This window comes from Panthera pardus, unplaced genomic scaffold, assembly GCF_024362965.1.
Source record: "Panthera pardus isolate Hobbes unplaced genomic scaffold, ASM2436296v1 HiC_scaffold_24, whole genome shotgun sequence".
Taxonomy (NCBI): domain Eukaryota; kingdom Metazoa; phylum Chordata; class Mammalia; order Carnivora; family Felidae; genus Panthera; species Panthera pardus.
In genome coordinates this window covers 38,219,039-38,463,410 of record NW_026526810.1, presented here as the reverse complement: position 1 = coordinate 38,463,410, position 244,372 = coordinate 38,219,039, and the positions used below count along the sequence as shown (strand labels likewise).

The 244,372-nt window shown below is 37.8% G+C and overlaps 3 protein-coding genes and 1 non-coding gene across 24 annotated transcripts; 3 read left to right on the top strand and 1 right to left on the bottom strand.

The window, feature by feature from the left end:
* Positions 1-30,564: 30,564 nt before the first annotated feature.
* Positions 30,565-76,026, bottom strand: SLTM (SAFB like transcription modulator). 14 transcript variants are annotated; one of them, XM_053889018.1, is made up of 21 exons: positions 75,761-76,026; positions 74,707-74,794; positions 62,926-63,011; positions 59,944-60,141; positions 59,017-59,064; positions 51,053-51,080; positions 49,252-49,720; positions 48,588-48,637; positions 46,293-46,411; positions 43,344-43,493; positions 43,011-43,114; positions 42,752-42,918; positions 42,148-42,233; positions 41,543-41,706; positions 38,929-39,109; positions 38,068-38,192; positions 36,856-37,026; positions 35,837-36,151; positions 35,442-35,586; positions 33,346-33,506; positions 30,565-31,262 (listed from the first exon to the last, which is right to left on the bottom strand). In XM_053889018.1, the coding sequence occupies exons 1-21, from the start codon at positions 75,920-75,922 to the stop codon at positions 31,154-31,156; spliced, it is 3,126 nt and encodes a 1,041-aa protein (XP_053744993.1). In that variant the 5' UTR covers positions 75,923-76,026; the 3' UTR covers positions 30,565-31,153. The 14 variants fall into 14 exon arrangements, with proteins under 14 accessions (XP_053744993.1, XP_053744994.1, XP_053744997.1 ...); XM_053889019.1 differs by having other exon boundaries at positions 49,252-49,666; positions 75,761-76,025; XM_053889022.1 differs by having other exon boundaries at positions 49,252-49,492; positions 75,761-76,025.
* Positions 76,027-76,695: 669 nt separating this feature from the next.
* RNF111 (ring finger protein 111) lies at positions 76,696-203,101 on the top strand. Of its 7 annotated transcripts, none has more exons than XM_019441956.2 (15): positions 106,850-107,224; positions 112,279-112,381; positions 150,690-151,588; positions 166,805-166,931; positions 170,398-170,561; positions 173,552-173,746; positions 182,350-182,669; positions 186,543-186,801; positions 190,461-190,809; positions 192,947-193,099; positions 194,121-194,247; positions 197,235-197,327; positions 198,138-198,233; positions 199,556-199,683; positions 201,465-203,101. In XM_019441956.2, exons 2-15 carry the CDS (start codon positions 112,341-112,343, stop codon positions 201,580-201,582), a joined length of 3,069 nt encoding a protein of 1,022 aa, XP_019297501.1. In that variant the 5' UTR covers positions 106,850-107,224; positions 112,279-112,340; the 3' UTR covers positions 201,583-203,101. The 7 variants fall into 7 exon arrangements, with proteins under 7 accessions (XP_053745002.1, XP_019297501.1, XP_019297506.1 ...); XM_019441961.2 differs by lacking the exon at positions 112,279-112,381 and adding an exon at positions 109,540-109,652; XM_053889027.1 differs by lacking the exons at positions 106,850-107,224; positions 112,279-112,381 and adding an exon at positions 76,696-76,822.
* Positions 188,122-188,265, top strand: LOC128773111 (U4 spliceosomal RNA). The gene has a single exon (XR_008417395.1). It is a non-coding gene; the product is annotated as a U4 spliceosomal RNA (small nuclear RNA).
* Positions 203,102-215,596: 12,495 nt separating the features above from the next.
* On the top strand, positions 215,597-243,569 carry CCNB2 (cyclin B2). Of its 2 annotated transcripts, none has more exons than XM_019441942.2 (9): positions 215,597-215,775; positions 218,902-219,030; positions 219,135-219,245; positions 233,825-233,995; positions 234,099-234,257; positions 236,133-236,369; positions 236,674-236,814; positions 241,515-241,625; positions 243,256-243,569. In XM_019441942.2, exons 1-9 carry the CDS (start codon positions 215,752-215,754, stop codon positions 243,385-243,387), a joined length of 1,215 nt encoding a protein of 404 aa, XP_019297487.2. In that variant the 5' UTR covers positions 215,597-215,751; the 3' UTR covers positions 243,388-243,569. The 2 variants fall into 2 exon arrangements, with proteins under 2 accessions (XP_019297487.2, XP_019297490.2); XM_019441945.2 differs by lacking the exon at positions 243,256-243,569 and adding an exon at positions 242,730-243,009 and having other exon boundaries at positions 215,598-215,775.
* Positions 243,570-244,372: the final 803 nt, after the last annotated feature.

Genomic DNA, 244,372 nt, shown 5'->3' with positions numbered 1-244,372 from the left:
GGAAGCATATCTTACTCATCTTGATTTTCTTGGCACTTTAAATGAATTTGAATATCTATTTAGAGGAATTTTTTAATTCCTTTAATAGTTATTGTTTCCCTGTCCTTTAAATAAGTGAAATAAGTAAGTTGGGTTATTGAATCCATTTTCTCCTATAGCATAAAAGTTCAGGGTGCCTGGGTAGCTCACTCATTTAAGCATCTGACTCTTGTTTTCAGGTCAGGTCAAAATTTCACAGTTTGTGAGATTGAACCCCATGTCATCTCCACGCTGAGAACATGGAGTCTGTTTGGGATTCTTTCTCTCCCTCTGTCTGTCCCTCTCCTGCTCTCTTTCTCAAAATAAATAAATAAACTTAAAAAAAATTATGGGGGTGCCTGGGTGGCTCAGTTGGTTAACCATCTGATTCTTGGTTTTGGCTCAGGTCATGATCTCACATTTTGTGAAATTGAGCATCGTGTCAGGCTTTGCAGTGACAGCGCAGAGCCTGCTTGGTATCTGTCTGTCCTTCTCTCTCTGCCCCTCTCCAACTTGTTCTCCCTCTCTCTCTCTCTCTCTCTCTCTCTCTCTTAAAAAATAAATAAATAAATAAATAAATAAATAAATAAACATTAAAAAATAAAAGTTATGTAGAGAGAGGGAACTAAAATTCCTATTCCTTTATTCCTGCCTCTGATTTTCCTTGGGCATCATCCTGTATCCTCCCAGAGTTGATGAAAGAACACTTCCAACAAAACTAGAGTAAGCAGCATTGTTCTTTCCTGTCTCATATCTTTCCTTGCAGGGTCTCTTTTTCACTTTATATTATCCTATGAAGTACGCACCTATTAATTTTTGGAGCTGAGATTTGAAACCAAGCAGTTTGACTCCAGAGGCTGTGCTCACAAATATATCTGGAAGGGGACATACAGGTCTAGGCCAGATCTGTGTTCAAATTCTGACCCTGGACTTTTAAAGTCATATCTGTCTCAAGCCTGCAGAAATTTGCAAAATCAGGCCTATTGTCTTTTTTAAAAGTACCCACTAATCTTAGAGCAAATTAATACTACACAGCCTGTTTTCTACACTAAAATGTCATAATTTATACCTTGTTATAAAGTTTAAAAATAATGCATATAAAATGTGATATACATAACAAAATAAATTGTAACAGATTAGTACTAATAGACTAGGGAAAACTTTTTTAACAAGTCAAGAACTTTAAGAAAGACTGATTAAGGAGATTAAGAAAGCTGATTAACCTGGACTCAGAATGACCCAGAGTGAAAAGCATGGAACAAACAAAACTTTAGAATGCATAGAATAATATAATAATGAATACCAGATAAAACTGGAAATTGTGGCATGTTCTCCTAGAAGACTATTAGATTACTCATTTGTCAAGAATAAAATATAGCAGGAGACCCAGGCACCTAGACTTTACAGGAAGGGTCATATTTGGACTAAAGCTATAACATTGTATTTTACAAGTAAGGACAGGGGTGCCTGGGTGGCTCAATCGATTGACTGTCCACCTCTTTTTTTTTTTTTTTAAAGACTTTTTTTTTCAAGTTTATTTCAGACAGAGCATGCAAGAGAGCAGGGGAGGGGCAGAGAGAGAGGGGAACAGAGGCTCTGAAGCAGGCTCTGCCCTGACAGCAAAGAGCCTGATGTGGGGCTGGAACTCACGAACTGTGAGATCATAACCTGAGCCAAAGTCAGACACTTAACAAACTGAGCCACCCAGGTGCCCCTATGCATCTGATTGTTGATTTTGCTCAATCCCAGGGTAGTGGGATTGAGCCCTGAATCCCCTACGCTGAGTATGGAGCCTGCTTAAGATTTTCTCTCTCTCTCTCTGCCCCTCTCCCCTGCTCACGCTCTCTCTCTCTAAAAAAATTTAAGGGGGCCTGGGGTGGCTCAGTCAGTTAAGCGTCTGACTTCGGCTCAGGTCCTGATCTCACGGTGAGTTCAAGCCCCGCATCAGGGTCTGTGCTGACAGCTCAGAGCCTGCTTAGGATCCTCTCTGTCCCTCTCTCCCTTTCTCCCTCAAAAATAAACATTAAAAAAATTAAAATAAAAAAAATTAAGTGCAATAAATCAGGAGCTTAGGACAAAGAGCCAGCCAAAGTCAGCACTTTCAGCAAATGTTTGTGTAAGGGAAGAAAACATATTTTCCTTCTACCCCTCTTAGTTTTTGGCTTGAGGCCACTGTAACACAAGACAGATTAATAAGAAAAAAAATATATTAAACATGTATATTTCATGTATAGTTGGGAGCTTCAGAAAGATGAATTAACTCTCAGAGGCTTAATTTTTTTTTATGTTTATTATATGGGAGAGAGAGAGAGAGAGAGTGCGTGAGAGGGGGAGGCACAGAGAGAGATGGGAGAGAGAATCTGAAGCAGGCTCCAGGCTCTGAGCTGTCAGCACAGGGCCCAAGAGGGCTCTAACTCGTGAACCCGTGAGATCATGACCTGAGCCAAAGTCAGATGCTTAACCGACTGAGCCACCCAGGCGCCCCTATCAGAGGTGGCTTCGTATTCAGGCTTAAATATCATTTCAGATAAAGACAAAAGAAGAGTGTGGAGGAGACCAGGTCTAGGTAAGTAACCAGGAAAAGTATAGTAAACAAAAGCAAGGTTTCTTATGCATATTAACCTTTAAATTGGTGTCTTTTCACATTGACAAAAATTTTTTGTGATTTAGTCATATTCTTTCTGAGAAAGGAAGATTACCTTCATAAATTTAAATTTCCATTATAAAAGGGTAGCTTCTGTTTTCAGAGCTCTTGTCTCTGCTGTTTCTCAAAATAATCAGCTCAAAATAATATTTATGTCAAAAAGGCATATTTTGGGTTGGCATATTCTGTTACCCTTTAGTCAACTCAGGCAAAGGCTGACATGTCACCTTTAAAGGAGTCTTCATTTGGGGCGCCTGGGTGGCTCAGTTAAGCGTCTGACTCTTGATCTTAGCTCAGGTCATTGTCTCATGGTTCATGAGATTGAGCCCCACATTGGGCTCTGCACTGGCAGTGTGGGGCCTGCTTGGGATTCTTCTCTCTGCCCCTCTCCACCGACCCTCTTGAAAAATAAATAAATAAATTTTATTTTATTTATTTAAAGGAGTCCTCATTATTATTTTTTTAAGTAAGCCCTAGGCCCAAGGTGGGGCTTGCACTCATGATTCCAAGATCAAGAGTCACATGCTGTACCGACTGAGCAACTAAGCTAGTCAGGAGCCCCCAGTGGAGTCTTCAGTCTTTTGAGGAATTTTCTTTGGACTGCTAACCTTACTAAATTAAGTCACTATAAATGAATGGTGATCATGTAAATGAAATGTAGTAGCATCTGAATCCTGGCGTTCCACTAAATGTCCTAGTCCTTGAAACAGGAAACTAACTGCTTACTACTCATTATTATAACACTACTCCATATTTATTAGGATATTACTATGTATCAGACATTTCACTGTTTATCTTCTTAATCCTCACAACAGTTTTAGACTGATATTGATATAGTTAAGGAAACAGAAACTTGAGGGGTGCCTGGGTGGCTCAGTCGGTTAAGACTCCGTCTTTGGCTCAGGTCATGATCTGAGTTAGAGCCTGTGTTGGGCTCTGTGCTGACAGCTTGGAACCTGTAGCCTGCTTTGGATTCTGTGTCTCCCTCACTCTCTGCCCCTCCCCCCACTCACAGTTTTTCTCTCTCTCTCTCAAAATAAACATTAAAAATTTTTTTTAAAAAAAAGGAAACAAAAACTTGAAAGATTATGCAACTTCCAAAAAGTCACTGCTACTGGCAATGTTGAAATTTAAAACCAGACCTAACTCCAAATCCATTCTCTTACTTAAAATTATGGAAGCGTTCACAAATTTGCATCCCATTCTTGACTCCTTTAATGTAAAGAATAGTTATCAGTCTTCCTAGATTTAATTACTTGTTTAAGGTGCAGGCTACATTTCCCCAAATTAGGATCTCAGTATAGGGAGGTTACGGGAAATTCTTTAAAGTCAGATTCTGGAGTAAGCATTTGAAACTTCACCTCATTAGCGGTTTGTTTTTTTCCTTTAGGGTGGAACTGGGTATTGGATCATCCATTAAAAGGTCAAATGTTATAGCCTGAAATTTTCTGAAGCTTCTCTTTCTGTGCTTTTGATTTACCAAAAGAAGTTTCAGTCAAGCTGAAAAACTGTATCTTTCTAGAAGTGGATTATTCTGCTGATATGATGTGGAGGCCAAATTAAAATGTACATTGTACTTAATCACTGACTCTTCGATTTATTTCCCTTTATAAATATTTCATTCAACAAAATTCAGTAACTTTTTGCTTACCTAATATATTCCAATGACCTTCCTTTTTAAACCATTTCTTATATTTCTGAAAGTTTTCATCTACATTTCAAGGATCCAATCAAAAATCTAAATCTGGGATCAATAAGATTTGTTTCTCTTCTAGATGTGTTATGGTTTTAGTTCTTAAAGTTAGGTCTGTGATCTTTCAAGTTAATTTTTTTTTCCTGAATAGATTTGATGCATAGAATTGTGTAAGTTTACAGTGTATATAGCATGTTGACATATTTATATATCACATTACATAATTTAGTACATATTATGGTCTATATCCATTACACTGTGTATTAGATCTGTAAGGCTTATTTTCTACTTGTTACAAGTTTGTACCTTTATGACTATCACTCTTACCCCTATCCTCTGATAACCACCATTTTACTGTTTTTTACAGGTTCATCTTTTCTAGATAAAACATATAAATGATATCATAAAGTACATGTCATCCTCTGACTTGTTTCACTTAGCATAATGTGCTCAAATTTCATCAATGTTGTCCCAAATAGAAGGATACCTTCTTTTTTCATGGCTAAAAAATAGTTTATTGTGTATATGTACCCCATTTTTTTTCATTCATTCATCTGTTGCTGGGCATTTGAGTCGTTTCCGAACCTTGGCTGTTGTATATAATGGTGTGATAAACATGGGAGTGCATACATGTTGTCAAAATCCTCTTCATTTCCTTTGGGTACATGCCCAGAAGTAGAATTGCTGGGTTGTATGGTAGATCTATTTTTGAGTTTTTGAGGAACCTCCATATTGTTTTCTGTAGTTGTTGGACCAATATACATTCCCACCAGTAATGTATAAGGGTTCCCTTTTTACCACATCCTTGCCAACACCTGTTGTTGGTAACCATTAATGATAGCCATTCTAACAGGTGTGAGGTGATATCTCTTTGTGGTTTTGACTTGCATTTCTCTGATGATTGGTGATGTTGGGCATCTTTACATGCATCCGTTGGCCATTTTGATATCTTTTGTAAAGAAAGGTCTATATACTTTTTTTTTCTATTTTTTTAATTTAATTTTTTATTTTTTAAAATTTGGATCCAAATTAGTTAGCATATAGTGCAACGATGATTTCAGGAGTAGATTCCTTGATGCCCCTTGCCCATTTAGCCCATTCCCCCCTCCCACAACCCCTCCATTAACCCTCAGTTTGTTCTCCATATTTATGAGTCTCTTCTGTTTTGTCCCCCTCCCTGTTTTTATATTATTTTTGTTTCCCTTCCCTTATGTTCATCTGTTTTGTCTCTTAAAGTCCTCATGAATGAAGGCATCTGATTTGTCTTTCTCTAATTTCACTTAGCATAATACCCTCCAGTTCCATCCACATAGTTGCAAATGGCAAGATTTCATTCTTTTTGATTGCCAAGTAATACTCCACTGTATATATATACCACGTCTTCTTTATCCATTCATCTGTCAGTGGACATTTGGGCTCTTTACATACTTTGGCTATTGTTGATAGTGCTGCTATAAACATGGGCGTGCATGTGTCCCTTCAAAACAGCACACCTGTATCCCATGGATAAATGCCTAGTAGTACAATTGCTGGGTCTTAGGGTAGTTCTACTTTTAGTTTTTTGAGGAACCTCCATACTGTTTTCCAGAGTGGCTGCACCAGCTTGCATTCCCAGGGGTCTATATACTTCTACCCATTTTTAAATAAGAATTTGTTGTTGTTCTTATTAAGTTGACTGAGTTTTTATATATTTAGATAGTAATCTTTTATCTGATATATGGTTTGCAAAAATTTCTCCATTTTTGTAGGTTTTTTTCATTATGTTAATTGTACCCTTTGCTGTACAGAAGCTTTTGAGTTTGATGTAGTCCCATTTGTTGATTTTTGTTGTTATTTGCATTTGGTATCACTCCCAACTCCCAAATTATTGCCAAGACCAGTAGTGATGACCTTCTTTTCCCACATTTTTTTCTAGGAGTTTTATGGTATCAGGACTTATAACTCTTTGATCCATTTCAAGTTAATTTTTGTGACTGGTCTGAGAACAGGGGTCCATTTTCATTGTTCTGCAAGTGGTTATCCAGTTTTCCCCACACCATTTGTTGAAGAGAGTATCCTTTCCCCATTGGGTATTCTTGATTCCCTTGTTGAATATTAGCTGAATATTATATATGCAGGATTTAATTCTGAACTCTCTTATTCCATTGGTCAATGTGTCTATTTTTGTGCCAGTACCATGTTTTTATTACTATGACTTTGTACTGCAGTTTGAAATTTAGAAGTATGATGATACCTCTGGCTTTGTTCCTTTTTTCAGAACTGCTTTGACTATTTGGGATCTTTGGTGTTTCCACATAAATTTTAGAATTGTTTCTTCTATTTCTGTCAAGAATGCCTTTGGAATATTGATGGAGATTGTGTTCAACCTTTAGATGGGTAGTATGGCCATTTTAAACAATATTAAACAATATTAATTTTTCTGAATCATGAGCACAGAATGTCTTATTTGTTTATGTCTTCTTCAGTTTCTTTTAGCAAGGTTATTATATAGATCTTTCGTTTCCTTGGTTGAATTTATTCCTAAATATTTAATTGTTTTTGGTGCTACTGTGAAGGGGATGGTTTTATTTCTTTTTCAGATGCTTCATCGTTATGTAAAGGAATGCAGTTGATTTCTGTGCGTTGATTTTATACCTGCCACTTTACTGAAATTTTTTGCTTAATTCCTACAGTTTTTTGACCGATTGTTTGGGATTTTCTTTATGTAGGATCATATCAGTAAATGATGACAATTTAACTTCTTCCTTTTTTATCTGGATGCCTTTTTATTTCAGTCTTGCTTACTTGCTCTAACTAGACTTCCAGTACCATATTGAATAGTGGCGAGAGTGTACATTCGTGCACTGTTCCTGATCTCAGGGGAAATGCTTTCAATTTTTTCTCCACTAAGTATAATGTTAGCTGTGGATTTGCAGTATGTGGTCTTTATTATGTTGAGGTATGTTCCTTCTGTGTGAGAATATTAAGAGTTTTTACCATGAAGGATGTTGTATTTTGTCAAATGCTTTTTCTGCATCTGTTGAGATGATCATGTGATTTTTATCTTTCATTTTATTGCCTTGATGTATTAAATTTTTTATTTGTGAGTTGAACCATCTTTGCATTCCAGGAATAAATTCCATTTAGTCATGGTGCATAATCCTTTTCATGTGTTCTTGAATTCATTTTCCTAATATTTTGTTGAATTTTTGCATGTATATTCATCAAGGATGTTGATCTGTAGTTCGTCTTGTAGGATCCTTTTCTGGTTTTGGTATCAACATAATGCAGGCTTGTAGAATGGGCTTGGAAGTGTTCCCTCCTCCTCCCTAATATTTTGAAAGAGTTTAAAGAGAATTGGCATTAATTCTTCTTTAAATGTTTGGTAGAATTCTCAAGTAAAGCCACCTGCTCCTGGAGAGTTTTCTATGTTGAGAGGTTTTTGCTTACTGACTAAAACCTCCCGCCCACCCCCCTCCTTCTTCCTGATTCAGTCTTTATAGGTTGTTTCTAGAAATGTATCCATTTCTTCTAGGTTATGTAATTCATTGGCATATCATTGTTCGTAGTAATCTCTAATGACTCTATTATTTCTGTACTATCAGTTGTAATGTCTCCTCTTTCGTTTCTAATTTTATTTGAGTCTTTTTATTCCTGATTTCTTTAGTTATTGTAGCTAAAGGTTTGTCAATTTTATCTTTTTGAAGAACCAGCTCTTAGTTTCATTGGTCCATATATTGTTTTTCTGATCTTTATTTATTTCCACTCTGATCTTTATTATTTCTTTCCTTCTGCTAATTTTTGTTTTAATTTGTTCCTTTTCTAGTTCATTGAGGCATAAAGTTAGGTCCTTAATTTGTGATCTTTCAAATTTTTTTAAAAAATATGTATCTTTTTAAATTCTTTTTAAAGTAGGCACCATGCCAAACGTGGGGTTTTAACTCTGAGATTAAGAGTTGCATACTCTACTGACTGAGCCATCCAGGCGCCCCCCTAATTTCTTAATATATACGATTATTGTTACAAACATTCAGAACTGCTTTTGCTGCATCCCACGATACTTGATACGTTTTGTTTTCTTACTTGAGATAATTTTTAATTTGCTTTTTGATTTCTTCTTTGACCCAATGGTTGCTTAGAAGTGTGTTGTTGAGTCTCCACATATATGTACATCTTCTCACTTTCCTTTTTTTGATTTCTAGTTTCATACCACTGTGGTCAGAAAAGATAGTTGGTATGATTTTGATCTTAAATTATCTAAGATTCATTTTGTGACCTATCATATGATCTGTCCTGTAGAATGTTCTGTATGCATTTGAGAATAATGTGTATTCTACTGCTGTTGGATAGAATGTTCTGTATATGTCTATTAAGTCTATTTGTTCTGAATATGTTTCAATTCCAATATTGCCTTGTTGATTTTGTCTGAATGATCTATCTATTGCTGATAATAGGGTATTTAAGTCCTCTACAATTACTATATTGTCTCTCCTTTAAGGTCTGCTTAATAGATTTTGGCACTTAGGTGTTGGAAGCATATATATTTATGCCTGTTATATATTCTTGATGTATTGACCCCTTTATCACTATATAAACAAGAGACTGTTGTCTCTTGTTACCCTTTATGGCTTGAAATACATTTTCTCTGATATAAGTATGGCTACGCTTGTCTTCTTTTTGTTCTTTGCTTGGAATATCATCCTTCATCCATTCACTTTGAGCCTATGTGTGTCTTTAAAACTAAAATGAGTCTCCTATCAGTAGCATATAGTTGGGTCGTGTTTTTTTTTTTTTTAATATATCCAGGCACTCTGTGCTTTTTAATTGGTGAGTTTAAGCCATTAACATTTAAGGTGATTATTGATAGATAAGGATATACTACCACCATTTAATCTTTTGCCTCCTGGTTATTTTGTTCTCCATTGTTTCTTTATCCTTCTGTTTCTCTTTACCTTTCTAAGTGGTGGTTTTTCATGGTGATTTGCTGAGTCTTGCCATTATGTTTCATGTCTCTGCTCTAGATTTTTGCTTTGTAATTACCATTAGGTTAACATAGAATATATCATATATAGGGGCGCCTGGGTGGCTCAGTTGGTTGAGCATCTAACTCTTAATTTCGCCTCAGGTTATGACCCCAGGGTCATGGGATCGAGCCCCACATTGGGTTCCATGCTGAGGATGGAGCCTGCGTAAGGTTCTCTCTAACCCTCTCCCCCACTTGCATCTTCTCTCAAAAAAAAACAAAAACAAACAAACATACATACACACACACACATAAATACACACTCCTTTTTCTGCTGGTAGTAAATTATCTTAATTCTCCTATAGTTTCCATCCTTTTACTCTTCCCCTTTTATATTTTTGATGTTGCAAATTATCTCTTTTTATGCTGTGATTTCACTACCAAGTTGTAGTGGCTATTATTATTTTTAGTGCTTTTCCTTTAACCTTTATTATGTACTTAAGAGTTTTTTGTTTTTAATTTTTTTTTTTTAATGTTTATTTTTGAGACAGAGACAGAGTGTGAGTAGGGGAGGACAGAGAAGAGAGGGAGACCCAGAATCTGAAGCAGACTCCAGATGCAGGGCTCAAACTCACAAACCATGAGATCATGACCTAAGTCAAAGTCAGACACTTAACCGACTGAGGTACCCAGGCAACCCAGTACTTAAGAGTTTAATATATTATTCTAAAGAAGAGTTACAGTAGTCTAATTCTGACTATTTGTAACCTTAATCAGAGTTTTGTGTACTTTCATCTTATTGTTTCAACCTGAAGAGCTCCTTTCAACATTTCTTGTAAGATAAGTCTAGTGAGGTGAATTCCCTCAGCTTTTGTTTCTCTGGGAATACCTTTATTCCTCCTTCATACCTAAAGGTTATTTAACTTTACTGGATAAAGTTGTCTGGCCGTTTTTATCTTTCACTATTATGAATGTCAATGCAGTCTCCTGGCCCTAGAGTTTCTGCTGAGAAAATCTCCTGATAGCTTAATAGGGGTACCTTTATTGTTTACTCTTCCTGCCCCCCACCCCCGGCTACCTTTAAATTTTTCTTTATCATTGACTTTTGACAGTTTTAATATAGTATGGCTTGGAGAAGGTCTTTTTGCATTCAGAAAATAAGGTGTTCTGATAGCATCATGAATTTGTATATCCAGTTCCCTTCCCCAAATTTGGGAAGCTCTCAGGTATTATGCTCTTTTCTCCTTTCTTTCTCTTTTCTCTGGGAATGGGAATGGGAATACCCATTATTTCTCTGGGAATGGGAATACCCATTATTCTTATGTAGGCATTTTTAATGAGGTCAGTTTTTTGTGTTTTTTTTTTTTTTTAAGTTTATTTATTCTGAGAGGGAGGTGGGGGGGCAGAGAGAAAATCCCAAGCTGCCAATGCACAGCCTGATGCAGGTCTTGAACCCATGAACCAGGAGATCATGACCTGAACTGAAGTCAGATGCTTAACCAACTGAGCCACCCAGACACAGATTACTTTGGCTATTTGGGGTCTTTTGTGCTTCCATACAAATTTTAGGATTATTTATTCTGGTTCTGTGAAAAGTGCTGTTGGTATTTTGATAGGCATTGCATGAAACCTGTGGAATGCTTTAGGTAATATGGACATTTTAACATTTGTTCCTCCCATCCCTTACCATGGAATATCATTCTGTTTGTCATCTCTGATTTCTTTCATCAAATTTATTATTGTCAGAGTACAGGTCTTTCACCTTGGTTAAGTTTATTCTTAGGTATTTTATTATTTTGGTGTGATTGTAAATTGGATTCTTAATTTCTCTTTCTGCTTCTTCATTATTAGTGTATAGAAACAGATTTCTATATATTGATTTTGTATCCTGCAATCTTACTGAAGTCATTTGTCAGTTCTGGTAGTTTTTTGGTGAAGTCTTTTGGGTTTTCTATATATAGTATCATGCAATCTGCAAAGAGTGAAAATGTTACTTCTTCCTTACCAATTTAGATGACTTCTACTTCTTTTTGTTGTCTGATTGCTATGGCTAGAACTTCCAGTACTATGTTGAATAAAAGTGGTGAGAGTGGACATCCCTATGTTGATGTTGACCTTAGGGGAAAAGCTCTCAGTTTTTCACCATTGAGTATGATATTAACTGTTGGTTTTTTACATATGGCCTTTATTATGTTGAGGTGTATTCCCTCTAAACCTATTTTGTTGAGTTTCTATTATGAATGGATGTTGTACTTTGTCAAATGCTTTTTCTGCATCTATTGAAATGATCATACGGTTTTTATCCTCTCTTGTTTTGATGTGATGTATCACATTGATTTGAGAATAAAGAACCATTCTTACATTCCAGAAATAAATCTGAGTTGATGGTAGTGAATGACTTTTTTATTGTATTGTTTTAGTTTGCTAGTATTTTGTTGAGGATTTTTGCATCTCATCTTTGCGTTACAGATATTGACCTGTAGTTCTTTTTTGTGTGGTGTCTTTATCTGGTTTTGGTATCAGGATAATGCTGGCCTTATAGAATGAATTTGGAAGTTTTCCTTCCTTTTCTATTTTTTGGGATAGTTCGAGAAGAATAGGTATTAACTTCTTTAAATGTTTGGTAGAATTCACCTATGAAGCCATCTGGTCCTAGACTTTTGTTTGTTGGGAGTTTTTTGATTACAGATTCAATTTCATTGCTGGTAATCAGTCTGTTCAAATTTTGTATCTCTTTCTGGTTCAGTTTTGGGAGGTTATATGTTTCTAGTAACTTATCCATTTCTTCTGGGTTGTCCAGTTTGTTGGCATATAATTTTTCCTAATATCCCCTTGTAACTATTTGGTGTTGGTTGTTATTTCTTCTGTTTCACTTCTGATTTTGTGTCTTTTTTTTTTTTAATGAGTCTGGCCAACAGTTTATTTATTTGTTTAATCTTTTCAAAGAACCAGCTCCTGGTCTCATCTGTTTTTTTGTTTTTAGTTCCTATTTCACTTATTTCTGCTCTAATCTTTATTATTTCCTTTCTTCTGCTGGTTTTGGGTTTTGTTTGTCCTTCTTTATTTAGCTTCTTTAGGTATGAGGCTGGTTTGAGATTTTTCTTGGTTCTTGGGGTAGGCCTGCATTGCTGCAAACTTCCCTCTTAGAGCACCTTTTGCTGCATCCCAAAAATTTTTGGACCTTGTGTTTTCCTTGGTGTCCATCTATTTTTTGATTTTCCCTTTCTTGGTTGACTCATTCATTGTTTAGCAGCATGTTATTTAACCTCCATGTGTTTGTGTTCTTTCCAGATTTTTTCCTATGGTTGATTTCTGGTTTCATAGTGTTGTGGTTGGGAAAAGATGCATGGTATGCCTTCCATTTTTTTAATCTGTTGAGACTTATTTTTCAGCCTAACATGTGATCTATTCCAAAGAATGTTTCATGTGCACTTGAAAAGAATGTGTATTCTGCTGTTTTATGATGGAATACTCTGGATATATCTGTTTAGGTCCATCTGTTTCAGTGTGTCACTCAAAGCCAGTTTCCTTGTTGATTTTGTTTGGATGATCTAGCCATTGATTTAAGTGGGGTGTAAAAGTTCCCTATTATTATTGTATTATTATCATTTAGTTCCTTTTGTTATTTGCTTTAGGTATTTGTGTACTCCCATGTTGCATAAATATTTACAAGTGTTGTATCTTCTTGTTGGACTGTTTCCCTTTATGATTATACAGTACCTGTTTTTGTCTCTTGTTACAGTCTGTTTTAAGGTCTATTTTGTTCGATATAAATATTGCTACCCTGGCTTTCTTTTCACTTCCATTTGCATAATAAAGATTTTTCCATCCCTTTGCTTCCAATCTGCTGGTGTCTTTACTTCTGAAATGAGTCTCTTGTATGTGACATATAGATGGAATTTGCTTTCTTATATATTCTGTCACTCTATGTCTTTGGATTGGAGCATTTAGTTCATTTATAGTCAAAGTAATTATTGATAGGTATGTACTTCTTGCCATTTTGATACTTGCTTTGTGGTGGTTTTTGTAGTTCTTCTTTATGCTCTTGCTCTTTCATGGTCTGCTGGCTTCCTTTATTGATAGAAATTCCTTTATTTTTTGCATATCTATTACTGTTTTTTGATTTGTGGTGACCATTAGGTTTACATATGACATCTTATGCATATATTAGTATTAAGTTGATGGTCGCTTAAGTTTATACCCATCCTTTTACTCCTCTCCCCTCCCACTCTACATCCTCTTACTTTGTGAATCCCTTGACTAATTTTTATATATATACTTAATTTTATTGCTTTTGTGCTTCCTACTTTTCTTACTTCTACTTATGGTCTTTCCTTTCCCCTGTAACATTTCTTGTAAGGCTGGTTTAGTGGTGTGAACTCCTTTAACTTTTGTTTGGGCAACTCTTTATCTTTCTATTCTGAATGATAGCCTTGCTGGATAGAGTAGTCTTGGTTGCAGGAATATTTCTTTCAGCATTTTGAGTATTTGAATGTATTATGCCACTCTCTTCTAGCTAGAGGCACTCCTCTCTCCCCACTGTTAGGGATGTCTGATAAGTTGTAAATTAAAAGGAAAGAAAAACCCTCACGCTGTCATCAGGCTGATGTCCCTCAAGTTAATTTTTCTATATGGTGTGAGGTGAAAATCAAGATTCATTTTTAGTATGCCTATTCCATTAGTTCAACTCTATTTTCATCTTCTCCTTTAATTATATTGGTACTTTTGTCAAAATCTTTAACCACATATGTTCAGGTTTTTATTTTTATTCTATCCTTATGTCAGTACTATAACATCTTGGTTTTTGTTGCTGAATAAGAAGTCTTGACATCAGGTAGAAGGAGTCTTGAATTTTTTCTGCTACTTTAAGGTTGTTTTGATTATCATAGGTCCTATATAGTTGCATTTTTATATAATTTTAAAATATAATTGCATTTCTATATACGTACAAAATGAGACTGAAAATTTCTAATGGAAAAATTTATGGAATTTTGATTGGGATTGTTTTGAATTTATAGATCAATCTGAGAAGAAATGACATCTTCGTATTTAATTTCTTTATAAGCATGATTGTCAATACATTAGACTTGATCAATATTTAAAACTTCTCCTCTCCTAATGACACTTAAGAAAATGAAATCTAAAGACTGAAGAGAAAATATTCCTAAAATATGTATTAAGAAAGGACTGGTATTAACATATCAAGAAATCTTCCAACTCAAGATAAGGAAAAATATTAAACAAATACATGAAAAGATGTTCAACATCTTTAGTCACAGGAAAATGCAAATTAAAACCATAATGAGATATCATTATACACCCACTAGAATGACTGAAATTTAAAAAAAATGATAATATCAAGTGTTGGTAAAGATGTGAAATAACTGGAACTCTCTTATACTGCTGCCATGAATATAAAACAATATAATCACTTTGAATAACAGTTTGGCAATTTCTTAAGTCTAACATATATCAACCATACAACCCAGCTACTCCACTCTTATTTACCCAAGAGACATGAAGGCATATGTGCACACACAAAAATCTCTACACAAATATTCAGAATAACTTCATTTGAAAGAGCCTAAAACTGAAAATAACCCAAATGTTCATTATCAGGTAAACACAGAAACAAACTGTAGTTCATCCATTAAATGAAATTCCTCATCAATATATAGGAATGAACTACTGGCACATGAACTACTGCAATAACATGGATGAATCTCTAAGTATGGTAAGTAAAAGAAGCCAGATAAAAATGAATCTATATTTATGCTTCCACTCATCAAATTCTAGAAAATACCATAAAGGACATAAAGTAGATCAGTGGTTGCCTGGAGATGGAACGGGAATGGATGATAAGGGGCATAAGGAAACCTGGGAATGATGGATATGTTCTTTATTTTACTGTGATGGTTCATGGAGATACATACTTGTATATGAAAATATTTATCAACTGTTTGCAATTTATTGTGTGTCACTATCAGTAAAGGATAAAATAACAAAGGTCACATCTGTTCTATCATAAATCACTAAACTGGACAAAATATATAAAAGAACTGTTTCAAACAATGGACAACAGACAGAGCAGGACTGTTATCCCTGAGAGAAGAGAAACAAGTAAAGTGAACTCAATGATTGCTACTCCATCTTTTTGCCTGGATGCATTTTCCTAACAGGGAGGGGAAATCAATCAGAGCCCAGAATGCTAAATATGAAAAGACAGAGATGGGAGTTCATGGAGACTGACCAGTTGGCATGCAGGACAGAGCTCTAGAGAGAAGGGAGCTATACAGAAAAAGAGTCCATATAAATCCCCTTCAATATCTGTTTAGTATTAGAGCAAACACATCAAATGAAACTCATGCAGTTGAAAAAATATATATATAAATCAGTTTTAAACTGAACAATTCCCAGAGTTGTGCAGGGCAAGAAGTTCAAGTTTCATCCAACTGAAGCCATGAATTCTGAGTGGTCAACTAGGGCATTCAGTGTCAACAACAAAGAGGCTATCCCACATTACTATGCCTGAACTATCTCTTGAATGAAATCTATTCTGGCTCCACCATAACAGCCTATAAACAAGGCTCAAATTTATCAGACTGATCAACAAATAAATGCCTTACACTCATTGAAAAGAAAACAAAATTAAGACAGTCAACAGTGCAGTAATCATAATGTCCAGCATCCAATAAAAAGTCAGTAGACATGCCAGAACCCAAGAAGATGATCCCTAACCAGGGGAAAATTCAAATAAAGGAAATGGTAAGAGATGTTAAATTAGCAGACAAGGAACTTAGAAATCAAACTTATTTTTTAAAACCCACAAAGAAGTTTTAGAGATGAAAAAAACCAATGTATGAAATAAAATTTTCACAGGATAAGATTAACAGGGGATTAGACAGTACAGTAGAAAAGACTGGTAAACATGAAAGAACAAAAATAAAATGAATGAAAAAATAAAAGTTCAGTGACCTCTGAGGGAACATCAAGTTCAAAACTAGATGTAAATGAAGTCATAGAATAAGAGAGTGTAGAAAAAATATAGGAAGAAAAGTGGCCAGAATCTGCCGATTTGACTAGAAAATACACACACATAGTAACACACATTGTAATCAAACTGCTATAACCAGTGATTAAAAAGAAAATCAATAAACAATAAACAGGAAGGGATGGGCTGGGGAGGAATATCTCTTCCCTGCACCTCCATCGCACCTCACCTAGCATATCCTATCAAAGTTACCCAATTGCTTGAATGGTGCTAGACCACTAGACATGTATGTGGGCTTTAGTAAGTGCCACTACATAGCAAATGCCAAGGGCATGATACTTCAGACAAGGGGCTCATTGCAGCGTCCCAAGGAGAGGCTCCTAGAGCTCTTAAGTACCAGCCCAAATCTGTTGGAGGTAGACTGGGAAGCCCTGGAAGGATAGACAGCCACCTAAGAACAGGCCATGTCCATCCCCTCCATTCTCCCAAACAGAGAAACTGAAAACCATGGCTTTCCCCATGCAGGAAAAGGCAGACCTGTAGCAGAAAAGTTTCTATCTGTCAACCTCTGGGTTATGGGGCCGGCAATCTTATGCTGCATCGCAATGAAAACTCTAATTTTCAGTTACAGGAGAAAATACCCATCAAGGTATTAATTCAAATCTAACTTAAGCCTGGGCACCTAAATCATATAGCCATCACTATGAGGGGGGTCTCTAACCCTAACAATACTGATTTGAGACTCCAGAGGAAAATGAATGAGCAGGCTGAAGAATCAAAAAAGAAAGGCAAAAACCTCTTTGATCTTGGCTGCAGCAACTCTTACTCAACACATCTCTGGAAGCAAGGGAAACAAAAGCAAAAATGAACTACTGGGACCTCATCAAAACAAAAACCTTCTGCACAGCAAAGGAAACAACAAAACTGAAAGGCAACCGACGGAATGGGAGAAGATATTTGCAAATGACATATCAGGTAAAGGGTTAGTATCCAAAATCTATAAAGAAGTTATCAAACTCAACACCCAAAAAACAAATAATCCAGGGAAGAAATGGGCAAAAGACATGAATAGACACTTCTCCAAGGAAGACACCAGATGGCCAACCGACACATGAAAAAATGCTCCACATCACTCATCATCAGGGAAATACAACTCAAAACCACCATGAGATACCACCTCACACCCGTCAGAATGGTTAACATTAACAACTCAGACAACAGATGTTGGCAAGGATGCAGGGAAAGAGGATCTCTTTTGCACTGCTGGTGGGAATGCAAACTGGTGCAGCCACTCTGGAAAACAGTATGGAGGTTCCTCAAAAAATTGAAAATAGAACTATCCTATGACCCAGTAATTGCACTAGTAGAGGTATTTATCCACGGGATACAGGTATGCTGTTTCGAAGGGACACATGCACCCCAATGTATATAGCAGCACTATCAACAATAGCCAAAGTATGGAAAGAGCCCAAGTGTCCATCGATGGATGAATGGATAAAGATGTGGTGTATACACACACACACACACACACACACACACACACACACACACACACACAATGGAGTATTACTCAGCAATCAAAAAGAATGAAATCTTGCCATTTGCAACTACGTGGATGGAGCTAGAAGGTATTATGCTAAGCGAAATTAGAGAAAGACAAATATCATATGACTTCAGTCATATGAGGACTTTAAGATACAAAACAGATGAACACAAGGGAAGCAAAGCAAAAATAATATAAAAACAGGGAGGGGGACAAAACATAAGAGACTCTTAAATATGGAGAACAAACAGAGGGTTACTGGAGGGGTTGTGGGAGGGGGGAAGTGCTAAACGGTTAAAGGGCATTAAGGAATCTACTCCTGAAATCATTGTTGCACTATAAGCTAACTAACTTGGATGTAAATTAAATAAATAAAAATATATATTAAAAAAAAAATAAAAAGGGCACCAATTAGATCTTACGCCTCTAACAATATATAGGTTCTGAATTAACTTTAATATTTACTAAAATACATCAATTGGTAAAACTTCATGGACTCAATGCTGGGGCTCTAATTACAGTTATACTTGGTTAAATTTGAATATGGTACCCCAATAATCTAAATAGAAAAAACAAGTATGCCTCACTTTACAGCCTTACCTATCCCACTGCCAGAGTACCCATTGCGCTAAAATATTCCACAGTGAACATGAGTAATGAATTAAAACTAAAGTAAGTATTTGGCACTTACAAACTGGTCTGACAAAAGAGGACCCCACAGACCCATAGTTATAGTAGTTAATATGGCCCAATGAGGGTGAAAACAGGGCCTTCAAGTATGGAAACTTTATTCTTTACAACCCAATTGATTAATACTGGTTGGTTATTCCTACTGCTTCTCCCGTTCACAGCCCATTTTTGCCTGCTCTTAAACCCAGGAAAAGGACTGATACCTCGTGCTGGATTACTGCAATCTTAAATGCTGTGGTTCCTTCCTCGAAGGCCCCTATACTCAATACCCAGTATTACTGAAATTCCTAATGCCATCAGTCAGAAACTGGCAACTATTTAGCTATTATAGATTTGGCTAATATGTTTAATTTAGTGCCTATTCACATAGCTTCTCACCAGTTTGCCCTCACCTTTGAAGGAACACAATACACCTCAACTAGACCACACTGCGGCAGTGTTGCCATCACAAATAACTTTGCAGACAAGCTCCTAACTGCATTTATCTTTCTCCAAAAGCATAGGTATTACCTTATTTTGATGACATCCATCTCCAAAGAGATTCACTTGATACACTCATTAAGGACATACAAAGTCCAACATTTTTTAGTCCTTTTTGGGTTCGGAAGGCAACACATTCCTCATTGACGAGTTCTGATTTAATCTCACAGATGCCACTACTTAGAAATGAGCCCATCTTAAATGGGGCTCCCTCCAACAAAGGCCCTAGAATCTATCCATATGAAAATCAACAGACACTTCCTTTAGTGCCTTTAGAGACTCCCCTAGAGAGGCTTTGACAACCTCCCCTCTTACTTTCTGGTCTCTGGACCACCTATGATGGCCTGAAGTTGCCCATAGGCTTCAGATGCAAGAAACTACCCTTCTTAGTCTCAAGCTATATACCAGTAGAGCAGAAATTGCTGGCCACGTACTGAGATATCCTGGAAATAGTGGCTCCTGTAGATCTCGAGCCTCTGTACCCAGCTGCCCATTACGTCTTGGGTCACAAAAGCAGCACCCCACAAGCGTAGCACTGCTATCGAGGCCTCCTTGTAAGATGGAAACAAACATGGGTTCTGTGACCTTAATTCCACTTGCAAGAGAAATGGCCTCCTTTGTTCTCAGCCCCTTGCCAGGTGTCACCCCTCCTCTAGAACCCTTAGCTACCTGTGGAGCTGCTTGGGAATAACCAAGTGAACAGTAGTGAAAGCTCACAGAGGGTACAGACGGTATCTCCACCACCATAAGTGAGGGAGCTGAGTGCCATGTTGCTTTCCATTAACCAGTGTCCCCAAGAAAGGATAGAATACAAGAGTCGGCAAAAGTGGCCAAACTTCAGGCAGTCATCATGCCCTGCTCAGCAAATGGCCCCATCTGCACCTGTGTACAAACGTTTGGGTCATTGCCTAAAAGTTGGTCCTGTCCCCTCATGGTAAAAAAACAAAACAAAAAACAGCCCAGAATCTCTTGCCTCATAGATACCCAAGATATAAATCAAAATCAAACATGCCTCAATATATACTAAAGGCCATAATACAAGGCCACACAAGACACACCTCATCCCTTCAGAGTTCCAGACGTTACTGATAGTAACCAAGACACATATTCCACTTGTCAAACTACACAATGATGGGCTCTTAGAAAAGGCATTCAACTGAATTTTTACCTTTCCAACAGGTCCCGGTTTACTGAGATATAATGGTCCCTTCAGATAACTTGTTTTTAAACTCTAGTCTGCAAATGGACCCCAAAATGGTCCCTATCTTGCCCTCAGCCTTATTCTCTCTTAATTTTTTTTTTTAATTTTTTTTTAACGTTTATTTTTTTGAGACAGAGAGAGACAGAGCATGAACAGGGGAGGGGCAGAGAGAGAGGGAGACACAGAATCCGAAACAGGCTCCAGGCTCTGAGCTGTCAGCACAGAGCCCGACGCGGGGCTCGAACTCACGGACCGTGAGATCATGACCTGAGCCAAAGTCGGACGCTTAACCGACCAAGCCACCCAGGCGCCCCAATTCTCTCTTAATTTAAAGCTCCTTGGATAACTCACACCTTATACCAACTAAATAAACAATTTTCCAGTGCCTTTTCCTATCTTTATTTATTTTTTTAAATATATGAAATTTATTGTCAAATTGGTTTCCATACAACACCCAGTGCTCATCCCAACAGGTGCCCTCCTCAGTACCCATCTTTCGTATCTTTAAAGAGGGTAAGCCTAGCCTCTTTGTATGTGAAAACTCATTATATATGAGGCCCTTTGATAATGCCTCCCCTATCTTTAAGGATTTTCAATCCTGCCTCCATCCCATAAGGGCAAGAGGCTAGACTCCCCTGGAGAGGCTATGACAACCTCTTCTGCACGATCTTCCGGGGCCTGTTAACCACAGACTTTGTCAGGTCAGACATCTGCTCATCCCATATGGGACAATTTGAGCCAGAACTTCCACCACGCAAAAAAACCTTCAATATTCAGATTATAAAAAGATGGGTAGTTCTTCTGGGATCTCCCGCCAACCTCCTCAAGGACAGAAAACTTGGTTGTCCAGGGCCATTTCCACAGACATTGTGGACTACTAAGGGAGACAGAAAATTCCAGTTTGAAAATGAAGATCATGGGGCGCCTGGGTGGCTCAGTTGGTTGGGTATCCGACCTCAGGTCATGACCTCACAGTTGGTGGGTTCAAGCCCCACATCGGGCTCTGTGCTGGCATCTTGGAGCCTGGAGCCTGCTTCTGATTCTGTGTGTTTCTCTCTCTGCCCCTCCCCTGCTCACACTCTGTCTCTGTCTCTCAAAAATAAATAAAAATGTTAAAAAAAAAAAAAAAAAAAAAAAAAAAAGAAAATGAAGATCACACTGACAATAATAAAATCCATACTCTGTCCCATAATGATGAGACCAGACACCCCCTTCTGGTAACACCGCATTCTGGAGTAAAATCGGCAGCAGGCGATAAAAGCCCTTCAAGTGCAACTGCACTCCATCCCACTGGCCACTGGTCTTGTCACTTTTGGTCTGAGCGTTTGCTCTGCTCTGCAATCCGGAGGCCCAAGCCCTCCAAATCAGTCACTGTTTCAACCAAACAGAGCAAATGTAGAGGCCCACATGCCATCAGGTGTGGCTCATGCAAAGCTCTGCAGATCAAAGGCCCCGCAGCTTGCCCGCCAACAGTCGAACCGACACATAGAACAAAAGACCCATAATGACCGGCTAAGGTTGAGGGCCTGCATGCACTTTAACGCTGCAGCTCCAGCAACCTCCGCCGCGGATGTTTTGACTAGCAAACAACATGAGACTATATTAACAACACGCATCGAAATCAGGCCATAAAATTTAAAATCTATTTGCTGCAGAACCCCTCTCTCATCACCCATCTGGGAAAACCCTTGGACTGCTGGGGATTTTTTAGATTTGGTCACCCTCACTTAGGGGTTTGATTGAACCAGCTGGGTTCTTGTACTCTAGCTCAATTACAGCAGTATCGTGGGTGCTGTCATCACTTTTGCTAGCCGTACACCCACAAAGCCCCTGCACTTAAAAGCCCTTGTACTGAAAAGATACTTGTAAGTTAAGCTCCCAGGCCCGACACTGCCTTCACATTCTACAAGCAGCTTGGTCTAACTTACACTCTAAGTTGTAGGAGGAATGTTTATAACCTTGACGCAAAAAAAAAAAAAAAAAAAAAATCCATTACAGTAGCCGATATCCTGTGATCAGTTTTGCGAATGTAAAATTAAGATGTTTATATTAAAACGATTAGAATTAGTGACTTTAAAAGGATTAAATGGTTGATCAGATTTTCAGGATTTTACACTTCAATTTTATAGTTTCTATTCTCAGAAAATAAAACTCTCAAAGAACAAAAACACACAAACAAGAAACCATGACCCATACCAATGTGCGTGGGCATCTACTTGGAAAAGGATACACCAGTCTCTAGTCCCAGACCACACTGCTCTGGCCCAGTTCACCACTACAGAAGACATTGCCTCAGACACCATGACTCCCGTCCAAATCTCCGTGCTGAAGAGGAATGTACCCCAGGCACTGACACTACCAGCCAACCAATGTCCATGGGCTGTGTCTGCTAAGGCACTGACAAATGAGATGCGTGTCACTCACTGCTTTTCCTAACAGTAGGGATTCTGCTATGCTTCTTGATCTCGCTATTTACTGAGCCCATGATCCTAGTGTACTCCCTGCAATCCTCTGTGTTGCAGTGAATGAAAGTTTTTTCCTGGCCAGAGCTGTAAATAACAGAGTTCTGCCTTTTATCTCTCCGAGTGTTTTTGTGTCCCATCAACTTTAAAGATGAGTCTTTAAATCTTTTTCTTTCTTTTTTTTTAAGTTTATTTATTTTGAGAGAGAGAGAGAGAGAGAGAGAGAGAGAGCGCGCGCATGTGCACACGTGTGAGCAGGCAGGAAGAGGGGGAAAGAAAGAATCCCAAGCAGGCTCTGTGTTGACAGTGACAAGGGGCCCAACCTCACTGTTCCTGTCAGCACAAAGCCTGATCCCATGAACTCTGAGATTGAGCCCTGTGTCACTGTCAACACAGAGCCTGCTTAGGATTCTCTCTCTCCGTGTCTCTGCCCCTCCCCCATTTGTGCTTGCTCTCTCTCAAAATAAATAAATAAACTTAAAAAAAAAACAACACAATTAGCTGGGGCGCCTGGATGGCTCACTCAGTTGAGTTTCTGACTTTGGCTGTCATGATCTCACAGTTCATGAGTTTGAGCCCTGTGTCAGGCTGTGTTCTGACAACTCAGAGCTTAGAGCTTACTCTGGATTCTGTGTCTCCCTCTCTCTCTGCTCCTCTTCTGCTCACACACACTCTTTCAAAAGTAAATAGACATTAAAAACAACAACAATTAAAAAAAGAAGGGCCTCTAAAAATGATCTAAGTTTCCACTATAAGGGGAGAAAAAGAGCAAATTAAACCCAAATAAGCAGAAGATAACAAAGAGTAAGATCAGGAAAAAAATGAGTCGAAAATAGACAAATAAAAAAACATCAACAAAACCAAAAGCTGGTCCTTTGTGGAGAGAAAGAAACTCTAAAGTTACTTCAGCCAGACAGATTGAGGGACAAACAGAAAAGAAACAAATTTCCAATATCAGAAATGGAAGAGGTGGCATCACTACAAATCCTACAGATTTTATAAAAGATAATAAATAATTTTCCACCAATAAATGTATTCCTTGAAAGGCAAAAATTATAACAATTGGTTAAAAAAGAAACAGAAAATCTTAATAGCCCTAGGTCTGCTTGGGATATTGAATCTGTAAATTTAATATCTCCCCAAAAGAAAACTCCATGCTCACATGCTTTCACTGGTAAATTCTATCAAGCATTTAAGGGAAAAAAAACAAACAAACACACCAATCTTACAAACTCTTTTAGAAAAGGCAAAAGGAAAGAACATTTCTCGATCACATTATTTAGTCAGCATCACCCTCATAAACATTACAAGAAAACTACAGACTATTCTTCATGGAAACAATGCAAAAATTCTTAACAACAACAACAACAGCAAAAAAGCAACAAAGGAAACCAAACTTACCGATTTCAAAACTTATTAGGCAACAAAAACAAAGGCAGTGTGATACTGGCATAAGGACAAATATATCAATGGAATAGAACTGAGGGTCAAGAAATAAAACCATTTGTTCACTGCCATCTGGTTTCTGACAATGGTGCCGAGAATATTCAATGGAGAAAGAATAGTCTTTTCAACAAATGGTGCTTATCAACAAACCAATGACACACATGCAAAAATAAAATAAAATAAAATTTGACCCTTACCTTGTACCATACACAAAAGTTAACTCAACATAGATCATACACCTAAATATGAGCTAAAACTATAAAACTCTTATGAGAAAACATAGTGGTAAATTTTCATGACTTCTGCTTTGACAAAAGATTCTTAGAAGTGACACTAAGAGCACAAGCAACAAGAAAAAAAAAAAATTGTACTGAATCAAAATTAAAAACTTTTGTGCTTCAAAGGCTACTATAAGTGAAATGACAACCCACAAAATGGAAGAAAATATTTGAGAGTCATATATCTTCATATATCTGATAAAGGGCTTTTTACCTAGATAGAATACTTAAAAAAAAAATTCTGCAACTCAATAACAAAAAGGTAAACAAAGCACAATTAAAAAAGCGGGCAAATGATCTGAATAGACATTTCTCCAACAGAGATGTACAAATGACCTATAAGCAAAGGAAAAGATAGTGCAATTAGTCATCAGGGAAAGGCAAATCAAAACCACAATGAGATACCACTTCATACCCACTAGACTGGCTAGAATCAAAAAGTCAGAGAAGCATTGGCAAGAAAGGGGAAAAAATCTGAACCTACATATGCTGTTGATAGAAATAGGAAATGAAGGGCGCCTGGGTGGCTCAGTCGGTTGAGTGGCCGACTTCAGCTCAGGTCATCATCTCATGGCTCGAGATTTTGAGCCATGCATCGGGCTCTGTGCTGACAGCTCAGAGGAGCCTGTTTCAGATTCTGTGTCTCCCTCTCTCTCTGCCCCTACCCACTCGCATTCTGTCTCTGTCTCTCTCAAAAATAAACATTAAAAAAAAAAAAAAATAGAAAATGAAAGTGGAAATACAGAAAAAAGTCTGGCAGTTCCTCAAGCAATTAAGCATTGAGTTACCATATGATTCAGCAATTCCACTCCTAGGTGTATACCCAGGAGAAATGAAAACATATTCCCACATAAAAACATGTACAGGGATGTTTATAACAGCATTATTTATAAAACCAAAAGAGGAAAACAAAATTTCCATCAACTGAAAATGGGTAATGTGTGGTATATCTATACAATGGAAAATCATTCAGCCATAAAAAGAAATGAAGTACTGATTACATGCTACAACATGGAGGAAACTTGAAAACATTATGCTAAGTAGAGAAAAGCCAGACATAAAAGGTAACACTTGATTTCATTTACATAAAATGCCCAGAACTGCCAAATCCATAGAGACAGAAAATAAATCAGTGGAAGGTGAGGACTGGGGGAGGGCCAGGGAAATGTGGGAGGAGGTGACATTTAAAGAGTACAGGGTTCTTTTTGAGGTGATGAAAATATTCTAAAATTGACCGTGACAATGGCTGTACATAGCCATGGAAGTACTAAAATCACTGAGTTGTGAAAAAAAATCCTTAAAATTTTAGTAAGCCAAACCTAGCTGTATATATCTCTATCTCTATCTGTATCTTTATCTATATATCACAACCACGTATGAATTCTCTCTAGTATGCAACACCCTATTAACAGAATGAAGGGATCATCTCAACAGATGCAGAAAAAGCATTTGATAGAATTCAATATCCGTTTGTAATAAAAACTCTCAGTACACTAGGAATAGATGGGAACTTCCTCAACCTCATCAAGGGTATAAATGAAAAACTCAAAAGTGACATTATACTTAATGGCAAAAAAACTGAATGCTTTTCCCCTAAAATTGGGAACTATACAAGAATATCTGCCCTCACTACTCCTATTCAACATTCTGATGGAGATACTAGCCAATGCAATAAGACAAAGGGGGAAACAGGCATTTAGATTTGTAAGGAAAATCTAATGCTACCTTTGTTTCCAGAAAACATGATGGTGCACATGGAAAACAGAGGCATCTACAACAGAGTCAATACAATTAATAAGTAAATTTAGCAAGGTCAAAAGATACAAGAGTCAGGCATCTGGCTGGTAAAATTGTGGGGCATGAGACTCATGATCTCGGGGTTGTAAGTTCAAGCCCTACATTAAGTGTAGAGATTACTTAAAAATAAAATCTTAAAAAAAAAGATACAAGGGCTAATATACAAAAATCAATTATGTTTCTATGTACTAACAATGAACAATAAATACCATTTATAATAACATCAAAAATATTAAATACTTAGGAAAAAATTTCACAAAAAAATGTGTTATAATCTACACAATGAAAACTCTAACACATTGCTAGAAGATATTAAGGAAGGCCTATTAAATGAAGAGAAACACTAATTATGGATTAGAAGATTCAATATTCTTTGTAAATATGTCAGTTCTCCCCAAATTTAATCTATATATTCAACACACTTTCATTCAAAATTCCAGCATACTTTTTTTGTACAAATTATCAAGCTGATTTTAAAGCTTACATGGAAATGCAAATAAGTGAGATTAGCCAAAATAATTTTGAAAAACATAAATGACAAATGGAGGAACTGTATTACCTGATTTTAAGACTTAATATAAAGATACAGTAATCAAGATACCACAGTGTGGTATTCATGAAAATACAGACATAAAGATCAATGGAACAGAACAAAGTCCAGAAATAGATTCACAGATATAAACTGATTTTTTAAAAATGTTTGTTTATTTATTTTTGAGAGAAAGAGAGACAGCATAAGCCAGGGATGGGCAGAGAGAGAGAAAGAGAGAGAAATCCCCAGCAGGCTCCACACTATCAGTGCAGAGACTGATGTGGGGCTCAAACTCATGAACTGCAAGATCATTCATGACCTGAGCAAAAACCAACAGTCACACACTTAACTGACTGAGCCACCCAGATGCCCATGTAAATTGATTTTTTAAAACAAAGGTGTTGGGGCATCTGGGTGGCTCAGTCGGTTGAGTGACTGACTTCGGCTCAGGTCATTATCTCACGGTTTGTGAGTTCGAGCCCCGCGTCAGGCTCTGTGCTGACAGCTAGAAGCCTGGAGCCTGCTTTGGATTCTGTGTCTCCCTCTCTCTCTGCCCCTTCCCCACTCATGCTCTGTCTCTCTCTGTCTCGGAAATAAATAAACATTAAAAAACATTTTTTAAAATAAAAAAAATAAAGCAAAGGTGTTAAAGTGATTTATAGGAAAAAGATAGCCTTTTCAACAAGTAATACTGGAAAAACTGGATATCCATATAGAAAAAATATATCTCAACCCTTAGTTTATGCCATACATAAGTCAACTTGAAATGGACTTTATGTAAATGTAAAAACTAAAACTATGAAAGGCCTAGAAGAAACAAAGGAGAAAAACCTGTGACGTAGGGGTAGGCAAAGATTTCTACCTAGGACCAAAAATACCCCTGAACTTTCAAAGAAAAAAAAAAAGCTAAACTGAACTTTATAAAATTTAAAACCTATTTTTCAAAAGACACCATTAAGACAACGAAAAGGAAAAGCACAGACTGGAAGAAAATATTCCCAGTATATACCTGATAAAGGACTGGTATCCATAATACACAGATCTTACAATTCCTTAAGATAAAAAGCACAATTAAAAATGGAATAGATAATATCTGAAGACATAATTCACAAAGCTTTATCGGTGGTCAATACATGTATGAAAACATGCTTAATATCCTAGGTCAACAGGGAAATGTAAACTAAAGCTACGAGATAGTTCTGTACACCCATCGAGGCGGCTGAAATTAAAAAGACTGACAATACCAAGTGCTGATGAGTCTGTGGAGCAATTTTTACCCATTACATTGCTGAAGCAAAATGGTACAACCACTTGAGAAAACTCTGAAACAGGAAACTGGTTAAACACACTTTTACTATACACACACACACATGCCCTACACTGGATGAAATGACTTGATGTTCTTATAAGTATGTGCCTATAATTGAATCTCAGTTCTACCACTCGCTATATTTATGGTCCTGGGCAAACTGTTCTTTAGTTTCCACACATATACAACAGGAATAATAATAGTACCTACACCTTAAAAAAAAAAAAAAAAGTACCTTCACCTAAAACATAACCTTGTAGAAATTAATTCATGCATGTAAATTACCTAGTAACAATGCCTAGCCCATGTAAGTGTTCAATTAACAGTAATTTCTGTGATGACTTATACTCCTATTTAACATGCCTGACACACAGTAAGCAGGTAATATAATTCCTCTAATGTTGTTATTTATGTTTTTCAAAATTATTTTTGGCTAATCTCACTCCTTTCCATTTCCACGGAAGTTTTAAAATCAGCTTGATAACTTCTACAAAACAGAATGCTAGGACTGTGAAAGAAAATGTGTTGAATACACAAACTACATATGGGGAGAACACACATATGTTACCTTATTGAGGCACCTGGGTGGCTCAGTTGGTTGAGCGTCCAACTCTTGGTTTCGGCTCAGATCATGATTTCACAGTTCATGAGTTCGAACGCTGCACTGGGCTCTGCACTGACAGCATGAAGCCTGCTTGGGATCTTCTCTCTCCTTCTCTCTGCCCCTCCCCTGCTTGTACATGCTGTCTCTCAAATAATAAATAAAATTTTTAAAAATAGTTATTTATTTTTGAGAGACAGAGCATGAGTGGGGGAGGGACAGAGAAACATGGAGACACAGAATCCGAAGCAGGCTCCAGGCTCTGAGCTGTCAGCACAGAGTCGTCCGTGGGGCTCAGATCCACAAACTGTGAGATCATGACCTGAGCCGAAGTCGGATGCCCACTGACTGAACCACCCAGGTGCCCAGGCTAAAACTCTTCTAAACCCTTCTCGGAGGTGACTCTCTAGTTAACAGAATGAAAACAAATTTCTGTAATATATAATATTAATAATACTAAGATTTCACAGCTTAACCAGGACAGTTCTGAAAGCTCTGGATAAAAGCTCCTGAAGCTGACAAAGAAGTCCCCCTTTGCCCATTCCTGAGTGGTTCAACTATATAAAGTCATTAACCACTAGTTAACTAGAAAATCACACTAATCAGAGCATCTCACCCGCGCTGGCAAAAGATGGGGTCTCTAAAACCGAAATAACATGTGTTTGAGCAGTGATGAGGAAAACTCTATTACCCATAAAAATGCCTGCTGCTCTTCAAAGAGCATTTGGTCCTGTCTACTCTGGGCTCTATGTCTATAGTGACTGTCAATGCCACCTGTACATATGAATCATCTCGGAGAACATTTGTGGAAAAATATGCCTAGGCCCCAGCCACAAATGTCTGGGGGTAGGGCCCAGGCTTCACAACTAACCTTACCCCGCTCAGTTAGATCTCCAATTTTGTCCAGTCAGCAGTTGTACCAGTTCATTTCTCTATTTAACCAGCAACCTTTACAAATTGAAATAGTTGTAGAGTTGAGAAGGGCAGAAAAGGTAATGAAATCCAGAGCAATACAGAAGTGCCAGCTTCCCAAAAGGCCGAAGACCAGGGTACTGTGCCTGCCCACACCACCCAGAGGTCTGAGCCATCTCATGAGCACGACCATATCCACCCAGACATTTACAAGAACTTCTACAGAGACTCCTTCTCAAATCAAAAGGTGGCTTCAGAGCGATCCCTCGTTCCATCTTTCCCTTTATATGAGAATTCAAACTGCTGAGTTATCTAAGAATCTAGACCTTTTGGATTATTATTCACTGCTGCATACAAAGGAATATGGGAGGCGTTAAGAGGTGGTATTCAGAATTCACCTTGAAGGGCTTTCCTAGAAAAGATGCCTTAAAAAAAAAAAAAAAAAATCTTAAAAGACTGTGAGCTTAGACGTTAACTCTCTAACACTGTAACAGAGCACAGTACCCAGCTACCAAGGTGAAGAATTGGTCAGATTTATTTCCTAGGAACAAAGACCAAAAGGCTGCCTTTAGAGCTCTAAACCTAGTCAACGATTTTGGATTTAACACCAGAAAGGGCTGGAGGACTAACATCTAAAAAGCTGGAAACAAAGACACATACACTTCCAGGTGTGGATTTTTATTTTCACAGAGACAACAATGCCTTCCCCACATACAAGTATTTACAGAACCCAACTGATTCACCAATCTAGAACCTGGGTTTTTTCCAGTTCTCAACATAGTTGGGAACATGGAAACATTAGTACCCACACAACTCCCAGAGGTGGGATTTATCCACCAAATAGTGCAGATTACCTACAAGTGCACTTACCTGCACAACTCAGTCTAAAAACCTCAGTGATACAAACCTCATGGCCAAGGTTTCGTTCATCTATTTGGTTTCATACCATGCAAACCTGAACAAGTGTGCTGCTACACTAACCTGAAAATCGGCTCTCATTTTACAATTAAAAAGGTTCTCAACGCTTTAGCAACTATACAGAATAGGAAGGTTTATTTCAAAAAAGAGTACATTTTTTTAAACCAGGATACACAGATGCACTTAATGTAACAGTACCTTCTGCAAAAATAGGTTACATAATACTCAGAAATGCAAGGAACAATCTTATTCTCTAAAAATTAGACAGCAGACGTTTTAAGCTTCGACAGCCTTCAAAATGGAGGCTGAAAATGCTTGGTGACAAGAAGGAACTCTAGAGCCTGACACCACGGAGCTAATGCTGCAAATTAAACTACTACCACACAGCTGCAAACTACTCTTTATATTCACACAGAGTTAAACAAAATGGTTTTGATTCCATCCTTTCAAATGTGTCTCGGTGCTGCAAGAAAAAAAGTTGAATGATACACAAAACTATTAAAAGTTACAACGGAACTATTTAAACATCTTCTCCAAAATTGAGAAAAGCAATCATGTTAAATTTTAAAAAAAGAGAAAAAAAGAAAAGTCTGACAAAACTCTCAAGCAAGTCAGAGGTCCTCTTCGTAAGTAGTCAAGTAAAGTTTACAGGAGATTTCAATAAATTATCTTGAAACCATGGCAGAGAGCTAATTTTCAGAATCGTCGCGGAGGTCCACCCTTAAATGGCTTAAATCCGGAGCCACTTCCTCTTGGCATGGAATTGCCACTGATTTGTACAATTCTATTAATTGGGGATGCATTACTGAAAAAGGTTTAAAAGAAAAAACTGTCAAGAACAAAAGAATAAATTATAGCTAATACCTATAAAGTGCTTATCATTTACCAGGCACTGTTCTTTGTACTTTACCCATATTAAATAACATTCTTTTCAACAGTTCTGTGAGGTAAGTACCATTTACAAACTCCTCTTTATTGATGAGGAAACTGAGATCTGGAGGCTAAGTGACTTGCTCAAGGTCACAGCTAATAAATGGGGGAATGAGGACTTAAACTTGGGCACTCTTGGGGCGCCTGGCTGGCTCAGTTGGTTAAGCGTCCGACTTCAGCTCAGGTCATGATCTCACAGTCTGTGAGTTCGAGCCATGCATAAGGCTCTGTGCTGACAGCTCAGAGCCTGGAGCTTGCTTCAGATTCTGTGTCTCCCTCTCTCTCTGCCCCTTCCCCGCTCATGCTCTCTGTCTCAAAAATAAAAACATTTAAAATAAATAAATAAACAAACAAACAAACAAACAAACTTGGGCACTCTTGCTTCAAAGTCCCTTCCTCAGAGTAAGCCATTTACTGGTGTGCACATGAATGGAACAGAGCAGCAGCCCTCAGAGTGTGGTCCCCAGATCAGCAGCATCAGCATCAATGAGGAACTTTACCCACTGAGCTACAGGACATTGTCACAGCAATATTTTTGGATTCTGGAGGAAGGTTGATTTTTTATATGTTTAATGCAACATAGTAGGTACTAATGAGAGACGCAGGAAAAAACGCACACCAAAAAAACCTACAACCAATTTGGGAGATAAAAACTGATGGTAAAACGCTTTAAGTAGAATAAGACCAAAGCTCGTGGCTTTGGAACCAAGTAAATGGTGTATGAAAACATTTCTAACAGTTAAATTTGTAAATAGTGTGCGTAATGGAGAAGGAAAAAGACTAATTTGAGAAGCTCAGATAGAAGCTGAAATAAGGAAGAAAGCATAGCTACTACAACTCTTCTTTAAAAACAGAACCACATTTACATATTTATGCTAGGAATGAAGAAATGTAAAGATGAGGCCCAGTCTAGGTGAATGAGATGAACAGTGGCACCAACAAATTAAAAGAAGCTAGAGACGACAAATGGGACGTGAAGATCTGAAACAGGAGAGGAATGAGTTTGCCTGTGACCCTGAATTTAGAGAGAGAGCAAAGTATTTACATAAAGATCATAATACAGAGCTAAATATAGAGTGGTGTTTAAAGTTCAACCATCTGAAGGAGCCGGCAAAGGAAATAAAAAAGGTGAGGAAAAAAATATGATGCATTAGAAAACATGTGGGTCACACAAAAAAGGAAAAGCAGCAATGAGAAACAGTGCTTAACTGCCAAGGAGCTCGAGAACTCAGAAAATAAAGAGATATAGATTAATCAAGAAAAAAGGCATTGGTAACCTTTAGACCCAAAGACAGAAATGAGTGATGAGGCTGTGCAGGCCCAAATATAATAAACACTCACTCAAGTCTGATGGTAGAAGTGACCAAGAGAATAGCAGTAACTGAGATCACCGAGTCAAGCCCCCTCTTCTAAGACAGGGGAATGGGAAAGAAAGATGGGCAAGGAAGACCGGGAGAGGCCAAAGACTTGCCAGCTGAGGGGCCACGATGGATGTTAGTGCACAGGGAAAATGAAGCTCATCTCTTAGAATATACGCAGGCTTTGGGTTAGTTAACTATCCAAAAGTTTTGCTAGACCTATTTGAAAAGGAAGGAAGCAGAATACATTTTGTTTCCTCTTCCTTTCCAGAACTTTTAGGAGTGACAGGCACTGAACAAGATCACGACTCCAACATGAAGTTTATGTTCATTATCTACTGGTTTCTAAGACACACACGTACCTGTATCTCGATCCATACGGCAGAATGCCAACGTAAACTAACAAATTACCATTAGCTGCCCTACATAAAATCTCTGGGAGATTTTGAGTTAATATGGAGAAATGTTTGGGCAGGGCAGGGCTAGGGCTGTTTGTTACCAGCTGCAATTTAATCTCTCAGAAATTATTTTGCCCTTTAAGGAAAGGACAAAGGTTTGGATATATGCTGCCAGAAAAGTCTTAACCGAATAACTACTTACCTCGCATGTTGGGTTATCATGCCCGCTCCTGTCCGGCCATCACCCATTCGCCTTGCATCGTGATAGCCAGGCCCTTGAGAAGGTGGACCATGCCACTCTTTCCTTGGTCCACTTGTGTCCCGTCCATGGCGTTCAACCACATGTCGCTCCTCAGGATAGTGCTAAAGAAATCACATGTTAAAAGAAAGGTCATGATACCCTCAGCCTCATGCCAACTCACTATGTTGGTGTGCTCTTAATGTCGGAAGCAAATCAATACGATGTCTGAGAAGAAAACAGGTGAATAATACAAGAGGATATGCAAAGGGTTTCCAACTACTTCGTATTGAGAAGCTGCTCGGGCTTCAGAGTAGGGTAAGGGGGCAATGATTCAGCACTGTCATTTCTATTTCCATACCTTCTAGCATGCATGTCCTTCATGACTTCGAGTATTTCTAGATAGGCACATCATGCATTGATTTATAGGTATGTAAGAAGGCACAGTGAAAGGTCAAAACCTGAAGACAAATCAAGGTGGGGTATATGCTCAACACTCAAACAGCACAGAGACACACGAATCGCCGTCTTATTTCACACGGTACTCATCAATGCTATGACTCTTACAAGGTCTTACATACATGACGAGAAAAGCAGAGTAGTGAACATAAAGAAACAAAAGCCACAGAACTAAGGATCCAAGAAAAGCAGAGTCAAAAGTGACAATACTTAGTCTACAGAAAATAAGGCTGAAGGTACTCTACATAGGTGTAATACTGGCAGAACAACATACATTATGAAAAACAGAATTGTCAAGGCAGGGACAGGATCTCCTCCTCAGAACATCTTTTCTGAATGGATATCTGAATACAGGGGCTACTCTGTGAGACTGCCTTCCTTAAGTGTTACTCTAAATAGGGCAGAATGTCTGGATTATACACCCCGTCTTGAAAGTTCTGTTCAGGGCAAAGAAATCAATGAACTGATCCACTGAACATTTCAACTTACTTAAAACATGAAAGCTTATAATGCACTCCCAAATCCATTTCATAAGTGTTCTGGATGAAATGGAAAGTGTATAGTGGTATAGCTAGAATGTCAAGGGATTAAAAAAATTTACAGTAAAGTATACCGCTACAAAATCGAATATGTATTCAAATACAAAACAGAGCTTCATACTATAATGTAGGTTGAAGAATGGACACACACACACATTTCAGAATTCTTTTTTGTGTATAATTTAGGAAGATTTTCTATTTGTGCTACTGTCAACTCATATGCCAGTATTTCATCAATAGAATGCTTTCAGATTCGTTGAAAGGTCATTTGAGTTGTTAAGAGATGAAGATACTTCGCTTTGGCCAGGTTCATTAACTTACAAAATAATCAAGTCAATAAAGTATCACAAGAATAAAAAGCAATTTAAAAATATGAAATATTTCACTCACCTACCTTTAGAATTAAAAGAAAAAGACACAAAAATTATATCTCAATTCTACACTATAAACTACTGAATGAACAAGGAGAGGACTGGACAAAAAAAAAGGAAAAGGGAAAGGGAAACACAAGAAGAGGCCAAAGATTTTTGCATCTAGTATGAAAGCCTCAATTTCTTAAAGAGAAAACATTCATCACTAGGAATGCTCATCTACAACATTTAATAATGCTCAAATTTCAGTAGGAATTTTAATAAAAATGGCATCAGATTTTCAGGGCTAGTATCCTACTTCTTTGTAGTGATGTTCAATTAGTGACAGTAAAATATGAAAAATTTTAAGATCTTTTATAGAAACTAGTCTCCCAATCATTCTAATCTAACTAATCCAGGCTTCATCAAAATGATAAATCCTTGGGGCACCTGGGTGGCTCAGTAGGTTGAGCGTCCAACTCTTGATTTCAGCTCAGGACATGATCTCACGATTCTGAGCGTTTGAGCCCCACATTGGGATCTGTGATGACAGTATGGAGCCTGCTTGGGATTGTCTCCTCTCTCTGACCCTCCCACGTGCTCTCTCTCTCTCGTTTATTAAACGTTTAATAAATGTTTAAAAAAAAAACTTAAAAAATAAGTCCTCTGAATTTATTACAGAAGAGTGGACAATAAACTCTCAAGCACTTACCTGTGTTCCACTTCCTCGGTCTGTGATTACGCCTCTGTCTCCCTCTCTGTTTCCATAGCTGGAAGCATTGCTGCGATTCCCAGGGGGAGCCCCTCTCACACTGTGTCCTGATACTTCCCTCCCCGATCGTTCCGGCCTTTCAACTCTGTTAAATAAAACCCAAAGATATCTACAATCAAAATTCTTTTACACCTTTAAAAAAAATTTTTTTTTTAATTTTTTTAGGTTTTATTTATTTAAGTAATCTCTACACCATGTGGGGCTCGAAACCCCGACCCTGAGATGAAGAGTCGCATGCTCTTCCAACTGAGTCAGTCAGATGCCCTAACATCTTTTTTCCCTAAACCCAAATGCGTTATGTACCACCAGCTAGACACTGAAAACTACACAAATACCTTGCTTCCCGTTTGTCAGTGGACATGCCGCCATCACTTTTCCAGGTGGTTGGTCTGGATGGATTGGGCCCTGCTTCTCGAGGATGTCTAGGGTGAGTGATATCAGGCCTGTCATGGATGATTACCGTTCTCCTCTCATCTCGTTCTCCCCGGACTTCTCTCCTGTCCGTTTCTCTAAGTTCATTTCTTGGTGGTGGAGGCTCATTTCTTCTGGAATCACTGAAATTTTTGGGATACCTTTCAAAACCTGGATCTTCTCTTCGTGCAGTAGGACGTGTTTTCTTCCCTTCACTTTGACCAACAAAGCGTTCTCGCCTGTTGATTATCCAAAACAAAGAACACAGGTCCTGAGACGTACTTATTTGGCCCTATTTTTCTTAATTTTATTTGCATAACTTACAAAAATTACACTTCTTTAAAAATTAACTTAAGGCAAAAACACCAAAAAAGCCACAACTATTATTATAATCAATAACTTCTATTCTTTTAAAATGAGCTAAATGTTTGGCATGAAAATTGTTTTTTAGCATCTGGGGGAAATTACATCAAACACTCTAGTGACTACCAACCTGAAGGATGTCATACTGTTCTTAACAGTTGAGGTACATCCAATGCTAACAGTATTCCCACCTAGTTTTAAACAAAGTTAAAAATATAAAGCCAATCTACTTGACCTTGTTATAGTGGCCTAGTAAAGATTTTTTTTTTTTTTTTAATTTATTTATTCAAGCAATCTCCATACTCTGTGCGGGGCTTGAACTCACGACCCCAAGATCAAGAGTCACATGCTCTACCATAGACTGAGCCAGCCAGGTACCCCAAACTAATTTTGAACACTGAATCCTAGCTACATAAATTAATTATGTGAATTTATTAAATTAATGAAAACAGAAACCAAACACACAATTTGTTCTGAACACTCAGGCCTGACCCGTTGTACTTAAGTTTTAATAGAGAACCAAACATATCATTAGCAAGGCTCATGTACCAAATACAGTAACTTTCAAAAAGGCATCTACCTTTCAAAAGATGATGACTGTACTGTTGAACTCTCAGGAAACCTGCTCCTCTCTCGGTGATCAAAGTCATTAAATCTGTTCTGCTGGCGAGAATAGTCAGATCCATGGCTGAATCGTGCATCTGTATCTAGAGACAACTTTTTATTCTCGCTCCAGTAAGGATCATCTCGCCTTGAAGAGAAATATTTGCTCATTTATATAAATTAGTTTTATAATAAACCAACAACACTTATTTGGAGTCATACATACCACATGCTAGGAACTGTGGACACAGAAGGCTAATAAACTCAAGACACAAAACACTGTTACAAGAACAAGCTAGCAAAGAATTAATTATCAGACTGCATGAAGTCCTATAGTGTTAGAGGAAGTTCACAGGCGAGAAAATAGTTGAAAAATGGTCTGTTTTAAAATTCGTAAATGGAAAAAACAGATACCATTTTATAATAAAATTCTAACAACGTTTTCAGTTATGTTTAACTTTGGAAGTTACACAGGTAAGTCCCAAGCACAGTTCATTCATTCCATGTATTTTTCTTTTTTTTTTTTTTTTTCAACGTTTTTTTTTTTATTTATTTTTGGGACAGAGAGAGACAGAGCATGAACGGGGGAGGGGCAGAGAGAGAGGGAGACACAGAATCAGAAACAGGCTCCAGGCTCCGAGCCATCAGCCCAGAGCCCGACGCGGGGCTCGAACTCACAGACCGCGAGATCGTGACCTGGCTGAAGTCGGACGCTTAACCGACTGCGCCACCCAGGCGCCCCCATTCCATGTATTTTTCAACACAACCAACTAAATCTCATAGAATTTATGAGATAAAAAATTAAATAACTATATATATTTTGAAAACTATTAACCAGCATGAACACAGACAACCCAAGTTTGTAACTTCCAAGTTTATCTGCATTAACCTGTAAGAATTTTCAAATGGGTCTGAGTTTGAGAAGCATCACGGAAGCCCAGTATAATCATGTATTTCCAGTCATAATGGAAAAACATGTGCCATTAGGAAGGGAAAGGGAAAGACAGCAGACTCTTCCTACTTGACAATGCATTGGACCCACTCCAGTCCTGCAATCATTCCCAACCCTACTGATCATGACCTTTTATTCCAGTGACAGTTGCCTGTAGTTTCTAATTCCCTGGTCAGTCTTAGTTTAAAAGGCATAAGGTAACAAATGTAACTGTTAAAGAAGAAAGCAGGCAACTACCTATGATCTACATCACGTGGGCGTTTCAAAGAATTCCTTTTTTCTTGTTCATAACGAAGCTGCTGCTGTTGCCTTCTCAGTTCCTCTCGTTCTCGAGCAATACGTTCAGCTTCCTTACGACGTTCCTTCAGACAACACAGAAGGAAGAACCAACCAATGCAAAATGAAAACATAAGGTAAGTACATGTGCAACCTTGTTTTCATCCTGTCATTAAGAAACCACCATAGGCAAGCACCAGGCAAAACACATACCTGGGACAAATACATAAACAAAACTGACTTCAGAAATCAGTAATCTAGACTATGGCTATTGTTCTGCAACATTTAAAAATAACAGAGATCGGGTGGTGAAAGCTGGCAAGTAATTGGGAAGGTCAGATTCAGTTTCATCATTTGATTGAAACAAAAGCACCTAAAGGGAATTAGAAATAAAGTTCTAAATATGTATGGAAACTAAGTGCTTTGATGCAGTTCTGCAAAGAGAGGCATTATTTCCTTCCAGCCTTGGGAAATCATTCCCACTCTAATATGTAAGGAAATAAGTTATGATGTGCTGAGACTGGGATAGTGACAGAGCCTGGATTACAACTACTCTGGACTCATAGTCCTATGCTCAGACTATTAGGCTGCCATGATATTGCAGAGCTCGAGTTACTACCAATTGGCCAGAACAAAGTCACTGCTAAATGTATTTTTAACTAGCACCTAACTGATGGTTATCTTTCAGGGGCACTCAATAAATGCTCATCAGCTGAACTCATTCTATAGAAGCTTTACAACAAGTAAAGCAAATTTTAGGGCAAAAATCACAGGGTTTGAAAAAGGTCAGTTATTTAAGATGAAAAGATTTTCTGACTGCACCTGTTCAATACGAATGCGTTCCCTTTCCAAGCGTTCGCGTTCCATTCTCTCTCTCTCTAGTTTTTGCCTTTCAATTTCTAGGCGCTCTCTCTCTCTCTGTAAGCGTTCCCGTTCTTCCCGTTCACGAATTATTCTAATGCGTTCTCGCTCTCGACGCTCTCTTTCTGCAATCTCTCTTCGTCTAACAAAAATCAGTATTTAGAAATACTTAAATTATGCTAGCACTGTGTGAAAGAGAATAGCTTTTGAGTTTGAATTTTTCCTTGTGGTTGGCAAGTTTAAACTTCAACTCAATCTAAGTAGGTTTAATGTAATTGGAAAGAGAACTCAAAATAAAACTTTAAACAGATTCCAATGCTGTCACTTATTTATTAAGATTGTCAACTGAGCAGCTGAATTTTATAGAGTAGTTGCCTCTTAGAGGATTCCTGTTTAAATAAAAATCCCACTATAATAATAGCCCATTAGTTAATCAACATTTTAATAAGGACATATTCTACAAATATGTTTACAAAACTACAACTTCTGTTTTTGACAGGAAATTTTCCAGTAGCTAGTATGTGTTCTATCTCCTTAAACAAAGTAGACCTTATTTTGGTGACTTGGGATCATATCCATCAACATGAATTATAGCAGATGCTATATATAATAAAAGGGTTGCCCTTAAGGGCTTTTTTTGCTGTTCACTAGCCCGTGCTTCTTTGAGTCAGGAGGCAGTTCAAATGTTTGCTGAACTTAATGAAGATAATGTATCGGGACTTTTCACATTTCTGTCATCCCCTCACTCTAAGGCCCTCAGTGTGCTCTATCAGCATGTCTTCCTCTAGCCACCCAGTGGTTCTCAGTGGGTCAGTACTGCTCCCATGGAAATCTGAGGGGCATTTTAAATTATCCCAATGACCATCGGGGCCATTAGTAGCAGCACTGAGTGAATGGGGACCAAGGATTCTAGATAGCTTACACTGCATGGAATGGTCAGATAGTTCAGCACAGCAAAAAAATCCGTCCAATATTCATTATACTTTCAAATGCCATAATGGACTTCATGTCATTAAAACAAAACAAAACCACCTTTAAAAAAACTGGAGCCTAGAACTTCACTCATTTTGAATACATGCTAGGTTGGTTGGTTTGCATGGTTGCATGGTTGGCATGGTTTTATATATACTAAAATTTCCAGGAATGCAACTCCACATCAATTAGAAGGAAAATTATACTTTCTTAAGACCTTCACCAAGAGTCGTTCACCATTTCAGAAATCATGTTGTAATGCCAACACCACTCCTGGCATTTGACTTACCAAAACGACACACCAATATCAGTCTGCATTTGTAGCTGTCACATTCTCATTGAATCTAAAGAGGGTTGTAAACATCTGACTACTTCATTAGGTCTTCTAGAGAGTCGTGCCTAAACATTCATATCTGGAATATATGCTTCATTATAATTTACTTTTATTTCTCCTTTGTATTAGAATTAAGGCATTATATTGGTTGTTTGGAAATTATTTGCATAGGCATATAACACATTTGTAGGCCTATTATGCATCAATTACATTTCAGCAGAGTAAAGAGGACGCTGCAACTTTTTTTTAACATAACAGGGGTGCTGGTCTGATAGGCATGAGAATCCCTGCTCTAGCAGCTCCCACGCTCTCCTCCTGATCTGTCATCTAAATAGGAAGCTCAGCATATTAGGACTTCATCAAAAAAAAAGCAAATGGATTCTGAGCAATGCGAGGATTATTTCTCTCTAATAAAGTGTGTGGCAATCACAGTACTATTTAAGTCATCACAAGTGTCTGGTAATTCCTGACGCTCCTGTGAATGAATAGATGAAATCCCATGATAAAAGACCTCTCAATGAGACAGGTTAATATTTGGAAATTTATATTATAAAACACTATCACAAGAATATTTTAAGTGGCATCAAAAAATTGACATATGAAAGCAAATTGGCATTCATGGCAAACTGTTGAGATACTGCCACTAAAAATAGAAAATGTTTTGTTTTGTTCTCTGTTTTAAAGAGAATGCTTGCTTTGAGACAAAGCTTGAACACATTAAGGTTCATAAGGCAAAATTCCTTCACTTCCTTTCAATTTCCAGAAATTGGTTTATAACCAGTGTTAAAGATGTACCTACAGGTAAAGACAGGTATAAAATAGACACTTGAGAACCTATAGATTACATTGAGGCTATCTTATGTCACCATCATTTTTTCCTTTAAAATGTTTTTCATGGCGGCAGCTTTGGAGTAGAGGAAAGAGCATTGGACTTGGAGTCAGAAGACTTGGGTCTGAGTCCCGACTCTGCCACTCATTAGCCATGTGGCATTTGGAAGAGTCTTTTAGCCTCTCTGGGCCTCCATTTTTTCAATCAGATAATGGGCACACCTAACCGTACAGAACAGCTGAGACAGAGAGAACAGATGGAAAGGTACTTGGTAAATTACAAAATGCTATGCAAACTTAAGAAATCATTAGGTTTTACTGCATTTCTTAAAAGCGGCAAACAGCTTTCTTGGGAATACAATTTCTAGGAATCTGGTTTGTAACTAGTGTTAAAGATGTACCTATAGGTAACGACAGGTATAAAAGAGACACTTTTCCTACCTTCGAAGTTCCATTGCTCGTCGCAATCTTTCAAAGCGAACTAAATGCTCTCTTAGTCTTTGTTCCTTCATCTTTTCAAAAGGCAAGATGTCTTTCCTTCTATAGTCTTTGTCCCTTTTTTTATCTAGGCTAGCTCTCTCCTTTTCCTTGCTTCTTCCATGAATCTGTAAGAAAAAAAAGTGTAACAGGACTAGAAGTTAAAATAATGTGGAGTTTTGGTTTTCAAGTTCAGCTGGTTATTTAAAAAGCTTTAAAAGGGGGCGCCCGGGTGGCTCAGTCGGTTAAGCGGCTGACTTCGGCTCAGGTCATGATCTCACGGTCCGTGAGTTCAAGCCCCGCGTCAGGCTCTGTGCTGACAGCTCAGAGCCTGGAGCCTGTTTCAGATTCTGTGTCTCCCTCTCTCTGACCCTCCCCTGTTCATGCTCTGTCTCTCCCTGTCTCAAAAATAAATAAAACGTTAAAAAAAAAAAAGGTTTAAAAAAAAAAAAAAAGCTTTAAAAGAGTAATGACATTCTATTTTTCTTGATTTTCAAGTTATAGAGATACCGAACTATCTTCTTTTGAAAACAGCAGAATAGTACACGGCAGCCCTCTCAGAGACTTACTTTCTCATATCTTCCTCTTCTTGATGGCCTACAATGATCTCCTTTAGTTTGGTCTAGTATTACCATATGTCCTGGACTCTTTGAACCTAAGAGGAAAAAAAAAATCATAAACAAATGTCTAAACACTATCTCATTAAAAAAGACAGTAACTATCATGTAAAAATGCTGAAATCTTAGATAGCCAGATATTCACAACATAGGGCATGAAATAAATAAACCTACTTATTCTATGAGAACTTAACTGCAAATAGTCTTTAAAAAGAGCTCAACCCACAAACATAATTACTTTCAGTGATACCAAAAGATCCCAACTCTTATGGAAACCAATTTGACAATCAATTTCATATTAAAAAAGAAAAAAACAAAAACAACAAAAGATCCCAACTCAGTCACACAGCTATCAATGACCATAAAGGGGCTTAGATGGAAGAACACACTTGTTTCCCAAGAGTACAAAAGAAGACTTCCCCTTCTACCACAGTGACACCTAACAACGAAGTTTAAATATTTATCTGGACTGGGATCTCAGGTTTTCCCTTCCACTGTAAAAATGAAATGGTAGAAAGCATTAGAAAGGGATTGAGAAGAAAGATACATAGCATACTTATTCGCTTCTTTTCTTCACTTTTTTTAATCGACTCTGAAGTTTGGCCACTTGATGCATTATCATTCTTCTCATCTTTACCTTCTATTTTCTTAGTATCCTTGCCTTCTTTTTTTTCACATTTCTCAGATGACCTTTTCTCTTCTTTTTTCACAGAGGCTTGTGTCCTGATCATACCACCCAGGAAAAACACATAATGAGAACTTTTGCAGCAATTTTCCAAAAAAGTCTAGTGCTTATCAAAAAAATAAATCCTTACTTGCTACTTCTATCACTCATGTTTTTTTTGTCTCCAGAACTTCTTGAACTACTCTTTTCATCATTTTCTTTCTTCAATTCTTTCTTAGAAGGATCACCTTTAACCTGAAAGGTTTAAACAGGAAAAAAAAAAATCAGTACATTTTAAGGTTATGTTTCAGATCACAAAAAAGTATGTTTTGGGGAGCAAATGTGGAAAAAACAGAAGTAAAAACATAAAAATAATACTTAAAAACTATTCCAAATTCTACTCTCTATGGGTGTAAACTCTTTAAATTGAGCACTGCTAGCCCTCGAAGTAACCTCCGTTTTATATACATTTAGGCAAGCTTACTTTTTCAACAGAAATCAGCTGTCCATGCAGCTCAGTGCGATGAAGATGTGCAATACATCTGGATACCTCTGTGCTTGAAGACATAGTTACAATGCCATAGCACTTTGCCCCAGGACTTCGAGCATTTGTAACTACCTTTGCACTCAGAACCTAGAATATAAAATAACACTTGACAAAGTTTTACAACTTTACCACAACATACATTTCTGAATAGATCAAACTTCAGAACTAATACTAATCAAATAAAAGGATATATTCAGGATACATGAATTTGTGATGATGGATACATTTTGGATATATATAATTATTTTGGTTCATATTCTTGTGATCATTATCTACTTTGCTTATAATACAAGTACTCAGTAAATATCCAGGGGAAAAATCTAAAGCATCAAAAACTGGGCTCCTGGATGGGTCAGTCGGTTAAATGTCCAACTCTTGATTTTGGCTCAGGTCATGATTCCACGGTTCGTGGGACTGAGCTCCGTGATGGGCTGTGCGCTGATACCACAGAGCCTGATTGGGACTCTCTCTCTCCCTCTCTCTTTCTCTGGTCCTTCCCCACACCCTGTCTGTCTGTCTGTCTCTCTCAAAATAAACATTTAAAAAATAGCGTCAAGGGGCACTTGGGTGGCTCAGTCGGTTAAGCATCCGACTTCGGCTCAGATCATGATGTTGCAGTTCCTGAGTTCCAGCCCCTCCCATCGGGCTCTGTGCCGCCAGCTCAGAGCCTGGAGCCTGCTTCGGGTCTCCTTCTCTCTCTACCCCTCCCCCTCCTGCGCTCTGTCCCTCTCTGAAAATTAATAAACATTAAAAACAATAATAAAAAAGTGTCAAAAAGCAATTGTAATCTACTTGCTTTGTGTTAAATTTTTCAACTCTATAGCCAAAATACAGCAGTCACATCAATGCAATAATGACACAATTAATGAAAGCAAAGAAATTAATATTCTCAATTGCATTTGGGCCAAACTTCCCCTATCATAAGCCCACCCTGAATCTCTTAGAGGAATAAGAGGTAATTTTCTAGAAAGTTTCTAAATGAGTGTTAACAATTTTCTCCAATGAGTTACTATAAGAAATTTCAAAAAATGAATAAAGAACCATCCACATATAAAAAAGCAGTCTTAAAAACACACCCTACAAAAACATACTCTAAAAAGATACACTTTGAGCTTTAAAAATATACACCAATATAAAAGTGACAAAGAATTTCAATTCTATCAAAGTCAAGAGAGACAGGGATGGATGAGTAGGAAGAAAAGTGGCAGTACAATCTAGTGCTGAACGAAAAGAGAGACAGACATAATGCCAAAAAGAGATAAACAGGGAATTTAGGAGGCTGGGTGGTGTGGATGGCTAGAAACTATCAGCTTTTATCTCAAGTCTGGGAAAGGCAGACTTGCCCCAACAACAACTTGGTTTTAAAGCCCAATGTCTTGTTATAAAAGTACACGGTGTCCTTATATAGTTTTAGTCCTAAGAAATGCCAGCATTAAAAAACTTTTTATATCTCTAACAATAAATTACTGAAAACAAAATAAAAAATAAACCAAGGCTGATCACAGGACTACAGTTCTCAGTGTTGTATATCTGACACCTATAAGAATCCTTAACACTCAGGCAACTCTATATTAGAAGAAGAAGAAGAAAAAAAAGACTTCTGAAATCAACAGAATAGATTTTTATAACATTCATGAATGGTTATTCACCAATATTGGTCATTAATTTAACAAATATTTCAAAGCCTACTGCATGCACTTAAAGTATAGCAGATGAAGTCCCTGCTATCAAAGAGACTACATTGGAGGGGTGCCTCCAGTCAGTTAAGAGTCCAACTCTTGATTTTGGCTCAAGTTATGATCTCACAGTTCCTGGGACACAGGGATCGAGCCCTGTGTCACGCTCTGTGGGGACAGCACGGAGCCTGCTTGGGATTCTCCCTCTCTTTCTCTCTCTGCCCCTCCCCCACTTCTGTGTGCATGTTCTCTCTCTCTCAAAATAAACATTTAAGAAAAAAAGAGCTTACACTGGAGTAGATTACATATGACATATAATGAAAACAAAAATACAAGGCAGAAAGGAGTGAGTGCCCTAAGGGATACAAATCGACTACAATGCAATTCAACAACTATTAATTGAGTATTTAATGCATTTAATTATTGGCTATTCTTCTGTTAGATCTTCCCTTTATATGCCAGTATATATTTTTCTGATGAACCAACCACAGTCGAGCCTCCCCTTTTGCTCTCTTGGCAACTCTTCCATCATAGCACATATCACAACTTCTGATGAAGGATATTTTCACCAGTTTTACATTTTTTTCCACTACTGTACTGGAATCTGTATGGTGACAGGTGTATCAGTTCCCACCCCCACCAAATTCTATATCCCGTTGTCTAATATTTTCCAAATGACTAGATTAGCCTTAGATACTCTAGTTCCTAGAAAAATCATGATGAATGTGATGAATAACTCAGTCCTTGGCTGAAATGGGCTTAAAATATGAGCTTTTAGGGGCGCCTGGGTGGCTCCATCAGTTGAGCGTCCGACCTCAGCTCAGGTCATGATCTCACAGTCTGTGAATTTGAGCCCCGCATTGGGCTCTGTGCTAACAGCTCAGAGCCTGGAGCCTGCTTCGGATTCTGTGTCTCCCTCTCTCTCTGCTCCTCTCCCACTCGTGCTCTGTCTCTCTCTGTCTCTCAAAAATGAATAAACATTAAAAAAAAAAAAAAGAAAACTATAATATAAGCTTTTAATACAAAGATCCCCAGGCTCAGAGTGAGATTATAGGACGAACTCTACGTTACCACAGAATTCAATAATTATGCTTAAACCAGTCGTAAGAAAAACAAAAAAACTGGAAGGTTTCATATAATATTGTTTTGAATATAATTCCTTTCAAACGGAGACACGAGAAAGATAGATAAACAGGTAAAAGCAGCGTACCTTTCCATATTTGCCAAAAAGGTTCTTCAAATCAGCAGCTTTGGTATTAGAAGAAAGTCCACTAACCCAGATATTTTTAGTTGAGCTTCCACTGCTACCACTAGTACTACTTGTACTGCCTAGAACAAATTTAATAGCAGACATTTTAGTATCTCCACTGGAATTTTTTTTAATAAAATGATTAGATCCATCTTCTTCCAAAATTATAGAATTATCTTTTGACGTAACTAAATCTAATAGCACAGCCTCGCTGTATCAGAATCCTAGGAATTTGCTATTATTAAAATCAAACACAATAGACGATACAACTAGTGAGGAAACAAATCTGAACATCTGTATAGTTTCTACTGCATGCGTTAAACTGAAGTGGGTAAAAAATCAGTTACAGGTCTTGACTTTGACTGTTAAGTTTAATAATTTATACTCTACCACTGCAATGAATATAGACAACTGGAAAGCAGTCATCTAGAAATGTACAGATTGCTTAATTACCCACATATGTCCTGGGCTTTAGATCCTGAGACATTGGGAGTGCAAAAGGGAACAGTCAAAGGAAGGGATAAACCATATTCAAAAATGTAAATGTTTAATAACAAAGACTAACCAACAGCTCATCTTCATTCTCTGGTAGAGAAAGAATAAAACAGGAATTATATGCAGCTAGATAACTCTGGATTTAATTAAAAACAATCTTCTAAAACAAAGTTATTAATAAGAATAAAATCAGAAACCTCAAAATTCTTTAGAATAGGTAAATGGTTATACGAATTATTTCTGTACTACCTCCATACACAAAGTAGGCTGTCATACACCTAAGTACCATTTCTTGGAATACAGGCCTAGTCAATAACCACCCCCCCCCCCCCCAGGGCTTTTCTTCAAATGTGCTGTTACAAAAGGGAGCTTTCATTCATTTGACTTAATTTGCAGAACAATTCTTACCCACTTTAAGGGAAAAAAAGTATGTAAGCAATTAAAAGTAACAATTTTTATAACTGCACGTTATTGTAAGTAGAAAGAGTAAAATTTTCAATGCTTTAAAATATTAATGCCACAGGTTTTAGTTGAAAAATTACTGTCCACGTAGACTTATGAAGAGACGACACATTTTAAATATTAATGGCTGCTGCATTTCTACTCTTAAAAACTACATTTAAAAAAGGATCGATTTTATGAAATGCTAACTAGAAGACTGCGTATCTTTTTTTATGTTAACAGTAACATTTGGGCCCAGGTACTTCTCTTAATTACAGAAAAAAAATTGCAATAATAGAAAAAAGTTAACATTTAAACAAGACCACTAATCTTCTGAATTTAAAGGGTAACATTCAATAAATCTATTAAATGTTGTCCATTAACCAAAACTGTAAAAGGATGTGAGTATTGCAATTAACTGTCAATTTAGTACACAATCACTTGAAATTCCAACTATTAAAATTACCAACAAAATAACACTAAATGAACCACAAAAAGCAGATAACATTCCTTATTTATTCACTGAAGAGGCATTCTAGGACTTTGCAACACCTGATTGGTGTTATTTCCCTTAAAGTGATTTTTCACAAAACAGGAAATGTTTTTCAAGTAGACAGCATATGTACAAGAGGAAACTATAGTGCAACAGCCATGAGAGACCCAGACATCCCAGTAACAGAAAGTAACCAAATATTGTATCTTTAAGCTTATAAGAATTTAAAATAAAACGAATTTCCTACATAAAACTCCTATCGACCCAAAATAAGTCAAATTAAGAAGCAAATTGTAAAGAATCAAAAATACCCTATACTGGCTATGTTAACAGAAGTGTGCCCTGATTTAAACAATGAAAAAAATAAAACCAAATGTTAGAGACTGATTTTCTTTTAAGTATTAGACTCCACAAATATATGCAAATATCATTTATGGCACATTTCCTACTAGACAGAACAGGGAGAAGGTTGGTGCATATGGGTTGCAAATGACTACAACTAAAGATAAAATATTTCTAAAATTATAAGGCAAGAAAATGAAGTATCTATTGTATTAATATTCAACACAGGTGCTTAGAACACAATGTTAAAAATACAACTTTTAGCATACTCCTACCAGTTTACAAATTAATTAAAGCTTAACACCTCAATAACACCAAGAGTTTGCGAAAATCTATTTAACTCAACAGTCTGCACAAAAGCCATACAGAAATTTTAGTATGTATATTTTAAATGACTAAACGTCAAAGGAAACCCCAGGCAATTATTATTTTTTAACGAAAATACACAATTTACCACTGAAATAAATAGGAAAAAAATTCATTACCTTTGTCATCTTTGGATGATGTCTTGCTGTCTTTAGATTCCTTTGAAGAGCTAAAGAAGCAAATCACCAGAAGAAAATTGAAAACAAAAAAAAAACCCAAAAAAACCAAAAATCGAACAGCTTGATATTGACTACATTTCAAACTAGTGCTATTCACACAAATTAACAATTCCAAAGGTCTAGATTAGGTTATTTGAACAAATGATTCCCTTAGGATTCTTGCACTGATTTTCCCCAAGATGCCTGAAGATCTAGATTTTCTGACAATTCTATTCAGTGGATATATGGCCATCTTCTCCAGATTTCAGGACTGGGACTTGACTTCATTTTGTGTTCTTAGGACTGATAGTTGTTCATTAACCATCATCACAAGGATTTTTAAAAATAAAACACAAAAAAATTGTCAATTTGAAAAAAAAAACAAAAAACAACAAAAAAAACCAAATATATGCTGACAATTCGACAATGCAATCAGTAGGACACACTGCATATTACGAAGATCTTGAAATTTTTTTTAAAGTAACTTATGACGGTCAAAAATATTATAGGCAGGATCATAAGTACTAATTACTGTACATGGTCTTGAAGCCACCCCCTTAATGTAGAGTGATCTTATTGAATGCTGGAATTCAGTATCGTAAAGAACTGACATAGAAAAACAAACCTCTTTGCTTGACCAGAGGCCCCAGTAGACGAGGGCCCTTTCTTCAAAGTATCCTTTTCTTTGTCTCCAGATTCTGCTTTCTTAGAACTTTCTCTGGCTTCCTTCTCGACAGGATCCCCCTTCACGCAGTCTTCCTTCTTACCATCTTTATGGTTCGCATTCATCTCATAATCCTTGCTTTCCTTCTCCGGGCTCTGTGCAATGGCGTCCTGCCCATCTTTTGGCTTACTTGCTTCAGAATCTGTAATTTTCACATTTTTACCTGTTTCTAGGAGGTCATCACCATCAAAATCCAGAGTGATGGCATCTTCAGCCTGGATTGTGACCGAGATGTTGTCATCCTCAGCTTCTTTCACAGTCGCATTAGCTTCCATCTCTTCATGAGCTGTGTGATCAGCCTCAGCTAGGTTCCCTTCTGAAGGAAGAGGTTTAGATACTTCTTGTGTACCATCACCAGAACCTGCTATATCTAAGAGGATTTAACAGGAATAAATATGGCAAAACAAGAAGTTTAAACAATTTCATATTCATAAGCTAGAATAGGACCTAGAAAATATAAAGCCAGTTATTAGCACTGATGGAAGGTTAGGGGAAAAAAAACACAAGGGTATTAACTAACATAAACAATCCTTTACCCAGGATCACTTATTCTTCATGGAAAAAAATGATCTCTACATACAAATACCAAACAACAAAAGTGAGGAAATGGTTCCATCCTGAGGATGCCAGCTCTTCATTTGTGGTTAGAAGTTAATGGCATATGGAAGATTTTTTTCCTCCATGAGATAGTGACAAATGTGCAGATTTGTTATTCAATGTTCCAATCATCTTGGGTTTAACCCTTGTGACCTTCAGAATCCCCTTGGTGACGTCTTGAAAGGTCACAGTCTGAGGATATCAATCAGTCTTCAAAGTTTTTCAGGGCCCCATCTTTTTCACTCTTCTTTTTCAATTCTTGGGTAGTCCAGAATCGTATGGAAAACTGCTGCAGAAGGCTCCAAAGATGGCCTGCTCCATAACGTTCAGGAAATTGGTTATTTCCAGTCTTCATCCTGTCCAGTCAGTCCCGCAATTACCGTTTTTGAAGATGTCTTGCATTCCCCCAAAATAGAAAGGCTTCAGGCATTTGAGATTTTCAGTCAGTAGCTTTACTTCATCATCATTTTTAGGCCTTTAATTCTGCCTTGCTTAGAACCCTGCTCCATGTCCTTTCTAGTCCAAAGTAGGATCCTTTGACTTCCATCCAAGAACTCTTCCATGATAACCTCGTACTGACAAATGTATTACTACTGATGTCCCTGTAATTGTATTGGATGAGACAGTTCTCCTAAACTATGAAAACTGTCAGAAGGCTATACGAAAGTTTCTCTATGTAGCAAACAAAACGTTAGTCTCCTCATCACCCATTTTTAGGACCGTTTATACAATTAATTATCCGTTACACTCCAATAAGCACGTATGAGTTACTGCAGTGCCAGTCTTAAGGACGTTATCAACTTACCGTATGCTAGAAGTTATTGTAAAAAATAAAGTTAAAATTGGGTTAAAAAAAATATGGCATTGTCCACTACAGTAACTGATATGTACCATTAAGTTAGAACATATCTTAAATGTTAAAAAGAAAATTAAAACCAATTGAAAAATGAAATCAAGATGCTAACTTAATTCACTAAATTGATAAATTTGAAAATAAAGTCATTTCAAAAATAAGATTTCAAATAAGGAAGGTTTTTGTTCTCACATAATTTGCTATTTTTCTAAATGTCAGCAATTTTTAAACTCTACTTGGCATCAAACATACCTTTCTCATTTTCTTCTTCCTCACCATCCTGAAATTCAAAGAATAATCAAATGTAAAATGAATTCACTTAAAACTAGATTTTAGTAATAGCATAAAATCAGTCAAGTTAAACTGGTATATAATTTAGTAACATTAATTAGGGACACCTATCACTAGCATATATAGGATCTTCCAATCAGAACCAGAGGCCAGTTAGAGAAATGTGGCACATGTCTGGTATATACGGTTTCAGACAAAACAGGTAAATCTATCAATAATCAGCTCATCAATAAACTGTGTTAGTTTCAGTATTCAAAACTAGTTTATATAAATCTGAATCTTACTCACATCAAGCAGTTGCCAAAGGACTGACCTGATTATCTTATGTGACTCCATTCAAAAGCACTTTTAGGGCATACTATTCAAAAGTAGTACCAGAAAGTATAAATTGAAGACACGCACTTTCAAGGGCTTAAATGCATATTAATAAAACAAACAAACAAAAACTCTTTCCAGGTATCTCAGAACTCAAAGGGAAGACTACAAGAGCAGTTATCTTCAAATTACTCATTCCTCTGATCTGTTAAAAATTAATTCACAGCAGCCACATACACCCTGGAGGCCAACTACTTTTAAAAAGGTGTTTGCACACTAGGTAATCAAAAGAGTAACTCACACTTTTTAAAAAATATGACTGATTTTAATTTTAAAATATGTATCTCCTCACCTAATCTAAAATTAAGCACGTACTAGCCTGAAAACAGGAATACTGCAAGGGGATTTTCCCTTTACCAAGCAAATAGTGCAAAAACCACTGAAGTAGTCATAATCACACCAAGATAAAACCAACATTTTCCCATTAAAGATCTTAACAAATAACGAAATATGCATTTAATCTCAGTAAAGGAAAAAAAAAGTGAAGGGATGTTTTAACTTATAACTTTTAAAATAAAAGCTGAGTAGAGGCACCTGGGGGGCTCAGTCGGTTAAGCGTCTGACTTCAGTTCAGGCCATGATCACAGTTCACGAGTTTGAGCCCTGTATCAGGCTCTGTGCTGACAGCTCAGAGCCTGGAGCCTGCTTTGGAATCTGTGTCTCCCTCTTTCTCTGCCCCTCCTCGACTCTATTACTCTATTTCTCTCTCTCTCTCTCAATCTCTCTCTCTCACAAATAAATTAACATTTAAAAAATAATAAATAAAGTAAAAGCTGAGTAGAAGTAGATCCTTTTCGGTCACAGTGGTATGAAGCTACCACATACAAAGCCTTAGAGTAGTGGTTCTCAAACTTTGAGTCTGTATCAGAATCTCCTGGAAGGCTAATTAAAACAGTTTGCTAAGCACCAACCCAGAGTTTCTAATTCAGGTCTGGAGGCAGGGCTTGAGAATCTGCATCTCTAACAGGTTTCCAGGTGATGCTGATGCTGTTGTCCAGGGACCACACTTTAAGAACTACTGCCTTAGAGTGACAGCCCAATAGTGAAAAAAGGCTTAAATTGAACTGTAAATAAAACTTTAACTGGCATATTTATTTATAACACAATTTTAGATTCATAGAAAAGTGTGCGTTCTTTAAAAATGTCAAATATTTTACCATATGCTCAAACTTACATCTGGCAGCAACCATATTTCTAAGAAATCATTTTAACGGATTTTTTGACTTTAAGCTAACATGTAAGTGCCCCAGTTAGGAAATGCCCAATTGTTTTACACACTAAAGCGTATGAAGGAAACTACAAACACTGAAACAACTAAGCCACAAAAGCTTAGGAAGTAAAAGAGTCCTGAACAAGTAGGTTATTGATTCATGGCAAAGTGAATCTTATTATCACTTAAGTCTGCGACATTATGCTCTGATAACTCTATTGTTGCTCTGGACCACAATGCTGAACCAGAATTTAGTTTCAATCATTATGTTTCTAATCTGCAACATTTGGAAAGAAAAGAGAAATGCTTTCACTTGGGTGGCATGACAGGCAATGGCAGCAAGGAAAGGATGGGTGAGACCAGAATTGGTGATTTATCTTTCTCTTTTAGTTTAGTAATTTGTCTTGGGGGAATAAATATACTGGAATATCTTTAACTTTTAATTGGAAGCAGAACAAATTAACTTAAAGAATGCAACTTGCCTCTCCTTTATCTACCAACAGCAACACCACTTTCCAGTTATTCTTTTAGACATGCGATACTGACAAGTTTAAGAAAAAATGGCCAAATTATCTCCTGTTTTAAACAGTAAAAAATTTTTAATTTTTAAATTAAAAAAAAAATTAAGTATTGTGTGTTTTGTAAGAAACAAAATCCTGGGGCTCCTGGGTGGCTCAGTTGGTTAAGCGTCCAACTTTGGCTCAGGTCATGATCTCATAGTCCGTGAGTTCGAGCCCCGCGTTAGGCTCTGTGCATGGATTCTGTGTCTCCCTCTCTCTGCCCCTCCCCTCCCATGCTCTCTCCAAAATAAATAAACATTAAAAAATATTTTTTAAAAAATGCTTTCTGCTGTAGTTCCACTAGTTACAAATGTTATTTCTAGCTGCTAAAATAACTGGTAAGGTTTGCCTTACTTTGCTGAAGAGCTTTCAGATATTTATCCTAATTATTCAACATGTCTTCTGAAGGGTCTCATAATGTTAGTTTCTCAAATTAAAGGTAACACTAGCTTTACCACATGTTTCAATGCCCCTAGAAGAGTCGGACCCGGCTTCTAGAAAATAAAACCAACTACAACACAGGTGAAGCACAAAAACAACTAGGGTTAGTAGAAAAGATGAGCCACGTATCAGTGCAGGTTTCACTGCGCAGTATGTGCAGTAAACAAAGTTCTGCTAAAGTCAAACCAAAAGCCCTAAATAAGCCTAAAAATCCTTGTAATACGAAACAAACCAAGAAATACAATGGGAGATTTTTCCTGTCTAAATGATACATAGAATACACATTTTCTCTGAAAACAATTTTCCTCCACCGAAAACAGATTGTTTTCAGAATGAGAAATATAATAAGTAACAACAGTGTAAAGCATCCTTCCATATTAAACACTTTTTGAGCTTCTCTTGGAAAAAAAGTAACATTTCACATATGAAAATTAAGAAAATGCTCTGTAAGGTAGGTACTCATGTTGTTTATCCTTATAGCAGGATCTACAACCCTTAGTCAAATGCCAAAATTCATATACAAAGCTACATTCTCCCCACCCCCTCTCTCTCTCCTTTCTCCTAGGTTAATCTTGCGATACATGTAACATGTGCTATGTCAGAAGACCGCTTCTAGAAAGCCTCCTTTCCCTGACTTGTATGTAAATACTATATTCAGCCTGATTTTAAAATAAACCTTCAAAATAACCTTAAGCCACCAACTGTCTGCTATCTATCTGGCAATATGCTAAAGATCACAGAAAACACAAAACACCTGGCATGTGATAAGCATTCAATAAATATTTATTGAATGAATTTACTGAGTAATTGTGGTATAAGACACTACTATTTTCAGGTGAAGGGAATGAACTAACTGTTCATTTCCATGTATGTAACGAGCTTAGCTACAGCCCTGTGTGAGTACAATGGAATTCAGAAAACAAGATTTACTAGTGTGCAGTGATTTAGTGAAAAGAATTCTAAACCAGGCATCATAACACCTGGATATTTATCCTATCGTTGTCAACGAAACAGTTTCACTCGTGTTATCCATGTAGGTGAATTTTACCCATAAAATAAGGGATAACATATGACCTAAATAAATATAAACATCTGAGTAAGATAATGGATGTAAAAAAATCTCTGTAAACAATAAAGTACTACATAAAAGATATTAGGGAAAGTTTTGGGGAGCAGATACAGATAAATCTGGCTCTAGGGGTACACAGAATTCATATGACAAAAAAAGGGTATCAAATTAGTGAAATATTAAGGGCAAAGGCAAACAGAAAAAGGAATATACACGGTGTGATTACCAAAGACTGAAGAGACTGAGATTAGAGGAAATTTTGAAGAATTACAGAATCAGCAAATACAAACATTTTTGAGAAAAATTCCCCCAAATTCTTAAGTAAAACGAGTATCTTCAAGCTAGTAAACAAGATCACAACCAGAATGCACATATGCTAAGTGCCAGGATCTATAATTAATCCTAACATCAATGCAGCAGGTAGGAATTAATGTTCACTTTACAGACTTAGAAACTAAGAGAATCCACCCAAAGTCAAAATATTATTAGCAACTAAAAGAAGCAGAATTTGAACCACATTCTTGGCTAACACCTAAAGGCCAAACATTTAAAGTAAGTAAGCCTGAAAACTGGCTTTAAATAAATACATTCCTATACAAATATACTGCCCATTTGCATGTATCTTTAGGAACAAATAATAGAAGAATGTATCAGGAATTTAAAAGTTTGCCATCAAGGGAATGAGTGGAGGGGACTTTTTTTGTGTGGATGTGAGTTCTACGCCCAATGTGGGGCTTGCACTTATGACCCTGAGATCAAGGTTCACATGCTCTACCAAATAAGCCAGCCAGGCACCCCAGAAGGGACTTTTCTGAATGTACTTTTCTCATAGCTTTGATTTTGAAACCACATAAATATTGTAAATAATTATAAAATTAAATTTCCTAGTTTGAATTATAGACTCACAAAAAGTTAGATTCAAGTTTTTTAAAAAGCACACCTTAATTATTGAAAATAAAATGAAACAAGTCAACCTAAATATGTATGAGTTGGTGATATAATCCTATAGAGCAGAACTCGTCCAAAATACTATAGTCTGTTCACTCCTAGAAGGGTACGTCTTTAGGACAGATATACTGGGGAGAAGTTATTTTCACTAATCTTTTTGGTAATAGTGTTGATATTAAGTTTCTAAGACTATTTTATGTGTACCATAAGACAAAGGAAATGATTAACTTGCAAGTATCCCTGTGACCTCAAAATTTATTTAACTTGAAAGTAAAAACAAACCAAAAAACCACATACATTCCCTAGCACTGTACACTGGAAGAAAAGACCTAGAAGACATGAAAACCCAGCGGCAATGAACTACATCCCTACCACCGAGACTATTTTCTTGAAAACCATTTACCACTATAAAGGGAAAAAATGGCTAATTAGGTCTAGAGCAGAAAAAGGAACATCATAACATACCAGAAAGCAAGGAAGCAATCAAAGACTACTAGGATCATGTTGAAATGAAGAGGCTCTCACAAGCTACAGATACAGATGGGACAGTTTGAACACTGAACAAGGATAACTACAATGGGCTGAAATACATCAAATATACTTAAATCCATGAGTTCAAAATAAAACTAAGGGAGAAAAAAAGGAAAAATAAAAAGCTCATTAGTCAGTGATAAACCAGCTCATTATTCTCAAAACTGGTAAATAAAAGGAAAAGAAATGAGGCATAAGTATATACGCTGGCTTTCCTTTGTCAATGGTACCACTGGATAACCAAACAGTATGAGATATTTCTATTTCTAGGAACATCCTAGCTGATCAGTAAGAAGAAATGATAGAATTAGAATATACTACTTTGATCAAAGGGGTGTGGATCATCAATGATTGGTAGCATCACCAAAAAGTTAAAGCCAGACATGACATGCATCCAAATGGAAGAACACTGTTTCTGCAGCAGTTGGGTGTGTTGGGGTGGGGTGCCCTGAATTGGACAGCAAGTCTCTAGATCCTATAACCGACTTACCAATTTACAGAGAATACAGTAAACAAAGACACATGTTGAACGACTCCACAGAAATGTAATCAGCAAAATCTAGACTTTGGAAAGCCTATAACAGGGGTTGGCAAAAAAGAGGCTAGATACCTCTTTTTATAAATATTTTTACTGAAACAGCCATGTCAGTTCATTTACCTATGGTCTACAGCTGCTTTCACACAACAATGGCAGAGCTGAATAGGTGTAACACAGACCATATGGCCCACAAAGGCTAAAATATTTTCTACCTACTCCCTTAAGAAAAACTTTGCCAACCCTTGCTCTACAGAATATACAACTCAATTTCTTCAACAAATAAACTGAAGGAAAAAAGATGGAGGGAAAAAAACCTATAAACTAAAAGAGATTTAATAAACATTTCAATCAATCACAGTAGGTACATCTTATTTACATCTGATTCAAACAAAACCTGTGAAAATAAGAAAAAAAAGCAAAAACTTATGCACAATTGAACATTTGAATACTAAGTGTACATGTAGGGAGATTAAAAATCTTATATTAGGAGTGATATTGTAAAAAAGTAAGTTCTCTTTTAGAGATACATAATGAAAAATTTAAAATGTCCAGGATTTGTCTGAATAATGCAGAAAAGGAAAAGTGAAAGGAGGTATAAATGAAACAAGACTACCCATGAGTTGTAACGGCTAAAGCTGGGTGATGGTTACGCTCTATGTAGTATTACTTAATGCACACAGTAAAACAACACGTTCAGAAGCATTAGATCACAATGAAACATAGAAACATTTTTATATATTGCTAAATGTTCCACTCTACATTATTCACAAAGAGAAAAAAGGTCATTTTAAATCGGAAAGAAAACTTCTCTGAAGACGTACCTTCCCTATCTTTTGATACAGTAAAGCCCTTGATGAGGAGTAAGTGTTCACTCATCATCAGGATAGAAGGGAAGCATGGCCATCTCCAGGCCATAAAGATTTGTGAAAATTTTTAAAAAGGCATCCACTCCTTAAGGTACTTTAATCTGTTAAATTTTTATAACAAATATGTAATCTATGATGTGAATGGGGACCTTAAAAATGATCTCTTTACACAGCTCACAACCTACACAACTCCAGGAGTGGGCCTTGGAGCAAATTAACAAGCTAGTTGCTAAGGAATATGAGGAGCTCAACTCTACCTTTTTGCAAATTAGTTAATCTAGAAAAGGTATTCCCCTAATCTGAGAGTTAATATTCCTCACCTATTCTTTATCACTCAGAAATTAACTTAGTTGGAGACAGTATGGGGGACAAATCTACAGACATGCATAGTCCTATCATTTCCTTCCTGAATATTCCAAATTATCAGACACATTTCTCCCAGAAATGCAGTTTCTCCCCCCACTGCAATAAACACAGAAAGCCAAAATACAGCCTCACCAGCATTTGTGGTTCAACATCATTTCAAAGGCAATAGAGCTGCAGGAAAGAAGGTGTGACCAGAGGCAATCAGCTAAGCAGTCCACAAGTATGAGCTCCACTTACATACTCTTCTGGCAAATATTATGGTAAGGAAATAACAGTCTCGATCCCTATTTTTTCTTAATCTAGTAAAGAGAGGAAACTCCTATCTCTATTTCAAAGCATACTATTTAAAGAAGGTAGATGAAAAAGGGGTTCTTGAGTACAGATGAGGAAAAAACAAAGGATAAGTTAAAAAGGAAACATTGTAGCAACTGAGCGGTATGTGTTTATAGCCCCTGTAAGTCACGCTTTAAAATATGCACTATCTATATCACATATACCAAAAACAACACGACACACAATAGAAGAGTGGTCATTTTCCACACACACATACCCTGAGTAAATTTCTAGAACAGAGACTTTTATTATTTTTATACTATGCCCATTCTAGGTGTGTTAAATTAACAAAATCTTAATTAAAGCTTTAATAAGGGTATTAGTACTTTTAAATGATTCACTTCATAGCAAATTGCCAGAAAAAAAAAAAAAATCAAGGAGAGGTAGACTTCTCAAAAGACTGGTAACCAGAGGTTTTTCAGTTTGTTTCTTTTTTTTTTTTAACAGAAAGGATGGACTATTTTTATTTTTATTCTGAAAATGGTAAGAACCTTGTTATAATATCTTCCAATCACCTTTGTGGCAACAGAAATTTCAGCTGCCAATTTTAAGTATTTTGTATATACCAGTACTTAAACTGAATTTAAAGCAGTTTTATGAATTAGAGAATTATGAAGTCAAAATAAGATTCCTTTTCCAAGCCCTTCCACCCACAATATCATATTCATAGGACTAAATGTAAACTTACTTGGGCTGTTAGAAAGGTATCATCTTCACCTTCTTGAGCTTCAATTTCCTAAGTAAAAGGGTATACAATAGCTTTGCTTTACAAAATATCTGGGTAACATGAGAATGCTTTTATGCTATACCCAACTATCACTTGCCTTGTATTCTGCACAGTGTCTATGATACCGTCGGTACTAAGTCAATGCTTAATAATTCAGACTACACTTTTTGTTCCAACATAAAAATAGTCACACTGATAGAGGATTACAAAAATCTCTTGAGCCCTTCATTTATTTGGCTAAGTAGAATGGAAGTATTCTAAGCATGAATATTAACAGTACTGACTCCTTAATCCATTGGTTTTAAGACACACTAACATACTTCAAAACAAGACAAATGGTCTATTTCAATCAAATACTTTTAAAATTATATGCCTTTAAATTAAACTTGAATTACCCACCATTCATAACCAAAGAAATGCAAATTAATCCTTTGTATCTACTAAAATAGCAAAAGAAAAAACAGCTACCATCCAGTACTGTTGGCAACATCAGAATGAACTGGTACACTCATCCATAATGGGGTAGAAAACAACTTATGTGTAAATGTCCAAATTAAGGGAGTGGCTATCTGACACACAGAAATTAATCTAGTAAGTTACAGTATAGCACACGCATTATGAAATTATGGTAGGTTATATGAAAACATCATGTAGAATAAATAGCAACTAAAGGCATGATAACTACTATATAAAAATATATACAAATGTGGAAGACAAGCAAAAATTTAAAAGGTCATCTTAGGTGGTAGGATTTTGGGTGGTTTATAAATAACTTCAAAATGATATTTTTGAAAATTCTGAGACTTCCACATTGAACTAGAAAAAATACTTTTTATTATTTATTACTTAATTTATCCGTGTCACATTTTTAAAAAACTGGCTAAAGACCTGACTTTCGATGTCCTCTTTTTCTATATCTTCTATTGCTTCTGCCTCTATTAATTCATGAGCTCTCTGGTTCTCTTCTGCAGAAAGTAACTCCTTGGAATGCACATTTTCTTCTTCATTTTCACCAAATTCTTCAGAGTCCTTTAGCTCGTCATTTCCATCTTGTTCATGTGCCTCTTGATTCTCCAATTCACAGTCCTTTTAATGGTAAGAAAATTTGGTACAACTAGAGGCAAAGTAGTGTAGGCTATCCACCAAACCTTTTTGGTAATTTACGTGTCTACATGTTTTAAATTTTACCATACTTTGACTTTATTCCCAAAGTCAAAGTTCAATCATTTTACCTTACTAAATTACTGTGTCTTTAAAAAGAGGGGGTCAAATACCAAAGTTACTGAACCATGCATCTAACTCCCCAAATCTCTCACACTGAGGTACACACTAACTGGATTGCTACTGGAGATGCTTTCAAGTTCCAGTTATTTAATATTTACCAAGTCACATCCCAGGAGTTGTCCTAGAAGATATGACTTCACAGAAATGACTTGATTTCTCCATATGCCAGTTTGATTTAACTTCAAAGACCCTGCAAGTCTTACATATTGTAACAAAATTTATTTCTAATTTATAATAAGGCACCCCAACTGCTACATTCTGCTTTTGAAAAATGCAAATAATTAAATGTATTTATTCTGAAATATATCACTGTGCCACAATCCCAGATAGGCAAGGGAACACAGGTTGGGGTTGTCTCTGTTAAGGAATTCTGTTTGACCTTCAAAGTTTATGGATTCACAATAATTCAATAGAGACAAAGAAAAGTAGCAATCTAGTTAGTTTCCTCTTTAACTGCAGAGAAAGGGTTGAAAGCAATGAACACCCTTCCCCTTTTCCTATTCTTATGGTAAATATAACAGGTTTAAGAAAAGGCTTCTGGGTTAGAAGGGGAAAAGTGCAGTGGCATGACTATCAATCACTCAGAGCTGAACTGCAGTGAGGAAATAGAAATTTCTGAGGGAGATGGGCAAAGAAAAGCAATATGATTGTATTAGAATGTGGAGTGATTGGGAGCAGGATGTTTCTGGGGCAGTAGGTTTCACCAACCTCACAACCTATGAGTGAGGAACATTGGAGACTGAAAATGGGAGTAGATGATTATGTAACAGGGGTAAAGGCAAGAAAAGAAAAGAAAAAAGAAATGAGAAGAGAAAAAGAGAAAATAAAAGAGAAAAGAAAAGAAAAGAAAAGAAAAGAAAAGAAAAGAGAAAAGAAAAGAAAAGAAAAAAGAGAATCGACTAAGGGAAATCACCCAGGGGACTTTATTTATTCTGAAATGCCAACATGGACCATTCTCTTCACTTGTAAATGAAAGCAATTACTCTATTATTCATGTCTAGACAATAGGTAATACTTACTTACCACTACTGTATAAATTCTAAAATTTACCAATTCTAAGAAATAAGCATATTCACTTTATTTCAATCGAATACATCATATATGCCGTTACTTCCAAAGTGAAAAAAGAAGTACAAAGAAGGAACTGAAGATTTATTTAAATAGGACTTTTTTTTTAAGCTCTTCTGTTCTTCTAGACATTATGACCAGGTTCACTTAATAACAACACAAAGCTATCCTTTGCAGCACATGAGACAATACTATTATGCTGAATGGACATATCTATCTCCTAACAGTTCAAACAAATGTGAGATTTTTGTGAACTGAAGAGCTGAAACAGAGATATTTGAAAATTAAAAGTTTTTTACTAAACCACAATGTTTTTCCAGGTTATGGATAGTTTTTACTCAGTCATACACGCACTAGTGAAGATACCTGGAGAAAATAAGAACAAAGAAACAAACCTAAAGGAAGATGTATCACAAGAATAACAGAATACAGAGACTGGAGAGTTCTGAAAGGCTCAAACAAAAGCTAGTTACAGGCATGCAATCATCAATTTTAATGGCTCCTTGGGCAAGTATTTCCTAAAATTATCTGATTTCAAAGTTAAATCCTCACCATGAATTTCTTTCTCTCTGCATACCCTCAAAGTGCAAGGTGCAAAGTGTAGGGCATGTGGTATACTCTGTGGTCTGTGTGTCCCTGTAACGTGGGGAGGGGAGAGAGCTAAGCAGTAGGAAGAGATGGCCAGGTGAATGGACACAAGCTAACTTCACGGTAGAGCACACAGACATCCAGAGATGTTATGACCATATGGACTAACTAAACAGAGAACAGAATATATGGGGGTATAAACGTACATAATTTAAGAGGAATTATGGTCATTAAATAATTCCTACAAATGCCACACTACTTAAGACCTAATGATCAGTAAGGAGCAGATCACATTAGTAACACACACACACACACACACACACACACACACACACACCAAAAAAAAAAAAAACCCTGTGATTAAAAATAACTTAGTACACAGAACTGCCACAACTCCAGCTAAAACTATATACGTTATTTTTCTGATTGGTCAGTTTTGAAATACATTAATTTTTAGCCAAAAGAAACTGGCTTATTTATCTTTAAAAGGCAAAACACATTTCTTAATTTGATCTTTCCTAAGTAGCAACACATCAGCAATCTTCTCTCCATTTTAAGGACTACTTTAAGCTAGTTTGTATATTTTATACAGAAGCTAAATGCAATGGGAAGATGAAAAATAAATTATCAATACCTTCATTGCAGCACTTTGTCCAGGAACTAACATATCAATTATCCTGTAGCTGTTCCTCTGGCATCTATGTTTGATTTCTACTTAAAGACCTGGACAAAAATTATTTTTAGCCCTATGTCTCATTCAACTAAAGACAGTTATTGTATTTTTCAACTATGATGAGATTGACAATACTACATAGGTCTCTATCTTTATTTCACCTACATACATCTATTATTCAAGTAAACTGCATGAATTCATCATGCAAAATACTACACTCAAAACAAACATCTTAACCTGAGTAATTAACACTTTACCTTGACAAAAGCATCATCTTCCACAGAAGCATCTCCACTCAACTCATCTGCTTCCTGTTTTTTACCTGCGAAAGAAGGAAAATGGGCTAACAACCAGTATTTTATTACTTTAAGAGCAAAAAACATTTGGAAAAGTTTACCCCACAGTATCACTCTCTACTCCCAAATCATCGACCAAACTAATGCGAACTGCTTATAAACCACCTGCTCATAGCTGTCCCAAACAAAAAAGCTTTGAGAATGTCATGCTGTTTCACAAAAACAAACTGCACAAATAATCCTAACATGAACTCTTCATCTTAACTGACTTGATATACGTAATACACTTTCCTTTATGCCACTCAAACTCTCCTCTTCAATTCTCCCATTAAGTAGCAGCACCCTTCAAGACGGTGTTGTGTCTATCACCAGACATCTGATAGTTAAGTTCAAGGCTCATGTCCCCACAAAGCCATCCCTAGTGCTATTCTTCAACAAGCTTTCTCTGCAATAAAATACTCATACTTTAATCTACACCTTACACTCCATCAGTTGATAAAATATGCCTGGTACTCTCAAATACATCTTACTTCACTATTATAGAAAGGAAATTCCTTAAGTACAGGGACTGCTTTTATGCTTGTTTTGTATTTTTCCAAAGGCCTAAATATAAACCAAATATTAAGGCAAGGAGAAACTCCTTCAGACTGAAAACTGCTAATAGCTTCCAGAGAGACTACAGGTCTCCTCCACCCAACTCGCATCTTCAAACTTTACAAATCAGTTGTTGGAACTTTAAAAATGTTTTCCACATTTAAAGAAATACATATTTTCCCCCAAGCCAATGCCAGAAGTTCACATTTTCAGGTTGCTCCATAAAAACCTACTAACACATGCATCAGAAATAGTGTAAAAAACACAACTGCTGGAACTGTAATATTTAAATTCTTTAAAAATGCATTTATTTTGAAATCTGAATGGATGTTCTTTCCTGAGGTCAACTAATCAACTTTTCCCTTTGCCTAAAACAGGGACTACCATGTACCTATCTTAAGCTTCTGTGACCCCCAGGGTAGAGGGTTAGGGGTAAGGTAGCTGTAAAAAAAGTCAGTGTACCTCCCTTTCCCTAGTCTCCTCAACAGCCCCTATCTTCCATGTACTTCCAATACGAAACCCTCTCCTCAAAGGAGTGATAAAAAAGCAACAAGATTCTGATCCTTCCAGGTATGTGGCAAACAGTATTAAGAGTGGAGGTTTGGGGCGCCTGGGTGGCTCAGTCGGTTGAACGTCCGACTTCAGCTCGGGTCACGATCTCACGGTCCGTGAGTTCGAGCCCCGCGTCGGGCTCTGGGCTGATGGCTCAGAGCCTGGAGCCTGCTTCTGATTCTGTGTTTCCCTCTCTCTCTGCCCCTCCCCCGTTCATGCTCTGTCTCTCTCTGTCTCAAAAATAAATAAACGTTAAAAAAAAAAAAAAAAAAAAAAAAAAGAGTGGAGGTTTGGGGGCGCCTGAGTGGCTCAGTCGGTTGAGTGGCCGACCTCAGCTCGGGTCATGAGCAGGCGGTCATGAGACTTTGAGCCCCGCTTTGGGCTCTGTGCTGACAGCTCGGAGCCTGGAGCCTGCTTTGGATTCTGTGTCTCCCCCTCTCTGCCCCTCCCCTACTCGTGCTCTGTCTCGCTCTGTCTCTGAAAAATAAAATAAAATGTCAAAAAAAAATTTTTTTGAAGAGTGGAGGTTTGTTTTTGTGCTTCTAACCCACTGAGGTAAAAGAGGGCTAAGAGGGCTTGTCCCTGTCTCTTAAGGACTTGTGTGACTCAAAAGACAAAGTGTGAAGCTTGTGTGCCATTCACTTCCTATTTGCAATGTTGGTGTTTGTATTTTAGGGAAAATAGAAATTAGACATTACTACAAGGGAAGCACCTGGGTGACTCGGTCAGTGACTCCTGATTTCGGTTCAGGTTATGAACAATGTGAGCGTAGAGTTTCAGGCATGGAGCCTGCTTGGGATTCTCTCTCCCTCTGCCTCTGCCTCTCCCCCAGTCACATGCATGCATGCTCGCTCTCTCTCTCAATAAACATTTAAAAAAATGGAAGTTACTACAAAGAACAACAAAGTCTGCTAGTCAGAAAGCATCTATTAATATATTTAAAAAAAAAAAATAAGTGAAGATGTTCCTCCCATGGAAAAGAAAATGGTATGAGGTGAGAAAGAGCTCACTACATTCCATCACATCTTGATAAAGTTCCGCAGTACAAAAACCTTGAAGATGCTTCTTTTGGGGAAAAAAAAGCTTTTTAAAAATAGAGGACCACAAAACACACCACCAAGTAATCTACAGAGTAGAGCTTTGGGGGGAACTCCTTCAGAACGTTTGCAAACAGTATTTACTCCTTATGATTATAACCTGCTTTACAATTTACAAAGCATGTGGGAAAAAAAAAAGTTCAATTGATTTTTCTAAGCACCGTATGGTACATGGGGCAGGTAATCACAATATTATGAAAGAGAAAATGAGCCTGAGAGGTTAAGTAGCTTGCCCAAAGCTGGTAAATAGCATTGTCAGAACAGGATGCCAAGGCTTCTCATTTCCAGTCCTAAATTCTTTCCACTACATCTTACTATGACCTACTTAAAAGACATTATCCTAGTAAGGAGTGGTTAATTAACTCAGTTTGAAGATACCATCTTTAAAACGGCAGCCTTCAGCATTATGACAAACTACATATGCTTTGCACATTCTGTGGTGAATTTCACTTGCTTTAGTTTACTTAAAGGAAAACCAAATTACACCACGGCAACAAAAATAACACCAGCAGTCACTATCCCTGCTTATGTGGCTTCCATGGTCCAGGTACCAGGATAAATGTTTTGTATACATTAATGTATTTATTTATCATCATAACTACTCTGAAACTATTATCCCCATTCTATAAAAGAGGAAACTATTGCTGAAAAATTATTCAGATTACAAAGCTAGTGAAGGTAGTGCTTCAATTTAAACCTAGGCCTATATTCCCACTTCTCAAAACCCACAAAGCCATTAGATCTTTGAGTAGCTACAAATGTGCCTATCGTTAATACTATTATCTCTTGTCTTATAAAGAGAGGCTCCCAAAGCCACATCTATAAAATGTTTAAGTCTACTGTATCACATTAAAATGCCGCATGACAAATAGGCAACAAGCAGAGGTACACAAAAGGGCCCAACTTTGCTACCCCGTACTGTTTTAAACAGATCTATCACATGAAAGCACTAGAAATTTAATGTATCAGCTTGTAAACATAAAAACCACAAGGACAAGATTTTCAAACATACAGTGATAAAACCGTAGCAATAATTTGATAGATACACGGTCTTTAAGAAAACTGAAATTTTACCATTTTGGGAAACTGACCTTTAAATTCTTAGACAATATAAGAAAATTCTGGTTGGTGTCTCACAGATGAGCTGACATCATTTTTGTTCTGTATCTTTAGAATGAACAAACTTTACATAAAGACACCTTTGATAATTCCAAAATTTAAAAAAAAACATGAAATTTTACACTCTAGCTTTTGAGTGATTTCATAATTCGTAACTTTGGGCTTACTTTACACATGTTGAATTAGAAACTATACAGTAATTTCTTCCTTACTGAAAAAAGTATCATCCTTTCCTCATATAAAATATAACTCACATTTTAATAAGCTCTGATGATCATCATCCAGCCCAGAACCTAGTACAATGTTATATAAGGAGCAGATGTGCTACCTGACTGATAATGGAGTGAATCATACATTGGATGTAACAAGGTCTGGATTGCTATTCAGCTCTCACGGGGACAAAAGGTAAGAGGTGGCAGGCCAGTCAAACTAGAAACATGTGCAAACCCATCCTGTCAGTAAGGCCTATAAATTCGCAACTTCAATGACGCTACAAAGTACCTCTATGAATTCCTAACTTAGGTCACAGATGAGAAGTAACTTAAAAGAAAAACCAAATCCTCCTCAAACTCCAATAAACAACATCACTTTTGGCACTTTTTTGTACAGTCAGTAACCATTTATAGCTCTCTCATTTAAGCCTGTGCTATCAAAACTCCTACAGCAAGTTAATCAACTAATCTTTAATCCTTCAAGGATTCAGGCACGTGCCACAGAAATGGGAACTGGTGCAAAGGAAAGTAGTATGACCAGGATGAGAGCTAACTTAAAGTTTAATGTTATTGAAGCCTAATATTTTTTTTAAGATTTTATTTTTAAGCAATCTCTACACACAATGTAGCGCTGGAACTCACAACGCCAAGATCAAGAGTCCCACACTCCACTGACTGAACCAACCAGGTGCCCGTTTAAAATTAAAAAAAAAAAAAAAAAAAAAAAAAATTAAGTAAGCTCTACATCCAACGTAGGGCTCAAACTCACAACTCCAAGATCAAGAGTCTCATGCTCTACAGACTGAGACAGCCAGTCACCCCTGAAACCTAACTTTAATGCTTTGAGGAACTAAACTAGAAAATTAGTTGAGCAGTAAAGATAGTCTGAATATCAAAATACAAATAGAAGTAAAATTAATTTATCACATCTTAAATTATCCATAGTAGTAACACATGGCTATTTTTGGAATTAGAGAATTTCATATAAAAACACTGCAATATTCTTCGTGTGATTTTAGGGTCTAGGATAAAATGGCAAAGTAAAAATATTTACACCAAAGGAAGATGACGCTAGAAACAGCTCTTTATTTATGCAACATAAATGTTTATAGGTCCACAGATCTTAAATTTTATAATTAAGGATAATTCAGAATTTTCAGATTTTAGAAGAGTACAATGTATATATATACATATATATGTATATATATATTTTATTAATCTAAATTTCCCAGTGGCTTCTGGAACAGGGTCTCCCAACCAATCACAGAAATATTTGTGCAATGAAATACATGCACATTCATGCCAAATAAGATAAATCAAGACTATAAATAAATCAAGGCCTTAAACAGCTTCACTTTTGCCACCAAACTTAAGGAAAAAAACCCAATTTTTAGAACTTTTGTATTTCAGAATTATGAATAAAGGATTCTGGGTCATAAATTGGCTTTCTCCTCCAAAGGCAAAATGGTCATATAAGGATTTGCAATTCTCCTTTTCAAGTTCAGAAACACCTCCAAAAACAAAAACAAAAAACTCCACACAATAAGTAGGTTTAAAGTAATTTTGCCAAAAAACTTTGTGACTTGAGCAACTCTTCCCTATAAACATTTACAAAATATAAAATGTAGAAATGGTTAGTCATAAAATTGCGATTTAAGAGGGGAGGAAATCAGAATATAAGCCAAACTGAACATGAATGTTTCCAGCAACACCCTGTCCCCAATCACATGCAATATTTAAAAATAATCAGACTATGCTTTGTGTTGTTTGCATACAATTGCATACAATGTTTTAACATCTCTTCTATTAGACTAATATTTTAGTAATAAAACTTTTCTAAAAGACCTAATAGCAGCCATCCAATAGGTCATTTTTTATATATTTTTTAATCTGCAGATAATTATTCATTATAAATCCAGAAAACACCAAAAGTATGTTATTTATTTTTTTAATGTTTGTTTTTTTTTTTTTTTAAGTTTTTTTTTTTTAACGTTTATTCATTTTCGAGAGGCAGAGAGAGACAGAGCATGAGCAGGGGAGGGGCAGAGAGAGAGGGAAACACAGAATCCAAAGCAGGCTCCAGGCTCTGAGCCATCAGCACAGCGCCCGACACGGGGCTCGAACTCACAGAGTGTGAGATCATGACCTGAGCCGAAGTCGGACGCTCAACCGACTGAGCCACCCAGGCGCCCCATTGTTTATTTATTTTTGAGAGAGAGCACATATACACCCACAAATTGGGGGAGGGGTAGGGAGAGGGAGGCAAAGAATCCAAAGCAGGCTCCAGGCTCTGAGCTGTCAGCACAGAGCCCGATGTGGGGCTTGAACTCACAAACTGTGAGATCATGACCTGAGCCAAAGTCAGAAGCTTAACCAAATGAGCCAGCCAGGTGCCCCCAAATATATAGTTTAAAAAATTTGTCAACTTTGTCATCTATAGATAACTAAACTATAAACAAAGACACACACACAAAATGCACACGCGCACAGAGATTTTAAAAGGCAGCAAAAATGTAACTCAATTTTTAATGGGTTACTTATCTATTCTACCAATAAAAATAAAACACTCCTGGCTAACTCTAATTCCTGCTGTCAGAATCAAATAAAATGGTGTGGAGTTTTTTGGAAAATGTAAAGTACACAAAACTGCCAAACAGAAAGAGGTAAAGGAGAATGGTGCCAAGCTTCAAGCTCTAGTCTAGATCAGTCAGCCATTCTTAACTCTGTGTGAGAATCACCTGGGGAACTTTTAGAAAATAATGAAGCCTATGCCCCCAACAGAGCAGCCAAAACCAAATCTCTGAGGAGGGAGGAGCCTGGTATCTGTATTTTTAAAAACTCAAAATGACTCTAACATAGTTCCTAGGACGACTGAGCATAAATAAGCAGCTAGGTAGAATGAAAAGAATTACGAGGAAGACTACTGTTTTCAGGTTCTCCAGACTAGAGAAAATTTCAATTTTATCTGCCTTTAACAAAACACCATGTATGATGTGAGCCTATTTTAGTTGTTGAAAAAAAAATCCGTAAACATAAATCTATGAGTACATGTACACACACACCTTGGATAAACAAGTAACACCTGTGATAGTTTCAGGGTGGTGGAATTATAGGCAATTTTCACTTTTTAGTACTTCTCCAGATTACTCAATTTTTTTAAATGAACATTACTTCACTTTAATAATCAGGAAAACAATACTGTAAAGCTATATTGCAAACTACTATTCCAGGGTACCAGATCTGCCATAGATGGCTAACTTAGGCTGTGGAATTCAGGATGAGAACAGTTAACTCCTAGAAATGCACAACCTTGAGGCCCTTTTATATGATATATACATGAGAACTATAGTAGAGTCAATTAAATACACCCATGAATTCTACCCTTACACCCTAAATCATTGTTCAACCTGTTCGTTAAAGTCATTTCGGACGCTACCAACTAGTAATAAATATTTTTTTCCCCTAGTTCCTGGACAACTAATACTTTATTTTCATGAAAGAGGAGTTCACAAAAAAGGAGTTAAAGTCTGAAGCCCTCTGCCCCTAATTTAGAATGCCTAGAAGAGGACTAACTTGGAAGAAGCACACTGTCTTAAAGAACTAGAAAATTCTACCTACCTTGATACACACCATGTTTGACACAATAAAACAGCTGGAAAAAGTACACAAGTGCTTTGATGATAAACATAATCCACCATATAAACTGCGTAAGACAAAATGCAAGTTCTAATGGCGGAGGTAAAAGGTCTGACTTGTGGATGCAAAAATGACATACACAACTTCTAAGCCTGGACAATATCCTAGCAAAAGTTATGAGGAGTTCCAACAGAGCAACAAAGTGGTAAGGAATAAAAGGCTGTTGCAATGATTCATGTGTTCTAAGAGTAAGTACACTTTACATGTCAGTGCTTAAGGGGGAGCCACCACTGCCACTGGGAAAGGTACCTCTCGAAGGGAACACACTATTAATCTCTGACATACATGCTTCCAACAAAGAAACAGACAATTAAAGTAAGTACCAAAATAAGCATTTCTAAAAGCAGTTAAAAAAGCCATCATATGGCTGTCAATATTCATCCAACAAATATTTTCTGAGTATCTATTATATGCCTAGCATTATGATAGGTATACAGAGACTAATGTAAATGAAGACTATGTCCTTACCCTCAGAAAGTTTCTAGCCTAGTGGGTATCCAAAAGGCTATCCTTTTGACAATCCTGTCCCCAAAGCCCTTGTCAATGCCACAGTTCTGATTAGTTTCCTTAACACCCAACAAACTAAGTTTAAAAAAAAAAAAAGGCAAGAATTAAAGTACATTAGAATACTGTATTATATTAAATATATTTTATGCAGTTTACTATATCCTTATCAGACATAAATTTCAGAAAGCTTTACACAGTAAACATGTAACTAACTTCATTGTCTGTGGTAGTTTCCACACAAAATTAGGCATCAGGTGTTTGGATAAACCTATAACCCAAAATTATACTTGTCTCTACAGGAGGAAAAAGAATCAGATTTCACGTAATAGTTTGAACCTTTACTAAGACTACACGTATTGCAAGTGTGTTTCATCATAAGTACTGCGTTATATACAATTCGTCTGAATACTACACTGATTAACCACATAAAATAACTTCTGCTACAGTTCAGAGGTGACTCTAAGGGTTGCAAATCAAAAGGATGCGATATGCCATTGTTAAGTAAAGCAAAAGAAACCTTAAAACTATAATCTCTAAAACAAGTTAATGAAGAGTTAGCGCTACCTGTTTAACTGCTTTCTTAACACACACCCAAATAATAGGACAATAAATTTCCCCGGTAAAGCTTTCTTCTATGTTACTTAGTAAAAAGTTCATAGCAAAGAGAGCTGTATGTAAAAACACTCAGAAGGGAGAATTAGTATAAGCTACAAACTGTTTCACCATATTAACTGCATGCAAACAGATTTTATAAATATTAGAACCAACTATAACATTATCAAAATTTATTACAAGCTTATGCTTGCAATAACTACGTTTTTTAAATACTCTAAAATACAGTTAAGAATACAGATCCCTCTTCCCTCTGTCTAAACACAAACATTTTTAAAAAAATTTTTTAACTTATTCATTTAAAAAAATTTTTGTTAACATTTATTATTGAGAGAGAGAGAGACAGACAGAGAGAGACAGAGCATGGGAGGGGCAGAGAGAGGGGGAGACACAGAACCTGAAGCAAGCTCCAGGCTCTGAGCTGTCAGCACAGAGCCGGATGCGGGGCTCGAACTCCCAAACTGTGAGATCATAACCTGAGCCGAAGTTGGACGCTCAACAGACTGAGCCATCCAGGCGCCCGGTCATTTATTCATTTTTGAGAAACACAGACAGAGCATGAGTGGGAGATGGGCAGAAAGAGAGGGAGACACAGAATCTAAAGCAGGCTCCAGGCTCTGAGCTGTCAGCACAGAGACCGACGCAGGGCTCGAACTCATGATCTGTGAGACCATGACCAGAGCCAAAGTCGAACGTTTGAGCCACCCAGGTGCCCCTAAGCAGAAACATTATAACATACAAAATTTTTTAAAGAAATAGCGACCCTGCATTTATAACAATAAGCTTAATATTTCACATAATTTTCCAGGTCCATTAAGCTTAATCTCTTGCTTTCTTAACATCATTTGAACTTTTATTTGCTACCTTAAGATGATCATAAGAAATATTTTTTTTCCCTGACAAGCTATTATATGCTGTATCTTGCTGATGTCTACATGACTACCTCTGAGTAATCCCTTCGTTTTCCTTTTCTAATAATCTGTTCTAAAGAATATTTACAATGATTGAGCACCTATGAGCTCTACTCTTCCTTCCTTATACATCTATTTTAATTGAACAGAAAGCATTTTTCTTCTGGCTCCTGGCTATATATAATCATTAAATTTCAGAACTCAAAGAACCTTACAGATGATCTAGTAAAAATTCCAATTTAAAAAAAAAAAAAAAAGGAAACAGATCACTGAAGGAAGAAAGGTAGTGTGACCAAAATGAAGTTATTTTCAAGCTAGATATTTTTAAGTGAAATACGATTTGGAAAAAAGAACTTAATGCAGTAATTCAGCAATTAGACTGAAAAAATGGCACCACATTAAAACACTTTAATTTCTCAAGTTCTTGGTTTTAAAATTGTTATTGATATTTTTAAGTTTCCATATTTAAATTTCAATTTTTAAAATATTATGTTTAAACTTAATTTAAAATTTAAAATAATCTTATTTATAGGCATCTTTCATTTAATTGCACATTGATTCAAACCAGGTTCTTAGTTTGGGATTTACATTATGTCTTTGTAATTCATAGAATTTTTAGTACAATTATAAATGGAATTTAAGGAGATAAGAGCTATTTATCATGCATGTTCTAGAATGAGTCCCATTAAGTACTCAGTAGTAGCCTGCTACAGACAAAAGATTAAATGTTACAACTTCTAACTAAAGACCCCAAGACACCTGCACAACAGTGTTATGGAAAAATTAAAGTTCAAGTATCCTAATAATCCACATAAAGGAAAAAAAATGAATTGATCATATGTACACACACACACTGTATATAGAAAAAAGAAAAACTTAAAATTTTATACTTCTGAAATTATTTCTAAGGGTTAGATGAATGAAATTCCTAATAACTGAAAAAGAGATACACAGAGAAATTAAAAATAGGTGAGAATGAACAAATCAGATGCAGTTTACTTCAGATGCTAAAATCGATAATCAGCTTGAATAATGTGGAACTATGATTAATACATGGCATCTGTTAAACTATCACAAGGTGCTAAATAAATGACATGAATCAAAATCACTATAAGATATATGGTTAATTCCTGATAAACTTTATTTCCAAAATTTTTATCCTTCATTTTGAAATAGCGGCTGGTTTGTCAGCATACGCTCCTCAGCACAAGTTTCTCTAAACACAGGGAAATGTATCTCTCAAAGTGATACACTGTGTCAGTTACATTAAAAGCCACAGATCTTCAAGATAACTGTGTTATTCCTCTAAACTCCATTTCCACCTGTCATTCCCATCCTACCCAGGAAATACTCCTTAGCCTTTATCAATTTCCTTTGGCACAAAAGGGGAACTCTTGCAAACATATGAAGACTCAAATAGTGAGATGGCGTCAAGATCTATCCAGTCCTAGTACCTACAGATTGCTTAAGATCAAATGTTAAATTATTTCACTCTAGTTACAGTCAATCTGGTTCAAGGCAGATAGAGTGATATTTGGATCGCTTAAAGCAATAAGGAAAGTGAGATTTTTAAAAATTCTGCAGCTATCCATGACATACTCTACATGGAGCTTGTAAATAGGTACCTGGATCCAGATATCCACATCATGTCCACCCTCTACCACTATCCTTATGGGAGGGTGGCAGAAATTTGTAATTATTCAAATGAAGATTTCAATTACCAGAATATTTTTAAAACACCTAACTCCCATTTATATCATCAAAGTGTTAATTTAAAACCACTTTTTACCTATTCATTAAATCATATCCTGGAAATATATTGTAGCCTAATTTAAAAGTTATAAAATTAAAATCTTTAACATATCCCTATAATTTAAAACTTTTTTTAAAGCTAATTAATCATGGATTTTTTTCCCTACCTTGTTAGTATGATTGGTGAGGTCTTTTTGAATTTCACTGAAAATCAGAAATGTATAATAGCATAAATGGAAATTAAGTTCACCATGTCAAACAAAATACTAAACATAAAGGTTATAAAATTTTAATATATTAGAGAAAACAGCAGGAGTCAAGGTGAAAGATTTGGAAGGAATTCCATCAATACTCTGCCAATTGTGGGGCAAGGTAGACATGTATTAAACTGCATTTTATTCTTCAGGTCTTCACACTATGAAGGAAGAAACATTATGAAACTTGACTTTGTAATTTTTTGGAAGCAATAAAGAACTGGTCTCACTTTCAGGTCAGCTTCAGCCAAATCTTAAGGGCTACAAGTTACCCAGAGCCTGGCAACAGTAACTTTTCTTCCTTGACCCAAGAAGGCAGAGTGCCAGAGGGAAATAGCAAAGAGTAGCACTATATAAACAGGGCAAGTGGCACAAGAGCAGAGGCAAGTTATATAACCAAAATATATTTTAAAATATGTTCATAACTCGTAACAACCTTTGCCTTTGGTTGGTTTCTTGTTTGGAGTATCAGTTGAAACAGTTAATTCAATATTATCTGGATCGCCTCCTTCCTCTTCAATAGCCTACATTAGAAAGAGAAGTTAATATGCTACACAATCTATCTAAACTTATTTTATAAAAACGAAAAAAAATTAGCAAACCTCAAGCCTCAAGACATTAGAATTGCCAGTCATTTCATAAACCGACTTCAAAAAAGAGCAATTAAACTACACGAGTGTGAGAAACTTTCACGGGGAAATACCATTAGGTACCAAAATCACATGGAGTTTTAAATTCTACCGAGTCGAGATAATTAAATATCACATATTATCATACTGAACAAAAGTCTAAACATTCTCAACTGCAGAAAAGTTGCTAGCTATGAAAGTATATAACTAAAAAGAGCTCTCCTAATTTCTATAATGCAGCCTTATTTCTCCTGTACTACCATTCCACCGCTCACTCAAACCAGAAAGATAATCAGGGATGAAAAAGCAGATTACTGCTCTGATGCAAAAACTGAAAACCCAGCGAAAAACAAACCCTCTCTCTGACCCACCCCTCAACTCCCACTACCAATTCCCCCCACAAGATGGGGAGGAAACGGTTGGGCACAATTAAACGGTAACTTCGCAGAAGTCACCAAAGTAACCAGTCCCTCCGAGGCCAAGAAATGCACGCGCTCACTACCGCCAAAGACTGGGGACCGAGCGCCTCCCGGGTCTCCACGATCGCCCTTGGGAGGCCGCGCCGGCCGTCCGCAGCCCTCGCAGCCTGGCGGGGACGTCCCGGAGGAGGCAGGGGCGCGCACGGCTGCGACGGCCGGTCCCGGACGCCTCGCGGGCCCCTCGCAGGCCCAGCCCGGCTTGCGGGGGCGGGGGCGCCGCGGGAGGGTCCTCACCCTCCCCGCGCGCGCGGGCGCCGCCCGGGGCCTCTTCACCGCGCCGCCCCGCGGGTCCCGGCGGCTGCCGGCGGCCGGGGGCTGCGGCGGAAGTGGGGGCTCCGAGGCGCGGCCTAAGCTCCCCTTCCCGGACCTCGCCGGGCCTCACCTGCTTGAGTCGGGAGACGAGTACGGTCTTCACTCCGGTGATGTCTAAGTTCCGCCGCTTCAGCTCGGACTTGAGATCGATGACCCGCAGATCAGTGATCTTTTTACCTTCCGCCTGACCCGAGGCGGCCGAGGCTGCCACAGCACCGGTAGCGGCAGCCATTTTAGAAGAGCAGCGCGCTGCCGAGGCAGCGAGTGGGCTGCAGGGCGGCGGCAGCAGCGCCAACTTCGACCCAGGCCTCAGCGGCCGCCGGCGCCGCGCAGCGCTGCGCACAATGAGCCGCTGGCCCCGCCCCCTGTCCGCCACCCCAGCGCAACCTGCAGCCGCAGCCAGCACCCGGATGACGGGCGCGCGTGCGCACTGGCGCAGGGGACGGCGTCCGGCGCGCTCCTCAGAGCCGGCCGCGGCCACCTGGGCGGCGCGACCCCTTGCGTGGGCAGGGAGGTCAGGCACGTCCAACCGCACCAACGTCCGCTGCGCCGCGGTTCTCCCGCCTCTTCGTTAGCCATTTTCTGGCAGCGTCTGGAGACTTGAGCAACAATAGTGTCAGGCACTTCGCGGCATAGATAGTTCGCGTGTTACTCAACACAGACCGAGGGGCGTGTGCGCGCCCTGAACCTCCTCCAGAGAGATACTTTATCAGACCTGCTGAATAATCGAAAAAAATGGGGCCAGTGTGCACTAAAGAACTAGGCTCCCCGAGTTCCAATCAAAAGACCGGAAAGAAACCGCGGGGCAGTTTTGGAAAATAAAGAACATAGAGGGCTCTGAGGGTGGCCTGGGTGACAGGTCCCACTAACTGGCTCGGGAGGAAACATGCCTTCAGCCCCGGGAGGCTTCGTTTGTTTCAGGGCTGCCCTACTCACTAGAAAATCAGGACAACTTCCCCTCTGCGTTGGCCTCAGGTTACCGTCCTCTCCGGTGGACCTGAGGGCTCAACACCAAAGTGATCACCGAGTGAGGAAGTTAGTTTATAAGTACTCGTGACCATTCTCATACAGTCCCCGCCAAATTGGGGATCCCAAGAGCAATCACCATCTTATGAGGGACCGGCCTGTACAAGTGAGTACCTCTTTGTAACTTTAGTCAGTGTTTATCATCAAAGCATAAGCAGGTGTGGAATAAAACTGTTCTATACATTCCACACACTGATTATGACGCACAAGGACTTTTACTGGCATTTTCTGGTTTTAAAACTTAAATTGACGAGGTCTGTCTCACTTTATGTTGTTTTTCTCTGGTTGACTAAACAAAAAGGAGAAAAACTGGACATCATAAAATAATACTTGACGTTCGGGTAGTTCTTACCAGTCTATAATGCGCTTTGACATGCAACAACCCTCTTAATCCTTCCGAATTCCGCGGGGTGAAATCTATGCGAGGCTTAGGGAGATTAAATGGCTTGCGCATGTTCGCATAGCTGGTATGTGGCCGAACCGGTGCTCAAATCCAGGTCTCCTGATTCCAAGTCCAGTTCTGTCTCTCGTACAGCTTGATTCACAGTCACAGAATTTTAGAACTCAAAGGATCTTTAGAAATCTGGCACAATTCTCAGTTCTCTCTCAATAAAGATTTTAAGAAAGTTACCTAGGTGCCCACCGCTAATCATTGGCCAAATGGACACTAAACCTAAGATCTCATTCCAGTGTCTTTCCCACTAACCTCCCCTGCTGCCACCTTTTGTGAATACTTGTACAGAGGGGTTGTACTAAGCAAAAGCTAATGTGATAGTTAAAGTGAATAAGTCTTTAAAAAAATTTTAATAATGGAATTATCTTAAAATGGAGATCTATGCCTTCTGATCTGAGGCACTTGGGAAGGACACATCACCTGCCCAAATGCCAAGAATGTTTAACCTGAATCTCATCGTGACAAAACAATTAGACAGTTGTGGGACATTCAACAAAATAAAAGCTCTAGATTCTTCAAAAAGCAGTATCTTAAAAGTAAAAGTAGGAAATAAGACTAAAGGGATTTGATAAATTTTGTCAGTGATTGTTGTTTGGGTTCTGGATCAAAAAAGCTACTAAATGAACAATTGGGAAATTGGGGACAGTTGGGAAATTTATATAGTAGACTGTGTTATTGTGCCAATATTAAATATCTGGAGTGTTAAATCGTGGGTATGTTGAATGTCTTAGTCCTTAGAAGATACTTGCTGAGGTTCTTAGACGTGAAGAAGTATCTTTCTATCTGCAATTTACTTTCAAATGGTTGCGGGAGAAAACAAATGTAGCGATGTGTTACAAATCACTGAACTCAATGTAGCAAACTGTTAATAATTAGGGAAACAAATGTAGCAAAAATGTTAATAATTAGGAAATGTAAATGAAAGGTATAAAGTTGTTAATAGTACACTGTTTAAATTATTTTTATAAGTTTGAAGTTATTTATAGACAATACATAAATCTAATTTTTTGTAATAGAAAATAAAATGGAGGAAAAATATTTTTGCACTTTTAACATATAGAATATTTAATTTTGTCATTAAACGTATGATTTTTGGTTTTTGAAATTACTTTCTAAATAGTTCATCTTTATTTTTTTATGTTTATTTACTTATTTTGAGAGAGAGAGAGAGAGAGAGAGAGAAAGAGAAAAAGAGAATCCCAAGCAGGCACTGCACTATCAGCGCAGTGCCCAATGTGGAGCTTCAGCTGAGGAACTGTGAAATCATGACGTGGGCCGTAAATCAAGAGTTGGAATTTAACTGACTGAGCCACTTAGGTGCCCCTAAATAATTCACTTTAAATGGATGTTTCTTTAGTATGATGTATTTTTTTTTTTCAGTCTTGATCTCTAATGAAATATACTTATATGAAGGAACATGGTGCACTTATTTCTGCATCAAGAACACTACTTAAGGGGCACCTGGGTGGCTCAGTCAGTTGAGCATCCAACTTCATTTTGGCTCAGGTCATCATCTCACAGTTCGTGGAATGGAGCCCTCCATCCAGCTCTGCCCTGACAGCACTGAGCCTGCTTGGGATTCCCTCTCTCCGTCTCTCTCTGCCCCTTACCAGCTCACACTTTCTCTCAAAATAAATAAACATTTAAAAAAAGAAGTAGAAGAACACTACTTAAAAGGTAATAATAACATATTTTATTACCATTTATCGAATTCTTTTGCACTCATTATGGGTTTTGTTTTCATATAAGCTCATCTTTTAAGAAACATCTATTAAGGGGCGCCTGGGTGGCTCAGTCAGTTAAGCGTCCGACTTTGGCTCAGATCACAATCTCATGGTTCATGGGTTCGAGCCCCGCATCGGGCTCTGTGCTGACAGCTCAGAGCCTGGAGCCTGCTTTGGATTCTGTGTCTCCCTTTCTCTCTGACCCTCCCCTGGTCATGCTCTGTCTCTCTGTCTCAAAAATAAATAAACATTAAAAACATTTTAAAAAAGAAATACATATTGAATATTTGCTATCTGCCAAGCATGCCAGACTCTAGGAAGATAATGATTACCTAGTCTCTCTTGTTCACCATTGTATGGGCTCCTAACACAGTGTAGACACTCAGTAATAAATTGCTTGAAGGAAAATAGGTACAGTGCTCTGAGAACCTATTATAGAAAAATTTAACCCTTATAGGGGTAGATAGAATGATTTTATTTTATGGAAGCATAACCTGAGATTCAAAATGTCAATAACTAGTCCAAGAGTGTAGAGTTAGTAAAAGGAAGATTCAGGATGATTTCAAATCCACTGCAATTTTTTTTATTATAACATCTTATTTTCCACCAAAGTTTATTTCCATTCCCAAAGAGAATTTTCTTCCTTCCTCCTAATGCTAAGCTCCAATTATTACTGTTCATTCTGTTTTTTTGTTGTTTTGTTTTGTTTGTTTCTTTGTGGAGAGAACTTAGTCTCTGCTTATCATCCTCCTGGCCAATATCATTTTTTTTTTACCCTCACTTTCAAGTAGGCTTTAAAATCTTTCTCATCTTGAAATATCTTTGCTTGGGGCGCCTGGGTGGCTCAGTCGGTTGGGCGTCCGACTTCAGCTCAGGTCATGATCTCGCGGTCCGTGAGTTCGAGCCCCGCATCAGGCTCTGTGCTGACAGCTCGGAGCCTGGAGCCTGCTTCCGATTCTGTGTCTCCCTCTCTCTGGCCCTCCCCCACTCACGCTTTGTCTCACTCTTTCTCTCAGAAATAAATAAGCATTAAAAAAAATATATCTTTGCTTGACCGAGATATTTAGTGTTGACAGCTGTTGAATTGTTGCTGTGTCCTTCTCTTAATGGAAAGTGTATAGCTTCTGGTAATGACAGAAGAGGTAAGTCAGATAAATACCCCCTCTGAAAATAACAAAAATGCTCGACAAAATATAAAGTTCAAATCTTCTATTTTCTTACTGACTTTCTGTCTCTTGTTACATTAATTATTGTGAGAGATGTGTTAAGAATTTCACAAGATAGTATATAATGAGTCACTCTTTACAACCCCAGTGCAGCTTTCTGCCCATGGGCCCTGTCTCATGGTTTAATAAAATCACCTTTTTGCACACACAAAACAAAATTCACAAGAATGTGGATTTGTTTGTGGAACCATCAAATGTGACTTTATGTATTTTAATGTTTATTTATTTTTGAGAAAGACAGAGACAGAGTGTGAGTGTGGGAGGGGCAGAGAGAGAGGGAGACCCAGAATCTGAAGCACAATCCGGGCTCCAAGCTGTCAGCACAGAGCCTGATGCAAGGCCCGAACCCACAAATTGTGAGATCATGACCTGAGTGGAAGTAGGATGCTCAACCAAGTGAGCCACCCAGGTGCCCCTGACTTTATGTAATTTAAGACTTTATTAGATACATACAAATATGCAATTCTTACACCTTCATCACTAGTTAAGTGAGCCTTTTATCTTTAGTGGTTTTTATTTTGCTTAAATGCTATACCAGATTTCTCTTGGTTAGTGTTTACAAAGTGTGTCTTTTTCCAAACTTTTGCCTTTAATCTTTTTGCATATTTTTAAAATGTGTTTTTCTAAGTAACATACAGTTGTTGTTGTTGTTGTTTTTAATCTAGACTGGCAATTATTTACCTGAAATATTTCATCCATTAATATTTAATGTGATTACTTTTAGGTTTTTGGTGTATTAAGGTTCAGAGAAACAGAACCAGTAGGAGAATATCTGTGTGTGTGTGTGTGTGTGTGTGTGTGTGTGTGTGTGTGTGTGAGTGTATGTGTAGAGAGAGAAAGAGAGGGAGATTATATATATGTATGTATGTGTGTGTGTGTGTATATATATATATATATATATATATATATATATATATATATATATAAAATCTCACACAATGATGGAGGCTAAGGAATCCCAAGATATTCCATCTGCAATCTGGAGTTGTGTCTTGGTGCGTGGATTTTAAAAATGTATCCTCCTTGGGTTTTGTTGAATGTCTTGAATCTATGGATCAAGAAGATTTCCTGGCCTTATTCCCAGGAAAGTCCATGGTATAATTCCAACCCAAGTGTGAAGGCCTGAGGACCAGGGGAGCCAGTGGTGTAAATTCCAGCCCAAAGCATAAGACTGTTGTCTCAGCTCAATGATTTTTTTAAAACATTTTTGTTTATTTTTGTGAGATACAGAGAGACAGAGCGCCAGAGGGGGAGGGGTAGGGAGGGAGACACAGAATCCCAAGCAGGGTCCAGGCTCTAATCTGCCAGCACAGAGCCCAACGTGGGGCTCGAACCCACAAACCGTGAGATCATGACCTGAGCCAAAGTCAGACGCTCAACCGACCGAACCACCCAGGCACCCCCCAACTCAGTGATTTGAGGGCCATTCTTCAGGATTGTCTCTCCTTAAAGATAATATTAAGAGAATATTATCATGATCTTGGACTAGGAAAAAAAATATGAGGACACAAAAAGCACTGACTACAAAGGAAAAAATTGATACATTTGGCTACATTAAAATTAAGAATTTTTGCTCATCAGAAGTTACCATTAAGAGAATAGAAGGCAAGACATGGAGTGGGAGATATTTGTAACACATAAAACAAATTCTGAGTTCATAACCAGAATCTACAAAGAACTCCTACACATTAAGAAACCAATTAAGTAGGAAAAAAATAGTCAAGTCTTGAAAACATACTTCACCAAAAAGTCAAATGGCATAAACACACACACACACACACACACACACACGCACACACAAAGTGATCAATCTCATTAGTAATCAGGAGATTATGTATTGACAGCGATATCTCTTTATATTCCAGTATGATGCCTAAATCAGAGAGACTGATAATACCAAGTGTTGGCGAAGATATACAGTAATTGGAACTGAGAGTAAGTGAGAGTACAAATGGATACAACTACTTTAGAAAACAGTTTAGAATTATCTAACAAATTTACAGAATCACATATCCTTTGACGGAGATATATCTTAAGTATATAACAAGAAATACATGTGAAACAAATACACATAGCAGCAGAATTTGTAATAGCCTCAAACTAGAAATCCAACAAATATCAAATTAAAAGTAGAATGGGTAAATAAACTGTAGCATATTCATACAAAGCAATACTATAAAATAATTGAGGCTCCTGGCTGGTTCAGTTGGTAGATCATGTGACTCTTGATCCCAGGGTCATGAGTTTGAGCCTCATATTGGGCATGGAGCCTACTTAAAATAAAAAAATGCAAGGGGTGCCTGAGTAGCTCAATTGGTTGAGCATCTGACTTCAGCTCAGGTCATGATCTTGTAGTTCTTGGGTTCAAGCCCTGAGTCAGGTTCTGTGCTGACTGCTGACAGCTCAGAGCCTGGAGCCTGCTTTGGATTCTATCTCTCTCTCTCTCTCAAAAATAAATAAACATTAAAAAAATTTTAAATACAATAATTATCACAAAGTAATTATATAGCTTCATGCAACAATCTGAATAAATCCAACAAAAATGATGTTGGAATAAATCAAACATAAAATACATACTGTACCATTTCAAACACAATATAAATATGGGCAAAACTATGTTGTTTAGAAATATATACTGAAATGGTAAAACTATATATAAAGGAAATCAAGGAAGTCACTGCCAGAAAAGTCGAGAAGGTGCTTAGGTTTAAACAATAGGTATGGGTTGTGATTGGGAAGAGCTGTACACGACTTCTCAAATGCTAACAATATTCTATTTCTTGATTCAGGTGGTAGTTCTATGGATGCCCACCTTATAATAATTTTTAAATCTGTATATTTATGTTTTCCAAAATTTCTATATGTAGATTATATTCATGAAAAAGAGATTAGAAATTGAAAGCATGGGCTTTAGGGCCATATTAGCATAGATTCACATTCTACTTTTGAGGTTTATAGATGTATCTTCTTATCTTGAAAAAAAGGAAATACTGTGTATCTCCAAGTCTGATTTTGAGAATTAAATAACTTATGTAAAATTATATACCATATAACAAGTGCCCAGCCATTGTTCTTATTTTCTTTTTGTATCCATTAAACCCATGCTATAAAATGAATATTAAAAAACAATAGCAATAGTGGGCACTTGGGTGGTTCATTTGGTTCAGTGTCTGACTCTTGGTTTTGGCTCATGGTCATAATCAGTTCATGAGTTCCAGCCCTGTTTCAGGTTCTTTGCTGACAGCTAGGAGCCCACTTGGAATTCTCTCTAACTCTCTCTCTGCCCCTCCTCCCATTCTCATTCTCTCTCTCTTAAAAATATATGAACTTAAAAGAATAGCTTCATATATGCAAACAAAGGCCAAATAGAACACTTGGTAGAATTTCTTCACCCTATAAAAGAAAATACTTAAGTTTAAACAACACAAGAAATATCCAATACATATATGAGGAAAATTATAAACCACTTTTGAAAGATTCAAAAGCTGACTTAAATAGATACACCACATTTTCTGAATAAAAGGTTTGACATCATAAAGATGTCAAGTTTATACTGTATCATTTCCTGTACTATCAAATCCTTTTTTCTGGGACATGGCAAGTTGATTAAAAAGTTAATTTTGAAAAAGAAACAAGCAAGAATCACCTAGAAAACCTGAAAAAGAACACCAATGATTAGGTGAGCTAGGCCTACCAGATATTAAAACATAAAATACTTATAGTTAAAATAATTGGTATTGACTAATGAGTAGACAAACAGACCAATCTAAAGAGCAGAAATCCACAAACAGGCTGAGTTCCATAAGGAAATTTAGGAAATTGAAAAAGATTTAAGCAGCACCTCAAAAGTTGAGATTGCTGTGGCACCTAGATGGCTCAGTCGGTTAAGCGTCCGACTTTGACTTGTGATCTCACGGTTTGCAGAACCACAAATCTCCGCATTGGGCTCTGTGCTGATAGCTCAGAGCCTGGAGCTTGCTCTCCCTCTCTCTCTGTGTCTCCCTCTCTCTCTGCCTCTCTCCCGCTTGCCCTATGTCTCCTCTCTCTCTCTCTCTGTCTCAAAAATAAATAAACATTATAAAAAGTCAAATATCTCCCTCATACCACTCCTTTATAGTCACACTCACTCCTTTCCCCCACCCACACAACTCTAACCCCTGGCAACCACTAATTCTCCACTAATTTTTTTCTCTTGAAGAATGCTACATAAACGGAATTATACAATATGTGACCCATTGAAAATATCTTTTTTTTTTACTCCACATAAGCCCCTTGAGATCCAACCTGTTGCGTGTATTAACAGTATGTTCCATTTTATGGTTGAGTGGTATTCCATCATACCAATATACCACAGTTGGTTTTTGTGTGGACTTAAGTCATTTCTCTGGGGCAAATGCCCAGGAGTGTGAATGGCATGTCAAAAACAAAAGCTTAGTATCCCTAATATAAAAAGAGCTTCCAAAAGTAGAGAACAAAAAGCCATGTTTATTTTTTAATAAGCTGCCAAACTCTTCTAGTGTGGCTTTACCATTTTATGTTTCCACCAGCAATTTATGAGACATCTGGATTTCCCACATTCTTGCCAGTGTTTGGTACTTTTACTTTTTAATATTTTAGCTATTTTAATAGGTATGTAATGATGTCTGATCAAAAGTTGGGATTTTTAATAACTAAAGTGAATCAATTTCTAACACCATGATAAATCCCAAATGGATTAGATATTTTAATATAAAAGATGAGATCATACAGGTCCTGGAAGAGAGCACTGGTGAATTCCCAGTTGCTGGTAACCATTGATCCAACTTCTGTCTATAGTTTTGCCATTTCCAGTTCGCCATATAAATGGAATCATATGGAATGAAGCCTTTTGTTTCTGGTTTATTTTACATGGCTTAATGCTGTTGAAATCCATCTATGTTCTTGTATATACTATTACTTCCTTTTGTCCAATGGCTGAGTAGTATTCCACTCTATGGTTGTACCACAATTTGTTTATTCATTGACCAGTTGATGGACATTTGAGGTGTTTTTAATGTTACCATTATGAATAAGGCAACTGTAAATATTAACATACAGGTACTTGTGTAGACATATGTATTTATTTTGGGGGAGAGTGGATACCAAAAAAGGGTAGTATGTTAAATATACTTGTATATTTAACTTCAGGAGAAAGTTCCAAACTGTTTTCTTGATATGCTATTTTGCATTCCCAGCAGCACTATCTGAGGGTTGCAGTTGCTCCAAATCCTTATTAGCATTTAATATGATCAGTCCATTATATTTTGACCATTTTAGTAGATATGTAGTGTTATTGTCTTCATTTGCATTTCTATAATGACTAACAACTTTGGACATGTTTTCATGTGTTAATTTGCCATCTGTATATGAGGAGATGTCTGTTCCAATCTTTTGCTCATTTAAAAAATTGAGTTGTCTCATTATTACTGGGTTTTAAGTTTTTTTTTTTATATAGTATGCATATAAATCCTTTTTAAAAATGTTTGATGTTTATTTTTGAGAGAGAGAGAGAGAGAGAGAGAAAGTGAGAGAGAATGGGGGAGGGACAGAGAGAGAGAGGGAGACACATTATCTAAAGTAGGTTCCAGACTCTGAGGTCCAACCTGTCAGTCCAGAGCTTGATGCAGGGCTCTAACTCATGAATCGTGAGATCATGACCTCAGCTGAAGTTAGACGCTTAACCAACTGAGCCACCCAGCTGTGCCTGTAAGTCCTTTTTTATATATGTGTCTTTTGAATATTTTCTCTTGGTCTCTACATTATACTATCATTTTATTAGAGGTGCTTTTAAATAGCAGGACTTTTAAACTGTGAGGATGTCCAGTCTATCATTTTTTTCATGATTCATGCTTTTTGCATCTTAGTAAGAAATATTTGGCTAACCCAAAGTCCCCAAAATTTTTTCTGATGTTTTCTTCTAAAAGTATTAAGGTTTTTGCAGCCACTCTGGAAAACAATATGGAGATTTTTCAAAAACTAAAAATAGAACTACCCTATAATCCAGCAATTGCACTACTAGGTATTTATCCAAGGGATACAGGTGTGCTGTTTCGAAGGGACACATGCACCCCAATGTTTATAGCAGCACTATTGACAATAGCCAAGTATCAAAAGAGTCCAAATGTCCACTGATGGATGAATGGTTAAAGAAGGAGTGGTATATATATACAATGGAGTATTACTCAGCAATCAAAAAGAATGAAATCTTGCCACATGCAACTACGTGGATGGAACTGGAGGGTATTATGCTAAGTGAAATTAGTCAGTCAGAGAAAGACAAATATCATATGACTTCACTCATATGAGGACTTTAAGAGACAAAACAGATGAACATAAGGGAAAGGAAGCAAAAATCATAAAAACAGGGAGGGGGACAAAACATAAGAGACTCAAAAATATGGAGAACAGAGGGTTACTGAAAGGGGGGTGGGAGGGGGGATGGGCTAAATGGGTAAGGGGCACTAAGGAATCTACTCCTGAAATCATTGTTGCACTCTATGCTAACTAATTTGGATGTAAATTTTTTAAAAATAAAACTTAAAATGCTAAAATAAATAGCTGAGCTGGGAGAAAAAAATTAAACACACACACAAATAAAGGTCATCCAAAACTCAAAAAAAAAAAAGTATTAAGGTTTTTTTTTTCAGGTTTTAAATAAGTAATCTCTATACCCAACATAGGGCTCAAACTCACAACCTTGAGATCAAAAGTTGCAATCTCCACCAACTAAGCCATCCATGCACCCCCTCCAAAAGTATTAATTTTTAATTCTTAAGCCTCTGATTCATTTTGAGTTAATTTTTATATGGTGTCAGGTAACAGTCAAAATTTATTTTAACGCATGTGGAAGTATAATTGTCTCATCACCATTTGTTGAAAAACTATTCTTCTTGAATTATCTTGGCAACATTATTGAAACTCAATTGATCTATTTCTGGACACTGTTGTGCTCCATTAGCTGTGTCTATCCTTATAGGATTGCCACACGGTCTTGATTACTGTAACCTTGTAATAACTCTTGAAATTATTGTGAGTCTCCAAATTTGTTCTCCTTTTTGAAAATCATTTTGCTGGGGTGCCTGGGTGGCTCAGTCGGTTAAGTGTCTGACTTCACCTGAGGTCATGATCTCACGGTCTGTGAGTTTGAGCCCCGCGTCAGGCTCTGTGCTGACAGCTCAGAGCCTGGAGTCTGCTTCGGATTCTGTGTCTCCCTCCCTCTGCTCCTCCCCTGCTCATGCTGTGTCTCTTTCCTTCAAAAATAAATAAAAACATTAAAAATAAAAAAAGAAAATCATTTTGCTATTTGAGATCCTTTACATTTCCATATAAATTTAAGAATCAGTTTTTCCATTACTGCAAAAGGTCTTACAGGATTTTAATTGGAATTGTGTTGAAACTAAAGATCAATTCAGAGAGAATTAACATCTTAACAATATTGCCTTCCCAAACATATACATGATATTCTCTCTCCATTTAGTTCAATCTTTCTTTACTGTCTCTCAGCAATGGGTAATAACCTTCAAAATATAAATATTGCATATATTTTGTTTGATTTCATCACAAATATTTCATGTTTTTGATGCCTTTGTAAATGGTATGATTTTCTTTTTTTTTAAGTTTATTCATTTTTGAGAGAGAGAGAGAGAGAGAGACAGCATGAGTGGGGGAGGGACAGAGAGAGAGAGAGAGAGAGAGAGAGAGAGGGAATCCCAAGCAGGCTCCATGTCATCAGCATAGAGCCCAATGCAGGGCTCAAACTTACAAAACCATGAGATCATGACCTCAGCTGAAACCAAGAGTTGGAGACTTAACCAACTGAGCCATCCAGGCACCCCAATGGTATGATTTCCTAATTATATTTTTCTTTTTGTTTATTTATTAAAAAATTTTTAATGTTTATTTTTGAAAGAGAGAGAGCGTGCAAGCAAGGGAGGGACAGAGAGAGAGGGAGACACAGAATTGGAAGGGGGCTCCAGGATCTGAGCTGTCAGAACAGAGCCCACTGCGGGGCTCCAGCTCACAAACTGGGAGATCATGATCTGAGCTGAACCCGGATGCATAGCCAACTGAGACACCCAGGCGCTCCAATTTCATTTTTCAATTCTTTGTCATTAGTATACAGAAAACAATAGATTATGGCATGTCGATCTTGTGTCCTGATACCTTTTGAAAGTTACATGTGATAGCAATATTTTTTTAGATTCTTTTTTTTGTTTTCTAGTTAGACAATAACTCTTTTTTTCCATTCCATATGACTTTCATTTCCCTCTTTCTCTCTCTCTCTCTTCTCCCTTATTTCACTAACTCGGACCTTAGAGCGATGGTGTATAGATGTGGTGTGAACATATATTCTTACACTGTTCCAGTTCTTAAGAGGAAAGCATTTGGTCTTTCAATGCAAGTATGAGTTAGCTATCGTTTTTTCATAGATGCTCTTTATCAAGTTGAGGAACTCCCCTTCTGTTCATAGTTTACTTACAATTGTTATCATAATTGGATTTTGAATTTTGTTAAATCATTATTCCATATTTATTGAGATGATCACTTATTTTTTCTTTTTTGGTCTTTGATATGGTTAATTATATTCATTGATTTTTGGATATTGAGTCAACCTTGTATTCTTGTGATAAACTCCAATTGGAAAATTAAATTTTTCCTTAAAATTGCTTTTGTTCCAGAAGTTATATATTATCCTTTTAAAGAGTGTGGGGTTATATTAATTTTATTGTTAGAGTTTTTCTTTAAGTTTCTGTAAGTTTTTCTTTAACCAAACTTCACCCCCAATGTGTGGCTCAAACTCACAACCCTGAGATTAAGAGTCATGAGCCAGGTAGATGCCTCACTGTTAGGAATTTTTGAATCTATTTTTATGGGGCATAAGGTTTTCTTATGATGTTTTTATCTACTTTCTGTGTTAAGGTAACGCTGACCCCATGAAATGATTTGGGAAATGTTCCTTTCTCTTCTATTTTTGCTAAAGTACATGCAGAATTAGTATCATGTTTTCTTTAAATGTTAGGCAGAGTTCCTCATTGAAGTGCTCCAAATCTAGAATTTTCCTGTGGGATGTTTTTAAGTACAGAATCAATTTCTTCAAGGTGTATGGCTCTTCAACTAATTTATTTCTTCTTGAGTGAGCTTTGGTAATTTGTGTTTTTTGAGGAATTGGTCCCTTTCACTAAGTTATCAAAAATATTGCCATAAGGTTGTTCCCGGTGGAAAGAAAATTTTTGTTTTTCTAAGAGATAAGTTAATATATAGGAAAGTGCTTTTTTTCCTCATAACAGTTTAGGTTGGCATGGAGATTAAATGTTTGTTAACTTGTGTTGTCAAAAATGTGTTGTTAGTATATCCTCATGCATTGCTGATTGGAGTGTAAATTGACCTGTCTGGAGATCAATTTGAAAACATATAACAAAATTACAATGCACAGACCTTTTGGCCCAGAAATTCTACTCATAGGTAATAATGTATTCTTGTAGGTAATAACATACTTATAGGAAATAACATATGTACTGAGTTATTTACTGCATTATTTACAATAGCAAAATTGATGGAAATAAAGATTCATCAATGGTATGGTTATATAGCAGAATGTTCTGTACATATTAATAAGAATGATGGATCAATACACATACTGCTGTGGAAATATCTATAGAATCTATCTTAAAAATCAAATGGAACTAGACATCAGAAGATAGTTTGAATGGTAAGCTTTCATTTGTAAAGGAAAAATAATATGTATAATTATGCATATAAACATATAGACAGATCTGGAAGGCTACAAAAGAAACGGTTAATGGTTGCTTCATTGAGGTGTAATGTTTTAGTCTCTTTGGGCTGCTATAAGAAAACCACCATAGACTGAGTGGCTAATAAAGAACAGAAATACTTATCTCATAGTTCTGTAGGCTCAGAAGTCCAAGATGAAGGGGCCAACAGATTCAGTGTTTGGCGAGGACAGAAAGGACGAAGAGAACTCTCTAGAGCCTCTTTTACAAGACCACTAATCTTATTTGTGAGGACTATGAATACATATGAATTGTGGGGGTTGGGGTGGGTGGGAGGGGGGACACAAACATCCAATCTACAGCAAATCTACATGCCATTTAAAATATACAATTAAATGATTTTTAGTAAATTGACAAGTTGTGCAACCATCCTCACAATCCAGTTTTAGAACATTTCTTTTACACCAGAATAATCCCTCATGCCTGTTTGCAATCACCCTTGTTCTGACATCCAGCCCTAGGCAACCACTAATATACTTTACATTTCTAGAGATTTGCCTTTCCTAGACATTTCATGTAAATGAATTATACAACATGTGTATGCATCTAGCTTCTTTGACGTTTATCCATTTTGTAGCTTGTATCAGTTGTTCTTTATATTGCTGACAATGTTCCATCATACAGATATAAACATTATGGTCTCTCCACACTAGTTGATAGACATTTGGATTGTTTCCACTTTGAACTATTATGAACAATGCTGCTATGAACATTTATGTATAAGTCTTTGTGTGGACTTGTTTTCATTTTCTTGGATAGACATCTAGGAGTGGAATTGCTGGGCTTTGTTGTAAATTTGTTTAATTTCTAAGAAACTGCCATAGTAGCTGTAGCATTTATATATTCATCAGCAACATATAAAGATTCTTTTTCTTCATATCTTTTCCAACACTTGTTATTGTCTCTTTTATTATAGCCATACCAGTGGGTATGAAAGGGTATTTTGTTGAAGTTTTAATTTGCATTTCCCTGATGACTAATATGTTGAGCGTCTTTCCATATGCTTGTTCCAGCCATTCGTATATCTTCTTTTGTAAGATATCTACTCAAATCTTTGCTCACATACAGTTGGGTTGTTTGCAGATTTCTCTCTTTCTCTCTCTCTCTCTCTTTGAGAGAACAAACAGGAGAAAGGCAGAGGGAGAGAAAAGAGAGAGAATCTTAAGCAGGCTCCATACTCAGCACGGAGCCTGAAGTGGGGCTTAATTCACAGCCCTGGGATCATGACCTGAGCTGAAATCAAGACTCAGATGCTCAAAGAACTAAGCCAATCAGGAGCCCCTGAGGGTTTCTTTTAAATTTCTATTACATTATTTCTATTTATTTTATATTTATATTCATATTTATATTTATAATTAAATTTGTATTAAATTTCTATTATATTATTAAATTTAAATTTCTATATATGCAATTTCTAATTATGTATCCATCTATTCTTGTTTATTTCTGTTTTATAATTTCTTATTTTTCATAAATAAATGTTACTTCTTCATTGATCTCTTTGAGGATATTCAATGTAATTATATTGTCTTTAGCTTTTTATTATGGAAAATTTCAAACATAGACAAAAGTAAAGAAAAAAGTATAGTGAACATTCATGAATTCATCACACAACTTAATATGTCTCTCATTTCTTTTATAGGGTTGATTCTCTAAAAAACCTTATCTTTGATTACTCAAGACATAGCTATTGAAACCCTTCTCACATATAACAGTTTTCCACATGTACATGGTAATGTTAGAATAGTAGCCCTTCTTTATGTCATGCAATAACTGATCTCTTTGTGACTAGTAGCAGTGTGTTCTAAAATCCATGGTCTTGGGGCACCTGGGTGGCTCAGTTGGTTGAGCATCTGACTTCGGCTCAGGTCATGATCTCACAGTTTGTGGGTTCGAGCCCTGCATGAGGCTCTGTGCTGACTGCTTGCTCAGAGCCTGGAGCCTGCTTCAGATTCTGTGTCTCCTTCTGTCTCTGCCCCTCCCCAGCTCATGCTTTGTCTCACTCTGATTCTCAAAAATAAATGAATGTAAAAAGAAAAAAATTTTTTTAAATCCATGGTCTTTGTCTTACCTAGCTTTTGGATTTCAGATAAGCTATACATACCAACAGGGCAGGAGGGGATGATATGCAGGAGATTTTTCCTATAGAAGAACTCTCTTGCAAAGCTCTTGTCTTGACTTGGTGAGAGAGCACATGGCCCTAAACCTCCCAGAAGGTTTTTGTAGTAAGAGATTATGAGATAGTTTATTACCAGACTCACACTTTGATTTCTATACCAGCCTCCCTCTCGTATGTTTACTTTTAGTTAAGCTGTTCACCTCCTTTCTTTTTTTATTAAGTTTGTTTGTGTGTTTATTTGTTTAAGTAGTCTCTACACCCAGCATGGGGCTGGAACTCACAACCCCAAAATTAAGAGTTGCATACTAGGAATACCTGGGTGGCTCAGTCGGTTGGGTGTCCGACTTTGGCTCAGGTCATGATATTGTGGTTTGTGAGTTTGAGCCCTGCATCAGGCTCTGTGCTGACACCTCAGAGCCTGGAGCCTGCTTAGAATTCTGTGTCTGCCTCTTTCTCTGCCCCTCCCTTGCTCACGCTCTGTCTCTCAAAAATAAATAAACATTAAAAAAAATGTTGCGTGCTCTACCAACTGAGCCAGCCAGGAACCCCAAGCTCACTCTTTCTTTTCTTTTCTTTTCTTTCTTTCTTTCTTTCTTTCTTTCTTTCTTTCTTTCTTTTTAATGTTTATTTATTTTTGAGAGAGAGACAGACAGCGTGAGCAGGGAAGGGGTAGAGAGAGAGGGAGACACAAATCCGAAGCAGACTTCAGGCTCTGAGCTGTCAGCACAGAGGCCGATGCAGGGCCCTAGCTCACTATCCATGAGATCATGACCTGAGCCTCAGGCAATCAACCGACTGAGCCACCCAGGTGCCCCGCTCACCTTCTTTCGTAAAGAATTGTGGATCTCACTGTGGTATAGACCACCTCAGCTCTCTTTCCTTCATGAAACTCACTATGATACTTATATAGGGATGTTGTTAAGAATGTTTACGGGGCACCTGGGTGGCTCAGTCGGTTAAGCGGCCGACTTCGGCTCAGGTCATGATCTCACAGTCCGTGAGTTCGAGCCCCGCGTCGGGCTCTGTGCTGACAGCTCGGAGCCTGGAGCCTGTTTCCGATTCTGTGTCTCCCTCTCTCTGACCCTCCCCTGTTCATGCTCTGTCTCTCCCTGTCTCAAAAATAAATAAAACGTTAAAAAAAAAATTAAAAAAAAAAAAAAAGAATGTTTACTGTCACACGGTGTCCCTTCAATGGTAATATTTTTTTCAGATCTCAATGTAAGGAAAATTTCTGCTGCTTCTGACATATATTACCTTACTGATGTTCATGAATCTTGCAGCTGATTACATTCACTTATTGGCTTTGACCAAAAGGAATCTAAAGCTAAATTTGTGGCTCACATCTAAAAATTGTCCAGGATTCTATGGTATGTATTTCTTGTGTCATCTCATAATTACTTCAGGCTGCATTTTGCTATCCTCCCTTATTTTTAATTGTCTTTCTAAAGTGTTGATCTATCTACGTTTCTACCCTTATATTACTGTGCTCATGTAAGCTATCACAAGTACCATTAGAGAATAGGTTTGAGAGTATTGGCACACATAAGTAAATAAAAGATGGGTTCTGTATTCTGTTCCATTATCTATGTGTCTGTTTTTAAAAAGATTTTTAAAAGTATATTTATTTATTTTGAGAGAGAGAGAGAGAGAGAGAGAGAAAGAGGCAGAGAGAGAGAGGGAGAGAGGATCCCATGAACCATGAGATCATGACCTGAGCCGAAATCAAGAGTTGGATGCTTAACCAAATAAGCCACCCATCTTCCTCATGATTTTCTTAATAACATTTTCTTTCCTCTAGCTTACTTTATTATAAGAATACAGCATATAATACATATACACATTACGTGTTAATTGATTATATTATCAGTAAGACTTTCGGTCAATAGTAGGCTACTAGTAGCTAAGTTTTTGGGGAGTCAAAAGTTATACATGGATTTTAGACTGCTTGGGGGTTTGGTGTTCTTAAACCCTATGTTGTTCAAGGGGTGATGTAATAGAGTTTGAAATCAAGGAACACAATGCCTCCAACTTTGTTCTTCTTTCTCAAGATTGCTTTGGCTATTCCAGATCTTTTGTGACTCCATACAAATTTTAGGATTGTTTGTTCTATTTATGTGAAAAATGCCGTGAGAATTTTGATCAGGATTGCATTGCATCTGTAGATTGCTTTGGATAATATGGACATTTTAACAATACTAGTTCTTCCAATCCGTGAGCATAAAATATCTTTCCACTTATTTGTGTCTTCCTCAATTTTTTCCCTTAATTTCTTATAGTTTTCAGTATACAAATCTTTCAACTCCTTGGTTAAATTTATTCCTAGGTATATTATTCTTTTTGATGAAACTGTAAATGGGATTGTTTTCTTAATTTATTTTTTGATAGCTTGTCATTAGTGTATAGAAATGCAACAGTGGGGCCCTGGGTGGCTCAGTCAGTTGAGCGTCCGACTTTGCCTCAGGTCATGATCTTGCTGTCCGTGAGTTCGAGCCCCACATCTGTTTCAGATTCTGTGTCTCCCTCTCTCTGTGCCCCTCCCCCACTCATGCTCTGTCTCTCTCTCTCTCCCTCTCTCTCTCTCTGTCAATAATAAACACTAAAAAAATGTTTAAAAAGGAAAAGAAATGCAACAGATTTTTATGTATTGATTTTGTATCCTGCAACATTACTAAATTCATTTATCACTTCTGACAGTTTTCTGATAAGAGTCTTTAGGGTTTTCTATATACAGTATTTATTATGTCATCTGCAAATAGTGACAGTTTTACTTCTTCCTCACCAATTCAGATGCTTTTTACTTATTTTTCTTGCCTAATTACTGTGGCTAGGACTTCCAGTACTATGTTGAACAAGAGTGGTGAAAGTGGGCATCCTTGTGTTATTCCTGATCTGAGAGGAAAAGCTTCCAGCTTTTCAGCTGAGTATGATGATAGGTGTGGGCTTGTTGTTTATGGCCTTTATTATGTTGAAATACATTCCTTCCATTCCCACTTTGTAGGGAGTTCTTTATCATAAGTGTTGTTGAATTTTACCAAATGCCTTTTCTGCATCTATTCAGATAATCATATAATTTTTGTCCTTCTTTTTGTTAATGTGGTATATCACATTGACAGATTTACAGATGTTGAACCATCCTTGCATTGCTATAATAAATCCCACTTGATCAAGGTGTACTAACCTTTTAATGAATTGTTGAATTTGATTTGCTGATATTTAATTGAATGTTGTTGCTTCTATGTTCACCAAAGATATTGGCCTATATTTTCTTTTCTTGTGGTGTCCTTGTCTGGTTTTGGTATCAGGGTGATACTGGCCTCATAAAATGAATTTGGAAGAGTTCCTTCCTCTTCTACTTTTGAAAGAGTTGGAGAAGAATTGGTATTACTTTTTCTTTGAAATTTGGTAGACTTCACCTGTGAAGCTGTCTGGTCCTGGATTTTGTTTGTTGAAAGGTTTTTGTTTTATTGATTCTATATACTTGCTAGTAATTGGTAACTTCATATTTCTTATTTTATGATTCAGTTTGGGTCAGTGGATGTTTCTAGGAATTTACCCATTTCTTCTAAGTTGTCTGTTTTTCCCCCATTTTGTTGATTTCTGCTCTTAGTTTTCTTCTGTATGAAATATTAAAAGTTAATTTTGTTTTCCAAAGTAGAGTTTATATCATGTATAAACATAACAACATAGTACATAGACATAAGAGGTCTCAGATGATTTCTGTAAGTAGAATTTCAAGCACAATGTCCTGAACACATTTAAAGAAGAAGAAGCACCCCCCCCAACACACACACACACACACACACACACACACACACACACGACAAAGAAGCACACAAAGAGACAAGGGACCATGAGTTAAAATCAGCAGCAAAACCAAACAGAAGAAAACAATTCACAGGGACTCCAGAAATTTTAATTATCAGGCACAGAATTTGGAAAACAACTATGATTATTGAAAAAAATCAAGCTTGAAAATTTTAGTAAGGAGTTTTAAACTATAAAAAAGTGACATAGCAGATGTGGAAGGAAATAAAAATTCCAGAAATGAAAATGAAATACAAAAATTTTTAAAATGGTTTAGTATATTAGTCACAATCTAAGAGAGAATTAGGTGACTAGAATAAATTACAGAATAAACTATCAAGAATGAAGCTGGGAGCAGTTAGAAAATAAATAAAACAATATAAAAGACAAGCAACATATCACATGCAGTGAGAGAATCTAACGTATTTAATTGGAATCCCAGAAGAAAAGGAGAAGAAATGGATCTGATGCAATCCTTTGAAGACATGATTGCTGATAATCCACTAATTTAAGACGCCTTACAGAGCCCAAGCAGAATATATAAAAATAAATCCTCACTTAAGCATGTAACAATGAAACTTTAATAAAGCAAGACAAAGAGGAAAATGTTGAAATAGCCAGAAAAAAAGATGAATTAGCTTTGAAGAAGCTGAAGTTAAACTCACCACTGATATCTCAATGACAAGAGCTTCAAAAGACAGTGAAATGTTATCTTCACGGTACTGTGAGAAAATTATCATGCTAGAAATACTTCAGTAATGAAAGCAAAATTAATAAATTTCCAAGGAAAATAAAAGATTTGCCCATAGAAAATAAGCATTAAAGAATGTTCTAGAAGTTGTTTGTCATGCAGAAGGAAATCTTGCATGAAAGATCAGGTGCAGAAAGCAATGGAGACCAAAGGAAATGATAATTGTGATGATGAGTCTAAATCACATTGTGAAAATAAGCGGTGTGAAAAAATAATGTCTGTGGCATTTAAATGATACAGTTGTAATACATGACAAAAAATAGCATAAGTGATGTGTGTGCATGTGTCTGGGGGTGTATGTGGTAAATGTTGTTCAACCATTTATGGATTCTTCCCAGGCGGGTATAAAGGTAACAATAATTTCTAAGGTAACCACTAAGGGAATGAAACAGAGTGTAACCACGCTAAGTTGCCACTTTCTACTCACTAGGATGGCTATAATCAAAAAGACTGGTTAACAAGTGTTGGCAAGGATATGGAGAAACAAAAACTCTCATATATTGCTGAATGTACAATTCAGCAGCCACCCACTATGGAAAAGTTTGATGGCGTTTCAAAGAGCTAATCTTATAATTACCATATGACCCAACAATTCCACTTTTGGATATACCCAAAAGAATCGAAAACAGGGACTCAAAAAGCTACTTGTACATGAATGTTTATAACAGCGTTATCCACGGTAGCTAAAAGGTGAAAACAATCTGAGTATCCATCAAGAGATGAATGAATAAATGATTTTGGAATTTTATAACTCATCTTCAGTTCTGGGTATTTATTTTCTTTTGTAATTTCTTTTCTCTATATTCTTTGTTCTCCCTTCCTAGAACTCGTATTAGATATTTTACTTCTAGGATTGGGTCTCTAGAATTCTTACCTTGTCTCTCATGTTTCTTTTCCTTGCCTTTATCCTTCAACTTTTCTATTGAATTTTAGTTTCAGAAACCATCATTTTAATCTCTAAGCATTCTTTCTTGCTTTTTTGTAACATCCCTTTCCTTTTATAAGGATGCAATATCATTTTTAATTTCTGAAGATAGTAGAGGTTTCAAATATTTTCCCACTGATTTGTTATATTATGCCTACTCTCTATAGTCATTTTTTTAAATGTTCATCTTAGTCTCTTTTATGTTACAGTTTTTCCCTCAAATATCTGGCATATCTTGGTTTGTCAATAAATATTTTTAAATGATGTAGTATAGCAAAACTAATCAAAGTCTGTGCAAAAAGGTGATGCCTACTGCTATGCAGGTATGGGCAGGTATGGCCTACAAGTATTTAGTATAGGTTGTTATACCAGCTGCTCTAGTTCTCCTCAGCTAGTTCAATCTCTTTCTTTTCAGGATTGCCATCCTTGTTTTTTAACTTCAAAGCCTAGATGCCATATATTTTTTTACATGGTTAACAGAGGTGTAGAGACTTTTGACCATGCTATATGTACACTTAAAATTAATCTCTTTCTTTTATTTTGAAGTAATCTGTACATCCAACATCGGTCTTTAACTCACAACCCCAACATCAAGAGTCACATGCTCTACCAACTGAGCCAGCCAGGCATCCTTCATATCTCTCTCTCTCTCTCCCTCTCTCTCTCTCTCTCTCTCTCTCTCTCTCTCTTTCATTTCTCCATTTGTTTCTCATCCTTCCTTGTTTTGGGCCCATATATCTAGCCTCTGGTGTATTCTGTAAGAATATCAGCTCCCTCATTGGTGTAGCCCTTTTAGTAGTGTTTTGTGGTATAGATTTTTCCACTCTGCTATACCAGTTACTAGTTCTCTATCTGATTTCTATCTTCCAGATGTTTGGGAGGAATAACTCACTTGCTAACAATCTGCTCCCATTTTCTTTTTTTTTTTGGGGGGGGTGTACTTTTTTTTAACATTTTGTGTGTGTGTGTGTGTGTGTGTGTGTGTGTGTGTGTGTGTGTGTAGGAGAGGGGAAGAGAGAGGGAGCCAGAGGATCTGAAGCAGACTCTGCACTGTGAGTGCGGAGCCCAATGTGGATCCAGACACACAAACCATGAGATCATGACCTGAGTGGAAATCAAGAGTCATCAGCCCAACTGACTGAGCCACCCAGGTGCCTGGGTTTGTATGTTTTTTGATTCCTTTATAATTTCTCAGGATGATGTTGGGGATAGTAGACACATATGGCCAGTCTATTATCTTTTACTGCGAGAGAACATTTAGTTGAATGATTTTTTAAGGAAGATTTTCTGTTTGAAGATCATCTTTTTAAAAATGTTCACTTATTTTTCAGAGTGTGAGAGTGAGACCAAGAGAGCACAAGCAGGGGAGGGGCTGAGAGAGAGAGAGAGAGAGAGAGAGAGAGAGAGAGAGAGAGAGGAGAGAGAATCCCAAGCAGGCTCTATGCTGTCAGCGCAGTGCTCCATGCTGGGCTAGATCTCACAAACTGTGAGATCATGACCAGAGCTGAAATCAAGAGTCAGATGCTTAACTGATTGACCTACCCAGGCACCCCTGTTTGAAGATCATCTTAAATGTACATCTTTGAGAAAAAAATGCTAGAACTTTAGATGGTCTGAAAAACAATGTTGACATGTTTAAGTAGTTTTTATTCAGCAGGTGGCACTCTTTCCTAGTTTAACTCAATCCTAAAAGACTGAAGGTTTCAGAGTAGAATGATTTTATTTATCCTTATAATCCAAATAAATGAGATTTCAGAGTTTGCTCTTCGTCAACTTTGACCCGTTCATATTTTCAAAACTTAAAAACTTTGAGCAAATTTCAAAATAAGATATTAAACTAAAATCTCTAAATAATCTTTCCAATGTTCTGAAACAGTAGTGTAACAATGACTTATGCTTTATAAAATGTGAAAATAGTTAAAATCTTACCAGAAGCACTGAATACTAAAGTCATTCAGATTCAAGGTGTAAAATACTTTTAAAATCTCTTTTCATGACATGGGCAGTTTCATTTATTTCTCTTCTTTTTTCTTCTATATACTTCTGAATAGTCCCCCATTATATGTTATATATTTCAAATGTACTGTATTATCTAAAAACTAAAAAAGCACAGTCTCTGTTTGTAATCCTATAGCCCACAATTATATTCAAGGTACACGTTAGACAATTAAAGAATTGCAGTATGGTTTGGGGAAACATTTGATGTTTGGAGAAAACTTTATGTGATCTGTGAGTAGCAAGCAAGTAAATAAAAACATTTTTACTTCTTGTTCTGAATTTGCAAATAATTTGCCAGTGTGTAAATCATACTTGAAATTGTAATATTTGCAGGGTTTGTATAAATCTTACAAGCAAACTGTGAAAGGTTAGAGCTCTGACATTGGAGATTGTGTAGCCTAACTTAATGATCAGAAACTTGTGAATTTTTTAATGCTAACAGGAGTGAGTCCTTCAAAAATTATGGATTTTATTTTTTTAAGTTTATTTATTTATTTTGAAATAGAGAGAGAGAGAGAGAGAGCATGCAGGAGGGTCAGAGAGAGAGGGAGAAAAAATCTTAAGTAGGCTCCGCACCATCAGCCCAGAGCCAGGTGCAGGGCTCAAACTCACAGCCTGAGATGAAATCAAGAGTCAGATGCTCGAACCACTGAGCCACCCAGGCACCTCCAGAAATTATGGATTTTAAAAACAGCATTGCAAAAACATTGCAAAAAGTGTTAAATTAATGTGAAACTTCAGTGGTAAACTTATGACCATTTGACAAAGAGTATATAAATACTAGGGATTAGCAGACGAAACTAGTTCTGAGAACAGTTGGCAATCAATTCAGACACCTCAGTTGTGTTTCTAGGCCTATATGACCATGGTGGGTGGTGCCTTTCTCTTTCATTTTCCTATAGTTTTATTTGAAAATATACTTTCACAGAACCAGATGGCCTCAAACTTCTGGCCAGAATTAGGCCAGATATCCAGAACTATTTCAGGATACTTGAAATTTCTACAAAATTTCAGGCATTCTATGCCTCCCTCTTAGTCCATAATTTGTTGCCTCACTTTTTCAGAAACTGAGCCACATGGGTAGTATTAGTGCTTCGTAATTCAAATGTGTCTTGAAGGTTGCATTCCAAAAGCAGTCAGAGAAACTTTAAAAATTACAAATAGTTACCAAAATTGTACTCTTTTGAGGTTCTCCTTCCACCAAATAACTCCTCAAATTTTCTTTTTTAACTTTTTAAAATATTTATTTTGAGAGAGAGAGAGAGATCACACACACGCGTGCACGAGTGGGGGAGGGGCAGAGAGAGAGGGAGACACAGAATTCAAAGCAAGCTCCAGGCTCCTAGCTGTCAGCAGAGAGCTGATGTGGGGCTCGAAATCACAAACTGTGAGATCATGACCTGAGCTGAAGCCGGACGCTTAACTGACTGAGCCACTCAGGCACCCCAACTCCTCAACTTTTTAGTCTATATTTCAAAATAGTTTCATTAGATTAAAAAATGACTTTAAAGTAGGTTAGTAATAGGAAAGAAGTTCTGTGTCTAAAGATTTTCTCTTTGTTTCTCTGTTTTACTTCCTCTGTATGTGTAATAAAGATTTATAATCTTTAAACAGTCTGTGTTTTATAATCTAAAATCAAAATTTATATACAAAGTTTTAAATCATTTGTTTTTATTTGAGAGAGAGAGTGCACACACAAGGGGCGGGGGGAGAAAGGCAGAGGGAGAGAGAGAGAGAGAGAGAGAGACAGAGAGAGAATCCCAGGAAGTTTCCATGCTCATCACAGAGCCTGTTGCAGGGCTTCATCCTGAGCCTGTGGGATCGTGTCCTGAGCTGAAAATCAGGAGTCGGACACCAAACTGGCTGAGCCACCTAGGCAGCCCTATATATAAAGTTTTAATGAGGTCCTGTACTGCCTCAACTAAATCAGCAGTGTTGTAAAATCTGTAACATTTTCTTTTCTGTTTCAAGTTTCAGTGATATCCTTGTACATTAATTGGAAAGTAAAATGTTGTGAATCGCTAAATATTCTGACTAGTGCATCTCTTAGGTCCTTTTAATTCTTCCCAAACCTTTTCATCTGAGGAAATATATTTATTGAAATAATTATATTCAGCAAGTTCCCAAGGTCTCCCTAACTCATTACATTTAATCTCCAAACATCATTTTCTTCCGAAGAGCTCTCAAAGCTGACCACATACTCAGTTACTCTCATTTGCAGACTTTCTGTAATTGTGAAGTATGCGATGGTTGGTGGGCATACCAGTCTTTCCCTCTGACTTTGGTAATTTGTAGAAATTGTTCCTTTTTCCCATTTATTGCAAGTGACCCATTAATTCAGCTCAGTATTTTTGTGTTTAAAGCAAGCTTCTCAAACTCCTGCCTACTAGATAGTTAGATACTGCTGGCCCATATATGCAGGCTAATTTGGTAAATTTTATTTTGCTGCAGTTTCACGCAAGCGGAATTTGGTTTGGACTATATGCTGGGTAGCTGTGATCTTTACGCAGGAGAGTAAAATTAATTTTTGGAAGGCTTCAAGTGATTTGATTAAGATTAAGGATTTCTAGCTTCTTAGTGGCAAAAATAGAGACGAGAACCGCATCTCCTTATTCTGTAAATTCAGTAAATATTTAATGAGCAGTATTTTTCTACTGAAAGGACATGATTTGTTTTATTCTTAGTGTTTTTTTGGGGGGGTTGGGAAGACAGGTATATATAAATATACTTCTAATAGAAGTATATGCAAAGGTTGAAGAGAGTGCAAAAGCAGGAGTGATTATTAGCTCTGTTGTAAGAACAAGGGAGCAAGGAAAGGGAATGTTTCATGGAGGAGGGCTTTGAGGAATGGATAAGAGTTTGCTAAGCAGATAAAGCAGGGATGAAGGATATGGAGGAAAGAGGGAGGATATTTTAAGACAGAAGGAATAGTAGGTGCCAAGGCAGGGAGATACTGGAACACTATATTTTTTTCTGGAGAACTACAAGTAGTTTGAGAAGTTCACCAAAGTCTAAGCTGGGGCAGGCAATAGAATGGTGGGAATGGGTGGTGTGAAATGGCTCTGGGGAATCTGGATTTTGAAGAGCTTGATTTGACAAGCCAAGGACTTGTGACTTTATTGTGTAGGTGATGGAAGGTCCTTGAAGGATTTTAAGCAACTTAGTGTCTCAATCAGTTTCTACCATACTCTGAGAGTGGTTGAAGGTTGCACTGGGAGTGGTGGGATAATTGTGGTGGGAGCAGAAGCACAGAAATCAGGAAACTGTATATTATTCAGGTGAGGGATCTCTCCCAATTCTATAATCTATAATCTACCATTATTCCCCTAAATACAACTTCCCTGGCACCTGACCTCTCAGTCATACCCCTCTCCCCCTATCTGTTATGGGCTTCCTGCCTTTGATTTGTTGTCTACCTACCGTCTGCCCTGCCATGATGTTAATGACTATTCTGATTTTTTATCTCTGTCTCCTAATTACTCTCCACCCAGCCATTTCCAAAACTGCTGCCTTAGCAGATGACCTTACTTAGAGTTTCACAGAGACATCAAGGTCATTCAATGAGCAAGCCCTGGACTTGTCCCCTGAAGCTAACAAATTTAGTTCATTTGTGCAATCCTTTCCTCCCTCTCCTCACTTGTTTCAATGAAAGGAATATCCCTTCTATCCAAGGCTAATTCTTCTATCTGAGCTTTAAATCCCATTTCCTCTGTCTCCTTTGAGCATCCCTATATTTCCATTATCTTTCATTTCTCTTTTTCTGCTACTCTCCTCCCCTGAGCATACTGATAGGATTCAAGCCTTCCCTTTCTTGACTCCATATCCTGCTAAATATAGGTCTATCTTTCTTTTTCCAGTTTACCATTTTCATTAAAAAGTACTGGTCCTTGTCTATGTACAATGTTCAGTGCATTCTAAGCCAGGACTTATCAACTGGATCATTATGGCATTTTGGGCCAGATAATTCTTTGTTTTAGAGGCTGTCCTGTGCATTATAGGATGGTTAGCAATGTCCCTGACCTGTAGACATTAGATATCACCAGCATCTTCCCCGTTGTGACAACAAAAAATATCTTTGGACATTGTCAATCCCTGGGGGTCACAGTCAACCCTGTTGAGAACCTCTGTTCTAAAATGTATGACAGTTACTGAGATTACTCTTGTTTACAGATCTCCTTATTGCCAAACTAATGGACATTTCATATCTTTGATCACCCACTTCATCATTGAAACTCTTTTTCTCACTTGGCCTGCCACCTATTTGTTTGGGTTTTTCTTTCTTTGCTTTTGTTCTGGCCCATCCTTATTTTTCTGGGACTTCCACTTTCATTCTTCCACTCTTAAAATACCACCTTTCCCCAGATATCTGTCTCTTTTCACTGATATTCTGGGTGACCTCATCAAAATTACTGCTTCAGCGATCACAAGTTAATTCCTATCAAAACTCTGTCTTCAGCCCAGACTTTTCCTGAGCTCCAAACCCACATATCCAACAGCTTACTGGAATCTACGCTTTGGCTAAATATTAGACACCTCAAACTCTACTTGCCCAATAAAGAAGTAATTATTTCCTTTCAACCTCCTTTCTCATCCCACCCCAATCAAAATTTCCATACCCCAAAGTTGGGTTTTGCCATTCTTTTTCCTGAATGGCATTTCCACCCAACCGCTTACTGTAAATTTGGAAGCTTCTGAGATTCTCCTTCTCCTTCACTCCAGTTGTTTACTCTTCTTGTATCTGTCTCTTCCTTCTCATTCTCATTTCCACCACCCTCGTCACTTTTTGCTTGCCAGTTCAACTGGTCTTCGCCTCTCTATTTTGTCCCTTTCCAATCCAGCCCCTACTCTGAATATATAATGATATCTCTGATAGTCAATCTGATTATTACTCCTCCGGTTGATTTCCTTTAATGGCTTACCATAGTTTTAAGTATAAAATAGTTCAAATTCCTCATGCTAGCAAAAACAACCTTACTTAATCTGTTTCTATCTACTTTTCTTCCCTTATCTCTCAATAGTTTCTCTGCACAACACATTCAGTAGATCCTATTAGAGAATTTGCTTCTTGCTGTTTCTGTACCTTAGTGTACTGATCTTTTCTGCCTGGAATGTTCTATTTGCTTCATTTGATTGTCTTCATTTATGTCGCAAAGTTTAGTTTACACATCACTTCCTCTTGGTTTGACTATGGTGTTCCATCTTTGTGTTCTCAGAGCACTACTACACCACCCTGTTCCTTCCATGTTATAGTGTAACCTATATTATATACCTATATGTATACCTACATTTATTTATTTTTATTTATTTTGAACATGATGTGTTAGGGATACCTGTGGGACATTAAAGTGGAAATTACATATCCAGTAAAATAGCCATACGGGTCTAGATCAGTCCACACTGTCCAACAGAAGTATAATGTGAGCTACAGATTAAATTTTATAGTAGTTATATTTAAAAAGTAAAAGAAACAGGTGAAATGAACTTTAATGGTATATTTTATTTAGCCCCAGGATTTCTCAACTGTACTATTGACATTTTTGGCCAGAAAATTCTTTGTTGTGGAGGGTTGTCCTGTGTATTGTAAGACGTTTAGCAGCATCCCTGGCCTCTTGTTAGTAGAGGTCAGTAGCCATCCTTCCCCCAAGTTGTGAACACCAAAAATGTCTCCAGATATTGCTAAATATCCCCGGGGGGGGGGGGAGGGGACGACAAAATCATCCCTGCTTGAGAAACACTGATTTACCCCAATCTAACCAAGATATTATTTCAACATGTGATGAATATTAAAATTATTGAGATTTTTACAATTTTTTATATTGTATCTTTGAATTGGATGTGTATTTTTCACTTAATGTGCTTCTCAATTCATACTCACCACATTTCAAGTGCTCAATAGCTACATGTGGCCAGTGTCTACTTCCTTGAAGAGCACAGGTCAAGAGCTTGAAAAAAAGGTTAGGTCTGGAAATATCGTTCTGGAAGTACATGATTTTGAGAAGTCATGAGTCAATAACAATTGAAACCATGGCAGTAGATAAGATAGTCCAGGTAGAATTTTATGTTTAGAGCAAGAAAATAGGAGGACTGAGGAAAATTCCTACTCCAATGCTCTTCCAGTTTTCCCACAAAACCTGTGATCTTTTCTTTTCTTTTTTTCTTTTTAAAAATATTTATTTTTGAGAGACGGAGAGAGCATGAGTGGAGGGGCAGAGAGAGAGAGAGAGAGAGAGGATCTGAAGTGGGTTCTTTGCACAGAGAGTCCGATGTGGGGCTGGAACCCAGGGACCTTGAGATCATGACCTGATCTGAAGTCGGGTACTTAACTGACTGAGTCACCCAGGTGCCACTATTATTATTATTTTAATATATTTCCTTCACACAACAGTATGGAGAACACAAGTGAACAAAAGAAAACATATTGAGAAAGGTTGATAACAAAGGGAGGGAATTAATGTTTATTGAACACTTAATTGGTAAATAATGTTCACAACATTATATGAACTGTCTTATTTAATCTCACAAGAACCCTTTGAGGTAAATAATGTTCTTTTTGTAAAGAAACAATTTTATTTTATTTTATTTTATTTTATTTTTTGCTTAAGATGCCCTTTTATTTTCTTTTTAAATTGAAGTGTAACTAACGTTTTCTTTCTTTTCTTTTCTTTTTTTGGAAAGATTTATAAAGGTATAATGAATCCGAATGCTGTTAATTGGCATCATCAGGATTTGAGAGGAAGTCTGTCTGACTGATTCTAAAGCCTATATTCTCCTTCCGTACATCCTCCTAATGCACGTAATGAAGCAATTGCTATCTACTGATTTTCATAAAATAATTAAGAAGGCGTAGGTGATTGTACAGTCAGTTCCCAGGATATGTTACCACTTTTGATGTGATTCTGGAAGCAAATTCACCCTAAGATCGGGGTGCTATCTATGATCTTTATGTCATTAGCGAGTATGATTTGGGTATCATTTTTTGTGTGTGACAGTAAACCGTGTTTTCGTTTAAATGTACTGTAAATGTAGTCAATAATTCTGTGGTTAATTGTACTTTTCAGTTACGAAAAAATTAGCCAATAAATAGTATTTTGCTTAAATGTAGAATACAATCACCAAGGAAAATAAAATAACGAGCTTCATGAAATCGTTAGGCTTCGCTAACAGACTTCGTAAAGCAAGTACAAAGGGGGAGGGCTGAGGAAGAGGGGGCGGGACATTGAGAAACATGAATCTGAGCAAGCGCAGAAACAGATATTAATGGAGGCGTGAAGACTACTGCTCCCTCACTTTCCGAACTGTCGTAAAGACCCGGAGTGTCGTGCTCGCTCGGTAGAGGAGGGATTGGTTAGGCGGCGGCAGCGGCGGCGGCAGGAGAACAGCAGCAGTGGCGGCGACGGTGGCGAGGTGTTCGGTCTGCGCAGCACAGAAACGCCCGCAGCTTCAGGGAAGGAGTTCTTGTGGGATCAAATCAGGCGTTCTGAACCCAGGCCGGGTGAACTGGGCCGAACCAGGCGCTGCCGCTCGTACGGTTTGGTGGCGGTGACAGACGCAGCTCTTGCCTATAGGGGCCTATTAGGCCGAGATCTGAAAGCCCAGATCACTGGCTCTCGACGCATCCTCTTCCCCTCTTCCATCTGCTGTCTTCCTTCCTGGGCCAGTGATTCCCGGACTCTGGGAAAAGGGTAGCTAATGATTAAGGTGAGGGGGCTAGGGGGGAGGGGATCGATTGGAGGCCGCGCGTGCGCGCAACGGGGGAGGGGCCGGCCTGGAGGGGAGAAAGAGGAAGGGCTGCGGCCGCGGAAGGCTGGGGTCGGCGACCGGCCGGTTACTGCTGGCTGCATAGTGACTTAGGGTCTGGGTCTTCGCAAGAGAATTAATTGTGTTTGAGCAAAGCATTCGTCTGCAGACACACCCACACCCCACAGTAAGGGAGTGTGGGTGAGGGGATTTCTTTTCCTCTTTGGACTCTCCCTAGAGTCTAGGAAGGGGACTCAGGACTGAGGCGTGGGAGTGCGATTTGACAATGGAGTGATGAAGGTAACCCGCACCGGGGGTGTTGGAGGGCGCTAAGTCAGCCCTGACGGTTAGGGAGTTGCCGTCTTATGTGATCAAGGAAACGTCCGCGGAACAGCAGAAATACAGACGCGTCAGATTTTTGTGTAGAGTTGGTTTGCTCATTAGAAAAGAAACTGTATATTTTATTATTGTCCTTAGGTAATTTGTCAGAGGCAGTGGCAAGGCTGTAGTGGAAATATCTGTTCTGTACTGTAGAAATAGAGGTTTGGCACCATAGCTTTTAAATAGGCTATAATAGATCTTTACAGATACTTCTTAACGCAAGTCCCAAGTTTTAGTGCTTAAAAATACCAGGAAGTATATAGGGTATTCATTTAATTTGTTCATGTTCGTACTGTGAGGTGACTCCATTGTATTGTGTGCTTTCCTGTTTCTTGATTTATGTGCAGTATGAATTTAGAACTCTCTGGAGTGGTCAGGTGCCAGCTGACATAGACTTCATTTTATAGTTGTTTTAGCTTTTGAACCCGACTTAATACAAACTTTATTTTACTTGGTATTTTTATGTTTAATTTTCTTGTATTAGGGACCTCTTCAGTCGAAAAGAACAGCCTGGGGAAAATATAAGCTGAGGTCCCATTTGCTTTCCCATTTGTGTGTGTGTGTGTGTGTGTGTGTGTGTGTGTGTGTGTGTGTGTGTGTTTGCTTTCAAACGTTAGAATGTGATTTCGATATTACGTGGAAGTTCTGTAATACTATTTTTACTCAGCTTTATTATGGTGAAGATCTACATTTTGATGGTTTGTTACTATATGTTTTTTAGTAAATATTTTCATGTCAATATAAACTGTTGCTTTTCATACTAAACAGTAGTCTTTGGTTGTGTTGTGAGATAAAACGGGATGAGAAAGAGGCCCTCTTACTCTGAAAACAATCCTTAATTTTTTTTAAAGCCTTGAATTATTTTACTTTTGTCCATTTCTTCTCATTAACCTTGGACACATGACATTTTTCCCCTGCTCATTTGTTTGCCATCTAAGATTCAGAGTAGTATTCTAAAAGCTGGTGACGATGTTTGTGAATTCGTCTGAACAATATTTTAAGAAAAACTGGGAAGAGTGGAGACTCTCTCCTTGTTCACAGGGATGGTGGATCTTATATATGTGGCTCTTTACTTATTTTTTAAGTAATTGCTACACCCAGTGTGGGGCTCGAACTTAGAACACCCAGGTAAAGAGTCCCATGCTCCACCAACTGAGCCAGGCAGGTGCCCCGTTATTTTCATTTTAAAATTTAAAGTGGGATTAAAAATTCTTGAGTCATGCCAATTAAATTTTTTAGACATTTTATTATTTTGCCAAAGAGGGGTTTCTGTAACATGCTTTATTTACTTAGAGCATAGTTATATGTGTCTTCTTTTAACTTTTCCCTCTGTGAGCTAGGACTTCAATAGGAAGAAAAAAAGTGACAACATTAAAAATGATAGTAATTAAAGTATGTTCGTAACTTGACATTAGCATTCTATGGGTGACATTATCTTATGAAAGAGTATAAGGTTGGAGATAGGAGATCTGGATTTTAGATCTAGCTTTGCTTGCTATTTATTAGATAGGTGACTTTATTGATAACCATCCTTGGCTTCTGATCTCTTTCAATTGTTAAATGAGAAGTGTGGGATGGCTTTCTAGGTTTCTTAGGTCCCAATTTAATGATTCATATTTTTAGTTAGGTGTTTTTGGTACTTATTGGTGTATTCATTATGATTCAATTCCTAGAAAGAAGTGCTGTACTGAGAGTTAAATTCCTTCATGTGTATATTAGGTGAGGAAAAAAAACAACAAACCCAGGAGGCAGCCATGTTTGTTGTTCTAGATAATACTTCTCTCCCGTTGTAGATATTATATATGATTTAATAGCTCTCATATGATACTAAGAGATGAATTTTGTTCTATTTCTGGTAATGCTCTTTAAATCGTCCTGAATAATTTTTCTTTCAGAAACCTGTAATCGTTCAGTTAAAGTCCAGAATTGCGTTTGAATGCCTTACACCTCTGTTCTTTCTTTCCTGATCCCACCGATTCTTGGTAACAGCTGACCCAGGTTTCTACAGGTATTCAATGCATATCATTACATGTGGAGTGAGCTACAAATGTTTAAAAACAAATACTAAATTGAGCTTACATTTTAAATAAGGGTACTGAGTTATTACTTAGTTACTCAGTATGTATTTATTGAATGTCTCATGTTCTCAGTATTGTTTTTGGTCTCCAGTGAGGAAGGCACTTTGCCTTCAGGGAGTTGTCATTCTACTGTGGGAAACATAATAAACAGAATAGTTTGAGGTAGTGGTGAGTGCCATGAAGAAAATAAGACCATGTAATGAAGAATGAGTGGAAGTGGAGCTGTACTGTGGATTGAGTGGTTAGGGAGGGCCTAACTTCTTTTTAGAGGTGATGAGTTGTGATCATTTATTAAAAAGAATCAGCCATACTGATAATTTTGAGGAATCTTGCAGATAAAGGGAACAGCAAAGGCATTGGATTGTGTTTGATTCTGGAGAATCTACAAGTGTAAGTTGTTTGGTTTGTGTGTTAGGCTTTTCCATAATTGCTGACAGACGATGTTAAAAATATTTTATGTGTAGCAACCAAATGTAATGTGTTGACCTTGTTTAAATCCTCACTCAAATCAATTGTAGGAAGTCATTTTTGGAACACTTTGGGGGAAATATGAATGTGAATGGATATCATATATCAAGGATATTAGATATTAAGGAATTATGTTAATTTTGTTAGGGATGATAATGACATTATGTAAACATCCATTGATGATTCTTGCCTCTGTTGATCTTTACTTTGATGGTTGCAAAATGCTTGTTTCAAACTCTACCATGTCTAATCAATAGGCTGTTGTATGGAAGAAGCACTCTTTTATCTATTATCAATATGAACCTACCTACTTCGTGTTTTATTCAATGGATTATAAATCCATTACTGCCTTTACTTATTTTGATGCTCAAATTATCCCACATTTGTCCAGTGAGAGCCTCTCCACCCTGGCTCCTGTGTTTTTGACATACATAATTTTTTATGAATACTGTATTTCCTTTCTCTTTGGCACAACAAGAAGTTCAAGCTCATCTTATATCTTTCCTGTCTCAGTCTTGGAATCTCTAAGGAGCCCTGGTTCCTTTTAGTGGGGAGTCCAATTTGCTTTTGAGTTTTCTGTTTAATTTTTTTTTTAACATTTATTTATTTTTGAGAGAGAGAGAGAGAGAGAGAGAAACAGAGCATGAGTGGGGGAGGGGCAGAGAGAGAGGGAGACACAGAATCCAAAGCAGGCTCCAGGCTCTGAGCTGTTAGCCTAGAGCCTGATGCAGGGCTCGAACTCACAGACCACAAGATCATGACCCGAGCTGAAGTCGGACACTCAACCCATCGAGCCACCCAGGCACCCTTGAGTTTTCTGTTTACATATAGAAATAATCTCTTATTTCCTGGATCAGGACATCCTCTGAGAAACCTAAACTTAGATGTTGATAGTGGGTTTATATTTCTATGAAGATTTTATTTATGAAGTAAATAAATGTAGTAATTTATTATATTTGCCATAAAACACTGTATTATTTTTCTGTTTTTTAAAATAAATAAGTTCTGATTTGATCTTAATTATGATCAAATGAAATAGAAAAAAATAAAATATTATTTTACTTTGTGTTACATTTCATATGTTGAGGGTTTAATCACTTAACTGTTAAAAATGACAAGGTGTAGGGGTGCCTGGGTGGCTCAGTTGGTTGGGCGTCTGACTTCGGCTCAGGTTATGATCTTGCAGTTCGTGGGTTCTAGCCCTGTGTCGGGCTCTGTGCTGACAGCTTCCTCGGGCCTGCTTCGGATTCTGTGTCTCCCTCTCTCTGCCTCCTCCCTGCTCATCCTCTCTCTTGAAGAATAAATAAGCGTTAAGAAAAAAAATTAAAAATGGCAAGGTGTGCATACTTCATTGTTTTTAACTAAGTCATCAGACATTCTAGTGTGAAGGAAATTGTTGCTTTTTAACTAGCCTTTTATTTTATTTATTTATTTATTATTATTATTTTTAATGTTTGTTTATTTTTGACAGAGAGAGAGACAGAGCATGAGCCGGGGAGGGGCAGAGAGAGAGGGAGACACAGAATCCGAAGCAGGCACCAGACTCTGAACTGTTAGCACAGAGCCCAACACGGGGCTCGAACTCCTAGACCACGAGATCATGACCGAAGTCAGACGCTGAACCGACTGAGCCACCCAGGCGCCCTTAACTAACTTTTTAAATGAGATTTTTAATTATAATATAGAATAATGTTTCAAATATGAGTGGAAATACATGGACATTTTTCTGGAAAGTTATTGTTACAAGGTATGTCTCACAGCCTTTTTCTCACCTGTATGTGGGTATTTGCTTTATTTATTTATTTATTTTTTAACCCTGATTTGTAAGTATTTTTCCAGACAGTATTTTGGGCTTTTTTGTTTTTTAAAACAAGCTCTGGCCAGTTTTATTTAAGGGAAATTTTGTGTGATTTGCTGTTCACCAGTCTGTTCTGGCATGCTTCTAATGATACCAGAATCACCTGGGTCAATGATAGCCGGTGTGCATACTTTGTAGTATTTCCCACATGCTGTGCCCAGTTCAGTGTTATTGCCACTCTAGTGATAGACACCAGTTTTGGCCAAGCATGGTGTAATAATCTATTTCAGATTTCCTCAAGGCTGGGCAGTTGTTGGCGAGGATCATCAGTTTTGCTTTGCCATGTCTGATCATGTTCAGCTGCTTGTACCCCAGTACATACTTCCACTTTTCGTAAGAAGTTGGAGACTAGAGGTAATTGACTCCAGCGACTTTTTTTGTCTTCTTTGCAGCCACCATCTTCCTGCCTTAGGTGAGGGATGGCCCCAAGCAGGAGCAGCCACCAAGATACCAGACAATATTTTGAATGGTTTTTAACTAGTTAATTTTTGAGGCAATTAATATATGTACATGGTTTAAAAATTTTTTTAATGTTTGTTTATTTTTGAGAGAGAGAGTCAGAGCGTGAGTGGGGGAGGGGCAGAGAGAGGAAGACACAGAATCCAAAGCAGGCGACAGGCTCTGAGCTGTCAGCACAGCGGGTTCAAATCCACAAACTGTGAGATCATTACCCGAGCTGAAGTCGAACTCCTAAGAGGTTTTTTTTTTTTTTTTTTCTGGTATTACTATCATATTTCTTATAGTATGCTTATATATCTGCTTAGTTACTTTTGATGTCAGTGATTTTGTTGTCTTTTAAAAAATATATTTAAGTTTTAAAGATAAAAGCAGTACACAGGGTACCAAATTCATAAGATACGAAGGGTATACACAGAAAGATAAATTTTCTTGCCATCCCTCTTCTTTTCCCTGAAGATCTATCTCCTCTTACTATTTTATATGTATACAGCACAGCAGTATGGCGTCTTGTGGGGAGCTCTGCAAGTGTTTCAGCAAATTGGCTGGGTTGAATGAAACTATTTGATAATAGTAAGTTCTTCTTCACTACTTACCTATGTTGGCATTTGCAGTGATAGTACAAACAGTGATGGGCAAAACTGCTGGCCCTGCAGTGCATATTCAGACCGTGGCTAAAACTGTACTAATAGTCATCATATTTTTCATTACTACACATTTACAAAGCCAGTTTCATTTAAGAATGAAAACCATGAAAAAAACAAAAATAAAACCAGTTTCTTTTAACAAAGTTCTTTATAAAGCAGTAAAACCTGTTTTATTAATCTTGTCCCTTGAGTACATGTCTTTTTAATATTTTTTTTCTTTTTAATGTTTCATGTGATAAAATGAGAATGTTGTAAGGCACTTTTGCTTCGTCCCAAATTATGCTTGTCTTGAAGAAAAGTACTTGTGTGATTGAGTTGCAGGATGAACTAGCAAACTTAGTTGCTTTTTTTTAATGGAACTGTATTTTTACTTGAAAGAATGAAAACTGTAGTTACTTAAACTTGGGTATTTGTGTATGTTTTCTCAAAAATAAATGAAGTGAGGGAAAACAACTGACAGAAATTATTGCCAAGATAAAATTAAGGCTTTCAAGCAAAAATTAGAATTTTGGAATGCATATCTGCCACTATGAGTTTGGCAGCTTCTTAGGACCTTTTTGATGAAATTTATGGTGATATTAACAAAATGTGTATAAAATGACTATTGCATAATGAAATGTGTCAGTGTTTGCAAGATATGCATAACTTTGTGGACCAACTTTTCTAATGACCTGTGCATGATATTACAAAGTCATGTACGTGTGAAAGATCTATTTAAGTGCAAGATAAATCAATAGATATTTTATGAAATGATAAGAAGTTTCATTGATAAGTTATCAGATTCAACATTGCAAGTAACCTTTACAAAATTATACTTACTAAGTTTTGTTTTGGGTTAATATCAAAGAATAGTATATACACTTATCTGACAAAGTTATTAAAGATACTCTTTTTTTTTTTTTTTTAAGTTTATTTATTTTGAAAGAGTGCGAGCAGGGTGGGGGGAGGCAGAGAGAGAGGCAGAGAGAGAGAGAGAATCCTAAGCAAGCTCTGTGCTGCTAGCTGTGGAGCCTGATGTGGGGCTCAAACCCACCAATTTCTAGATCATGACCTGAGCCAAAATCAAGAGTCGGATGGTTAACCTACTGAGCCACCCAGGTGCCCCAAGATATTCTTCTCTTTTAAGTACATATTTGTGTGAAGCTGGGTTTCTTTTTTTTTTTTTTAATGTTTATATTTATTTTTGAGAGAGAGAGAGAGAGAGGAGGGTGAGTGGGGGAGGGGCAGAGCGAGGGAGACACAGAATCCAAAGCAGGCTTCAGGCTCTGAGCTGTCAGCACAGAGCCCAACGCGGGGCTCAAACTCATGGACCATGAGATCATGACCTGAGCTGAAGTCAGACGCTCAGCCGACTGAGCCACCCAGGCGCCCAAAAGCTGGATTTCTTATTAGATAGGATACAGAAGCAGATTTAAGAATCCAAGTTTCTTCTATTAAGTCAGACATTAAAGAGATTAGCACAAATGTGTAATAGTACTACTCTTTAACTTTTTTGAAAAGATAAAATGTTACTTAATATTAGCATGTAATAGACTTACTATTGCTGTTTTTAAAAAATAAATTTTTAAGCATTGATTTTATTTTCTAATATTGTATTAAATATAACCTAGACTTTAAACTTTTGGGAGATTCTCAATTATTTTTAAGAGTCTAAAGGGGTTCTCAAGTCAGAACGTTTGAGCCTTGCTGTGCCAGTTATCTTTTGACTTCTTATGGAAAAGAAATCCACACTTCTTTCTTCACCCTTTCTTTTGATATAGTTGTGTCACAACTTTAGGTTATTTTAAGTAATAACTCAACACGTATTTATTGAATACCAACTCTGTGTTCTAAGCTTTGGGGCACATAATAATGGTGAAAACAAAGACTAGGCTCTATTGGGAAAACAAGTAAATTTTACATATGGTAATTATGGCAATAACTGAGCTGGTAAAAGAAGATGGGAGTGAGGTTAACTTTTTAAATGTAAGATGATCGGGGATGGTCTCAAGGACAAGGAAACATTTTTAGCACAGACTGAAAGGAAACAAGTGAGATCCTTGTGGCTATCTGGGGGACAAGCATTTCGGGCAGATTAAATAGCATAGCATACTTGGCCTGCTCAAGGAAAAGCCAAGAAGCTGTTGTGACTGGAATGGAGTGGATGAGGAGAATGGTGATTTCTGAAGATGGAGGTAGCAAGGGCTTATGTCCTTCAGTTTTAAGAAATATTTTTGTGTTAGCTTTCATGACATCTTAGTCATTTTTTTTTTTTTTTTTCTGTTCTCTTTTGGGAGTTGTTGTCAGATGATAAGATTTTGTTGCTCTTTCTTGTTGTTAGCTCCTTTTCTTTTTTGGTGAATTAAAATATTTTTTCATTTAGTGGGGATTGCAAGGAAATTTGAGAGAAAGCTACATGTATAATTTACCATGTTTAAACAAAATGTGAACTTTTGTTTTTGATAAATACCAGCAGCAAGTTACATTGTTGATACGGAAATTGGCTCTTCTCAACTCTTAGTGGTAGAATCATGTTTAAATATGTGAAAAAGTACACATGTAAATAGGTTCACTTTACAAAGTCTAAGTCTACTTTAACAACTGTGTTCTTTAATAGAAAGTAGTCATTAAGTGAAGAAAATCATGTGATGTAATACTTTTATTACAAAACATCTGCAGACTGACTGTCACAGATTTGATTGTACTTTCTGTGAAATCACATTTCTTTAAAGAACTGTATATAGTACCAGATGAAAATGGCCATTTTATGGAATCTTATACAGCCATAAAACAGGGATGAGATTTTGCCACCACTTGTGACAACATGGATTGATCTAGAGGGTATTATGCTAAGTGAAATAAGTCAAAGAAAGACAAATACCATATGATTTCACTTATATGTAGAATCTAAAAAAAAAAACAAATGAATAAAGAAAAAGCAGAATCAGGCCTATAAGTAAAGAGAACAGACTGGTGGTTGCCAGAGGGGAGAGGTGGGGATGGACAAAATGGGTGAAGGGGAGTGGGAGATACAGGCTTCCAGTTATAGAATGAATAAGTCATAGGAATAAAAGGTACAGAATAGGGAATATAGTCAATGGTATTATATAGCATTGTATGACAGATGGCAGCATCTTGTGGTGAACATAGCATAACACAGAGAGATTGAATCACTATGTTGTACGCCTGCAACTAATGTTACATTGTCAACTATACTTAAAAAGTTTTTTGGTCATAATAAAATGAAAAGAGGAGGACTAGGTCAAACACAGACTGCTTTACCTCTATAAATCTGAGAGAATATGTAGAGAATTTTGGTTGTTAAAAAAACCAATAGCTAACCATCTTTTTTTTTTTTTTTTTTAATTTTTAATGTTTATTTACTTTTGAGAGCGAGAGAGAGAGAGAGTGAGGGAGAGAGAGAGGGTGTGCAAGCCAGGGAAGGGCAGAGAGAGAGAGGGAGTCACAGAATCTGAAGCAGGCTCCAGGCTCTGAGCTGTCAGCACAGAGCCCGATATGGGGCTTGAACTCATGAACCTCGAGATCATGACCTGAGCCAAAGTCAGACGCTTAACTGACTGAGCCACCCAGGTGCCCCTAACCATCTTATTTTCATAACCACCTTACTGCCTGCCATTCCTCTGATTTGCCTTTATCCTTATTCTCCATTTGAGGTCTTTTTTTTTTTTTTTTTAAATTTTTAAATGTTTTATTTATTTTAGAGAGAGAGAGGAGACAGAGTACGAATGGGGGAGGGGCAGAGAGAGAGGGAGACACCGAATCAGAGGCAGGCTCCAGGCTCTGAGCTGTCAGCACAGAGCCCATTGTGGGGCTTGAACTCATGAACCTCTAGATCATGACCTGAGCCAAAGTCAGACGCTTAACTGACTGAGCCACCCAGGTGCCCCTAACCATCTTATTTTCATAACCACCTTACTGCCTGCCATTCCTCTGATTTGCCTTTATCCTTATTCTCCATTTGAGGTCTTTTTTTTTTTTTTTTAATTTTTAAATGTTTTATTTATTTTAGAGAGAGAGAGGAGACAGAGTACGAATGGGGGAGGGGCAGAGAGAGAGGGAGACACCGAATCAGAGGCAGGCTCCAGGCTCTGAGCTGTCAGCACAGAGCCCATTGTGGGGCTTGAACTCATGAACCTCTAGATCATGACCTGAGCCAAAGTCAGATGCTTAATTGACTGAGCCACCCAGGCACCCTTCACTTACTCCATTTTAATAGTCCTTTAGCATTCTCCCACTGTGGAGGCTAAGTTCCAAAAATCTCCAAGGAAAATAGAAGACATTGTGGCTGAGTAACATAATCTTATATAAAAATAATGTCATTGGAACCAGAGTCGTGAGTGAACATATGAAAGCGTGCATAACTGTACATTTAATTTTTAAAATGTGAAAGACCAAAACCAGCAACTTCTGTCAGAATTAAGATCCAGATGTGTGTGTTAGACTTTGGGCAAGTTGCCTAACTTTCTATAATCCTTAGTTCCTTCGAGATAATAGTTTTTAGTGAGGATAAAATGAAATAAAAGCATGGCACGTGGTTCCTTAACAGACCTTACCTGATCTGGCCCTTGACCATCTCTGATCCAGCTTGTGTACCATCTTTCTTTCCTCCCCTCCCCTTCTTTCTGTTGTTTGTTAGGCCTCTTCCTGCCACATGATCTTTCTTTTATTGTTTCCTCTGCTAGGAATGCTCTTCCTTTAGCACTGTGTGCTGTGGCTGACTGGTGGCTTCTTCTCATATTTCAGGTCTTTAGCTTCTTAGTGAGGAGCCCACTGATGGTCAGCTTTTCCTCTTTGTTTTATTTTCTTAATAGCACAGATTTCTCTCTAAAATTATCATGATTGTTTGTCTACTTGTGCCTTGTTTGTCCTCATTTGCATCTAATTTTCATGAAAGCAAAGACTTTCTGTATCCTGCTCATGGCTGCTGATCCCAGTGCCTACAACAGTGGCCACATTACAATAGACTCTCAATAAATACTTGTTGAATGAAAATAGTAAACTGAATAAATGGTAGCTAATACATTATCAATGGTAGTATATCTTCTAAAATATTAATAAGCTACTGTAAAATTAATTTCTGTTGCCTAGTTAACGTTTCCAGATTCTGGTCTGATCCCAGGTGCTTGGATGGAAAAAGTTTGGATCACCTAACTTGTATTTATCCTGTGATTTGCCATCACAGAGTACATCATTCTTTTTAGACTCTTGAAATTACCCATTTTATTCCCATGTGAATGAATATTTTTCTTCACAGATAGTAGTTCTAGTAGCAGTTCTAAGGCCTGGACTTAATTTCAGTCATCTTCCTTTATCTTGAACAAGCTTCAATTTAAAATATTTTTTCTTTTCAGGGTGCCTGGGTGGCTCAGTTGGTTAAGTGTCCTACTCTTGATTTCCATTTGGGTCATGATCTCATGGTTTGTGAGTTAGAGTCCCACGTAGAGCTCTGCTCTGACAGCCTGTGTGCACATGCTTTCCTGATTGTTCTCTCTCCCAAAAATAAATACTTAAAAATTTTTTTTTCTTTTCTTTCCTGTCATTTTTATTAATCTTCAGTTGCTCTTTTTTTCTGATTATCTCTAACAGGAAGAACTCATATATATACTGAAACCAAAATTATAAAGATTGCCCATAAAGTATATAAGTAAATGTGTCTAGGCTAGACTTACATGTATGGAAATCCACATTGGGGTTAAGATTACTGTATTTATCCAGAATGTGAGATTTTTGGGGGATAGAATAGTATCTTAACTGTCTTCTTAATTATGACCTTGAGCAGTGGCTAGTAGCAAAACAGCCAAAAAGGGTTTGTTGAATAAGGTGGCTGACATTAGCATAGAGGATCGTGAATCCTTGGTTTCTCCCTACTAGTATCCTCAGTTGTCTAATAGGCTTGCTATTTTAGTTCTCGCCACTAGGATTTTCACTTTGCTGTCAGAATACACAGACCCAAGGTAGGCAAAAATGTCAGTCAAAATAACCTTGGAAATCCCTAAAGTTGGCCATAAAATATAGACATACAGTCTCTTAGAGTCCAGTGTATCCTGTTTGTCCTTTAGTATTGGAACAAATCACATTTCATTGTTAAACACTAGAAGAAGTAGTAGGCTGTGTTTATGGTCCATGTTGTGGGAAAAATAAATGGCTCTCAACATTAGAATCTGACAGCACAGTAAAATGTTTATATCACGAGAGGCACATGGGAAGTGAGACCAACTAGAGAATGGTAAAATTTTATCTTTCTTGTGTTCATTTGGGTATATAATTATTGAGCAGAATTGCAAGCATAATCTACATGGTTTAAATTATTCTTTCGTTGTTTTCATATTGTTGAATTCACATTAAGGGTGTGCTCTCTACCCAGAGGTGTTTTTCCTAATCCAGTTTTCAGTATGCCTTTACCTTCAATCATTAGAATGTAAGTAACTCTGTTTTTTCTCCTTATGACTCTAGTTCTTATTCTTTAGAACATGTTCTTAATATCCTCCAGCTTACATATTTTGACCCAAATGATACAGGAAGAGCAAAAACAAATTTTGTTTAATAAACTTGTTGGACTTTATCCGAGGAGAAATTGTTTCCTTGGGCAGTTTTGCTCACCACATTAGATCCTACATTCTCAGCCAGCTGCCATCTTTCCTAATCTAGTTTTTTGTTTCATTTGTATTTATTTTGTTACCCCACCCTTTAGGTGCTTTAACAGTTCAGGGGTTTTTGTTTTGTTTTGTTTTTTAATGTTTTGTTACTTATTTTGAGAGAGAGAGAAAGTGCAAGTGGGAGGAGGGGCAGAGAGAGAGGGAGAGAGAATTCCAAGCAGGCTTTGTGCTGTCAGCATGGAGTGACGCCTCCATCATCCGGTTATGAGATCATGAGCTGAGCCTGGGCTGAGCTGAAACCAAGAGTTTGACTCTTAACAGTCTGAGCCACCCAGGTGCCCCCAGGATTTTGATATGATCTTCAAGAGGAATTGAGGTTCATTTGAATAAGATAGACTAACTTGAGGTGGGTGTACCTAAGAGGATTAAAGGCCTGCCCCCCTCCCCCCCAAAAAAAAAGAAAGAGAGAAAACGGGAAGCTTGTGGATTTTTTTTGCCAGGATGATTTTTTTTTAAATGTTTACTTACTTTTGAGAGAAAGAGAGAGACAGAGGCATGAGCGGGGGAGGGCAGAGAGAGACACACACAGCATGTGAAGCACTCTCGAGGTTCTGAGCTGTCAGCACAGAGCCCGATATGGGGCTTGAACTCATGAACCTCGAGATCATGACCTGAGCCAAAGTCAGACGCTTAACCGACTGAGCCACCCAGGTGCCCCTAACCATCTTATTTTCATAACCACCTTCCTGCCTGCCATTCCTCTGATTTGCCTTTATCCTTATTCTCCACTTGAGGTCTTTTTTTTTTTTAAATTTTTAAATGTTTTATTTATTTTAGAGAGAGAGAGGAGACAGAGTACGAATGGGGGAGGGGCAGAGAGAGAGGGAGACACCGAATCAGAGGCAGGCTCCAGGCTCTGAGTTGTCAGCACAGAGCCAAACATGGGGCTTGAACTCATGAACCTTGAGATCATGACCTGAGCTGAAGTTGGACACTTAATCGACTGAGCCACCCAGGCGCCCCTGCCAGGATGATTTCTAAAAGCTAGGTGACTCTTCACCTTTAAAAATAATAATAAAAGCCAGCGTGTGCATACATTATTTTGTTTAAAATTTACAAGAACCCTTTAAGGTAAATATTTCCATTTTTCAGATGAGGAGATTTAGGCATACAGTGGTTAGTAAAAGTAGTAATGGAGTTGAAGGGATTTAAGTTAGTAGGTTTTGACTCACCTGAGAAAGGGATTCCAAAATTCAGGGGCTTAACTAGTATTTCTGTATTGCCTTTAAGGAAGACATGAGGTATATTTTTATTTCCAGTGGGCATGGTCTTTGTCAGAAGAGAGAAGGATGGTGATACTTTATTTGGTTGGTGTGATGGGCGTGCTTAATTTCTCTGCATATTCCAGATTTTCTACAGGGAACATCTTAAAAAAATTTTTTTTGATGTTTGTTTTCGAGACAAAGAGACAGAGAGACAGAGAGAGGGGGAGGGGCAGAGAGGAGACAGAATCCATAGCAGGCTCCAGGCTCTGAGAGCCTGATGCAGGGCTCGAACCCACAGACTGCGAGATCATGGTCTGAGCTGAAGTCAGACGCTTAACTGACAGCCATCCAGGTGCCCCTAAGTTTTTTTTAATGTTTACTTTTGAGATGGGGTGAGGGGCAGAGAGAGATATAGGGAACATATTTTAGAAATCAATTTAATTTAAGTATAATTTATATATAATGTAAGGCATATATTTTTACTCTACAGTTCAGTGAGTTTTGGTAAATGTATATATCCATGTAGCCAACACTCCAATCAGGATATAAAATAATTCTATCACCTTAGAAAGTTTTTTCTTGCTCCTCTGTCAAAATTCACCCCATCTCTTGCCATAGGCAAACACTGATTTGATGTTTGACATTACGAATCAATTTGTTCTAGAACTTTTTCTGTTTGGCTTCTTTTGCTCATCATGTTTTCCTTTTAGCATTTTGTTGTGGAAAATTTCAAACATAAAAGTTGAAAGAATTGTACAGTGAACACCCATTTCCCCATCACCTACATTCTGTAATTAATGGTTTGCTGTTTTTTGTTTTATCACCTGTCCATCTATTCATTCTTCTAACCATCTTTCAGTCATGCTTACTGGTTGGTGGTTTGTTTTTATGATTTATTTATTCATGAGTTTATGAATTTATAAGTTTATTTTGTGAGAGAGCGAGTGACCCAGCAGGGGTGGAGTGCAGAGAGAGAGAGAGAGAGGGAGAGAGAGGGAATTCCAAGCAGGTTCTGTGCTGTTCTGTTATTGGGGCTTGATCCCACAACTGTGAGATCATGATCTGAGCCGAAATCAAGAGTCAACACACTAAGTCACCCAGGTGCCCCTGTTATGTGTTTTAAAGTAAATTGCTGAAATCGGTTCTTTTTTTTTTTTAATTTTTTTTTAATGTTTATTTATTTTTGAGAGACAGAGTGTGAGCAGGGGAGGGGCAGAGAGAGAGAGAGAAAGACAGAATCTGAAGAGGCTCCTGGCTCTGAGCTGTCAGCACAGAGCCCGACGCAGAGCTTGAACTCACTGTGAGCTGTGAGATCATGACCTGAGCCGAAGCAGGATGCTTAAACTGATTGAGCCACCCAGGTGCCCCTAGATATCAGTGCATCTTATCCCCAAACAAATTCAGCTTCCATATCATTAACTAGACTTGAATATTCGTTTAATTCTTTGTTTTTATAGTAAAATTTACATACAGTGAAATGCATAAATTTTAAGTGTATGAGTTAAGTTTTGCCAAAAGTTTGTTTGTGAACCCAAATCCTTATGAAGAAATAGAATACCAACACTTCAGAAAGTTCCCTCATGTACCCCCTACTCAGTTGTTTCTCCTACCCTTTAATCCTTTGTAGAACACAACCAGTTTTAATTTGCCTTTACCTTAGATTAGATTGGCCTATTCTATAACTTCATATATATGGAATTATATACTTTATATCTGATTTCTTTCCCTTAGCAGGATGTTTTTGAGATTTACCCATAATGTTACTTGTATCAGTGGTTCATTCTGTTACTGTCATTGTTGCTGCAGTTTGGTATTTATATATCATAATTTTTTTATATATCCTAGTTGATTTTTATATATCCTAGTTTGATATATCCTTGTTGATCTGTTTTTTCCCAAATTTTTGGTTGTTATGAGTAAAGCTATGAACACTCACATACAAATTTTTTTTGTATACCTATGTTTTCAAACCTAGGTGTGAAATTACTAGATCATAGGTTAGATGTATGTGTGACTTTATTAGAAGCTACCAAAGATCTGTACGTGGAGTTCCAATTGTGCCACATCCTTGTTAACCTTTGGTGGTTTTGGTCTAAAAATTTTAGCCTTTTATTGGGTGTGTAGTTTTATCTCATTGTGGTTTTAATTTCCATTTTCCTGATGACTGAAGATATCAAGCATTTTTTCATGTACTCATTGTCCATGTGTATATCTTCTGACAAATTTTTTTTGGGTGGGCTTCTCCTATTAAGATGAAAGAGTTTTGCATATATTCAACTTATGTGTACGTATTTATATACATACAAATTACACTTATGTAAATGGTTTTTTTTTTAATTTTTTGTATTTAGCTTGTTACCTTGCTTTTTTGTTTTAATGGTGCTTTTTTGTTTTCTTAATGGTATCTGTGAAGAGCAGATTTTCAGTTTGATGAAGTTTAGTATTTCAATTTATTTTAAGTGTATTTATTTTGAGAGAGAGAGAGAGAGAGAGAGAGCACAAGCAAGGGAGGGGCAGAGAGAGAGAGAGAGAGAGAGAGAGGGAGGGAGAGAGAGAGACAGAGAGAATGAATCCCAAGCAGGCTCTGCACTGTCAGCACAGAGCCTGACACGGGACTTGAACCTGTGAACTGTGAGATCATGATCTAAGTCAAAATCAAGAGTCAGTTGCTTAACTGACTGGGCCACTGCACTTGTAATTTATCAATTTATAAAAATTGAGTGGTGCTGTTTGTGTTCTATGAGACCTTTGTTCATGGTATGATGACATTTATCTTTTGCTATGTTTCTTTTAGAAATTTAAGGTTTAGCTTATTTTTTTCCTGAATTTGTTTTTTGAGAGAGAGAGAGAAAGCACATGTGCATGTACACACATGCATGCAAGCAAGGAGGGGAGGGGCAGAGAGAGAGGGAGACACAGAATCTGAAGCAGGCTTCAGGCTCTGAGCTGTTGGCACAGCGTTCAGCAAGGCTCGAACCCACAAATCGTCAGATCATGACCTGAGCTGAAGTCAGATGTTTAACTGACTGAGCCACCCAGGGGCCCCTAAGGTTTAGCTTTTAGGTCTAAGTCTGTCATCCATTTTTTTTTTTTTTTTAGTTTATTTATACATTTTGAGAGAGAGGGAGAGTGATTGCATGCATGTGTGCCCATGTGAGTGGAGGAGGAGCAGAAAGGGAGAGAGAGAGATTCCCAAGCAGGCTCTGCTCTGTCAGTGCAAACCCTGACTTGGGGCTCTATCCCTCAAACCATAAGATCATGACCTGAACCAAAATCAAGAGTCAAATGCTTAACCGACTGAGCCACCCAGACACCCCAGTCTGTGATTCCCTTTGAGTTAATTTTTGTGTCTGGTGTGAGGTGTAGAGGTTAAGTTTTTTCCACATGGTTCACCAGTTTTTCCACCACCATTTGTTGAAAACTGTATTCCTTTGCTGGTATCTTGGTGCCCTTATTGAAAATCACTTGATGACATGTATGAGTCTATTTCTGGACTCTCCAGTCTATCCTTGTGCCACTACCACCCTGTTTTGTTACAGTTAGGTTTTAATCCATCATCTTGCTGTTTGTTTTCTATTTGTCCCATCTGTTCTGTATTTTGTTTTCCTTCTCATGTCTCCTCTTTTGGGGTTGAGTTTTTTTTGTTTGTTTTGTTTTTTTGTTTTTTAGTTTTTTGGCTTTTTTTTTTTTTTTTTTTTTTGGTGTGTGTGTTATATTTTGTTTTCACTTTTGGTTTATTAGCCAAACTTGTTTTATTTTTTATCTTTTGTCGTTGCTCTGGGGTTTATGCTCTACATCTTTAACTTTTCACTTTTTGTCTTCAAGGAATAATGGACTATTTCACATGATATAAAAACTTAACAGAGTCTACTTCTCTTTGCTCCCCTCCTATGCTTTTTGTTATTGTCATACATTTTACTTTTATATGTTATTAGTTTTGGGAAGATTTCCTCAAATTTAGGGTTATATTTAGAGAATAATTTTTACAAGGGTATCTCTATGACAAAAGATGCTAGTAGAACTTGCTTTATTCTATTTAACTTTTACAAAAGTCAGTGGGTGGTGATGATTTGTGAAAAAAGTCTTGAAAATTTGATAAATTCAGACTAGAAAACTTTCATATGAGTCTGAAAAAAGATGGTTGTATCATTTACTCTTTTTATAGAACTAGACAGAGAGCTTGGAGCATTCGTGAATGAATATCTCTGAATATTACCCAGTTATTGACTTTAGGCAAATTATTCAGGTAAAAACAAACAAGCAAAATACCCCTTTATGTCTTTATCTGTATATAAGCTAAATTTAGTGGCAGTATTTTACATTTATTTATTTTTAATGATTTCGGTAATTATTCTAAGCTTTTATTTTCAGGTCTTGATTTTGTCACTCAATTTGTATGTAATACACTTTTCAGCTTTTTTTTCCTTTTTTTGTGTTTTAAAAATTTTTAATTTTATTTATTTTTAATTTAAATCCAAGTTTGTTAACATATAGTGTAATAATAATTAATAGAATTTAGTGATTCATCACTTATGTATAATACCCAGTGCTCATCCTAACAAGTGTCCACTTTAAAAAAAATTTTTTTAAATGTTTATTTGTTTTTGAGAGAGAAAGAGAGCACCAGAGCGTGAGTGGGCGAGGGACAGAGAGAGAGGGAGACACAGAATCTGAAGCAGGCTCCAGGCACTGAGCTGTCAGCACAGAGCCCGATGTGGAGCCCAAACCCATGAACTGTGGGATCATGACTTGAGCTGAAGTCGGATACTTAACTGACTGAACCACCCAGGTGTCCCCCAACAACTGTCCTCCTTAATGCCCCTCACTCCTTTAGCCCTACCCTCCACTCAAGACCCCTCCAGCAACCCTCAGCTTGTTCTCTGTATATAAGAGTCTCACATGGTTTGTCTCCCTCTATTTTTATATTATTTTTGCTTCCCTTCCTTTATGTCCATCTGTTTTGTATCTTAAATTCCACATATGAGTGAAATCATATAGTATTTGTCTTTCTCTGGATGGCTTATTTTGCTTAGCATAATACACTTTAGTTCCTTCCACGTTGTTGCAGATAGCAAGATTTCGTTCTTTTGATCGCTGAGTAATACTCTGTTGTATATATATACACCATATCTTTATCCATTCATCCGTTGATGGACATTTGGGCTCTTTCCATACTTTGGCTATTGTTGATAGTGCTGCTGTAAACATTAGGGTGCATGTGCCCTTCAAATCATCACTCCTGTATCTTTTGGATAAATACTCGGTAGTGCAGTTGCTGGGTCATTGGGTAGTGCCATTTTTAATTTTTTGAGAAACCTCCAGACTCTTTTCCAGAGTGGCAACACCAGTTTGCATTCCCACTAGCAGTGCAAAAGGGTTCCTCTTTCTCTGCATCCTCACCAACATCTGTTGTTGCCTGAGTTGTTAATTTTATCCATTCTGACAGGTGTGATGTGGTATCTCATTGTGGTTTTGATTTGTATTTCCCTGATGATGAGTGATATTGAGCAGTTTTTTTATGGGTCTCTTAGCCATCTGGATGTCTTCTTTGGAAAAGTGTGTATTCATGTCGTTTGCCCGTTTCTTCACTGGATTATTTGGTTTTTGGGTGTTGATGTTGATAAGTTCTTTATAGATTTTGGATACTAACCCTTTATCTGATATGTCATTTGCAGGTATCTTCTCCCATTCGGTTGGTTGTGTTTTAGTTTTGCTGATTGTTTCCTTTGCCGTGCAGAAGCTTTTTATGTTGACTGAGGTCCTCATAGTTCATTTTTGCTTTTGTTTCCCTTGCCTCTGGAGACATGTCAAGTAAGAAATTGCTGCAGCCGAGGTCAAAGAGGTTTTTGCCTGCTTTCTCCTCTAGGATTTTGATGGCTTCCTGTATTACGTTTAGGTCTTTAATCTATTTTGAGTTTATTTTTGTGTGTGGTCTAAGAAAGTGGTCCAGGTTCATTCTCCAAGTCACTGTCCAGTTCTTCCAACACCACTTGCTGAAGAGATGTCTTTATTCCATTGTATATTCTTTCCTGCTTTGTCAAAGATTAGTTGGCCATACGTTTGTGGATCCGTTTTTGGGTTCTGTATTCTGTTCTATTGATCTAAGTGTCTGTTTTTGTGCCAGTACTGTACTGTCTTGATGATTACAGCTTTGTATTACATCCTGAAGTGGAATTGTGATGCCTCCAGCTTTGATTTTTGTTTTCAACATTACTTTTGTCTGTTCCAGGTCTTTTCTGATTTCATACAAATTTTAGGATTGTTTGTTCTAGCTCTGTGAAGAATGCTGGTGTTATTTTGATAGGGATTACATTAAATATGTAGATTGCTTTGGGTAGTATCGACATTTTAACAATATTTGTTCTTCCAATCCATCTTCTTCAATTAATTTCATAAGCTTTCTATACTTTTCGGTGTATAGATTTTTCACCTCCTTGATTAGGTTTATTCCTAGGGATATTATGGTTTTTGGTGCAATTGTAAATGGGATTGATTTCTTGCTTTCTCTTTCTGTTGCTTCATTATTGGTGTATAGGAATGCAATCGCTTTCTGTAAACTGACTTTATATCTGAAACTTTGCTGAATTCATGTATCAGCTCTAGTAGTTTTTTGGTGGAGTCTTTTGGGTTTTCCACATAGAGTATCCTGCCGTCTGTGAAGAGTAAAAGTTTGACTTCCTCCTTGCTCATTTGGATGCCTTTTATTTCTTTGTGTTGTCTAATTGTTGAGGCTAGGATTTCCAAAACTATGTTGAATAACAGTGGTGAGAGTGGACGTCCTTATCGTGTTCCTGACCTTAGGGGGAAAGCTGTCAGTTTACCAGTGAGGATGATATTAGTGCGTTTTTTGTATATGGCTTTTATGATCCTGAGGTGTGATCCTTCTATCCCTCCTTTCTTAATGGTTTGTATCAAGAAGGGATGCTGTATTTTGTCAGATGCTTTTTTTGCATCTTTTGAGAGGATCATGTAGTTCTTATCCTTTCTTTTATTAGTGTGATGTATCTATCCTTTCTTTTATTAGTGTGATGTATCACATTGATAGATTTGCAGATATTGAACCAGCCTTGCATCCCAGGAATAAATCCCACTTGATCATGGTGAATGATTCTTTTCATGTATTGTTGGATCCAGTTTGCTGGTATCTTGTTGAGAATTTTTGCATCCATGTTCATCAGGGAAATTGGTCTATAGTTTTCCTTTTCAGTGGGGTCTTTGTCTGGTTTTGAAATCAAGGTAATGTTGGCCTCATAGAATGAGTGGAAGTTTTCATTCCATTTCTGTTTTTTGGAACAGCTTCAAAAGAATAGGTGTTAACTCTTTAAATGTTTGGTAGAATTCCCCTGGAAAGCCATCTGGCCCTGGACTCTTGTTTGTTGGGAGATTTTTGATTACTGATTCAGTTTCTGTACTGGTTATGGGTCTGTTCAGATTTCCTATTTCTTCCTGTTTCCGGAATTTGTCCATTTCTTCCAGATTGCCCAATTTGTTGGCATTGCTTTTCAGCTTTGTGTCAGTTGGGAATATAGTGAATATTCCACTTATGTCTTCACATGAAACCATGGCTAAAAACAAATTTTGGAATGCATGTTGTTGGCTCATTTTATATTGCTGATTATTGATACATTTCTTGACAAGTTTTGGGATTAATCTTTATTCTGTTTTAGCTTTCTATTATAGCTTATAGTTCCCTCACAACTGAAAGGTCAGTGAAGGTGAGACTGCTGCCTGATGTGAGAGGGAGGGAGTTTAGTATTCATGTTCAAGATTAAGGGAGAATATAGGGTTCTAGGTACTGTGGATTCTTCCCTGTATTATTAAATTGAAACAAATTCTGGGGGAAATTTGGTAATTATCTGGACCTTTGTTTAGTCATTCTTAATGCTGAAAAATATCTCAAGAAGTCATTTTATTTTTCCTTTTTCTTCCTAACAATAATTCTAGACAAATAGTTGAAATAGAATGACATTTTTGAAGATTAGATGTTGTTTATCAGAAGATCATATGTTGTCTCTCAGAAAACTGGTACATTTGTAGGTATACTTCATCATTAAATATGTGTTTTATTCAGAGAACCTCTGCCATGGAAAACAGGGTGATCAAGTCTTATTTCTTCCCACTTCACTCTTTTTCCTTTTATTCTTCCTAGAAAACCTTCCCTGGTGTACATACCCTCCCCTTTAGAACTGAATTAGGCTCTACTCCAATTTGTTTCAGTGCATACCTGTATTATAACACTTACTGTATTTTAATTACCTACTGATATGTTTCCCTAACTGCTAGACTCCAACTTGTTAAGGACAAGATTATGTCTTATTCATTTTTGTATTTAGAATATTTGGGACAGTCTGGCATATTTAAAATACTAAGGAAGTGTTTATTGTATGGTGTGTAACTTTGATAGGGCTGCTATGACAAAGTGTTTCAGACTGGGTGGCTTGAACAACATAAATCTATTTTCTCCCAGTTCTGTCGACTAGAAGTCCAAGAATAGGTGTCGTCAGGTTGGTTACTCCTGAAGTCTGTCTCCTTGGTTTGCAGATGACCACCCACCTTCCTGCTGTATCTTCACATGGTCTTTTCCCTGAGTCTCTGTGTGTGTCCAGATTTCCTTTTCTTGTAAATGATACCAGTCAAATTGGATTAGAGCCCATCATATAACTTTATCTAATCTTAACTACCTCTTTAAAGGCCCTATTTATACTCTTATTCATGGTATTGGGGGTTAGGCTTTCAGCATATGAATTGGGGGGAGATGGCACAGTTAGATCCATAACACGTGGATAGTTTGATTTGGCCTACATTCCAGCTAATGGTGATTTCTTTCTTTCTTTTTTTTTTTTATTTTTTTTATTTATTTTTATTTTTTATTTTTTATTTTATTTTTGAGACAGGGAGAGACAGAGCATGAACAGGGGAGGGTCAGAGAGAGGGAGACACAGAATCTGAAACAGGCTCCAGGCTCTGAGCTGTCAGCACAGAGCCTGACGCGGGGCTTGAACTCACGGACCGTGAGATCATGACCTGAGCCGAAGTCGGCTGCTTAACCGACTGAGCCACCCAGGTGCCCCATCTTTCTTTCTTTTTTAAATTGTTTTTATTTTGAGAGAGAGAGAGAGAGCGAGCAGAAGAGGGGCAGAGAGAGAGGGAGACAGAATCCCAAGCAGGCTTCACCCTGTCAGCACAGAGTTTGATGCGGGGCTCAAACCCACAGACCGTGAGATCATGACCTGAGCTGAAGTCAGGAGTCAGGCACTTAACCGACTGAGCCACCCAGGGGCCCCTAATGGTGATTTCTTATGGGCCAGTACCAAATCAAGGTTGTCAAAGTTGGAACCACAGGTTTCCTAGCTTGTATAAGGAAAAGGTGGCTTAATTTTAGTGTTTTGTCTTAATTCCCACTTAGGTAATTATATTTAATGATTAAGATCCTGTAACTTTTAGTGCTTTGAAGTGTACTCCCTTACTGTACTCATTTAATAATAGGTTTTCTTTATGTCAGAAAATATATTTTTTTTATGTCACAAAATATTGATAAAACATACATACATTTACACACATACCCGGGAACATGTGTGCTTTGTGTACATATTGGCTATGAAAGCATGATTGCTGAACATTTAACCCAGGAAACACATGTTTATTTGCCCAATTCCCAGTGGTAATTTGGAAAGAATTCAGTAATTTCTCTATAGAAATGCCATGAATTATACATAATTTCCCAGTTTATGCAGATTCATGCCTTGCTATCCCAGTGGAGTGACCAGACAGTTGTAAGCTTTTTCTTTTTACATGGTAGTTCCAGCTTTAGATTTCCCTCCCTCTACCTCCCCAGCAGTCCAGTGTAAGATTTTTGGAGATGTTTTTGGCAGTGGTGAGGGGCTGGTGAAGTTGGAAAGCAGGGTAAGCTCCACCTTCACTCATTTGTCTCTTCCCTTTTTAAGGGATTTCCTTGGGAGAAATTTGTATATAATGCCCTAGTGCCCTTCCCTTTAAAAATAATAGAGCTTTTATTTTACAGTAGTTTTACATTTACAGAAAAGTTGCAAACATAGTACAAAGAATTTGTTATGTACCCTTTACCCAGTTTCCTTTATTGTTAACATCTTGCCTATCATACATCTGTCACAACTAAGAAACCGACATTGGTACATTACTGTTAACTAAACTCCAGATATTATTTGAATGTAGTCTCCTCTGGTCTCACAGTTTCTCAGTTCTCATTGTTTTCTTATGATCTTAACAGTTTTGAAGAGTGTTCATCAGGTATTTTGTAGAATGTCCCTCAGTTTGAGATTGTCTAATGTTTTACTCATTGGTTTCACTGGAGGTGTGGGTTATGTAGAAGAGCCCCACAGAGGTGAAGTCCCTTGTTAGCAGCATGATTTACGGTATTAACCTTGATCATCTGACCGGGGTAATATTTGCTGCATCGTAGTTATTCTCCTTCTTAGTCCTTTCTTTGGAATCAAGTCAGGAGCAAGTCACTAAAGGGAGAGGGGTTAAGCTCTACCCCCTTCCTGGAAGGTATGCATTTACAGAAGTCATTTGGAATTCTTCTATAAGGAAGTTTTGTCTCTTTGCTCCCACTTATTAATTTGTTCAGTCATTTATGTCAGTATGGTTTAATGAATATTTATTTTATACTTCGGGTTAGAATCTAATAATATTTATTTTGTTGCTACAATTCTATTTTTTGACCACTGGGAACTCTTTCAGGTTGGCTCTGGTGTCCCTTTGACATGCCTCTGTTCTTTTGAGTGTGTGTGTGTGTGTGTGTGTGTGTGTGTGTGTGTGTTCTTTACTTTCTACTCCACGCTCATCTTGTATCTTCCCTGTCACAGATCTAGAACCGAGGAGCCTTGGTTCCTTTTTTATTGGAGAATGATATTAAAAATCAAAATTTGGATGCTGGGTCCTAGCGTCCTTTTTACTTGACTCTTCAGTTCCTATTCAGAATGCCTGGAAAGTCTGAACCTGGATATTTGGTTGAATGATGAAAGAGTTTTAGCATCACACATTTGTATTATAGTACGTTGTAGTATCTGTGTGTGTGCTTTGTCTTGTGCTCTGGAGTCATAAGGAACAGCTTTATAAAAGCACTTCTAAGCGTTTAAAAAAAGAAAAGTTGGAATGCTTTAGAAGAATGTGTGCTTATTTTAGGGGCAGGCAAGTAGGGAAAAGTCAGATACTTCTGTTTTATTTTGAGCCTCAAAAAATGAACTCTTCTTTAGATACAAAAAGAAAGGGTGTCATCAGGAAACCTGCCATGGACAAACAGATGTATTTGAGAACTCATGCTAACAGGAATTGTAGACTTCCTAAAGTCTGTTCGTCTCTGTCATCATCATCACCATCATCATCATCGCTACCATCATCAATAATATTAGTATTATTTTGCCATAGATACTGTTACTCCAGCCTTACCTCTCTTTCCCATAATGCTGGCTTTTTTCTTTTTTTCTTTTTAATTATAGAAATCATTTGCAAATGATTTGTAGACTGTCAGGACAGGTAAAAAAGGTGAGGGAGATTGGAGCCTCTTTCCAATTGCTTTGGCTGGAGTTTGGCTCCAAGTAATGGAAACTGGAGCTTTTAAATGTATTTTTGCCTTGGGGCACCTGGGTGGCTCAATCGGTTAAGCATCTGACTTTGCCTCAAGTCATGATGTCACAGTTCATGAGTTTGAGCCCCCGTTGGGCTCTGTGCTGACAGCTTAGAGCCTGGAGCCTTCTTCGAATTCTGTGTCTCCCTCTCTCTCTGCTCCTCCCCCGCTCATGCTCTGTTGCTCTCTCTCCTTCAAAAATAAATTAAAACATTCAGAAAAATAAAAAAAAATGTATTTCTGCCTTGAAACTTTTTTATTAAACATTTTAGAAAATGAGTGGACCTTGATCTAGGAATGAGTTTATTGTTGAACTCTCTTGCAAAATCTGATTTGAAATAGCAATTGCAGCTCTAAGAAAGGTTTTAATTAGAACAGCAGAGTTTGTCCTTGTCAAAATGGTGAAAGAGCCAGTGATATTCACAAGTTTTCTAAGTTTCCTACTTTCTTATCCTTTAAAAACCTTTTAGTTCAGCCTTTATCCTCCTAATTATATTTAGCCTTAGATTTTAGGATTGGTACTCCCTAGGAACCAAAGTTTTTAAATAACAAACCTGAATCTCTCTTTTTAAAAACATTTGGTTATTTTGCTTCATAAATTTCTCAAAATAAAAAGAAGGTAAAGAAAAAAAAAATAATTATAGGTAAGATAGAGAAGTCACCCATGTTTTCCTTCTTACCAGTTTGAAGAAACTTTGTAAGTTAGGAATATAGTTTCGTATTTTGCAAGTATTTTGTGTATTTTAAAATTTTATTCTTTTACCACTTTTATGAATTTATATGCAGTTTTTTGTACTATTGAAATTTTCATGTTATTTTTTACATTTTCATTAAAAATTGAGATAATTTTGGGGCACCTGTGTGGCTCAGTCTTTTGAACATCCAACTCTTGATTTTGGCTCAGGTTATGATCCCATGGTTATGGGATTGAGCCCCATGTCAGGCTCTGTGCTGAGTGTGGAGCCTGCTTAAGATTCTCTGTCTCTCCTTCTGCCCCTCTCCCCACTTGTGCACCCTCTCTCTTGCTCTCTCTCTCTCTCTCTCTGTCAAGTTAAATAAAAATTGAGATAATACTGTTAGTCACAATTGGCATGTTTCCTTGCAAGCAACTAAAATTTATTAACTGTATTGTTGTAAATATGCCTCAAACATGCCATGTACGTGTTTATTTTACTGAGAACAATCTGTTTTCTGGTTGGCTCAGAATTATGATTCTGAACATCAGCTTTTATTCTGTGCTATATTACAGTGTTGTCCTCAGAATCTCTTCACATAAATAATCTTATTCTAGACAAACTGAACTTTATAGTTTTTGGGACAAAATTGCATTAGTTCTTCTGTCTCTTACTTGTTTTTAGGTGTTGCCACCAATATTCTGCTGTTATACCTGGAATCCAGACAACTAAGCTTATTAGAATTACATGTAAAATAAAATAGTCTCTGAATATTGAATTGCATGTGGTTTTTATGACAATTACCGTTATCCTTCAGAGAATCATTTTCCTGTAGGTTATGTTTCTAAGAATTGAAGTTGTGGAAATCTAACTTCCAAAGAAATGGACTATTTATTATTGCCTTACAGAAAGAGAAAACAGGAGTTATTTGAACAGTATGATAAGACTTGAAGAGTATTTTATGCACGACAATTGCAATTATGAAAGATACCATATTTTAATATGAATATTTGCCTAGATATGATACCAGCAAAAAACAGCATTGATTCCAAAGTAAGATACTTCTGTAGGGTTCTGCAGTTTGTGATTCTAGCTTGATTTTTGAGCAGTGCTCTGAAAAAATGTTGAAAGCTTCATGGTCATATTCTGGTATTTTGGCTCAAGTTTGGTTGATTCTGGGGATGTAGTCCTTGATTTGGTAAAGCAGCCTACCCTCCCTTCTTCTCTCTCTCCCCGCATCTCTTCTTTCCTTCCACACTGGGAGAGTAGGTAGAAAAGAATATAAGCTGGAGCACCTGGGTGGCACGGTTGGTTGAACGCTGACTCTTGATTTTGGTTCAGATCATGATCTCGAGGTTCATGGAATTGTGGAATCATAGGCTTTGGGCTGACAGCGTAGAGCCTACTTAGTATTCTCTCCCTCTCTCTCTGCCCCTCCCCCACTTGCATTCACTCTTGCTCTCTAAATAAACTTAAAAGGACTATGAAGTAAGGTTTATCCATGTAATAACTGATTATAGTGGCTTTTGGTTGGGCTGCCTTAATAGCATAAAGTTGCCAGTTTAAGTCCTTTTTTGAGTGGAGGGATGCTGTTATCTATTTTCTAGTACAGGAGGGCATGTTTGATTAAGGGTCCTGATATCAACTGAAAAGTTAGAGATTGGGTAAAGGGAAATGAGATGCCAGACTTTATTTTGGTAGCCTCTATTTTCTATAAAGTAAGGGGCAGAGGTTAGTAATTTGCTCAAAATGAGAGGATGTAAAAGGAGGAGAGGGCTTGAGGAAATAAGTTAATATTGGAGTCCTTTACTGTGAGGAAAGAAAGAATTGCCAAGTTGTTATTAGTTTCGTTGATGTTAAAAAATTTCTTTTCAATTAAAAATAATTGGTACTGGGTTAGGATGATTTAAATATAGCAGCAGCCTAAAAGCAAAGGCACGTGGTTTAATTGATATAGAATTATTGCTAAGAAAAGTGTTTACAGAAGAAAGGGATAAAGAATTTAGAGCAGAGCTTTTTAGCTGTATACTATGATTGGGTTGCAGGTATGTGGAGATATCTTCAAGCCATGAAGATAGAGGGTCTGGGATGGCTGGAGCCCCAGGGCTGGCACCTTATAGATGTCTTATCTACCCTAAATGCCCAACATATATAATATTCTATGTGTATCTTGACATAAAAAATAGTTGGGAAGCACTAATTTCTGGAGCTGGTGAGAGCCGTACTGAGGTGTATTACGAGGTCTTGCTGGTTAGTCAAAATGTGAAGTCAGGAGAAGATTAATAAATAGAATGGCTTCCAGGGTTTTGCCTTCTCAAATCTTCTCCTGTCTCAGACTTTTTTTTTTTTTTTTTTTTGCTGTCTTACTTATGATGCATACTCTATCATACAATACTTTTAGCTGTATGTTCTCTATATTCTGAATTTCACTTTTATGAAAGCAGATAATTTATTGACTATAGTGATTTTATTTTCCTCCAAGTAGATGATCTTGGTAGATGATAGAGTAGATGATACAGCTAAAAGCTGTATTTTCAGACCTGATATTTTAGGCATAGTCCCACCTTGTTGTCTTACTATTATTTCAAAATCAAAATATCCAAAACTGAATCCCTGCATTCTCTTTCCAGTTAACTTTATTTTCCAACAGAGACTTAACGTTTCCTGTAGATATCCAATCAGGAGGTCCCAGACTGGGCATTGGCTTTTTTCTTCTTTCCTGTTTCCCTATATTATTTCTTTGTCTTAAATGACTCTCACATTTTCCTATCCTGCCTTTTCCTTATTTCCTTATTTCACCTCTCCTGTCTCCCCCCACTTCCCCCCTCCCTCCACTCCCACCTTTAAAGCTGCCCTCTGCTCCCATCACAACAAAGCTTTCTCCCTGGTCTCTCTGACTTTTCCTTCAAGCCTACGTCTGTCATGACAGTACCTCCTCAATTAAATTTTCTAAAATGTGTTAAGTGGAAGCATAGAATTCCTCACTTCTTGATAATTTGACTCCAGCTTATTCCCTCCCACTGAAACAAAAACAAAAACAAAAACAAAAACAAAAACAAAAACAAAAACACCCATACCCCAAACATGAGAGTATTTAAATACTACCATCTCTGGCTACCATCATCTTGTACATCCTTCGTGGTTTGACATGGATGTCATCTTCTCTATGCAGCCTTTCCCAGAAACACCAGTTGCTTCCTCCTTTGTGTTCCCATGGAGGGTACTATTATTTATATCATTATTTATAGCATTCTATATTTTGGCTATTTACATTCTTTTGTGCTAAATTACGGGTTTCTTGAAGGATAGGAGCCTGTATCTTATATCTTTGCCCAGAGATCTGGCATACAAAGTAGTTTTCTGTAACTATTTGAATAACTGACATTTTCAATATCAGTCAGAACTTTTCATCTTGACTTTTAGCCCACCATAATTTGGTTCCAGTCTACTTTTTAAAAAAAATTTTTTTTAACATTTATTCATTTTTGAGAGACGAGACAGGCAGGCTCCAGGCCCTGAGCTGTTAGCCCAGAGCCTGATACGGGGCTCAAACCCACCGACTGTGAGATTGTGACCTGAGCTGAAGTCAGACGCTCAACCAACTGAGCCACCCAGGCATCCCTTCTACCTACTTGTATTTCCTTGCTTATAAGGATGTGCTGTTTCTTTGAGGTTGTTTTTCTTCAAAGAGTCTTGTCTAAGCCACAATAACTTTTATTTTTGTATTTTTGATTTTTATTTCTCCTATAGCATCTTTCAACATATGTGACTATAAGACCAAATCATTGTAAATTATTGACAAAAATTAGTTCAAAATGGTAAATGTGTTTCTGTAAAGATTTAAGATTCTGTTTAGCAGTATGGTTTAATTCTATAGTTAGCTCTTGCAGATTGTTAAAATTTGATTAAGATATTAGGTGTATTAAAGCAGATAATTTCCATATTTTAAAATATTGGTCATCTTTAAATTGGCTTCTATCACTTTAAAAAAGAATTTTCAACTCAACTGAGTTCCAATCTCCAAGGAAACCTGGTGGCCACTTGAAGTTCAGTTTTGGAAACTGGAAGTTTAAGAAATAGTAATCTCTAAGATTAGTTTGTAAATTTGAAGCTTTGAAAGTGGCAGATTGATTACTTAAAGAATTATCAAGAATGAAAGATGATGAAGGTTTGTTTTCCTTGTACATTATTTTTTTTACTTCTTACTCCTTTCAGTTAACCCAACAATACTAATTACTATTCTTTTAATGATGCTTTATGAAATGGTTATATGATAAATTATTATTTTCCAGGTATTAAAATTTCTTTGCAAAGGTAGCTCAGAAACAACATGCCTAAAACCATAGACCAGTATCAATAATTAAAAAGCGTAATCCATTTTTTAAAAAGGGAGGGGGGGGTGCCTGGGTGGCTCAGTCATCGGTTAAGCGTCCCTCTTTAGCTCAGGTCGTGATCTCACAGCTCATGAGTTTGAGCCCCAGGTCAGGCTCTGTGCTGACAGGTCAGAGTCTGGAGCCTGATTTGGATTCTTTGTCTCCCTCCCTCCCTCCCTCTCTCTCTCTCTCTGTGTCTCTCTCTCTGCTTCTCCCCCACTTGCGCTATCTCTCAAAAAAAAAAATAAACGTTAAAACAAAAAACAAAGTTCTCTCCTAGTCCAGCGGAGAAATAAAATATATTCTGTCTTTATTAATTTTTTGTTCCTTTAAAAAATCCTGGTACTTTATTTTTTTTTTGAGTTAATTTGTTATTAAGTTAATTAAGTTATTTTGAGAGACAGAGAGAGATGAGTGAGAGTACATGGGAGGGGCAGAGAGAGAGAGGAGGAGAGAGTATCCCAGGCAGGCTGTGTGCTGAAAGCCCAGGGCTCAATGCCATGAACCATGAGATCATGACCTGAGCTGAAATCAAGAGTCAGATGCTTAAATGACTGAACCACCCAGGTGTTCCCTTGTACTTCGATTTTAAAGGGGGCAAGTGATTGTTTTATAAAAAATTCAAGCCACACAGAAGTTTGTAACACAAAAGTTGAAAGCTTCCAGCCCAGTGCTGTAAATCTCCCTCATACACTTTCAGTTCCAAACTAAGTATGTATTTTTCTATATGTCTTACATGCACATATAAACAATAGTTGTTTTACAAAAAAAGGATTGTTTTATAGCAGCCTTATGTACAATCTGCTTTATTTTATTATTATTATCTTTTTAATGTTTATTTTGGGGGGGGGGGGAGGGGCCGAGAGAGAGGGAGACACAGAATCTGAAACAGGCTCCAGGCTCTGAGCTGTCAGCATGGAGCCCATTGTGGGGCTAGAACTCACAAACCACGAGATCATGACCTGAGCCAAATTCAGATGCTTAACAGACTGAGCCACCCAGGTATCTTGCAACCTGCTTTAAAAAAATTATCTGTACTTTCTGTATCCTTTTGTGCAAAACTTACCTTATTTTTAAAGGCTGCTCAGCAGTTTTATTTGTATACCTTAATTTTATCTTAGTTGTAAAAATCAAAACTTGATTAGAAAGGAAAAACACTTGAATCAGATTTTTCCTTGTACCTACATATATAGCTGTGTACAGTTCTTATTTAAAAAAAATTTTTTTGATGTTTGTTTATTTTTGAGAGAGAGACAGACAGAGCATGAGCCGGGGAGGGGCAGAGAGAGAGACACACACACAGAATCTGAAATAGGCTCCAGGCTCTGAGCTGTTAGCACAGAGCCCTACACAGGGTTTGCACTCATGAACCCTGAGATCATCCCGTGAGCTGAAGTCGGATGCTTAACCGACTGAGCCACCCAGGTGCTCCCAGTTATTATTATTTTTAATTAAATGTTGATTGTTCCAAAGTTCCAGTGAACAAAATGGCAAGAAATGAATTTGAATTATTAGTATGAATTTGAATTAATCTTTAAGTTTAATCTTCAGTGTTTCTAAAGGCATAACATGTCCATGATGATAGTATTTATGTTTTATATTTTAAAAAACTATGGCTTTCTTATAATTTGTAACAAAGCCAGTTTGGAATCTTTGATCATACAGAAATGAGGTGTTGCTCCACTTAGATGAATTGTCTTTTACATCCTGTTGTACAGTTCTGTAGTTTTTTGCATATAGATATTTTTTGGTTGATTCTTTTCGTTTTTTTGATAGAATATATTTTACATAACAGATTGTTAGCAGAATTTTTATATTTCATATTTCATGTTGCAATATAAATTCCAGAGTCCAGGCTTCTGTACCAGAAATGTTAGACATTGTGTGGTATGCCTTTTGATTTGCAGTACCCGCTTTCCTAACTGGTTGAAACTGACTCCCTGATACTCTTCAGCCTTGCCAGGATCGATACACCGTTCATTTTGCTACTGGTCATGATGTTACCATAATCATGGCTAGAGTAGTAGACTCTGTATATTGAACTCCACCTAGTTTGTACTGATAGGAGACCTAAATAGATGTTAGATGTATTTTCCTTTGATGACTAATACTTGAGGGTTTTAGAGTATTTTAAACAAGACAGACAAGATCATTAAGTTCATTGAGTAATAGAAACCTATTATTTGAGAGAGATTTACCTTTTTCCAAAAGTAGAAAGAAGGTCTATTAGAAATGAGGGAGCATACAGCTCCCCAGAGTTAAATCCTCCATAGTAGTGTAGAATTATTTGTTTTCATTGGTTTTGTGACAAAGAAACTTAGTCCTTTATTTTTATACTTTAAGGTTCTATAGGAACAGTTAATTGTATGCCCTTCATTGACTCTAAGGATTTCATTTAGGTGAAAGGAAAGGTCTTAAACATCATATTTCTTATCTCTGTAACCGCTAGAAAAGGGATTTATAACAGCTATTATGCCAGGGACTCTGCCAGGTATTCTCATTTAACCCTTTAAGCAGTTTTATGAGATAGATACTATTATCCCAATTTTCTAGACAGGGAGTTTAAGTAATCTGCCCAAGGTGACACAGCTAGTCAGGGGCAGAGTCTTAAGATTTGAACCCAGATCTGTTTAGTATACAAATGAATGACACTTACTTTTGCTTGACTATTTATTCTTTTCTATTAGTGATTCCACCTAAACATGGAAAAATCACCTTCCCTAGGGCACCTCTGTGGCTTAGTTGGTTAAGTGTCTGACTCTTGATTTTGACTGAGGTCATGGTCTCACAGTTCATGGGTTTGAGCCCCGTGTTGGGCTCTGTGCTTGCGGCTGGGAGCTTGCTTGGGATATTCTCTCTCCCTTTCTCTCTACCCCCCCCCCCCCCCCCCCCCCCCGCTCACGTTCACTTGCTCGTTCTTGCGCGCGCTCTCTCTCTCTCTCCCTCCAAATACATAAACTTAAAAAAAAAAAAAAAAGGAACATCGCCTTCCCTGTTTGTTATTCAGTATCTTTTTCCCATAATGTTTTCCTGTAGTTCTTAGATAAGCTGTAGATTTTTTGATTATTATCATAATGCCTCATTTTCTCTAGCTTCATAGAATATTTTGAGAATATTTTATAAGACTTTTTAGTTTTACAATCTTCTGTTTGGTTGGTTGGTTGGTCAGTCAGCTAGTTCTTTTCCCTAAGTCATTTGCAAACAAGTCACTTTTCTGCGTTGGAGAACAAAGACTTCATTCACAGAGGAGCTTTAGCTGAGATAGTCAACCCTTGTGAAAGTCTCTAAAGGTAAACATGGTGCTATCTGTGCTTCTCAGTTCCCCTTTGCTCTTTCAGAGGAGATAGTGTTCCTGGGCATACCTCTCCTTGGGTAACTTTCAGAGCCTGACAGTTCTAAACTCCATTGTACTATATATACCTTCATTCCTTTTAATGTCATGAGCAATAGTATCTAGAGCAGCATGGAATGGAGGATGTCCCTGAATCTCCTTGCATGGATATATAATACGGCATTCCTCGTTATATTAGCATAGACCCATCCAGTGATACTCCTTGTCCTACCACCTCTCTACCCGGATGATATCAAGGGTTTACTTTGGTACTGAGAAAAGTAAGAAATTCTGAGCTGCTTAACATGGAACTGTGAATAGATCTATGTGTTCTGGAGAACTGTGGATGACAGAGAATCTTTGAAGGTTAGGAGAACTAGAATGCTAGTTTCCCTTGTTTTATGATTTAAAAAATGTGCTAGTATTTTGGAGTCATATTAAAATTTCCCAATAATTTCTGCATAACTTTCATAGTAATTAATAGTTGTTTTCATGTAGGTCCTATGTGTCTCTTGTTAAAGGTGATACTGGATATTAAATCTTTTTACCCCAATTGTGAATGGTATATTTTTGTTATTCTGTAGTATTTTCTAAGTTGTTTCTATTTATTTAAAGGCAAGTCATTGATTTTAGAGAATTATTGTGGTATACACACATATAACTTCCCTGTGTTAATATTTCCAGTGGTTTTCTTGTTGATCTCATCTGTTGATGTCATCTGCAAATAGTGACCCCCCGTCCCCCCCAAAAAAATCACCTCCTTTTATTTATATCCATTCTCTGGTTTGAATGACTTGACTAGCCCTTCCGGAACAGTGTTATGTAGTGATGAAAACCTTCTTTTTCTTGATCTTGATGAGAACTAATCATCAGTTTTATTTTGTTTCTGAATTATGCAGGCCAAAGGACTTGTGAGCTGAATCAAGCCATAATTCTCTGTTTTGAAGATTTATTTTTTAACACTGGACCTTGATACTCTCAGGGATATGAAAAGTGGTCTCTATAGACTTTCTGGAAGATGCAACTACTTTCCTATTTAATACTTACTATGAATCAAGAAACAGCATATAGATCAGGTTACCAATTTTATGGAGGAGAAAATCTCTTGGTGCCTTACCATTGCCTTTTGTGATCAGTTTCTCTATTTCAAGAACTTTTTGGGCCCTCACATATAAAGTAAATGTCTTCTGTAGTTCTAGGACTGCTGCAACTGAAAATTAGGTTATGATAAATGTTCAAGAAGTCTTAGACATTATTAGTTAAGCTTCTGACTCTTGGTTTCGGCTCAGGTCGTGATCTCACGGTTCGTGAGTTCCAGCCCCGTGTTGGGTTCCACACTGACAGCGAGGAGTCTGCTTGGAACTTTCTCTCTCTCTCTTTCTCTCTGTCTTTCTCTCTCTCTTTCTGTCCCTCCCACACTCACACACATACTCTCTCAAAATAAATAAATAAATTTAAAATAAAAAAGAGTAAGATACAAAAATAAAAAAAGAAAGAAGTTGGTTTTTAAATGGAGTGGATGTTAGTCCAGGTCCTCTGAGAAACAGATGCCCCAACAGGATTAAATGTACAAGGAATTGGGTTTTTTGTGGTAAAATATACATCATATAAAATTTACTATTTTAACCATTTTGTAAGTGTGCAGTTTGGCATTAAATATATTCACACTGTATTGCAACCATCACCACCATCCATTTCCACAACTTTTTTTTATCTTTCCTAACTGAAATTCTGTACCCATTTAACACTAATTTCCATTCCCCTCTCCCCCTATACTCTGTTGATCACCATTCCACTTTCTGTTTCTGAATTTGGCTAGGTACCTCATATAAATGGAATCATACAGTATTTGTCCTTTTGTGATTGGCTCTTTCACTTAGCTTAATGTCATCAAGCTTCATTCATGTTGTGGCATCTGTCACAATTTCCTTTTTTTTTTTTTAAGCCTATATTTTTTTAGAGCAGTTTCAGGCTTACAACAAAATTGAGAGGGAGGTTTATGAGAGACTTCTCATATACGCTCTGCCTCCACACATGCATGGATAGCCATCCCCTATTATCAACATCATTCACCAGAATAGTACATTCTTTAAAAATTTTTTAAATATTTTTGAGAGATAGAGACAGAATGTGAGTGGGGGAGGGGCAGAGAGAGAGAGAGACAGAGAGAGAGAGAGAGAGAGAGAGAGAGAGAGGAAGACATAGATTCTGAAGTAGGCTCCAGGCACTGAGGTGTGAGCACAGAGCCCAATGTGGGACTTGAACCCACAAACCACGAGATCATGACATGAACTGAGGTCAGGCTCTTAACTGACTGAGCCACCCAGGTGCTCCTCCTCCCCCTGCTTTGTTAAACCAAAGATGAACCTAGATTGACCCATTGTCATCACTCAGATATCTATAGTTTACCTTAGAGTTCACTCTTGGGATATGTCTCTGGGTTGGGACAAATGTATAATGGTATGTATCCCTCATGATAATGCCAGACAGTTTTTCATTGCCCTAAAAATCCTTTTTGCTTTACCTGTTCATCATCCCTCAAGCCCACTGCCTGCAACCACTAATCTTTTTGTCTCCTTAGTTTTGTCTTTTCCAGAATTTCTTGCACTGTAGTTGGAAGCATTCAGCATATATATAGCCTTTTCAGGTTGGCTTCTTTGACTTAATAATGTGCATTTAATGTTCCTGCATGTTTTTTCATGGCTTGATAGCTCTTTTCTTCTTAGCACTGAATAATATTCCATTGTCTGGATGCACCGCAGTTTATCCACTCACTTCCTGAAGGATATCTTGGTTGTATCCAAGTTTTGCCAATTATGAGTAAAGCCATTGTTAATATCTAGTGCAAGTTTTTATATGGATTCCTTCAGTTTTAAGACTGAGCAGTATTTCACTGTGTATTTACATCACATTTTGTTTATCCATTCATCTGCTGATGGACATTTAGTTTGCTTCCTGTTTTTGGCTCTTGTGAACATGTGTATCAAATATCTGTTTGAGTCCCTGCTTTCTTTTAGGTATACAACTAGAAATGGAATTGCTGGATCATATTGTAATTCTCTGTTAACTTCTGAGGAATTGCCATATTCTTTTCCACAGCTGCTGCACCATTATACATTCCCACCCGCAGTGTACAAGGGTTCCAGTTTCTCTACCTCTTAGTGATACTTGTCACTTTATTTTTTAGATAATAGCCATCCTAATGAGTGAGAAGTAGTATCACATTGTATTTTTGACTTACATTTCCCTAATGATTAGTGAAATAATTGAGCATCTTTTTATGTTCTTATTGGCCATTTGTATATCTTCTTTGGAGAAATGATTATTCAATTCCTTTGCTCATTTTCAATTTTAGGTTTGGATTCTGAGCGTTGCTTACTATTTGACAAGTCACTTAAACTTTCTAAGTTTTAGTATTTTGATGGAGCTAGACATGCAGAATATTGTATATGGCACAAAGTATGTGCCAACAAATTGGAAGATATTCTTTTTTTTTTCCCTTTAGTGTTTTATAATCTGTATTTCTCTCTCTCCACACTTTGTGAATTTTGTGAGGGTTAGGACAGTGATCTTAATTTTATGTCAGTAGTTGGATCATTGTATCGTGCAGCCCCTGATACACACCATAATGGACCTGCTGGAACTGTTGATTCAATAAATGCAGTTTAAGTGTTCTGTGAGTTTTATCCTGGAAGTTTTTTACATTATCCCACTTTCTTCTGCACTCTGATAACATTATAGCTATAATTGCTTCTTCTGGAACCTTTAGTGTATTGTCTGTAATTGTTTATTTCATCTTGATGCCTTTGGTCAGCAAGAGTCAAGTGAATTATTTGATAGCTAACAGTCTATCCTCTGAACATTATTTCCTAGTTAGGTGAGGTTGTCTTAATCATTGGTCTTTTTTCACATTTTTATTATATCTAGCCGCCTAAAAGAAGTTGAGTTTGGCCATGTCACAATAGTTATTCTGACTAACTTCCTTCTTTCCATCAGGTATCAATCACTCTGAAAGTTAATTATTATTTGCTAATAAGTTTATCAAGGTTACCCTCACTCTTTTTCATAATTGAGTATATATTATCAGATTGTGTGCTCCTACCACCTGTAAGAGCAGAACTGTCTCTTTAAGAAATTTAGTTTCTTGGGGTGCCTGGGTGGCTCAGTCAATTGAACTCATACTTCAGCTCAGGTCATGATCTCACACTCATGGGTTCGAGCCCTGCGTTGGGCTCTGTGCTGACAGCTCAGAGCCTGGGGCCTGCTTTGGATTCTGTGTCTCCCTCTCTCTGCCCCTCCCCGACTTACACTCTGTCTGTCTCTCTCTCTCAAAATAAATAAACATAATAAAAAAAATTTTGAAAAAAAAATTTAGTTTGTTTTGATGGGGCGCCGGGGTGGCTTAGTCGGTTAAGCTTCTGACTTTGGCTTGGGTCATAATTTCCGTGGTACTGACTTCAAGCCCCACGTCAGGCTCTGCTCACAGCTCAAAGCCTGGAGTTTGTTTCATATTCTGTGTCTCCTGTCTCTCTCTCTCTCTCTCTCTCTCTCTCTCTCTCTCTCTGTCAAAAATAAACATTAAAAAAATGAAAAAAAAAAGAAATTTCGTTTGTTTGGAGCATTTTGCTAATGTAGTTATGAGCCCCAAATGGTGCCTTTTGGGGTGAAATATCTTTCTTGCTAAATGAAATTTTGACTATTCAAAATATGTAACAAACCGTATTGTCCATACTATTTAGCTGTAAGTAGTGGAAGTTATTAAGCATTTAGGTGTACTAGGAGAGAGTATTCTGTCAGGTACTTGATTTCATATTCTTAAACTGGCACATAGTAGAATAAATATCAATAAAGGAGAGTTAAAAATTCAAAACATGTTCTAATATCCCGGTGGTATAATAGAAAAATACAAATCATCTTATGGATGTTTTTAAAAATCTTTTAGAGCTCTGTAAAATCTCTCATCAAATTTTTATTTAAACTTAACAATACTTACCATTGGTGGTTAATGTTCATACCAGTAATAATGACTGGTTATAAAACATATTTCAGTTTAGAAGCAGAGTTCCTCAAAGTTGTATCCATAATCTTAATGAGTTTTTACTCCCACTTCTCACATAAGTGTAATTTATTAAAAAATTTTTTTTTAATCTTTATTTATTTTTGGGAGAGAGACAGAGTGTGAGCAGGGGAGGAGCAGAGAGAGAGGGAGACACAATCCAAAGCAGGCTCCAGGCCCTGAGCTGTCAGCACAGAACCTGACGCAGGGCTTGAACTCACGAACTGTGAGATTATGACCTGAGCCAAAGTCGGACACTCAACTGAGTCACCCAAGCGCCCCACATAAGTGTAATTTATGATGTAAATTGCCAAATCCTAACCCTAATTTTTAGTTCTAAAAGTTAACATTTTTAGTCATTGTGCTTTTTTTCACGGAAGGTTTACTACTAGTTGTGTATCTTATACTAACATCAGGAGTAATTGGTATGCCACTTTCATGACATAGCAATAAAATGATCCGATCAAACTCACAAAGAGGTACTAGTCCTGTAGATTCAGTATTGAAATAATGTATAATAGCAAACCAGCCCTGATGTGGCTAAGGAGATAGATATATCTAGTACATATTTAACCTCCTTTTTAAATTAGCTCAACCAATCATTTTTATTGAAATAAAAGGCTAGAGGGGTGTCTGGGTGGTTCAGTCCATTAAGCATCTAACTTCGACTCAGTAATGATCTTGCAGGGCGTGGTTTCGAGCCTCATGTTGGGCTCTGTGCTGATAGCTCAGAGCCTGGAGCCTGCTTCAGGTTCTGTGTCTCCCTGTCTCTCTGCCCCTCCCCCACTTGTGCTCTGTCTCTGTCTTGCACTCTCTCAAAAAATGAATAAACATTAAAAAAAATTTTAAAAAAGGAAATAAAAGACTACATTATGATTTCATCAAATACCAAAGAGTTTGTAACATTCTTTATTGATTCTTTGTGTTAGTTTTGCTGTGTTTTTAGTTAAAAAATGCAGTACTGGTATTTGTTTCTTTTCATGAACTTCTTTTTCTCAGTTTAAAATAAGAACATGAATTAGAGTACTCCCTTGGTGGGAACAGTTTAGATAACATGGGGTGTTAATTTTGCATTTGATGTATGCTTGACAGATTACTCTGAGAACAGTTATTGGTGTGCAAACACACGCACCCCCCCTCCCCCCCCCCCCCCAACCGGCCACCGTATACCACCTGTCCCTTATTCTCTCCCTGCTGTCAGCTGGGCAGATAAAATTCTCCAAAACCCAGAGCAGAGTTAACCATAAAGAGTTCCATTGTTTTGGCTTTGGGCCATAAACTAATGGAAAAGAAATCGAGTTTAGTAAATTATGCAATGAATCACTTCTTTGTAAATTTACTTATGTATTCCTGTTCTCAGAAGTGATCTGTCCTTTTGGCAGGTTTTCATTGCCTCTCAGGATCTCCATTACCAGGACTCAGAGGGTAACTTAGTAATTAAGAGTGAGGAGTCTGAAATGGTTTTTTTTCTGCAGCATATAAAACTTATGTTTTCAGTGATCCAACTCGTCAAGACTCCTGGGAGATGTAGACTTCTGGAAGATCCCCAGATTTTTCCAAATGACGTAACACTTGATGGGATTGGAGAGGGGTCCATAGTTATCTTATACTTTCCCTCTTGACTTTTTGACAACGGCCTTATGGAGGTAGAATTCACATACCATTACAATTCTCCCTGTTTAAGTGTGTACGTCAGAGGTTTTTACAATATTCAAAGTTGATTATCACCACAGTCAGTTTTAAAAACATTTTCAGTTCACTGAAAGTAACCCTATACTCTATGGCCATCACATCCCAATCCTCCTATTCTCCTGCCCCAGGCAATGACTACTCTACTTTCTGTCTCTATAGCATTGGCTGTTCTGAACATTGTTATGAAAAGAATCTTAAAAAATGTAGTCTTGTGACTTTTTTTTTTTTAGTGTAGCATTTTTGAGGTTCATATCACTTTGTAGCGTGAATTAATATTTCATTACTTCCTTCCTTCCTTCCTTCCTTCCTTCCTTCCTTCCTTCCTTCCTTCCTTCCTTCCTTTCCTTCTTTCTTAGACGCGGGGAGGGGCAGAAGGAGAGAGAGAATCTTAAGCAGGTTCAGTATGGGGCTTTATCCCATGACTGACTGTGAGATCATGACCTGAGCCAAAACCAAAAGTCAGATGCTCAACCTACTGAGCCACTCAGGTGCCTCTCATTTCTTTTAATTTGTGAATAATCATTGTATGGATTTATTCATCAGTTGATGGCCATTTGTTTACACTTTTGGGCTATTGTGACTATTGGTACTATGAATAATAGGGCTACACCATTTTACATTCCTAAGTGGGCTACACCATTTTATATTCCACCAGCAATGTGTGAAGATTCCAGTTCTATTATATGCTTGCCAACGCTTGTTATCTATATTTTTTTATTATAGCCATCCTGGTGGGCTGCCCCTTGAATCTTAAATCACACAAACCCATGCCTTATTATTATGATTTGTATTTGTTTTTAATGTTTATTTTTCAGAGAGACATGTGAGCAGGGGAGGGACAGAGAGCGAGTGAGACACAGAATCTGAAGCAGGCTCCAGGCTCTGAGCTGTCGGCACAGAGCCTGATGTGGGGCTTATGTTCATGGACTGTAAGATCATGATCTAAGCTAAAGTCAGACGCTTAACCAACTGAGCCATCCAGGCCCCCCATGATTTGGGTTTTCTTACATTTAATTATGGTGATCCTTGTCTGAGTGGCTGCCTCTTGTAATTTGCTCATTGCTGTGCCCATGTGTTCACACATCTTTGTGTTCCTCCTTTATTACTGATCCTGCTGAACTCCAGACAGGGCTTGATTTGGATACAGCACTGCCTGTTCTTCTAAATAATAATAGAAGTTAATATAGAAGATGGAGGTTTTGATAGCTTTACATAGCAGTAGGCTGTTTCTGGGGTTCCTGGATGGCTTAGTCAATGGAGCATGCGACTCTTGATCTCAGGGTCATGAGTTCAGGCCTCACATTGGGCATGGAGCCCACTCAGAAAACAAACAAACAAAAAATAGAAGTTGGCTGTTCCATTTTTAAAATTACTCTCCTCAGTTCTGATAATAGTTATATATTAAAATAAAGTGGGAGACCTGTGAGGTTGTATAGTCCTGTTAATTGTCATTTGTGGAGAAGGAAAAGACTTCCTACCAATCCCTTTTTATCTTCTTTTTAGGAAGTGGTTCAAAAGTGCCTAACAAGGGGCGCCTGGGTGGCTCAGTCGGTTAAGCGGCCGACTTTGGCTCAGGTCATGATCTCGCGGTCCGTGAGTTCGAGCCCCGTGTCGGGCTCTGTGCTGATAGCTCAGAGCCTGGAGCCTGTTTCAGATTCTGTGTCTCCCTCTCTCCGACCCTCCCCCGTTCATGCTCTGTCTCTCTCTGTCTCAAAAATAAACGTTAAAAAAAAATTAAAAAAAAAATTTTAACAAATTTTAACAAAAAATTTAAATTTTTTTAAATTAAAATTAAAATTAAATTAAAATTTAAAATTAAAAATTTTAACAAAAGTGAGTTTTGTTAAATACAAAACTCATCTGTAGTCTTAGAAGTTAAGATAGTGGTTACAACTCCCAGTAGGTGGAATGACTGGAAGGGGATTTCTGGGATGCTGGTTATCTTCTGTTCTGTGATCTTAGAGGTTACATAGATACGTTCATTTTGTGAGAGTTCATTGAGCTATAAATTTAGAATATATGTGTCTGTTATACTTAAGTAAATGCTTAAGTTAAAAATGTTAACATTATTTAATCATATTTTGCTCTTGTCACAATTAACTGCCTTTTAATAAATACATTCCATTTTGAGTCATATTTATTTATTACTTTTACATTATCACAGTTCTTGTGTATACATTACATTAATGTAGGTGCATTAATGTCAAGTCCTGTTGCTCAGCAGCCCCTGATTTCAGAGGCAGAAAGATTTAGGTTAGTTTTAGGAAGTTTGGTTTTATGTTCTGGTCTACTGCTCTAACTGAATGATCTTTAGCAACTCACAGTCTTAGCTGGAGTCCTGCATGTATCTAAAACTTTGGGAAATGCAGTAATTGTGTATTTTGTCTGTCATTGAGTTCAGATTCTCATCAGAGAACAGAGTAGTATGAAGAAAAGAACCATGGGAAAGAGAAGATATATTTTTACTAGATCATTATTTATAGTAATCTTTCTAATATGGTAACCATCTAGATGTATAAGAAATATTTAATTACCACTTTCAGGATACCAGGAGAAACACATTGACTAATCAGAATCTTTTGAATGCTAGTCCTTTAATCTCTGATTACTGTAATAGGTTTTGAAGAAATTATTAGATTTTGACCAAATATGTTACTGAAGGTAGTAAGATACATAGTAAGTTTTTAGTTAATAGAAGTTTTCAAGTAGGCTTATGTTCTATAATCTTTACTATATTTCTAAAAATTGAGTATGTGGAAGAGGTATCAGAGAAATATGCCTTAAAAGAACAGTAAAATGACTTATTATAGCCATTTTATATCCTGATATATCAGGGAAGGACAGTTCTGCCTTATTATAGGGATGTTCTCAGTAGAATCTGAAACTCTTCAGTTAGTATAATAAAACACATTAACCATCTTTTTAATCTCTAATTGTGTCTTCTAGGCCTCCCTTAAAGTTTCCCATGTCTCAATGGACTCCTGAATATAACAAGCTCTATACCTTAAAAGTGGATATGAAGAGTGAGATTCCTTCTGATGCGCCAAAGACACAGGAGAGTCTGAAAGGGATCCTCTTGCATCCACAGCCCATTGGGGCAGCCAAAAGTTTTCCTGCAGGAGTTGAGATGATTAACAGTAAAGTGGGGAATGAATTCTCTCATTTGTGTGATGATTCTCAAAAACAAGAGAAGGACATGAATGGTAACCAACAAGAGCAAGAAAAAAGTGTTGTTGTGAGGAAAAAACGCAAAAGCCAGCAGGCTGGCCCTTCTTACATGCAAAATTGTGTTAAAGAGAACCAGGGAATATTAGGATTGAGGCAACACCTAGAAACACCAAGCGATGAAGATAATGATTCCTCTTTTAGTGATTGTCTTTCTTCTCCTTCATCTAGTCTGCATTTTGGAGATTCTGACACTGTGACTTCAGATGAGGATAAAGAAGTCTCTGTAAGACATTCCCAGGCAATGTTGAGTGCTAAAAGTAGAACTCATAGTGCACGGTCCCAAAAGTGGCCTCGGACAGAGACAGAATCTGTTTCAGGATTGTTAATGAAAAGACCCTGTTTTCATAGCAGTTCATTAAGGAGACTTCCATGCAGAAAGAGATTTGTGAAAAATAATTCCTCACAGAGGACACAGAAACAAAAAGAGAGGATATTAATGCAGAGGAAAAAACGAGAAGTATTAGCCCGAAGAAAATACGCGTTGCTCCCCAGTTCTAGTAGTTCCAGTGAGAATGACCTCAGCAGCGAATCCTCTTCCAGCTCATCAACTGAAGGAGAAGAAGATTTGTTTGTTTCTACCAGTGAAAACCACCAAAACAATCCAACTGTTCCCTCAGGTAAAAATGTTTAAGTTGAGCAAAACCTGCTATTGCATTGTGTTTGTGCTTAAGTTTTTTCTACATTTTAGTGGATTTCATTGCTGTGAGAAGGAATCGGAGGCTCGATTAACTTTTATTTTTAAGCCATATAAATAAATTACTGACTGTAGTATTAAACCATGACTCTAAGATCCAGATTTTTTTCAGATAGCTCTGTGATAGATTTCTTTCACATTCAACCACAGTAGTAACACTAAAAAAGTAATTAATATTATTTTTCCTTTAAGCACTCTGTTCTTATTGTTTACTAGTTATCTTGTCTTGATTTTTATAATTGAGAAATAATTTCAAGTATTTGAGAGGTGTTTTTATTCCAATACTAGAACACAAACTTTTAGTCCTGACAGTGCTCAGTAGAGCATGTGATTAATCAGTTAAAATTGAATAACTGATAGAGGACTAGCTTGAGTGCAGTCTCCCCTCCTCACAGTAAATATTATATTTAACTAGCATAAGATTATGTACAGTCTCTGAAGTACAAGTATGTTCCATATATACCGTTTTTACGCTTTGTTGTAATTTAAAGGAAGTTGATGAAGTAAACGTTGAATAAAGTCCAAATTGAGGGAAAAGATTAATTTCATGTGAAAGAATGGGGGAGGAGGAGAGCTTTTTAAAGGGCTAAGATCATGGTTTGTAATAGTGACACAAAGGTTTCCCAGTCTTTGCCTGATGTCCTGCTTGTCAAGGGTAGAGTCTGCTAATAATCTACTGTGCTGATATGCCATTTTTCCCTGTTTCTTTTCTCCTTCTGTAACAGGTTAAGTACAGAAGTACTTACCTTCCAAGATTCCCATTTCTATTTGTCTATCTGTGCCAGAACCCTGAAACCAGTAACTTGGATCTTTAGTCTAAGCGATGTCCAGTTTATTTTTTTTTAACCTACCCAAGTATTTAATTCTTTTTTTAAAAAGTTAATTTATTTGTTTTGAGAAAGAGAGCACACATGAGGGAGGGGCAGAGAGAGACGGGGAGAGAGAAGAATCTCAAGTAGGTTCTGTGCTGTTAGCGCAGAGCCCAATGCAGGGCTCAGACTCACAAACTGTGAGATGATGACCTGAGCAGAAAACAACAGTTGGATGCTTAACCTGCTGAGTCCCTCAAGAGTTCCTCCAAGTATTTGTTTTAAAGAGTTCATTGAGATCATCTACAGCTGGGAGGAGGTTACAGCAACCATTCTCTGAGGTCTTTTGAGAAAGAGGGAGGCGAGAATAGGAGTTGTCTTGCTTAATTGCCATATTTTACATTTTGCCACATATTTGCCATTTTTCTCAGGTGATTAGAATGTGAAGACTTGTTTGGGGAAGAGGGAGCAGCAGAGCCCAATTTCTGCTTGAAATTAGTGAGGCAGAAGGGTTGGTGCTGTGAGGCAGAAGTTCCAAGGAGCTGGAATTTGTAGGAGGCATGAAGATAGAGTTGATGTAGGTCAATATCAGTGTTGTTTCTAGGAAGTAGGGAGTTCATATACTCTCAACTATTCAAGATAAATGCAAACTCTAGAATTCATTTTTAAATCTTATTTAATACTTTCTGTAGCATGTGGTTTTTACTGTCTTTGGAAGAGTTGCATTATTTCAACATAATATTTTCATACATTTAAGAGGAATGTTTGTCTCTGGAAACACAAAGCCAAACGTTGAAACAAAATTCTTTTATTTTTTTTTTTCCTGGTTTTTAGACCAGTGTTTTGTTTTGAACTAATTTATTTGTTTTTAAAATAATGGTTTAATAATAACATTCTCATAGTGTGGAATTTTAAAAATACCAAGAATGTTTAAAATAAAAAACAAAAGTTTACCACTTCTTCTTAGGTCCCAGTTTTATTACCCAGAAGTATTCAGTTAGCAGTTTCTTCTCTTACACAGAAAATGTGGAATCATATGTAAGGGTAAATAAATACAAGTTTTTAAAATATTAGTGTGTATGGTTATCTCATTTTTAAAAAATGGTTGCATAGTATTTCCTTTCTTTGGATATTTCATAATTTATTTAGCCAGGTTATGTTGGTGAATATTTGCTGAATTGAACAGCCTTGTATGTACAGTTTTGCATACCTATGCAAGCATATCTTGAGGAATAATTTCTAAAAGTATATAGGAAGTTAACATGCATTTAAAAATTTGCTAGTTATTATCATCAGAATGCCCTCCAAGGAGTTTTCATCAAGTTCCTTTACCTTCCAACAGTAGATGATCATGATGATAGTAAAAATACCTACTAGCCCTTTTTGGGTATTTACTCCATGCTGGTAATGTTCTGAGTGTCTATATGTATTTCTCATTTCACCCTCCCAGCATTCTTACGAGGTGTCTTCTGTTATTATCACCCTCATATTACAGATAAAGCCTTTGTAAAGCCACTTTAGAATGATTTATATTCAGAATTAACTGAAATATTGATGGGACATAGTTCTATTTTCAAGAAATTTCAGCTCTCAAAAACTGACTTGGATTCTTAAGAGAAGGGTTTTTCTTCTAGATTTATTTTTAGGGCTGGCTTTCTGACTCCAGTTCTGGTACGGTTTTGTGTGTTGGGAATTAGGAGAGGGTTGGAATATCTCAAATTTTAATTAGATTTATCTACTATAATAATATGATTTGTATGGATGGGTATTAGTTACTCTGGAGGTGCTAGGACAAAATTTTCACCCACTATCCATCAACACTTACTGGCTACTGCTACAGTGAGCTGATGGAAAGAATGTTTGATGTGTTATTTTGTTGTATTGTCAAACTCTCTAAGATGTAACAGTTGTATATACTTAACTGGTTTTACCAAGTCATCTAAGAATGAGTTGTCAGTACCTTATATTGTATAACAAGCATTAGTTCCGATGTTGTAATCAGTAGATTTCTGGGAAAACCCTATTTACCTCATCCTCATTAATTGTTTTTTAAATTTATTATGGCTCTCTTTTTAAGCAAAGGAAGCCAAAATGATATGTGACTTAGGTTGTTAGACTTTGAGTTATTCCCAGTTGCCAGTTAGTTGAGAATTTATACATCCAGTTTTGTACCTGATAATATTTGCCAAGAGCTTCAGATACTTGAAAATAACCTAATAGAAGCTAAATTTGAGAGTAGATGTTAAATTTTAGTGACATATTACTGTGATCTGTTCAGTGAACCTTATCTGAACTGCTGCTTAAATTTTTATATAGTCCTTGTATTAGCACTGGAAAATGCACATTTATTTCCCAGTTGTTGCTGTTTAATCTAATGACTGTATTTTTATTCACAGCTTAAAATATGTGTGTGTGTGTGTCTGTACACACACACACACACACACACACACACACACGTATATATCCAATAGATACATACTCATATTTTCCAGTTGCATGCCATACTGTATTGCCTTAAGTGTTTTAAGTTTACTTTTAGGGGCACCTGGGTGGGCTTGTGCATTCATGCCTTGCATTGGGCTCCACAGCCTGGAGCCTACTTTAAAAAAAAAAGTTTACTTTTAAACTTTAAAAGATAACCTTTAAGATAAATTTGAGGGGCGCCTGGTTGGCTCTGTCAGTTAAGCGTCCGACTTCGGCTCAGGTCATGATCTTGCAGTCCGTGAGTTCAAGCCCCGCATTGGGCTTTGTGCTGACAGCTCGGAGCCTGGAGCCTGTTTTGGATTCTGTGTTTCCCTCTCTCTCCGACCCTCCCCCGTTCATGCTCTGTCTCTCTCTGTCTCAAAAATAAATATAAACATTAAAAAAAAAAAGATAAACTTGAAGATAACCTTTGGAATTATAAAGTCCTAATAACTAGGAGTTATATTTGTGAAAATTTCTTTTCCTCCTTTTCCAGATAGCATTGAGAGAGGTGGGTTTTTTTGTTGTTGTTGTGTGTTATTTTTATATGGAAATTTTCACACATAAAAACAGTTATACGTACATAATCTAGCTTCAGTTTTCAACATTCTGCCATTCTTCATCTCTCACCCCTCAATTTTTTTTTTCCCCTGGAGAATTTCAGAACAATTTCTAGATACCCTACCATTTAAGTTATTTTATATATTGCATATTTCCTGCCAACTGGTATTTAGATCTAAAAGCTTGATTTAATTTAACTTCAGGAACACTTCCTTGGTTGTGCTGTGTATTTCCTATTGTATCACTTGTTAAAATTGATTAGAGGGTTCTGATGGTGTCATTCTGATCCTTCCACTCTAAAGTTCCCCATCAACATTTCATGTAGTATTAGCAACAGCTTTGATGATCTTGCCCAGATCCGTTCTTTCATTTAGGGGTTGCAAAATGTTGACTTTCTAAATCTGTCATTCTGCTTACATTTGTTAATGAAGGTTCTTCTACAAAGAATTCTTCAACTAACTGGTTATTCTGAAATGAGGTCCATATGAGAAAGGCAAGATGGATGCTTGATTTTACCACTTTTCAGAATGAATTGGTGCTCTAGCAGTATCCAAAGAGGAGTTTTCATTTTCAGGTATCATTATGAACTCATGGGTTTTAGCATAGTTGATGTATAGCAATCTTTTTATTCTGTTTGATGTTCAAATAGTTTCACCTTTGGCCAGTGGGAGCATCTTCAAGTTGGGTTTATGTCCTTTTGATACCACCCCAGTGGTCTTTGACAAGATGGTCTCTGATAAAACAGGATGGTCCAGATCCATAGTTTACATTTCCTGCCTCAAACCTGGAAACAACCATTTTTTAAAAACTACTCCTCATTTCCTTTCATTGCTGAGTTATAGTTAGAGGCTATAGACTGGGAATTAAGGTGTTTGTTGTTCTACTGAGTTATTACTGCATTTCAGCATTTTTCTTTTAATGTTTATTTACTTTGAGAGAGCGCTAGTGAGGAGGGTAGGTGCAGAGAGATGGAGAGAGAGAGAATCCCAAGCAGGTTCTGCACTGCTAGCGGAGAGCCGAGCATGGAGCTTAAACCCACAAACTGTGAAATCGTGACCTGACCCGAAACCCAACAGCCAGACGACCAACCAACTGAACTACCCAGGGGTCCCACTTTTCAGCGTTTTTAATGGACAAAGTTAGGAATATAAAGATTTTAGAAAGAGATAAATCATTAATTTTTATATGACTATTTCCATTGAAAGTTTAGGATTAGGGATTTTTATGTAAACTTCTGTTTTATATTTGGATCTCTTTACTCTTACATTGAAAACTGTGATTCTTAATAAATTAACAATCGCTTTTTGGCTTTATCCTATACATACTATAAATACACATAAATGAACATTCATAAATGAATAAAAATGAAAATATTTACAATTTACAATATTACAGTTATTACTAACAGCAATGCTAATAAAGATTTTTTTGGGTTCCTTTTTGCTGTTGGTCAGTCTTCTTTGGTTATGCCATTGATTTAATATGCATTTAGGTTCATTCGTTTCAGAGTTTTTCTTTCTTTAAGGTATTTGTTAAAAGCTTTAATTTTGCTTTTTAATTATGTAAAACATTTACTTGGTTACAAAGTAAAAATTTTTTGTAATTAAAAAAAAAATTACTTATTTTGAGAGAGACAGATAGTGTGAGTGTGGAAGGGGCAGAGAGAGAGAGAGAGAATCTCAAGCCTGATGTGGGGCTCGAATTCATGAAACTGTGAGATCATGACCTGAACTGAAATCAGGAGTTGGATGCTTAACTGACTGAGCTACCAGGCGCCCCAAAGTCAAACCTTTTAAACAGGATTGTATTCACTGAGCTCTAGTTTCCCACCTCTGCCCTATCTTCCTATCTTTCTCTTTCTCACAGATAAGCGTTTTCATTACTTTTTAATTTTGTTATTCCATCTTTTTTCCTGTACAATAATATAAATAAATATGTGTATTATTCTCTCTCCTCTTACCAAAAATATGTTTGTTGATTTTTTAGTTAACAATATGTAAAATTGTTACAATATAGAGAGATTATAGAGGAATTAAATCTATATTTCATTCCTTTATTCATTGCTTTTCGTTTTATTTTTTTTTTACAGCTTTATAGTATTCCATTGTATAGTTATACCTAAGGATGTTCAGCCAGTTTGTTGGTGAATAGTTTACAGTCTTTTGCTGTTATAAACAGCACTGCAATGAATAACTTTTGGTATATGTTATTTAATATTTTTTGCCATTGTATCTTTGGAATAGAATTCTAGGAGGGGATTGTTGGGCCAAAGATAAATGCATGTATTATTTTTAAAATAATAGCTAAATTTCTTTCTGTGTTTTTGATGCCCACCATCAGTATTTGAGAGTGCCTGTTTGTCCAAAGCCTTTCTATCAGAATTTATTGTCAGATTTTAGATTTTTGTGTCCGTGTGATAGGTAAGAAATAGTATGGCAGTATATTTTTAATTTTTTAAATAAGTAATGTTGCATATCTTTTCATATCTTTAAAGGTAATTTTATTTTTTGTGAGCAATCTGTTCGTATCTTTTGCCTGTTTTTCTATCAGGATATTGGTCTTCATTCTTCCGCTCATTTTTAGTGCTTTATATATTTTATAATGGGATATAGAAACTATATAATCACACATTTCCCCCAAATTGGTCATTAGTCCTTTGACTTTGTTAGTGCTTTTTTTTTACCATACCAGATTTTTTTTTTTTTTTTGGCCAGTCAAATTTATTGACCTTTATCTTTACTATTTCTGGGTTTTGAATCATAATTAGGAAAGTTTTTCCCACTGCACGTCAATGAGAGAAATAACCCATTTTTCCCCCTGCTCTTCCCCTCTCTATTTACTTTTTATTTTACATTTAAAGCACAGATCTATTTGATGTTTATCCTCATGTACAGTATGAAGAATAGATCCGTTTTTTTTTTTTTAATGTGGCTGTCCAGTTGTCCCAAATCACTAAAAGGTTTCTTTCTCCTGTTGACTTGAGATACCATCTTTGTTATATGTTATATTTCCATAGACATTTGGACCTATTTATGGAGTTTTCTTTATGTTCCATTGGTCTCCATATACTTGAAGCACACTGTTTTAATTATAGACACTTAGGTTTTCTTGGTTATCTTTGCCTGTTAATTCTTCCAAGTGAACTTACCTTTTTTTAATTTTTAATTAAAAAAATTTTTTTTGTAATGTGTACTTATTTTGGGGGAGAGAGAGTACGAGTGGGGGAGGGACAGAGAGAGAAGGAGACAGAATCCAAAGCAGGCTTCAGGCTCCAGGCTTCAAGCTGTCAGCCCAGAGCCTGACACAGGGCTCGAACTCAAAAACCATGAGATCATGACCTGAGCCGAAGTAGGACACTCAACCGGCTAGACCACCCAGGGGCCGCCCCCCAAATGAATCAGAATGTTTATCTGAGGACAGTGGTAGTGGGGAGACATATAAAGGTATTGTTATTGGGATTTTATTTGTTGGCTAAATTAGAGTGAACTGACATATTTAGTATTTTGTGTATTCCTTTTCAAGATTATGGCATTTCTTTTCATTTGTTGAAGTCTAGTTCTGTATCTGGCAGGGAATATCTTATAGCCTTTTTTAAATTTTATTTTTTTAAGAAAACAGCTTTATGGGGACACCTGGGTAGCTCAGTCAGTTAAGTGTCTGACTCTTGATTTTGGCTCACGTCATGATCTCATGGTTTGTGGGTTTGAGCCCCGCATTGGGCTCTGCACTAACAGTATGGAGTCTGTTGGGGATTGTCTCTCTCCCTCTCTTTCTGCCCTTCCCCCACTCTCATGCTCACGTGCTCACTCTCTCTCAAAATAAAACTGAAAAAACAAAAACAAAGCAGCTTTATTGAGGTATAATTTACCTACCATAAAATTCATCCATTTTAGGTATGTGATTCAATGATTTTCAGTAAATTTAGTGTTGTGCAACCATCACTACAGTGTGGTTTTACAACATTTCCATTAATTCCAAAAGATCCCGCCTGCTCGTTTGCAGTTAATCCCTGTCCACCCTTCAGACCTACACAACCTAATCTGTTGCTGTCTCTAAGACTTGCCTTTTCTGGACATTTCCTATAAATAAAATATAATATGTGATCTTTTGTGTCTGGCTTTTTTCCCTAAGTGTAATGTTTTTGTGGTTCATCCATGTTGTAGCAGCTATCAGTGATTACTGTCTGTTTACTATTTAGTTTTTTTTTGTATTATTCCATTAGATGGGTGTACCACATTTTGTTTACCCATTTGTCAGATGATTGACATTGAATTGTTTCTGGTATTTGGCTATTGTGAGTAATGCTATTGTGAACTTTTGGATACAAATCTTCCTGGATATGTATGTTATTTCTGTTAGCTAGATATCTTTGTGGATATGTATGTTTTCATTTCTATTGGCTAGATAACCAACAGAAAAATCCCAAAGAGGAGTCAAAGTTAGAGCAACAACTTCTGTAAGTTTGTTACTGCAAAAGACAGCAGTAGTAGCAAAAGCAGCTAGTAACAGGAAGATGCTTTTAATAGTAATTAGCACCAACATGTTGAGTACTTACGGCACTGTAATGTAGTTTATATACAGAGTATGAGTTTTAGGGACACCTGGGTGGCTCAGTCAGTTAAGCATCTGACTTTGGCTCAAGTCATGCTTTCACAATTTGTAGGTTCAAGCTAATAGCAGAGCCTGGAGTTTCCTTGGGATTCTGTGTCTCCCTCTCTCTGCCCTTCCCTTGCTTGTGCTCCTTCTCTCTTAAAAATAAATAAATAAACATTAAAAAAAAAGTATGAGTTTTAGAATTGAAATTAGGTTTGAATTCTGAGTGTTGCTTACTATTTCACAAGTCATTTAAACTTTCTAAGTTTCAGTTTCTTGATAGAACTAGACATACACAATATTGTGTATGCCACAAAGTATGTGCCCACAAATTGGAAGCTATTCTTTTTTTCTTTAAAATGTATTTATTTATATTGAGAGAGAATATATGCACATGTGGGAGGGGCAGAGAGAGAGAGAGAGAGAGAGAGAGAGAGAGAGAGAGAAAATCCCAAGCAGGCTCCACACTGTTAGCACAGAGCCCAGTGCGGGGCTCGCACCCACAAACCACGAGATCATGACCTGAGCCGAATTCAAGAGTAGGATGCTTAACTGACTGAGCCACCCAGGCACCACCTGGAAGCTATTCTTATTATTCCAGGTACCCCTGGAAGCGTCATGCCAGACTTAAGACAGAGGAACCAGGGTAACCAATGGTTATACTGGCTGACATTTCTTATAGATGTTGCCAAGACAATCTGTGATCTCTTGTCAGGGAATAGGAATGGTCACTGAGTTAATGAAGAACTCTGTCAGTGAAGCCATTATTTTTGTAACCATTATTACAGTACCCAACATTCTTTCCAGGCAACAGCCTGTTATTTTTCTCATGATGGTTTTCTTTTCTTCCCCTCATGATGTTTTAAAAGGTACAAACAACATAAGTAATTTTAAAAGAAATAGTTAAAATCGCCTATAGTCTTACCACTCTAATGTCTTAGCTGTACTCAAGTTTCTTGTCCTTTAATATTTCTAAATGTAAGAGTCAGTGTGAAAATAAAAATGGTCCAATAAGAAATGACCAGGTTTTCTTTTAAGCAATATTGAGGTTTAACTTCATACTTTTAGGTTCCTATTTCCTTTAAATTTGGTTTCAAATAATTGTCATTCTAGAAAAAAACACTAGGTTATAGATGCCAAAATCTTGCTTATTGAGATTATTATTTAGTTATATGTATTATGTTCAAGTTATGCTTGTAAAGTTCCTTTTTAGAAAAATATTTAAGCAAGAGAATAAGACTATCAGTTACTTATATAGCCTTTAGTTACAGAATCTGTGTTCATAGAAAATTATATAAATTGAATTTTAATGCATTAACAAAGCTCTCTTTGTGTCACTTATCACTGGAACTTCAAAATGTTACATTTATGTTAGGTTTTGCCTAATTGCATGTAAGGTATTTATAATCTTTGGTTGTTTTTTTTTTTTTATAGGTTTTTAAGTTAGTTTCATGTGTGCAATACATGGAGAGAAACCAGTAATAAAGCTTATATGCAGGTGTAGCTTTTTTCCCTATAGAATGGTAATGTCCAGTTGGTGGGTTAAAATAAGGGAAGTATTAAGAATCTATGATGTTTTATTAATATATATAATGCTTTTAGTTTTTTTTAAAAAAAATTTTTTTTTTTCAACGTTTATTTATTTTTGGGACAGAGAGAGACAGAGCATGAACGGGGGAGGGGCAGAGAGAGAGGGAGGCACAGAATCCAAAGCAGGCTCCAGGCTCTGAGCCATCAGCCCAGAGCCGGATGCGGGGCTCGAACTCACGGACCGCGAGATCGTGACCTGGCTGAAGTCGGACGCCCAACCGACTGCGCCACCCAGGCGCCCCGATGCTTTTAGTTTTAAATATAAAATTCTCTTTGTACTCCTGCCTTAAGCCACGTCATGTGGTTGATTATGAAGGAGGAATTGGAAAAGTAATTTTTAAATTGAATATAGGATATTATTTTAAATAGCCACTCAAGTGCTATTTTTTTTTCTTTCCCTATAAGATAGACATAGGCTATTAAAAAATACATTCTACCTCAATATGTCTAGGTGTATAATCTTTGGAACTTAGAAACTACTTCTGAAGTAACTTTCTCCAAATCAGATCATTGTTCATTGACTGATTTGCTGGTGCCTGCTCTCTTCTCCTCTTTGAAGTATCAGAGAGTACATTGTAGATCTTTGTCATGGGCTTGTACCTCTTCTAGATACTGGCCAGTTTTTGAAATAGTGCATATGTTTGATAATGTACAGCTGTATTAGAGGTGAAATTCAACGTTTCCAAGGAATGGCACCTTGGGTGAAGGAATAGATTGCATAAACCCCACAATGAAAGAAAGTTGAACGTTTGTTGTCTTTGTGTTGATAAGCAAGAGTTCGCTAAAAGTTGGGTAAAAATAAATATACAGTATCAGTGGTATACCTACATACTAGGAGAAAAGAACAATAAAGGGAACTGGGGTGCCTGGGTGTCACAGTCAGTTAAGCATCTGACTCTTGATTTCGACTCAGGTCACTATCTCATAGTTTGTGAATTTGAGCCTGGACTCAGGGGTTCTGTGCTGACAGTGTGGAGCCTGCTTGGGATTTTCTCTCACTCTCTCTCTCTCTCTCTCTCTCTCCCTCCCTCCCTCCACCCCTTCCCCTTTCCCTCCATCCCTCTTTCTCACTCCCTTTCTCTCTGTCCCCCTCTCTCCCTCTCCCTCCCCCTCCGCTTCTCCTTCTCCCTTTCCCTCCCTCCTCCTCTCTCTCTCTGCCCCTCCCCAGCTCCTGCGTGCTTGTTTGCCCGCACGCGCTCTCTCTCTCTCTCTCTTTCTCTCTCTCTCAAGATTAAATAAATTTAAAGAAAAAGAATAAAGAGAGCTCATTTACAAGAGAAACAAAGTCTCTAAGAATAATCTTTTTCAAATTTTCTTTAATGTTTGTTTATTTTTGAGAGACAGGGCACAAGGTGGGAAGGGGCAGAGAGAGAGAGGGAGACACAGAATCTGAAGGAGGCTCCAGGCTCTGAGCTGTCAGCACAGAACCCAACACGGGGCTCGAACTCACAAGTTGTGAGATCATGACCTGAGCTGAAATTGGATGCTTAACCGACTGAGCCACCCAGGTACCCCGAGAATTAAAGACTTTAAAAAAAAATTTTTTTTCAACGTTTATTCCTTTTTTTGAGAGACAGAGGCAGAGCATGAGTTGGGGAGGGGCAGAGAGAGAAGGAGACACAATCTGAAGTAGGCTCCAGGCTCTGAGCTGTCCGCACCGAGCCTGATGTGGGGCTTGAACCCACGAACTGTGAGATCATGACCTGAGCTGAAGTCCAGCGCTTAACCAACTGAGCCACCCAGGCGCCCCGAGAATTAAAGACTTTTATGCTTCAAAAGATACTGGGGAAAAAATGAAGTCATGCTACCATCTGGGAGAAAATATTTACAAATAATGTATCTATAAAAGACTTGTATTACAAATATATAAAGAACTCTTACAACTCAACAATAAGACCAAGGTCCAAGTTAAACATGGACAAAAGAGCTGAACAGACACTTCATTAAAGTGACTAATAATAAGCACTTGAATAAAATGCTCAACATCAGAAATGAAAATTAATGAGATACCACTATACATCCACTAGAGTAGCTATAATAAAAGGCAATAATAATGATTGGTGAGAATGTGGAGAAACTGGAGCCCTCGATTTCCTGGTGGGAATGATTTGTCAGTTCCTTAAAAAGTTACACATAAATTTATCATAGTACCCAGAAATTACATTTGAAAGTATTTACCCAAGAGAAATGAAAGTATATATGCAAAAACTTAACAGATTCATGTTTATACCAACTTTATTTGTAATAGCCAAAAGTGACAAAAATCCAGAGTCCATCAACAACAATATGGATAAACAAATTGTGGTATATTCACATGATAGGACACCACTCAACCATAAAAGGAAATGAACTATTGATACACACAACTACATGAATAAATATAAAAATAATACACTGAATGAAAAAAGCCAGACACAAAAGTATATGTAATGTATATAGAACTCTTGAAAATACAAACCAAACCATAATGACAAAATGCAGGTCAGTTGTGGGAGTGTATGCATGGACATGGAGGGATGATGATTTGACTGTAACAGGGCATACAGGATCTTCCTAGGGTATTGGAAATGTTCTAAAATTGGATTGAGGTGATGGTTATGCTCTGTAAATTTACTGACATCAGTGAAGTATACACTTAAAATGGGTGAAATTTTTAGCTCTCAGTCTTCTTATGGGGAAATTCTTTTCAAAAACATGACATGTAAACTCTTGGCAGAGCTTGATGTAGATAGGTAATAGTAATGAAGAGAGACAAAAGTTTTTAAAAAGATTAAAAAAAAAAAGACCGTGCCACATTTATGAAAAATACAGCAAGGGAAGAAATGGAACGGGACGTGTGTGTGTGTGTGTGTGTGTGTGTGTGTGTGTGTGTGTGTGTATGTGTGTGTGTTTAACCATCTTAACCATTAAAAACTTTTTTTTTTTTTTAATTTTAGAGAGCACGCAAGTAGGGGAGAGGGGGGCAGAGGGAAAGAGAGAATCTTAAGCAGACTCCATGCTTAGTGTGGAGCCCAATATGGGGCTCAATCCCACAACCCTATGATCATGACCTGAGCCAAAATCAAGAGTTGAATGCTCAACTGACTGAGCCACCCAGGCGCCCCTCCTTCTTAACCATTTTTAAGTGTACATTTAAGTAGTAGTAAGTATATCCACATTGTTGTGAAACATAATCTCCAGAACTTTTCCTCTTGCAGTCTGAAACTCTATACTCCTTAACTCCCTTTTCCCCTCTCCCTTAAGCCCTGGTAACCACCACTTTCCTTTATTAATTTGTCTGCTTTAGTTCCACACATAAGTAGAATTAATACAGTATTTTAAAATTTTTTTGTAACTGGGTTATTTCACTTAGCACAATGTTCTGAAGATTTGTTCTTGTTGTAGTATGTGATAGTTTGTTCCTTTTAAAGGCTGAATAATACTCCATTGTATGCATATACAGTATTTTGTTTATCCATTCACACATTGATGGACGTTTAGGTTGTTTTCACCTTTTGGCTGTGAGCTTGGGTGTGCAAGTATCTCCTTGAGACAAAATGTGACTTTTATTTTTATCCTTTTTTTTATTCACATATTTTTAAATATTTTGTTTTTTTAATTTTATTTTAGAGAACGAGAGAGAGAGAGAGAGAGAGAGAGAGAGAGAGAGAGAGGTAGCGAGGGAGAGGGACAGAGGGAGAGAGAGAATCTTAAGCAGGCTCCATGCTCAGCGCAGAGCCCAGTGCGGGGCTTGATCCCACAATCCTAGGATCATGACCTGAGCCGAAATCAAGAATAGGATGCTCAACCAACTGAACCACCCAGGCAGCCCAAAATGTGAATTTTAAAGTATGAAAGTCATATCTTAGAAGCTGTTTAAAAAAAAAACAAAACAAAAAAACCCAGCATTACCCTGACATAAGAATCTTTGTCAAAGGGGATCAATAGATGGCATTAAAATATAACCTAAAACACGTAAGAAGATTTAAGGTAGGTATCAAAATTTAATAGAGGAAAATGAATTTTTCAGTAAATGGTTGGGGATAGCTAATTACCCATGGAGAGTGAGTGCCAGATTCTATTTATAATCTTATCTAATACCATAAACAAAAATTAGTTCTAGATGAAGTCAATAATTAAGGAAACACATTGAACAAAATATAGATGTATCTGTCCTCTAAATAAGGATGCACTTTACAAACTTAGAGCAATTTAGAAAAGAACTACAAAAGAAACGACAGATTTCATAATTTAAAACCAAAGAGTTGGGGTGCCTAGTGGCTCAGTCAGTTAAGTGGCCAACTCTTGATTTCAGCTCAGGTCATGATCTCCTGGTTCGTGAGTTCAAGCCCCTGCACCAGGCTCTGTACTCACAGCATGGAGTCTGCTTTGGATCTTGTGTCTCCCTCTTTCTGCCTCTCCCCTGTGCTCTCTCTCAAAAATAAATAAACGTTAGAAAAAAAATTTTTTAAGTAAGTTAAAAAAAAAAAAGCTGCTTTGTATTTCTTAAAAGAATACCATATCTCATAAATAAAATCTATCTTGGGTAAAATTAACAGCAAATATACTATCTTTATTTTAGATATTAAAGAGTTATTCTAGAATGTGAATATCTTATATAAGATCTTAATACCTTTAGATATTACAGGATTAATATTTCTATATAAGATCATGCAAATTAATATGGAAACCACTGGGGTGCCTGGGTGGCTCAGTCGGTTAAGCGTCCGACTTCGGCTCAGGTCATGATCTCACAGTTCGTGGGTTCGAGCCCCGCATCGGGCTCTGTGTTGATAGCTCAGAGCCTGGAGCCTGCTTCGGATTCTGTGTCGCCCTCTCTCTCTGCCCCTCCCCAGCTCACAGTCTGTCGTCTCTCCCTCTCTCAAAAATAAATAAACATTAAAAAAAAATTAAAATATATGGAAACCACTAAAAGTTGTAAAGAACAAATCATAAAAGGAAATAAACATGAAGATGCACAGATTAAGAGAGTAAGTACTGTTTTCACTATGTATGTTTAGCTCTGGTCTTTAAAAAAATTTTCTTTTGACAGGTAGGATTTTTACTTTTATAATGAATTTCATAGCCTTCAAAGTAAAAGTTTTTGTCTGTTAGTTTAAAACATTTTTCCTTTTTGTTTCCAGGAAGTATTGATGAAGATGTTGTGGTGATTGAAGCTTCCTCCACTCCCCAGGTCACTGCCAATGAAGAAATTAATGTTACCTCAACTGACAGTGAGGTGGAGATTGTAACAGTTGGAGAAAGCTATCGGTATGATTTTAATTCCTGTTTGCAGATGTGAAGTTTTAAATGTAAATATTTAAACATTTGTGCTGCAGATACTTGGATTCTTTTACCCTTTTTTTTTTTTTTTGAGACCTCATTTGAGCATAACCAGATTAGTGGTCTTCAAACCAGGTTTCATTAGACTCACCTGGGAAGATAATAAAGTAAAATTGTTCCCTGGATCATATCCCGGACCAACAGAAAAGCACTGCAAATGTACAATGGGAGTTAAGAGTTAATGCTGCAGATAAACAGTAGTTTTACTTAGTGCTTTACAAAATTTAGTTTGTTTTATGATTCAGAGTTCATGAGCTTCTTTGAGTTTTAGATGTGAATAAAACATAAGTATTAGGAATGGTACTAAAAGTAAAAGTAGTGAAAAATATTAAGGAGTATTGGTATTTATGTATTCATTTTTGTTCTAATCTATTTCAGGATTTCATTGATAGCAGTGAAATTTGTGCTATTAGGGCAATGTAGTATAAAACATATTTTTGTAATTTTTTTGGTCCTTCACTCAGTAATTTTATCTAAACCCTGAACTAAAAAATGAATGAAAATGAATGAAAAAATGAATGAAAAAGGAATGACAATTCCTTGATAAATAACTGGAAATAATATTGCCCTTTTGTGAATTACTTTGACCAAAAAGAAAAAAAAGAAAAGAAAAAGGAAAAAAGAAACCATAACACTATTCATTTTGTGCTTTAGATGATTACAGATATTGATACAAAAGGCAATCAAGTGTTCCTTTATTCCATTTGATATGCCAAACTAATCTATGGATGAACCTTGATTTTTGTGTTGGGATGAATTTAGAAATGCATTTGCTCTTTGTGTTTTAATTTGTGTTATTTATTAATTTTTTGTTTATTTTGGAAGCATGTTACAAACATACTTAGAATGTGCTTCTCCATTTGTACTTTTCCATTGGCGTGCCGCTTCTAATGGCATGGAAGAGAGCACTCTATAATGTACCTGTTTCAGTTTTAAATGATTTTCCTAGACTCAAGAAAATTAGTACTCCATGGTAGGTGCCACAGTTACCCTGTGACTGTACGTAGTGCTTGATACAATACTACTCAGTTTTTATGAGCTACAAGGATTGCTGAAATGAAGGACCTATCTTTGTGGAACTGGAGATCTTTCTTGTCATGGAGGTGCTTAATGTTTAAGCAGATGCATTTACCATAGTAATGGACCACGATCTTGAAAAAGACACACAGTGCTCATGACCCATATTTATTTTCCTTACTGTTAAACGGGATTTTAACTTTGTCACTGTTTAGCTGGCTTTCGGTCTTTCCTCTCTGAGAATGCATCCAGGGCCTCCTGGTTGGCTCAGTCAGTAGAATATGAGACTCTTGATCTCAGGGTTGTGGATTCAGGCTCCATGTTGGGTGAAGAGTTTGCTTAAAAACAAGATCTTTAAAAAGAGAGAGAGAAAGAATGCATCTGTGTTTCAGATTCTTTAATTTTAGGATTTGACAGTTGTCACTAATCACAGGGACCACTAAGGCCTCTGTGAAAACTATTCCTTATACATCAGGTTTTTAGTATAATATTTGAAGGTTTCATGAACTGCAAAGTGGACCTGGAACTTTAATGTGTTCATTAAGAGCCTCCCAGAAATAATAGACTATTTAGTCTCATTACAGTCTCTTGGTTTCTCAAGAATTTTAAGTTGTGATCTCTCTTTTCATCCAAAACCATTTCATCCTGAGACATTTGTTTACTATCATGCCTTGATCTCCACAATTCTTGCTGGAATGCAGCGTCTTTTTTTGCTGTGTCTCCAGAATTCACCTTTATACTCCTGGTTACTTGAGAATTTCATTTTACAATTAGAGCTTTTTTCTAAATTCTTAGGCTCTACAATTCATTTTCAGCCCCGGTTCTTTTCTGAGTGGTCAAGCCTACATCCCTGATGACTATATATTAACGGATCTGGTTCACCCTTTCCATACAAGCTGACAATAAGCTTCTTTTTTTTTCTTAAAGATAATTTTTTTTTTTTTTTAATAATCTCTATACCCAACGTGGGACTTGAACTCACAACCCCAATATCAAGAGTTTCATATTCTTCCAAATGAGCCAGCTAGGTGCCCCTGACAATAATCTTTAAGCAGTTTTACATTCAGTTTGGGCAAGAGGAAAAAAATCAACTCATAAGCCCCACCTTTTTAAAACACTTATTTTTCTCCTGAATCTTGAATAATATCCCTCTGAACCCTCAGTTCAGACTATTATACTGAATCCTTGAGTTTTTTTTTAATACTTAGAGATAATTTAGTGGAATACAACACGATGCACTTAATAAAAGATGATATCAGTGTTAGGTGTTGAGGGTTTGTGGTTACATGCTTTAAAAGCATAAAGTGGGGGTGCCTGGGTGGCTTAGTCGGTTAAGCATCCAACTTTGGCTCAGGTCATGATCTCACAGTTTGTGGGTTCGAGCCCCGTGTTGGGCTCTGTGCTGACACCTCAGAGCCTGGAGCCTGCTTCAGATTCTGTCTCCCTCTCTTTCTCTGCCCCTCCCCTGCTTGTGCTCTCTCTGTCTCTCTCTCTCTCAAAAACAAACAAAGCATAAAGTGGCTCAAACAAGTGATGTTTCTTATGACTACCAAACTAGTAAACTAGCTGTAACTATCCTTACCTGTCCTAATCCCAGAAAATCTCTGGTGCCTTGAATCTTTAAAAAAAAATTTTTTCAAATGTTTATTTACTTTTGAGACAGAGACAGAGCATGAGTGGGACAGAGGCAGGCAGAGAGGGAGACACAGAATCTGAAGTAGGTTCTAATCTCTGAGCTGTCAGCACAAGGCCCGACATGGGTCTTGAACCCACAAACCGTGAGAACATGACCTGAGCTGAAGTTGGATACTTCACCAGCTAAGCCACCCAGGTGCCCCACCTTGAATCTTTCTTAGGACAATACCGGAAACTTATCTTGGTTTAGGACTCTCAAAGCCATGTTTTGCAAATTCAGTCTGGATTCAACATACAAGATTGTGTGGGTGTTATTTAATGTTTAACATATTGATGTTTTTGTTACTTTACCTGTGGTGAATAATTTCAGGTATTAAATAAAATGTAAATACTGGATTACAACCCGGTGAGTATTCAAAATAACCATTGAAAAGAGAGCAGCATTCTTGAAACAGAATCCTGTATTTTATACCAGTGATTGGTCTCACATATCATTTCACATATTCTCAGGTCAGTTGGTTGGTGAACATTTGTTGAACATTTCATTCAGCAAATGTTTTATTGAATGCCAGGCATTGTGCTAGTCATAATTTTTAATTCTGTTACCATTATTTCCTTGGAGAAGAAACTTTATAACTTGAACTTCACAACATGTTTTGTAAGAAAGGCTTATGATTTCTTAAGAACTAAAATTCTTGTTCATTTTTTTATGTTTACTAATTTAATATTGATGTCATTTAAGGTCTCGTTCAACTCTTGGACACTCCAGATCTCATTGGAGCCAAGGTTCAAATTCTCATACAAGTCGGCCACAGGAGCCACGGAACCGCAGTAGGATCTCTACTGTTATTCAACCCTTGAGGCAAAATGCAGCAGAAGTTGTGGACCTTACTGTTGATGAAGATGGTAAGTTGGATTAGTAACAGTGTAGAATTAGGAAGAGAACTGATAAAATCAGATACCTTTGAAGCTCCTAAAATGAAACTCCTGCCACTTCCTGTTAATATTATTAAACTACTGGAAAGTTTTTGGATATTCTAATCTTATTTTTCACTTGATATAAATACCTCAGTTTATAAATTGTGCCTAAAATTCTTTCATTGTTGTTGCTCAGTAGTTATTTTCTTAGGAAAAAACTATTTTTTACAGGTGGTAGTTTGAGCTACCTTCAGACTTACCTATTACTTTAATTTATAATATTATTGTCATGCTTTAACTTTGCTATGAAAAATAGAAGTGACAGGGATGCCTGGGTGGCTCAGTCGGTTAAGTGTCCAACTTTGGCTCAGGTCATGATCTCGCGATTCATGGGTTCAAGCCCCATGTCAGGCTCTGTGCTTATAGCTCAGTGCCTAGAACTTGCTTCAGATTCTGTGTCTCTCTCTCTGCCCATCTCCTGCTTGCATGCTCTTTCTCTCTCAAAAATAAATAAACATTAAAAAAAGAAAAATACAAATGACACTTTTTAAATACAACAGAAAAGCAACATAATTTGAATTTACGTGGTTAATACTGGTTATTTGAAATGTCAGAATTGCTTTAAAAATTATGCTATCCTCTAATATTACCAGTACCTTTGTGCTTCTTGGCTGTGGTGTTTTCTTTCGGCTTACAACTGCATCCAAGTAACTAAGAAAAGAAAGCTAGAATTGGAAAACAGGTGAAGGAAAGTGGTAGCATGTATGAATATATGAATATTTAGGTGTAGATTTTCCCACTTAAGTGAAAATTACCCTCAGATAGTAGTTAGTTACATCTTAGAAGGAAATGGTCAGTCATAATTTCCTGAAAAGAAGATGATAAGCCTTATATGAATTTGTTAGCTTTAAATTGGAGGAAGGATACATAAGATAGGTAGAAAGAAAGGCCTGGTACAATCAGCTCTTGTATGGATTGTTTGCAGCTTGGGTGATCAAAGCTTTCAGTGTATGACTACTTTGAATTAAGATGTTTATGGAGAGGTAATTTACTCCTATTACCTGCATTTCATTGAACCATGTCTCAGCTTTTATTTTGAAGTGCCATAAATTGTCTGTAAGACAGTGATTAATATATTAGGGATTCATTTAAGATTACTCAAAGTTAATTAAATTAGGATTACTATGTTGGAAACTCTGTGTGTTTTCCCTGTGATGTCTGCCAGCCAGTAAATAGGAAAAGGTGACAGAGTAGTCTTTTAACCCATTGGAATTAGTTCGACCAGAATACTTTCACTGGGTTATAAGTATTCCAGTGATCATTAGATGCCTTCTTCTCCCTACTAGTTTCTCTCATTGGAAGACATCTATCTTATTAAAAGTAAGTCCAAAATATTAAGTATATCAGTTAGACCAATGGTTCTTAAGTGCTGACCATTTTGTGCCCCTGAAGATATTTGGCAATATCTGCAGACATTTTTGGTTCTTACAGTTGGGGAAGAGTACTGCTAATGTCTAATGGGTTGAGGCCCAGGATGCCATTAAACATCCTAAAAGGCACAGGACAGCCGTGCCGGTACTGACTCCCATCTCTAGCAGAAAATTACCCAGCCCAAACTGTCAATACTGCTAAGGTCAAAATGTTAAATACCATTTGCCAATAAACAGAGGTTCCTTCCTCCCCTTTTTATGTATAAGGAAATATATTTGTTTATGCATCCAGAGTACAGTGTCCCATGTAGATCAGCAGGCACTATTTGTGTTTCAGGAATCCCCTCAGCACACTGCATTGTATAGAATAGTTTATCCTCTCATTCTGTATCACATTAAGAGAGTCCCTTCTCAGATCTAATTGTTGTGACTGTGCTTTGGACAGACTTATTTTCACCTTTTAAACAACTGTTTTCAGTCGGAAATATAACTTGTACATAAGTTAAGGTCTGCCTGATCAAAAAGAATGAAATCTTGCCATTTGCAACTACATGGATGGAACTAGAGGGTATTAAGCTAAGTGAAATTAAGAGACAAACATCGTATGACTTCACTCATATGAGGACTTTAAGATACAAAACAGATGAACATAAGGGAAGGGAAGCAAAAATAAAAACAGGGAGGGGGACAAAACATAAGAGACTCTTAAATATGGAGAACAAACAGAGGGTTACTGGAGGGGTTGTGGGAGGGGGGATGTGCTAAACAGGGAAGGGGCATTAAGGAATCTACTCCTGAAATCATTGTTGCACTATATGCTAACTAACCTGGATGTATATTTAAAAAATAAATTTGAAAAAAAAGAAAAATCTGCCTGAAATTTCTTTTACTTTCTACAAAAATTTTACTTTTGTTGGAAAGCACTGATGATTATCAATATTTGCAAACAAATTTTTGAAAAAGGCATGTAAGAAAGAGACGAACACAGTGTTAAAAATCATAGCTAATGTTTAAGTAGTTCCTATATGTAAACCATTATACAGAGTGCTTTATATGTGTGACCTCAGTTTATCCTAACAATAGTTGTGTGAGGAAAATTCTGTACTTTCCCAGTTCTACAGACGAGGAAATGGAGAGTGTTTAAGTAACTTATCTATGACTGTAGTGTCCATGCAGTCTGACTCTAGAATTCATTCTGTACCAGAGAAAGTGTAATTTGTAATACTGGTCTGATAGCCTGTGACAATGTATATGAAAATAGTAAAGGAGCTTTTACTTTCCTTTTCTCATTTTCTCCTTTGTGATCAGAAAATTTACATAATTGTTACCCAAAAGACTGTGGTAATCACCTGAATGTTAGAATATGCATATATGTTGATTTTTTTTAATGCAGTAATTGTATTTTAGTAGCATGTCATTTTAATGTTGCATGCTAGCTTTATGAAAGCTTTTAAAGTTTAATAATTATAAAAATGTTACCATGAATTAAAATATAACCCATTACCTGATCTATTTTGAAATGCTGATTAAACATTTTGTATTTTGCAGAACCTACTGTAGTACCAACCACTTCTGCAAGAATGGAATCACAAACCACAAGCACTTCCATTAACAATTCAAATCCATCTACCTCTGAGCAGGCCTCTGATACTGCTTCAGCTGTCACTGGTAGTCAACCCCCCACAGTGTCAGAGACTTCAGCTACTCTTACAAGCAATAGCATGACTGGTACTTCCATAGGAGGTATGTAATAAAGTGGGGGAGCACCATTTTTCATTACTCTTTTTAGGAAAAGTATTCTTGTTGCTATATTAGCAAGAGCATATTTGTAGAATAAATCCTATGTGAGCAAAATAATGTCTTTAGAATTAGACTATGATTTCATATTTCAGTTTGTGTGCTATATATTACCAAAGTGTCATAGCTCAACTGAAAGAGATCAGTGAGAATGAAATGGCTGACCAAAAATAAGAGCAACAAAAGAAAAAATAGGTAAATTGAACTTCATCAAAATGTAAAACTTTTGTACATCAGAAACATTATCAAGAAAGTGAAAAGACATGGCCACAGCAACTTCTTACTCAATGTGTCTCCAGAGGCAAGGGAAACAAAAGCAAAAATGAACTACTGGGACCTCATCAAGATAAAAAGCTACTGCACAGCGAAGGAAACAATCAGCAAAACTAAAAGGCAGCCAATGGAATGGGAGAAGATATTTGCAAATGACATATCAGATAAAGGGTTAGTATCCACAAATCTATAAAGAACTTCTCAAACTCAATACCCAAAAAACAAATAATCAGTGAAGAAATGGGCAAGAGGCATGAATAGACACTTCTCCAAAGAAGATATCCACATGGCCAACCAACACATGAAAAAATGCTCAACGTCACTCATCATCAGGGAAAAACAAATCAAAACCACAATGAGATACTACCTTGTACCTGTCAGAATGGCTAACATTAACAACTCAGGCAACAACAGATGTTGGCGAGGATGCGGAGAAAGAGGATCTCTTTTGCACTGCTGGTGGGAATGCAGACTGGTGCAGCCACTCTGGAAAGTAGTATGGAGGTTCCTCAAGAAATTAAAAATAGAACTACCCTACGACCCAGCAATTGCATTACTAGGTATTTATCCACGGGATACAGGTATGCTGTTTCGAAGGGACACATGCACCCCAATGTTTATAGCAGCACTATGAACAATAGCCAAAGTATGGAAAGAGCCCAAATGTCCATCACTGGAGGAATGGATAAAGAAGATGTGGTATGTATATATACAATGGAGTATTACTCGGCAATCAAAAAGAATGAAATCTTGCCATTTGCAACTACGTGGATAGAACTGGAGGGTATTATGCTAAGCGAAATTAGAGAAAGACAAATATTATATGACTTCACTCATATGAGGACTTTAAGATACAAAACAGATGGACATAAGGGAAGGGAAACAAAAATAATTTAAAAACAGGGAGGGGGACAAAACATATGAGACTTAAATATGGAGAACAGAGGGTTACTTGGAGGGGTTGTGGGGGAGGGTGGGCTAAATGGGTAAGGGGTATTAAGGAATCTACTCTTGAAATCATTGTTGCAATATATGCTAACTTGGATATAAATTAAAAATAAATAAAACTAAAAAATAAATAAATAAATACAACTCTGGAAAATAAAGGAAAAGAATGACAGAAGTGACTGCATAAAAATTTAAAATATATGGGCCAAGGGCACCTAAGTGGCTCAGTCGGTTGCACATCCAACTCTTGATTTTGACTCAGGTCATGATCTCAGGGTCATGAAACAGTCTGGCATTGTACTCATGTGCTGGGCATGGAGCCTTCTTAAGATTCTCTCTCTCCCCTTCTCCCATTTTCCCTCTCCCCACCTCCTGGCCACTTGCTCTCTAAAAAGAAAAAAAAAAATACAGGTCCTGATACATAACGTAAGCAAAAATTAAAAATCAAGAGAAAATATTTGTAATATATATCAAACTATGAGTCTCTGCAATATCCACCATGACTCCAAAAAAGGGGTAACAAAAAGACAAAATGAACAATGTAAAAATAGCAAAATATATAATGAAATAATGAAAGAACATTAAAAAAAAAAAGAAAGTGAAAAGACAGCCTACAGAGTGTAAGAAAAATACTTGAAAATCATATATTTGATAAGGGTCTAGTATCCAGAATATATAAAGAGCTTACTCACACAGCTCAACAATTAAAAGACAGATAACCCTAGTTTAAAAATGGGCAGAGAATTTGCGTAGGTATTTTTCCAAAGAAGATACACAGTTAATCAAGAAGGACATGAAAACAGCATACTTAGTTATTAGAGAAATGCAAATCAAAACCACAGAGAAGTATTACTTTATCTTCATCAGGATGTCTGTTACTCAAAAAAAAAAAAAAAACAAAAAAACAACAACCAAAGAACAGGAAATCAGAAAATAGCCAGTGTTGACAAGAATGTAGAGGAATTGGAACCCTAATGAACATCTGGTGGAAATGTAAAATGGTGCAGCTGCCTTGGAAAACACTTTGGCAGTTCCTCAAAATGTTAAACCATAGTTATCATATGACCTACAATCTGACTCCTAAGTATGTCCTCAAAAACAATTGAAAATGAGGATAGGGGTTTTTAAAAAAGCTTGATATCCATTTTCTCAGTTTCTTTTTTTTTGTTTGTTTTTTGTTCTTTTGATGTCATATCTATGAAACCATTTCCTAATCCAGGGTCACAAAGATATTCCTGTATGTCATTAAGTGTTTTCAGCTCTTACCTCACATTACTATGTTTCAGTTAGCAATGATACCTCTGGTACTTTCTCCTATGAGATGTTTATTTATTTATTGATTGATTTATTTATTTTCCTATGAGATGTTTAACTGAGCATTAAGCTAGCCTTCTTTGTTTCCTGGACAATGGCACAGAGATAGGAATTTGCTGACCATTTATTAACAGCGATATTATAGACCCTGTATCTCATAGATTGACTATATCTATGAGCATTAATAATGAGACCACCTTATGCTATCATTTTTTAGTTTTATTTTTTTAATGTTTGTTTTTGAGAGAGACTCAAAATAAGATTCTCTCTTATTTTGGGGAGGGGCAGAGTGAGAGGGAGACACAGAATCTGAAGCAGGCTCCAGGCTCTGAGCTGTCAGCACAGAGCCCGATGTGGGGCTTGAACTCACAAGCCGGGAGATGATGACCTGAGCTGAAGTCGGATGCTTAACCAACTGAGCCACCCAGGCACCCTATTTTTTACTTTTCATAGTATCTTCCTTTTTACAATATTCTCATAAGTTACATTGAATAGATTAGGAAATTGCTTGTGGCTGGATTAGGTCTCCCTTCTGTGGGAAATTGAGAGTGGAAACCAGAATCCAAGGAGGTTTCCCAAAAGTGTCTTTTAAATACTGTATTCTTTGAAAAAAAAATGTAGGCAGAAATGAAATGGGCTAATTTTTATTTCATTTATTGAGTGTATACTCTTTCCCAAGTACTATACTGAGTGTCTTCTGTATTGTTTTATATATTATTATTTAATCCTTAAAAACTTTCTTGTTAATGTAACTCTTCCCATTTCAGAAATGAAGACATCTGGAAGTTAAATACTTTCATCAAAGTCAATAATAATATTTGAGGCAAAGATTTGAACTTTTCTCATTCACTCCTTTCCCCTGGTAGCTTTATGTACTCTCTTGTCTAGGTTTTATGTGACACAGTCCCAACTTTATTTCAATTCTGTCTCAAAGCTTTTATCTCTATTTATTTTTTAAGACTCTTGTTGCTCAGAATTCACATTTTATATCTAACATAGTGATGACATTACTACCTGAATGGTTTTCTCATGATACTATTTTACCTATATTGATGATTACCTTTGGGATAGATTTGTTTGTGTTGTATTTCTCTGGACTAGGGGAATCTTGTTCCAGGCCAAATTGTTTTCTGTATAAACCTGATAGAAGTACATACAGATATTCAGACTATATTAGGAGCACTCAGTTCTGCTGGCTTCATTTCCTGCTAAGACTCTATAGAACTTGTTCTGTAGAGTTCTTTAGATTCTGTTCTTTACTTTGCACCTTCTTGTATATTTCCAACCTTGAATCATTCAAGCCATCTAACTACTCCTATCGAGGTTTTTAGATGCGACTGGTGAAAATCATAGAACTAGGCAGATTGGTGCCTCATAAATTTATGGAATCTAATCTTGGGCTTTTGGTAATAAGTTGCCATAGGGTGATGTATCTCAGTTAATTCCCTGTCCTTCTTCTCCTTCCTTCTTCCTGCCTTCCAAAAGTTTCTCATTCTCCTCAAAACTGTGATTTCCCCAGGGAAAAATAAAAAGTAAATGAAGGTTCTCGAGCACTCATAACTTCCAGCCCTCCATGAAAACCTTTATATCTATCCTTCTCTCCTAATTCCTGGTCCTTTAACTCTTTCCCATCCCTTCCAGTCCCTTTATTCATCCTCTACCTCTTGTCCCTTCTTGTGTCCTTGACCTTGCTTTAACAGTTATCTTCTCTATGTCTTCAGCATCTTTATTGGTTCCATGATCTTAGTATGCATGTGTACATTTGTGTCAAGTCTGTATGCACTTAAAAGGGTCTTCTGTATCTTAAACTCCTTTCTTTAACTTGCTTCTGACTCTTGTTAAAACAAACATGATGTTAAAAAACCTGGCAGTAATCTCATCTCTGTTTTCTCCCACAGCCTTGTTCATATCCTTTTTCCCTGGCCCATCTCATAACTGCACGTTTTCAACTACCTTGTGCAGTATGCCAGTGACCTTACATTTTGTGTTTCCAGAGCCCTCTCTTTGTTTTAAACTTTTATATCCAGCTGCCTATTGGACATCTCCTCTGGACCATTCTTTAGTCACCTCAAACTCAACATGCCCAGGCAGCTCATCATTTGTCTGGCTTTTCCATGTGTTCTTGTTTCGTGCATGCATATCTTATATATTCATTTATTCAGATGTGTTTATTGATTACACACTAATAATCAGGCACTGTCCTAGGCACTGGGAACAAAACATAAATTCTCTGTCCTAACAGAACTAACGTTCTAGTGGATAATAATAGCTAACATCTGTTGAGCTTATAATGTTAGTCCATGATTTATCTGTATTAACTGATTTTTGTGATAACTTACAAGGCAGATTCTATTATTCCTCTCATTTTACAGGTGAAGTTACTTGCCTATGGTTATATGGTAGTAGAGCAAGAATTCAAACCTAGGAAGTCTGGTTTGGAGCCTGCACTCTTCCTTCCTGCCAGAATTTCTGAACCCTGACGTTATTGTCTTTGTGTTGTACAGTCCTTTGTATTGGGGGGTGGGGGGGAGGTGTTCTTGTGCATTGTAGGATATTTAGCAGCATTTTTGGCCTCTGCCTACTAAATACTAGTAGTACCACTTCCCCTCCAGTTGTGACAACCAAAAATGTCCCCAGGTGTTACCATATGTTCCCTGGGGGGCAGCATTGCTCTGTGCTATATTAGAACCCAGTGCTGCTGTTATAATGCTGGTTGATTTAAATCTTACGTTGTTTCCATACTTGATGGTGATCTCCTTGAGGACTAAAGATCAAGTTACTCTCTTCTTAGCACTTAGCTCCATCATGCCTCTTTCCCCTTGTGAGGCTAACTTATATTTAGCAAGGGCTTATTGAGCCACCTACATTGTGCACGCCTATTTCTAGTTGCTGGAGATAAAACAACAGAGGTAGACAACAGCACAAGTTATTTTAAAGACCAGGGCTTTCATTTTCACCATTGTATTTTCCAGTGCCTTTTGTAGATCCTTTACCATGCCATTAGTATGTGTAAGCCTTGCCAAATGAATGAATAAATGCATGAATACATCTCAGTAATCCTGCTAGAATTACAAGAAAATACTTTAACCAGCTTGATGTTACTGAGCTGTGGAATTTATTTCTCTGGTGCAGGTTTGTTATTGGCCAGTTTTAGAGGACACTCTGTGGGCTGATTTTAATAAAAAGGAAGTGTTTTATTTGATTAGATCTTTGTGTTTCACTTCTAATGTATGGCAATTTTCCTTGGTCAGTAATCTCGAACAAGAGGAGATTCAGTTGCCTTTACTTAGGATTCCTAGCCTGTTTGGGCAACAAAGAGTCTCTCTACTATAAGAAAATAGATTACTAATTTAATGGGAAGCCAAACTGTACCCTAAGAAGTAGAACCATAAGGTCAGTCTTCTTTTTGAGGCTGAACTGTTAGTGATATGACCCTTTAAATATGTATTCAGCTGTAAATATATTATAGTCATTATGCTTCCTCTTCTCTCACTCGGATTTTTATATTAGAAATATTTGAAGACAATGAAGGCAAGTTCTTTCTGAACGAATAAATATCCTGTCACTTCAGTCACAGCCTTACTAGTCTACACATCTTTTTTGCTCTGGTTATACACTCTTCTCCTAAATTTTAGAGTTCCACATAATCCTTAAATAACCGGATTTGAAAATTAAAAGCATCTGAATTGGAAGGTCATTTAGTCTACCCGCTGAATGGATTTAGTGTTCCAGAGGTTTTAATCCTTTTTTATAAAGTAACACAATAAATGATACTCATTTGTACACTGTTTTGGCATGGGAGCTGAGATAAAACGCTTAAAATGTTGCCAGAAGTAAAGTTACATAATAGTTATTGCTACAAATATTACACCATATAGAAAATAATTAATGTTTGATTCAGCATAGCAAAGATAGCCTGTTGATCATGGTCTGTTCCTGATAAGCTGGTTGTAACTTTGTCCATGTTATGTAAGAAAATGGAATGCAAATGAATGAAAGTGACATAATTATGGAACAGACTTTGAATCTGCCATAATTTATGTTATAAAAGTAAACAACACATGGGACGCCTGAGTGGCTCAGTCAGTTGAATGTCCAACTCTTGATTTCAGCTCAGGTCACAATCTCATGGTTCATGGGATCGAGCCACGTGTTGGGCTCTGTGCTGTGGTGCAGAGCCTGCTTTGGATTCTCTCTCCCTCTCTGCCCCTCTTCCTCTCGCTCATGTTCTTCCTTTCTCTCTTTCTCTCTCTCTCAGAATAAATAAACATTAAAAGAAAAAGGTACCTTGACCTTCTTTTTGTCTCTCTCTCTTTTTTTTTTTTTTTTTTTTTTTTTGGTTACAAATTATTTGTGATGTTTAACATCTCAACTGATGCTAATAAGGTAGTGCTAATTCTGGAAGGCAAAAAAAAAAAAAAAAAAAAAGAAATTTTTTTCCTATCCAAGTTCACAGATTCCTGAAGTACAGTTCTAAGATTAAGAACCTTTACAATAGAGTACAAGAAATTAGCCCAAATAGGACAGACTAGGAGCTTGGAGAAAAACAATGTACAGAGATTTTGAATGGAGATACTAACCCCTAACAGGGTTTGGATCACAGACCTTGCCCAGAAGAGAATCAGGAAAGGCAGGTTAGGACATGTATGAGAGGGCAGGCTTGGGAGAATTACAGGGAGGTTTGCTGCAATCAGACATATCAACCAGAGCCTGAAGCACCCCACCCAGATTCATTTTTGTGAGCCTGTAAATTCCCTTTATTATTTTAGCTAGTTTGGGTTGGATTTTCGTATTGTTTGTGAGTAACTAGAAGATTCCAAATTGGAAAATTGACCCAGAAGAGGTTGGCTAGGTTCTATGGGCCAAATAGGAGCAGGGTATCCCTGGTATTGGTTACTCTAGAAATAGAGCCAGAACAGTGGTCCTCCAGAATCCTAAGGGTTCTGAGGAGATGGCTTAGGAGTCAGGCGGGGAAAGGAAGAGGCTGATGTTTGCAGGGGGAAGGCTAGGGCTCTAGGCTCCCCACTTCTCTGATTTTTATATTTTAAGTAAAAATTTTTATCTCCAATTTTATCTGTTTTATATGGTTTCCACATAATATGCAGCTTGGGGAAAGGGTGCTGTTTTTTAGGTGAGTTTGAAGCACTGGGGTAGACTTTCTCAGGGCACTTTTGTAGTTCTTCTGGCATGGAAGAACATACCTTCAAAATAACTCTGGGCATGTGGCAGAGAGCATCATCAGGACTCCAGTGTTTCCTACTTAGAGGATCATAACCTTTTCCAAAAACAATCATGCAAGTTCATTTATTTATTTTGAGAGAGTTTGTGGGGGTGGGGAGGGACAGAGGGAGAGAGAGAATTCCAAGCAGGCTCCATGCTGTTAGTGTAGAGCTTGACTTGGAGCTTGATCCCACGAACTGAGATCATGCTTGAGCCAAAATCAAGAGTCAGACACCTAACCGACTGAGCCACCTGGAATGTTTTAAATTCAATTTAAAGTTAATCATTTGTTATGACCTAGGAAAAGATGATCTCTTTCCATGTTTAAATATCATGGTAGATATGAGCCTTCTGAAGAATTTAGGCTTTCAGAAAAATCCCATTGAAGATCACTGCCTGAAATTATATGATATGCATATTAAGAATGTGGTACTATCATATTCTTATTTACAGAGATTTGAATTTTTAAAAAAAAATTTTTAATGTTTTTTTTTTATTTTTGAGAGAGAGAGAGAGAAAGAGGTACAGAGAGAGAGGGAGACACAGAATCCAAAGCAGGCTCCAGGCTCCAAGCTGTCAGCAGAGCCTGACGCGAGGCTTGAACCTGTGAACTGCAAGTTCATGACCTGAGCCACAGCTGGACACTCAACCTACTGAGCCACCCAGGTGCCCCTACAGAGATTGGAATTCAATTAACATTCTTTTAGCTCTTTATTTACTTGTACACAGTACCTATTACTTACACAGTGATACCTGATTATTTGATTGTTCTGTGCATTTCTGTTTATTTCAAGATGACTCGAGGAGAACTGCATCTAGTGCTGTAACAGAAGCTGGCCCTCCTGCAATGCCAAGGTTACCTTCCTGCTGTCCCCAGCACTCACCATGTGGAGGGTCGTCACAGAATCACCATGCATTAGGACATCCACACACAAGTTGCTTTCAGCAGCATGGCCACCATTTTCAGCATCATCACCACCACCATCATACTCCCCACCCGGCTGTCCCTGTTTCTCCCTCCTTTAGTGATCCTACTTGCCCTGTGGAAAGACCTCCACAAGTACAAGCACCTTGTGGAGCCAATAGTAGTTCTGGTACCAGCTATCATGACCAGGTATGTGGAATTTGATAAATGTTTCTTTCTTAATTTTTAAAAATTGTGCTTTCCTTGGGCGGGGGGGGGGGGGGGGGGGGGGGAAGAACAATACTAATGATGCATTTTATATACTAAAAAAGTCATTTCTATTGCCCTTGCAAAAGTGGCCTAATTTCGTGGTTTGCGATTTTTTTTTTTAATTAAGTCTCTAGGATTTTCCGATGGTCTAAATTATTGCAACTAATTGGGAGGATCAAGGATGTAAAAAATTAGAAGTGATACTGTTTTTTATTCTGAAATGGTTTTTAGTGTTTGTAGTTAAATAAGGTGAATCTGATCTTTGGAATTTTATTTCAGAGTGTTGAAATTACAGTGTCAACGTGATTCATGAGAAATTGGGAAATTTTCCTAGTTTTTTACCTTCAGCTTTTACTCTAGAGCTTCCTTTTATCTCCACTCATCTAGAAATAAACAGCCTTCTCAGATGCAAACCAATGACATGGTTGCTCAGGAGCAGATGAGGTTTTTAGTTTATGGGAAATTGAAATTCTAGTTAAGTAATTTAGTGGATATTGGTGAGTGCTTAAAATGTCAAATAATATTAAATTAGTATTGGTGGTCATATGGAGTAAATGAAGGTCATGTATTATATGCTGTTTTAACTTTTGCTGTGTCATCTCTGTGTATAATTGTGATATAAATCCGAGTGGGTACATACTTAAAAAAACATAATCTCAAGGTAAAGCTGTAACTGACATATACTAGAAAATAGTCAAAAAGAAAATTCAGAGCCACTCTTTGTCTGTATTCCCTGACCTTTCCTAAAGTACTTGCTTCATCTTTTTAAATTTTGATGGTTATCTCTCCTGGATCGGACAGATTAAAAATAACTAAGAGAGAGGGACATTCACTTAAAAAACAAAAGATGAACTGCTGTTTTTCAAGAGTAAATTAGAAAGGGTTTAGTAGGAAATATGATTAAAGAAATTTTAGACGATGTTTTGGTTCTGGTAAAAGTTCTAAGTATTAACATCTACTGATCATCTAAATCTGTTCTGCCTCTTGGGAATGAGGAAGCATCAAGAAAAACTTTGTAGTGGACTGAATGAAAGGTTTTGCTTAAAAGCAAAATTTTCTTTCACTAGAAATTTGAGCTTAAAGGGGGAGTTTATAAGTATTGTAGAAAAATGATGAAGTAAATCTACAGACTGCTCCCATATTCATTCAAGGGCTACTAAAATATGGGCCTTTTGTTTACAGACTCTTTTGTTGAACTAATAAAATAATACAACTAGTTTGAGAGATTGTGTATGTAACATTTTCTTTTAACCCAAGTGAGTTATTTATAGATAGAATCTCTTTCACAGTTTTGTTCATTGTAATATAAATGTAACCTACTCACTTATATCTAATAGAGGTATTTGGACTACACACAGAACTTGGGGAAAATTAAGGATCAGGCATTCAGTGGTGATAATGGGTATGAAGGAGAAAAGAAAGTCAAGTTTTGACGGTAAAAACAATTTGGAACTCATATAGACATTTAGAGGCCTCTGAAATCAGCCACATGCTCATGAGATAACATCAGGTATCTCCAGTTGAGACTTGTGTGGGCACAACAGGAGGTGGAGGAGTGGGGGGAGCAAACTGATCTGAGGATTTCTGATTGTGTAGATGTGTTACGATTAGTGCCAGGTTGTGGGTAGGCAGAAAAAGTTGAGGAGGATTAGGCCTGATAGCAGAGAAGGTTCCGCAGTCACTTGACTCTCTAGCCTTTACTGCTCCTTTGGATGTAGCGTTCTCTTTTGAGAGAACAGTTCAGTTAGTGTTTTGCATTCCTTATCACCTTTGTAAATTAATACTTGCATTTCTGTACCCATCTTGCTTACCCACTCTTTTCCTTCTAGAGTAAGAATTGACTGAACTGTTGGAATTGTGAAGAGGGTTCTCTTTGTAGTTTTTTTCCCCTTTCTCTTTTGATTCTTTACTTTTAACTTTACCCTCATTTCCTTCTAGGAGGATATTCACCCTACTTTACTCACCCTCTGCGAGTGTTCTTAATCACTGACTGGAGAAAAAGATAGGAAATTTGCTCATCTTCATAGTATGTTGATAATCTAGTCCATTTGCCAAATCTTAGCCTAAATAGGAAAATAGGGAAGGGATATAAATTCACAATCTTACAGTATTTTTCTTAAGCCTTATTCCCCAAATCAAGGGACATACATTGTATTTGCCAACTCAAAAGAAAGAGCCCAGATGTTTGCTTGATTGTAGACACATGATACGGAAGAAGAAAGGAGTTCTTTTTCACCTTCCCACTGCTTCTCCTGAGCCATCATTCTCCTTCCCTTTTAACAGTCCGAGCTCCTTTTGTTTCTGTTATCCCTAGAGCCAGAAGTCCATTGCAAGTACAGAGACCACTGTGATTCCTCTAAGGACTGCTGGGTGACTTCAGCCTCTAATAAATGCAGTTCCCTAGCTTTCTTCATCTCCAGCTCCTCAGCTTCCAGTATTGAACAGTTCTTGCATATAATTTCAAATAGAACATCAAATTATTATTTTCTTTAATTACATTTTATTTATTTATTTATTTATTTATTTATTTATTTTAAATTTTAACGTTTATTTATTTTTGAGACAGAGAGAGACAGAGCATGAACAGGGGAGGGGCAGAGAGAGAGGGAGACACAGAATCTGAAACAGGCTCCAGGCTCTGAGCAGTCAGCACAGAGCCTGACGCGGGGCTCGAACTCACGGACCGTGAGATCATGACCTGAGCCAAAGTCGGATGCTTAACCAACCGAGCCACCCAGGTGCCCCTTTAATTACATTTTTAAAATTACAGCTATACGCAACACTAAAAACTTGTATTTAAATTACTTAAGAATTGGGGTGCCTGGGTGGCTCAGTCGGTTAAGCGTCCGACTTCAGCTCGGGTCACGATCCCGCGGTCCGTGAGTTCGAGCCCCGTGTCGGGCTCTCGGCTGATGGCTCAGAGCCTGGAGCCTACTTCCGATTCTGTGTCTCCCTCTCTCTCTGCCCCTCCCCCGTTCATGCTCTGTCTCTCTCTGTCTCAAAATAAATAAACGTTAAAAATAAATTATTTAAGAATACAAAGGGACAATTTGGTTTTTGTAATCTGCCCTAGAGTAGATTGTGATCAAGTGAAGTGTTTTTCTTAGGACTTTTCAAAATGCTTTGGGGGAAAAACTTAATTACTGGTGAATAGACATGGAATCTAGAGTCTGGTTTATTTGTCAGCTTAGTAAAGGGACTTGTCTTAAATCGTATTTTTAATTTTTTAGTAAATGAAAAGGTTATGAGGCATAGCTGGCTCATAGTTCATCTTGAATAATCTTGCACCCTTTATTGTCTTGGATAATGTTTGCGTTATTAGAGTTTTAGTTGAGTGCTTGCTATACACAGTTCAGAAATAGGACAGACAAGCTTTTACCTGAATCCTTAATCTTCATTGGTGTGGTTTTATGTTTTCCAAAGGAGTCCTAAATTAATAATCAAAATTTGAGGGTAAAGAAGAATATGGATGTATTATTTTAAAGTTTATTTCTCTCTAAGATCTAGAGGATGGAAGAGAAATGGACCTTAAAATAATATATTAATTAATTTTTGTTTATCTTGTATCGTGATCCTATGCTTGAGTTTTAAAAACTGATATAACCACTACAGTTTTTACAATCCAGGATATACATAGTATTTTTTTTTTTTTTGTACTGAATAGGTCTTCATACTAAAAATTTCACCATTTTGAAATTTTTAATTCAGAGATTCTATTTTTCTGGTTTGCATTTGGAATACTTTTATAATATAACATGAAACAGTGTTTGGACCAAACTTTAGAAAAATAAAATACAGTTCCTCTTTATACAGCAGGCATTGCCAGTAGACCTGAGCAACAATGGTATCAGAAGTCATGGAAGTGGTGGTTTTCATGGAGCGTCTGCATTTGACCCCTGCTGCCCTGTTTCTTCTTCCCGAGCTGCAATCTTTGGCCATCAGGCTGCTGCTGCTGCCCCGAGTCAGCCATTATCCATAGACGGCTATGGATCAAGCATGGTTGCGCAGCCCCAGCCCCAGCCCCCTCCACAAGCCTCACTGTCATCATGTCGACATTATATGCCACCTCCTTGTAAGTATAAACTTAACAGGCAAAGAACTTAGAGGCCTATAAATGAACCATTGTACATTCCTCCATGAAATAACCTTTCATTAATCCTAATTGGTACATTTTTGGTATATCCTTGGCCTGAGACTGGGGTGTATTTTTTTCCATTTCATTCTTTCTTCACCCCGCATTCCCAAAACAATCTTCTAAGTTAAATAGAACAGGTGTTGTTTAAAAACATCAAGGAAATAAAAGTATTATATTTTGTCTCTTACATTTTAATATTTTCATTTTAATACATGAAATTGAAGTACATTGAATGGCACCTTAGATTCCTATGAAAGGAAATTTTAAGAGATTGAGATTTATCCTTTAGGAATAACTGGCAATTTGAAAGTTCAGTAGTTGTTGCTAGGCACAGGAAAGTGAGTTTTGACTAAAAATTCTGAGGGTCAGCTGAGGCATATGAGAGAACACCTGCACAGAAAGCTTGGCCGAATGCAAAAAGATTTCTGTATTCATTTGATGCAGGCAATTAATACAGCCAGATGTGGCTTTTCTGAAGAAATTGAAATCTGTGTGGTATCTGAGTATCATAAGAAATGAGAGATACTCTTAGGCTGTGCAACACATATTTACTACTTTGTTATATTACAGGCTAATAATCAAATGGAAACTTAATAGATACTTTGGTTTAAAAAAAACAAACAAACACTGAAAATTCACTGCCAGGAGTAAATTAGGAAGTTGGCAAGAACATTTGCTTTTGTTCTGATTACATGCAAGGGATAATTTTCAGTTACATATCTCATTAGACTTCTTCTTCCATTCCAATAATTTTAAAAATCTGGGTTTTGCACACACAGCTGGAGTCAATCCAGAATTTGTACAGTGAAACCTGGTGATATATCATTTACCTTTTCAATAATACAACTTAAGATGTACAGTATAAGTTAGAAAACAGGTTTTGAAACAGTTTTTGCATAGTATTGACCAATGAGCAAATTCTATATGTATGAGCACTGGTATAATGTACAGGCTGTTTTGTGATACCTATTGATATTTATCTTTAATTGATTGTCTTTTATTAGGAACTCAAAATGTGTGGTTTTCTTCCCCCTCCCAAAAAATAATATATTTAGCAATTTAAAGGGAACCTATTTTGCCCTAATAAAGAAGTGTTTCAGATTTAAATTTGTTTTACTTTTATTATAAAAGTAACTTTCTTTACATCGTAAGAAGTTCAAACTACAGAATGACATAAATGAGAAGTTAACGGCCCTTCTCACATACCACTTATCTTGATACATCGAAGGTGACAACTGTTTGTAGCTTATAAAACCTAGCTTTGCACAGTGGCAGTATCGTAGCCAATGAGGTTTATCCGAGGCACAATTATTGCTAATTGTAGCTTATAAAACCTTTCAGAAGTTTTCTTTGTACACACAAAAGTATATATATGTCTCTCCTTTAAAAAAAAAAGTGGGATCATAACATATTATTTGCCTCTGTTTGTTGGTTTTTTTTTTTTCATTTTTAAAAATATTTTAATAGTCCATCTTAGATTTTTTTCCATATTAGCACATAAAAATCTAGGTTGCTATTCTCAATACCCTCATAATATCCCATTGTATATTAAATCAGTTCTCTGTTGATGATCACATTGTAGTTTTTTAGTCTGTAGGGTAACTTCTAGGAGTGCAATTGCTGCTGGGTCAAAGTGACATGTTGAACTTTCAGGAAACAATATCAAGAACTTTTTTTTTTAACTGTCAAGAACACATAAAATAGAGAAGGAAGGGAAATGGTCTGTGGGAATGCAGAATGTCACCTTTCTACAGTGGTTAGCAATCTGTTTTGTTTGGAATATATAGTGAATTATAGTAATGGCTGAACTTTCACCAGACACACACAAAAGATGGTAACTTGTGAGGTAATGGATGTGTTAATGAACCTGATTGTGGTAATCATTTCACAAAGTATATGTATGTCAAATCATCATTGTACACTTTAAATATATATAATTGTATTTGTTAATCATATCTCAATAAAGCTGAAAAATGAAATGATTGCTGAAGAGTTAAATAAATTGATTCATTCTGAAACAAAACTTTAAAATTTTGTAATATTTGTCAATATTATTTCTTGCCTAATGACTATAGAAATTGAAAACTTTGAATTGAAACTGGAAAAAATGCTCTGAATTTGAGGAAAGATAGCTAACAATGGTAAAACATAGCGACTTCTTTTTTTATGCCCAGGTACTGAGTTTGGAGGCTTGGAGTAAAGCCTAGATTTGAAAACATGATATTTAGAAAATCACTTAAAAATTCCTTTAAATACATGCTAGTAAGGTGTCCTTTGAAAATGTGGTTGAAATGAGTTCATGCTTACCTATTCATTCATGCTGAACAAAGGGTGAATCAAAAGGATTAAAATTCAGGGTAATTCTTCTGTCATGAAACTAGAGAATGGCTATACTTCCATACCAGACTCCAAGAAAATCTTCCAAATACAGTGAAATTGAGGCTGAAATCCAAGGAAGAAACAAACATATTTTTAGACCTCAAAAAGATGCATATCTCCTCCAGTAAGAGAGATGTGTATTCTTCAGAGGGACTTTTCAGCAGCCACTTTGAAACATAACGAAGAAATGGGGGAAACCATCTTTATTAAGGCTAATTTCCATTTCAGGTTCTTTGCAAATATGCCCCTTCATCTTCTTACTATAGCTCAGGAAAAGTGGCCTGGGGCAGGGAGAGAGAAGAGCAGCAATAAAAGAATATCTTTGCAGTCTTGTCCAGAAGAACCCTCAAGTTCCTTTTCTCTTTGTAGTGCTCTATAACTAGTAATCATAAAGGAAAGCAAGATTTACATATTTGTGAAAGTGTCAATTCTACATTTGACAAAAGCAAAAAACTTGCATATATGGTAAAACAAAATTAACAGAAGACAATTTGGAAAAATGTTTATACCTTATTATGACAAACTTTCCATGTATACAAAGAATACTTGTAAATCATTGAGAAAAAGGCGAATGATAGCCTAAGAATATGAATAGATATTCTGGGAAGAAATATAAGTGGTTAATAAATATAAGATTTTTCTCTGTCATTAAAAAAAATTAGTAGTATAGGGTTTCAGGTATTCTTGTATGCTGTTCACTGAAATATTAATTATAGTAACCTTTTGGGAAGGGTATTTTGTTGACTGATATCTGAGTTTTAAAAGATTTTCTCAGACTAAGAACTATTTATAGGAATTTATGCTACAAAAACCGTGAGTAGTGTGTGTGTGTGTGTGTGTGTGTGTGCACGCGCGTGTGCACATGCACTCGTGCATATATGTATGAAAGAGTACAAGAGGTGTCATACACACAGATGTTTAGTGTTGGGTTTCCCATTTTTATCAATGGCGATTTCTCTAATAAATGTTGGTGTATCCCTATAATAGAATGCTGTGAAGCTGTGATATATTGACATGAGAAGCTATATATATTGACATGAGAAGATACCTAAGATTATTCAAAGAAGAAAGCAGGTTGTAAAGCAGAATTGAGCAGACTCAAGCATTGATACAGTATCCATAAAAATTAAACGTGTACTAATACGTTTGTAAACTACAAAAGGAATATGTAACAGCAATATATGCTCAACTGCATGGTGCCTACATTTTTTTTACAGATGCCTCCTTGACAAGACCACTTCATCATCAAGCCTCTGCCTGTCCCCACTCTCATGGAAACCCTCCTCCTCAGACTCAGCCTCCACCTCAAGTGGATTATGTTATTCCTCATCCTGTACATGCTTTCCATTCTCAGATATCTTCTCATGCAACATCTCACCCTGTGGCACCCCCACCCCCGACTCATTTAGCCAGTACAGCTGCACCAATCCCTCAGCATCTTCCTCCCACACACCAGCCAATCTCACACCACATCCCAGCCGCGGCACCTGCAGCACAGAGACTGCATCCTCATGAAGTGATGCAGAGGATGGAAGTTCAAAGGAGGAGGATGATGCAGCATCCAACGTATGTTTTCTGTTTTCTAAAAGACGATCACGCTGTGTTCCTCTTCCTTCTATTGCTGTTAGTTTTTAAAACTAAAATCTTTAGAAGTGATGTAACTATGCTGAATCCTCAGCTCACTAGGAAATTATTCTTTTTTTTTTTTAATTTTTTTTTTTTTTATTTTTGAGACAGAGAGAGACAGAGCATGAACAGGGGAGGGTCAGAGAGAGGGAGACACAGAATCCGAAACAGGCTCCAGGCTCGGAGCTGTCAGCACAGAGCCCGACGCGGGGCTCGAACTCACGGACGGTGAGATCATGACCTGAGCCGAAGTCGGCCGCTCAACCGACTGAGCCACCCAGGCGCCCCGGAAATTATTCTTTACTAACTAGAATCTTCCTTTTTCTTGTCCTGAGTTGTAGGTAGCTTGACAAAACAAGTCAATATCAGGCTACTTAAAGAAATCAAACCATTTTCAGGGTATGACCCAGGGTCATTTATTTTTGTAAACCAGTCTCTTGTCGGTTTCTTCAATATCACATGGTAAAGATTCATGTTAAAATTGATGATCCTGAGGAACAACATATAAAGTTGTCAAGACTTAATTTGATTTATTCCAGAGGGAAGAAGAGTACTAGTAGAATTTTCAACAACTGACATTGAAAAAATAGTATTCTTTACCTGTTTATTTATAAATTTAAATATTAAAGTATTGTACTCTCCAAACATCATGAAAAGACTATATATAAATGAACTTTTTGTTTTCTTTTAAAAAGTCGGGATATGATTTTCTAATTCATGGTAGCAAACTGTATTGCTCTAATTCTGCTTGCCTGTTTTTGTAAATAGAGTTTTATAGGTCAACAGCTATGCTTGTTCATTTATATATTGTCTGTGTGTTCTTTCACACCACAAAGACTAAATTGAGTAGTTGAAATAGAGGCCATACAGCCTAAACAGCCAGCAATATTTACCATTTGGCCCTTTTCAGAATATGTTTGCAAAAACGCTTTCCTTTTTTGTTTGTTTGCAGAATTCTTGATCTAATTAATCTACCACATGTATAAATTCTTTCTTTAGTTATGTAAGGTTATTTCCAGAATATCTGGCTATTTATTACTGGCATGCTAATATAGTAACTCTTTCTATTAAAAGTTGGCAATTTAAAATTCGTATCTTCCAGTATCTAGAAAAAATTACATTTTTTTTTTTTTTTTTTTTTGAACAGGATTTCTTTTTTTTTTTTTTTTTTTCAACGTTTATTTATTTTTGGGACAGAGAGAGACAGAGCATGAACGGGGGAGGGACAGAGAGAGGGAGACACAGAATCGGAAACAGGCTCCAGGCTCTGAGCCATCAGCCCAGAGCCTGATGCGGGGCTCGAACTCACGGACCGTGAGATCGTGACCTGGCTGAAGTCGGACGCTTAACCGACTGCGCCACCCAGGCGCCAAAAAATTACATTTTAAATCATTAAGCTTACACATGAAAACCTGTAAATATGTTAGAAAGTGGTAGAAAATAAGAATTAGACTAAAAATGAATACTTGGAATCTTTTGTTTAAAATTTTATGACTATTTACATTTATAAATGTGGCTGACTTTAGACGAAGAGAATATAATAATCTGGGATACAGAATATAGATGTGAATGGAGTTAATCTCCGTTTCCCAGATGTGTTAACATGTATTTGCATGTGTTTGAAAACAGTGCACAAGGTTAAAAGTTTTTTCTCTTAAAGTAAGTTTTAGTCATTAAAATGGGTAAATGTCATTACAGTATAAAAGCAAAGCAAAATAAAAGTTTCCATTTTCCTCCCTTATTTTGTGCCTGCAGCATTTGCTAGGGTGTTTAATTTTTAAAATTCTGTTTCTACTCATTTCCTGTTACTCTGTGTAAAATATCTGCTGTAGGGAAAGCATACAAGATAATGTTAAAATTTTTCCTTGGAGGATATTTGAATTGGAGACATTGTAATAAATGAGCATTGAGATTTGTGGGGTTTGGGTGTCTTGATTTATTAATCAATAGATTATTTTATATTTTTATAATATATTGTTATAGAAGTAAATTTATGACTGATTCATAGATGTTTGTAATAATACTAGATTTTTTTTTTTCTACATTAAGAAATAACCAATTATTCAATTATTTCCAGTGGTCTTTTTGTGTTCTGTGTTTCCAGGCGGGCACATGAACGGCCCCCACCCCATCCACATAGGATGCACCCAAACTATGGTCATGGGCATCATATTCATGTGCCTCAGACTATGTCCTCACATCCTCGACAGGCTCCAGAGAGATCTGCCTGGTCAGTATCATGTTTATTTCAAAGTTACGCTCAGGAGCCTGTGGTAAAACTATCAGAACAGATGCTTTGTAGTGGAATGTCATACAGAATGGTGATGTGGAGAGGCTGAATTCTAGCTTAGCTGTGAGGCACTGTCTCTGGGCAAGTTATAGAAACTTGGAGTGGAAAGAGGAACTTGAGTTCTGGGTCAGAGAACCATGTCAAATGAGAGTAGAGCTTTTTTGTTAATTGTTTTTCAGAAGTATCTGCCATTAAAGTTAACTCCCTAAATGGATCTTACTCTCACAACTTCCTTATCCACCCCCCTCACCACCACCTTTGTACTCAGATCTGCTTTACCACCACCAACCCCTGCTTATTGACAAGGGAAATGGAGCCTGCATCCTCCTAGGAGTGTGGTCTTTTTTAGAGAAATGGAAGCAGATTTGCATTAATTTTTCTTTCTGAATCCATTGTCTGTAGGCAGTCATTGAGATCTTGGTCCACAATGACGTTTGAGGCAAAACATAAAATGAGAAACAATAAATGAAAATTTGGCGTTTACCAATTTTACTCTTTCTAGAATTTTGTTTGACCTTGCTTTAAAAGGTATAGAAATGTTGGTTCTTCTAATTTTCCTGTTGACAGTAACCCAGAGACATTGTCCAACAAACACAAGTCCTGGGAGCATCTGTAACATTCATATAAACCAGAAAACTAAACCCTATATTTTGTATGGTCCTCAAGTAGAATCAGACTTTTAGATTGGAAGGAACCTTAAGGGTAATTCATTGAATATTTCCTTCCTTTGTAGGATGTGAAACTGAGTACAAATGCTTTGCTTCTCATAGTCACAGAACTGAATTTTTGAGTTTTAATTGCTGAATAGTTAAGTGTTGGGGGTAAATTATCTTTTTCTCAGCTGTGTCAGTTAAGAAACTTTAGATTACTCTAAAAAATGCAAACACGCTCCCCTGTTTCTGTTGATAATCAAGACACTCTAAAGATGGCTAAACGTTAAAGTGTTCTCCTCCTTCGTCAGGGAGCTGGGGATTGAAGCTGGAGTGACTGCGGCCACTTACACGCCTGGAGCGCTGCACCCTCACTTGGCCCATTACCATGCGCCACCTCGACTTCACCACTTACAACTAGGAGCTCTTCCTTTAATGGTAAAGGAGGAAAATATCAGAATTCTCACCTATTCTCCTTCTAAAAGTATTCTTTTCTAAGAAAAGTTAAATATTTTGTTGGAAATTTTTAAAAATATTCTGAATTGATATCGGTGTTTTAATAGAATTTGAGAATTATTAGACTGAAATTGTGCCATAAAAACTAGATATATTGAAATCTGTATTTGTATTTGCATTGTGAAATGTACTCTTCTTAACATAAAAAATGACCAAGATTTTTCTTTTATACCAAGATGACAGTCTTTCCACTGTCACTAGGACATATGCTTTATTTTGTCATAACTGCTAATGGTTCGGTTATGATGCATTCATTCTTTATTTTCTGATCTGCAGAAGGACTTTACTAATTCTCTGATTTGAACAGACTCAGATCTTGTCAGTACCAATTTGAGTTCTACAGAACAAGTTCAGCAAAGATAGATTGAATTTGCTATTCATGATACCTACTGGTTATAAAAGTGGTATAGACTAGGGAGCTGTTTTGTTTTGTGAGGGTAAAGACACTGCAGGAATGGTTTCCAGGATGCTCTATCATACCTGCGATTTAGACTTTGGAGTTGGGAGTAGTACTTTACAGTGGTTATAGCATATAAAGAGCTGTCAAACAACATAAGCACAAGGAACTCTGAGTAAGTTGGTATTTAAAGATCTTAGGCATGGGGGTCACTCAACAATAACAGCTACAGCTGCCCCCCCCTCCCCCCCCCAAGAAACTGGGACTCAGGAACAAAGGAGACTAAGGGAGGGGTATAGGGTAAGAGCAGGTTTAAGTAATTTGAGGGGCAGGAGTTCCTTTCTGATTTTTTATTTTCCTTGGAGATGTGTAGGAGGTTGGGTTATCTGCCGAGAGGTGAGTAGTATTGATTTTGATCATAAGGAAAGTTGCAGATATTTAAATAATCTATTTGACGGTTAAAAGTTATTGCTTATTTTAAATTCTTTACCATGTATGAATTGTCTTTTAAAGCTGTAAATTTGCTAAAAGCATGTTGTGATTCAGTGGAAGCTCAGTAAAAAATAATATTGCAGATTTTATAAAGATTGAAAGAATTGGGGCCCCTCAGTGGCTCAGTCATTTGAACGTCCAGCTGTTGATTTTGGCTCAGGTCATAATCTCGCGGTTGGTGAGATTGAGCCCCATGTCAGACTCTGAGCTGACAGCACGGAACCTGCTAGGGATTTTCTCTCTCTCTGTGTCTCTCTCTCTGCCGCTCCTCCCCCTCATCGTACTCTCTATCTTTCTCTCTCAAAATAAATGAGTAAACTTAAAAAAACATAAAGATGGAAGAACAGTACTCTGTCCTAGAATCTCCCTTTCCTAATACAGTCTACTCTTTTTTTTTTTTTTTAACTTTTTAAATGTTTATTTATTTTTGAGAGAGCAAGAGTCAGAGTGTGAGCTGGGGAGGGGCAGAGAGAGAGGGAGACACAGAGTCTGAAACCGGCTCCAGGCTCTGAGCTGTCAGCACAGAGCCCGACATGGGTCTCGAACTCCCAAAGTGCGAGATCATGACCTGAGCCGAAGTCAGACAATTACCCAATTGAGCCACCCAGGCGCCCCAGTCTACTCTTGTTAAGCACGGTAGTTAGATTCTGTAAAGTTGTGCAAACACTGAGGAAGTAACAACTATAGAGCCATTTTTCTTGTGGTAAATGCAAGTTTAGGTTACTGCAAGCATCTGGTCACAGTGTTGATCTGCTAACAACAGCCAGTCAATATATAATCTTGTTTTGATGTCCATTTTGGACATCAAAGTATCAGGTGTCCTGATACCATTATTATTATTATATTATATATTATTGAGTTGTTAACATTGAGCTCATGGGCCAGCAAAACTCATGCCTGAATGAAGCTTATCTACGCTCGTTTTGTCCGTAAGGCATATTGAAGCCTTCTTGCACTAGTCAGCATTTAAGCATTATGCTTGTGGCCATTTTGAACAGCAAAGTCACCAGTAAAAAGCACAAAAATGTGGAAAGCACGGCACTAAATAGACCGCAAAAAAGATCCATGTTTATAGTATAAGAGCTGAAAGAAACAGGCAGAGCCTTGTTCTACCCTAGATGGAAACGGGACAACTCGAGTTTTTTGCTGCTGTGCATGTCCACAAATGATTGAGAGAGCACAGGTATTAATTTTGGAGTTACAAATAAATTTTATCAAATAGGCAAATTCACAAGGGATCCATGAATAATGAGGATTGAGTACACCTAACAGAAGAATCAGAAAACACTATTAAAACTTTGATTAACAGGGGCACCTGGGTGGGCTCAGTTGGTTGAGGTCTGACTTTGGCTCAGGTTATGGTCTCATGGTTTGTAAGTTCGAGCCCCACATTGGGCTTGCTGCTGTCAGCATAGAGCCCACTTTGGATCCTTTGTCCCCCTCTCTCCCTTTGCCTTTCTCTGTACTCTCTCTCTCTCTCTTTCAAAAATAAAATAAAACATTAAAAAAAATAACTTTCACTAACAGAACCAAACAAAAAAAGGAGTAGGGTACCTATTGCCGTTAGGAAGTTAGAGTAAGGGAAATAAGTTTCATTGGAAAATTTTGTGCATTTTGATTTCTTACTATGATTTAATAAAGTTCTCTGAAAGTGACAAAATTTTACGAAGGTTGTAGTCTTTATGCTTTTAGGCTACTAAGAGCAGCAGTCTTAACTTTGGGTATTTTCTATTTAGGAGTCTTTGTGCAAAATAAAACAATTTATTAAAACAATTTGTTATCATGGAACAGCTATTCTTGTTTTGTTTGTGTTTTTATTGTATTTTAAGTGTTACCTTACGAGATTATATTTGAAGAGGAACTTAATCCTTTTACAGAGCGCAAACTTGCAGTTATATATACTTACTGAAGTTCAATTTTGTGACTAGCCGAATGGAGAGAATTGTGTTTCAATTATTTAGTGTGTTAAAACTTGAGCCTACTCTTAACTTGATTTAGCCTATCTCTTCTATTAAAATAGGTTCCTGACATGGCAGGCTACCCTCATATTCGTTACATTTCATCAGGATTGGATGGAACATCATTCAGAGGTCCTTTCAGGGGAAATTTTGAGGTGTGTAATAAAATTAATGAGATAATTTGCAACGGTATCTTTAGTACTCTCTTTAATGTAGAGAGAGAATATATGATGTATGTATTCTTAGTATTCACAGTTGAATAGGATTGCCATGGTGGCTGGGGATCTGAATTGTTGATACTACTTCTGGGGGTTATCACAGAAAGATTTATAAGCAATATTTATCTTGGTATCAAAAAGTACCCAAAAGTTAAAGATGAATAAATGAAAATACCTAATATAAAAGAGTATAGGTATTTATTAATTAAATAAATATAAATGTCAGATAAAGAGCTATACCATTAAATTTGGGGTGGGGGAAACTTACTGCTTTTGACTAAGCTCATTTTTAGAGAAACATTATTGGAGGAAAAAAACCCAAGTAATTTGGTTTGTAGCTAACTATCTTGTTTGAATTTTCAGGAAAAACAAATTATTTGAATATATTTGAAATTTTGTTTTGTTTCTTCATGTCACTTTGGAAGTTGGAGTCAGTAAACTATTGTTTCATTTGTTTCCCTATTTTACTACAATGATTTCATCTTCTTCTGGCATTCATACTTAACTGACTCATACAGTACCTTGTAGTAATATGTTGCCCTAATCCGTAAAGATAACTTTGCCATACCACTTCAATTGGCTGAGAAAAGAATTACAGACGATTTGCCTTACCATATATGGCTTTTTGAACACTGTATTTATATTGCAGGTTTATAAATATGGGACTTCATTGCTTTTACAATATTGACAGTGCTGTTCAAGAAATAATCATCCTGGTTTTTAATACTAATTGTCCCTTACCTTCAGGAACTGATTCATTTGGAAGAAAGATTAGGAAATGTGAATCGTGGTGCATCCCAGGGGACAATTGAAAGATGTACATATCCACATAAATACAAAAAGGTAAGAATTTATTCTATGAAGTGTCTATATTATTATTGAAATGCATACAGTTTAATATTATGGACCTTTTTGGAGATTGTGGAATCTAGCAACCCTATTATTTATTACCAAAACAACACATACATAGTTTTTTAAAAAATTGAAAGCCTGGGGCACCTGGGTGGTTCAGTCGGTTAAGCGTCTGAGTTCGGCTCAGATCATGGTCTGGCGGTTTGGGAGTTTGAGCCCTGCATTGCACTCTGTGTGGACAGCTCAGAGCCTGGAGCCTGCTTTGGATTCTGTATCTCCCTCTCTCTCTCTGCCCTCCCCCACTTGTTTTCTCCCTCTCCTCCCTCTCTCTCTCTCTCTCTCTCTCTCTCTCTCTCTCTTTCAAAAATAAACATTAAAGAAAAAACATTTTTTTAATTGAAAGCCTAAAAATATACACTTGAAGTTTCTTACCCTGCTGTCTCCAGTCTTCCTTCCCAGAAGAAAAATCATAGTTAAGGATTTCTTAGGTAATGTTCCAGATATTTGTATGCATTTGCAATAACGTGCATATGTATGTGTTTTTCCTTTCTCCTTCAGAAATAACACAAAGTGGATGGTATGCACACAGTTTTGCACATTTTCTTTTCCTTCTCTTTCAGCCCTCACAAGTCACTCATATTCTTTTTTAAGAGCTTATACAAAACTTCATCATATGGCAATACCATTATTGAGCCTGTCACTTATGTGCACATTTAATTGATACACATTTTTTATATTCTACCCTCCTTATGTAGTAGTCTATCTAGAAGTTAAAGTGCAGACATATTAAATAAGTTTCTTTCAACAAGCAATAATGTCCTGTGATATACAGAGAATAATAAAGTATGAAAATTGCTGCCTTTGTAGTTTTTGTCTGTTTTCCAGGAGTATTAGTGAGGTGTTACCATTAAATTTAGGTCCTTTCAACTATGTAAGCTAATGAGTATAATTAGCAATAACTTATTTGGATATTATTTGAACCATTCATTAGTAAGATAAAGTTCATTTAACTGTATTCATGATGGGACAAAAATAGAGTTCATGTTGTATGTCCTCCTAATTGTGGATTACAAATAATAGAAACTAGTGAATTCAAACTAATGAGTTTCTGTTACATTTAATTTTGCTTTTCATGCTATTTAAAGGTCTTAAAAGAACAGGTGGTGGTAGTCACTTAATTCATCCATTAATTCGTGACAGCTGTACCTGGGAAATAAGTTGTGGGTGTGAATGTGTGGTTTTGTTTTGTTTTTGTTTTTCAAATAAACACAGACTTTACTCAGTTGTTCAATAATGTCATCTCTACTAATAAGGTAACAACTGATTGGTTCTCACAGAGGAAACTGCACTGCAAACAAGATGGGGAAGAAGGGACTGAGGAAGACACAGAGGAAAAATGTACTATCTGTTTGTCTATTTTAGAGGAAGGTGAAGATGTGAGGTAACTAGACATTAATTATCTAAAAATGTGTTGTCAGAACTGTACGAGAGATTTGATTTGAAAGTAGACGAGAAACCAAATAAAGATTACTGCTTGCATATCCTGTTATCAGTATCTGAAGTGTAGAATTCCCTTCTAGTGAGTGGAAGAATAGAAAGATGAGAGTCTCTGTATGACCAACAAAGGGATGGGAATGGGAAATACACAGCACACCAGGATTTGGCCAGGGAAATTTTGTGGTCAAATTGTCTTCTGTGAATCTTGCAGAAAGGAGAATTTGGAGGCTTTGGAGGCTAAAGCAGGTAAATTAATGTATTCTCCAAATCGTAAAGAGGGCAGTCCAGATTAGCTGCATGCAGTTTGTCTTACAGCATCTTTTGTAAATTAGGTTTGCCCTAAAATTTCCCCTCAGCTTATAGGACAATTCTCTTTTTGCAGCTGCACAGTTTAGAAATGTTACTGTGCTAACCCATTGTTAATTTTAGGCATTTTCTTTTTATAATCTCTTGAGTAATTGTTTTATTCCTATTGTGTTTTTTTCTAACGTAACATAATGCCATATGAAACAAGTTCTGAAACATATATAACAGAACTGTATGATGATATTGTTGCCCTAATTTATAAGGATAACTTTATCATATTTCTTTAGTTGGCAGAGACAGAAAAAATATTATGAACAATTGGCTACCATACCACATGTAAGGATATTTTAGAACACTGGATTTCCAATGAAGGTTTATAAATATGGAAGGCAGTTGTTTTCACAGCACTGACAATCCTGTTCAAGCAGTAATTGGAACGCTTCTTTTTAGCTACTAATTTTATAAAATATTAGGAAGTCTGAAAATGTATGACAACTCTTTTAACAGTGGATGGAAGTATACATGGACACTTTTAAGTCAGTAACTTTTATCTCACTGTTCACTTAGATTTAATATTATCCTGTATTGCCTGGAAGCTTTATTTCTCAGTTTCTAATTGATAGCGTAGTACACTTAACTTCTTAACCTACTTTTATTTTTTCCACTAATTTTTTTATTGAGATATGATTGACATATAATGTATTAATTTCAAAGTATACAACATGGTTTGATAATGCAAATATATTACAAAACAGATTAACCTACCTCTAAAGGAGTAGCATAGTATTAAGTGGATATAACAATTATCCCATGAAAACAATATTATTAGCCTTTATTCAGTGAGGTACTCAAGTTTAAGGTATAAAGATCATCTAGGTAGAAAATGATATTTGCATATTAAGACATTCCTTAATTAGTATGTCATGCTATATTTACAACATGAGTTCTAACGTTTTTGAGAGAAAATTAAATGCAGTACATTTTTAAAGTGTCGTATAAATGCAGTGATTTGATATTAAAAATATATTTGCAGTATTATGTAACAGGGAACATACTGCCAACCTCTGTGTTGGCAGTTCACGTATAGAAACCAAATCAGAATAATTGCCAGTGTAATTGTTCTTAAAATTGTAAAGATTACATATAATTTGATTTCATAGTTGTGACAGTTAATTATTGTGGTCATTTATACATTATATTGTCCAAAGTGTTAATATAGGTGTAACTTGTTAGAGAGGCTGTGTAAGTGTTGTGTGTTTGTTTGTTTGTTTGTTTTTTACAAAAGGGGAAGATGCCTGCTAACTACAAAACACTCATGGATTATTACATGTTATCATTATTTGAAAATAAATGCTACGTGTAGTTGTCAGGAAATTCACTTTTGCAATTTTTGCTTTTTGTTTTGTTTGCCTATAATAGGCGCCTTCCCTGTATGCACCTTTTCCACCAAGTGTGTGTTGACCAGTGGTTGATCACCAATAAGAAGTGCCCCATATGCAGAGTGGACATTGAGGCCCAGCTGCCAAGTGAAAGTTGACACCATGTCTCAGAACTCTTGCCCTCCCTCTCATTCCCATCCTCCTGGTACTGCAGTCAACCAAAGATGGCGTGACTTACCTGCGCAGATTTGGAAGCCTTGAACTTAGAGTGCGGCTCTGCTATATGGTACAACTAATGCTAGACCTACAGTTTATGTATACAGTTGAGTTTGATGTATTTATAAAAGCTTTTTTTTTCTAGGTTTGACATTTTTCCTGTATCATTTTACTGTATTTTTGCATGGTTCCTTGTATTGCATTTCTTTGCACATATTATGGGCTTGTGACCCTAAACTTGCAGGCAAGATTAGCTGCTTTAGTAAGTAGAATTTTGTGGTCTTTTTGTTTTTTACATAGTACCAGGTCTTGAGAATTATGAATTTTTTTTATCCATTACTAACCTTTAATTTAATCAATCATGTGCTTTAGTTTAATGTATAAAGATCCTCTAGAAAATGATAATATTGTGTATTAAGACATTCCTTAATTAGGACAAAATGGCTGCTGTATATTTACAATATGGAGTTCTGAGTTAAATACCATCCTTAATACTGGGAACAGAATACAAACCATATTCAATCAGATGCAGGTGGTATTCACATCACCAGAGTGATCAATAGACATGTTCTTGGTGTATCCTTTTCCTTTCAGCACAACGCAGATAGAGTTGAATATTGATATCATACATATAGACTGCTGTTCTGATTGTATTTATCTTTTTCCTACATCATTTAGAACTTTATTTCCCTGATTCAGTTTTTGCTGCTGTGAAACAGCTCTGATGAACACTAAATATTAATTTCAATTAGCTGGATTGTACATACTTGCAGATTTAACAAAATTTTAGGGAAATTGAAGAAGACATGTAGAATTTTGTTCAGTCTTCTGCTAAGCACGTTACAGTAATGATATCTGCTTAACATTGATTTTGTAATAAACACATTCAGTCAGGAGTTAGAATTGCAGTCATTGGCAGGTATCTATGCATTCATAGAACTTCTAAAGGTCCCAGGATCACTTTTAAGGGATTTTATTAGTTTAAAGATAAATAAAGTCAGCTGAATCTACATGTCTCTTGTTTTATTTCTCTTTAAACTTGAAAACAGTAAATCTGCAGATACTGTGAGGCACAAACCTACTGTTGCTCTGGTTTTAGACGCCCACTTCATACATTACCAAGAGTCGATCACTGATTTAAAAATTTTAATTTCTATAGTTAAGATTTACTGCATAATATAGAATATAAAGTTAAGTTAACGTACTAACATTTCTCCTTTGGAGAAAGTTTTAATCCACTTCAGGATGCATATTATCAAGATACTTTCATATACAGGATAGCCTAATTTTATTTGTCTAAATATGCTTAATATGCCCCAGATTGCAAATGCATCAGTCAGTAACGTCACTGTCTGTATGTGGAAGACATGTTCCCATGGATCATATGTGAAGATGTCAATAAGCTTGCATTAAGCCACCTGCTTTGTAAGTGGATTGATTAATAAATAACTTATATTTCTATTGTCTTTGTGTTTCATAATTAGTTTTATAAAAGTTTATATTAAACATCTTGGAGTTCAAAATAGTGATTTCACTCAAGTCGACATTTGCATAATTTTTGTATTCAGTTATGGCTATTTGCCTTTTTTGTATTAGTAATGTTACACTGTAGTAATTGTCAGTTTAAACATGCCTTGACATAGTTTTATGTAGAGATGGAGGATGGACTATGGTTTAGAAATTTGGATAGAAAATAACATTGTTTTAAAAAGAATACTTGATGATAGGCTGTAGTTGTAGAAGGGCAGAGGAAGGAGACAGAGAAAGAGTGACAGTGGCCTATGCCTGCCACCTTACTGGGGAAGAGAGCAAGTAGCCTATCTTTGAGTAGCCTGCGATGGGTGTAGGACTTGGCACTAGAAAACCCAGGGTCATTGCCAAGGATGGAAGAAGTATAGATGGGGAGAATTCTGTACAATTGAGTCCTCTTGATGTTCCCTAAAACATAAGAACAGATAGATTTCTCTATTTTTTAATATTACACCAGATTTAGATGCACGACTACCTGTTGACCTGTTTTATAATTGCTACTGATTTTTTTTTTAATGTGGATAGAGCATTATTACCCTAAAGTTTATTTAATACAGGTATTTGTGGCATAAACCTGGATTGTTAATGCAGGAGCTTAGTAAGCTACTGCAATTAGTTACAGAAAATGTGATTAGTAATGAGCCAAGTAAAGAAGAATATAATTTTTAATATAACTTTTGTGCTTTGTTTTGGTGTCTTCCGTATCCTGCTGCATCTTATGTCAAAATGAAAATTTCAGTGATAGCTGTCCAAATACTTTAGAACTAAAATTCTTTTGTCAGAAAATTCTTATTTTTATTGTTGTTAATATGCAAGTGATAAACTGATATTTGAAACATTTTTCTTACTCTGGTGACTTTATTTTAGCTGCTAAAAACACTTCATCATTTGAACCATAACAGTTTGACATACAGAAAACTAACATTTGTTAATACTAAAATTAAAATACAGACTGAACATTTCACTATTAGTTTTTCACAAATGAGAATAGCTTAATTCCAAAGAAAATACATCCTGATTTCTAATTTACCTTCCAACTCCTCTGGAAACACAGTGAATTTTTTTTTAATGTTTATTTATTTTTGAGAGAGAGAGAGAATGAGAATGAGCGGGGGAGGGGGCAGAGGGAGAGAGGGAGACACAGAATCAGAGGCAGGCTCCAGGCTCTGAGCTGTCAGCACAGAGCCCAACGTGGGGTTTGAACTCATGAACCTCGAGATCATGACCTGAGCCAAAAGACGCTTAATTGACTGAGCCACCCAGGCACCCCTCAGTTACTCCATTTTAATAGACCTTTAGCATTCTCCCACTGTGGAGGCTAAGTTCCAAAAATCTCCATGGGAAATAGAAGAAATTGTGGCCAAGTAACATAATCTTATATAAAAATAATGTCATTGGAACCAGAGTTGTGAGTGAACATATGAAAGCGTGCATAACTATTTACTTACTTACTTACTTACTTACTTACTTACTTATTTATTTATTTATTTATTAGTTCATTTTTGCGAGAGAGAGAGAGAGAATGAGAATGAGCGGGGGAGGGGGCAGAGAGAGAGAGAGAGAGAGAGACACACAGAATCCGAAGTAGGCTCCGGGCTCTGAGCTGTCTGCACAGAGCCTGACATGGGGCTCGAACTCACGAACCTCAAGACCTGAGCCCAAGTCAGATGCCCAACTTACTGAGCCACCCAGGCACCCCACACAGTGAGTTTTTTACTTACTCAAGACTTCCTGGGGCACCTGGTTGGTTCAGTTGTTAGAGCATGTGACCCTTGATCTTGGGGTTGTGAGTCTCAGCCCCACATTAGGTGTAGAGGTTACTTTTAAAAATCTTAAAAAAAAGACTTCATGTGTCACAATATTGGATGTATCAAGGTTGAACTGTCTTCTCTCAGTTATAGATTCAATCATTCTAAATAATTTTCTTGAATTAAGAGTTACAGGGGCACCTGGGTGGATCAGTCGGTTAAGCATCCTACTTTAGCTCAGATCATGATCTCGTGGTCGGTGGGTTCGAGCCCCGCATCGAGCTCTTTGCTGACAGCTAGGAGCCTGGAGCCTGCTTCAGTTTCTGTGTCTCCCTCTGTCTCTCTCTGTCTCTCCCCCACTCATGCTGTGTCTCTATCTTTCAAAAATGAATAAATGTTAAAAAAAAAAAATTACAGTTGACCCTTGAACAACACGGGTTTGAACTGCACAAGCCCATTTACTTATACATGGGTATTTTCAGTAAGTACAGTACAATAAAATGTATTTTCTCTTCCTTGTGTTATTTTTTTATTATCCTTATGATATATATTTTTTAAGTGTATTTATTTTGAGAAAGAAAGTGTGCTCATCAGTGTGGGAGAGGCAGAGAAAGAGAGAATCCCAAGCAGATTGGGATGCTGTTAGCACAGAGCCCATACGCAGGGCTTGATCTTACGAACCATGAGATCATGACCTGAGACAAAACCCAGAGTTGGACACTTAACCACCTGAGCCACCCAGGCACCCCAATCTTTATGATATTCTTTTAATTTTTTTTAATCTTTATATTTGAGAGAGAGAGAGAGAGACATAGTGTGAGTGGGAGAGAGGCAGAGAGAGAGGGAGACACAGAATCCGAAGCAGGCTCCAGGTTGTGAGCAGTCAGTACAGAGCCTGACGTGGGGCTTGAACTCACCAACCACGAGTTCATGACCTGAGCCGAAGTCAGACACTCAACCGACTGAGTCACCCAGGCACCCCTATGATATTCTTAACATTTTCTTTTCTCTTGCTTTACTGTAATGTAGTATATAATACATATGACATATAAAATATGTGTTACTACTATGTTATCAGTAAGGCTTCAAGTTAACGGTAGGTTATTAGTAGTTAAGTTTTGGGGGGGTAAAAAATTACACATGGATTTTCATCTGTATGGTCAGTGCGTCTAACCTCCATATTGTCCAAGGGCCAACCATATGTCCAAAACAACTATTTGTTAACTAAGAAAAAAAATGTTAACCAATTTTGTGGTTAGGCTTACTGGGCACAATCTTCTCTTTGTCCTATGTATTCTGTACAAAATCACAGGCCACATAAATGATTTTTGGAGTTGTGAAAAGAATATAGGTTTTCGTGTCAGACGGACAAGGGCTTTGAATTGTGCAGCTTTGAACAACTTAAGCTTTCTGAACCTCATGTTTCTCATCCATAAGACAGACTAGGTTGTTAATTAGAATTAAATGAGGTAACAAGGGCAAAGAGCTTTGAATGTAGTATACTTACATTAAGAATATAAGTTCTCCCAGTGCTCACTGCATTCCACCTGTACCACCCAAAACAACTACCCCTTGACCTTGATAACAAATGGTAGCATAGCATGGTGCTGAACCGTAGATCAGTGTTGTCTCTAATCTTCCTCTTATAGAGTCCAAGAAGCTAATTACTAGATAGGAAAGAACAAGCCTCTTTAGAACTTTGATTGATTGGAATTTTTATTCTACTCAAAGGATAGAGGATTCCTGGCACATTTGCCTTATTCCCTTGCCTTGCAGTCACAACAGGGGCACAGTTGCCTATCAGTACCATCCAGTGCTGTATTTTAGGCAGCCATTGCCAGTGGATCAGAGTTGGCAAATGATATCAAACCACTTGCCCTCTCTGATCAAAAGGAAAATTTTATGTAGAAATTAACAACTAGAATTTCTCATTCTCCCCTAAATTTTCTCCTCACCAAATCATGTTATGCAGCAACCTGGTGCCCATTAAAGGTTAATTAAGCACATACCACTGAGTTGCCTATATCAGCCTCTTCTAGGCTTATTTTTAGACTAATAGCTATCACTGAGAGAGCATGTGGAAGGTATGGGTTTCCAGGAAATACTTTGATTAGTCCCAACAAATTGCATGTCTCTTAATTCTTTATCATCACTACAGAGAATGAATTGGATTCACTAAATACTGATTTTCACTGTGGGCTATGCTGAATCTTGAGTACAAACTGCTAAACCAGTTTTGCTTTTGGTGGTAATGTTCAAATATATGCATGGGCAGGGGGAAAGCTTTGGAAAATGTAGAATTCTGCAGATTATCATTTGATACATTGTGCTCCATAAAGAAAAAACTTGATTTTTTCCACTGCCTGTGTGACTGGTAGCATAACTCAAGACACTGAAGTTTCCGATCTGGCAGTTCAAGGATGACCCAAAGACCTGCCCTTTCCCCTCTTACATATGTGGAAATTCTCTCATAATATGGGATGCTCCAAACTTGTTATCCTAGAGAATCTATTCTTTACATTTTCAAGAGCCTATGTGAAGAGCGTCAGACAAGGAAGTTGGAAGAGATGTGGTATGTCTCCCATCCTGCATCCTGGCCTGCCTTTAAAAAGGAATGAGGGACGCCTGGGTGGCTGAGTTGGTCAAGCATCTGACTGTTGATTTTGGCTCAGGTTGTCATCTCACACTATTGTGTGTTCATGCCCTGACTCGGGCCTGTGCACTGATTGCGAGGAGGCTGCTCGGGATTCTCCTTCTCTCTCTGCCCTTGCCCCACTTGTGCTCGCTCTCTCTCAAAATAAGTAAATAAACTTAAAAAAATAAAAAGGATTGGATGTCTTTTATTGAACTGCTGTCTAGACTACTATACTATTAGTATTTGCTCAGAGAATAAGTTCTTATGGTGTACCTGGCTTCTTAGCACTTCACTATTAGCCACACACTCCCCAAAGTTTTATATTCTCTATTGCTGTGAAATATTTAAATTTAGTGGCTTAAACATCAAACATCTTAGTTTCTGTGGATCCAGAATTTGGAAGCAGCTTAGTTGGGTACTTCTGGCTAGGGGTCTCTCGTGAGGTTACAATCAAAATGATAGCTGGGGCCACAGTCATCTGAAGCCTTTCCTGTCTGGGTGATATGCTTCTTAGCTCATTCACATAGCTGTTGATAGGAAACTTTGGTTCTTTATTGGCTATTGGCCAAGAGTACCTCTCCTCCCCACCCCCCCACCCCACCATCAACAGCCATGCAAGCAAGCCATCCTGGAGCTAGTACAGATTCAAGGGGAGGGGAGATAGCTATGCCTGTTAATAGAAGTGGCAGCAAATTATAGCCATCTTTAACCTATTACAGTTAGGTAAAACGAGCCCTATTGCGTTATTAGAATTACTACTACAAACTTCCTAAGCACATTTAGTTTTTTCCCTCCTAAACCAAATTTTAGCATATGGAAAAGTCATGTGTGCAAAATGACCTATGTTCTCAAGCATAGTCATCAGGGGAATGGGTAGTGGAAGAATTTTAACTTCTCTACACTGATATCTGAGTAAAAGAAACCTATGGGAGGGAGATAGCGAAGTATTTCTGTAATTGGGAAATTCTTTCTGCACTATTCTTGTTAGATGATTACTGTGATGGTTAATTTTATGTGTCAACTTAACTGTACCCTGGAGCGCCCAGACATTTGGTCAAACATCGTTCTGGGTATATCTGTGGGGGCGATTCTAGATGAGATTAACATTTGCATATCTGTAGATTGTGTAAAGCAGATTGCCTTTCCTAATGTAGATGGACCCTGTCCAATCAGCTGAAGGCCTGCATAGAAAAAAAAACAAAAACAAAAAAACTTGTCTCTCATGAGAATTCTTCTTGCTCATCTGTTTTTCTCTTCCCTTTAGACTCAAACTGAGACATGGGCTTTTCCTTGGTCTGTCACCTACCAGTCTTTGGATTTGGAACTACAGTAATGACTTTCCTGGGTGTCTAGCTTGCAGACTAGAGATTGTAGGATTTGTCAGCTTCCGTAATTGTGTGAGCCAATACCATTTATATCTATCTAGTCATGTGAGCCAATACCATATAATCTACCTTCCTTCTACCTCCCCTACTCTGTCCTCCCCTCCCTCCCCCTTCTCTCCGGAGACCCCTAACTAATGCAGCGATCATGCCTCTAGTTATATGTACTTATTTAAGATGCACACTTATTTTATAAGCCATTACTGTTATTCTTTATTCTATATTCTAGAGTAATGCAAAGATCCGGTTTCTTCCTATATGCTAGATCTTCAGATTTTATAGGACAGCTATTTTGATTTTTTTTAGATCTTCCCCAAGTGAAATATCCTTAGTCCCCTTGACTTTGTTTAATCTGGATCTTCAGCATCTTAGCTATTCTTGTCACCATTTTCTGGATACTTATTGTTTATTAATGTTTTTTAAAGTATAATACCTATTGGGGCGCCTGGGTGGCTCAGTCGGTTGAGCGTCCGACTTTGGCTCAGGTCATGATCTCGCGGTTCATGGGTTCGAGTCCCGCATCGGGCTCTGTGCTGACAGCTCAGGGCCTGGAGCCTGCTTCGGTTTCTGTGTGTCTCTCCCTGCTCCTCCCCTGTTCACACTCTGTCTCTCTCTCAAAAATAAATAAAGATTAAAAAAAAAATTTAAGTATGATACCTAGAAATAATCATTACTCCAGGTGTGATCCAAGCATGAAAAAGTATGAAATTACCTGAATTCAACTCATGCTATTGTGTTAGGTCTTGGAATGGTGGTATTTTCTAAGGGAGCAGAGGTTTCATAAAGGACAGTTGTGCAAATAGGAGTAAGAATGAATTGGAGGGGTGCCTGGCTGGCTCAGTCAGTGGAGCATGGAACTCTTGGTCCTGGGGTCGTGAGATTTAGCCCCACATTGGGTATAGGGATTACTTACAAGAAAAGAAGAAGAAGGAGAAGGAATCAGAAAAGGATTACAGAGTGAACGGAAATGAGACACAGTCTTCCCTCTGTCATCTCTGTGAAACCGGGATTGGCTCTCAGATCTGAGTAGGCCTGCACACCCCACAGGTACCGGTAAGTCCAGAATTGGGGCTGTTACTGAAAAGTCACTTGATATTCCAGCCAGGACACTCTCTGTACTCTGCAGCTCCTCAGTATTCTACCAAAGCTAACAGGCTCTGATTCAAAAATTAGAGTTCTTCACAATATTTATCTGTCATAATAGAGAATAGGAAACGTGTGAATAATTGAACAGCATAATTTTACATCTCTTGAGTTAGTGGTTTATTATCTTCAACAGAACTTGTACCTTTTTACTCTCTAAGGATGAGTAAATTCTACTGTTATCCTCTCATCTACCTTATCTCTATATTGTAAGCACCATGAGGGCAGGCACCCAGTTTTTATGCCTTGTTTCCCCTTCTAAGTAGTAGGCACTGTGCCTTGCTTATAGAAGGCATTAAACTTATTTAAAAACAAAGAACAACAACAACAAAACAACTTGGATAGCTCACAAGCTTGAGGTCCAGATTTTAAAGAATCATTTTGAATGGAGGCCCATGGAGGCACTAGAAAGTTGTTGGTTTCCCCTCTCTGGGTCTTCTTACTCCTGAGCAAGCTCATAGGCCCTAGACTGGGACATATGCATGCATCCTGTTCAGCCAGTAATAGATTATCTAGTTACCTTCATGGGATGGATAATGTTGATCTTTTGCTTAACATGAAAGATATCAAGATGGATGCTTCCCCCCTCCCAAGAAAATTAGCAAGAGAAGTTATTTCTTTCCTTTATAACTTGGTTTGGATAAAACCAAGTTTTTCTTGAGAGAAAATTTTAACATAACCACTCAAAACTTTTATGTTGGGGCGCCTGGGTGCCTCAGTCAGTTGAGCATCCGACTTCAGCTCAGGTCATGATCTCACGGTTCGTGAGTTCGAGCCCTGCGTTGGGCTCTGTGCTGACAGCTCAGAGCCTGGAGCCTGCTTCGGATTCTGTGTCTCCCTCTTTCTCTGCCCCTCCCCTGCTCATTCTCTGTCTCTCTCTGTCTCAAAAATAAATAAAAACATTAAAAAAAAAAAACTGGATGATTTGTCTATTTAAAATTTTTTTTAAAAAAAACTTTTGTTGCTTTACAATTATTTTCTGTCACTCACATTCAGTTATTTGTCAAGGTTCTGTCATTTCTCCAAAATTGCTTTTCATACCTGTTTCCATTTTTCATTTTTCACACTCATCCAAATCAAATTTTTGTTCCCTCTCACCAGGGAAACCTTTAACTTTCCAATCCACTATAATCCATCCTTCATGCTGCACAACAGGTCAGCTTTCTAAAACAAAGCTCTCACCAAGTCATTATCCTTCTTAAAAACGTCCCATGATTCCTCATTTTCTGGATCTTTTGCAGCTTTATCTTTTTTAAAAAAAATTTTATTTGTTTTTAAATGTTCATTTATTTGGAGAGAGGGAGAGAGAGAGAGAGAGAGAGTGTGCGTGCTCACACGTTTGGGAGAAGCAGAGAGAGAAGGAGGGAGAATCCCAAGCAGGCTCCACTCTGTCAGCACAGGGCTGGATGCGAGGCTCAATCTCACCTACTGTGAGATCATGACGTGGGTTGAAATCAAGAGTCAGACAGTTAACCAACTGAGCCACCCAGGTGCCCCTGCAGCTTTATCTTTAACATTTCTGTGATGCAAATGCCTCAGAGTACGTGTTTTTCCACAGATTTCTTCTCATTACTCCCACTTCTTGAACACCTTTCCTGTCCCTGCCTGCTAAATTCTAACCCTTCAAAGCTCAGCTCAAACTTTTCCCTTCTAGTAAGCCATCCTTCATCCACCCGGAATCAGTCTTCACCTTTGTGAAGTATTTTGCCTCTTGTATTTTGCCTCTTGTAATAATTTTGTTCCTAAGTGTCTCCCCTTCACTGTTTTGAACTTGAGGGCATGGCTCATACTTTATTCTTCTCTGTGTTCCCTGCAGTGCCTTGCACAAACTGACACTTTAATGTTAATGTATAGCAAATACATTTTGCTAGTCTTTTGGCTAGTTGAGAGAAAAGAAGAAATCAGAAAGAGGTAGGCAGAAATGGGTGGGGTGTGGGGCGCCTGGGTGGCGCAGTCGGTTAAGCGTCCGACTTCAGCCAGGTCACGATCTCACGGTCCGTGAGTTCAAGCCCCGCGTCAGGCTCTGGGCTGATGGCTCGGAGCCTGGAGCCTGTTTCCGATTCTGTGTCTCCCTCTCTCTCTGTCCCTCCCCCGTTCATGCTCTGTCTCTCTCTGTCCCAAAAATAAATAAACGTTGAAAAAAAAAAAAAAAGAAATGGGTGGGGTGGGTAACAAATGGGATAAGGGCAACTGAAGGGGAGAACATGGTAGTATATTAGGAAGATTGCTGGGTTCTGATAAAAAATCAGCTGGTGAAGGGGCAGGCACCTGGGCAGTTTAGTACTTGTGGTCTGTGCTTTTGCTTGGCGTGCACCCTCTGTCTACAATAAACTCCCTTTACCCTATATCCACTGGAGTTCATATGTACATGTGTTTGAAGCAGTAGTTGACCAAAAAATTAAAGTGAACAGGGGCACCTGGGTGGCTCAGTTGGTTGACTGTCTGACTATAACGCAGGTCACAATCTCACTATTTGTGGGTTCGAGCCCCACATTAGTCTCTGCTGTCACTACAGAGCCTGCTTCAGATCCTCAGTCCCCCTTTCTCTCTGCCCCTCTTCCGTTCATGCTCTCTAAAAAATAAAAACATTAAAAGGAACTGATGATATAGAATTTTACCATTGGCCTCCAAGAAATTTCTTTTTGGTAAATTTAATATTTGATTTCCTTTGATGACTGTTTCAAACTTTCCCCACTCTGCCAAATGTAAATAGAATGACAGCAGTAAATACAGTGGGAAGAGCACAGACCTGAGTACAAATCCTAGCTCTGAAACACCGAAGCCCTATGATTGCAGCCAAGACATTTAACTGCTGTGAGCCTTAGTTTCGTCATCTGTCAAGTTGGGATAATACGTGATGGATGTTAACTAGACTTGCTGTGGTGATATACAAATACCTAATCATTATGTTGTGCATCTGAAACTGATGTATGTTAATTATAGCCCAATAAAAAAATGACACAAAATTTGGGATAATACTACCTAATTTATCAATATTGTTATGAGGACTCAACAAGAAAGTTAATGTAAATTAATATATAGGAAGTGTGACCAATAAATGTTATGTGAGACAGGAAGGAACAGGAAATACAGGAGGACTAGGGGCACCTGGCTGGCTCAGTTGGTAGAGCTTGTGACTTTTTTTTTTTTTTTAAGCTAACTTATTTATTGAGAACATGAGCAGGGGAGGGGCAGAAAGAGCCAAGAGAGAGAAAATCCCAGGCAGGGTCCTGTCAGCACAAAGCCCAATGTGGGGCTCTATCTGAGGAATTGTGAGATCATGACCAGAGCCAAAATCAAGAGTTGGACACTTAACCGACTGAGCCACCCAGGTGCCCCCAAGCTTGTGACTCTTGATCTGCAGGTCCTGAGTTCAAGCCCCACATTGGGTGTAGACTACTTAAAAAATACATATGGACCACAATGCATTAAACAAAAGGTTGAATCAAAAAGTTTATTTGTAAAGTTCCAGGTTAGTTGCAGTGAAGGATACAAAAGAAATATTACTTCCATTTTTAATGAAAATACAATCTAATGTGGATTAAATCATTCAATTTTGACAATGTAAAGTCAGTTAATAAAAGCACTTTACCATTCACATTAACATTCCTGTTTACAAAGCCCTGTGAGAGGGTAAGGATTGTTATTTTCATAATTGTAGCTTTTGATAACATCACAATATCATAACAAGTAAAAATATAATCTCACAACCTCAGCACATTAAACATCTATTTTTCCTTCCTAAGACTTTTTCACTGCATACCTAATTTTTAGTCATCACTTCTTTCCATGCCACATAGTAGCTGCAATTATTCCTGTTTTTTTTTTTTTTTTTTTAATTTTTAAATTTATTTTTGAGACAGAGAGAGACAGATCATGAACAGGGGAGGGGCAGAGAGAGAGGGAGACACAGAATCGGAAGCAGGCTCCAGGCTCTGAGCCATCAGCCCAGAGCCCGACGTGGGGCTCGAACTCACGGACCACGAGATCGTGACCTGAGCTGAAGTTGGACGCTCAACCGACTGAGCCACCCAGGCGCCCCTATTCCTGTTTTACAGAAGAAGAAACAGGTTTAGAAATGTCAGATGCAAGGGCAAGGGCAGAATTTGATCCAGATTACTTAACTTCATTCAAGGTTCATTAGTACCCCAGTCACAGAGGTAAGCCATTTTTTCCAAGAGTAGAACAGGTGGGAAAGTTTGTTCAAATAGACGGAGGCTGCTATCAATTATCATTCCACCACCTTTACTGTGGGCCATTGGACTTTTCTTTTCTCTCTTCTTTCCTGTTCCTTTCCCTTTTTCCTTTTTTATTTTCCTGTCTTGACCTGATCCTCCCGCTCTTCTGCCCAAGGTTGGATCACACCTTCTTTCTCATTTCAAAATCTTCTACACATCATAGGGCTATTTATTCAAGGAATATTTATTGAACACCAACCATAATACATAGGGAAAACGTGCTAGGTGTTGGCAATACGCTGGAGAGCTTACATGAATCAGGAACCACAAAAATCACATTTACCTTTTATTTTCCTCTACCTTTGGAGTCTTAGCTCTTTTTTTCTTTTTTAAATTTACTTATTTTGGGAAAGAGCGTGAGTTGGGGAGGGACAAAGAGAGAGGAAGAAAGAATGAGAATCCCAAGCAGGCTCCGCGCTGTCAGCGCAGAGCCCAACGAGGGACTTGAACTCAGGAATCCCCGAGATCATGACCTGAGCAGAAACCAAGAGTGGGAGGCTTAACTGAGCCATCCAGGCACCTGGGGAGTCTTAGCTTTTGAGTAAATGTCACAATTTCCACTCCTTTAACACACGTTTAAGTCTCGACCACCTAACAGCGCTGCCCGGAACCGCCCAGAGACGTCTATTCCACCACCCAGGACAACACAACCTAAGCTCTAACTAGAAATTTCCCTAACAGGAATAAAGGTTGGAAGTGGCATTTCCAGTGTGTTCCCTAGAACGAACTTCCGCCCAGCCGGTACAAACGTAGAGAGACATCCTTAGGTGAGACCTACTCAAAATTAAGAAAAGGCATCCTACGTCTGTCTGATTTTTTTTTTTTCAACGTTTTTTTTTTTTTTGGGGGGGGACAGAGAGAGACAGAGCATGAACAGGGGAGGGGCAGAGAGAGAGGGAGACACAGAATCGGAAACAGGCTCCAGGCTTTGAGCCATCAACCCAGAGCCCGACGCGGGGCTCGAACTCACGGACCGCGAGATCGTGACCTGGCTGAAGTCGGACGCTTAACCGACTGCGCCACCCAGGCGCCCCTGTCTGATTTCTTAATGAGACCATTTTATTTTTGTTGATTTTAGAGAAGAGACCGAGATTAAAAAAAAAAAAAAAAAAAAAAAAAAAAAAAAAAAAAAGCCAGTAGGCGGAAAAAACAACCAGTTATTATGACAACCAAACGGGTCTGGAAAATTCAGCCAATCCACCTGCGGGAATGCCTCCTGCGTAGCCAATAGGAAGAGCGCGTCGTACGTAAGGCCGCCCAATGGGGGCGCGAGCAGCGCGGTATTTGAATCCCGTATAACTAGGAGACATTGCGAAGATCCTAAGCAGTGCGGGCTGGAGTGTAGAGCTAACGGCGCCGCGGAAGCTTCTGTCCACCATCTCCGGTCCTCGTCCCTTCCTGGGTCGGGCTGGCACTCTTGCCTGTCCCTTCCCCCATGGCGCTGCTCCGACGCCCGACGGTGAGTGGCCCCAGCCGACTCCTTCTCCCCCCACCTCCCCCCCACTGACCAGCGGCTTTGGCGGAGCAGCCCCCTCACCCGCCTCTAGCTGCCCCCTCTCTTCTACGCAGGGCTTCTTCCTCTCAACCGCCGCGCCGCTTTCCCGTTCTGCCGGGCTACCTTTTTTCCCCGCGGCCCAGGCCTGCGGCCTGTCCTCTTTTCGGGCCTCTCCCCTCCTGGGATCCGCTCAGGGTTCCCCGCTTTCCCCCTGGCCAGTCGCAGCCCTAGGGTGGGAAAGTGTAGGAAAGCGCCTCGTAGGTGGCACCTGTCAAGTGAGCCTTTCCAGCACTGGACTTCTCAGCGAGCAATCCCGTAGTGCTCTTTGTTGTTAGAGTGCTAGCTAAATAAAGGTTGTTGTAATTGCCTTCCCTGTTCTCAAACTCCGTGGTGGGGATGGAGAGCACTGGAAGAAACGCTGTAGGTAGTAAAGTGTTCTGAATGTTTGATCAAGTAACAGTTAAGGATTTTTCACATTTCGCTCTAAGTTTCCCATTTATTTCTGCATAGGAAGTCTCCCAGGCTAAGTTCACTAACGTACAGATTTGTCCCTTTCAAAAATTCAATTTCTTCAATCAAGTGTAAAAGAGATTTTACATTTAATGTAGAACAATATGGCAGACAGAAAGAAGGGTCCAGATTCATTTATTTCATCTTTGCAAAAATCCAAGTGTTAATAGTGTTTTGGAGATATATATATATATTATATAGTATTATATATACTTTATTATATATATATAAATATTTAGATATATATATATAAATATTTGGATATATATATATATTTTTTGTTGTTGTTGTTGTTGTTTTTGTTTTGTTTTGTTGTGTTTTGTTTTGTTTTGTTTTCCTGTGGGCTTGACTTGTACCTGATCTGTTTTTCCTTTGCTGAAAAATAGAGGGCCCTGACACACCTGAGTTCTCTCTTCCTGGCTATAAGGCTGGTTAAAAGCTGCCAGTTTTCTTCTCCATATGGATTTAAACTTAGATTACACATAAGCATTAAAATTTCAAATACTTTTAAAATTGGCAGTTACTGCTAGAAAAAATTGAAGAGTGTGCTTTTGAGAATCCTAAAAATTGAATGAATGCAATCGGTACTTAATTCTTATCCTTTTGTGGATGTAAGTTAAACTGACAAGTAATTTTTGTCTAATCTGTCCCATGAAGTTCTTCTATAGTCAAATTTTTGTTTTTAAATGTTTATTTATTTATTTTGAGAGAGAGAGAGACAGCATGAGAACATGTGAGCACAAGTAGGGCAGGGGCAGAGAGAGACAAAGAGAGAAAAAGAATCCCAAGGAGGCTCCCCGCTGTCAGTACAGAGACCTCTGTGGCTCCATCCCACCAAATCTTCGGATCATGACCTAAGCCAAAATCAAGAGTCCCATGCTTAACCTACTGGGCCACCCAGGCGCCCCCATAGTCAAATTCTTTCTATTCAGGGAAGGCTTGAGTTTTCTTCTGCCCCTCTGTTCTGGTAGGTCCATTCTGTCCATTGTGGAAGGCCCATTCAAATCGCCTGTTGGGAGATTTTTTTAGGATTGAAAAATTTAGGACTCACAGTTTTTAGGGATAGGACATGCTGTTTTTTTTTCCTCATGAAACGTTCACTTCTATAATAAACTTTTCTGTATGAATTGTTTTTTCTGGCAAGTTTTGTTTCTAAACATACTCTGTCTAAAGCAGGTTAAGGTCATCTAATGGTTTTTTATTTCATACCATTTCAACTTTGTCTGAATTTTAGAGTAAAACTATTTTACCTGTGAAAACTATTTCATTTCTAAATATTCTTTTTTAAGTGTTTATTTATTTCTAATGTTTATTTTTGAGAGAGAGAGAGACAGAGTGTGAGCGGGGCAGGTGCAGAGAGGGAGAGGGAGACACAGAATCCAAAGCAGGCTCAAGGTTCTGAGCTGTCAGCACAGAGAGAGAGAGAGAGTGAGCACGCGAGAGCAGGGTAGGGGCAGAGAGAGGGGGACACACGGAGCCCAATGTGGGGCTCAAACTCATGAATTGTGAGCTCATGACCTGAGCCAAAGTTGGACACTTAAGGGACTGTGCCATCCAGATGCCCTCTAAATATTCTTATTTATTTATTTATTTATTTATTTATTTATTTATTTATTTATTTACATTTATTTATTTTTGAGAGACAGAGACAGAGTACAAGTGAGGGATGGGCAGAGAGAAGGAGACACAGAATCCGAAGCAGGCTGTAGGCTCTGAGCTGTCAGCACAGAGCCACACACGGGGCTTGAACCCACAAACCGCGAGATCATGACCTGAGCCACAGTCGGATGCTCAACGGACTGAGCCACCCAGGTCCCCCAAGATGCTCCCTAAATATTCTTAATATGAGTGTCCCTGCTACAGCAGCCTCATTTTAAAAGGCAGTATCTCTAAAGATCATGTCAATAGGAGCACTTCTTATTTGTAGAATGGCATAAAAATCAAAGCTAGTTTAGGTTTTAAACACTTGGACCTATTAAAGCTTTTAAATAGTGTTTTAATTGTGCTTGTTATTAATCTCTCTAAAGTTTTTAAGTAGATGGGTAGTATACGGAGATCTCTAATAAGTGGGTGCTATGTGAGAAATAATCCCTTATCTGTAAACTTTTTTTTTAATGTTTATTTATTTTTGAGAGAGAGAGAGAGAGAGAGAGAGAGAGAGAGAGAGACAGAGCATGAGTTGGGGAGGGGCAGAGAGAGGGAGACACAGAATCCAAAGCAGGCTCCAGACTCTGAGCTGTCAGCACAGAGCCTGACACGGGGCTCGAACCCATGAACTGTGAGATCATGCCCTGAGCCAAAGTGGGACACTTAACCTACTGAGCCACCCAGGCACCCTCTTTAAACTCTTAATGAATTTTACAGATAAGCTGGGTAAGTGATTTGCCTAATTAAGAGTGATATGATCAATCACTCAGCATTTTTAGACTTTCTAAAATGTAGTTTCTCCCTCTTACAAGTAGATATCCACGTATTCACCTTTCCCAAATCAGTTCTACATTTGGTACCTGACACGAGCAAAGTATTGTAAGTTGTCTTCACTTCTCATTAACTCTTTTTTTCTCGCCCCTCTTTTTTTAGGTGTCCACTGATTTGGAGAATGTAGACACGGGAGTTAATTCTAAAGCTAAGAGTCATGTGACAATGAGGCGGGCAGTTTTAGAAGAAATTGGAAATAGAGTTACGACCAGACCTCCACACATAGCTAAGGTAATAGCCATGAGGACTGTCCATGTGTACACTAGGCTGATTGTGTATAGCTCTGAGGAACACCACTGACTTTCTTGCCCTGTTACATTTCTTTTTCCTTGTAGAAAACTCAGAACACCAAAATACCTGTTCAACCCGCCAAAACAAATGTCAACAAACAACTGAAACCTACTGCTTCCGTGAAACCGGTACAGATGGAAATGTTGGCTCCAAAGGTGGGACGGTTTGTATTTACACATGTACTTAATGAAATAGCTTGTTTTCGGCTAGACTGCAAAGGCACCGTTGTCATCACCGCCACTTTTGAAGAACATTCATAACTAGAGCTCTCCTTTGAAACAGCAGAGTACAAAATGAACATATCCATCCTTTTAGTGATGGTACCTTAATGTTATTCATTACAAAATTTTGCACCGTTTCCCCACATTTTATATATCTCCCTAATCTCATCTGAAGTGAGGGATTCCTCTGCCTTTTTCTCTTCCTCCTCTGCAGAGGAGATGCAGATGTGGACTTCTTATAAAATCATTCAATTTTGGCCGCTTGCATACTCGTTCATACCGTAATGATCTTACTGCATTTCTTTTGAACTTTTTCCTGCAAGGGGGTCATTTTATACTCTCGCATGGATGTTGACTGCAGTACAGTATTAAACTTTTGTCATATAGTGTATTTAATGTAACTAGCAATAAGGCAGCAGAGGAAGGGGTCTCTGTCTGCAGACAGCTTGACCTAGAATGAAACAAAGCATTCCTAAGCTTACTTTTGTGTGGAAAAGCAAAGAACTGTCCATAAGTGCTTTGAAGTGACAAAAAATACACCAATACCAGTTGTGGGCACCTTCCAACATTCTGAAAAATCACTGATTTCTGCTAAGCACCACAGCCTGAAACCGAGCATCTGAGCATGGGAGACCATCATCCACAATCCTGTAGGGAGTGAGAGAGACGAGAACCATTGGCTCAGTTGTGATCATGTGATGTTCAGCACCACGTAGTACTTGTATTGCAAGACATCGCTCATTTATCAAGTTAAAATTTATTAGAAATGTTTGCTCATCTTGCAGAACATTTGCAGAACAAGTTACTCGCAGTCCAAGGTTTTACTCTATATATAATATACAGTAATAACATTTATAACATTGTTTGAAAATTTTCAAAATAACACATTGGATATATTTGAGAAATATATGTATTGACCACTTAATAAACACATCCAGTAGTGTTAAGGCTGATAAAGAGATATCTTGCCTTGATATCTCTCTTATCCAGAAGGAGCATATGTACCTAAAATTAAATTAGTAATCCCAGGGAATGATGCCAGATGCCCCTGGGCAATGGATGATTGAGCATCAAATGTCTGGGGTAGATGGAAGTACCATCTTTCAGAAGGTGCTTGTACAGGAGGGAGAGAACACTAAGGGATGGAGTGGTTGGAGGAAACTTCATAGGTGGGATTTTTTTTTTTTTTATTTTTTTTTTCAACATTTTTTATTTATTTTTGGGACAGAGAGAGACAGAGCATGAACGGGGGAGGGGCAGAGAGAGAGAGGGAGACACAGAATCGGAAGCAGGCTCCAGGCTCCGAGCCATCAGTCCAGAGCCTGACGCGGGGCTCGAACTCACAGACCGCAAGATCGTGACCTGGCTGAAGTTGGACGCTTAACCGACTGCGCCACCCAGGCGCCCCCATAGGTGGGATTTTTAAGGATAGGGAGATGCTAATAGTAAAGAGCACCTTATAGGGAACAAAGCACAACAAGAATCAAGGCACCAAAGCAGAAATAGGCCTATAATTTTGTCCTGTGGGTAAAGAGTCAGCACATCTAAGCTGGGTCAGAAGATTTGTGTGAGTAAGCAGAAAATAAAGTTGGGGAAAAGGTTGCATTTGGATTTGAAAGCCTTGGAACTTGGATTTTATCCCATTAGGCAGTGAGGGAAGCTGTGAGGAGGTGGGAAATGATGAAAGCAGTGTAGACTGGCCATGGAAGGGACATAAATTAGGAGGTATTGCAATTGTCCATGCTAGAGCTGATGAGGGTCTTGAACTAGCTCAGATCACCCCTAAGCACTCACCCATATATGCCAGTGTCTGTAGGTGCTAAGAAACAACATTGAATATGTTGGGGTGTACCCGCTCCTTTCAGGGACATCGTGCTGTATTTAGAAGGAATTCTTTAGCTGTGTTGCTTGGAGTGAAGGAATAAGAATAAGGAATAATTTAAAAAAATGGGAAAGTCAGGAAAGGGAGGGGAAGTTCTGGGGAAGGCGGCTCATTTGGCTTTAGATTTGTTGAGGTGACAGAAACATCCACCGGGAAATGCAGTCACAAATACACCAGCAACATCTGAAGAAGAGGGGCCGACTTGTGAGCCTTCTCCTTGCAGGTGATGGTTGCAAGCATGTTGTTATTAGAAAGCCAGGAGAGAGCATCAGATCAAGAGGTAAAGCTCGGCACAAATACTCAAGACTGACCTTCCTTTCATAGGCCTTTCCTTGAAGGTTTCTAGTGACATCCTAAATGCTAAACCCAAAGCAGCTTTTCAGCCTTATCTCCAGACCATTATGCAGAATTTTATTTGGGTGGCTGTTTGAATGTGGTTCCTCCCACCTGTCAGGAAGGCAATTTGGCAGTGTTATTTCAAATGGTTATTCTCCATACCTGTTTTTAAAATTTATCCTAAGAAAATGATTAGAGGGACACCGAGGACTTTTCATTAGTTCTGAAATGAATATCTCTTATATAATAGGGAAATATTAGGAGATCAGTTAAAGTTATTTATTTATTTATATTCAAGTAAATTAACAGAGTGTTACATTAGTATCAGATGTACGATATAGTGATTCAACAATTCCATACATTAGTCAGTGCTCCTCATGATATGTGTACCCTTAATTCCCTTCACCTGTTTCACCCATCTCCCACCCACTTCCCCTCTAGCAACTACCAGTTTGTTCTCTGTACTTAAAAGTCTGTTTTTTGTTTGTCTCTTTTTTGTTTTTCCCTTATTTATTTATTTACTTACTTATTTAGTAATCTCTACACCCAACATGGGACTTGACTCACAAGTCCAAGATCAAGAGTCACATGCTCCATATCTTTTTTCTTTGTTCGTTTGTTTTGTTTTTCTTTTCTTTTTTTTTTTTTTAATTTTTTTAAAATGTTTATTTTCGAGAGAGACGGTGAGTGGTGGAGGGGCAAATAGAGAGGGAGACACAGAATCCGAAGCAGACTCCAGGCTCTGAGCTGTCAGCACAGAATCCTAGGTGGGGCTCAAACCCACGAACCTCTGAGATCATGACTGAAGTTGGCCGCTTGACCGACTGAGCCACCCAGGTGCTTCTCTTTCGTTTCTTAAAATCTGCATATTAGTGAAATCACATGGTATTTGTCTTTCTCTGACTTACTTCATTTAGCATTAGACCCTCTAGTTCCATCCATGTTCTTCCAAATAGCAACGTTTTATTCTTTTTTTTATGGCTGAGTAATATTCCTCTGTGTGTCAGAGGTGTGTGTGTGTGTGTGTGTGTGTGTGTGTGTGTGTACACACACCACATCTTTATTCATTCATCTATGGATGGACATGTGGCTATTGTAAATAATGTTGCAGTGAATGTAGGGGTGCTGGGACACCTGGGTGTCTCGGTTAAGCAACTGACTCTTGATTTCAGCTCCAGTCATGATCTCGTGGTTTGTGGATTCAAGTCCCAAGGCGGGCTCCATACTGATGTGCAGAGCCTGTTTGATATTTTTCTCTCTGTCTCTCTCTCTCTCTCTCTCTGACCCTCCCCCCTCTCAAAAATAAACAAATAAATAAACAAGCTTTAAACATAGGGGTACACATATCTTTTCATCTTCTTTGGGTAAATATCCAGTAGTTCCATTACTGGATCAGCTTAAATGCCATTTGCCCTTAGCAAAGTGTCAACACTAAGGCAGCTGAGCTCCCAGAGGAAGGTCACTTTGCCTGTCTCAAGGACTTGTCAATGTGCTGTAAGTTGTAAGGAAATTTAATTTTCTTCTTTTGTCTTTATATCCCACATCATTCCCCCTGAACAATTTTGACCCTTAAATCTTCAAGGTTGCTAAGGGTGGAAGGTCTTATCTTCTGTAACTTCTTCCTCCTGAATGAGTAGCATAGAGATGTCCTTACCTATGGGTCAACAGTGGTCAATTGGGGATATATATATATATATATATATATATATATATATATATATACACACACACACACACACACACACACACACACACACACATATGGCAGAGGCCTTTGAATCCAAGGGAGACCACATGTATGGATCTTCTGAGTGGAAAGGATCATCTGTCAGCTTCAAGTTAAGGTAATGAAGGAGTCTCAGCACCAGGTGAAGAGACATGGGAGAAAACAGCAAAACATGATTAAAATTAACAAAAAAAAAATGAAGCCCAAATAAGAGTCCTTTGATAGTTGACAAAAATCCTCCTCCAGTCCAGGAGTTTAACCAATCATTAAAGGGAAGAGAGGGATCCTTTAAGGCACCAGTTTGAGTGATCATGTCAGTTAGAAACCCAGAAATATTTTTGTGGTAATTTAGAATGTATACATAGTATTCTGTTTTTAGAATAGCACAAGTTCCACCTTGTGCAGCAGTTAAAACATCTAATGTCATCTTGTTTGGTAAAACTGCTTTACACATCTGTGTTACGTCAGTATTTAATAGGGAAATGCTATTTTGAGTGTCATTTAGGGCTTTGACTATGTTTATTAAGAACTTCATCTGTCAAACAATATCCTCCAGTCCTAAAGAGGTAACAAAGATGGATGCTAGGTGGTCATACCAATGAAACACACAGTGTGTCTGCTGTTGTTGTTGTTGTTGTTTTTAAAGTTTATGTATTTATTTTGAGAGAGAGTACGAGTGGGGGAGGGGCAGAGAGAGGGAGAGAGCGGATCCCAAGCACACTCTGCACTGCCCTCGTGGAGCCCAGTGTGGGGCTTGATCCACACTGGATCAAGATTGCGAGATCATGACCTGAGCCCAAATCAGGAGTTGGACACTTACTTGACTTAGCCACCTAGGTGCCCCTGTGTCCACTGTTGTTTTAAATTTGGAAGGTTGGCTGGTTTGGTGAAGGTTTTAATAATGCATTCGTGCATTCGGGAAAAACCCAGAGTACAGTGGCCTATCCAGCCTGGGTGGGGGAAGCTATGGCAACTAGTTAGAGCTGCATAGCCACTGGGTCCCTTAGGAGCCAGTCATCTAATTCTGGGCCTCGTTGAACAGTAGGCAGGATTTCACGGGCCATTCGATTTTGGAGGACCATCTTTCCACAGGACTGTGGTTGTCAGGCTGAATGTAAATAGTAATTTTTTAAGGCCCAAACTATTTGCTCAGTTATTAATGCGATAAAAAGATGGTCCATTGTTACTTTGTAGGGACCAGGGGAATCCAAAACTAGGGCAGTTTCTTCTAGCAAGGTTTTTGTCACCTCAGTGGCCTTTTTACTCAAATCAGTAGCCTGGAATAAACTCTATATTACCTTCTGTTGGTTATTTGGCAGGGGGTGGGTGGATAAAGATTTTCCCCTTATTATTAACAAGCTAGTCCTGTGCAATTTTTTTTTTTCTTTTAAATATCCTCAGTTCTTGGGCTATGTGGTTTCTTGGTCTGACTAGACTGGAATTAAGGTGTTTTTTTTTTTTTTTAGAGAGAAAGAGAGCACATATGTGAGCAGGGGAGGGGCAGAGAGGAGGACAGAAGATCTGACAGCTCAGTGCTGATAGCAGAGAACCTGACATGGGGCTTGAACTCATGAACTGTCAGGTCGTGACCTGACCTGAAGTTAACCAGCTGAGCCATCCAGGTGTCCCTGGAGTTATGGACTTTATTGGAGTTGAGACTGCTATAAAACTTTTGCCAAGTTGTTGGCATAGAATCTATGACCTATAGATTCTAAGGTCATATCCTTTTGATGTCCTTTGAGGTGAATTACAGCTACCTCCTTAGGTAGGTGTACAGTCTCAAGAAGAGTAATAATTTGGGGGCCATGTTTGATTAGAGAGTGATGGCTTGATTATAATCCCCTTTTCTTCCAAATCGCTCTGTGGTCATGTAGGACTAGGAAGGCCTATTTAGAGTCAGTAAAGATAATAATTTTGAGGCCCTTTGCCAATTGTAAAGCATGAATGAGTGCTATTAACTCGGCTTTTTGGGCAGGTGTATTTGCCTGGAGGGCTTTGGACTCCACAGTCCAAAGTCCACAGTTAGACTGACTTTAGCATACCCAGCTTTTCTTATCTTTTTTTTCTGTGAAACTACTGCCATTAGAAACTACTGCATTTTCAATAGGGAAATCTCTTAACTCTGATTGGCTAGAATAAACAAGATCAATAATCTCTGAGCAGTCATGTTCTAACACAGAAGTATGATGATCCGGCTCAGGCAAAGAGTATCTGGGTTTAAAATGTGATAAGTTTTATTTCAGGTGTATCTCTAAACATAGTCTGTGTTTAGTAAGTTGACCTCCCTTCATCCATTGATAGCCTTTGGGTCTCTAAGACATTCTGGACCTGATGTAGAGTCATTACTGTCAGGGACTGTCACATAGTAAGTTTTGAGGCTTCTTCGACCTCAAAATTGAGGTTAAAGCCTCTATTTGCAGGTGGACATCAAAAGAGGTAGTCCCTGGGACAAATATGACTAAGGAATAAAACCATCAAGAAGCCTTCTTTGTTTGAGGCCCAGCCTTAACAGTATCCTAATTATGAGGAATCATTGCTAGAGTTTCCTCTAGCAGTGTAGGTTTATGAGGAGGAATGGGCCTATTCAGACGATCATCATCCAATATGTCCAGAGGAGATTTATTAACCTGGTTGGTGGTTAGACACATTCTGCAAGAGGCCCTAAGGTCCAGATCCTGATTTAGGGCCATAAAAGCCTGGACACAAGGGGCTTCAGTCCATTTGTCCTGCTTCTTGCATAAGAGATATAACCAATAGATCCTACTAAGGCCATGGAGTGTTACAGAATATCAGTCCTTTCCTAAATTTTGCAATCTGAATTGTTTCCAGTGGGTTAAAAGGCATTCCAAGAGAATCCTTGGGGACTGAAGAAGCTCCCATGCTCCTAGAAAAGCAAAGAGGGTCCACTACCAAAATATCCTCCTGACTCCCAGGTGGCATCCCACGCAAGATATGTCAAAGGTTCTGCGTGTCCAAAGTGACCTGCGGCATCCCTGGAATGAAAATTGCTATTGATTACCATACTCCTTTGCCTTGAAGGCAGTGCTGCCCTAAAAAGCCCTGTGAAAGGCCCTGTGGAAGTGATGCTAGTGTCCTCTGCTTCCCCATTGCCTCTTAGGCTACAAATGGGTGCCTGGCATATGGACCACAATACTGTGCCATGCCTTGAAAGCCATGCCATAAAAGGCTGTGCCTTGAAGAACATGCCGTGAAGGCCATGCTTTAGTTGACCTTGCCTTGACAAGAATGCTGTGAAGGCCCTGCTTTAGTTTGACTTGCCTTGAGGAACCTGCCGCTTTTAACCCATGAAAAACACTAAAGTTTTACAAGGGGAAATTACCCAGTTTTGTAGTTCAAGTAGTTAGTTGGGAGAACAGTAAAGAAAGAAATCCATCATGGTCTAAGCGACATTCCAACACATGGAGTCTTTACACCCAACTTCTCCAGGAGACAGTCCTCAGTTGGTCTTTAATTCAATCGGGTACTGGTTTCGGCTGGCTCTGAGTGGACATTTTGCGGCCAGACCAGAGATACGGAGATATGGAGAAGATCACATGAGACCAGTGAGGAGGGAACTTCACACAGGAGTCTTAAGATGGCAGCCATGCTAGTCGCTTGGGTGGCTGTCCCGTGCCCAAGACAGGCAGCTTTGCATAAGGACAGAAATAAAGAGAGGGCATCAAGTTTCTGGGTCTTATTACCATTCCAGCCATGGTACTAACTTCCAGCCAAAGGCAGGCTTTCTCCTCCCTGTGGAGTAGCCACGGGCTAGAGGATTGCAGCCTGAGTAATTGACTTGAAAGTGTTCCAATAAGACTATGCTCTTTGAAAAGCCCCTGAAATGAAAGTAAAGGAAAAGAGAAAATACCAAGTTGGTTTTGAGGCTCAGAGTCCAGATGAGAAGGCTCAGTCCCATGTTGGACGCCAAATGATGTGAAAAATGGGGTTAGGAGCCCAAGAAAGAATTTTTGAGACATTTTTGGTGCAAAAAGGTGGTTTTATTAAACCACCACAGGACCTGTGGGCAGGAAGAACTGCACTGGGGATGTGACCGGGGAAAGATTATATGCTTGCAAGTTGGGAGGGGGTTAGGGATAGGGTAAGTCTCTATGGCTTTAAGGACCTTGAGGGACTAGTTGCTGTTAGGGAAAGGTCATTCGTTACTATTTAGTAAAAAGCTCAGTTATGAGACCCTTCAGATGTATGTCAGGGGGCCATAAACTTGGAGTGTGTATGATTGCCAACATGTATCTTGTTGGGCGGGGGTAGAGATAAAGGAATTTCTACATGTTAAAGTAGACTTATGGGTTCCTAGGAGGTTGGGCTAAGATTGCCTTTTGCCCTTAGCAAAGTGTCAACATCAAGGCTGCTGAGTTTGCAGACGAAGGTCACTCTGCCTATCTCAAGGACTTGTCAATGTGCTGTAAGTTGAAAGGAAATTTAATTTTCTTCTTTTGCCTTTGTTTGCCACATCAGTTATTTTTGCGTATGACGTTTGGCTTAAAATTTTCAGTCTTTTCACCATAGGTACATATTAATCTTCCAGTTGGAGAAGAAGGGAAATTAAAAGAAAAAAACCAAAAATGTTATGAACAAAACAGAGGAGAAATTTCTTCCTATGACCTCTGCAACTCCACTCTTTCTGAGTTACCCTGCATTTCCTTGGTGACTCCTTTTGTTCTAGCTTCCTGACAAAATTGAGGCCACTGTGTTTCAGATAAAGAATTATGGACCTGTAACTCAGTTGATACAAATATCACTTCTGTGGCTAAAATGTGCTTCTCGTTTTATTAGATGTCAGGGATTAATGAACAATACTTCCAATTCAAATAGACGTTTCTCTGAGAAATGTAATGTAGAAGAGATGATTAAGTCCACAGTTTAGGGGGAGTCCCCTCATGCTGGCAGATGAGCCTCTCTGCCTGCCTGGCTCTGATCAGCCTTTTGGCTTTTACTTTGTCATCTGCTGCATCTGCAGTCATTGCTGCTCCTTTATAGCCAGTCCCTGGAGGTGTGGAAATGCCAGTTGAGCACAGGGTTCTAGCAGCAGTGAGCCCTGGAAAATTTATAAGCCGTGTGCTCATGAAAGCAGATGTTCCCAGCCAAATCCATACTGTCCTCTGCAAAACTGGAGGGCAGGTTTCTTTCCTCGTAGAAGATGAAGCAACTGAATCACAAAGGGCTCTGGCTGAGAACTTGAAAGGGTTTCCGCTGTTCACAGGTGTTTGCAGAAGCTTATTATACTGCAATTTTGGGAGAAAACAGTGTTCTTGTTATTGCTGTTTTATTTTATTTATTTTTTTGCTGACCAAAGAGGCTTTGGCAAACACTGAGTTGTGTGAAAGGAAGAAGGCTTTGTCCTAGCCACATTGCTGAGTACCGGGGAAACCAGTTGAATGAACCACCAGCTCTGTCCAAAAGGAGCCCCAGTCAATTGGAGGAATGTCAGAGCACACATTAAAACAGGGTGTAGCAGAGATAGATGCACACTGAGGAGAGCTGCTGGGGAGTCAGAGTTAGAAATTCAGATGAGGTTTTAGACTTACGATTTGATGTAAACACTAAATTCAGTAGTAGTTGTGGGTCGCTCTGATTGGATGGGGGTGCCATCAAACATGGGACATTTGGGTGGGGGCTGGTGGCATGGGTGGTGAAAGAATTCACCCAAGGCAGAACAAAAGAGAGGAAAGTTTATTAAATACACCACAAGGGAGGAGCGCCTGGGTGGCTGAGTCAGTTAAGCGCCCAGCTCTTCATTTTGGCTCTTGATCTTGGCTCTTGATCTCAGAGTTTGTGAGTTCAATCCCCACACTGGGCTCTGTGCTGACAGTGTGGAGCCTGCTTGGGATTCACTCTCTCCCTCTCTCTCTGCCCCTCCCCCACTTGCACTCTCCCTCTCTCTCTCAAACTAAATAAATAAACTTAAAAAAAATTAAAAAAAATACACTGCAAGGGAGCGGTTGGGCAGGACAGCAAAGGAGAGACTGTCTGTGGGGAGGTGGTGGTGAGGGGCCACAGTTAAAGGGCGGAGTGAGGGAGTATGGGACTTTTGGAATTTTCCCTTTTTTGGTAATCTTAGGAACTGTGCCTGGTTGTAATTGGTCAGTTAGAGCCTATGGTGAGTTGCTTAATGAGCCCGTTTCCATTGCTTGTTTGCACTCAGCTTGGTGGTCACTGTGGGCCCTTTTGCCTTGATCAAGTTTCATTGCTCAAGCCTGTTGCATAAAAGTGGCCTCTACAATAGTCAGTATTCAGCTATGAGAATGTTTTATGGCTTAACTATCCTTAATACAAAAACAAGATATAAAAGGGAAATAAGCACAACTATTCACATTTTTTAAAAAGAAGAGTGCCTTTTTAGGTGCCTGACTGGCTTAGTCAGTGGAGTGTGTGAGTCTTGATCTCAGGGTTGGAGATTCAAGCCCCATGTTGGGTGTAGAGTTTACTTAAAAACAAAATTTTTATTTTTATTTATTTTTTTAGTTTTTATTTGAGAGAGAGAGAGAGAGAGAGAGAGAGAGAGAGAGAGAGAGAGAGAGAGAATCTCAAGTAGGCTCCAAGCTCAGCACAGAGGTCAATGCGGGGCTCGATCCCACGACCCTGGGATCATGACCTGAGCCTAAATCAAGAGTTGGTCGCTCAACCGACTGAGCCATCCAGGTGCCCCAATAAATAAAATCTTAAAAAAAAAAAAAAAAGTGCTTTTTATTTTTAATAACACAAGAAACATAGTCATAACAGCAAAAGACTACAGAAATACATCAGGTATATAGAATAAAAGCTCATTTTGGGGGTGCCAGTTAAGCGTCCAACTCTTGATTTCAGCTCTGGTCATGATTTCATGGCTCATGAGTTGGAGCTCCAGGTCGGGCTCTGTATCGGCAGTGCAGATCCTGTTTGGGACTCTCTCTCTCTGCCCTTCCCCCACTCATGTGTGTGCTCACACTCTATCAAAAAATAAATAATGTAAAATAAGCATTGAAAAAAAGTTCATTCTTACTATCCCTACCCTCCAAATTCCAGTTCAGTGTATTCCCTAAAGCTATTCCCAGTACTTGATTTTGCCCTTCTGCAATTGTGTGTGCCTTTGTGTGTAGAAGTACACACTTCTACAAATCATGAGCTGTCTAATCGGAAGCATCAGTTTTTCTGGGAGTCCTTTCTTGTACTTAATTGACATTGTTTGTCATAAATTTAGTAAATAAGGGAAGTCTGTTTTATCAAAACTCATGCAAACACCTACACATTTGCATGTTAATAGTAATACCTTGTGTCAACAAACCCACCTCAGTAGTAGTAGAATTTCAGTGGCCTTTACTCAGACTATCTACTACAGGAGCTTATCAAGTTCAGCAAAATCTCACATCTTTATTATTTTTGATATGACTTTTCAGTTGTCTCTGACAACTGACAGAACTCATTCGTTAATCTAATTTGAAGATTTTTATTCTCAGACTACTTTTGTCATACAAAAGTTTCTGATGGTTAGTTAACTAGTTTCTTAGCTTTTTAGTTCTTTTTTTTAATTTTTTTTTTTTTCTTTTTGAGAGAGAGAGAATGAGTGGGGGAGAGTCAGAGAGAGAGGGAGACACAGAATCTGAAGCAGGATCCAGGCTCTCAGCTGTCATTACAGAGCCTGACACAGGGCTTAAAGCTATGAACTGCAAGATCATGACCTGAGCTGAAGTCGGATGCTCAACTGACTGAGTCACCCAGGTGCCCCAGCTTTTTAGTTTTTTAGGACGTAGGATTACATAGTTGGCACCTAGGGCTTAGGCTACTGTCTGCACAGGATTTTATAATTAAATTTTGTTGGAGTCCAAAAGGAATGCTTTCAAGAAATTCTAAATTAAGGGCCAGAGCAATTAGCCATGTCTTATCCTGGTGGCTTTGGGATATGGCTAAACTCAGGTGTACTTCTGAATAGACACAGGGAAACATTTCAGGCTGCTAAGGCAGCACACACAGTGCATGACTTTATTTTTAAAAAAAAAAATTTTTTTTTAAACGTTTATTTATTTTTGAGACAGAGAGAGACAGAGCATGAACAGGGGAGGGGCAGAGAGAGAGGGAGACACAGAATCTGAAACAGGCTCCAGGCTCTGAGCGGTCAGCACAGAGCCCCACGCGGGGCTTGAACTCACAGACCGTGAGATCATGACCTGAGCCGAAGTCAGACGCTTAACCGACCAAGCCACCCAGGCGCCCCAACAGTGCATGACTTTAATCTCTGCCTCCTTAAACCAGCCTTCTAGTACTGACTGCACTTCCCTGAGAGAGAGTGATGAACCTTGTCCTTGAAACATAAACATATCCTTGAACTTAACCAAGCTGTGTGTGCTTATTAAAATGCCCATCTGGGGGCGCCTGGGTGACTCAGTCGGTTGGGCGGCCGACTTCGGCTCAGGTCATGATCTCGTGATCAGTGAGTTTGAGCCCTGTGTCGGGCTCTGTGCTGACAGCTCAGAATCCGGAGCCTGTTTCAGATTCTGTGTCTCCCTCTTTCTGACTCTCCCCCGTTCATGCTCTGTCTCTCTGTCTCAAAAATAAATAAACGTTTAAAAAAAAAAAAAAAAAGCCCATCTTTTTTAGCTACTCTTTTTTTTTTTTTTTTTTTTTTTGATAGAGCGTGCCTGCATGTGTGAGCAGGGCAGGGGCAGAGGGAGAAGGAGAGAGAGAATCCTAAGCAGGCTCCATACCCAACACAGGGCCTGACGTGGGGCTCGATCTCACAACTGTGTGATCATGACCTGGACCAAAATCAAGAGTTGGATGCTTAACTGACTAAGCCACCCAAACACCCCAACACCTTTTTTTTTTTTTTTTTTTTTTTTTAAAGATTTTATTTTTAAGTAATCTCTACACCCAACAGGGGGCTCAAACCCCCAACCCCAATTTCAAGAGTCTGTTGCTCCACCAACTGAGCCAGCCAGGTGCCTCTGATTCTAGCCACTCTTGCTCCATTCCTTCAGTGGGTTCACTTCCCTTCGGGTAAAATCTAAACTCCCTAGCAAGGTTCTTGCTCACCTTTCCAGCCCATCTTCTCTCACATCATGCACTACATCCCACCATTCCAAATCAGCGTGTACTTCCCAAGACTTACCTTTATTTCTTGGCTTCCTCTGGGACTTTGTGCTTGCCTACCTTTTGCCTATTCATTTGCCTTGAGGTCTCATCTTCTCTGGTAACCTTATCTAGGTTTTTCCCTGGTACCCCAAGTAGCTCTTATTCATTCTAGTCCCTTGAGGTTCTTAAATTCTTGAATAAGTGGCATGCATACCTGCATAACTTGCTCAGCTGACCCTTCCTCAGTTTAAGAACTTTGGTGTTTGAGGAAAGGATGTGATCTGAACTGCTATAAATATTTTCCTGCTGCTGCTGTTACTGTTTTATCCTTCTCTAAGACTGGAAACTATAATCACTGAGCTTTAATATAAATTAAAATGGTTTGTTTATTATACATCCTTCTTTTTCTATATTTTATTTCTTTAATACCTAGTCTCTATAGTCTACCAGTCCTGTTAGGTTTTACTTTGAGAAGTACCTCTTATTCTTTTGAAAAGTAATGGTTTATATATACTTCATTACCAAATGCTTGTTTTTAACTTACTTTATAAATTTTTAATTTGTGTGACTTTAATAGCCACCCAGTCAGCATAAGAAAATACTGGGTGTGTGCTTACTCAGTCTTTGCTTCCTCCTCCTATTTTATTCATAGGCTGGAATGTGCTTTTCTGCTTTTTAGTTGCCAGTTTCTCAATTTAGAATAAATTAGTTTACGAGAGGAAATCTTTATACTCGCAGAAGAGGCTACAGCTGAGGTGAACTATCAGCTCTAAGAGTCTCTTAACCCAGGTGTCTAAGTTTCTTTCACTGAATAAATATTTAGTGAGCACCTACTATGTGTCAGGGATGATATAGGTATTTGAGATACCTTAGGGACCAAAATCAGTTTAATAAATGTAAGCTTATAGAGCTTACACTCTAGCAGACATAGACAGAAAATAATATACATCGTATATTAGTAAACTCCATAATCTGTTAGAAGGTTATAGGTTCTATGGGGAAAAACACAGTAAGAGGAATGAAATGTGGTGGGGGTGATGATAGGTGGCAGACAGTGATTTAAAATGGGGGGTCAGGATATACCTAATTGAGAAGGTAACTTTTAAACTAAAAGTTTACCCACAGGGGTGCAGGGACAAGAGCTTCTGTGAAGAGGGAGCCCACTTGCAGTGAGGGAGGCTGCAGTGAAGCAAACCAAGGGCAGGGAAATAGGAGGCGGTCAGCAGAGGAAGAGGAGAAAGCCAGATCATGCAGGCCCACAGGCCATGGTGAGGACTTAAGGTTTTCCCTCGGAGTGAAATTACAGAACTTTAAACAGAGGAGTATATCCCTAAAAACTTCATCTACTACATCTTGAGTTAGTCACCTCTTACTCTGAAATTTGTTTGTTTTGGCTTTCACATATTTTAAAAATGCATATGCTACTTTTAAAACCAGTTGCCTCTGCATGTATTTGGCTATGATTAATGATTAAGGCTACTGCACATTAATTTGTCCATATAGGGTCCTGCTCCCCCAGAGGAGGATATCTCCATGAAGGAAGAGAACCTCTGCCAAGCTTTCTCTGATGCCTTGCTCTGCAAAATCGAGGATATTGATAATGAGGACTGGGAGAACCCTCAGCTCTGCAGCGACTATGTTAAGGATATCTACCAGTATCTAAGGCAGCTTGAGGTGAGTGGGCCTCTGGGTATTGGTTGTGCAAGCAATGTGGAATTCACCACACAGCTGGGAAGGAAATGAGGTCAGCTTTTTAAACTTTTCATTCCGTCAACAGGTTCTGCAATCCATAAATCCACGCTTCTTAGATGGAAGGGATATAAACGGACGCATGCGTGCCATCCTGGTGGACTGGCTGGTGCAAGTCCACTCCAAGTTTAGGCTGCTGCAGGAGACCCTGTACATGTGCGTCGCCATCATGGATCGATTTTTACAGGTGAGTGTGGCTTCAGGGACTGTAGCAGTGCACACTGGAATTGCATTGTGCAATACCAAAGTGTGGTACCTTGAAGAAAAGACCCAAAGTCACTTTGTGAGAAACCGAGGAACTTCATGTGCCAGAAGGGAAAGTAGCCAAGTGTGTCAGACCTCTGGTGATGCTGACCAGTGGTGGGCATTTGTGTCAGGTCAGCCTGCAGAGAAATGCTGGGGGCCCCAGGGAGGGAGACGCTGCATTGCCAGTCATTCATCAGAGGAAACATACCAACTCGAGGTCTGAAGGTCAGCCCAAGCCTGTGGTGCCTTTGGATATTGGTTTTCCGGGTCTGCTTAATCGATTTTGTAATTTGGTGCTCTCTGTTGTTAAGTTTCCTCATCTGAAAAATGAGGAATTTAGCTAGAGAATGTTGCAGTATCCAGCCAGCTGTTGCATGAATCGCTGTAGAAAGGAGAGGAGGCAGAATTTTTTAAAGGGGGATTGGGAGTATGTGTGGGGAGTATACTGAGTTATGGAGGTCTAAAGTAGAGGAATGTAAGAAATTAAGCTGAGAGGCAGGAGTGGTCATCAAAATAGTTATCACCTGGTGTCCTAAAACCCTAACCAGTTAGAGGAAATGCCAGATAGAAAGCACTAGTGTTATCCATCAGGCAGTAGCCCTACTGCAGATAAGGATTTATGTATTTAAAGTTGACATTTATGATATAACTCAAGTGCAAATTCTGCCCAACAATACAGTAATAATTGTATTTATTATAATGATGACCCTGAGATACCACAAAATCCTACGAAACCATAGATTCAGTGGTTTGCATTATACATTCCTCATGGGGTAGGAAAGCAGTCAGATTTTAGGTAGATTTTAAAAAATGAGAGTTGAAGCAAGAAAAGCGAAGTCCCAGTTTAAAAGAAAAAGAAGGGGTACCTGGGTGGCTCAGTCGGTTGAGGGTCCGACTTCGGCTCAGGTCATGATCTCGTGGCTCCCTCAGTTCGAGCCGCATGTCAGGCTCTGTGCTGATAGCTCAGAACCTGGAGCCTGCTTTGGATTCTGTGTCCTCTCTCTCTCTCTCTCTCTCTGCCCCTTCTCTGCTCATGTTCTGTCTCTCTCTGTCTCAAAAATAAATAAATGTAAAAAAACAAACAAAAAAAAACTTTAAAAGAAAAAGAAAATGAAGGGAAACACTCATACCCCGGACTGAGATTTCCCCTGACTCTGAAGCATCTTTGAAGATACCTCAGGTTGAATAATGAGCGTACTTTTGGTAATGAATGATTAAGGAAATGTTTGAGATAGCCCCTTCCACATCCCTAGGTATCCATTATTTAACCCTGCTTTTTGGCTTGACCTTATCTTGATTCAGACTGTGTGGAGTGCCATGTTGGGACTTCCCCCAGATGTTCAAGCCAGGATGATGAGACTGGAGCACAGACCAGGAGCTTGGTTCTCAGGCTTATTTCTTCCCTACTGAGACGCTGAGTGATCTTGGGCTAGTGTCTGAATCTCTTCTCAGCCCATCTCTTTGTACGTGGAGAAAAATTCATATACTTCCTAGGATTTTTGCGAGGATTCAGTGAGATGATTACTGAAATCTTTGCACCGTGCTTGGCACAGAGTGAATACTCAGTAATCTCTACACCCAATGTGGGGCTTGAACCCACAACCCTGAAATCAAGAGTCACATGCTCCACCTAGTGAGCCAGCCAAGAGCCCCTGACGGTACCTGCAATTAATACACAGTTTACCTGTGCTCGTAAGAGGGGGATGAGGAGAGACGATGTGTACTTCTGCAGGACGTGATTCGCTCTCACTTTCTTCCCCCCAGTGCCCCAGTCCTCTGGTTGGACATAACTTTTGACACCTTCTTCTTCAATTAGGTTCAACCGGTTTCCCGTAAGAAGCTTCAACTGGTTGGAATTACGGCTCTGCTCTTGGCTTCCAAATATGAAGAGATGTTTTCTCCAAATATCGAAGACTTTGTTTACATCACAGACAATGCTTATACAAGCTCCCAGATCCGAGAAATGGAAACATTGATTTTGAAAGAGCTGAAATTTGAGTTGGGTCGACCTTTGCCACTGCACTTCTTAAGGCGGGCCTCAAAAGCTGGGGAGGTAAGTGCCTCCGATTCCATATGAGACTTTATTTTCCCCCTGTTGTCTTATGCTAGAAACATTGATCCAATTAAAGGAAAACTTAAAACTTTATGGAAAACATGTTCTCATTAAGTCCTAATGTTTTATCTCCTCAATTCTTAAAAGACCTCATGCTCTGTGTTTTTAATATTCTGTGGAATAGGGCACTTGCTGGGAAGGACGGGTGAATTGAGTGGATTTCAGCTCCTAGGCCTTCACCTGTGATTTTGCAAGACAGTGATAATAGCTGTGCTTCTTACTGCTGTGGGCTATTCAATCCTAGGTCGATGTGGAACAGCATACTTTAGCCAAATACCTGATGGAGCTGACTCTCATTGACTATGACATGGTGCATTATCACCCTTCGAAGGTGGCAGCGGCTGCATCCTGCCTGTCCCAGAAAGTTATAGGCCAAGGAAAATGGGTGAGTGTTGCGTTAAGAAGAAATTTTAGACCCTCTGGATATGAAAGGTCTTACCATTTTCACCACAGTGTTGTTAAAGCAATTGTTAAAATCCAGAAGCCTAAAAGAAAGCTGCTTGGAATGCTTCAGACGTAGACTAGGTAAGCACACCATGGCACCCAGGTGCTAACTATACAGTTGTGAAGGCTGCGCACGGCTGCCTACAACTGGTATGCTAAGGTTTCTGGGATCTTTGGTTAAATGAAACCAGCAAGGCGTCAAGCATCTAAGACAAAAGCAGGGCCAAGGCCCAACTGATTGAGCCAGTAAAGGTAAAAAGGAGCCACTTTTAGGTTTATACAAGTAGCCAAAGCTGCCAGCAACTGTGGTCCTTATCTCACGCACCAAAACGGACAAGAACCAAAACGAAAGGGGCCAGGTGACTGCAGTGGGAGTCGTGGGATACCCTTTTGCGAAGGAGCCAACTCTAGACTGGTACTAAGCAGTTTTATCATCTGTAGTTGTGCCCCAAGAGCAGCAGAACAAAAGCCTCCTCAGAGCCCAGGTGTTAAGAAACGGTCTCAAGATAGCCTCTCAGGGGAGATATGGAGGAGGGTGGGAGCTGCTCTTCCCAGCCTCCCTCCCCTCACATTCCAGGAGGATCACCAAGCATTCTGCCAAGACACATCAGCTGGGCTTCAGGCCTTTGCCTGGCCCTATGTGGCTGCCTGCAAGCTTGCCAGGACACCATGGCAGGGCTGTCCCTCCACACATTTTATGTAAGAAAGAAGGGGAATAAGAGAGAGAGAGACAGTACGTATGTGTGCTTAGGTATTTCCTAATTAAAAAAAAAAAACAAACAAAAAAACAGGAAGAATAGACCAGAAACTAATGGAAATGATACCTGTGGGGTTGGGTGGGAACAGGGTAGAAGGCTGGGGATGGGAGCAAGACTTGTGGTTGTAATTTTTTATCATCTGTATACAATATAATGTAACTTTCTTGATTTCTGAACAATATGAGTGTTTATGCAAACCCTAACTGGAATTAAACAGAAACAACAATGTCACCATATATCAAACTGGTAATAGAACACTGAGGGAAGAATTACTTTATCTGGTTAGATAAAACAAAGGACTAAAAGAGGTAACATACTTAAAGTTTACTTGGGAGATGTATTGTTAGTAGTAATCTGTTATTATAATTGTGAAACTATTTAGGAATATTAGGGTAAAACAAACATTCAATGTTATTAAGGACTAAAATTTTCACAATAAGAAGAGGGATAATATTAACAATTAAAAACAAAGGAAAACCCCTATGGCGTTAAATCTATTTTGGAAATATCGGTAAATTAATCATGAGAGGGCCCGGAAACAGTGATAACCCAGTAGCAATGATCATACCTAGTGCCCACATAATGGATACTAAGTACCATTACCCACTAGGAACTAGGCTACCTTTGAGAGATAGCTGCTCTCAGGGTTGGGGGAGAAGAAGTATAAGGTGAGCCTAGATCAGTTTGTAATAGACACCAAGCAAATTCTCAAGGATCAGTGAGGGTCATGTGAAAAGGACATAGGAACTGGCTTGAAAGGGCTCTTGCTGACTCAATCTGAGCATTGTAAAGAATAGTGACAGGGGCGCCTGGGTGGCTCAGTCAGTTAAGCATCTGACTTCGGTTCAGGTCATGATCTTGTAGTTTGTGAGTTCGAGGCCTGCGTCGGGCTCTGTGCTGACAGCTCAGAGCCTGGAGCCTGCTTTGGATTCTGTGTCTCCCTCTCTCTCTGCCCCTCCCCCACTTGTGCTCTGTCTCTCTCTGTCTCTCAGAAATGAATAAATGTAAAAAAAAAAAAAAAAAAAGAATAGTGACAGTAATAGATTGTAATGCATTTTTAAAAAATGTTTATTTGTTGAGAGAGAGAGATGGAGGATGAGGCAGGCTCTGTGCTGACAACAGAGAGCCTAATAACAGGGCTCAAACTCATAAACTGTGATATGACCTGAGCTGAAGTCAGACACTTAACCAATTGAGCCACCAGGCACCCTGATTGTAACACATTTTTAAAAATCCATGCATTTATAATGATACAAAAGAAAGAATGGAAGAGGGGCTCTTTATTATTATTATTTTTTAATCAGGATACCAGCTAATTAAAGCAGAAAGAATGGTAGAGTTAGAAATCAAATTTTAGGGGCGCCTGGGTGGCTCAGTTGATGAAGCCTCTGACCCTTGGTTTTGGCTCAGGTTGTGATCCCACAGTGCTTGAGACGAGCCCCTGTATCGGGCTCTGCACTGACAGCACGGAGCCTGCTTAGGAATCTCTCTCTCCCCCCTTGCCTGCTCGTGCACACACACGCTCTCTCAAAATACATATTAAAAAAAATAAATAAATTAAATTTTAACCCCTAATGTAAAAACTGATTCAAGTGAGGATCGACTGATGCTCATATCATTAGGTGAGGTAATTTTGGAGGACAAGATTCACATGGTCTCAAAATATCACCTCAGAGGTATGTAATAATGCTGAAGAAAGCTGTACCTTTATGATAGGGAGTCTGCAAATTACCACCTTAACCTGGTGATCAAGCTTGGCATCACCAGTGGTAGGAGCACCTGACTTGACCTATGTTCTGGTGCAATAAGAAGTAATGCATTATCATCTCCATGAAATTCATGCCCCAGATGTTTGACACGAATCCAGTCATCAGGAAACACTCAGATTTAAATGTGGGATGTTCTAAAAGTAACTGGCCTGGACTCTTCAAGTTGTCATTTAAAGCCAAGAAAATAGGAGTTGTTTTAAGTAAAAAACCCCCCAAAGATCAGATATACTGCATGTACCTTAATTGGACCTGGATCTAAAAAGACAAATCCATGAAAGATGTTTTTGGAACAGTTGGAGAAATTTGAATATAGACTGTATTCTAGATGATACTGTGGAAATGTTGATTTTTTTATGTGTAAAGCTTTGTGTCTAGACAGGAAAATACTATTTAGGGGATGTTTCTGAAGCATTTAGAAGTGATGTGTAATGGTGTCTGCAACTCATTGTCAAATAGTTCAAAAATTGTGTGTGAATACATACATACACAATTCCTGCTAAACCATTTGCAACTGAGTTAGCTGCAGACACCATGAGAGAGAAAACGAGAAAGTGGCAAAATGTTAATAGGAATCTGAATCTGCACAAAAGATGTACAGATGTTCATTATGTTATCTCATTTTTTCTGAAATAATTTGAAATTTTTTGAAATAAAAAACTTGAGGGAACAAGGCTGCTGGTACATGGATGATACAAGGTCCTGGTACCAGTGGCTCATTTTAGCTAAGTTACTTTCCTCTGGGACATGTCTTCTTTGGGCTCTGAACCTACTAGCTCTAGGTCTCCTCGTTTTCTGGGAATTGACTTGAAAATGCCGGTGGTTGTGTGTTATTTCAGAATTAATCTTGCTTTGTTCTTTTTTTCTTTAAATCATTTTAGGATTGGGGCACATGGCAGCCTCAGTGGGTACAGCATGAGACTCTTGATCTCAGAGTTGTGGATTCAAGCCCCACATTGGGCAGGAGGAGCCTACTTTAAATTAATAAAAAAAATACTTTAGGAATAAGATTAAATTGTGACTGGGGCGCCTGGATGGCCCAGTTAGTTGAGCATCTGACTCTTGATTTCAGCTCAGGTCATGATTCCAGGATTGTGGGATTGAGCCCTGTGTCAGGTTCTACCGCCGAGAGTGGAGCCTGCTTAAGATTCTCTCTCTCTGCCCCTCTCCCCTGCTCATGTGCACTCCCTCTCTCTCTCTTAAAAAAAAAAAAAAAAAAAAAAGTAAGAAAGAAAAAGATTAAATTATGATTTATCTTCCCAATTAGATTGTGCATATGAGACAGATGTACTTTGGCTTTTAGAATTTTATCACAGAACTGAAATAAAGTTAGCTTACCTGTCTTCACACATGATAGATCTTACTGCCAATCAACAACTGTCCTTTTGCTTGACCTTTGTTCTCCAGGAGGCTAGGTCACAAAGCCTCTACCCCTAGAGGCTTCTCTGCTCTCTGTTCTCCAGTGCTTAACTACACAGTGCCCAACGAGAGAATCCCGGGCAGTCTTTAGTTCTCCTGGATTTTGTAGAATAGATTGCTGCCCATGGCCTAATTTATTCTTAATAATGAACCTCTTTCCCTAACAATATGGGTATCAGCTCTGTCCAGCTCCCCACCAGCCACTGTCCAGTAGGGCTTTGATTGGGGCAGGGGGGGCGGTGGTGGTATGTGTGAGATGTGCTTGTCCCAGGTCTCTGCCATTACTCTGAAAGGGGCTTTCCTTTGCTGGGTTTTATTTTTACTCTGCCCCACTTTCCATCCCCCCACTCCCACCCCGGTGTGGTGATAGAAGCATGAAAGCTTTGTTACTTGGAGTACCCTACATACCCCTGCAACCTTTTTAAAAAAAATAATAATTATGGGAACTTTGTCACTTGATTTAGCTGAAGTTGCACAGTGTCTTAATTTAGTCTTGCTCAGAGCCAGAGTCATCTGCATTTACTGGCTGCTTTGCTGGTACAATGGTAGTGTTTAGGGCTGTTACTGAATTTTACAAAAGTAAGAATATCATTGTATAGCTTTTACGCAAGTGATAAGTGATGTTAGCATGTATAAGATGTGCTCTTCTAAAGAAGCAGAGGCTTTATCTTGCGCCTTCTCTCTTCATTGTGTTCCAGAACTTAAAACAGCAGTATTACACTGGATACACAGAGAATGAAGTATTGGAAGTCATGCAGCACATGGCCAAAAATGTCGTGAAAGTTAACGAAAACTTAACGAAATTCATCGTAAGTACTCCTCCCCCAACCGTGGAAAGCATTAGATTATGGGTTTTGTGAATGAGAGTATGTGTACGTATGTGCGTTTGCGTTTTCATGTAAACGTAATATTGGCATATGTGAGAGTCTATTTTAGCACGAACTCTTTTCTAGTCCAGCAGGGGATGGATGGAGCGTACTGACGTATCCGAAAAGCAGACTTTCTTCAAAACTAAGTAGCTAGGCTAACCAGGTCCAGGCCCCAGGTAGTCAGCCAGATGGCCATTCAGTGTGTCTCCCCACCTTGTCCCAGCATCCTGGGCGGGGCACTCAGCATCAGGGAAGGCGCTCCCCATGTCATCTGGAACAGCAAGGGCCCACATCAAAGGGCTCTGTGAAGACTCGGGTTTTGGGGTGGGATCACTCAGGGCCTTTGTCCAGGATCTTTTGGGACAGTGACCAAATCATGGTGAAGAGGGAGGGGCAAGAAGCCCATTCAGAAAGCCTCCTCGGGGTCTGGTATCTGTCTCTGTGGGGCCCACCTGAGAGGAGGAGTCAGAGGAGATTGGGTGTTCTCCTGTGCTTGTGTGATGCCGAGTATCACCACAGGTGTGGTGACAAAGAGCAAGGCATTTGTGCCAAGCGTCCTCACCCCCGGTTCCTTGCATGTAGTTTCTGTATGATTTAGCACACCATGGAAGTGTGACATGTTTTCAGTCCTTAGGGTATTGTTGTCTGGGACCCGCTAAGCACTGGTTGCCACTTGCTTTTATTGCCAGTTGTTGCTGCCGGTCCTGGCAGACCTGTTCTGTCGTGATGGTGCTTAGGTATGATAAACACAGCTCCTACCTCCCAACCCTCTGGCAACATAGGAGAGAGAGCCTGCTCCTTGGACCTTGACACCATTTATTCCTCCATCACCTGTGCTACCAGCTGGGCTTTATCCATTGCTAGGCATGGAAGGAAATTGTCGGGTGCAACACATTATGACCTCAGAGCTCTAGCTGGCTTCAGTGATTCATCGCACTAGTTGGAGATTGTGGGTCTGGCCCTTAAATACTTGTGAATTAGACTAGGAACATGGTATAAGGTAGGGGGTCCTGATGCGTGCTTAATCACAGATGACTTCTGCAGGCCATCAAGAATAAGTATGCAAGCAGCAAACTCCTGAAGATCAGCACGATTCCTCAGCTGAACTCAAAAGCCATCCAAGAGCTTGCGTCCCCTCTGATGGGACGGTCCTAGGCTGCCGTGGCCCTCAGGGAAGAGTGCTTCATTTGGGTGCTTTGACTTGCTGATTTGGAACTCTTCACTTTGTACATAGTCGTCTGGTCTATTTCATGAAACCTTTTCTTAGACCTATTTTCTAAATGTATATTGAGGAAAAATAAAGCTATTAATTTTTCTTCAGGTATCCTATGTGTATTTATTTCTTTTTGAGCTATTATGAGAAGCATGTAAATTATTGCCTTTATGGCTTTGGGAAAGATCTTCCTGCCACTTTCTCAAATGGAAAAACTAGAACTTGGCTTCAGTGAATGCTAACCCATTCTTAAACTTCTGAGATATAAAAAGATTCATGATGAAATTTGAAAACGGGAGGATAACTATGACTGTTCCTTTTCAGAATGTACTCAACTATTTTCTCATTCCTATACAGGAACGCCTGGCCCACTGGGCTGAGGGCTACCAGAAGCAGCCCTCACAGTATGCCTCTCCTTCAAAGGCATGGTGGGGACCAGGAATGTCAGTCCTAAGGGGCCACCACTGGAAAACAAAACCGGGTCTGTGACACCTTGTTAATGTTGAAACTTGGAATGCATTTTCCTATTTCATGGGTTACTATTTGTTTTTTTTTTGGCAGGCAGTTGATCACATTTAGCATTATTCTCTAAGTGTGAATGCATTCACAGTCTCCAACCACTAAAAACAAAAACAAAACCCATAAAATAAATGAGTGTCTTACAGCAACAACTTCCCAAACTATTAGCTCAGCACATGTTAATTGCTTTTTGAGAAAAAGGAGCTAGTCAAATACATTCGGGAAACATTGCAAACACATTACGATTCATAAAGGCTCAGAGAAGCTTTGCAGTAAACTCTTAACTCCGCCGTTCCCCAGTCCAGAGTGTGGTAAATGCTGCCTTCTGCGTGACAGTGAGATGTGCAGGTGCTGGTTCTGAGACTCAGCTGTGGCTTCTGGCTGCCCTGGGAGGCGAGCCTGGCTGGCTGTAGCTAGTGCTCACTTCCCACCCCTCTCCCTAGGCAGGCCGGGCCGCCTAAGTAAGTCTTTATGTGCGTGAGCACTTGGAGAAATGGGAGTCTTCTGTGTTAAAGTCCTAGTGTAAAGCTTTAGAAGTATCTCTCTTTGAGTGAGACTCGTTCCCATGGCAGCCTTAGGCTGACTTGGGTCACACATGTGAATAGTAATGAAGTGAGACCCTGCGAGGAAGCTTTCGCTTCCCGGGGATGCTTGAGCTCCAGCTTCTCGTCAAGAAGAGATGGGTTTTGTAGACTATTCTGAGACATTTTATAGCTTCTTTATTACATATTTTGCTTAGTTAAATATTAAATACCCCGACTCAGGAAATTCCTATTTACAGGATGTCATAAAAAAAGACCTTTAAGATCCTTCCTATGTGCCATAGCAGGCACCCAAAACTAAAGTGTTATACATATGAAATAAGAAATTACTACTGTAAAAGTAGAAATCATAATATAAAAGTATTGCAACTAGAAAATGAGGTGATGGAACCATAGTATTTGAAGAGCACAGA

What these genes read in the sequence shown, in the direction of transcription:
- SLTM (XM_053889018.1), bottom strand. Translation starts at nt 75,922, where the DNA reads ATGGCTGCCGCTACCGGTGCTGTGGCAGCCTCGGCCGCCTCGGGTCAG. An exon ending in CGAGCAATGGAACTTCGAAG is followed by an intron (nt 39,110 to 41,542) that starts GTAGGAAAAGTG and finishes GATTTTTGTTAG; the next exon opens with ACGAAGAGAGATTGCAGAAA. An exon ending in ATGATAACCCAACATGCGAG is followed by an intron (nt 31,263 to 33,345) that starts GTAAGTAGTTAT and finishes AACCTTTTTCAG; the next exon opens with TAATGCATCCCCAATTAATA.
- RNF111 (XM_019441956.2), top strand. Translation starts at nt 112,341, where the DNA reads ATGTTCAGCTGCTTGTACCCCAGTACATACTTCCACTTTTC. An exon ending in TAGGAGCTCTTCCTTTAATG is followed by an intron (nt 194,248 to 197,234) that starts GTAAAGGAGGAA and finishes CTATTAAAATAG; the next exon opens with GTTCCTGACATGGCAGGCTA. An exon ending in CTTTCAGGGGAAATTTTGAG is followed by an intron (nt 197,328 to 198,137) that starts GTGTGTAATAAA and finishes CCTTACCTTCAG; the next exon opens with GAACTGATTCATTTGGAAGA.
- CCNB2 (XM_019441942.2), top strand. Translation starts at nt 215,752, where the DNA reads ATGGCGCTGCTCCGACGCCCGACG. An exon ending in CGCTGCTCCGACGCCCGACG is followed by an intron (nt 215,776 to 218,901) that starts GTGAGTGGCCCC and finishes CTCTTTTTTTAG; the next exon opens with GTGTCCACTGATTTGGAGAA. An exon ending in GGGCCTCAAAAGCTGGGGAG is followed by an intron (nt 236,370 to 236,673) that starts GTAAGTGCCTCC and finishes ATTCAATCCTAG; the next exon opens with GTCGATGTGGAACAGCATAC.